General features: G+C 39.4%; 2 protein-coding genes across 4 annotated transcripts in view; one reads left to right on the top strand and one right to left on the bottom strand.

Annotated features, from left to right (window-relative positions):
• The first annotated feature begins 35652 nt into the window (after positions 1–35652).
• On the top strand, positions 35653–216719 carry LOC306872067 (teneurin-3-like). Of its 3 annotated transcripts, XM_079420417.1 has the most exons (28): positions 35653–36108; positions 73094–73300; positions 97423–97651; positions 107568–107806; positions 125262–125390; positions 136770–136975; positions 138543–138753; positions 143373–143474; positions 144114–144308; positions 146618–146818; positions 151600–151812; positions 160819–160965; positions 162908–163124; positions 168977–169096; positions 174049–174310; positions 179152–179419; positions 180757–180900; positions 194877–195126; positions 197199–197219; positions 200191–200423; positions 200917–201071; positions 203831–204705; positions 206101–206276; positions 207167–207402; positions 208118–208414; positions 210558–212169; positions 212311–212441; positions 212683–216719. In XM_079420417.1, the coding sequence occupies exons 2-28, from the start codon at positions 73102–73104 to the stop codon at positions 213439–213441; spliced, it is 7827 nt and encodes a 2608-aa protein (XP_079276543.1). In that variant the 5' UTR covers positions 35653–36108; positions 73094–73101; the 3' UTR covers positions 213442–216719. The 3 variants fall into 3 exon arrangements, with proteins under 3 accessions (XP_079276543.1, XP_079276541.1, XP_079276542.1); XM_079420415.1 differs by lacking the exons at positions 35653–36108; positions 73094–73300; positions 97423–97651 and having other exon boundaries at positions 107620–107806; positions 151600–151785; XM_079420416.1 differs by lacking the exons at positions 35653–36108; positions 73094–73300; positions 97423–97651; positions 197199–197219 and having other exon boundaries at positions 107620–107806; positions 151600–151785.
• A 12200-nt stretch (positions 216720–228919) lies between these two features.
• Positions 228920–232058, bottom strand: part of LOC306872066 (deoxycytidylate deaminase-like) — a 25288-nt gene continuing 22149 nt past the window's right edge. Inside the window, exon 6 of the mRNA XM_079420414.1 lies at positions 228920–231630. Within this exon, the coding sequence (XP_079276540.1) occupies positions 231528–231630 (103 nt within the window). The 3' untranslated portion in view covers positions 228920–231527. The remainder of the gene's footprint in view (positions 231631–232058) is intronic.

Here is a 232058-nt window from a genome sequence, read left to right as displayed (position 1 = left end):
ATTTAGATGTATTTACACATGCCGCTAAGAAGGACATGGAATGCTTTAACTTGCAGTTAGAAATGTATAAATAATGTTTTGATATTTTAAACATGAAATGTTGAATACTGACATTAGAAATTATTTTAAAAAAATGAAAAGATACTGTAAATGTGAAATTAAAATCACCAGTAGGTGGCATCAAGTCACTGTTAATAAGCGAGTCATTGCGATTGAACCGAATCATTTAAACGATTGATTGATTCATTCAGGAACTAAACACTGTCATGTTGTTCAGAGACGCAAAACAGCGCTGTGGCTGTATTTGGAATATTTTTTGTTGTCGAAATAGTACAAAAACAGGAAATATGGTGTCTAAAACTCAAGTCTCTTGATATTATCATATTGTTTATTGAACTGTTGAATAAAATCAATATCACATTTGTAACCATGCTGATTTTTAAAGAAAAAACGGCACTCTTCGTGTTATATTGATTAATTATATTAATTGATATAAATATATACATTTTCTGCCCCCTTATGTTGAATTATGATCATTCTTAATGCATATTAATAGACTGAATCATGCAGTGAAAGAACGCACTCTAAATGCGCATGCGCACTAGTTAGTCTAACCAGACTTCATCACATAGTCGCGTATGAGTGCACTCTATAGGTGTGTTTTGTTTGGTTTTTGCAATATACTCGATAATGTCATGATATCTCACGAGTTCAGTATTTGCGCTAAACCTGCGCAGACTTGGCTTGCATGAACTTCCCCAAGACATTAATGAGTGAACATAACTTATGAAAAGTAACCCGCCAAATTGGTTAATGATTTGATTTTAATTAATCATTTAATCACAGCGTGGAAGGTAATCTATCAAAAATTTAATCCAATCCAATCCAATCCAATCATTGCCTGCGTCCCAATATGCACACTATCCATCCTAAATTCTATGTGATATTAGTCATTTTCAATACTATTTAGGGCAGATAGGGTGTATAGTATGCACATTGGGATGCAGGGATTGTGTGATTTTGAGGCGCCAGTCTCGACGAAAGTGAAGCGAACGAGGAGAGAGAGAGCGAGTGTGTCCGACAGAGAGAGAGAGAGAGAGAGAAGGAGTGTGTCCGACAGAGAGAGAGAGATGTATACTCATGTGATAAGCTACAGGAACCAGTATTGCCAGGGTTTTCCTGCACAATTGGGCTATTTTGAAAATACAGTCACGGGAAAAATTACAGAGCTGTGGGTTGGGTTTTTTTTGGGGCTACTTTTATAATGTATCGCGTCCGCCCAAAGTATATGTGGTTTAAAGTGAGTTCTGAGTAAAAGTGTACTATTAATCTCATAAATTGTCTTATGTAGCATGATGCTAATGTTAGCGCTAATGCACCTGCAGAACAGGTCCAATTCATCTTCATAATGCTTTTTGTCATAATACATAATAAAAGTATTTAGAAATACTGTGATAATAGTTGGGTAAATGTATACTGGGATTGAAGTGATGTGGCTTGGTAAACGTTTTATTGCCAGTGACTGATAATGGCTGAAAAACAACAACAACAAAAGAATAATATGTATAATGTCTCATACCTGGCAGAGATGTGAAAGGTTATGTCTCCTTAAATTAGTTTGTCATGCATTGCTTTTTCAACACATTTACAGGTAAATCCTAGTATTTTAAATTTGCGATTAATCATGATTAATCACAGTCCATGATATATATATATATATATATATATATATAAACACTCTCTGTCATGACAACAGCAAAGTTTAAGCAATGATACTGAGTAAAGCAGTACTAGTTGTCAGAGGTGAGTCAGACTAGCGTATTTTAGTACAGCTTTCATGCACTATTGTATCTTACATTGGGTTTATGAATACACCTTCTGAAACAGAGCTTCACATAGTCCGCTGGTGTCTTCCAGTATCTCAGTTTTTATTCCCTCCAGGCACATTTCCTGCAGTGTTCCAGTTGTTTTGCAAGCCAACAGTAGTAGGCACATTTTTGGAAAACAAACTTTTGCCTTCCGGGTTGAAACTACAATCTATCCAGTCGTACAGATAGCTGTTGCTTAACTGGTCCGAAAACCCACAAAAACATGAAAGAAAAAGAAAACAACAAAAAAGACATGAAAGAATGCCTACAGTTTGATTTCATCCCATGCCATGGCTGAATGGCTACAGTTTTGTGGCATCTCCGGAGGCTAAACTGAGATGCATTGTTTTCCCGTGAGGGTCGTGAATTCACCTCAGCAGTGTAACAACAGCATGTGTGTCTGTTTTGTAAGAAGGATGAGCTATCAGTAGTTCACTCAAACACCCTTATCACTCACATAACAGAGAGTGTGTTAACCGAGAAACACTGCACTTCCTAAGGGCCCTGTGGCTGCAATTCTAGTGCGTGTGTGTATTTCTGTAAATGCAGGTAGTTGGAATACTTATACTGATATTGTAAACTTATATAATATGTGACTTGCGCACATAGGCAACATGCTAAAATTTACTAGAAAAAAAAAAAACAGGTGGATACAATAGAATAGAAATGTAATCTCAATGCTGATGGTCTGTATTCAATATAATTAATAGCTTGTTCTATACTTATACCGAGCCTGTCATTTCCGCACACCTCATTATCTTGAGGTCTCCACACACTGTCACTGATAAAATGCAAATATTTATATATATTTCACCACCTTATGGTCATTTCTAGTTATAATGTCATGCCTAGGATTCAAAGAAAATTGCTACCAGGTTGATGATGCCTGAATTATTCAATCATTTAAATTAAATTAAATTAATGGTCTCTACTCTGCCAAATCATGGAATAGGAAAATAAAATTATATTCATATAAAGGTTCATTTAAATAGCCTTACTATTCAGCCAAAAAAAATTAAATCACAAACTCTTTCACTTTTTAACTCCTTTTTGTGACTTGAATTTAAAAAGCCATTTTGTCTTTAGGAATAGATCAAATGTTTTTTTCATTTTTCCTTTTTTTGTTTCACTCTCATACTTCTATGATATATATGCATACACGTGCACATACACACACACTATACTATATTATATTATATTCATGTGTAAATATCATTCATATAGAGCATGAAGGCCTGCTCTGAATACCAGATATGTAGCCAGTCAAAAATAACTATTACATACCAGAACACTCGTTCTCTCTTACCTGCTCTCTTGGGCACAAGAGACGCACACACATAACTGACCCATATGGATTCAGTTTAAACACAGAGCTAATACAATGTAAAACACAGTTGCCTACAGCTCTTTCTGAGAATAGGTCTGTGCTGCAGAGGGTTACTTCAAATACATTACAATCAGTGGGCATCAAATGCCTACAAAGAAACAGCAGTCGACATCACATACTGCAGTTCCACATCCAGTCGGCTCACAATACAACCCTCCATGTAGATTCTGTGATTCAGCATTGAAACAGAGATGGTTTTTCTTTCATTCTTTCTTTTTTTTTGATCAGGTAACAAGGCTTTGTAGTGAAAGATCAAGTATAAGGGCAGGATAGAAACACTGCTGAGAAAAGTTCATTATTTGGACCGCAAGTTGATTCTTGAGAACAGATGTAGTGCAGGAAAGAAATACGGATAAATGTGGACAGGTTAAAGGTCTTATGTCAGGAAACATCAAATCATCTGTTCAATCAGTGTACTGATCGATGGTCCTGATTAAGCCTAGCATTTCTTTTCGCTGTTTCACAAGCTTTATTGTATTAGCTTCATAGTAAGGGATGTGATGTACATATAAGAGCATTTAATTCTGTATTACGAGCATTTTGTGTAAATAGATGAGCAAGTAGCACTTTTAGTTGTTGTCTCTCATTGTATATTTAACAGGTCCTGCACATGTGCAAACTAATCTCCATGTGTATACATAGCAGCATTGGCTGATAGAGTGAGTGCTCTTGTGCTCTTATCTCAGTAAACCCGGCGTGAACGAGAAGCAGCTGTGTTCTGTTAGCACAAGAGTGTAGACCACTCAGACTGATGTACAACCCTCGTTGCCCCCCTTGTCCGCACCCCTCAGACTGGACAGATTACAAGCAGACCCTACTAGATGCTCTATGCCAGCCCTGGACACTGATAAAAGCTCCATTTGTTTAATTTCTGTCCAGCGTAGGTTTCGTATAACTCTCTGGTCATTCCATCAGAGCAGACCAAATCCAGATCTGGACCCCAAAGCAGCCCCCGATACCCCAGTACTGGAAACCCGCCTTGCTGTCACCAGCCTGGCATCCTGGCTCGCAGTGAAAGAATGTGTTATTTCCTTTTCCCAACACCTGGAGGTAACAAAAAAAAGTGGTGATCTGGGTAAAGTTAATTGCAGCTTGTAAAACCGAGTTTGAAACGAGCGCCATTATGGCAGGGATGTTATGAAGCAGCGCTGGCGGCGTAATTGCATTAACCGTGCTTTGTTACACTAGCACACCGTCATTAAAGAGCACTCTCTCCACAGTGGCACTTTCCAGAGCTGGGCTTTGACTGACAGAGTGACAGTTTCACGAGCCGTGAGTGAGAGCCACGCACAATGGGCCATGTTAAACCAGACTGTGTAATCAAACATTAACAAGCCACTTTTATTCCACCCTAACCTGACGTTTGACATCAGTTTGCACACTGGACTCTGTCCGGATATGCCTTAAGACGGTTATTCAGATCAGTTCAAATATTAGAATTTACATATGGCCGCTTTTCATCACCACTCTGAATATTTGAATAGAGTGTGCAGCTTTTGCCCTTGTGATTTGAGTGCAGCAGAGGAGTACATTTCCCTCTGCACTCCCAAATCACCTTCTCAATTCGAACATCAAGTTTCCAGCCTGAGAACTTCACCAAAAAAGCAGAGCCATGCCCTTTCGGTATTCGCAGAAGACGCCGATGATGTCAGCACTGGAGGGGACGTCTGAAAGGGATAAGAGAGAGATGGAGAAAGATGGCGAGATGGAGAAAGAGAAAAAACTTCCAGCCATCTGTGCAAAGTATGAGCTTCCTCGCAGTAGTCCAGCAGATAAGCGCAATGGAAAAGGCCAGAAGGTTTCATTTACAGTGTAGTTTTGCGTACTTGCATACTTACGCATACTGATTAGGGTTAATACACAAGTGGCTCCATGTCAGATTTTGGTCAGTGTGAAAAAATGCAGATATGCAAATGCACAGAATTACAGAAACAGACAAGAATCTCGTAATCAGATCCTTGAATTCAGTTTTTTCCTCTGTACGTTGTGAGTGTGCAAGTACTAGCGTTGTGACGGTGAGGAAATTTCCCCACCGTTTAATCGACTTGTAACAACACCGGTAGTACTGGTATCATCGTGAGGGGATGGGGGGATGGGCTTCCTCTCTTTTTCTTGCTTTCCTTCGCTTTTAAATAGCTTGTGTGCATTCTTTCACTTCCACTTTCACTTTCAAATTAGCGGCAATTCTGCATAAAGCACTTGTTTGTTGTTTGTTTGAGTTTTTCCTCTTTTCCTCACTTTCCTTTGCTTTTATATAGCTTAAAAGCACTGTGCGCATTTTACTTTCACTTTCGAACTAGCGGCATTTCAGCGTTAATTCAAGCATCAACAAAATACAACTTCAAACTCAACTTAGCCTGTATATAAATCATAGAACTTGTATTGACAAAATGAATCAAAATACACCATTCTATAGCTTATGCCTGATATAAAATAACAAATAAAATACAAATAGTTTAAATAGCTTAGGTATACAAAACTAAAAATCAGCAAACACTGTTGAACCATTTAAATAAGAAACGAATGCTTATAAAACTTCCAAAATCACCTTAGATAAACAGCAAAAGTCAACAGCCTTTTCAAAATCCAAAATATTTCCAAACATGCCCTTTTGCATTTGGTTTTGAAACTAAATCTTCCGCTATCATCTTGTCTGTCTCACCTCACTCTTCTTGTCAGTCAGCTCGACTCACTCTCCTCTCGTGAATGAAATCTAATCTATGATGCGACTGTCTTTTGGCACGCTGTATTGAGCAGCCACGTTCAGTATTAATTGTGGTGTCTGTTCTCTAACTGAACTAAATTAATTTTATTACTATAAAAAATCAAAACGGAGATGGAAACGATGCCGTGGTGGGCAAGTGACATAACCAGTGTTGCTGTTTCTGTACTGTGCCTCATATATAAAGAATTGCATGGTGTATATGAAACAAATGCTGTTTAAAATGTTGTCTGCTTGTTGATTTTTCTTTAGCAAGTTCGTAAGCAGAAGCCACTCATGGAGAACCAGTACATAGCAATGAATCAATAGCTTACAAATCGCTCGGGGGGTGGTGCCATATGTCACAATCAGCAAAAGCTAACAATGCACCTCTAAAGCCCAGATGATTTGTGCTGCTCTGTTCAAGTCGTAAGAGAGGGCAAATGTAAAACAGAACAGAGCCATAGACAACCTCCCGTCACTACAGCACATTGTTTAGCACCATGCTAAACTCATTTTTGTTGCAGTGTAGCAGTGGTTGTCATTCTCTAGAGACACTTTTCCTTTATATCAGCCACATTTTAGTCTGTATGGAATGACTTCATTAAACAGGCTGTGCACTGTGTGTGGAGCATGTCAGTGCAAAAACCTGCACCAACCACTGGTAATCCATACAATAAATGTGTAAGAATAGCATTCTGCTGTATTTTATTTTGATAAGTGTTTTGTTTTGTTTTTTGTTGTTGTTTGTTTGTTTTGTGTTCTGTGTGTTTTGTTTTGTTTTGTTTTGTTTTGTCTTATTTTGTTTTGTTTTGCCATGGGTTGTTGTGGCCTAATGGATAGAGAGTCAGACTTGTAACCCAAAGGTCGCGGGTTCGAGTCTCAGGTCTGGCAGGGATTGTTGTGGGGGGAGTGAATAATCAGCACTGAACCACCAACTACTCCCGGACGCCACAGCATAAATGGCTGCCCACTGCTCCGGGTGTGTGCGTGCATGTTTATGTGGTTTATGAGGACACAAATTTGTATAATGACATGGGTATGACAGAGGCATTACAATATGAAGGTGGTTTATGAGGACACTGCCTATGTCCCCGTAATTCAAAAGGCTTAAAAAACATACTAAATGGTGTTTTTTTGAAAATCTAAAAATGCACAAAGTCTCCTGTGAGGGCTAAGTTTAGGTGTAGGTTTGGTGTAGGGCAATAGCACACACAGTTTGTTCAGTATAAAAACCATTACGCCTATGGATAGTCCCCATAAACCACATAAACTGCACTTTTACTGGCTATTCCTCTTCAGGTTTGACAGCAAATTAATTTATCAGAGTGACACCTAGCCAGTAAGACTTATGCAGACAGAAACTGAAAGTCTGTTTGCACTGGGGAAACAAATCAAAACTTAAAAAACAATCACGCGCACACACACATGTTGGTTTTTGTGGTTTATGGGGGCTTTCCATAGGCGTAATGGTTTTTATACTGAACAAACTGTGTGTGCTATTGCCCTATACCAACCCTACACCTAAACTTAGCCCTCACAGAAGACTTTGTGCATTTTTAGATTTTCAAAAAAACACCATTTAGTATGTTTTTTAAGCCTTTTGAATTACGGGGACATAGGCAGTGTCCTCATAAACCACCTTCATATTGTAATACCTCTGTCATACCATGTCATTATACAAATTTGTGTCCTCATAAACCACATAACATGCACACACACACACACACACACACACACACTCACACACACATGTTGGTTTTACTGTGTCTGTCCTTGGGTTTAGGTAAAGATGTGAGCACTTCAGTTGTCAGGAAACTTTTACTGGCATGAGTTTCCCTCCTTCTCCCTCTGTTAGCCATTAGCCAGGAGTCCAGCAAACCTTCTACACCTTATTTAATTACCACGCTTACCAAGACATAATTTAATTACAAAATGTGATGTAATTGCTGATGAAAGCCTGTCTAAATGTGTGTCTCTTTTCTCCCCCACTGCCCACTGTTAAGATCAATTGAGTTTTATAGGTCACCTGGGACATTAATTTTTTGGATGGCCGGCAATCATCCTTTTTAATGATACTCAGAAAAGGCCCTCTCAATTAGCCTGTCTGTCCGAACAAAGAAATCATTCATAGCTTCTAAGAGAAGGGGGAGGGCGAAAACGGGAGAAGCTGGGAAATTGCAGAAAGTATGTGCGAAAAAGGGGAAAGAGTCCCAGATTAATCAGTCTACACATTATGAAATGAGCCACTGACATTGTGTTATGCATGTGGATGAAGGATCATATTATACATGTCCAGAAATGAGAAAATACTGCACTTCGTATCAAAGAGATGATTTATTTTATCTCCTTTATAACCAAAGTCATGTAAAACTAGCCTTGAAGTCTCAAAAATCCATACATTCCATTCTGAAATCATCTGCTTTGAGTTTGCTTGACCCACGAATATTTAGAATATTCTGACAAACAAACCGCAAACTGTCAAGAACAACCTCAGATGACAGCCGCCTCCCAATGCCGAGGAAGAAGACAGGTGAAAGCCACCGCTGTAGCCTTCGGCAGAGCGAGTTGTAGCGATTTGAGATCTTCTCTTTTTAATATAAAATTCATATAAAAGCAAGGATGCTTTTATTTCTTTTTAATAAATGCTACTTCCAGTCAAAGTGGCTATCATACCAGTTCTTATAGTTCTTCCAGGAACAAAAGCTTCCTGTTTTCCCTTGATGAAGTAAGGATTACATTTTCAGAGTCATCTCAGGATGAGAGAAAGCATTTGCCACTTTGTTGTTTTTAGTAATCTCCTAAGGGCATGAAACCTTTATTTATTAGTCTCTCTAATGCCTGCTATATTTTGGGATGTGTTTTGCTTGTCGTTTTTAGGTAATTCATCCATTAGGCCCAGGCTCATGTCCACCGACCAAGCTAGAGGTCAGGGAGAAACACTTCACCAGCAGTGTGTCAGAGAGAGAAACCTGAGGGAATACTGCCTTAACACATCCCAGAGCTGCTTGTCTACAGCATTTACAGATACATGCACACATTCCTCCTCAAAGTCCAAGGCCTGCATTTTCTCAAAGAGTACAAAGGAATATGGGAAATGTGGCGCGAGAGGCAGAATTTTAGGGGTTTTTTTCTCTAGCCTGGGCTGATTCTTCACTGCTTGAATGCGCAAAGGGTCACCGAGCTGGCTGAGTGCTTCAAGGACACAAACTCTCTCTATTCTCTCTCTCTCTATCTCTCTCTCTGTCTTTGTCCCCTGTGTGGCGCTGTGTGAGCGACAGCCCCAGAGGCCTGTGGGATATGTATGGAGTCAGTTGTTTGGACCAGAGGAGCTCTCTTGTGATTCAGAGACACTCACTGACATGTGACACAAGGTGACAGACCAGTACATTGCTCACACCGAGAGAGAGAGAGAGAGAGAGAGAGAGAGAGAGAGATAGGGAAGTAAATGATGGGAAAAAAGGAGGAGTGCCGAGGCACAGACTGGATAGAGGTTAGACAGCACAGATAAAAAAAAATAGGTATATAAATAAGAAAAATCAGAGGAGATGAAAGAGAAGGTAAAGACACTGTAGTGTGTCAACTCATGTGATGTATTAACTGTTCCTGTTCCCAGAGGCGCCATTCCGCAGTCCCGCTGTAGTATCTGCTGAGAAAGAGAAAAGCCAGATATTTCTGCCTCATCCCCTTGAGATTTTGCTATCGCTTCACATCGACTTCTCTCTCTATCATTTCATCCATCCATCTATGTGTCCTTTCACCCTTCCTTCTTTTCCTTACTGCTGCAGAATCATTAAAAAAATCTTGTTCATTGAAAAAAAAAATTAAAAAAAAAGAGTCAAAGGCGAAATTGCATCACAGCTGGGGTTTAATGCTGACAACGTTTCTGTGACGTTCTACAATGTAACTGATTTCTGAGTATTTATTTTAATAACTGCATTAAATTAAAAAATAGATATTTGAGGTTGGCATTTGAGAATTATTACAAACTATGTTGAGAAATATAATTAAATTAAATAATTAAATTAATCATTGTTTTTATCAAATTAATTTACATTCAAATGACAATGAATACACATTATAAATAAACAAAATCCAAAATTGTAGCTACACTTCCATTCAAAAGTTTGGGGTTAGTAGGTTTTGTTTTGTTTTTTTGTGAAAATAAAGAAATTAACACTTTTTATATAAAGATCAAAACCGATTTTGCTTATTAAAAGTCACTGTAAAACTCAGTAAAATTATATTTCAAATAAATGCTGTTCCTTTAAACTTTCTATTATTTTTTGATTTATGTATTTTTTTACATGAAAAATAATAAGAACTCTTTCTTGAGCACCAAAATAGGTATATTAGAATGATTTCTGGAGGATCATGTGACACTGAAGACTGAAGTAATTGCTGCTGAAAATTCAGATTAGCAATAACAATAATAAATTACATTTTAAAATGTAATAATTAAAAATACTATACTAATACACTTAAATAGTTCGGTCCCACTTTATATTAGGTGGCCTTAACTACTATGTACTTACATTTAAATTAATCATTTAATACAATGCACTTATTGTGTACATACATGTTTTTACATTGTACTTATATTTTTAAAAATACCTATTTGTAATTACATCTGTAATTAATTTCTGTAATTACATTTCTAATTACTCTGTTGACCCATCCCTTACACCTTAACCCACCCTTAAACCTACCCATACCACCAAACCTGTCCTTAACCTTACCCGTATCCCACCTCAACAGCAGCAAAAGTGTTTTAAAATACAATATGACCACAATAAGTACATTGTACTTATTTTCTGATGTAAGTACATGTAGTTAAGGCCACCTAATATAAAGTGTGACCAATAGTTCTTTTGAATCGTAATAATTTCCCAGTAATACTGTGTTTTACAGCCGTGGTCTTTTACTGAAACATTAACAAATCTTACTGACCAAAAATGTTTGCAGAGTATAAACTGCTTAGACTTACTGAACAGAAACATACTTGTTTTTTAGGTAATTTAGTATTTAGCTCAGTGCGGTTCAGTTCTGCACACTGCAAAACTAAATAAATATAAATGTAAAATTGCTTTATCATGCTATTTGCATCTATGCTTCAGCCATGCTGCACCCCGCTGCTTATTGTGACGTACAGGGAATACTACGATTCATTAATGTGGGCACTAAAATTAATTTGTGCTGCTTTTTGTGCCCGTCTCGTTCTTTGAGAGGCTATGAGAGTGCTAGCACTACATCAGAGCTTCAGGTCCATTTGCAGCCATCTTCTTTGTTAGCAGCACATCAATGAATGTGGTGGACAGCATCGCCCAAATCAAGAGCCCATGAAACATTAGAAGTACACAAGGCCTGTGCCGGAAGTGGCCATGTTTGATCCAAATGAATAGCACTGGCTGAGTTAGCATAGGCGCCAGCCGCTAATCATTGATTTTTATGCTTCTTATCAGTAGTTTAGTCAGAGAGGCCTCTTATGCTGGAGCCGCTGGTGGCACCAGCGTTGTTGCCTCTGTCTATGGGGTTTTCAGGGCCGTCCGGCCTGTCTGCCCTCTAGAGCTCTCATACACCACCTCAATTATAGATTCTGACGCTAACACTCTTCTGTGAAATGCTATCCCATGATACAAGATTCCAGGAACGATTCCGTTTATGAAGGTGTTCTCACACATTTCAGAACAATTCTGCCACACACTAGAAGCAGTTCTCAATAGTCCTCATTTTCATAAGCGAGATATTCAACAATTCCCTGCTAAATTATTTTTATGTCTAGGAAAATCAAGTGAAGTAAACGTAACTCAGCGCTTGCACCTGAGAGGGGCCACTCAAGGATAAGTGTAACCTGGATGTAATCAAATTTTCATTTTCATCTTAATGCATAGGGTACTTGAGACCTGTCAAGGCTATTGTGAATTGCACGTACAGTATGTGTGCGTCATGGGCCTTTTTGGCCCTGCTGACCTATGTAAAATCTTTAATTCTGTTTAAGACCCACAGGGCCACTGGCAAACATTTTTACTACTAGCTTTAGCAACCGTGAGGTCAGAGGTTGCCTGTCCTGTTACCGTTGCTGTTCTGAGAGCCAATGACATTACATTTCAGCTTGCTTGACACGATATGTACTTCCCCATATTCGTATAATGTCTGAATACCTAGTATCCATGATGAAAATGACAATACCCCGGTGACATTCTGCATCAGATGAGATTCTGAAGTGTGCAACCTGTGGTCACTATTATATCCCATAAGTCCACATAGCTGAGGAGCTGTCATATTCAAACAGTTTTACAAATAAAAAGCACATAGAACTTTAAGGCCACTGGCTTTTTTTTTCAAACCAAGAAAGTTGTTCCTTATAGTTAAAATGTACTTTTATCAGCAACGTGTCTTATGTAAGCCTGTAAAAGGTGTGCATGTGTGAATGTGAAAGATATCACATATTTTTGTGTCCATACATATATTTGTTCTTTTGTAATAGCATATGTCTATGGGAGTGTTATGGAAAGTACTCAGCCTTTCTTCACCTTTTGCTGTTCCTTGGCTTGTCATATAGCTTCAAAAGAAGGTGTTATTACATGACAGGAACGAAGCTTGTTGCTGTTATTCCTGGGTGAACACTTGACACTTGCTCATGTTAAAACGTTGCAGTCAGAAATTGATGTCAATTAATCAGAGCAGTCTCTGCGTCTCTGGTGAGCTGGCCTTGAAGAAACGAATTTGCATCTTTCTTTTTTTTTTCTCCCCCACCCTCCATTTTTATTCCTGAACAAATTTGACCGGATCCAGGAAAGAAACTTCAGGGACTTGGGTTCATTTGAATCGACGAGGAACGTTGTGTTTATGGGCATTAGAAATGTCAATAACACCCTTTGGCAGATGCTAAGCCATCAAAGTGATTTATGCTAATGATGATATTTTTGTAAGGTGGCCATATTATCCAGTGGGAAACAGCAGCGTGCAAGGGTGAAGACTCTTTTGATTGTCGGCGGGATTATGTGGATGGTTTTTGAGGGTATTATGCTGGAAATTAGGTTTGTCTTGGCTGTGTGATTAGAGTAAGGCACTTAGCATTAGCCTATTCCCTTGTTCATATTTGCCCCTGGGAGATAAAGCAAGAAGCAGAGTTTTCTGTTGTAGACATTGGGGATTATTGGATTGGTTATACTAAAACAGTGAGGATGTGGTGCCTTCAAGCTTGCTGAGGACCGTCGTATATTGTATTTTGGATAGACAGAGGTGCCCAGTCTACCCATATTATCAGTGCTTTATTTGCATTATTATGTAAGGGTAAATAAAACACTTGCATTGATGCTGCTCTGTTACAACTGAGATTGGACAGGAGAAAGTATGTTAACATCACATCATACAAGTTTGTCCTGTACATTAATCCAGTTCTTTCCCACTGAATGGCAAACTCAGGTGACAGAAGGTGCAGAGGTGGTGCCTTTCCCTCACACATGTGCTCAGTACCAACCTCACACACACACACACACACACGTTCTCTGTGTTAGCACCACATGCCTGCACAGTACAGCGCACATATTCTCTGGAATAATTTGATTAGTTAAAAGCAACTCTCTCTTTGACCCCTAATGGAAAAACCAAAGACACAAGCTGTCCTCTATCAAATGGCCTCAATTTGAAGTATGAATGTGGAGAGGGAAGACACACTCAAGTTTCTCTCAGCTATAGTACCACACCTCACCCCCGAAGGCCTATCACACTTTAAACAGCATGTAATCTCTCATGCTAATGTGCTGTATTGCATTGCTAAGCTGCTGTACTAAGTCCCCAGGTCTCCCATCTCTCAGTGCTTTGAGGACTGCTGCTCTTCCACTGTGTGCAGTATTCATCTGTATGTGTTTTAATCCTGTTGAAAAAGACGAGCGTAGGTGGTCCCTCCCAGCATATGGTGTGTTGGGGATGCCGCTGTGTTTGAGTCCCCACCAGGCTTCTTAACCTACTTTTATCAACAAGACTTCCTTGGTGAACCAGAATTTTCAGAATGATCATGATGGGACAGCTTCACCTGCGGAAACCGAATTGGTATTTTTTGCATGGCTATGCATAATTTACTTTATTGAATATTACAGTTAGTATGACTTCCAGTATGCCGAGTATACAGAGGATGTACTCTCTGTCCATCAGGACTGCGCATCACGGAGATTGTATTCTGAATTCCAATTAACAATTTGAAATGAATTGACAAAACAGGATGTAGAAATCCAATTTAAATTTGAAGAAGTGGAATTTAAATTAAATTTCTGTAAATAGTATTTTTAATAGAACATTTAAAGAAATGATAATATTCAAGCATAAAATATAACATTTCTGTATGTGGGAATTTAAATATTAGTGTTTATATGTATGTTTTTATATATTCAAAATATTTTTTATGTCATAAAATGTCCTCCGAGGTTGCAATTATTTGTTAAAAATTATAGCAAAAAGTAATATTGTGAATTATTATTACAATTTAACATAACTGTTTTTTATTATTATTTTAAAATCTTTTAAGTCATTTAGTCATGTTATGGCAAAGCTGAATTTTCTAGCGGCATTCGCGACATTTATTCTAATCTTCAGTGTCACATGATCCTTAAGAATTGCTTTAATATGTTGATTTGGTGTTCAAGAGCCATTTATTTTTTATCAATATTGATTTTTTTTCAAGATTCTTTCATGTATAGAAAGTTCAAAAATAATTTATTTGAAATAAAATTATTTTGCCATTTGCTTTATTAATTTTCATTCAAATTATTCAACTGAAAATGAATTACAATTCAATGCATCTTTGCTGAATAAAAATAAGAGTATTGAATAAAAATAATAGTACTCTAAGAAGAACAAAACAAAAAACAAAAAAAAAAACATACTGCCCTTAAACATATTTATATAAACACTTTTGATCTTGATTTTTAATGTCAGGAAATATATAGACAAATTATTTATGCTTTGTTGCTTGTGATAAAATATTGAAATTGCTAATGTGTGCCTGCATTAAATTTCTTTAAATTGCATTTCAGTAAATTACTCTCCGTTTTAATCAGTTCATCATACTATGGGATTTGGCCAATTCAGTTATTGAATTCTGCATTTTGCCAACACTCATATCCATTTCTTATTATCATATGCTTGTCTTATAAACTCGTTTTCTGTTTCTCCATGCGTGCACACACTGCAGAATATTTGAGCTTGTTTGTGAAGTGCATCTCTGAGGCCGCGTCGGAGCGTAATGGAATGATGAGGACTGGATTGAGGGCCCCGCCGACTGAATTCCTCCTGCTGTCTCACCCCGGCTTTCATGTCGAGGAGGTTTTGGCAGCTTTTTGGAAGAGCGTAGCCGAATTTCCCTGTTTTTCGGCATTGGGTTAGCGAGGGCAGAACCAGCAGCTCTGTGAAGTCACGTCGCTCTCCTCTTCTACTTCACTCACTCATTCCTTCTCCCTCTCCCTTTTTCTGCAGCCTTAGGGCTCATGTAACCCTGTCTAGTATCGCATCAGACAGCAAGTGGGAGAGTGAGTGTGTGGCGGAGTAGAAAAAGAGTGTGATGGCTGAGAAATGCGTCAGAGAAGGGGGCCACAGAATGTGAGGGGACATAAAAGTAAGACAAGCTCCACCAAGACTTTAAATGAGAGGCCTGCAGAGAAAAGTGAGAGGAAGTTAAATAGCATGTTTTACCCAGCATGTTAGACACGGTAAGGAACACCTCATGTCTGCTCAGCCAACTTTTATAACTTTAATGTCCCCTTGGCTTTAGTGCGGACCGAAGGTTTTATTTGCCTTGCCTGGGCAAGCGTCGGAGGGAAAGCATGTGGGTGCAGAAGGCTGGGAAGAAGAAACCGAGGCAGAAGGGAAGAAAAGGCGGTAGCTGCAGTTGGCCCTAATTATTTTTGCGGCTTACAGTGTACTTTGTATCAGGCTTTGGAATGATTTACACACTTGGGAACATTATGAGGAAGCTTTGTGTTTTTCAGGGGCTACATGAGAGGGGAAGAGAGAGAGAACGAGGCGGCTCGGTGGTGCTCTGTGCCCTAATGAGTGCCGGCACAGCCTGCGCCCAACACAAACTGCATTACCAGCTGTCGGCCATCTTGTTTTAATATGCCCTTAATGTTGCTGCACTCCACTTAGCATGTCCCCCGCTCCTCTCTTTTCTGTTTTTGTTTCATCCCCCTTCTTTTTATTCTCAGTGAGGGAGTTAAAGTGCTTTGGTGGTTTTGCCTTTTTAGGGCTATTGGAAGGAGCCACCGCATTGCTTTTGTAACCACACACAGCTGGCACTGAGTCTGAGCCACAGCAATAGGGACTTTAATTGAAACACTATATGTGTTTATAGCCTCCTCCACCTCTCCGAGCCAGAGACCGTCCCACTGACGTCTTGTAATGTTTTTCCAATGCGTGCATTTGTATGTTTGAGACCCCGTGTGAACTGAATCTGCGAGTGTGTGTGAATGTTGTGTGTGTGCACGTTTTATAGCCCATCTATGTGCGGCTACCCAAAGGAAGGAAAATTACATTATCTCAGTTGTTTCTCCTAGACGGCAATGAGATTAAATGGAGCTTTTTCTCCTGAGATAAAGACCACAGAAATCCCCTCTTAAATTTCACTAGAGATTGCCACAGTCTCAAACTGTGCTCAGATTTGTCAAAATCCATACTTTTCGGTTTAATTTCTCTTAAAGAAATTGAGGAGAAATATCTTAAAGAAAATGAAAGTATGAGCTATGAAAGAGTAGCATCCAATGAAAAAAGAGGTGTGTTTGCAGTCTACACAGGCCCTGGACTTTTTTGGTGAAACATGAAACACAAACCCAGGGCAGAGATGGCCGCTTGTGGATCTGAGGCTGAGAAACTGTTTACTTACTGATCAAGACTTCAAAGCTTCCACACAACACATTTCTAATTTGACATGCCCCCAGAGAAAGGACAGATACGCCACAATTAGCCATGTGTCAGAGAAGCTGTAGGTTTAAACAGATTCATCCTTCCAGTTTAGATTGATTCATCTACCCAACTCTTTAAAAAAATTGCATTTGTTACCATCTCTGTAGGTTCCGAGTTTTCTTTTAGTGTTTCTCTCGTGTCTATTAGCAAACGTAATGGATACACATGTGAGCTTGTGTTATCATATCTGTTAAGATCAACCACATTTTTTTTGTCAATCCCTTTTCATGTCAATCCCTCCCACTCCCCCAGTGCCAGTCCACAGTGGCATTATATGATCTTAGAGACAGAAACATTGTATCTTTTCTGACATTTGACTACTGAAATGATTAAAAAGCGTATCGAAATGAAAGCAGGAAATGGCATTTGCAAAATGACACGCAACTGAGCACATCTTTGCTTGACTGTGTCAATGATATTTTTTTCTGTGTAAAAACCAAGTGTGTATTGGTTATAATGTCTTGTGGTTTTGTTTGTATCAGAGTACTGTGGTCATGTTTTCAGTTTTATAAATATTTAGTACTTTAAGGTTAATACTGATATCCAATATTTTATCACTTTGTTTGACCAGTTTTGAAAACAATAAACCATATGCTGAATCGAAACATAACACATTGTAAAAATACATAGATAATTAGAAAACAGAAAATATGAGTTCTGACACAGTTTGTAAGACATGAGATGAACCCCATTCAAACTTCTGGTGAACCGTACGGTTATGTTTTATGGGATCTGTTCCACCCCTAGTGAAAGCCCACTGCTCATTAAAGCAAAATGTAATCAAAGTCCACACTGGCACTGGAATTACACTGCTCGTATCAACCTTCCTTCTCTCTGCTCAGTGTCTAACCCCGAAGCCAGCGTATCAAAGCAGACCTTAATATAATTTTGGATTTATTTAATTCCTGAGCCCTAAGAAATGATCACTTTTGAACAGAAACATGCTTAGTCTAACTGTTGAAGAATTCATCAAGCCCAAAGCTTTAGGATGGTTCTTTGTGTGTCTAAAACAGCATATTCTCTTCCCTCTCATGACACAGAGCAGGCCTCCTGGAATCATAGTGTTAAATAAATAAATTATACTGTTATATTCAGTTACTAATAATAATATAGAAATAGGTATTGCACCGATATTGGAATTCAAATATAAAATACAAATTCTGCATTTATATGTTACATGTTCTCAAGTCACGACATTTGCAGATGTGGATGTGTATATCCATATACAGTATACAGATATATATCCATATACAGATATGTATCACAGTAGGATTTAGAGTGACTGAATATCTCTCAACCATATGGAGGTCGAAGGGTTAAAGCGGTACCACCGTATCATGCTGTAAGTAGAGTGCACTCCGTGCATGCGATGCGGATTTGCCATCCATGTGCAGGTGTTTACAGAGAGGGTCTTTTCCCTCCAGTGGGGACAAACAGAATAACAGGTGCTGTTCTGGATTAGTGTCCCTCTCTTTCTGTTTCTCTCTGTCTGCCTCCTGAGTCTGTCTCACTTGTTCTTTCATTCCCTCTTTGTTTTTTGCTTGGTCACTAGTTCAAGCTGACAGCTGTCACTGAGAGAGAAAGGTCTGCTGAGACACAGGCTCATGGCACCATCAGCTTTGGGAGTGTGTTTATGTGTGTTTGGAGCTGTTTCCTTTGGCTGTGCTCCAAACAGTACAATAAGGGAAGTATTAAGTACCTAAAATGATTCCACAATTTGTGCTTATCAGTGATACTAAAGTTATGTCAAGGCAAATCAGTTCACTCAGTCTGAAATCTCCAAAACAGTTTGAAGTTTGACATTTTATATTTATCAGCAGATCAGCAATAAACTCAGGTTATAATGGTGTTATAATTTTTTTTCTTCAGCCTCAAATCAAACTAAACTGTAAACTCGTGGAACTAATGCAAATGTTTATTTTAGGGTATTTTATATTGATTTATAAATAAATAAATACATAAATTTAAAAAGTGGTCTTTCTCTTTCCCTTTATGATGTCTGTTAGGATTTCTTTTTTTTTTTTCAATTTGTGAATTTATTTTTATTCTCTTTAGCACATACTGAAGACCTCCAACATAAATATAAAACATGCACAATAGCCACTAGAAGCCCAAGTGGACACGTTAACCACAGCAACATTTTACTGCTACTGAAAGACTTTTACTGTAGCCTTTCATCATTCACACAGTCCTTCTTTCTTACAGTAAAGCTCAATATCACTCATTCCCTATAGGTACACTGCAGTCATTAAAAGTACTGTTTTTCCCTTAAAAGGCACATGGAATATTTCAGCTTTAATCCTTGTGATAAAACAAACTTCAGAATCTCTTTCATTATCAATGAAGAGTAACCCTATAGATTCTATGGTGGACTGCCTTAATGCACAGCTCTGTTGTACTGTACACTTCTTCTCACTGTCCCCTTCTACCCCTCAAAACACGCACTCTTTTGATTCACAGAGCACATTCACTTAGCAAACATTTATGCTGTGTGCAGTTGTGTGGATGTCCACAGGCCACTCTCATTTTCATTTTCCACCAGGTTTAATGAGTTTTCTGCGCCTGTGTTTTTGAGTGACCCCCTTTTCTCTGCGGTGGGAGAAGAGAGACATTTATTTCTCTTAATCTGAGGCGAAGCCAAGGGACTCGTGCTTAACACGACTTTTCCTCCCCTGCTCGCCGTCACCAGAATTATAGATGATGGGTTTACATTTATTAAACTGCAGTGTGCTTTCACTCAAAGCACACATTTCTAATCAGATGTTCTTTTCCTCCCCTCCTCATTTTGGCAACAAAAACACTTTTCTAATCTAGAAAGCTCAGGTTTAAATGATTAATTAATTCATTCATTCATTCATTCATCCCTGAGAACAATATTTTTATTGACTTGTGTGTGCGCATGATTTCTTCGCTTTGTCCACAAAGATAAAAAAATATAAGTTTAAATGGTTAGTCCACCCAAAAATGAAAATTCTGTCATTAATTACTCACCCTCATGTCATTTCTTCAGAACACAAATTAAGATATTTTTGATGAAATCCAGTTTTCTGTCCCTGCATAGATAGCAATCCAACAGACACTTTCAAGGCCTGCAAAGGTAATAAGGACATTGTTAAAATAGTCCATGTGACATCTAACTTTCTGGGCCTTGAACATGGTAGCTGCGTTGATGTCTTTGCTCTTAGAAAGCTCTCAGATTTCATAAAAATATCTTAATATCTTTAATATCTTAAAGATAAACAAAGGTCTTAGTGATTTGGAACGACATGAGGTTGAGTAATTAATGACAGAATTTTCATTTTTGCATGAACTATCCCTTTAAAAAATAATAATGTGAAATAAATAAATTGGTAAAACAGATCTACATTTGTATTTTTATATTAATTTTTATTTATTTTTATTTTTTTAGAAGATGGGATAGTCTTAGGATAGTAAATACTTTATGTAATTAACTGTATATAAAATAGCGGCCTATGACCTTTTTTCGATTATCTTGGTTTTGCCTACAGCCAGGGGCCCCAACAAGGTTTAGGGACAGAGGATAAAAAAATATATCATGAGCTCAGTGTAAAACCTTAGGAGTCAATGGAAAGTCCCCATTGTGATAGAAAATCAAATGTGTGTGACTGAGAGAGTTAGTGAGAAAGAGAGTTAAAAAGTTGTGCTTTTAGCTCAGCTGGAGAGCTCCGGTTCTGGGAGGATACAGCGGTCTGGCAGTGGACTTTCTTCCAATTTGTGTCACCATACCCTCTCGGTGTGGTGGACTTGGCTTTGTGTGTGTGTGTGTTTGTGTGTGACAGCTGAATGGATAATGCCTTGGAGTTAAGGAAAAGCCTAGAGTGAAACCAGACTCGCTGCCCTGCCATCAATCCGCCTGTCGTCTTCTGTCCCTCTCTTTATTCCTCCCGCTTGCTTCCTTTTGCTCTATTTCTCTCTCTCTCTGTTTAATGCAAGCCTAACCTTTGAGGGCTGTTTGGGTGAACTTATTTGTCACCTTCCAGGCTTCCAGTAGCAAAAGATGGTCCAGTGCCCTGTGGTTTTATTGGGAACCTATAATGGAGAAAAAGAGAGAAACAGAAGTATATACAAAGAGAATACTGGAGAGAAGATGGAGTGAGCAAGTACACATATCCATCACAGAGCAGCGCAGTCAGTGCAATGGAACTGCTGTTGCCCCGTGGGGAAAAAAATAAACCCTCAGCAGCACTCATCCGTTCTGAGTGCAAGCTACCGTTAGCCCAATGATCGATACATGACCCTCCGACTAGCTTAAGGTGACCAAATTTCTAAAATATATCAATAAATAATTTTCTGCGGTATTATCTAAGGATTTAAAATTGTCTGTGGGGGGACAGTGTATTTTGATCATGGTTGATCATCCTCTGTCACACAACTCTAAATTATATTTAGATGTGAGATGTAGAGGCTGAAAAACAGCATTTCATGCAATATGTAATGCATTTAAATTATGTGTGCAATGAAACAAACACCATATGATTACAAAAATAATATTTTATATTTTATAGAATTGTTATTAACTACAACCCAAATTCCGGAAATGTTGGGACGTTTCTTAAATTTGAATAAGATGAAAACTAAAAGACTTTCAAATCACATGAGCCAATATTTAATTCACAATAGAACATGGATAACAAATGTTTAAACTGAGAAATTTTACAATTTTGACATTTCAAATTGGATGCCTGCTACAGGTCTCAAAATAGTTGGGATGGGGGCATGTTTAACATGGTGTAGCATCTTCTCTTCTTTTCAAAACAGTTTGAAGACGTCTGGGTATCAAGGTTATGATTTTCTGGAGTTTTGGTGTTGGAATTTGGTCCCATTCTTGCCTGATATAGGTTTCCAGCTGCTGAAGAGTTTGTGGTCGTCTTTGGCGTATTTTTCGTTTAATGATATGCCAAATGTTCTCTATAGGTGAAAGATCTGGACTGCAGGCAGGCCAATTCAGCACCCGGACTCTTCTACTACGAATCCATGCTGTTGTAATAGCTGCAGTATGTGCTTTTGGATTGTCCTGCTGAAATACACAAGGCCTTCCCTGAAATAGACGTCATCTGGAGGGGAGCATATGCTGCTCTAAAACCTTTATATACCTTTCAGCATTCATAGTGCCTTCAAAAACATGCAAGCTGCCCATACCGTATGCACTTATGCACCCCCATACCATAAGAGATGCTGGCTTTTGAACTGAACGCTGATAACACGCTGGAAGGTCTCCCTCCTCTTTAGCCTGGAGGACTCGGCGTCCGTGATTTCCAACAAGAATGTCAAATTTGGACTCGCCTGACCATAGAACATTTTTCCACTTTTAAACAGTCCATTTTAATGAAACTTTTGATGCACTGTAGATGATGAGATTTGCAAAGCCTTTGCAATTTGACATTGAGGAACATTGTTTTTTAAAGTATTCCACAATATTTTTACGCATTCTTTCACAGATTTGAGAGCCCATCTTTACTTCTGAGAGACTCTGCCTCTCTAAGACATCCCTTTTATAGCTAATCATCTTATGGTGCTTTTCCACTGCATTGTACGGCACGGTACAATTCAGTACGGCACACTTTTGGGGGGTTTTCCACTGGGTACAGTACCTGGTACTTTTTTTAGTACCACCTCGACCGAGGTTCCAAGCAAGCTGTACCATTACCAAAACGTGACGTGTAAACTCTGCTGATCACTGATTGGCCGGAGAGAATCGTCTCTGCCTGCGTCATTGAACTTGTGGCATGAGACACAACAGACCCGCTAGATTTAAATCAGCACAGCAAAGCGAAGGATTGAACGCAAGGATTGAGGCAAAAATGGCTGTTTCGTTGTCTGTTGAGGAAATACATATGTCCCTCTCTTTGATAGCTGAGGAGCGGATCCAGCGAGAGCTTGATGGAGCGACGCAGAATTAAAAAGTTTTTCTCGAGTCACGGCAGTAACGTTAGATGCGGCGCAACTATAACGACACGTGAATAATCCCGCCCCCTCTAAAAGCGGTACTAAACTGCAGTGGAAACGCAAACCGAGCCGAACTAAGCCGTGTCGTTCTGAACCGAGCCGAGCCGTACCACGCAGTTGAAAAGCGCCATTACAGACCTGATGTCAGCTAGCTTCCCCCAGATGAAGCTTCTCAAAATGTCTTGCTTTTTCAGCCCTTTGTTGCCCCCGTGCCAACTATTTTGAGTCCTATAGTAGGCACAAATTTGAAATAAGCTCATTTAGTGGATAAAAGTGTAAAATGTCTCCCTTTAAACATTTGTTACGTTCTCTATGTTCTATTGTGAATAAAATATTGGCTCATGTAATTTGAAAGTCTTTTAGTTTTCATTTTATTCAAATAAAATAAAAAACGTCCCAACATTTCCGGAGTTTGAGTTGTGTAATTATATATTATTTTACATTTATAATGTATACTTATTTTATATTATAGGTTTTATATTTAGTTAAAAAATTTAATGATAAAACTTTATGTGGAATGCCTAGAACATTAGGATATTATTTTACCTTGCAAGGTGAAATAACAGGGACATTTTTGAGGAAACAAACCACCAAACTACATGGTTACCCTAACAACTACCTGGTCACCCTAGACAAGAGCTTTGGCATTCTAAAACAATCACTCAGACCACTCATTTTTTTCTTTCCCAAAACAGTGAAGTGTCTAATTTTCCAAAACTGAGGGACTGTTCTGCATTGGTTAATTCTCTTTCTCAAGCTCTACATGCTAACCTCTTTGTCTGTCGCCTGCTAAAAGCCCTGCTAAATTCAACCAAACATTTTCTCTGGGATTTTTGTCCAGACAAAGCCCCAATACCGGTTGGGCTTTTGAAAAGCAGGGCCACTGCATAAAAGTGGGTGATTGTCCAGCCGCTGTATAAAGGCCCTGGTGTTCATGGCTGCCGTTATGCACTAAGCCTGTTGTGTGAAACCGAGCAAGCCTTTAGATTAGCCGGCCCTGCGTCGATGCGGCCTTTTGTGCCCCTGCCACCGTTCGAATCCTGCAGTCGTGACCAACAAAGCGTAAAATGAGTAAATAACGCCCCTTGAAGAAAGCCCAACATTTTACACCATTGTCCACGGTCCCCTAAGCCACTTAAAGACTTCAAATGCTTCGCCACTTCTCTGTTCTTCCCCCCTTTTGAACAGTGAAATGATAATGACAGTCATTGTTTGTTTTTGGCTGTTTTTTTGGCTCTCATATCTAAATGCCAAATGATATGTTCCCAGAGCATGACTGCTGCGTGTATGCGAGAATGTGTGTGATTTACTGGAGTGATTTGGCATGTTTAGAAGTGAAATTAGTGTGGAAGTATAACAGAGAAGTGGAAATGTGGGGAATCGCCGATCTCTGCGGGCCAATGCCGAGCATGAGCTATTGGGTTTGAACTCACGAGAGGCCAAATAATCTGAGGGAGGAACTCCATGCCATCTGTAGCTCTTTCTCTAGCTCTCTATCTTTCGTTCTCTCTCTTTGTCAAACATTAGCAGAGAGGCCAAAAAGATTGCTGGGTTTGCAGTGCTTGCTAGAGTAATGTAGCTCCAGCTGAAAGGAGACCTATCATGAAAATGTTACACAGATGCTCAGATGGGTTTCTATGGTGGTCCATATGGTGGAATCACACAATTAATTTCCAACAGATGCATTTTAAGAGGTTTGGAAATGGTGTTGTATGTAGTCGATGTCATAAATATAGTTACTAAGAAATAAAGGCTCCTTCACATGACTCATTTCAAACCAACGTCTTAAGACAAGGGTCATGACCTGCCTATGAAGAGCATTGCACATAGCCTCGCAATAGCCTATTTGGATTATTTTATGATTTGTTCAATTTATGTGTGTATAATATAAAATTTGATCTCTGATTTGTTTATATGCCTTTAACATTGTGACCAGGACCATCGTCACCATAATGGTTAACCAGGAACATTGCGCCTAGCCCCGTGGTCTATGATATAGGATGTTAGAAGCCCCTCATATCATTTTGATCTGACACCATAAAATGAAGAGAAGACCCTGGATATGACTGTTTTTTCAAGAAAACAGTTTTTTCTGTCTTAATTCCCACGCCGGTACCACCCGTGTAATGATCCAAACAGTCTGGTAATCATTGACTATGCTTTAAAAGGTCAAACAGGGTTAAAGTTGAAATTGTCTGAACTTTAAACACCCATTACAATGCAAAGAGGTAACTCTGTGTCTGCAATTGATATCTATTTTATTTTATTTTATTTTATTTTATTTTATTGTTTATTAATATTATTATTATTTTGGTCTTATGGCAAGTTACATGACTGCTCCTTTCAAACACACTCACACACACTTGTAAGCACATGGTGCAATTTGTGCTCATTAGCACTAATTACAGTGTCAAGAAGTAATGAGAGGCTGAATACTTTCATAATCAGTGTAGTTTAAAAAGATCCATCTCTCTATACACCATAAACACAATTAGTACTAAACTAACTTGGCTCCCTGACTTTTACCCCAAGTTTTTTTACCCTAACTTTATCTTTAGTTTCCTTTCCATGGGGCATTTGGAAGGGGGTGGAGTGGGGAATCCAGCTTTTGAGGGGAAATGTAATGGTTTTTCTGCTTCCCTCCCCCGCAATCGATTTCGCCACACCGGGCAGGAAATGATGTTGGCACACCACAAATAGCCTGCAGATGACAGGAGATTTGATGCTAATAATTTGTTGGCAGAGAGAGTCATGCGGGCCGCTCCCTGATGGAGATTGAGATGCGTTTGTCAGCAGACAGTCGGAGGTGAGCGAGAGAAGGGTGGGCTGCAACTTTTCCAAGGCAGGCAAAATGATTAGCGAATGTAATGTGGCAGATAATAGACAAGAGAATGAATATTTTATTTGGTCAGAGCTTCTGACGAGAGCAATTTGGATGTCAGGAGGTGACAGAGAGAGCGCAGATGAATGACAGCTCTATCAGCTGCGGCTGCGTTAAGACATTACCCTCAGATATTGTCTGTTACGAGACACTCACACCCTTACGTAGCACCACTAAACACTCTTTTCATCACAGTTGTCACTTAAGAGGTGTGCATGTGTGTATATACAGGTGTGTGTGCCCATATATATATACATATTAGTGCTATCAAACAGTTAATCAAACAAACGATTAAAAACAATTAATATAAGCCTTTATATTGTACAAATTACATGCTCTTATTTTAATCGAAAATAAATGTGTGCATATAGATATATATTAGTGCTCGATTATCACGATTAATCGCATCCAAAATATACGTTTTTGTTTACATAATATATGTGTATCCACTGTGTATATTTATTTTGTATATATAGATACACTCACATACTGCATATATTTTGGAAATATTTACATGCATATACTTTTATATATTTATATTCTTATATTTTATATTATATATAAATATATTTAATATATAAACAAAACATATTTGTCATAAATATGTACATGCATGTGTTTGTATTTACAAATACATAATAAATATACACAGCATGCACACACATATATTATGTAAACAAAAACTTTTATTTTGGATGCGACTAATCGCGATTAATCGTTTGACAGCACTAATATATATATATATATATATATATATATATATATATATATATATATATATATATATATATATATATATATATATGTATATATATATGCACACATTTATTTTCGATTAAAATAAGAGCATTTAATTTGTACAAAATAAAGGCTTTTATTATGTTAGATTGATGTCAGATATTTTTTATTTATGTGAGCCAGCAATGACATGGAGAACAGGAGATGTTGCCTTAAACCATTTATGTGGTTTAGGTTAGGGTCTTAGGGTTAGGTTTAGCATCCAGGAAGAGTATATGAGGCCTGGATTAGTGAAAAGTACAACCTCATGCCAGAAAAGCCCTAGCCACAGTCAGCGGGCCATGCTGCGGATTTAATGTTGGCATAACACTAATCCAGGTAGGTTCCAGCAGGATAATCGGGACATGAGAACATTGCCCTTAAGAATGTTGCATTAGGCAAAGCAGAACTTGAGTGAGGAACAGAAAAGGAGAGTAACACATATACCCTCCTATGACCTTTCCTTTATGGCAGCCAATCTGGTTTGTAAACATTAATTTATTCATGAGCGTGCATCTGGTTGTTTAAACAAGAAGCACAACCCAGCAGCAATAAAAAGGAAAGGTTGACTGAGTCAGACACAATACACACTGACAGAGAGAGCGAGATCGAGATTGAAGAGTCTGTATCTAATAAACACGCTCGTGCACCTATGTGAGCCTGACAGGTAGTGGCTTAAGGTTATAAATTCCCCTCCATCAATCTTTATAAGCATTTTATATCACAAACCGTTAAACTCTGGTGATACCCAATAGGATGTAATAGAAAAGCCATTCATGAAATGTTGACTGACTGTGAGGGCAACTAAAAATGTTGTGCAGTGTCAGTTTAAAGGTGGACTCTGTGAGAATGAGGCTGAGAGAAAACAACCAACAACCAACTCTTGAAAAGATGCAATCTTGTAGCTGCCATTGATTTTAGTCTGCTTATGATTAACTGGCATTGATTATTAGATCTAAAAACAAGCTACAAGAACAGTGTGTTTGTTTAGGGCTGCTCCTGTTGTCTATTCGAGCCTGTTCAGTACTGGCAATGTAAGCAGAAAGCATTAATTGTGGAGGTGTCACTTTAAGACCCAGGGAGACAGAGTGATGTAATGCCAGTATATTTGCCCTCACTGGAGACTGTCATCGCTCTCTGGGCCGTGCGCCCATTTCGAATGAATCTTCAGGTCGCATTAGGCTGCAGATCAAGCCAAACTACAAATCGGCGTGTCTCGTAGCCCAAGTTTTACCCTCAGCACAGTAGCACCTCCCAGCTTTGCCTGAGATGGAATTATGAATATTTCCCCTGTCGTTGTTTTGTGCTCGGAGGACGAAGCTGGCTGTATTTTTGCAGTGCTTGTCCAGTGTGTGTGATGTGTTGGGTTCAGCTGGAGGTTGTGTTCACTTCCCTATGGGGCGATTGCTAGCTGCTGCCATCAGCACAACTCCTGCTTATTAAGCCAGTGTCAGACATTTGGGTTCATATTCTTGGCTTTGACCCCACCCTTTCCTTCTCCATCTGCTTGCACCTTCTTATCTGCAGCCTCATTTGTCTCGCAAACCTGTTATTACCTGCAGCAGAGATGAAGCTCGCAGTGTGTGTGTAGGTGTAGCGGCACTTTCATTGCACTCTGCTTCTACTGCATGGAGTCTTTAGCATTGCCCTCGCCGTGTACCTTGGTACGCCCTCCCTTCCACCTGCCTGTGAGCATGATTGGCCGGGCCCGGGGGGAGGCTGGGAAATCACCTGCTCCATTTAGCCAGGTTGCAGTGGTGATGGCGGGCCAGGCGTCCTGCTAGCAGACCTTTGTGCTGTGCCCAACGCACTAAAACAGTGGGACTCCTGATTAGCGTGAATGGAGTTCTCCAGCATGGGCTCTGCTCTTTATGATCATGGTGATTGTTGTTATTTAGCCCTTCTGTGGGTTAGATCGGCGTACTGCCGTGCTGGAAATCTTTCTGACAGCGCAACAATTATTTGTGATCTGCATGACTCGCACCACAGCAGAAAAGTAGTCCAAAAAATGAATAAATAAAATATGACCACCACCAATCGCCCCCCCCCCTTTCCGAAACTCAGTCTTGCTCTTTTTTTCAGTCCCATATCAGTCTTTCTATCCATTTCTATCCTTGCCGTTTTCTTTGCAGTTCTTTCACTCAATGTAGCCCCTGGCCTGAGCCCAGCAGGGAGCCGTGGGGCTGCTGAATGAAGTGGCTTAGCTGAGCCGGCCTCCCTCTTTCACAAGGGTCACCCCAGGGAGTCTCTTCTCGTAAGGGACAGCAGCAGCTGTGGCTGCCCCCTGCCTACACCTCCCACCCCATAATCCAGCTTGTGTTGAGCTGCATGGGGTGCACGTACATCGAGATACGAAGGGATGGTTCAGGAGGAAGAAAAGAAGAGGAAAAATGTTCCGTAGTGAGGGCGTATAAGAGAGCACATCTCCTGGAGAAGGTGACATATTGATATTCCAGTTCTCTGAGAAAGAGCAAGCTCTAGTGACAATAGATACTCTGTCTTTCTACTCACGGCTCTGTGGAGGCCTGAAGTGTTGCTCGGTTCTCAAAGCCTTGCATCTTGCATTACAGATTGTGTTCATTTAATCTGGTTAATTATAAATACAATAATAATTGTGCCCTGTGAACTATGTAGAAATTTTGGTTAACACTTTATTTTACTGTGTCCTTGTTACACGTTACATGTACTTACTATTATAATAACAATATATTCTGCATAATTACATGCAAGCAACCCTAAACCAAACCCTAACAATACAGTAAGTATGTGTAGTTTAATTTAATATTACTCAGTAATTAAATGTATACTTACACTATAACAAGGAGTCTTTAAAATGAAGTGTAACCAAATTTTGTAATAAGGTTGCAGTACAACCTTCATAGTTTTGTGAATTTATTCACACAGGACATATTCTTACGTCCATTAAACAGATAGACACAGCATAAACTAAAGTCAACAGAATTTATAGAGATCAAATCAAATCTCATTTTTTGGAGAATAAGCAGGATGTAAAAAATATATTGACTTCAAAGCCGTTTTCATGTTCAAACATCATGTTCAATGATTTACTTGGCTGCTTTAATGTAATGATGTAATATTTTGGAATAATCAAATTTTTTATAAATATTGATATATAATTGTGATCAAGAAATTAAATATTGCATTCGATGGATAGCCTATTAACAAGGTACAATCCCAACGTCCTGTTAGCCCACCGTCAACGAGAAACGAGCAACAGCACCATGGGAAGTCTCTTGAATTTTGTGGATGAAAATCTCTGGCAGCAAGCTCCATCTGCCATCTCAAAGAGATTTTTAGATGTTTATTGCATCGTGCGACATAACACAAATCCCCATTTTCGTATTCCTCGCCTGCTCCCAAACAGCATCTGTTAGAAGGGGCTGCTTAGCGACAGTCCATCTCAGCGTGCACTGTCCTCTGCTTTTCTCTAAGTGAGGTATTTTTGCAAAATCATTACACCAGTGGGTCCGTCTGATATATGATATCATTACAAGCTCCTGTAAATACATCCTCGTTTTTTTCTTTCATTCTGTGAGGGGGAGGCAAATGTAGCACATGATCAATGCTCAGTGAGAGAAAAGAGACTCTCTGAGGGAGAGTCTATTGACTCGTAGCACGTAAGCCTTCCCTGCATTTGCTTCATCAGAAATATTCATTCGTTCTGGGCAGTGGAAATGAGGCTCCACAGCTTCGCCCCCTGTGATACCAAATGGACAGGAAAATGGGAGCTCTGTGGTTAGATTTTTATTTTATTTTGTTTTTTGTTGATTTTGTCTCTGGAGACAAGATTTGGACCTCGCTTCAAAATGCGTATCTGTCTGTGGGCGGTCATTATTTGAGAATTGTGGGGGATATTAAAAAGACAACTCAGCTGTAGTTCGGCATCGGCGTCGTTTGGCACGCGCTAAAGGGCTGGGAAGCCTTTATTCGTGTAAACTAATATCAGTCGGAGAATAATTTTCAGCTAATACTCAATACATTGACGTAAGCCATTTCAGTCGCAATTTTTTGAGCGTAAATCGCCAACCCTCTGCAACAGTGGTTTTGATAATTGCATGTAATTGGACTTCTTAAGAAGTTCTTTAAAGTTTTGTGAAGTAAAGCTTTAAAAGGCTAGCTACTGTTGTGATGTTAATCTTACGCGTACCCATTAGTGCTGCGGGGCTCAAAGATACGGCTGGAAAGGAAATGAATTAAGCTCTTTACATTTAAGCTAGCTTTCCATCAGTTTTAATGCCCCCACTCACTAATGAAGAAATGTGCAATAATTGGTGCAGGTAGTTTTTGCCAGCACCTTCTGTTGTGGATTAGCACGTCAGAGTTGGAAACAGGTAGGAGTGAATCAACAGTCACTTTAAACGGGCGTTCACTCCTCTCACACTTCTGTCTCACTTCTCTCTCCTCCTTTAGCAAGTCTGTTCACACCTGCACAAGGGCACGGGCCTAAATTACCTCCTGTCTTAGTTATAATTAACTACGGTGTCTTGTTTGATGTTTGAATAGAGTTGTCTGAAATTGGTGCTAATTTGCATCTAATTACGCAGAGATACTGAGACATGTTTGCCATCTCCATCAGCATCACTTTACGAGACACAATCATGCATTTCTAATGAGTCCTGACGCTGTGTCACATTTCTAAACGTGGTTATGGCTATTGAGTGAATGGGTCAGGCCTTGTGCTGTATTCATTTTCTCTGCAAACAAAGGCCTGCTGTATAAAACTAATAGAAAATTCACATTGTTGATTTTCCTCCATCGTTGGGTAGCACTTTAACATACAATTCAGTTAAATACAACCCTTACTGTTCTGCTGAGTAAAGCACCATGACCAGTTCAAGGTCTTAACATGAAAAAAAGATAGTTTTTTATTAATATTAAGGCATATTAAGAATCCGAAGTCCATTAAATCTTCGACAATGTCCTCTGAGTGGTTAGAAAATCAATAGCCCATTATGCCTTGTTACATGTCATCTGATTCATCTACAGGTTTGGCAGTAACAATATCTGTATTTACCGGTGAAACATTGCACTAAAAGACCGTCACACCACATTACAGAAGGCTCTAATTTAATCTGCGCAGGTGTGGGTGTATGTAAGTATTTTACGACCCTCTTTGTGCCCAGATTATTTTAACAATCTAAGCTAAATTGTTTTTCACCACCCATTTACTTCAAGATTGATATGAAGCAGATTTCGCATTGTTTTCTGAAGGCAGGGATTGTGTTTTTGCCCAGGCCTCTGTGAAGACCACGCACTGATGCCACACCAGCCATGGCGCAAGCAGCTGCTGCTTGGCTGTTGTGTTGCTGAGCCATCTGTGACTCTCCTACTAGCGGCATATTAATCTACGACACTAAACTAGCCTGCCCTTGAAGGGAATTTAAACTATATTTCTATCTGCCCTTTAAATAAATCGCATGAGTGTGTATGTCTGTGTCGTATATTGAACCTTTCCCAGACACTAAAAGCCATCTTCCTATTATTGGTTTAAGAAAAAATGAATTAGTATCGGAAAACCCTGCAGTCTCTTTGCCACAGCCTCAAAGTCACTTGACCCCTTGTGACCTCCAAGGTCACACCCTGTCTTACATTTGGCTTTCGGGCCTGTCAGCATGGAGTCATGCCTGGAGGCAAAGTGACATGTCCTCTGATTGATGCTGACCCCTTATTGAACTCGCACCCCTACAGACCACTGTCCACAGGGGACGGCTGTGGGGTTTTGACCACCAATACCTATCAAAGTCACACACAGCATACATGTGATTTTCACAGATTTTTTTATTGGCGTTTGTTTTTGTCCAAGTAGAGTGTGCTGTAGTTCCCTTCTCGGGAGTCACAACTGGGCTTTTTTTTCGCGATACGGCCTACTGATCAGGCCTGGGCTATGGGGGCCGAGGAATTTAAGCAACAGCTCTGCCAGGCCATGAATAAGTATCAAGTATAATATCTGTCTGTGTGTATTAAGGAACAAAAGACAGCAAGACCCAGAAGACACAGAGAGATGAGTTGCAACTGTAGGAGAAAGTTCAAACAGCGTGCGTGCATGTGGCTTGTTTGCACTGGGGCTTAAGAGCGCTGGCGGGGTGCTGTATTCACCGGGGGCTGCTGGGACTGGCACGGTGTGAGCAAACAGCCTTCTCTTTTCCACGGCCTGCTCTGCGGGGGCATCAGTGGGAATAGAATGAGGCTGAGAGAGTGAAAAAGAAAGAGAATTTAATAGAGGAAGGTCCCGTGTACATGCGTGACCTGCATTAGCATACCCACCTGTCGTCGTCCCTTGACGAATCCCCATCAGCTGTCAGTCATTCCCCACTTCTCCTCATCTGCCGTGTCAATCTCCCCCCTCCGCCGCTACGAAGCACTGTCACCGCGGAGTGGACTGTTTACCTCATTACACAACCTTCTCGGAGATGGTAAACAGCTGGCATAGGCAGGCATACGGGCAAATAAGCAAGCAAATAGGAATAAAAACTGAATGTTAAGTACAGTACCTGGGGACACAAGAGAGGAGAAGGCCCCCCCGGGCGGATTAGCGGACGGTAGGATCTGTTTCTCTGCGGTGACAGGCCCTCACACTTCACTGACTGATGGATATACTCATCCGTGCTCTGCAACTATGCTTAATTTGCAACTTAATGATCCGGCGGCCTGCTCCGTACATAAACTCCGCGCAGTGCTAAAGTCAAGCTTAGCAGGTTGTGCATGTGTTCAACAGCGGCGGCCTTTTTATGGTAAGTAGAAACCGCACTCGTACGGCCCAGCGAGCTTATCCGTAGAGTTTTGAACACGACGAACATTAGAACGAAAAATTGTTTTTCTTTTTTATCCTTCTTTCCCCCTCACCCCACAAACAAGTGCAATCTGCATTGTGATGCAAAGGCAAGGAGAGGCACGGGGAAAACATCATTTAAAAAAGCACAACATATATCAGGTCTGCTGTCAAACCTTATACATGTGTGCACGCAGAGCGATGAGGGCGTTTAGAATTAGATTACAGCAGTCATTAAAGAGAGCAATTGTTGAGTCACGCTTTCCGTGATGTGTCGCGGCCGCTTCGAGCTCTCCACGTGCACAGCTTTAATGAGTCCTTTGTTTAAAGCAGGCATTGATCACCCTCTTCATAACCCTTTCCTTGCGGAAAAGCCCTTTTGAGAAGAATATTACCAATTTAACCAAATGCAGATTAGTTTACAATGAGCTGTCGTATATTAATGGCTGTATGGCTATATGTCTTTCAGTTACTGCTGTGTGTATATGCGTGCATCTCCAAGGTGTCTCATTACAGATCCCTTCAGATGTGAAGATGAAGTGTAGGATCATCTAACGTGTGTCTGGGTAAATAGACAAGCTAACAGAAACACTCACATTAGTAACATGCCATAGACATCTAAGACTAACGTACTTCTAAAAGTTCACTTTTTTTCATGGATTTTAACAAAGGAAGATTTTGTCATCTTTAGCTAACATCTGGGGAATTGCACAGCAAGGTTTGTTTGTTTTTTGTTTTTTTTTAGAAGTTAATACTTTCATTTAGCAAGGATGCATTAAATTGATCAAAGGTGACAGTAAATGCATTTAAAATGTTACAAAAGATTTATATTACAAATAAATGATGTTCTTTTGAACGTTCTATTCCTCAATAAATCCTGGAAAAAGATTATCTGGTTTCCACAAGAATATTAAGCAGCACAATTGTTTTGTGAGTGAATTTCTAAAGGATTATTATGAATTATTATTATTATGTGACAGCGAAGACTTGAGTAATGTGCATCACAGGAGTAAATTACACAAAAACGTAAAATAGAAAACATTTATTTTATTTTTAATAATATTACACAATATTACTGTTTTTACTAATTACAAATCTTACCAACCCCAAACTTTTAAACTGTAGTGGATAACTGCACACACACACACACACACACACGCACTCACACACGCACATAAATAGTCTATATATGCAAGAAAAAATACATTTGGTGCCTTCAGTCCATACATTTCTACACATAGAACATTTATAATCCATTTAATGAGATAAATGCCAGAGTGCCTGAAAAAATATATTAAGTTATGGACTTTATCGCTCTTTTAAATTGCCACATGCATTTTAGCAAATAATTAGAAAGTTGAAGATTGCCACATCAAACATTCCCTCATGTCAAGTAGAGCCAAAAGAACCCTGAGACCCAGACGTCCAGAACAATACTTTATTATTTAGTAACGGCCTGTGCAAAATACTTGTCAGAAAGCTAAAAAATAGATTCTTCTGCATCAAAATGTAGTGGAACTCGGTCTCGCTCTCAGTGGAGTAGAAAGTCTAATGGCCTCTCCTGAAACATGCCCGTAGGGGGTGATCATAAAGTCATGCATTTATGCACAAATATGCTCTGTTCACACCGGACCCGCTCCCAGCCATGCTCCTAAATCAAACAAAATAGCCCTCAAACTTTCACTTGTGCTTTTCATTGTGGGCCACTGGACTCTGGAAGTGCTTGAGTTTTCTCCTCTTGTTTTGCGTGATTTCTGCTATTTTTGCACCAGTGAAATGGCTGGAAGTGTAATTGCTGACAATTGTGGTCAATATAATTACAATTAGTTCTTGGGCTTTCAACACAGGGTGCATGTGCACAAATAGAGGCTTGTTGTAAAGCACCTTTTGTGTGAGGAAAAATACTGAAGTCTGAATTGATTGTATGCAGATAAGTGTGTGTTTGAGGGGAAGAAGAGAGTTTATAAAAGAATAGCAGGACTGAAACTTTAGAAGGAAAGAACTGTGTCAAGGTGGGCTTTCTTGTTCCCCCTCAACAGCAGCAGGAACAGCTGCAAACCCGGGAGTCTGTGTTTGTGTTGAAAGTGTGTGTGTGTGTGTGTGTGTGTGTGCGCGCACATTCAGGGGGGTGACTGGGGAAAGAACAGTTCTTTTGGCTTCCAAATGGTTAATGCAGCTTGAAAGCCCTTCCTATTCCCTCCCACCTCTACCGTTGTCTCCTCCCCCCGAGTGTCAGATTGGCAGAGGCTCGGCCAATAGCATGTGCCGGGGACCAGCCATGCGTGACGGGGGCTCCATCGAGGACTGCAAACTTCCCAGTAGCCTCTGCGATCAGCAGCCTCTGCGATCAGCACAGCCTCCGCTTGTGCGAGAGAGAGTGAGAGAGAGACAGAGATAGAAAGCAGCAACAGCATAGAGTGTTAGAAAGAGAGTGATAATCAGAACGCATGATGCTTCTTTAACCTTTCTGTGACAGATTGTGTCTGTTTAGCCAGCAGTCATCCTGCGTTTTTCATCTTTCTTTAAAAAAAAATTTTTCACCTTGAGTTTTGCTCTTCAGTGGGAACATCGGAACGCTGATCTTATACGTGCCGAGCGCAGGTCTGGCTGCCGTGCATGTGTGTGTGAGAGTGGCTGTGTGCGTGCGTGCGTGTGTGTGTGTGTATGGAATGGGAAGAGGACGTTAAGTATTCTGAGCTGAGTCTTGATGACCCTCTACAGCCCTGGAGTGGGGGGTTCATTTTAACCCTTCAGGTCATCGCTGGAGGAGCCCTGACCAAGGTAACATCTGAACACCACCCCTTTCTCCCCCCCGTCAATGTATGCTCCTAGATTCAACTGCTCCACTGTCCGATTCTTGTTGCGCGTATTGCTTCCCTCACACTCTTGTCCGATTTCGCTTTTCATTCATTTTGTCTTTATCTTCACGCTCTGGGCATGTGTTTGTGTGCATGTTTGGGAGATCTTTAGTGGCTGATGAATCTATTGCAGTTCTGTAATTTGAATTGAGTATGAAAATCAGCTAGTTTGAATAAAACAGAAACACAAAATCACAAACTCCAATGTATTTTTTATTTTTTTTTTACTTTTTTTTATTTTTTTAAAACAACACTATTTGCACTCAATTTTAATAGGATGCTACAAGGCAGTGCGGCATTTCTAAAAATCACTACATCCTCTGTAAGCCTCCCCTGATCGTGATACTTCAGAACACACTCACAATTAGCCGATTCGTTTACATGCTTTTTTCCTTTTATTTTCCCTCAGTTAATTTTTTATTAGCTTGGAGGAGGACAGACAGAGAGCGGTGGCTTGTGCGACTGCTGCGTGCCGCCGCTCTACAATAGACATTTACAGTGCAGCTAATTGGAAACAGCTTCAGCGTGGAATTTCTCACACGCTCTGCTACCTTTTCAGTTGAACCGCTTGTGCTGTCCGCTCCCCCGGCCCACTTGATGGATGGTGAAAGAGCCGATATCCGCACCCTTCTGAAAAGTAATTACTGGTTTTGGTCAGAAAAGCTTTTGATCGATATGCGGATATGTGCAGGATATGTGCATTTAGTTAAGACTCTTGAGTGTGTCACCACTTTTTTGTCTCTCTCTTTGTTTTTCCAATTTATGTGGAAGTGAGTTACAAATGTGTGTGTGTGTATGTGTTTCTTTGCACATTCATCTGGCTGAATTTCTCCTGCACTTTTCATAACGTCAGATGATTTTCAGTTGTGGGGCTTCACATGTAAAGAAGGAATGAAGAGGAAAAAGTGGTCCGCTGTGTGTAGCAAATGCAACGCAGGGCCTGTGTCCCCTGCGCCATGAGGAATAAGCTGTCAGATTGGCTATTGAGTCTAGGCCATGTGCGGAGGTGTTTAATGTCCCTTTTGCAGCAGGCGTTAGTGTATGGTTCCACTTTAAACCCTGTATCACGCTCACATTTGATTTATGATCACGCTCGTCTCCTTTGATTCTGAGCAGAAAACGATTTTGGAGCGAAAGGAAATGAATGGTTTGATTATTTTTTCAAGGGAGAAAAATAACAAAAGAAAAGAGGAAAAGCCATCTTTCCTTTCTGTACCCCCACCTTCACTTCATACTCCTGTGTCTCCCTATTTCTCTCTCTGTCTCTTACAAATGGGGCGAGATCTCCTAGCAACCAGAGCTCCTTTTTGCTTTGTGTGATATATGTTCAGTGTGTGCAGTAATCTTGCTGATGGAGTGCATTACTGGAGATGGTGCTATTACTCAAAGAATAAAAGTTTCAATTACCTTTGATACCAGCCAGTAATATAGGCTGATTTACTGTGCTGTAAAATGAGCCAGGTCACATTTTCTTATCCATATATTTTTTTGTTTTATTATTTTTTATTACGTGATGATGATGAAGGGTGTTTTGGACGCCCTAGGTGGGAAGCGGATCGGGTCATTGGGAGCCAGTTTGAGCGAGCTTGTCTTTCGGTTGCTCATTTAAACATTACCAAGCCTCATATTTAATTCATGCAGGGAAAAATTGGTTTGGGTTGGGGCTGCGCATGTGGCGCTTTAAATGGAAAAGCGAAAAAGTGAGAGAAAATGTTGCGGTTCACGACCCAGGCGTCTCCGCCTTCCGTCTGCCACCACCGGCCTCCTTTAAGATTTCTTCAGAAATATGTTTCTCTCATTAAAAAGGGGGAAAAATATGAATGAAACTGAAATGAATTGCAACATGTTGGATGCACAAGAAAGAGAGGGAGTGATTGACATTTTTCGTACCGGCTCCTCTTTCGTTAGTAAAGCACCCCATTCTTTTTCCTTCTTTTTTTTTCTTTTGCCTCTTAGTATCTCTTAGAGCTGTCTGTTTGATTTTCTTATCTTCTTCTGTGTGCTTATTTTGCATCTGTGAGAAACAATGGACGTTGATTTAAAAAGTAGAAAATGTAAAACAGAGTAAGTGAGAGCAAGATGGAATGAAAGATACTCTGAAATGGAGAAAGATACACAGCATTATTTACAAAGATAGTGACCGAGATGTATAGATTGAGATAAATGAAGACCAAGAAGAATAAAAAAGAGAGGTTGATGAGGTGTGTGTGGAATAAGCGAGTCTTATCTAGATCGGTGTCTATATGGGAAAGCTCTCCGTAGTGCTGTCATGAAGAAGAAACATCTAGAAACAGTCAGGTCCTTCTGGACAGCAGAAAGGCTGAGGCCCTAACCACTGTAAACCCAGATAACATCCCAGACACTATTGATCTGTTTTATTTTCTCATCACAACTCTTGTTTTATCACAGCCAACCACTCTGATAACAGAGACCAAACCTACACACACACATACACATACACTAACAAACACACTGAAACTGGGTTATGGAAGTTTTGGAATTATTGATGTGGCAGTCTTCACCTTCATATTTATTATTTACTAAAATCCAAAAGTAAGCACACACACTGATAAATTCGTAGCGACTACACAAGACATTGTCCTTAAATGTTCTTTTGCTTAAATGAGTTCTCTGAGCTCTGAGCTGAGAATGGATTCTCTTTAGAATTCCATGCAGTTTAATATGATCGTCTTAATTTAAAAATACTTTCATATTTATTTAAAGTAGACCTACTCTATACATAAATAGTTTTCCAGATTTGCAAGTATTTTTACTTTACAACTATAACAGCCAGTTTGCATGTTTATTTTAGATCAGTATGCTTATATTTTCTTCTCAATTTAGAAAGAAAAACAAAAACATTTTTGAATAATTGTATAATTTAGCTTTGTAAAAATATAAAATCATTTCATTTCTTTTGTAAGTTTTACTTCTTTTAATGTTTCTGTTATATAATATATAATATAGAATATTATAGGAAATATTCATAAGGTAAAAATATGGCTTTGAAGAATATATATTTTTTCCTAACAGTTCAAAGTTTTTTATAAATTTAGACTCTGTCAACGTATTCTGTAAATATTTATACATATATTCCGTCATTACACATATTCACAAGTATTCAATAAAATATCTTCAGAAATATCAGAGGTTATCTTAGCTTCTAATTATTGTTTTTTTTTCTTTAGACTTTATTGTTGTCCTAATTAAATCATGTTGGCTGTATTTGCTGTTTTGTAGATGTTACTGGTTGCTACAATTATCAGAGTCTGGTTTAGATAGTGAGTAAAACACACACATTCACAGACCCATGCACAGTAGTATACAGGGTGTGCAAATTCACACACATTTAACATCAGGAAAAAAAACAACAACAACTAAATATTCAGATTGAAGTTCTATAAAATTATTTAAAAAAAATACAAGTAAATCAATTATATGAAGAGAAATTTAGGGGCAATGCAGATCAGCTTTTGTTTTATTTAATGGAACTTAACATTAATTCATTTATATCACTTTTATCGTGATTAGTATTAAGTAGCAGCATGTTAATAGACCTGTGCAATTCTATAAATTATTTATTTTTAGGTATTGTTTATAAAGAGAAAATGGAGGTATTTTCTATTTTAGGTTTACCTACACTCTCCGCGGTGGACTGCTGGTGTGTGTACGTGTGTGTATGTGTGTGTGTGTGTGTGTGTGTGTGTGTGTGTGTGTGTGTGTGTGTGTGTGTGTGTGAGACTCCGGTGTGCTGTGTGCTGGACTATGATAGAGTGATCAGCTTAGTGAGGAAGAGAGGCTTCTAGGCTGCCGGTAATGGCTGCTGAGGGAGAACGAGAAAGACAATTCTTCAGCGCTGAATGAGAGGTCAGAGAGGTCAGGGTCCGGAGACACAATCATTTGCAAGAAATGCTTGTATGCATTCACACACACACACACACACACACACACACACAAATACTGCTGTAGGTGGGACTCACTATATTAATCCAATTGTCAGTAGCAAACAAGTGAAACTGCTGCAGTGCCAAAACAAGGATTTACGCTTGCAATTTAAAACTTCTTAACCTTCACATAGCGAAATACAGCAAAAATGACTGTATATGTCATTTTTTTCTATTGATTTCTCCCCTGGTGGGGAACGAAAGTTGGTTTGTTCATCTCTGTGGGGGCTGTCTGTTGTAGTTTATCTCTGTCGGTTTATATTTACTGTCAGCACACAGAACTACATGTGTGTATTTTTAGTGTACAGTATAAACCACAAAGGCTGCCAGTACCAAAACATGAATTTTTACCAGTTTTTATTTGTAGATTGCCTCCATATTGGATTTTTTCTTCTTATTGTAAATGTTCATAGTGTATTTGCTGTTTTCTGTAGGACCTGTAATATACGTGCACATACGGTCTCTGCCAGTGTCCCACTGTGGCGGTGGGCGCTCTAATGTGGAGTACCACAAATTGGTTTATTACCGGGGAGACGGAGGGAGGAAAATCTCTTCGTCAGCAATTCGACACCTCGGTTGGTTTCAGCAGGTGACGTGGCCTAACCAGATTATGCTATGTCCACTTTAGCCTCAATGTCCTTTTTCTGTCTCTTGTCTCTTCAGCTCTTTCAACACATGCTGCTATATATCTAGTCCTCTGGAGTGAGAAAAAAAAACAAAGAAAAGAAAGAAACTATTCAATGGCTCATCCACCGAGCAGCACAGTCATGTATAATGAAGCAGAGCCGCCGCGGAGCGAGACTAGCGAGTGTGTTCAGAGGTTTTTGAATGTGCCTGCTGAAGGCAGTAAAACAGATTCCAAATGAGATTACACTGACACGGAAGAGGAGAGACTGCATTTCATAAGCATCCGAGCTACAGTTAAACGACTGCGGCCACACATCATTGTTCTCGCCGTTCCAAGCTCTCATTAAGGTGATTAAATGAGCATTACTGTCAATGGGACGCAAGAAGAACAGGCTGGGTGGATAGATGTGACCTAGAACATCATATTGATGCTATCTAGGGCACTTCTGAAGGGGGTTTAGGGGTTGGGGAATGTCCTTTGCCCCCTGTGTTCCAGCAAATTAGCCTCTAGAATTCGCTAGAGGGGTTTGAGGTGCGAGCACACAAGAGCCCCTGTAGTAAGTTGCCAGTCGTAGATGGGTGAGTCGTAGACGCAGCGCCCATGTGAGGTGTCATCTCAGAGCTCATGTCCAGATCCAGGATGGTTGATAATGGAACAAAGAGTATGAACAAACTCATCAAAATTGTGTGTTGTGTCATAAACACTGTAAGAACAGAATATGTTTGAATTATTAACTTTCATTTCATGTAATGGTTTAGATGGGTCTGGGAGCATCTGGATGTGGACATTACAGAAGGTCATGTGTGTGCAACACAAAAGCCAGTAAAATTCATAGATTTGGGTCAGTATTTTTTTTTTAAAGAAATTAATACTTTAATTCATTAAGGACTGTAAAGTTCAAAAGTGACTGTAAAGGTTTTCATTGTTACAAAAAATTATATTTAAAATAAATTCTGTACTGTTGGAATAAATTACATTTTAAATTATATTAAAATAGAAAACAGTCATTTAAATTGTAATAATATTTTGCAAGATTGTTATTTTACCATCTCTTAATCAAATGAATGCAGTCTTTAAAATTAAACAATCCTACTGACCCCATTTCAATGGTAGTGTGTGTGATTAACAATATTACTAATATGTTATGTATATAATTAAGGGAAATAATATTTAAAATATTTAAGTTCATAAAAAAAATCTAAATTATGCCTGACTCCGCTACTACTGTGGTCATTCTGTGAAATCTGTGTTCGGACTATTCATATGATTTCAATATTTTATGTTAAATGGGATGCCAAGAGTAGAACCACTGACTGTTATTTTGTTGAAAAATTTAAAGATAATTCCAAAATGAAAGTGTACCAGGCAGCATAACAGGAAAATTAAAGCATTCGACGATGGTTCGAAGTGTTGTGCCAAAAATAATGTACCACAATCACAGACATTGTTCTTTGTGCGAGTTTCATTTCTCAAAGGACGTCTGATTTAGCTGAAAAACAGTAGGTAATTTTCTCTGTGTTTTGTATTGAGGTTTGGGGTGAGAAAAACAGACATGTTTAATTCAGATGGGATTAAAATCACCAAATTCATCTGTAAGACACTCCTCAGAGAAAACCACTTCTGTCCAAATAGGGCTTTAGAGGCGAGATTATGCAATGCTAATGTGAATTAACATGTTCTGGATAAAAACATGCCTATTTGTTAAAGTTTTATTAACGATGGTGATTATTTTTAGTAGCACTAGTTTTATTAAAGTGGTCTTTCTCTCTCGCTCACTCTCCCCCTGTGTGTGTTTGTCCTAGTTGTAGGTTGAAAAAGTGATTTTGATAGTTTATGTGTGACAGTGCTCTAGTGGAACTGTAGCTAGTGCTGTCCTTCCCTCACTACCAGCAGCTATATAAATCAAACTCTCTCTCTCCCTCTCTCTTTTTCACTCTTTCTCTATCTTTCTTTCTTTCGTCTTTTGTAGTAAGATAATGCTCTGCTGACCGTTTTTATGTGGCTGGGTATTTATTATTATTATATACAAAAAGGCTTTGAAGCAGCAGCAACTTTTCTTAGGAGCATTTTTTCTACATGTTTTCCGTATCATCTTTCATTTTTGTTCTATTTACCCATTTCTTTAGAGTCTGCTTTTAATTAAAGCCGAATGAGGCAAAAAATAAAAGACCTACAACACTCACATCAAAAATAAAATGCTTGAAATGTAAACTGACTTGCAGAGACACAGTAGCACTTCCCTTCTCGTATTATTATTAGTGTTTTTTTAGAATACAATCTTGCCAAACAGAACAGAGCGTAACGCCTAATGTTGTGGTATATTTTATGTAATTATTGCAGCTCATTGGCTGCTGTATATGCAGCGATCTAAACACTGTTTATTTAGTTGTGACCACCATATAATTATGTTGCAGCAATTTACTTGATACAATGGAGACTGATAAAACGGATATCAGAGTGATGGCATTCTCACAAAACACAATCCGTTGCCTCTGGCCATTTTAGTTTCAGAAGCCCATTCTGTATGTGTGTGAGCACACACATATACACACGTACAGAGTCTCTTTCTCACTCTCTTTTTCATTCTTGCCATTTGAATTCAGCTGGGCACTCCTGCTGGTCCAACGTTTAAAAAGAGGGTCTTTTGATAGCTCCACTTAAATATTTCTCCTTTCATTGATGAAAGCAGCCTCCATTTTGAAGGAAAAGCAAAAGATGGGTGGTAATATTCTCCCATGCGGTCACCTCAGCTGGTCAGCATCCACTTTGTTTGCTAATGTCGTTTGTCAGGGTGAAAGGTTCTAACTGCTGATGCCTTACAATATCACCGCTACTCCATTTATTTCCATCAGCTTATAACAGACAGTGTGTTGTAAAATTAAAGTGATGTTGGGTTCAGCTAACCCTGATCAGACAGGTTTCTTAGAAGAATTAGCGTGTGTTTAGACTATTTTTCACTTGACTTGTTGTCAAGCAGCGTTTATGGTGGGATGCTCAAATTCAGTACAGTATAAGACGTACCAGAGTTTTAAAGTGGAAGACTTTAAAAGACAGAACTTCTCAGGAAGAAAAATTGAAACTTTACAGAATGTTACAGTTATATAATAGTATATATTATTGATATAATAGAAAGATTTATATAATATATAAATGTATACTAATATTAAATGTATACTTAAGCCATTACGCCAGTCTTCAGTGTCAAATTATCCTTCGGATATTCTAAAATGCTGATTTGCAGTTCAGGAAACATATCTTATTATCATCAATGTTGAAAACACTTGCTGCAACATTATTATCATCAATTTTGAAAACACTTGCTGCAACATTATTATCATCAATGTTGAAAACACTTGCTGTTTAATTTTTTTGTGAAAATGGTGGTCAGTGTTTTTCTTTGATTAAAAATAAGAAAATAATAAATAATAGGCTTTCCTGTAGCTCAAATAGTAGAGCATGGTGCTAGCAACGCCAAGGTCATGGGTTCAATTCCCAGGGAAAGCCAGAGCTGATAAAATGTAGAAACTGTAACTTGAATGCAATGTAAGTCGCTTTGGATAAAAGCATCTGCTAAATGTAAATGTAATAATAACTTTTATTTAAAATAGAAATTTTATGTAACATAATAAATGTCTTTACTGTTATTTTTGATTGATTTAATGCATCAATGTACGTATAATCTGAATTGACTTCAGTTTGATGTTGAATGAATGATCTCATTCATGTAGGTGAGAGGATGCAGAAAGTGGCTGTTATCTTTTTTGAGCGCTGTGGGAGACAAAAAAATTAGGATGATGTAATTTCATGACATTTCTAGTCATGCTGGGCAAGAAATAATAATGTTTTAGAAGAGAAGGGAGCAATCTGTAATGCTTACCATTTACAATTACAGTCATTGAGAATGAAACATGATTCCACAAATATAAAAAGATACTCTTTCAAGTTGTTTTTTTTCTGAGAAAAAATGTTGAGGCTGAAGCAGCAGCTGAACTGTCTTAAATGGCTGCACATGTTCCTTCTAAAACAGATTCATTATAGCTTAATTTAGTACAGAAAATGAAGGCAAACAAGCATTAGAACATTTGGCAGTCTGGCTCTAAAATGAACATCACAACCTCATTGGGTTGACATGTCCACAACATGCTGCATGCAGCCTCACCATGCAGGGTGCGGCAGAAAGTGTAGCCAAAAGTTTTCGCCCACAGCAGCCTACAGAGACAACCGCTGCATATTACCATAAAGCCTCAATACGACTGAACACTGCATTTAACTAGATCTCCCTCTCCACATGATGAGCAGCTAACCCTAACTCTAAGACTGTTACACATTCACACTCAAATGCACATTCATCCCCAAAATGCCTTTGCGGGGTTAGCTGTTTCCTTTTCCAGCAGGATGACGTAAATGGTTATTATTCTTCAAGACATTCATGTTTGGAAAGTAGCCTGGCATCATGTTATACAGTGAGAAAAGAAGTGTGTGTATGTGAGGAAAAATCACAAATGTGTGGAGATGCTATTTCCTTCTGCATCATTAAGGGCAAATATTATGTTAGGAATTAAATTTAGGAGAGCAATTAAGCTATATACTTCTACCTTAGATATGGGGTGGTATTATGCTATGAATAAATGAATTTCATGGTGTAATGGGGTATATATAGGTATATATAGGTATTTTAAGTTGCATTATATATGTATGTATATAATGCAATGTTTATTTTGGATAATCTAGTTCATTTGATGGTTTTCTCTTTAGTTGAAACTTGTATGTAGACAGAAGATAGATAGATAGATAGATAGATAGATAGATAGATAGATAGATAGATAGATAGATAGATAGATAGATAGATAGATAGATAGATAGATAGATAGATAGATAGATAGATAGATAGATAGATAGATAGATAGATAGATAGATAGATAGATCACAAGCTGTGCATGTTAATGCAAAGGCTTATTTCGAGACCAGCTCACCTTCTCAAGGTTGTATGTTTCAATGCATCTTCTTTTAGTCAGCAAATTAGCACTAAGGAAGAGGCATTCATTACCATGATATCATGCAAATATAGCTTGCAGGGGCAAAAAAATGGGTATACTCTGTAGACCACATTAATTACAGCAAGTCTGAATGCAGAGCTGGCCGGTCCACCCTTACACCTTGTATGGTCACAGATGGTTGTAACATTGTTGCTGTACCTTTGTTGTTGTTTTTTTCCTATGATTTTTATGTTATGTTCTGTTAAATCGTTCAGCCTGTGTTATACTTTCTACGTGCACAGTTCGGATGCGTACACGGACAGCACGGACGCAGAATGCTTGTATTTATACTTCCGAAAGTGTACGCTGGTGGTCCGCTCGGCAGACGTGTTCCACACGTGCAGTAGATCGGTTTGAACAGTAAACAAACATTTAAACAGTAAACAAACAATTGCCCAAACTATATGCAATTTCCCTCCACAAATTATTATTATATATTGTTTTATGGATGGATTGTAGAGGTGTGGGTATCGACGGACTTCTTCACACAGCCTGCGTATGTGCAGTTGGTGCTTTTGTAGCCTATTGACACACAGTCACAAAAAATGAAAGGCACACGGAGGCAGAGAGCCTCCGCGTACACCCTCTGATGACATTTTTTACATCACGTGGACCTTAGCGGACTCACGCACGCGGAAAGTATAACACAAGCTTTAGTCCTTGAGTGTTTATTCTTCTGCTGATGCTGACAAAGCACCATGCTAAAATACTCTGACACTTCTATTCAACGGCGTCACAACACCACTGAATCTACAGTGTGAAACCTACAGTGTGACCGGTGTAGTCAGATTCCCATACCAATGGCTCTTCTGAGCCTGTTATTTTTAGTAAAAAACTTTGTGTGTTTGTGTTTTATGAAAATCAATAAGCAAATACATCTGAATAGTAAGTCAATAACTGAATTAATGTGACACTTACTGAACCGCAAGTCATTACTTTTGTCAAGAACTGTTGTATTACTTAGGGTTCATGGGATTTAAATCAGTGCTTTAATGACTGGTTGTGCATTCAACAACCACGGTAAAGATAAACATGAATAAATTGTGATTAATTGTTGTAATCAATGTAATTTTATCAAGATGAATGCAAGAAATATGTTACCATATCGTTTGTTTGTTTAGTATTTTACTTTAAGAACAATTATTACCTCTAAAAAGTCTGCGAAATACCATGAAAGCGTTGAATGAACTATATTACATTTATTTTTGATTTGTTAGGTCTGTTCTGATCTCTTCATTTGGCAACAACACAGCTGAGAGCAGTTCCTTTTTTCCACAAATGTTTCCTCAAAAGTACTAAAAGAATCATTAATGAAACAGAATCATTGAGAGTAATTGAAAACAGTCATTAAATTTCTTACGACTCCAATCCCTACTGACTTTACAACTACAACTACTTCCACTAAGCAATATGAGAGGTTTTGTCTTGGGTCACTAGTAGTGTGGATCCCCCCTAACTGAAAGAAAAAAGCACTCCACACTTTTGCTGACATTGCAAGCATTCCATCCAATCTGGTGTCTGGCAACAATAGCCAAAAGTCAGCCCGCGGGACACTGGTAATGACAGAACAGAGATAGAACAGACGAAGGGATGATGGAATGACAAATGCTCGACTGCAAGCTGGAAAAAGAAGGAAAGGGAACAGAGAAGGAATCACTCCTGATGGTGTCTGCCGTGGCACCTCAGCAGCATTTGAGGAGCTCTCATGGAACAATCCCCAGATGTCTTGGCTTTCATTCTCTTCTGAGGTGATGAAATATTTTGGGCTCATGATTTCAACTGTGGGATCATCTGTGCGTGTGTACGTGCCCTCATACACACTGGAGAAGATTTTGATGAAATGTAGTCACCATTTCTTCTTTTTTTACTCTTCTTCCAAAAGAGGATGTGGGAAAGAAAGACGAGGAGCAAGAAAAAAGGACCAGCCGCGGGATGGATTGCAGGATCAGGTTATTTTTAATCCCACAATTAGTGAAACTGAGCACTGAGCTATGAATGCCATCTCAGATGGGCCTGTTAGAGAGCGGCTTCACGCTTTGACTTCTCACTCCTCACAGAGACAGACAAAAAGACCAAACAATTACAGATACCATTGAGTTTTTTATAATATCGATTCACAATTCATCCAGCGTTTTCTTTGCAATTTTTTTCCCATACAACCTGGCCTAGCAAAATGAATGCAATAGAACAGTGAAGCCATTAACGGGCCAACACTGAATTTTTTGTACATTTAATAAATATGTTGGCTAATTTTATTATGTTTTCAGCTGTCAATTAAAGTGGCATACTCTCAGCTTTAATACATTTTGTCGCCGTTTTTATTTCTTTATTCTAAATCTGCACAGAAAATGTGTACTTTTTCTGGTGCTAGCTACTAATAGGGGAAGTCGTGGCCTAATGGTTAGAGAGTCGGACTCGTAATCCAAAGGTTGCAGGTTCGAGTCTCGGGCCGGCAGGGATTGTAGGTGGGGGGAGTGAATGTCCAGCGCTCTCTCCACCCTCAATACCATGACTGAGGTGCCCTTGAGCAAGGCACTGAACCCCCAACTGCTCCCCGGGCGCCGCAGCATAAATGGCTGCCCACTGCTCCGGGTGTGTGTTCACGGTGTGTGTGTGTTCACTGCTGTGTGTGTGCACGTTGGATGGGTTAAATGCAGAGCACGAATTCCGAGTATGGATCACCATACTTGGCAGTATGTCACTTCACTTCACTTAATAGCAGAACTCAGAAATTGCTAGTAAATTTCACAATTACAAAGAAAAGGCAATTACCATTAAATTAAATGTGAAATTTTGAAGTAGAACAATTGAAATAGTAATTTCTTGTAAAACCACCTTCAATAATCTGCCAACTTTTTACTTGTTTTTTTTTTCTAAATTTGCCTTGTAGGGCATTTGCCCTTTAGTGATGGAAATTGTTTGTGTATTAGTTAGCATTTATCTCTGAAAATGACAGAAAACTGAAATCAAAATTAGAGGCACTCACATCTTGTTCTTCTGTGGTCTGAGATACAGAAAACCCATCCTTTCATCAATATACTTTCATTCCTCTTTGTTAAAACACACAGACTATATGTAGCACAGCAGTAACTTCACAGTCTACTGCTGCCTTTGTTCCCATTTCATAAGTTGATATAAAAAAGTTTTTTATTGTGACTATAACTTGTCTTTGTTCAGGGTCACATTGCTTTGGTTGAATTGTCACAGTGCTGACACTCTATATGGCAGTCTTATCTTCCTTTTTCTATAAAAGTCCTTTGTGAAGTATCTTCCAGACCTCTGTATGAAGGTGCAAAAATACCTTCAATAGTTTATACCAAAAAATCCAGTTTTCTGTATGTTCACAAGGAGATTTTTATTGTCAAAATAAAGAGGAAGCTATGAATAATTGTTCTTTTATCTGAGCTTCCTGTAAGTGGAAGAGTGTTTCAGTCAAGTTTTTAAATTGTTATCAAGCACCTTTGTGAAGAAAACAGTTGATGGTAATCCAGTGGCATAACGCCACGCCATATTCACTGTCTGTGTATGGAGATGATTTTCATCATTGAGGATGTGAATGTGTGCAGTGATTAAAGTGTTTGCATGTGCAAACACCAGGTCAGCTGGTGAGATCAGGGTTGCCTGGCTTTCTAAAAGCCCTTTTGATCAAAACAAAAAAGGTTTTTGGTAACAACCGGCGTTAAGTGCTTACACGAGCAATAGAGAGAGTGAAAAGAGGGAGAAAATGAAACGAAAGAGAGAAAATCCTTATCTTTCCATTAAAATGCTAATACATTTAAATGATCTGCCAATTGAAGTACTGCTTGTTTTATTTGCCTTATTTGTTTTAATCCCACACTTCACAAGCCACACTGACAGTTAATACACTTGAGTGGGAACGATATCACGTGCGCACACACACACAAACACACGCACAGACATGACATGAATCCCTAACATGCGATGAGACAGTACTGCCGGCATTGGCATTTTAGCGTGTGACCTAAATGGCCGGCGGTGAAAAAAAGGAGGGTCCATCTGAGTTGACAATGTCAAACAGCCCATGTCACTCCAGTGACACACAGGGACAATAGCCACGGTTTAGGACCCTGCGTTTGTATCTGGTGTTTTTATGTGTCTGTACTTGCACAGCTTCTGCCTCACTGCATCTCACTGCTGCTGGCTTTTCATTAGCCTTAAAAGCACTTGGACAGCACAGGTTGCAACGCATAGAAAAGCAGGCGTCTTTTCCAGTCTTCTGATACGAGTGTGCATGATAAAGCTCAAAGAATAGTGGGCCATTTAAGTGGCCTCCACCTCCAGGCTTATTGAGTGGTTCTTCAGAGTCCGTAGCCTGAAGATCTTATAGAAAAACAGAAAGATCCTACACTTTACCCTTACTGTGTCTGGATGTGTGTGGGGGGGTGTTTTTTATTGTGCTCGTCTTGACCTTGGGTTACAGAGCTTCAGGTTGAAAATGTATTCATGCACATCTATATGATAGTTTTTATTTATTTACATAACTTATATGTAACTTATATAACGATACATGGTAAATTACAAGGCACAAATACAGAGTCGCAGAAGAGATCTCAACAATGGGTCACACTTTATTTTAAGGTGAAGTTCTCACTATTAATTAACCATTAACCACGACTTTTACCTCAGTAAATGCGTAATTACTGCTTATTAATAGTAAGGTAGTTGTTAAATTCAGGTATTGCGTAGGATTAGGGATGTAGAGTATGGTCATGCAGAAACTGCACTATATAAGTACTAATCAGCAAGTAATATGCATGCTAATAAGCAACTAGTTAATAGTGAGAATTGGTCCCAACAATGGGACCCAAGAATTGGTAAGTTCCCAACAAAAGTAAGTGTTACCCAACAAAGTCTACAGACAAAAGTCATTAATTTTAGTATAATTGCAAATGTTTTAATCAAATACTTTTATTACCAATTCTGAAGCAGTTTTATTTCCTTTTTTTCTTTTCATTTAATCGTTACAAATAAGTATAGCAATATATGAGCCCATTATCCCTGACATATGATGTTGTGAATGATTCACTATGATTATTTTATCACATTTATCACAGTGCTCTATACTATTACTGTCAACGGTTGTTTGATTTATCTCAAGGAGATTTAAAAGAAACATCTGAAACAGAGTTGATATGATGATTAAATTATAAATGTATGAAAACTATTTCTTAAAGTATTTTTTGAATAAATATATTGTATACAAATTATTTGAAATCGAACAAGTGATATTTGGGCTGTGCTGATCCAATCCCATATCTGTATATAACAGTTCTTGTTCCAAACAGTATTAAATTGATTCTTCAGGTCCTTGTTTTTGAATTATTTATGTTTTGACTCATATCATTTCCTACAGTTCAATTAAGAATCAGTGATCCAGCAGTTCTCAGTGTGATCTGAGCAGCTTCTATGAGATTCTCTCAGGTTCCCTCTGTCTCCCTGACAGGCAAAGTGTCTCTCTTGTTTAGCTTGGTTTCAGTCACGATCCAATTATGATAGTGAGATGTATCGCGATGTGTTGTATCGTGCCATATGCATCACAGCGCGTACCGTATCGTGAGGTGGTTGCCGATACCCGGCCCGAGCGTATCACGCAGTTATCACCCACCAAACAGTCAGTTGAAGTAAAGCTCATGTTTTTGCTCTATTGAGTCATCTCTTTAACAGATTGTGCCAGCATCAGGCTTATGCCAGCTTTCACACAGACTCACAGGTGTATCCATCTCTCCTCTCTCTCTCTTTCGTCCCATCCCCAAATAGCTGTTCAGTCTATTTCAGTGTCTTGTCCTCATAACTCTTTTCTCTCACGCTGTGATTGCTGACTAAGTCTTCTGTTGTGGGCTGGGCTTTAGCTTTGCGGTTAATCACCATCTGTTTACCGAGTTCCTTGAACACACAGTGTCCCAGTAACGTTAAACAGCCCAAAAACATCTCCTTGGCTCTGGCCGAGAGTGCGCCCAGGGACTTTGTTATGGCACATCCTGCTCAAACTGATGGCTAATTAACATTTATTTAAGCTTTCTAAAGGCCCATTGTGTCCTGTTTACCTTGCCAGCCTGTTTGCTGTATAGGTGTGTGCGTATGTGTATCTGACTTTGAAGCGGAGCTGGAGGATGGATGCTAATGGCCCTTACAGCAATGTGAGTGTGGTGTCTTTCTCTCTCTTGCAGTAATGTGTGTGAGGGGTGCTGACGCAGGGACTCGAGCAGTGTACAAACTGACATTGTTATCATGCAAAGGAGAGTTGCGCCCCACATTAACACCCTGGCACCTCCATAATGAAGGACCTATCAGATGATGTGTGTGAGGTGTTCAGGTGCTCTCATTAGTCAATAGTAGGGAACTGGGCTTTGCCCCCCTCCTAATGAAGACCACGCTTTATTTCCAGAGGCTAGTCAGTCAAGTAGTTGTTACTGAGTGCTCTATCTCAGCCCACCAGTGGCCTTTCAACTTCATACCATTAGAGAGCAGAAAATAGACCTATAACCCTATTGACACAAATCTGTATTTTTAACACAGTTTTATCTCAGGGGTGATGCCATTCCAATCTATGCACAGAAAAACAAGTCTCGCCCGTCACACTGGTTAATCTGTCTCGTATGTGTCTCTGGTTGACTTTTATTTAAGCAATGCTGCCTGAAGCGCTTCCTAAACCCATTGAGCTGCCAACTGACTACATAGACATATACATACATTTACATTTACTCATTTAGCAGATGCTTTTTTTCCTGCAACTTACAAATGAAGAAGTATTTTATCATAAGAGCCACAATATTTTCCATACAGAATGGCAAGTGTAAGGTAGATTAGTCCATAAGAGTTTGCAGTTAGTAACATTAGCAAACAAGCTAACGTTGTGAGCATAAAAATGCATACAAGGATAAAAATGCAATAAAAATGGTTTGCAATACAAAAATAAAATGTGGTGAAATAGTAGGCCTAGTTTTTTAATTGGATTGAGTTGAATATATTTATATGCATTTTTCATGATCTGCAAAGAAAATATCCTCAAGAGTTTAACCAAATGGAGGTACTGTATCATAACCATAGCTATGCTGCCTAGTGTTTGAAACAGATGTCTTCAGATGCTAAGTAGGTAGTTTACTAGGTTTTGAAACCGAAGTTGGGTGTGTGTGTGTGTGTGTGTGTGTGTGTGTAAAATCAGAGCTATGGACAGTGTTTATTTATTATGTTTACCCTGGCATGCTCTCAGATTTCAACCTCACTCAGCTTGACAGGACACCAGATTTATTTCACAATGGGAAAAACACATTTTTTTAATGGGCCTAATGAGCATCGGGTTAACTCAGGCCATTTATATCCTCATGCATGAATGCATTTCATCATATTTGTGTGACTGCAGTTGGGAGAGCTTGAATCAGTCAGTTTGGTGATGCAGGTAGGGCTTCATATTCAATCACAATAGTGCTTTAGGCCTGTGCGTGTGTGTCTATCAGAGTGGGTGGATTGAGACTGGAATATTTCCCACATAGCCTCTGACATAACCTATTTGAGCACTTCAGTTTCATCAAAAAACCTGTTGGAAGCTCTTCAAAGCTCCTCAATATCTGGAAATTCTCTCCCCTCTGTTCTGAAAATGAAGCAAAGCACACACAAATGGCATAAAAGTCTTAAAATGGAATAAAAATGCATCATACCATAGTAATTCCACTAGTCATCCAGCAGTGTGGATTATCCCTGTGACAATCGGCACAGTGCTTTTGATGAAGGAATTCAGGTCAACCAATCAGGTAGACAGAGATGGGCATCAGATGGGTTGCCTTTTTCAATGCTCAGAGGTCACACAAACCCTTTAGCCAAACATGCTCAGCTCTTTGTGTGTGTGTGTGTGTGTGTGTGCGCGTGTTTGCTTGTATTGTTTCTGGGGTCTGAGGTAATTTTGGGGCCCTTGAGATGTGTTGACATGCCCTGATATTTGTGCTTATTTCAGCTACTTACAATATACCATTGACAAACATGTATTTTTTTTGTATTCAGCACAAACTATGCTACAATAATATGTGACCAAGGTGGATGTACATGTTTGCATTTGTTAGAAAAAAAATATTATGCGTGGTTAGTAAGTTTTGGGGGGAAAAAAGTAGCTGAAATAAGGCATAAAAGCCACACTAAATCGTCCTGAATAAGACTTTTGTGTAATCAGACTTCTAGGCTAGAATATTTACTTCACAATTATGTGAAAATCATTCAGCTTACTCATTCACAGAAAACAGTATATTGATTTAAATTTTTAAAGACATGTTTTGTGATAGAAAGCGTATATGCGAGGGAGTGGTAATAGCCTTGAATATTAAGTGATTCTCACCTGAGAGACAAAGGGCCCTCCCCTAAAGGCTGCTAATGGCCCATCAGTGTGACTGTGACTGAGGCAGGTAAGAGAGAGAGTGTGAGGAGACTGAAAAAATGGGGTTTTTAAATTATTTGTATTTTATTTACAACACAGTATAATCAAAACATACATAATGAAGGTCAAAGACACATTATTGTGCACACTGATCTAACCACAGAGATGTGAACAGACTTTGAGTCATTCCTGCAACAGATTCTGTTCAACAACATTTACTTATTTCCATGGATTCAAGAAGAAAAAAACATAATCAGTAGTCAAGGATCTTGTTTTACCATAGAATATCAATGTAGTTGACCATCTGATGTTGGTACAGCGATCTCAGAGGAAAACATCTTGAAGAAAGTCATCAGGATTCATCTGTGGTTCAGGGACCTGATTCAATAAAATACAAACAACCAAAAAAAAAAACATTTGTGAGCATAGACTCATGCATGCTTTGTACTATCGTACACAAAAAAATACATTTTATATCTGAGAAACTAATTATTATTGTTTAGTACGTTATTCAAATCTATTTTTGAACAGAGTAGGCTAAATAAACATGTTGTAAACATACTTAGACTCGTAGCATTCATCATTACAATGTACTCTCATATTACTTTTATTGTTTTATATAGAGCATGAAAACAACAGTTTGGGGAAAAAAAACAAAAAAAAAAACAACTATGATTGTGTAGTCATATAGCCTAGTATGCATGATTTTATAGCAGCTGTTATGATTCTGTAGCTATAGACTCATGTATGCTGTGAACTACAAAAGGATGTAATTTGTACTATAAAAAATATTTTATATCTGAGAAACTATTTATTATTGTTTAGCACTTTATTTAAATCTATTTTTTGAACAGAGAAGACTATTAATAATAAACATGTTGTAAACATACTTAGACTCGTAGCATTCATCATGTTACAATATACTCTCATATTATTGTTTTATATAGGGCATGAAAACATCATCGTGCCGTAAGAGATTGAAATACAATGAATTGTCCATCATATTCAAACACTGTAGTCTGGAATTACAGTTTGGGAAAAACTATGATTTTGCAGTCATATAGTCTAGTATGCATGATTTTATAGTAGCTGTTATGATTCTGCAGCCATAGACTCACGTATGCTGTGAACTACAAAAGGATGTACTTTGTACCATTAAAAAAAGGATATTTTATATCTGAGAAACTAATTGTTATTGTTTAGGACGATATTAAATATATTTGTGAACATTAAACATTCTTAGATGCGTAGCATTCATCATGTTGTCGTTTGGGGAAAACCCAACTAAACGCGTTCAGGTTTGGCACAATAACACGCTAACTAATGCAAAAAAAGAAGCATTTACTTACTTATCAGATCGATCGATGTATTCTGGACTCTGTAACTCTCCTCTCATTCTGAGGTAAATCCAGCCTTTACTCAGGGCGTCTTCTTCCAGAAACGAGCAGCAGCAGAGATGAACGGAGTCTCGTGACTGTGTGTTTGTTGTTGGGCGTCTCCAAGCGCGCGCGTCACCTGGTGATTTACATGTGAACACGAGGGGGCGGGATCTCATTAGAAATAATGATTTAGACTGGACAGACTGAACATGGTGTCGGTTTCATACGGATTACTTTATCACAGAATATTTGTTTTCGGCAACACTTACTTCAGTTGAAAGCAGACACTTTAGGCTTTCTATAACTTTCATGTTTCTGTGTTGAGTATTCGCTGAGTTACACTTCATTTTAGTGACGCGTTACTATAAACATATCGCGGAGAAGGAGAAGACCGAGAGCGCATCCTGTTTGTTTTCTTTTTTCCCCAAAACCACAAAGTTTTGTTGTAATTGTGAGTGTACTGAAAAAAAAGTAGACACTTAACAGTTTCGATTGATGTATAACACTTATTTGTGTGACAAAAATCAACAGAGCATTTTTAGTGTCTTTTGCACTTATCGCAAAAAAACCGAGTTCGTATCGCCGGCGATACAGCCGACCCCAAAGGGTTAAGTGTGTGCTTTTAAGTGTGATAAAAGGCTTGAGTTTAAAACATTACCTCAGTTCAAAAACCAATGAAGCTGCATTTAAATGCATGTCTACTTCCTATATTGGCAGCACATTTCTAAAAGCTTTACATTTGCAACACCTTTCGTGCAACACACTAACAGTACTAGAGAGTTGACTCGCTATTAATTCTAATAGGATTAGACAAGCAAGTTGACACTGCACAGACTGGAATATAAATTTAAAAAACAACACACAAATAATGGATATAATGGTATATTATTTTTAATGAAATGTATTTATAGTCCACATTTCTCTTTTTTTCACTGTTTGTTGCAATGCATTGTGGTATTGTCTTATCTTAGAAGCATGTGATGCTGCGCTATCTTTAGGCCAAATTTTCTTGCAAGGTGCTGTCACATTTACCATCGTTCGATGTGTTTTTGCAGGCGAAATACTGTCATTTCAATAGGAATCCACATGATCTGGAATTTTGTGTGAATGTGAAAGATTTTCCCACGCAGGTTTCACAACTTCTTCAGTGGACACACAGATTTGGCTCGTTGACCAACAGAAAGCTGCTTGTATTTAAAGTGACTTTCTGTGTGAGCTGTGCTTCATACATCACTACGCTATTGACAATAGACAATGGACCTTTTTTGCCTGTGAAAATGTCCAAAATGTTGCTAATGTCCACCTTAAGGCAGCATAATTATGCTGCTTACCGTTTAGTACAGGATTCATTCAGTTTCTTTTTTGTTTTGTTCTCTACCATTCTGCTCAAAGCAGGGTTTTTTTCACTCTCCGTGTTAATCTCTTAATCTTCTGTGAGTTTTGCTGCCCTGTCACTATTGAACACATTGTGTTTGCGTTGTTTCAGCGGCGCTCTTTTGACCTGGATAAAGTGAGGTTTAACTGCGGAGTAACGGATGTGATGTTAACCCGAGCCTAAGGAACCTGCATCATATTGATTCTCACACACTTGAGCAGATTTGTACCGCAAGGCTTTTGGGGGATTGTGGAGCATCTGACAAGAATTCCAGCCTTTAGGACAAGCCCCTGCCACTCAGCAGTCAGTCATGTTCACACACTTCTTCCCATGTTCGTACACACAGAGAGGGTCATTTGGAAATGGGCCGCTGAGACTGACATGTCTGCACCGCATGCATCTCCCCCACCCCGCTCAGGAAAAACCAGGCAGACAGAGGGGCTGTTGTGTGTGGGCTGCTCCCTGAAAACTCCCCCACCCCGACCGCAGCTCCAGAGCCTTTCTTTGCCAAACATAGCCTGCAGGTATGAGTGGTATCCGGTCCACTGGTCACTGAGTCCATCCAGCACTTGGAACAAAGAGCACAACCGTACCAGTTAATTCATATTTCATTTAATTACTATTCAGTTATTGGTGCAGCTAACGATTGCCAAGTACATTCAGTTTACTACTCTGAGAAGAGAAAGAGACTAGAGGGAGAAAGATGGAGGTCTAGGACAGGCCGAATGGTATTTGGACAGAATGAGATTTTACATTTTAAAGCCAGAGAAAGAGTAGAAAAACAGAGCCTTTCAGTAGCTGTAACTAGACCCGAATCCCCCTGCAAAAGGAACAGGCGAGAGAAAGAAAGAGATACACAGAGGTGAAGAGAAAGGCGATCCTTACGAGCAGAGATGCAGGCTCTTATCTGATGAGGAACAGCTATCATAAAAATCCAGCTCTACTTTTACAGGAAACACATGCACATGTTGATCTGGAGAGCACTCGGTCAAAACTAAAATGATTCCCTGTATGGGATCGGATGTCTGATATACTACTAGGTGACGGGGATCAAAGAACAGAACAGCATATTGATTTATTATTATTTTTATTCCATCCTTGCAGGAAACAATAGCAGCCACATATTGTTTGCCATTTTCTTCAAGCTGTGGATATATGAGTAATGGATGAAGCTCACAAAACCTGTCAAGAAAAGTATATTTCACAGTGGAGCCTATTTTGTGTTACACAAAAGAAAATTCTTGCAATGTCCAAAAAATGTATACAATATGCTATATATATATATATATATATATATATATATATATAGAGAGAGAGAGAGAGAGAGATTTCCCTTTTTATTATTATTAATTTAAATTTTGGGTGTGAAATATTCCCCAGACACTTCTTCATAAGCTTCATCCAGTTGGTCTCATGATGAAGACCATGAATCATGATTTTTTTTTGTGTGTGTGCAGAAACTATTTTGGGAGCGTGTGCATTTTGACAGCCATGTTGTTTGTTGTCAGGATAAGCTGTGTTTTGAGGTTGTTTGAGGAGGAAGAACGCACACACACACACATATAAACATACATCCACACCCGCACAGATGGGCTCTTTTGTGGAGAGCTTTATCTAGGATCTGAGGCGTGTTTACTGCAGTTGTCTGACAGTGGCTCTCTAAGCCGCGGATGTGTATCTGAAGGAGTGTGCTTGCTTGGATGTTTGGGGGCTCAATGGCCGCGACTGAGATCCAGGCCAGATGCGTGGGCACGCAACACCCGCCGTTCCATCTGACACCCAGCATCAACCCTCGTTCTCTCTGTCTTTGCCACAGGTGCTCCACAGGGAAGTGTACATATTTTTTGCCGTCATCGGCAGGATGAAAGCCTCGCGTGTAAAGATGGAAAAAGCATCCTGCTGAGGTCCTAGTGCCTTCCACCTCTCTTTGTTCATCTCGGGCCAGATGTGTTGTCTCCCTGTTGTTGGTCCGGGTGTGCGAGGCAGGTCTCCCTTTGTTTGCTGCCCAATCCGGCGTCCTCTCCCTTTCTCTCCCCCGCTCTGCTCTCAGCTGGTGCCATTTGAACATCTGCTCCCAGAGAATTGCCACCAACCAGACAACAGCGGCACACCATTTTCTAAAAAGCCATGCTGGCATAAAGTAAAAAGAGGAAGGCTCTCTCACACCTCACAGCAAGTTGTGCCAGCCAGCTGAGACTGACCCTGAGGGGGCTTGACTGTACGGATAAGCCTCTGGCCTCTTGTTAGGCCGTCTGACACCTCTGACTGACCTAATTTAGGCGGCTTTATCGTCACCAAACTAATCCTGCTTATTGAATCTTCTCTTTGAGACTCAGCCCAATTAAAAGTGAATGTTGTGAGTTTGTTTGGCAGGTGAGATTGATGTATACGGTATATGAATATGTAAATTATTCTCAGCGGTAGATTATTCCCAAAGCTATCTTTGGTAAGTAGTTTTAATATACAGTACATATGTGACCTTGGATCACAAAACCAGTCATAAGGGTCTTTTTTTATTATTATTGAGATTTATACATCATCTAAAAGCTGAATAAATAAGCTTGAAAATCCGGAATCTGAGGGTGTAAAAAAATTTAAATGTTGAGAAAATCGCCTTTAAAGTTGTCCAAAAGAAGTTCTTAGTAATGCATATTACTAACCAAAACTTATGCTTTGATACACATGCTGATTTACAGTAGAAAATTTACAAAATATGTTAATGGAACGTGATTTTTACTCAATATCCTAATTATTTTTGGCATAAAAGAAAAATCAATAATTTTGACCCATACAATGTATTGTTGGATATTGCTACAAATTTATCTGTGCTACATATGACTGGTTTTGTGGTCCAGGGTCACACATCCACTTATACAAGCTCAAAACCAGCAGGATATGCTTGATTTGAGCAAGACGGAAGGGAGCTAGCTGAAATTGAGAGTCTAATTTGTTTCCTGCTTTACAGCTCTGTGCTCAGGGACTCAGGTTGTTCCTCCATACACAATGATTTGCGATTGATGAATCCCCTTGACACTTCAGCTGCACCATCTCCTGGCCCGCTGTCCCACGGTGACCATCTTCGCACCTCTGATTGGTCTCTAGCTACGGTCTCCTGAGGTAACAGCACAGGCCGTATGGCAGGTGTGCTGCGGGTGTTGGCTGGTGGCGAGCTCCTTGACTGATTTTGTTATCACAAGGGATGAGGATAATGAAAGGCTTGGGTGTTTGTGTATGTGCGCGTGTGAGATTACACCCTCTGAGAGGCCTCAGCCCGCTATTTTGCCCAGGAGGTAGCACTGGCAGTGCTGGTTGGCTTAATGCTGAGAGATTAGGCTTCTCCGCAGAGATAATTGCTCACAGCACGCTCTATTAAAGACAAAAGGAAGGAAAACTGCTATCTGCAGCAACAGCTAATTTATTATGTGCTGTCCAGCTACGTCTTCATAGCAGAGTGACTGTATAGCCACGTGACCGTGCTGGTACCAGCTCCATTGTGAAATATGAAAGCCACTAGCCCGTTCCGGTTTAATTAGTATAGTGTTTGCGCGCAGAAGCGTCTTTGACAGTGTCACAGAAACATGATGAGCTTTTGTTCCTGGAAAAACATGTTTTACTTGTGTTTACTGAATGCTTTTTCCCGTCCGTGCTTGAGGGTTGGTTCCCAACACTCCTAATGGCTCATAAAAACACCACAGCGTACTAAACTGTGCTCACCCACACAGTAGAGTGCGGTTCAAATGTCTGAATCCACAATGAAAATCTAGCAAATAAACCAGAAGTTTTTGGACTTTGCAAAGAGGTTTTGACATGAAATGAAAGAGAAATATTTAGGTTTTCCTGCAAGTTTAGGTCCCTAATCAAATAAGCAAATTGAGACGTTTACCAAGTTAACCTTACCACAAAAAAGTCAAATTTCCATCCATTAAAGCACAAGCTCTTGGGAACATTCGTTTATCATGCACGATCTTCATTAAAGTGTGAAGTTTGAGTTCTGCTCATATCAAAAAGTCATGCAGATTTTTTCAATTAACTTTTCACTCAGATTGTACACTGATATTACTAGTTATATCAGTGTACAAGGGAAGTCGTGGCCTAATGGTTAGAGAGTCGGACTCGTAATCGAAAGGTTGCGGGTTCGAGTCCCCGGCCGGCAGGGATTGTAGGTGGGGGGAGTGAATGTCCAGCGCTCTCTCCACCCTCAATACCACGACTGAGGTGCCCTTGAGCAAGGCACCGAACCCCCAACTGCACACACACTACATTAGGTGTGTGTGTGTGTGTGTGTGTGTGTGTGTGTGCATTTGTTCACTACTCACTGCTGTGTGTGTGCACTTGGATGGGTTAAACGCAGAGCACCAATTTCGAGTATGGGTCACCATACTTGACAATACGTCACGACTTTACCTTTACTTTAGTTATATATTATAGTTTTTTTTTTTAGTAAAATTTTTGATTTTGGCATAAATGAAAAATGTTGCCACAGAAACTAGCTGAAAAAAAAATAGGTTTTAGTTTTAATTATGATCAAATTGTGAAATAACAGTATGAAAATGTCATTTGTTTATTGATTTTGCATATGTGGATGTGGCTGTGTGGCATAGCGGAAAGAAGTCTAGGGGAAGTCGTGGCCTAATGGTTAGAGAGTTGGACTCGTGATCCAAAGGTTGCGGGTTCGAGTCTCCGGCCGGCAGGGATTGTAGGTGGGGGGAGTGAATGTCCAGCGCTCTCTCCACCCTCAATACCACGACTGAGGTGCCCTTGAGCAAGGCACCGAACCCCAAACTGCTCCCCGGGCGCCGCAGCATAAATGGCTGCCCACTGCTCCGGGTGTGTGTTCACGGTGTGTGTGTGTTCACTGCTGTGTGTGTGCGCACGTTGGATGGGTTAAATGCAGAGCACGAATTCCGAGTATGGGTCACCATAGTTGGCTGAATGTCACGTCACTTTCACTTTTCACTCACTTTAAAGTGGGAGCGGGTAGATAGCAAGATCAATAGTTCAGCATTCTAAGCGTGCACATTTCTCTTCGTGCCTATCTTTTTTCACTGCAAGCAAGGAAGCATTGTCCCCACTTGTTATTTCCAAGCTGCTTTTCTTTTCCATCCTCAGCAAGCGCTGGAGCTTTTTTAACTGTGTGAAATTACCAGCTAGCACAATGCCTTTGGTATAACCTTGGTATAAAGAGACGTAATCAGCATCACTCACGAGTCTCTCTTAAACTTTATTTAACGAGTCATTCATCTTAGTTTTGCCTCCATAAACAAGCTCGTGAAAGAAGGTGCTGCTTAACAACACATGAAACGGTGCCATAAAAAGGCTGAGAGCAAATAGCTCTCTTTTTCTCTCTCTCGTCAGTTGTGATGCTTTCTCTCATTCTCTTAACTGACCCTTATTCTTCTTTCGATTGCTCTCGTTCAGTTACCTAAAGTGGGTGGGTAGGATTACGTTTTTCTCTGACCCCTCTGCGCAACCCTTCACCTTTGGATGAGCAGGCCTTTTACCAGGACTTAACTACTTGAACCTTTTGATCTCGCTGTGCATCTTCTTTCAGAATGGCCTTGTCTTAGGAAGCCTAAGGCTGACTTTGTGTTATACAGTGTGTTAAGTCATTTGTTATGTAAGTCTACTCTTAACAACCTAACACAGTAAAAAGAAACTGTTGCTATTGGCAGATTGATGTTACTCTAGTTTGCTAGTTCAGCAGCTGGGGTGTGAGCGGGTCCAAACCCTCCCAGATGGATGGTTTGCATGCTGGACTGGAAAGGAGATTAGATTTGTGGGTGCAAAGGTCAGTTTGTGGGGGCGGTGGCCTGGGGATCCAACCTGACCTCTGAAACCTTCATCGTCCTACTCGTGTCACATATGGAGTATCTCTCTGTCCTACTTTTCTGTTCATCTTTTATCTAGCTAGCTAGCTAGGAACCAGACTAGGAAGCATTATAGCTAGCCTACATCCCCATCTGACATTCCTGTACGGTAGATATCTGTTTCTGGAAGCCAGTTCATAAAGCCAGCTTATCTCCAGCTGGTGTGGATTGGCGCTCTTTGGTTAACTACTTGAGCTGAACCCAGTCACATATTTTTGCATTTGCTTAAATCTCTTATTCTGGCACGTTGTTGAATCACCCCGACACGACACCGAAGACCACTGTTCCCTGCTCATTATATACAGAGGTTGAAGGACTCTCCCTACACGCAGCTTCTTATGTGTATTTATAATATCTGCATATCAAAGATCAACAGCATTGTCTGTAAAATTCTCAGCCGCAGTAATCCGTTAACAAAGAGCGCTCGGCTAGCCAAAAATTCTCCCACTCTTTCTGCCATTGCGGCAGCTAACCACATGTGACCCGCAGAAGGACCCTGCCCGCACCCCTCATTGTAATTGGCCGTGTGATTATTTGTGTGTGTTAACAGGCTCTCCCTCAGCACCCTGCTGTTCCCATTTGCTGGTTACAGCCATAAACTGGGCAAGCCCTGGTTGTTTTAACAGCACATGTGTTGATGAGTACTCTTTGGCTTTCTCGCATAAGAAGGACCCAATTAGACTCAAGGCAGAAGTCTCTGGAACTGTGTGAGTATGCGTGCACAAGTGTGTGTATTTGTACTGTATATATGATTTTTCTCGCTTGTTTATAAAATGTTGAAATGACCTTGCTATTTAGAGGTGTGTTGCACTTGTTTATGATTTTCAGTGAAGCGCTGCAACTTAGGAAGCATAGTCAGGCACATTCTCCAATTGACATTTTTTCACCTAGTCATCGTATATAATCCTACCATTCTTTTTCTCTTCTGCACTGGCTTTCATTTGTTTCTGTATGGTTGATTGTTGACCTTCCCTTATTATCCTATAGTAAGACTGGGAGCTCAAATAAGCAATGGTGTTGCTGTATTTTATTGTACGCTGAGACTTGTTAAGTCCACCTACAGTATCCGCACAGAAAATATTGCATTTTAATGTGAAACCCACGACTGTATGCATCATAACTTTCAATCATTCGTTTTAACACTTTATTTTTTTTAAAGCGAGTGTGTGTATGTGCATACACTAAGGTTAGCTCGTTTTTTAAATGCTACCCTCTCCGCACACTTCCGTCTGCACCATTAACATCACTGCGGCATGAATCATTGTAAATCGAATAGTGCACTTTGTGCGGGAATGAAACACGGCTGTCTCCGGATCATAATGGTGGAATTATAGCTCTCCCCCCATCATCACGCACGCGCTGAAGTCATCCCAAACCCAATTAAGGAGAATCCGTCTTCATTTGCTGGGTTTTGGAGGCTGACAGGGAGAGTGTCAGAGATGTGCTTTGGGTTGTTTTCTTTTTGAGGGGAGGTGGGGGCCCGGCTCGCGGTGTGATCGATCACAGGAAGCAGGCCAGGTATTGAAGGGTGTTGTTGCGGAAGGGGCCAAGACCTTAGATAACATCATCATTAGCCAGCCGACTGACACTTATGTGTGCATCATTACAGGCATCATTGCAGATGGAGTGTGTATCATCATGAGTATAATGGTTTAATTATTATTTTTTTTTTTTACTTATTGTTTTTCAATTTCAGTTTTCTTTTAATGGGGCTTTCATTTTATTTTATTTTACAAAAAAATTGCACCACAAAAAAATGCACCTTACTGAATATAATAGCTTTATAATGGCAACGTTTAAGTTCAAAGTTTTATTTGTCAGATTCATAGCAACAGCTGCAGTACTTGTGGACAATGAAATACACCTATAAATGTGTCATTGCTGCTACATTTAGCTGTAAATTGTGAATACCATCACTCTGGCATCTCTAAGGCATTTATGATTCAGCAGCAAGCATTGCATCCGCTAAGATTTTATGCCAGTCAGCCCACTCTAGAAAACAGCTAGTCCCTGTATTTGGTTTTGAAGTACATGGCACAGAATGTTTGAAATAAGAAAGTTTTGTTTGTGGTCGTTTACATAAATTAAAACAAAACTCTGATTGTGTTATTTTACAAATTTTCAAGAAACTGGCTGTATCATTATTTGCTCTGTCCACATAGCTGTTTGCTATTTTAATGTTTTTTACTTTGCAATGTAGTGCACATTTGTAGTTTCAGTTTAGCTTTTGCTTTTAGCAAGCTCACATTTTTATTTTAGGTTGCAAAAAGCTTCATATTATAGTGACAATATCCTCGATCAACACACGCATGCATTTTTCCATCTATGAATCCTCAAAAAAAAAAAAAACACACACAAAGAGGACTATGACCTGCTGTACTCTGGAGAGAAGAGAAAGGAAATGAGTGCTGAGAGGGAGGAAAGAGAAGCGAGATGAAGTAGAATGAGATGTGTGATGATCTGAGAGGAGACGAGAGGGAGATAGATTGAGGAGGTGAATGTAAGAGAAGAAAGAGAGAATGCTATTGGTGTTTATGGATTTGGTCTCTTTTTATTTCTGTGGCCACAAGGAATGTCTTGTAAGGAGGGAGAAAAAGTGTTTGAACAAAAAGGCATCAGAGAGCTCCAGCAGTTTTTGATTGTTGCTGAAATATTGGCATGTGCAGACTAGGGTGTTTGGTAATGAAGTTTAAACCTAGCTCCCTCAGATTGATCATTCAGCACATCACCTCCAGGCTTACCTTTAGCACTCAGCGAGACATCCAATATTTAAACACTCATAATTATTAATGGCGTTTATTATAGATGACCCACCTTTATCACTGTTTAATTAATTTGTTGCCACATCAATCAATTTAAATCAAAAGTTAACATTAAACAGCATTTTTTTACAATTATTTTTACAGACATTCTGTCTCAGAAATATAAAATCTTGAACAAAGGATTTTTAATAATGATTATTTTAAGTGTTCAATAAATAGCTAATATCCAATATTTTACATTTTATTTCTTTTTTACTTTTACAATGGTATATAGTATTCATGTTTAATATTAGTATGTTTAATAGTGTAAAGCTTATGTAATAAATCTGTATCATAAAACAAGAAATCTGAATTTGCATTAGAATGTTGATTTTAAAGCATACGTTCACCTTGTCACATCCTATTTTGATACACACTCCCGTGTTGGCTTACAGATGTTGCTCTGTCAGCGCCCTCAAAATACGACACAAAACGCTTTAAATCACAAAAGAGATCCTTGACTCACTAGAAAACAGGTGTGTTGCTAATTCTGTGAGCGCCTAAGCTATTGTGAATCTATTTCCTGTTCGAGCGGCGTCGGAGCATAGTCTATCTCTCTCATGTTAGGCCAGCCAGAAGTCCCAGGTGTACGGGTATAAGTCTATCTCTTTCTTCAACTGTTTTCTTGTTCCTCCTCTCTCTCTTTCTTTATCTGTTCCTCACCACTGAGGGACCATCTCTGCTTCATTTCACATGTCACCAGAAGGGGAAAAGGGCTGTGGAAAAGAGAAGCTAGCTACGGAGCGAGAAAATGAAAAGATAGAGGGAGCAAAAAGAGAGAAGGGGAGGCAGAGATTGAGAGAGCGAGGGATACTGGAGGCATTGTTCCACTCCAAGAGACGCAAACAGTCTCAAGCTTTCTGGTATTCAACCCGTAGCTCCCCTGTGTATGTGTGTGTGTGTGAGTGTGAGTGTGTGTGTGTGTGTGTGTGTGTGTGTGTCTGTGTGTGTGTGTGTGTGTGTGTGTGTGTGTGTGTGTGTTATAATAAATGTTATAATTCTGCAGGCAGAACAGAAGAAGGGATAAAATGACACTAAAAGATTAGTCTGATAGAAAATAGGCCAGAACGTCATATCTCTTTCTCTCTCTCATTTTCTTTTCTTTTATTTTCAGACTCTCACACACTCTCTCTCATCCATTTCTTATGCATTTTTTCTCCATCTTCTTTTTACAATTTCTTTTCTGTCTGTATTTCAATCTACATACATAAGTGCTGATGTTCAGGCCTACTGTTTGCATGAGTGGTTTTAATGATGCACATGCAGGGCTCAACAATAAGAATGGCCCAGGGCTATTTCAACCCAGTTGATGGATAAGGCCACTGCTGCATTGTCACTTCATCCTATGTTTGCTGCCAACTTTAAACTCATTGCAAACTTAATTTGGTTTCCTATGATGTATTTTGTTGTGAATAGTGAATTTTGCTGGTTTAAATGCCACCACAGCAAAGTTGTCTATCATACGTGGTGTATTTGTGAAAATGATTTGTGATTGTTATGGATATATCAGTGTAATCAGATGAAGAAATTTTTTAAATAAATGTTTAATGATGTATTTTAAAATAACAACAACTATTATTATTATGTATCTACAAAAATGTATTTTTTTAATGTTGCTACTTTTGAATATTATTAGAAGTAGTACAGTAGTATTGTTTTATTAGTAGTATTTATTTTTTTATTTTTTTAGATACAAATTAAAAAAGGCAGTGTTATATTAGTATCATTGATATACTCATGTATACTCAACGTTTAAAAAATATTTTCTATTTTCACAAGTTACATTTTTTGTAATTTTGTTGTGTTTTTGTCATTATTATTATTATTATTATTTAATATGTATATATCGTTTTTAATTCACTTTTCTTTATTAGCTTTAATTGATTTAGTTTTGGTTAAATTTCATTTAGTATAGTGAAAGCCTTGGCAACATCCTGAAATAACAGTTAAAAGTTTATGTATATGCAGTTTTTATTTTAGTTAATGATTATGTGGTTTTAAGTATTGATTGTTTGTTTATGTTATTGTATTTTTATGGTTTTAGATTTATTTAACAATAATTTGAATGTTTCTTTTAGAAATGATTTGTGGTATCTTGTTGATAATTATACACCATCCACTTATTCTTCAATTTGAATAATTCAAGTGACCAACAATTTTCGTTTCAATTTTTCCATTTGCATCCAATGATAGATTGTATTAGTTATAATGAGCATTTCATCTCTAAAGACATCCAATCCGTTCATCCAGTTTGATGGAGCATTTGTCATGTGTTAGTCAGTGAGCCCACCCCGCAGGGGGTCCATACAGCCATGCAAAAAAACTTCACAGTCCAACTTCACAGTTTTTTTTTTTTTATCATTATTCATCGCATGTCTTTTTTCTCGACAATTCATTTCATATGCATCAAAGTCTGTGTATATGCTCAGTTCTGTTACTGTGATGTGTCAACTGTTGTGTGTTTGATCGCTTCTTGTGCATCTCTGAACCACACTTATTTCTCTCTTAAACCATCAAATGACACAGAAAAACCAAGCCAGTTAGTGGTATATCAGACCATGAGGCCTGATTCTATATGCTCATGTATGATTTATCCACACACTGTTCTTGTTGAGGCATGTGTCCTTCAGCTTTGTTTGTGCTCTGTGGCATCCACTAAGGATCGGGTAAACAGACAAAGAGAGAAGGAGAAAAGAGAGAGACAGACAGTTAGTGATTTCAGCAGCGCGGCTTTTCTTAAGCGTTCCTGTCAGCACTGAGGCACGAGCTGCTATCGATTAGAATATGAAAACCTAGAGGCCTGCATATGAGATCGGGAATGAGCAAGCAGCGGAGAGCAGTAGAACAGACAGGTTGCACACACAGCATGCACACACACGAGCAGTGGCACAGGAAGTTGCTGATTAGGTTTGACCCGGTGTCAAGCAAAAAAATAAAAATAAATATGCAGAAGAATGCTGTGCAAAAATCTCATGAAGGGAAGAGGGGAAAAATCAATGACTGACAAACAAGCGCCTTTAGTTTACTGCCAATGAGGCTGTGGAAATAATACCCTCATCATTGACTCATGTTGACACACACGTGTTGCGTGTGTGTGTGTGTGTGTGTGTGTGTGTGTGTGTGTGCTCTATGCTGTATTTATTATGCTGCATTGCACACGTATCCATATGCGTGTGCAATGCAGTTGATTTTGCCTATTCCAAGGGGTTTAGAAGCTAATGAAACTCATAATTCTGACTCCACCATTTAATAGGATAAGAAGCATTCAAAGCTATTGTGAATTGCTGATAAACTCACACCTGTGCACTTTCTGTATTAATGCACAAGGTGATGTTGCTTGGCAACTACAAACCGCCTACAATTAGACTAATGAACACTCAGCGGAAAACTTTTTAATTTGTATTATTAATGCTAATCATTTATTTCACCTCACGTTGTGTCTAAGAAGGTCATTTGTAGAGTGTGGAGCTTTTTGTTAAGATCTGTGTGCACAAATTCTTTGTCGGACAGCTGATTGCTTCAATTTGTTATTGGCTGAATTGATGCACTAGCATGAGAGTACTCATCCACCTCTTTTATTCTCAGTGAAATAACAAATTCTTCATTGTTTTTATGAGTGTATTTGTTTGTGCACTGGAAAAATAGAGAAGATAACACTTCCCATCCAGCTATTTCAACAGCAATTTCATCTCGTCTTTTTGCTCTCGGCTTTAACCTCTTAAGACCCGAGAAAAAAGTTTTAGGAAAAAAAATGTTTTTTTCATGTCTTTAAATTGTTTAGAGCATTTAGAATAATGTAAAAAAAAATCAATTTCTTTGAAAAACTAAAAAGACGAATCAACATGCATAAGCAAATACAATTGATTTTTTAAATCAATACATTTTTAGTTTAAGATTTTTTTTTAACAAACTTTGTATAAAGATGATACTCAACTATGTTATAACAGAATGATTCGATATATTTTTTTCTTTTTGCAAAATGTGTGTAAAATGGCCACAAACGGGTTTTCTCAATGTATACAATGTATCTATAAACTAAATCTAATTTGCATATTAATGTGTTTTTTTTTGGGCAACATGTAATGAAAAAAGAAGTGTAATAATGGGAGTAATAATTGACCAGATTTTCATAATAATATATAATATTTAATAGAATATTGAAATATAATTTATTTCCCTATTCATTTGTTATGTCTCCCAAAATGCGTAATAAACAAGCTTTTAGTCCCGGTGTCCTCATATGAGGACATGTATGAAATCAACGTCCTGTTTCATAACAGAATATCATATTTTGATTTGAAACCCCATAATATTTTCCTGAGATGTTGATTTATGACACACAATTTAAAAATGAGACAGATTTAAATGATCATTATAAAATATTATCATATTTCCATAAGAGTGTCACTAAATTAATTTCAGACATTTTTGAAGACCAAGGAGAGGGAGTGGTCATGGTGAAACATCCAATCATTTGGTATCTCTGAAAAGCCCTGAATGTGCTCTGTACAGGACATCCAGACTTAACTGTGGCATGTATAGTCTCAGAGAAATACACTAAAATATAATGTCCTCATATGAGGCCGCATGGTCTTAAGAGGTTAATTGACAGCTGCACTGGATTATGTGCCGTGTTCAACTTCTTCATCTGCTCACACAAATCATTACACACAAGAGAGTGAGCCAATCTGTGCTTGATCTCCTCACGTGTGTGTGTGTGTGTGTGTGTGTGTGTGTGTGTGTGTGTGTGTGTGTGTGAGTGTGAAGCAGGCGGTAGGGAGTGCTGATGGAGCAGGTTGGCATGAAACCACATAAAGAACTTTGGTTATCACAGAGAGAGGACGAATGAAAGCGGGATGAGAGGCGAAGAGATAGAGGAAACAAATTTAAAAAAAGCTGCGAAACCAGGATTACACAGTGCCCTCTACATACACGCTTCCCTCAGTCCATTCAGCAGCTGAATTCCTCACCATAAAAGGCTTGTGTGCTTCAAGCCGTCTGAAGCTTTTTAGTATTATCAGTAGCACTTTACTTGAAGTGATTTTAGTGCTGTTGTACTGAACATCACCACAGCTGTGATTCAGCCATAGAGTGAGTAACACAATAACAGGTTGCATTTTGTCTAAAATATGCGTTACTTGATATTAATTTCTGTTTTATTGAACTCTTGAATGAAAGTAATATCACACTCACAATCGTGCTGTAGTACTAAATATTCTCTACCGCCAAATCCCAGACATTTCTTGCTCATGTAATATTGTTTAAAAAGGCATACTTGTTGTATTACAGTTGTAATAAACCTTTTAATCAGCTGAATGTTCACATGAATAATTTCAGATACATTATAAAGGTGTAAAAGTTGCACCTTTAAAAGTTACAAATGTATAATGTGTTAAAACAATTAACACCCAATTGATTGTGTAATATTATACAACGCATTATACTTTATAATAATATAACCATGAATATGTAAGCAGTTATCATTTATTATAACTATGGTTACAATTATTTCTGAAAAGATTTAATGCAAAAACTGTGTTTAAAAACCAAACGATTATTAATACTAACATGAAATCTCATGATACTGATAGTTTGGGGGTTTCGCTTGTTTTCTAGTGACTTATTTTTAAACCCTGATAATTAATTATGAAATTATAAAGAAATTAAAATAACCATGTTTCCACATTTATTTAGCTGACTTGTATACATTATAACACACTTTCTCCATGAAATTAAATTGCCCCTAAATTCAGTTCTAAACATACAAACTCAAAAAACAAAATCAACAATATATAAAGGTAAAACAGTTAATTAAATAAATAGTTATCAACAGTGCAATTACATCTGCTGTGATTAATTGATTGTGAAAGTTGTTTTTCAGCGGTTGAGCACTGTGACCAATCACAGCCGTGTCTGTTGTGTAATGAATGCAGTGGTGAATCAGAGGCCATTTAATGTGTATCTTTATATCAGTGTTCAGCCAAGAGTGAACACTTTATTGCTTTAGTCAGTTGGTCTGAGCACAGTAGACTCAACACACACACACACACACACAGTGGTGTATCAGTGGCAGCACATAATGTTAATGGCACTTAATTTGTTGGTTGGGATGGGCAGGCTGGATGGTGTGAGCCCTGCTCCCAGAGGATCTGCCTGTAATTGTGTTTCATATCTTAAATATATAAATAAAGCTTGCAATAATTACAAAATAATAATTCTCCCCTGCTCTTTCAGCATCTCTGTTTCTTTTTCTCTCATTATCATTCTCACACACACAGGTTATTTTTATTTTTATTTTTATTTTTTTGTCTGCAAGTCCTTTGCCTTTCTCCATTTCTCTTTCACAGTGCAGTGTAATGCAAAGAGTCAAAGGTAATTAGAAGGTTGTGTGTCCAGGACTCCAAAGCCACACGCCAAGGAAGCAGAGGTGACTTTGCTCACTGTCTCATGAGTGTGTCCAGACCCCTGACAGGGAGCTGAGGGCCAGTCAGTTTAATTACTTTTCACTCATTGCCCTCACCCTTTGCCTTTGACTGCTCTCAGATCAGGGGTCCTTGACCATGTCTGATAAGCTGTTATTGTATGCTAAGTGGAGGCACTGAGCCCAGGTCAGTTTTTGGTCCTGGTTTGGGAGGGTGATTATGTGTGTGTGTGAGATCGGCTCCAGATACTGTGGATGTGAGTGAAGAAAAGAGCAAAGCTTTTTCACATACCAAGAAGACTGTAAAAATGTCAACAAGATGAAAACATTTTCAGATGAATAGCATGAAATATGAGCTTTTCTCTCACTATAAATCAGGCTGCTTTACTACAGAATATCACTTTGTTAGCTAAAAAGAATGTTTTATTTCAAGTCCTTTTGAAGTCTTTACTCATGTTCTTGCCTTAATATTTTAAGTATGTGTGCTTGTGTGTGTGTGTGTGTGTGTGTGTGTGTATGCCCATACCAGCATCCATTTGATAATGGCTGATTTGATGGTGAATGGATCTAAGATGAAGATAAAGTGAATTTGGCAGCCAATGAAAGCAAGTTTGTGTGTTTGTTTTTGTGTGTGTGAGAGAGTGGTTTCCTCGGCCTCACAACTCACCAATGCTGTGGCCTTAAAGACAATTGTGGGCTCTGTGGAGAACATTTCCAACTTCCGTGCGACCACAGCTAGTGGAGCAGAAACATCCCAAACAGAATGCTTAAGCTGCAAACCATCATTCTTTGCTGTTTTTTGTTTGGTAGCAGTTGATGTTTTTTGTTCACACTGCTTGCGTTTATGTTAATGCATGGATTTGATACAGCTTCATGAACATGCACTTTGTTTTTGATTTGCAAGAAGAAAAATCACTCAAACTTGATTTTTTAAAAAGAAGAAAAAAATATTTACTTTTTCTTATTTACAGTAATGCATTTTTTTAAAGTAGCTGCTCTGTATTTGTTCACTTCATTTGCGGTTGTTAGTTTTTTTTATTTTCCTTTGGTTTAAAGTGGTTTTCTTTTCTTTAGGTTCTCCCATGCCATCCTCTCTCTCCAGTCCATCAGTCACTGAGCATTCCCATTCTCAACCACCCTCACCCAATCTCCATGACAACCAGAGTTCCGTCTTAAGTAATGCCACCACGCAGGCAGCACAGGATTCTGATTCGGAAGAAGAGTACACGGCCGCTGTCTATAGACCCGTAACGCAGCCCGCCCTCAGCCACAGCTGTAATGGTAAGGTGACCATCCCTCTCTTTCTCTCTCTCTCTCTCGCTCTGTCCTGCTAGGTCTGTTAAGTAAGAAAAGCGTGAAGGCTGTGTGTTCCTAGTAAAAACCACTGGAGTAAACTGTATGCAGGCTTTTGTCGGAAATTTTATTAGAGAATGTCACATCCAATCAGTGGTGTTCAGCTTCTGGGTAGATTGGGGGGAGTTAACTGATCTTGTGTGTAAAATGGTCATGGACCTCATATTGTGCTCGAAAACCCATTTTGCATGCTCAAAATCATTTTCAACTGAGAAGGGTTATTTTGATTTTACAAAACTTTGAATTAAGTTAAAGGAATAGTTCACTCACAAATGAAAATTCTGTCATTGTTTACTCACTGCATGGTTATTAGATAAGTATAACAAAAACTAAAAGTATAACCCTAAAATTATTTTATTTCAGCTAGTTGCCAACATTTCTGGTCAGGTATTGTTGAAACTGCTCCTGTTACTCAGTGATTAATGTTTAATAAAATATTTTTATATTCACTGTCACACAAAGCTCATCATAAAACATACAAAACCCATAAAATATTACAAGAGTGCTGCAGTTGTGTCATTAAAATCTGGAAGACTAATTTGCGATGGATTTCGATATGACTTTTTCAAAATATTACTAGAACAACGATCTTAAAAATAAAGGTTCTTTATTAGCATCAATGGTTCTATGAAGAACCTTAAACATCCATGGAAATTGTTCTTTTAGGAACTGTTCACTGAAAGGTTCTTTGGGGAAACAAAAATGTTTTTTCTATGGCATCACTGCAAAAACACCCTTTTGGAACATTTATTTTTAAGAGTACAGGTCTGTGGTAAATTACACACAACCATACTGAGAATGCACATTTTGAAGCAGTTATGTTAATTTTAAAAAACACATGTTTCTAATAAGGAACTACATACATGAGTGCGTGGAGTTTACGTTCACAACAATAGTCCAAGTCAAATTATGTTTACCACAGACCTTATTTTACTCATGAATTGAAAAACCCCATGGTGAATCAGTCTTGGGTTTTAATATCATTGCTGCAGCACTCAATTAGGATAAATGGTCAGTCTGGCGTTTGTGAGGGAGATGCTTGGATCAGATCAGAGCCGGACAGTGTCACATCAGATTTTCATTGTGAGAAGAGCTCACTGGTCACTGCCAAAGCCACATCTTACTGCCTTTGATACTTCCAGACTTGCTAGATGTTATCAGAGAGTCGGCAGGGAGTTGGGTTGCTGGGGCTGTTAACACTCGCCCGCAGAGAGACACAGCAGAGACTCCCTCTGATTCTCCAATGACTATGTAAATGAAGCGTACGCATGAAAAAACGGCTAGTGGGACGCTGGCTTAAGATGATGCTGATGACAGCTGGAGCTCCTAAGGCTCTCAAACAAAGACTCAGAGGTCATGGTGCATGAGGACAAGAACACACCAGCAGAGTGTTTGTTTGTGTTAGCGTCTGAAAAGACACAAGATGAAAACAATAACAGGAGGAGGCTCAGAGCATAGCTGCTGGAGAGACGGGAAGGGAACACATAAAACAGAATGCGTTCTGAGTAAAAGCACACACATAGTATTTGTGACTTATTTTTTAAAGGGATAGTTGACCCACAAATGCAAACTTTATCATAATTTATCTTTAAAAACCCAAATGAAAATATATACGCCTATCTTGCACAATATCCAAACTGCACTTTTTCTTAAAAAGAGTGAATTGTGACTGTCAAGTCTTCAGAAGAATAGTTAGCTAAATCATATGGGCTAGTTTTATGGTGCTTAACCCTAAAAAGTCTACTTTTCATATTTGATATGCAAATAATAGTCACATTACATCCTATCTGTTGTTGCATATATTTGCTAAATTTGGACTTCTGCAAAAAATAGAGTGGGATACGTAAGCTTTTAAATGGAGCCTCTTATGCTCATTAAGGCTGTATTTATTTGATAACAAATACAGAAAAAACAGTAATAATGTGAAATATTATTGCAATTTTTAATATTGGTTTCCTACTTCAATAGTGGGAAGTATTTAAAGTGTAAAGTATTTCTGTGATGCAGCGCTGAATTTTCATCTCAAGCCTTCCGTGTCACATGATGATTCAGAAATCATTCTAATATGCTGATTTATTATCAGTGTTGAAACTGTTGTGCTGCTTAAGATTTTTTTGGAACCTGTGATAGTTTTTTCTTTGATTCTTTGATTCAATTCAGCTTTTTTGTTCTTTGGAAGGAAAAACCCATTTGTTTCAAGTCGGCCATAGTGAGACATTTTCTTTAAAACCTTACAAACGTATAAACACATTTGAAACGCATATAAGAATAGTTTTACATGCTCTACACAATCCCTTGTATTTTCTCTTCAAGCTTCCATTCATTGTGACCAAACAGGAATCCTGTATCACCATCAGACCTGTCAAGATCCACTTTCTTCACTCTGTGTTGTTGACATTGGTGTTGATGTATTTTTACCTCTAAAAGCCTGCCTTAAAAAGAAACATTTCATTTGGCCTAGTATTTATCCATAATGAGGATGATTAGATTTTCTTTATGAGGGGAATGCACGGAGTTACTTCACCATTGTTTATTCAGCGGAATAGCGTGGCTAATTAAATTTAGGGCTCTCCTCTGTATAATTCCTACATTCTGGAGCACATAAGGAAAGTATGTTGTTTTAAGAACACTTTATAGGATATAGGACTTTATGTCTCCATGCACTGACATCAGGAAAGTTGACAGACTTCAGTTCTGAGCCCAAACAGGACCACACATGTCCAGATGTTTACAGTATGCTGCTTTTAACAAAAATTCACCTTCTATTCATCCATACGACGTGATCTATGCCCTAATCAAAAGCAGCTCCAGTTAAAAGAAGGGAAAAAAAACCTCAGTGTCAGGCTACTTATAATGGATGAGCTTTTATCTGCAGTGAGGGGCTTTCTCGATAACCATCTGGAGAAAGATCACGGCGATGCAGGCTTGACTAGGAAACCCCACGTTTACCGCCAGTAAGTCTTTTAAGCTGACTCGCGTGTGGCTGTCAAGTGGGGATCAGGAAGCACTCCAAGCACTGACGTCTCATCATTTGAAGCGATCATCGATATTTGTAATGAGTGGAGGTGCTGTTGCTGATCGTTGCGGAGATGCAGGGCTGCCCGGCCCACTTAGTAGATCAAACTGAAATCAGGGTTGAAAGAGAGAGAGAGGGAAGGACAGGCTGAAAAAAAAGGATCCAGTGCACATCCTCAGAGGCCAGGTTTTAATAGTCTGAGAGTAGACAGCAGGTCAGTGCACTGGCTCCTGTCTGCAGCACTCCATATTAAAGACATGAACTCAGGCAGAACAGGAACAGTAAAGTGGGAGACACAGAGGAGATGGAGGGAGGAAGGGGTAAATCAGTTAGGTCAATGATTTTTTTTTTCATTTGTTTATTTTTTGCAAGTGACAGTATTTATACATTTATTTTAGCTGCTATTTATCTGCACTTCATTCATCTTGATATACACACACACACACACACACAAACACTTCATTCATCTTGACACTCACAGAATTAATTAATTATGTATTGGATTTATATGAGATTTAAGGTGCTATTTACCCCAAGCCACTTCATTGCTCATTGATTGCTTTTTATAATTTATTTTATTGTAATAAAATACGCCGCTCTATTTTTTTATAAATTGCATTTTTTTATTATATGCTGTTGTTTTGAAGTGTATTTTATGAATATAATATTTTCTAAATAATCCAGAAAAAAAATATTACGGTAATATTAAGCTGTTTTCTTTAGTTTTTTTTGTTTTTACTTTGATAATGAAAGCATGTTATTTTAACATTAAATCAGCATATTAGAATAATTTTTTGAAAGATCATGTGATACTGAAAACTGGAATAATGGCTGCTGAGAAATCAGCTTTACCTTCACAGGAATAAATTGCATTTTAAAATATATTCAAATAGAAACCAGTAAAATAATTATTTTAAACTCTAATGCTTTTTCACAATATAACGCTTTTCACTGTATTCTTATTTTGGTGAGCATGGAGACCGAAATTTTCTTTTTACTTTTAGTATACTTTTAATATATAAATTATGTGATTCATGGCCTGAGCATTTCATTGCATTTACACTTCCCAAAGTACCTCTGCTTTGCCTTACTTTGTGAGAGTAAAAATAAAGGTTGAGAAAAGGGCCTGTAAAATAAGCATGTCCTATTCTGTTTTTATCAAGACCCGCTTGAAATGCAGAATACGCATCAGTAAGATAGACAGACAGACAGCGAACAAGAGCTGTGTCCGTCGAGAGCGATTACCCTCTGCCTGCGTAACCCATCCAACATAGACTCTTGTTGTCAATTAGCCAGCCAGGGGGCCTGCTGAAGCTGCCAGCGCACCGTAGTGCGGACTCTCTGAAACTGAGCCTCGGGTCACCAGGCCTGTCGAGCTCCTCTACTCTCACCCACCGATTGCTATTGTCAGGTGCAGTGGGCATGAAAGCAGCAATTTTATAGCACAGGAACTCCAATAACGTTTACCGGGGCCGACGAGTCCTCCGACTCCTGTGCCTTGCTCACACCGCCACGTGGGTTGCTTAAGTTCCTACTGTTTTTCTCTTTCTGCCTTCTAACTTCCATTCTCCTCGCTGCCTCCATGTTTTCACAGTGAATAGGGGGGGAGAAATCTAACGTATGGGCCACAGTTTAAATTAGCCGACCACATCAGTGCCTGTTGGAGAATGAACATGAGAGCGTTCAGTATGATCCAGCTCCAGATGGGGGGGTGGGGCAGTAATGGTCCAATGGGGCTGTAAAAGTTTATGAATCAGGGTTGGATGCAGAGCAGAAGCATTGGTCGCTCAAACAGTGCTTTTTTTTCTGGAAAGAGGTTAGGTTAGGGCTAGAAAAACACCTCTGAAAATAGATTTTGGGAGCTGTTTAGTCTAGAAGGAGGGTTTTTATTTTTTGAGAACTCCAACACTTTGCATTATGCAGCACAGGGTTTCACAATGCAAAACAGGAAGTTTCCTCAAGATCAACACAATCTCATTTTCATAAAAACATAAAAAAAAGATGTTATACATTAAAAACTTCTACATAAAAGTTTTTTGTGCACATTTTATTAAAAAATATATATAGAGAGATTTTTTTGTTGTTCTCTACATGATTCCCATCTGTGTTATTTTGTAGTTTTGTTCACTTTACTACTGTTATAAATGTATAATGTATATAAAGAATAATATAAAAATATGAGCAAGCGTGTCCAGATATATGTAGTTTAAAAAGATACACTATATTGCCAAAAGTATTGGGTCACCCCCTTCTAATGAACATGTTTGACTACTTTAGTAATTTCTATGAGTACAAATCTTAATGTTAAAGCATATAATGATATTCTAGGGAATTGTGTACTTCTAATTTTATAGCAACAGTTTGAACAGGACCCTTTTCTATTCTAACATGACAGTGCCTCTGTGTATAAGGCACGGTTCAAAAAGACACGATTGATTCAGTCAGTGTGGAAGAACTTGACTGGTCTGCAGAAAGTCAAGTCCTTATCCCAGCTGAACACCTCTGGTGTGACTTTAAATGCAGACCTTGAGCCAAAAACTCATCACCAAACACCAATGACTTGTATAGACACTATAAGGACAAAAGTGTTGGGACACCCCTTCTTTAGAACAGAAAAAGGCACTAACAAAACTGTGGCAACAAAGATGGAAACATTATTCATGTATTTAAAAATTGTATTTCCATCTCTGTTGCAACCGTTTTGGACGTGTCTAAAATGACAGTACCCTTATGTACAAGTAATTTGGTGGTGATGATGTCAGGGTTCTTGGCACAGCAGATACTAGAGAGAGACCCAGATGCAGAATTATCAAGGGAGTGACATTTATTGACAAGATTGAAATAAACAGGGCTGAAGTGAGTCCCAACAATAGAAAAGGGCAGTCCGCTGGAAAACAGGAGGATGACCAAAGTCAGACCTGGACCAAGCTAGGCTAGAGAGCAAAGGAGATAGAGCAACACCAGTCAATGATATCAATGGAGATCAGGCAGCAGCTTGGGTAACCAGTGATTGACACTTAGAGCTGTAGTGAACCCAGTCCAATCAGCTAACCAGTTCTTGAGAACAGCAGCCAGGGCTTGATACTTTGAGCTGTAGTGAAACCAGTCCAGTCAGATAGCCAGGTCTTGAGAACGGCAGCCCGGGGGAATCAGGACACAGAACAGGAACAAACACTAAACAAGACACGACCACAAGACAAAATAACAAGCAACAAAATAAAGCATCTATGACTACATGCTATGACTAAAAAGGAAAAAACCAAAATCAAACTGCTGAGAGCAAATAATTCAAAAGAAAGAACCAAAAAGCAAATTCCAGGAATCTAACTGGAATATAAACTGGCTAAGACAAAAATCAAAATAAAGAAAAGAAGCCAAACTAGAGGCTAAAGAAAACTAGAACAAAATTAAAAAAACAGGAACTAGACTAGAGCAAAATAACAAAAGCAAAGGAATCTTGATAAACCTCAAGAGAACCAATGCAAAGCTAGACAGATAAGGAGAGCAAAAAAAACACTACTCAATACGACTAGTAGACTGACAATAAATTCTCTTTCACACAAGGAACTCACGCAACGAACCAGCAGAGACATGAGGGAAAGGAGTACAATATAAAGGAGCAGAGCACATGAGGATCAGGTGGACACAATCACGTAAACCAGGACTAGACAAGGACTAAACAAGGGGGCGTGACCATGGGAAACAGGGAGGTTGGACCAGAGGAGCATGTGGCAAACACAAACAGAGACAGAGCCATGTGCTCAGACACAAAACAAACAAAGAAACATTGAACAGGGACAAGACAGACAAGACTGTCAGGGCAGAATCCTGACAGTACCCTCCCCCCAACGGACGCCTCCAGGCGTCCACACCCGGCAAAGGGGGCACAAACTGGGAGGGCCGGCTGGGAAGGAAACCTTGAGTTCCAGGACAACCAGAAAACATAGGAGGTGGGACTGGGGAGGAAAATACTCCAGGGAAAGAGTTTGTGGCCAACCATGGAGTTGCCGGCTTAACGAACTCGTAAGGCCTTGGTGACAGGGAGGGTGGGATGGGGACCTTGTTGGTGGTCCTTCTGGAGACATGGACTTGTTTCGCTGGTGGAGTCTTGAAAATGGCCTTAGTGGTCTCGGTCTCCGGGGCCAACTCTTGACTGGTGAAAGACCTTGGGACAAACTCAGGGGCCATGACTGCTCTGATAGGGAGGGTGAACCCTTGGGGAAGAGGCTCAGAAGGCACAAAAACGGTCTCAGGTACTGACTTGGAAGCACTCCCCAGAACTTCAGGGACAGACACTGGACTTGACTCAGGTGTACTTCCCTGGGCTGCGCTGACAGGGTCAGGGACTGACTGGGGATAGCTTTCCTGGGCTACTCCGAAGAACTCTGGATACTCCTGGGCTGGAGTACACCCTGGAGGTTGTGAGGCCTGGACCGGAACTGTGGCTGAGAGTACTGGCTGCTCAGGATTGGCCTGTGTGGTAATGACAGCGAGCTGCTCAGGGATGGCCTCCATGGCCATTGCAGGAAGGGTTTCTGAAAGCATCAGATGACAAACAAGATTGGTTTCTGTGGACACAACAGGATTGGCTCGCTGTTCTGAGGTAGCCTCCATGGCCATAACAGGCAGGGTGAGATGCTCTGGAATGGCCTCCATGGCCAGGTCAAGAACAGTCTCAGTTGAAGCCGCAGTGCCCACCTTGGACGAAATAGGTCCCATAAATTCAGACGGTGCAGTCTCAGGTTCCTTTAACACAGACTTAGCTGGTGAAGTAGGCGGCTTAGGGGTTGGTTCCAGGCTGTATACCTCTGGAACCACAGAAAACAGGACCAACTGAGTAGAGTCCTCCTGGACCACAGGATTAGGGACCTCTTGAATCAGACTCTCCTGACTCTGGTCGTCCTGGACCAATGTGCTTGGGACCTCTGAAAGAAGAGCATTTGACTGCACAATGTGTGCCCTCCTTTTAGGTCTTAGAGGGCTCAAAGGTGCATGATTGGCCACTTTTGGCGTGCCTGCAACCCTCTCAAACAACTCAGGGACGACTGAAGATACCTTGACCCGAACTGGGAGGATTTGAACAGACTTAGACTCTAGGATAACTTGGGTGGACTCAACGGACTCAGGGATGACTGGTGTAAACTCGACCGGCTCTGGACTGGCAGGAGCAGACTCGACCGGCTCTGGACTGGCAGGAGCAGACTCGACCGGCTCTGGACTGGCAGGAGCAGACTCGACCGGCTCTGGACTGGCAGGAGCAGACTCGACCGGCTCTGGACTGGCAGGAGCAGACTCTGAAGACTCTGTGGTAGATGCAGCAACTCGAGCCGCCCGCTTTCTTCTGTTCCTTCGTTTCTCAGTAGGAGTCAGATGATGATCGTGGACTTGACTCAAAGGAGGAAGGAGGGCAGGGTGGTCACTGCAGACATCCTCAGGAGGGTTAAGGATCTGCCAGTCTTTACGGTGATGCACATAAAGGGAGAAGTCCCAAAAACTCAAAACATGCAATTGCTCCATCTCCCATCGTGGCAGGGGGTCATCCAGAGCGAGGTTGAAGATCTCCTTCAGGACTGCGTCATCATATTCTAGGCCCCTAGCCATGGTCCAAAAGAACTGAGCAAAGCCCCGTGGATCCATGCCCTCCTGACGAAGCAATGACACTGCCCGTTGGAGCGTCAATCTCCCTTCTGCAGTGGCAGGTGGAACAATTTTAAGACTCATTCTGCTGGGTCTGGTGATGGCTGGTTCGTTCTGTCAGGGTTCTTGGCACAGCAGATACTAGAGAGAGACCCAGATGCAGAATTATCAAGGGAGTGACATTTATTGACAAGATTGAAATAAACAGGGCTGAAGTGAGTCCCAACAATAGAAAAGGGCAGTCCGCTGGAAAACAGGAGGATGACCAAAGTCAGACCTGGACCAAGCTAGGCTAGAGAGCAAAGGAGATAGAGCAACACCAGTCAATGATATCAATGGAGATCAGGCAGCAGCTTGGGTAACCAGTGATTGACACTTAGAGCTGTAGTGAACCCAGTCCAATCAGCTAACCAGTTCTTGAGAACAGCAGCCAGGGCTTGATACTTTGAGCTGTAGTGAAACCAGTCCAGTCAGATAGCCAGGTCTTGAGAACGGCAGCCCGGGGGAATCAGGACACAGAACAGGAACAAACACTAAACAAGACACGACCACAAGACAAAATAACAAGCAACAAAATAAAGCATCTATGACTACATGCTATGACTAAAAAGGAAAAAACCAAAATCAAACTGCTGAGAGCAAATAATTCAAAAGAAAGAACCAAAAAGCAAATTCCAGGAATCTAACTGGAATATAAACTGGCTAAGACAAAAATCAAAATAAAGAAAAGAAGCCAAACTAGAGGCTAAAGAAAACTAGAACAAAATTAAAAAAACAGGAACTAGACTAGAGCAAAATAACAAAAGCAAAGGAATCTTGATAAACCTCAAGAGAACCAATGCAAAGCTAGACAGATAAGGAGAGCAAAAAAAACACTACTCAATACGACTAGTAGACTGACAATAAATTCTCTTTCACACAAGGAACTCACGCAACGAACCAGCAGAGACATGAGGGAAAGGAGTACAATATAAAGGAGCAGAGCACATGAGGATCAGGTGGACACAATCACGTAAACCAGGACTAGACAAGGACTAAACAAGGGGGCGTGACCATGGGAAACAGGGAGGTTGGACCAGAGGAGCATGTGGCAAACACAAACAGAGACAGAGCCATGTGCTCAGACACAAAACAAACAAAGAAACATTGAACAGGGACAAGACAGACAAGACTGTCAGGGCAGAATCCTGACAGTACCCTCCCCCCAACGGACGCCTCCAGGCGTCCACACCCGGCAAAGGGGGCACAAACTGGGAGGGCCGGCTGGGAAGGAAACCTTGAGTTCCAGGACAACCAGAAAACATAGGAGGTGGGACTGGGGAGGAAAATACTCCAGGGAAAGAGTTTGTGGCCAACCATGGAGTTGCCGGCTTAACGAACTCGTAAGGCCTTGGTGACAGGGAGGGTGGGATGGGGACCTTGTTGGTGGTCCTTCTGGAGACATGGACTTGTTTCGCTGGTGGAGTCTTGAAAATGGCCTTAGTGGTCTCGGTCTCCGGGGCCAACTCTTGACTGGTGAAAGACCTTGGGACAAACTCAGGGGCCATGACTGCTCTGATAGGGAGGGTGAACCCTTGGGGAAGAGGCTCAGAAGGCACAAAAACGGTCTCAGGTACTGACTTGGAAGCACTCCCCAGAACTTCAGGGACAGACACTGGACTTGACTCAGGTGTACTTCCCTGGGCTGCGCTGACAGGGTCAGGGACTGACTGGGGATAGCTTTCCTGGGCTACTCCGAAGAACTCTGGATACTCCTGGGCTGGAGTACACCCTGGAGGTTGTGAGGCCTGGACCGGAACTGTGGCTGAGAGTACTGGCTGCTCAGGATTGGCCTGTGTGGTAATGACAGCGAGCTGCTCAGGGATGGCCTCCATGGCCATTGCAGGAAGGGTTTCTGAAAGCATCAGATGACAAACAAGATTGGTTTCTGTGGACACAACAGGATTGGCTCGCTGTTCTGAGGTAGCCTCCATGGCCATAACAGGCAGGGTGAGATGCTCTGGAATGGCCTCCATGGCCAGGTCAAGAACAGTCTCAGTTGAAGCCGCAGTGCCCACCTTGGACGAAATAGGTCCCATAAATTCAGACGGTGCAGTCTCAGGTTCCTTTAACACAGACTTAGCTGGTGAAGTAGGCGGCTTAGGGGTTGGTTCCAGGCTGTATACCTCTGGAACCACAGAAAACAGGACCAACTGAGTAGAGTCCTCCTGGACCACAGGATTAGGGACCTCTTGAATCAGACTCTCCTGACTCTGGTCGTCCTGGACCAATGTGCTTGGGACCTCTGAAAGAAGAGCATTTGACTGCACAATGTGTGCCCTCCTTTTAGGTCTTAGAGGGCTCAAAGGTGCATGATTGGCCACTTTTGGCGTGCCTGCAACCCTCTCAAACAACTCAGGGACGACTGAAGATACCTTGACCCGAACTGGGAGGATTTGAACAGACTTAGACTCTAGGATAACTTGGGTGGACTCAACGGACTCAGGGATGACTGGTGTAAACTCGACCGGCTCTGGACTGGCAGGAGCAGACTCGACCGGCTCTGGACTGGCAGGAGCAGACTCGACCGGCTCTGGACTGGCAGGAGCAGACTCGACCGGCTCTGGACTGGCAGGAGCAGACTCGACCGGCTCTGGACTGGCAGGAGCAGACTCTGAAGACTCTGTGGTAGATGCAGCAACTCGAGCCGCCCGCTTTCTTCTGTTCCTTCGTTTCTCAGTAGGAGTCAGATGATGATCGTGGACTTGACTCAAAGGAGGAAGGAGGGCAGGGTGGTCACTGCAGACATCCTCAGGAGGGTTAAGGATCTGCCAGTCTTTACGGTGATGCACATAAAGGGAGAAGTCCCAAAAACTCAAAACATGCAATTGCTCCATCTCCCATCGTGGCAGGGGGTCATCCAGAGCGAGGTTGAAGATCTCCTTCAGGACTGCGTCATCATATTCTAGGCCCCTAGCCATGGTCCAAAAGAACTGAGCAAAGCCCCGTGGATCCATGCCCTCCTGACGAAGCAATGACACTGCCCGTTGGAGCGTCAATCTCCCTTCTGCAGTGGCAGGTGGAACAATTTTAAGACTCATTCTGCTGGGTCTGGTGATGGCTGGTTCGTTCTGTCAGGGTTCTTGGCACAGCAGATACTAGAGAGAGACCCAGATGCAGAATTATCAAGGGAGTGACATTTATTGACAAGATTGAAATAAACAGGGCTGAAGTGAGTCCCAACAATAGAAAAGGGCAGTCCGCTGGAAAACAGGAGGATGACCAAAGTCAGACCTGGACCAAGCTAGGCTAGAGAGCAAAGGAGATAGAGCAACACCAGTCAATGATATCAATGGAGATCAGGCAGCAGCTTGGGTAACCAGTGATTGACACTTAGAGCTGTAGTGAACCCAGTCCAATCAGCTAACCAGTTCTTGAGAACAGCAGCCAGGGCTTGATACTTTGAGCTGTAGTGAAACCAGTCCAGTCAGATAGCCAGGTCTTGAGAACGGCAGCCCGGGGGAATCAGGACACAGAACAGGAACAAACACTAAACAAGACACGACCACAAGACAAAATAACAAGCAACAAAATAAAGCATCTATGACTACATGCTATGACTAAAAAGGAAAAAACCAAAATCAAACTGCTGAGAGCAAATAATTCAAAAGAAAGAACCAAAAAGCAAATTCCAGGAATCTAACTGGAATATAAACTGGCTAAGACAAAAATCAAAATAAAGAAAAGAAGCCAAACTAGAGGCTAAAGAAAACTAGAACAAAATTAAAAAAACAGGAACTAGACTAGAGCAAAATAACAAAAGCAAAGGAATCTTGATAAACCTCAAGAGAACCAATGCAAAGCTAGACAGATAAGGAGAGCAAAAAAAACACTACTCAATACGACTAGTAGACTGACAATAAATTCTCTTTCACACAAGGAACTCACGCAACGAACCAGCAGAGACATGAGGGAAAGGAGTACAATATAAAGGAGCAGAGCACATGAGGATCAGGTGGACACAATCACGTAAACCAGGACTAGACAAGGACTAAACAAGGGGGCGTGACCATGGGAAACAGGGAGGTTGGACCAGAGGAGCATGTGGCAAACACAAACAGAGACAGAGCCATGTGCTCAGACACAAAACAAACAAAGAAACATTGAACAGGGACAAGACAGACAAGACTGTCAGGGCAGAATCCTGACAGATGAGTTTTTGGCTGCATTTAAAGTCACACCAGAGGTGTTCAGCTGGGATTAGGACTTGGCTTTCTGCAGACCAGTCAAGTTCTTCCACACTGACTGAATCAATCATTTCTTTTTGAACCGTGCCTTATACACAGAGGCACTGTCATGTTAGAATAGAAAAGGGTCCTGTCCAAACTGTTGCTATAAAAGTAGAAGCACACAATTCCCTAGAATATCATTATATGCTTAAACATTAAGATTTGTACTCATAGAAATTACTAAAGTAGTCAAACATGTTCATTAGAAGGGGGTGACCCAATACTTTTGGCAATATAGTGTATATAAAAAAAGCTGCTGAAAAGCACATCTTCTGTGCATTCGTGAAGTTACTTCCATCACTCACAAATGTGATGCAACTTTGTGTGATTCCACATTGGATTATTTATAATGGATTTAAGTGTTAAAGATTAATATTGTGTTTCATTCTGAAAGGAACCTCGTGTATTGTCTGTGGGCGGTTGCACCAAGGTTGCACGGAGTCATTTTTGACACCAGTAATACGTCTTTCTGGCTGTCTGTCTGCCTCTCTCTGTGTAACATTTACTTCATTGGGCTGTTAGGAAGAGCTTCCACTCCCCTTGCGAGGGCTGGATGTAATTGGGAGCGGAACACTATGTCAGTTACAGTTCAGTGTAACACTCAACCCTGCTCGGCTCATTAAAAGGCATGCGCACGCATGTGTGTGTGTGTGTGTGTGTGTGTGCGCGTCAGTCTTGTGTTTGTGTTGCTCAGCTCCTCTGTCTGCTGCAGCAAACATTCATTCTCACCTGCTCATTAAAAATACATTACCACCCAAAACGTTTCGTCATCAGCTTTTTAAATAATGCTCATTCTTCCTGAGAGCTGTCGATGTCAAACAAGGTAATGGGTTGTCCGGCACCTGGCACAGCTAGCGATTAGCTTGCCCATCAGCTTGTGAATGATCACACTGCCTAAGCGAACCCCTAACCTTGAGCGTACTCGCCGTGGGTATTCATGAGCTTCCTGCTGGTCACTGTGAGCCAAGCTAAACCTGTTGAATTAGTGCAGAAAAGACGGATACCACACAAGGAAAATATAGCCTCGGCAGATGGAAGACAATAGGCCTGAGGTTGTTGAAAGGGTAACACTTTTCAAATATGTTTCCTCTGGTTTTCTCATCTCAAATGGGAAGCTGTTTATCACTGCTCTGCATTCAATTTGATGTTGCATACAATCTCATACAGCATTGCGACTCATGCGTTATTGCCTCGGAAATACAACCTTGCACTTTAATTCACCTCCAAGTGGTAATATCAGGGGACTCATCACTGTTGAAAAAAGAAATAATATCCCTCCAAACCCCACAGCAATTACTCTGAATTACGCCAAATTATGAACCTGCAATTCAGCTCTGAGGCTGAGGATTAATGTCAGACTCCCTCCACTTCGTTGGTACATCTTAAATTGCCTTTCACTACCAACACGCGCTTTGACAGTTTGAGAAATTTACAACCTTCTGAATGGTGTAATTACTTTTCTTTGTTTCCCTCTCCCTCGCTTTCCGTTCGTTTTCAGAAAATAGTTTTTTTCCCCGTTTTCTCGTCGTCACGCAGGCTAGAGGTTCAATTGATCTCCAGTAATGATTTGCCCTTGAGTTTTTCAATATTTAAAAACCACTTTGTCCCTCAGAAAATCATAGACAGCCAGGCAGATAAATGTCACAACCTGCTGATATTTATCTTTTATAAATAGCACACTGTCCGAATGTTTGACGAGCGGGAGCAAGAACAGGGAACTCAGCTTCCTCCTTTCCATTTGCTTGACCTACAATTTCAGCTGCGCCTCCCAGAACGAGGGGCCTCTGCTTTACCTCAGACATACCGCCATTAATAACCGTTCAAAGCCACCGTCTGCAGTTCTTTGAAGGTGGTAGCCCACATATCTCCCACAGTGCCACAGACTGGTCGAAATTTTGCAGAGTGAGTCGAGTGGTGAGCTGTCCCTTCTGCCTCTGTTCATTACTCTTTGGTAATGGCTGTTCTCTGTTGGGGGTTGATGCTAAATTGGCTGTTAGAGGCCAGAAGCTTGCACTAGCGGTGGCAAAATAGGAAAAGACAGCAGGAGAGACCTTGAATCACACACCTTTTTTTATCCCACCTCCTTTTTTTGAAGAATGGATGTCTTCTCTTCGATGCACCCGTATCGGGCCCCTTTTTTCCCCTCGGTCACCCGCCCACACACATACGCGCACACCTGTCAGCCATAGACGCATCACAAAAGAGGCATTTTCAATTCTGTCTGGGTCATTGATCAGAGGACATGGTGTCCTGTCCAGATTCCACACAAAGAGACAAGAGGCCTGCATACAGTGGCAAAGGCTTGGTCTCTCCTTTACGGGAAAACACAGATTTTAGCCTCCCATCATAAAATGATAGTCTAGTGTCAAGCATCTGTTGTAGTTTAGCTCTGGCTTTTTGCTAATCAAGCAGTTCTCTTTTTTCCAGTTGAATTCAGCAGAAAGAAAGCTTTTCATGTGAATCATGCTCCCTGTTTATTGTCCTTCACAATCACTCTCACCACAAGCAATCATGCTCCTCAGATGTAAACATGCTCCTCAGAGAGCTTTGTTCAACCCAGGACAGAATGTACCTTTGCTGAGCAAGTCTACAAGTTTGTTGCATTAAAGGGATGTTTGTATGCCCTGATTTTTTTTTAAATTTCCTTAGTTTTAAGGGTTTTTTTTAATGGCAAGGTGATATTCCTTTTTTTTTTTTACATGTTTTTTTTTTTATTATTAAAAAGTTTAATTAATTAATAACCCACTTTACTCAGAAATATGAGGGGGCATTTCTATTTCTAAAGAAACATCTATCTAGCTCCTTTCTGTCGCCTGTCCTGTTGTGACATCATTAGATGTGACGTCTGTGATCCGCGCATCTGAGAGAAGCCTTGACACTTTGTGTCTGGCTGCCTTGTGTTCCAGTGATGCGAATCATCTTTGTGTAATATGTTTATCTGTGAGGAAGTTGAGAGTTTGATATGTCACTCAGCTTTTTGCATGGCCGCCCACTCCCCACTGCGGTCTGCATTAATCCCCCCGCCAATGAAAAAAAGTGAAGTTCTGCAAGGTGAAACATGACAGGCCACCACATTGTTGACAAATAACCTTTCCTTCCATTCCTGTCAAGCCCCTCCGAATGACAGCTTTAGCTTTCAACGACTGGTGCGCTTTTGAAATGTCAATTTAGCATCTTGACACATATTGACGACAGAGAGCTGACATTTTACAGGCCTTTCAGTTAGGAAAGCGAGTAATCCCCCTTATCATAATGCCAGACATGCCGCAATAAAATAAAGTAACAGCGTAACGTAATAAAAATTTAATATTAATATGTAATTTAAAGCAGATAGTTTAATTTAGCTCAAAGGGAATAATTTATGATTTTATAAGGAATTTGAACAGAATCACTGTTTTACAGCTGATCACTGAGCCGGCAGCGATTAATTGACCTAGCCATATAACCTCAACTCTGGACTGGATATTAAAATACAAAATATTGTGAAAACACTATTTAATAGCACAGTAACAAGATCGGCAGATTAAGACATTAACTTGTGAGCACAAAACACAAGATACTTCTCTTTTCAACATAAATAAGATTTTATTTATGTAAACCTAAGACATAAACTAATCTAACACATGAACACAAGCATTCACACGTTGCAGAAAGAGAGAAAGTGAGGAAAGGATGAGTTTAAGAGAATGGAAATGTGAAATCCCAAGTTTACAGCAATATGTTCAATTGCATAGACCTGAACAACCATCAATCACTTATTTAACCCTCGCTTTGAGTTTCTCAATGAGGCTAAAATTTATATTAAATACACCAATTCAATTAGAACCTGGAGGTGTTACTTGGTTGCTTTGCCTGTGTTAAGGGGTTTCCTTTGTGTCGTCGTCGTTGCAGGAAAGGGGTTCCCCGAAGTGGCTGATTGGTTGAGAGTTCAGTAGTTGTTGAAATTAAGTCTTGGGAAGCCAATGGAGTTGTGGCTGGTAGAAGTTTTGAGGCGGTCACAGACTCGAATCGGAGACTTAATATTAAAAATATTAATATAAAGATTAATATTTTTTATATTAAAATATTAATCTTTGGACCAGAGCATGCTCAAAGAGCAGCGTCAAAACACTGTGGCAAAAGAGAAGAAGAGGAGAAGGGAGAGGACCAAGAGAGCCAAGAGAGCATTTTTAAGAAGAGAGAGTTTGATGGTGTCCTGAGTTTTTAAACTCTGTTTTCAGACTGTCCCATCTGGACGTCTTGGCCTTGCTTGGGGTGTTGCTCTGTTCCTCCACCAGATCAATAAATCAACTTGTTATCTGTTCAGTCAGAGGTCTGAACTTTACAGGCTCTTGCAAAGTATACTTTTGAACATGATTTCTATAACAAGACTATGATACATTTGACAAAGAATTGATTGGAAGCGAAGGCATGTTCGAAGGCATGTTCTTTAGACAAAGGAATTTTGGTTTGGTCTGTCTTCTATGTGGGGGAGAAGTCAGTCTAAGGACGCTCATGAATTCATTTGTGGAACATGTGATGGCCATCTCTTTGACCACCTGTCTTGATTATTTGCCCCAAATTTGACGGTCTCCTTCCTGAATTGGAATTATCAATAAGTGTTCTTTTGTCTCAAGGTTGTAAGCTGTTTTGTGAAAGAGGCTTGCTGGTTAGTTTGCTTGCTTCAGACTAGTTGGAGCTAGGAATCTGATTTACGGCGTCCTGTTTCCTTGGGCCTCTCGGTGGAATTCCAGCTTCTCATGTTTCAATGTTCTGATCGCATCTTAAATTTGTCTGATTCAGTCTGATATTCTACAACAGTGAACGTCTCATTTCTTAATAAAAAAAAAAGTGATGTTCTCAGACATCCTCCAGAGGGAATGAGCGAGAACAACTTAAAACACTGACGTGACGTCTCAGTCTTCATTTCTTCAAATACCTCCATCACCAGTCCGTGAAAATGCACAACTCTGCCTGTCCAGGAGCTCCAGATCTTCAAAATCACTCCCTCTAATGACATTTGTTTGTTAATAGAATAGTTCACTAAAAATTCAGTCATAATTTGCTCACTCGTGTGTTTACGAAGCCGTAGTCAATGTGACTTATGCACTCTATTACAAGTCTACTGAAACCATACAATATTTTTATGAGAGGAACAGACCTAATTTAAGTCATGGGACAACTAATGATGTCCTGATAGTGACTTTTAATGAGTTAAACGATCTAGTTCACAAAACTGTTCTGATTGATTATTAGTGAATAATGACTTTTAACTGTGTATTTTGATCTTTTATCACATAAAGCATTGTGTGACATTAAAAGAGTTTTAATATAGTACATGAGTCACATGAGTCTTTTTAAATACTCTTAAAGTGTTTTCATTGTAATTGCACAGAAGACAATGAACTGTATTTTAAAAAATACATTTTAGTGCTGTCAGGTGATTAATTATGATTAATTGCATCCAAAATATGTTTTTGTTTACATAATATATGTGTATTGTTTATAATTATTATGTATATATAAATACAAACACATGCATGTATATCTTTAAGAAAAATGTTATGTTTATATATTAAATATATTTATATAAAATATTATAATATAAATATATAAATGTATATGCATGTAAACATTTTCAAAATATATACTGTATATTTGTGTATTTATATATACTTTAAATATACCCAGTACACACACATATTATATAAACAAAAACTTTTTGGATGCAATTAATCATTTGACAGCACTGATATATTTATAATTTGTTCTCCACAAAAGAAATAAAGTTAAATGGGTTTGGAACAACATGAGGGTGAGTTAATGATGACTGAATTTTCATGTTTGGCTGAACTAATCCTTTAAGTCAAGCGCTTGTTTTGTAATCTAGGGCAGTGGAGCTGGTGGCCAGCTACATCTACAGTGAGTTTAGCCTCGGCCCAGATGTGCTCTAGATATCAGAGATGATACCATTCTCTTTAATCACAGACTCCAGGGAACACCAACTTGTCCTTTCTGTTTCCCATCCTGCGTCGTAGCTAAAAGAACCAAACCTCTTTCTTCCCCCACACCCATTTCAGCCACACAAGGTATGTCACACAAATAAACGGTCTCATTAGCCTTATGAATGGAAGTACCAACCTCAGTCTGTCTCAAAAACTCAGTCCTACTTGGCTTTCTGCCTCTCACAGCTCTATTAGAGCCCATTTAGCCATTCACTTCTCTTCCTCCCCACAACACGCAACTCTTGTCTGACTACATTGCGCCCCCTTCACCCGACTCCGCCATTGTGAGCGGACGCAGCAAAGAGACATTGATGGACGTTGATGGACGCTCCCCACTGAGTGACTCAGGCCTACCTTTTGTAAAGCCTCTTTCAGGAGGAAAGGTTTACAAAATGAGCATTGAGAAAAGACTAGAAGGGGGGTGAATGTTCGATATGACAGGCCTCTCTGAGTGCTCCCAGCTTTCTGACAGGTGTGGGTGAAGGACATGTGAGGTAATCTAGAGTTTGACAGCGCGGATATAAGCACTGACACTCTGGGTGTCAGGGCATTAGTGTTTCCGTTTCCTTGCACTCACTGTCTCCTGGTCACACGCATCCACTGCAGGTCAGATATCTGCTGATGAACCAGCACTGAAATACAAGCTCGGGCCCGAGATGTGCTGGTACAGATAAGCGGCACTTTCATTATAACAAATTTTTTAATAGCTATCACTCAGCCCTATTAAGAGATAAATTGCACTGGCTGTAATTTCAAGTCTGCCTGTGAAATCCTAATCAAAAGGGCTCTTAAAATATTTTTGCTGCACACGAGCATGACGGGCCACGTCCCATGAGTTACAGCAGGCAGGGTCGTCTGTCAGCGATCGCATTTCGGTGCCATAAAACCTGCATCTGTCCCATCCATCGTCTAGGACTGACATGTCCAGGCCTTCTCGCCAAGGGCTGGGTTACACTTCCCTTCTGCCATCACCAGAGGCGTGGATGGGCTTTTGAGAGGGGTCAGGCCTGGAGGTCAGAGAGCGGGCTTAAGTCAGTGTTACTGGGCATGTAAAGGGTCTCTATGCAGAATCCCTGGAGAGCAACAGACACGATGGGGCTAATAGGGCCTGCTGCGTGACAAATGTCCATCTATACTCTGGAATGGCACCTGTGTTGCAAACATATGGCAGTGAAATTGAGACGTATTGGAGAGCTGTCTCAGAGAACAGCCATAAAGTTGTCTCCCCACAGTTTTTTTATGTTTGAGCGTGTGTGTGTGTTTGTGTGTGTGTGTGTGTGTGTGTGTGTGTGTGAAAGCGTGCTGTAAAACTAAATACATTATGTACCTTTCTCCCCTGATATTAAATGGAGATAAGGTGAGCAATTGCTGAAAATGCTGAGTGTGTCAGATCAGCACACTTGATCGTCTGCTCCCACACTTCATTTACTCTCTCTTTATTTCATTCAACTTCTGCTAGCCAGGCGAGAAACAGCCATAGACTATAAAATAAAATTTGATATCTGCTGTTGTATCGTGTGGCTTCAGGTCTTAACTCTGATTTCTGAGATTAAAAAGAAACTGTGAAAACTTTTATTTTACTTTATAAATTCTTGTTCTGTACTGCAAAACCCAATTTTCTTAATCAGTCTTGCTTACCAGTAAATATATATAAACATTCCTAAAACAAGATCAATTTCCTGGAATTTATTTTTCTTATCCCATTGTCAGTTTATTTTCTTGCTGTAAGCTTACACTAAATTTTGTTAGATTTATGCTTGAAAACAATTTGTCAGTGTCGCCTGATAATATTCTCATTATAATCAATGCTATAAAAACTCTTGTTACTTGTTATTGTGGTACTTTATTCAAACAGTAAATAATTACGATATCATTGTAAAAGATAAAAAACATAATTGTGTTATGTGTCTTTTACATCAACTCTCAATGACAGGACATGTCACACATATTCTCTGAAAACAGTTCTTAATATTTTATGCAATTCTTAAGTGTTTTGTTGTTTGTTTTCTGGAAAACAAGACACAACAATTTTTTATTGTATTTTTACCAGTACTGCTTAACCAGTACAGCATTCCAGCCATGTTCAATATATAAGTATGAAATGAACCTATTGTACACCTATAGCTACTGTTTTGATCAATAATAGTAATTTTTCCTTTTTGGCATTGAGAAGCTTTAAGCCACAGTATGAGTTATCTGGGCTAAAATTCTTTCACCTCTCTTTGAAACTGTATCTTCCCCAGGCCTAATGACACAGGAAGCATATAGAGTTGTGTTTACTTTTGGGGCCAAAAGCGAATTGAGTCCAGAAGAGCACCTTTCCCACAACGATTGTGTGTCTGACAGTTTGATTATCATGGGATTGAGTGGTACCATGCGCCATCGGTTGCAGAGGAGGCTGGAAATTGAATTTTAACAGGCTCAACAGTCCCTCTTTCCTCTCCCTCCATTGTTTTTGATTTTGTTGTTGTGTTCTTTGAAGCCGGCAGCTGCAAAGTAGATAGGACCCAATGGAACGTGTACACCTAGACTATGGAAATGTACGCAAGCACTCCCCTGGGGACGTTATGAGAATCCAATCTGAAAGCTGTCTGTGCACTTTCACTGCCTCTGGGTTTCAGGTACTTGTTTTGTTTTGGTCAAAGAATAGAGCAATCCTTTTTCTGGGTTACAGCCCATCCTGAGGTTTTGTGTTTGTGTGGATGACTTTTAGGGGAGATACAGAACATGTGTACAGACCTCAGACAAAAGCTAGAAGCTAGATGTGTTGTGATTCCCAACAGATTTGCACTCATGTACCTGTATGTTGCCTTAAGCAATCCACACCACACCTGTCTACTTCTTTCAGCTTCTCAGCAAACCTTTCTAACTCTCCTGCATTCTCTCAGCACATCACATTTTTACTTGAAGAGAGCACACTGTATCCCAGAATACTGCGGGGGTGGTCAGAACATCCTCTTTGATTCATGATCAGCCACACACACCTGAACCGCCGGGCTAGAATCACATCATCATTAGGGATGGGCCGTTTTACAAAAATCATATACATATATATATATATATATATATATATATATATATATATATATATATATATCACGCTAACGGTATCACAATAGTCTTATTTTTGGAGGAATTTCAACCTTGTGAATCTGACTAAGTATGTCTGAAGCCATCAGAAAATGTATGCATACTTGCACACCTGTGACTGAACGCACATCTGTTGAATTCTATAATAATGTGACAAGTTCCGATGTTGCTTGGCAACCTTGAACAATCTACAGCGAGGGTTTTCAAACTTTTGTAAATTTTGCTGTATAGTTTACATATTACTTTTTTTACTCTGTGAGAAAAATAGTAAGAATATCTTCAAACTGGTAATATATTTTTTTATCATTTTGACAAAGCAATAAAGCCAAAATAAATTCTGAAAATATTATTTGGAAAATTTAGTTGACAGTGTCTCTTTTTACCCACTACTAATGTAAGATTTATTGTCCTTTATTAAAGGGTTTTTTTTTTTTGTCACACACATAAACACTAGCAACTTTAGGTTTTCAGACAGAAAAAAAGTGAAGGCGCAAACAAACAGTAAGGCTAGAGCCCTTGTCATAAGTTATTCTTATAACCTACTGTACTATAATCTGCTCAAATGCATGTCTTCAAGCCTGTAGATGTTTCAAAGAGACAAACAGGAGATGAAAGTGAATGAAACGGACACATACAAGAAGCCCTAGAAAAGGTCAAAGATGCCACAAAATGGCCCTGTCACACCAGAAGAGAGTCCGAATCTGCCAGAAGCTTCTCAACCGCCCTGCACACTCACTTACTCGCTGTTTGTCATTCTGCTTAGCTCTTACAGCAACCTTGCTGTATCAAACTGCCATCAAAGACAGCCATATGAGTAACACAGCAGAGCGCAGTAAGTTGAGCAATGGTTTTGTCTTTCTGGAAAGGCTGCTTCGCATACGTATCATTGTGTTCCATCTTATCTGTGTTCAAGGAAAAAGGATTTTTTGGCCTCAAGTTACAGCACGTAATCTCTTGCACTCTCCTTCAATTTCTCATTCTAGATTTGACTCACCAGAGGTTTAAAGAAGGACATGATCCCTTGCAATTTGGCAAATGCCACTTAAGATCCCTGATTCAGAATATGCGTAGCTAGTTGTAGGCTAATGCTAAGTACAAAGCTTAATCGGTCCTTAAAACCTCCCCTTTTTCTCACCTCTGCGCTACAACCAGAAAGGTTTGTGTGTTAAGGATTTTGCAAAGGTGCTGATAAGGCTCTGATTATGTGCCTCTGGCAATGAGACCCGGTAAGTCTGATGCACTGTGTGACGTTTTTAGGAGAGAGAAGGAAAGAAGACAATGACAGAAAGATGCTAAGAAAAAGGGGAAATAAGGAGTAAGCATACACTTACTAGCTTCGTCTACTCCGCTTCCCGTACAGTTAAACTAGTACATATAAATGATCAGAACTAGGCTTTAAGATTGAAGAAGGAGGTTTTCTTGGGACTTCGACCTGGTGAAATTAAGTCATTTAAATAAGAAATCTGCATTCGCGAGAATTCCGCATTTAGTTTTTGGACATGTTCAAGTTGGTCATACAGAAAGCTGCTTGGCTTGACTTCTATCTGAACTGTGCTTCTTACATCGCTACATTATTGACAATAGACAATTAACTTTCTTACCTATGAAATTTCACTGAAATATCTATGATGTGACTGGCAATGAATCTCCACTACCTAAATGCTGCTGCTTCATACATTCTTGTTAACATGGTGCAAACCCAAACAAAGCGAAGAGTGGATTTACTGCAATTATGACAGATAAGTGCCACCAGGGTCCCCGGGATGTGTGAAAGCGGATGTCTAATTGTTTCAATAATATGCTTATATGTGTACGGGTGCGTGCATATGTGTCGTTGTCATCATATACTCTGTTCGACAGCTGGTGGGGGTGGGTACTAAATAGTTAAAGTCATCATCACCCTACTGTAATATGTCCCAGATGTTCTTTGGCAAAAGCACATTCATCCAGACACATTTGCATAACTGCCACGATTAATTACCAAGGACAACTGCTTACATCTGCACAGCGTTACTCACCATTGGTTAACCCAGTTCCGTTTGATTCTTTCCACAGAGCAACCGTCCAATCAGCACAAGCAGGGTCAGTCCACGCTGCCACCGGTGCCGCCCCCGCACAAGCAGCAGCCGTCGGTGACGGCGCTGAACCACAACACTCTGAGCAGCCGCAGGAACGTGAGCCCGGCCCCTCCGGCCGCCCTCCCCGCCGAACTGCAAACCACACCCGAGTCAGTGCCGCTGCAGGACAGCTGGGTCCTGGGCAGCAATGTGCCGCTGGAGAGTAGGTCAGTTACGCAATCGCACACACCAGCACAGTTACATCCCAAAGTGTGGCCTGTGTTATGGAAAGGTCCTTTATTTGACATTCCTCACACAGCAGGACACGTGACCTTTATATCTCTCTCAAAGCACTGCAGGGCTTTTTTATATATTATGCAGCCTGTATCCAGTTAAATTAGTATACATACTATCAAGCCTCAACTTAAAATTTACATTCCTCATTCATAGAGGAAGTTTTGACCAGCATCAGTCAAAATGAGGTTTCTGTTTATCATCAGTCTCACAAAATGGTTTATAATATGGCAGCATCAAAAAGTGCTTATGCTGACTCTGCTAACATCCCAGAGTGTGAGTGACTGAGGCCTTGCCAAGCTTAGGGGAAGATACGGCTTGGTTGTTTTCCTCCCATAAATCAGTGAGGCTGTAAGCTCGGAGGATACTGTGAGGGGTCTTTAAACACTAGCAGAAGGGAACGCTTTGTTTCAGGGGTTTGCACGTTAGTGCCGTAATGGCCTCTCTCTGTTTTTTATCTACTCTTTCTAGTGACACTGTATATATAATGACTAAGCCTCTCCCATTAAGCAATGTTACCACCTCGCACTCCTTTCATTCATCCTTGCGTGATGTAAGCACCGAAACAGACAGAGTGGGGGTGAGTGCAGAGAGAGAAATGAGGGTCGTTCGAGAAACTTTTGGTAAGCGATGCTGTCATTGTGCTAAATGTCTTACTGCCATTCTTTAAAAATACTTGATGAAAGGCAGTCAAGAGAAAAAGAGACAGCCTCACATCCCCTCCACAGCCTGAGAGCCATAGACTTTAATCTGGATAGACAGAATATTAAATTTGATGTAAATGAGAGTGAGGCTTTGAGGGATATATTTACAATCCGTTCAGTGGCTAATGGTACCTCAGTATCAAGCCAACAAAATCAGAAAATTGTCTTTCTGAAAAGGCTCTAGGGAAAATGGCTCCAAGTTCATACTGAAATAAATGTAAATTTAACAGTAAATAAAAAGTAAATGTAACCCTACATTTCTACAGTTTTTTACTGCAGTACAGAGAGTTTAGCTTCACGCATGAATGGTCAAATTCAATTCTCAATGAAAATGTGCATTTTGAAAAAGTATTCTTATAAATCCAGTTTGTTTGCCTTATAATAAAATAAACAAGCAACATTATTGGATTTATGCATTAGACCTCCTGTTGCTGGAAATATCACTCAAATAATGGAATTCATTTTAATCTTGCAACAATATCGACAAGTACTGTATTTTTATATTTATTATGTTTGTTTATTTCTAATTATTATAATATTGCATAATTACTTGGAAAAGGTGTTTTATGTTTATTTATATTTGATCATTTATATTAAATGGCCTTTATTTATTTGTTTAATTAATAATGTTAATAAGTTGTGCTGTGGTATTGAAATTAATATTGAGAATTGTGATATTTCACATAAACTACTAAAATATTGGTATTGTGACAACCCTACAGTGGACAAAAATACATTTTAAAAAATAGACATTAATCAAACTGTACATCACCCTCACAGCCTTGTATTCACTTACATTAAATTAAATATGACACAAACCCTGACTAAGGTCTACAGGCCTGCGAGTACTGATGAGTGGCTTGCTTTTGAGTTTATATTTTATGAGCGCCAGTGCAAACACAGTGTTGAGAGATCCAGAAATAACACACCTGCTTCAGCACCGCCGCCCTCGAGTTTCACTTCATGGCCCTTCACATGGACACAGTGGTCCCAAAACAGGAATATCCAACAGCTACACTTCCTTTATGGTCTTTCCCTCTGGTTCTCTGTTTTCCTCACCACTCACTTTTTTTACTATGTGGCCATCTTGCTCTTTTACTTTTTGTCGTGTTAACTGCAGCAGGATTTTTGCTCTTTAGTCCATTGTTGTTCACCTGCATTGTTTTGCTTTCTTTCTCTTTTCCAATGTACGCTCTGCTGTTTGTTTTTGTTCGTCTCTTCTCTCTCTGTCTCAGTGGGCACACCATATCCCAGAAATGAACTTGGCGGTCCTCCACTCATATTGACAAAGCGTTATGTACATTTTTGTAGATATTAGCAAGAGAGCTCAAATTTATCTTTATATCCTGAGGAAGACCACACTGGACCACACACATTCAATAGGCTCTCTGACACTCACAGATGCTTGTAAATCCGTACTATAGTGGCGCATCCTTTCAGATAAACACTCTTAAAACACACACTCGTTCAGTTATGCTAGAAAGCACACATTGTTGCGTGTCTGCGTAGCAGGTTTGGTTCAATAGGTGCCGTGTTCCAAGTTAGACATGGAGTTTACTTAACAACTGTTTACATGATACAGACTGACTTTGAGAGTTAAAATAAACAAAACATCCAGCTCCCTGACAGGCAAAACAGTAAAGTTTAGATGAAAATAATGAAAAACATCAGCACTAGTAAATGGATGAAAACGTGCTGGCAGAGTGAAAATACAACTGAACAAGTCCATTGATTAGTTTGAGGCTGGAGATGCTGGCTGAAGAAATAAAAACAAAAAAATTCAGTAGACTGCATTAAGGCCATTGCACACTGAGTCCGAATTTTCGTCCAAAATTTTTGCACGTTGAAAAATAAATACGACCTCACGTTTTGTCAATCATGTTTGCACACTGCCTCCGAAATTTTCGTCCGTCAAAAAAAAATTCGGATCGGGTTCGATTTTTTGCGTTTTTCGCATCCGTATAAAGCATTTTGAGATGCTTTGAGAAGGTGTTTTGACCATTCAGAGCCACCGTACAAGCGAAAGCCAAAATCCAAAATAGTGCACAAATTAATACACTTCGTCTTGCAGCACAGAGCACTTTGACAAACAAATTGCGGAATACAAAGATACAGAATATAAAGAACTGATGTTTTTTTTATGCCTAGCGCGCACCTTACCGATGTTTGGTGTGTGTGTGTGTCTGTTGGTGTATCCATACCTCAGACAGTCTCTGTTCAGGATAAATTGGTTCACGGAAATTGGTGGTCTTCTTTTTAATATGTGGATTCAGTATCGCTAGCAAAGTATCAAACTGAGGCACTGACATCCTGAAATAAACTTTGAATCTCTCGGGATAATCCCGCAGCTCTTTGATAAGGAGGTGGAACTCTCCTTCCTCTCTGCGCAATCTAAGGATTGGATGGACCCGATATTTCCTTTTTCTTTTTCTTTTTTTAAAAAGAGAGAGGACAACAAAATCATCCTCACTGCTTGAAGACATTTTGTATAGTTTTGCGAATTTTTTCGCAACGGATTAATTAAAACACATCGGACTCAGTGTGCAAGGTCTCTGTGCGTGACGAATTTTTAAGATTGTGAATGCGAAAAAACGCATGCGAAAATTTCGGAGTCAGTGTGCAGAGACCTTTAGCCTTTAGAGAAAATTTCACAATCCAGTCCTTAAACGCGTCCTGCTAATTTACTTGCACTGGAATAAGTTATCATTTGACATTATTTAGTGGCTGTTTTACATAAATTTCATTAGAGGAACAATTCAGAATTTGTTTAATAGACAGGCTGTTAGGTATAGTAAATTGCTCCAGTGACACACTTCCAATATGCTTCAATGAAGACTGCGTTCCTGTGTTTACAAGCATGAACGATTGGTTCCCAAGGCTCAGGTGGCATTGTTTCAGCAATTACTGACTGTAACTTTAAGCCATTATTGACATTGTCATGAACCTTGTGGTGAAATACAGATCACGTCTGAGCATATGCTTCAACATTCTTGTAATTTGCAAACAGTTTGTGCTAAACAGGCAATTGAGTCTAAACGATCATGACTCCTGCTTTCGTACAGTCAATTACCTCACTCTACTGTCTTTACTCTCATCATTATTTGATGGTACTGTTAAAGTGGGGAATAGAGAAACATGAGAAGCCTCTTGAGACACCTGCAGGTCCTTAACTGATTAAAATAACTCAAGATCTCCACATTCAGAGTCTGAGAATTTCAAATGTAAAAACACATCAGGCAACTGGCGAACCTGCTTCTGGACCAAAGTATGTAAGTTGAGTGAAGAGACAGCAACTTCATCTTCCATGACATTGTTTTAATGTTATATGTATCTTTAATCTCACTACTGGTAGTGTGTTAGCACTGTTTAATGCGTGGTGAATTCTTGCTTCTTAGGCTGTTAACATACATGTTTGCTCAAGATAGAGTGGTGATATATTTATCTTGAAATGAGAGAGAACACTAAAGCTCTTGACATTCTGAAACCTCGCTTTTTGCTCTTGGCAAAATAACGCATCTTGCAACATACTCTGTTCTGGACATTATTTTATTTTTGCACATATCAAAAAGTTCCTACTTTCAAGCTACTCTCTATGTGGAGATACCCAGCAAAGTGCACATCAGCCGCACACAGGAGTCCCTCGTGTGAATCTCAAAGCACTTTTGACTCATAGGTCAGCTCCCATGTCACGCCTCAGAGGTTAGAAAGCTAAAGATAGACCTCACGACTTTCACCATCACATGAGAGAAGGAGGTGCTCATTGCGCTTGATTGTAAAAGCTCATTTACTGTGGATATATGCCTGTTATGAGGAGGAAAAGTAATTAAAGTCTTAAATAAATCTTCTGTAAACTTTCCTTGGGCAAAAGACAGTAAACAGAGAAAGTGCCCAATGAACATTTTACCTTATTTGTTGTCTTTGTCTTTGGTAAGTGGTTTTAAAGAGCAGTGATTTATTGCTTCAAAACAAAACCAGACATCAAATTGTCATTAAAGTAAAGCATCATCTATCAATATAACATCAATAGGAGTTACTGTAATAAAAAAAAAAAAAAGTGTGAAAGCCTGATGACTCATAGCAGATTGTGTTCAGAGAACAATCACACACCATCCTGCCAAGCCAACCAGTTGTCAAGAGCCTTTAGATGTTTGGTTATTTTATCTATGATCTCCAACACCAGTTTAGGAGCAGGGAACAGTCAGAGTCAGTCCACACAGATAAAACAAACAGCAACTGTGAGATGCCTCTCAGTACCGGCTTAAGTGCTTAGGATCATTCAGTACTGACACTTTGTCCTTTGTCACTTTTATAACTTGCAAATATTCACTGAAGAACGCACTGCAGGCAGCATTGGAAAAATGGGCTCCTTGAGAATAACAATAGCCCCTATTTGCATTTTCCTTCACATAGAGGTTATGATGTTTTTTTGTTTTTGTTTTTTTGTTCTTTCTCTTTCTGCCTCCATACTGTGATGTGAAGAGGAAATCTAAATTTTAACATCATTTAGGCCTGTTTCTATAATTCGTAATGATAGAGATTGTTTATCACTGTCGATATAAGTACTGTAGCTTGACTACATACAGACATACGTGTGAAGCACAGGGCTGTTGGTTAGCATGACATAAAAGAAATGTGTATTCATTCTGAAGGTCATTGGTCTTTTGTCAGAAGAGTAGATATTTTGTTTCCACCAGTTCATCTAAATATTTCACTACATCCAATAGCAATTCTACGTCGGAAAATTTCTGAAATTTTATTCTCTTTTAAGTAGACTATCTTAGATTACGCCGCCATATATACGTATTGTCAAGTTATTTTCCAGTTCTTTTTTGCATTCCCTCTTCCTAAATCTTCTGTGAAGGCATTTGTCAGAGGATGACAAACATGAAAAGAGATACATGGATTAGCATAGCAATTTCCAGCCTGATGTCACGCCTGCTGTAATCAATTAACAATGGTTATCCCGTCCCTCATGCTCCGAAATCCCTGTTCCCTGTCTTCTGTGTCAAAGGAAAGTTATCCTGTCTTACCCAAACACCAGATGCCCCAGTCAGTCCACAGATACTACAGCTGGAGATTTTATCGCTGGTTTTTATCTCGCATCTTCTATTATCTCTCGTTTAAGTGGGCGATGAATGTACTTTGTATTAACGTTTTACTAAGAGTCTAATCTCGGCATTCAAAGTAATTCAAAACTATTTTGAACCCCGCACCACAATTGTTCTTATTTCTATGATCCTTTTAACTGTGATGTAACCCAATGTTATTTGACTATAAATGCCATATGAACTGAGGATAGAGTGAATTGAAAGTGTCAGCAATCGTCATAAAATGTAATTAACATTTGTAATTTTCCTCACAATGTGACTTAAATTAGACAGTTGGACTTAAATTGACTTTCCAGTTTTAAATTTCCCAGAGTTTGTCTTTGTCTCTTTTTCTATTCATTTTTCTTGAAAGGTAGGGCAAAAATGAATTTGAAACTACATATAAATCATTTTAAAGGCTGTTGTGTGGTTTGTATAAAAGCAGGCCAGTCAGTGTAATTCAAGCCCGATGAGCATATGGTCAAGTCGGGTTATTGAGTTACATATCTGCAAGTCACTTGTTGTAAAAACTTGAAGTAAAGGATTGAACTCCTGCTATGAGGTCAGAAGGGTGAGTTGGGTAGAGCGTAGGCCATGGTGGTGTTATGCAGGAAAACCAAGAGGTCTTGTGCAAAGTCATACTGAATTACTCTTGGAATCTGTGCTTCAGTTTTCAACCCACAAGAAAATTTGCGGAGAGGAATGAGAAACTCCACATTGCCCAATGGATTTAGATCAGTGGTTCTCAAGTGGTTTTACTTTTTGGTCTTCGATTTGCACAATGCTAAAATTGTTTAGCATTTTTAAATAAGCAAGAATGAAGTGAAATGAGGTGAAACATTGATAAATATATTTTAATTATTGTTCATTTATAAATGTCTCAGCAGCCAATAACTCACTGCATAAACACATTGTGGTCAGCACAAACCAAGTGAACCAGTATTTAATGTAGTCTGGATAATATTTTCCTTTACCTTATAGTTTTTCATGGTTTCTGAGGCTGAAGGCTTGTCACACAAGCTGTCCATATCGGTAGCTTAACTAGCTTCCAACAGGAGCCAGATGAGTTTTCATCAAAATGCAGTAGAATATGTTTGCACACACTTTGCCTTTGATGTCAATGAGATAACAAGATATGAAGAAAGCTGTTTTCTCCCTCATAAAAGTTGATGAGCCTATTTTTACATCCTAACAACACACAATTACATGGTTAGTTGCATTTTATTTTTGACCTTTGGCATTGCTTTTCCCTGCTGCCTGCAACTCTATCAGACCAGATCTGCGCCCCATTTCAGGGTCACGACCCACCAATTGAAAACCACTGCTTCAGATTATGTGCATCTCTAGAGATTCCCATCCCTCGCTCAGAGGATGCTATTCACTGTAGAGGAAGTATAGTAATTAATATATTCTCACACTTAGCTCATAGTGGATGTAGAGAGCCTACCAATAGCACTTTACAGTCGTTCAGCGTGCTCGAGTAATTCTGTGGCTCTATTCACTGTAATAAATATTCCTCCGTATGAGAGCATGATAGTGCTTCCATTTAGAGGAAAACGGATTGATGCATCGAGCATAAAACTGCAGTATACTTGTTTTATGAGTCTTTTCATGTGTGTGGGTCTGTCTTTCATTATACATTCAGCTATGACTGACTGCTGTCTGGGAAGCTCTTTCTCTGTGGATTTGCTGCCAAACTCATAATTAGAAATACCTTGACTGTCTCATCTCCAGAAAGCACTGACGACCTTTATTCTAATTGTTTGTCTTTCTCATGTAGAAAATTAGCAAAGCAAGCAGTTCTTGAAAACGGGCATGACAACTTAATAGAGATGGATGTGTTCCCTCCCGTGTGCCACGAGGGCAGCTATGGGGATGGGTATGTGCTCCTGAGTCTTCTCATGGTGCCAGCTGCTGATGCCAAGCCCAACACTGAGCCAACCAAAGTGCTAAATCTCCAGACCCCCCACCCCGTCCCAGACCCCCCCAAACAGAAGGCCAGCGCTGAGCCAACCAAATGGCCAGAGTCCCATATTGAGCCAACCGAATTTAGACAAAGCAGTCATGCACTGGCCCAACCTCCTATCCTATATCTCTTCCCTTGTTGGGTTAACCAATGAATGCAAATTATCAAGAGGCACTTGATTGGCAGCCGCTTCTGACACTGGTACTTGCTTAGGAATAATTGCTCTAAATTAAGTTGCAATAAAAATCCACTAATATGCTAATCGATTCGCCACTTGCATAAATCAAGTTACACAGCCTTTAATATTTTAATTTGACTAATTCTTTAATAGATATTCCTGCATTACTAGATTAAATCCTGACTGCCTTGCACAGCATCTTGGCTTTGATTGGGTAGACTGATAATGTTAGAGTAAAAGTGAGTTGGCAGCAACTGTTTACTGCACTAAACAAGAGCACAGTTTCTCTCTCTCTCTGTCTCTCTTTCTCTCTGTCGCTGCATTAGAATGCAGAGACATTGTCGAATTGTCTCGCTAATTGGATTTAGTGCTCAGTGTTATTTGATATCGCAGCTCGAATCATCTGTTTGTTCCATTGTTCAGTGTCTTCATGGGTCATTCTGTCAACATAAAGAATGCAATCGAACAGACAACCATGCAGTTTTAGAGAATTGCTTCGCTCTGCAAGCTTCTGAGATGTTTTCTTTAACAAAGGGAGGGGAATTCATGTGGTGGAAGAGGGTCTTTAGGACTTTAATATGTGTATTGTGGAGACCGGGGTTAGATGTCTTACTTTTTTAACTCCAGTAAATATTTATCATGTTTGTTTTTCATAGGTAATTCTGTATAGGCACATATCCTAGCATTTTCATTCAAAAAAGGCTATTAAATATTACTACTGTTAGAAAAATACATTGACGTTATATGAGGAAAGTCAGATGAATGGAAGTTGCAATCTTGAACTAAATTTACAACAGAAAGGTGTAAAAATATTAACAGTTGTTGACAATTAACAATTACAAATAAAAATAATTTATGATAAAAGTCCAGTCTTCTGATTAAAATCTATCTTCATTGTATGATTGTCTTGTAGAATTTATTTATTTGTAATATTTACTGACTCAAAATTCTATATAATGTTTATATATAAATAAAAAATCTCTTTACACAAGAGAATATTCTGTAATTGAATTTGATCTATGTATTTGAAACCAACATGCAAAACAACTGCTGGAGAAAATGCACATTTATGCATTTGAACTTTTGTTTCAGAACTTTATATTTATTGAGATAAAGACAACTAGTCCTGGTTTCATCTGCAGTCCTACACCTGGGATAATATGATCTTTAAATGCTAAAAATAATGAAGTCAATTGAGGAAACAATACCGTTTTAATTAGAAAATGCTTTTTCCTCCACCTCTCAAGTCCAATCAACTGATTCCAGATTTATTGTGGAAAGTGCCACTCACACACGCTCGCACACAACGTTTCCCATTTCTCCACTTTTATTTGGGCAAAGAAACACAGCAGGCTAAAGGGAAGTCAAACACTAGGGCTTTGATTGAGATGTGTTCGGTAAAGATTGAGAAGTGAAGAGGGCTAGATTTTCACTGTGGTGTTCAAGCAAACATAAAGGGCTGGCTTAATAAATGTGCTGGTAATATCTGCCCAGCATAATTACCACATGCCAAGGGCTTCTGTTAGCCAATCATACTTTAAGTGCCAATCAGCAGGAGAGGGTGACACTAGCTTAGCGGGAGATGTACAGAAGCAGGGCAGTTTGGGAGGGCTGTACACCTCACTTCCCTGCTCTGTGAACAATCTGTGCTGCTGTAACTATTCATTTAAACTCATTTAGTGTTAATATTCCAAGCTTTCCGTGAACAGTTCTAGATGCGATTGTTAAATGCTTTAAAAATAATAAAACTGGTTCTGATTTTATGAGCTGTATCAGATCTTACAAGTTCTTGGCATTAATCTTTATTGCCTAAAGCTGTTCAATGCAAAATACTTAAAAAATGTGTATCTTTTAAAACGAGATTTAATATCCATCGCTTTTCTCTTTCTGTTTCTCTCTTTTTCTTTCTTTCAGGCACTTTCTCTTTAAGACAGGCACTGGCACCACTCCTCTGTTCAGCACGGCCACCCCAGGCTACACAATGGCCACGGGGGCAGTCTACTCGCCCCCCACACGGCCCCTGCCCCGCAACACACTCTCCCGCAGCGCCTTCAAGTTCAAGAAGTCCTCTAAGTACTGCTCATGGAGGTGCACCGCCCTCAGTGCCATGGCTGTCTCCGTACTCCTCTCTGTGCTGCTCTGTTACTGCATTGGTAGGTGAAACCCTGATGCTTTATAGTAGAGAGTAGGGATGTACCCGAATAGCGAATCCATATTCAAAAAGGCGCGGAAAACTAATAATGCATTCTACGGAGCCACAAAAGGGACATGGTTAGCCGCTTACTAACAGTAGCCTGTTACATTCCAGTACAAAAAATTTCACTTACCACATAAACAGAGAGAGACAAGGAGAGATGGCCGATAGGACGATGTCGAATGATTTGCAGATCATGAGCACAACTGACAAACATCTAATCTTGTGAAATGTGTGGTAAGTAGTGCCGCTCCTTTGTAGATTAGGCTGCATGTGATCGCGAATCTGAAAAGTGAAAGTAAAAAGCAAACGCGCATTCTTAAGTGATTTCAATGTCCCACATATTAATAACGGCTCCCTGAAAGCACTGAAATATATTTTTCTCATATATATCGTATTTATTCCCTGTACGGTTGCCGTAGTACACATCATTACCTTTCCGAATACCGGATTCGGATTCGGGCACATCCCTAGTAGAGAGTGGGGTGACTTGAGCCAATTTTTACTTGCAGTGTGTTTAAAGTGAGCGCATGACAGTAATGGGTCCACCTTAAATATGTACATATATTTCAGGATGTGGTGCATACATGGGAATAATCACTTTGGATGTAAATTAAACTGCTTTAAAAATATACAAAAAAAAATACATGTTGGTCAATAGTATGTTAGAAGTAGCTGAAATAAGCACAAATATCAGGGCATGTCAAAACATCTCAAGGGCCCCAAAATCACCTCAGACCCCAGAGGGTTAACAATAGGGCTGAACGATATGGACAAAATTTCATATCTCGATTTTCATGCCAGATATCTCGATATCGATACGATATGACTACGGGTTCGGTGAAAACCAAGCATTTCTCAGAAAAATAAAAACATCATAATACAAAAAAATTTGGAAAGTGTAGTTTTATTTTTAAGAACTCACTGGTGGACGTCGACTCGTACAGCGTAAAGGCCCTTTCAAGGCCCTTTCACACAGGACGCGGCATGCGCTGCGCTGCGCTATTAAACCCATTCATTTCAATGGCTTGCGCTGCGCGAGGGCGGTTAGTTGCTGCGCCGACCAAAGCGCACGCGCAGCGGAGCGCACCAGCGGCGAGCTTGCGCGCGCGCCGCGGTCAAAGTTCAAAATAGTTCAACTTTTGCCGCTGCGCTCTGTGACGTTTCCCCGCGCGGCCAATAGAAACGGGGCATCCAAACAAGCGCCGAACTCAAAATGGATGAACAGCTGATTCTCTGTGTGTCTGAATTTCCAGAGCAGTTTGCGGTCGAATAGGGACCTCAGCGGTGCATTCAAGGGCACTCGTAAAACTGATGTTCGTTGTGTGACTGCCAGAGTTGTATGCAGGGCGGGGCGAGCGCGGAGAGGGGAAATCTATATCGTCTATATCGTTGCTTTTTTCGATAGTAATATCTTGAAAGTTCATATCTCGATATAGATACGATAACGATATATCGTTCAGCCCTAGTTAACAATACAAATGCCAAATTACCATACTCCTACCATTTTAACAAACCTGTACCATCCAGCAGTTTAGAGCCAACAGTATAGCCTCATATTATAACTTTCTAGAGCACAAACACATGTATGATATTTTTTAAGCTATATGACCCTGGACCACAAAACCGGTCATAAAGGGTCAATTTTTTTAAATCCTCTGAAAGCTGAATAAATAAGCTTTCCATTGATGAATTGGACATTGATGTTAGGATCGGACAATATTTGGCCGAGATGCAACTATTTGAACATCTGGAATCTTAAAAAATCTAAATATTGAGAAAATCGCTTTTAAAGTTGTCCAAATGAAGTTCTTAGCAATGCATATTACTAATCAAAAATGAAGTTTTGATATATTTACGGTAGCAAATTTACAAAATATCTTCATGGAACACTATCTTTACTTAATCTCATACTGATTTTTGGCATAAAAGAAAAATCTATAATTTTGACCCATACAATGTATTTTTGGCTATTGCTACATATATACCCCAGCGAATTAAGTAATTGTTCAGACACAAGAAGCATGAGTCCTTAGGCATACAAATTTTTTTTTTTTTTTTTTTTTTTGTTTTTTACTTAAATGTAGGTGCCAATTATTCAATGGGCCTCTCTCCATCACAGGGTAAATCCATCACAGACTAAAATGGTTAACTCTTCAGATATGTGTGGTCATATCACCAATTTTATTTAAGGTTGTCTAGAAACACGCTCAACTTCCCCACAGGCTCAGATCACCCCTCTCTCCCGTATAGATGGTTGATTAGGAAAGTCGACTATTTTTATAGATTTATTCATTGAAGGGTTTTTTTTTTCTTTTTTATTAGTATTCTGACAGTTTAATTTAGCTAGATAAAAACTTCTCTAAAAATTAGATTTAAATTCATCCCTTTTTAAACACCACCACTTGTTAAGATGAAAGTAGTCTTGGAACCTCTACTTTCTGTTTTAATTACTTTAACACTATGAATCCTAAAAGCCAAGGCAACTATAATTGAATCATTTTGTTCATAATATAATATATTTATAATATATTCTTTTTATTTATTATATAATTAAAAAAAACCTTGCTACGTGTACTATGTTAAGCTAACAGAGACTTCTTATAGCACTTTCATATCAGTGCTCTTTTGTTGATTTTGATTGCTTCCATTGTCCTCATTTGTAAGTCACTTTGGATAAAAGCGTCTGCTAAATTACTAAATGTAAATGTAAATATAATATATTTTTAAATTATTAATCATTATTTAAATAAATAACAATTTATCTAAATTTATTCCTCAATTAATTTAATTATATTTATTTTTATTATATTTGCATATAATATTATTGCATTAAGCAATTGACTTGCATAGCGTTTCAATGGGGACCAACACCTGAAGGTGAACTATCCCTTTAAGACCGACAAGTCATTCAGGCAACCCAAAATACATGTATTTTTGCACATCCCTACTTTGCAGCTCCTGAATAAAGATAGTGCATCATGTCCCCCAAACCACTCTGCCTTATTTATTTAGAATTTTTACTACCACTTGATTTTTATGTAAGTTTATGTAGCTATGATTTCATTCAGGTTGCCCCTAGCAAGCCTGCAAAATGCTATAATGCCTGTGAAGTACTATTTAAAAATCAACTGCTTTGTCAATTACATTGCCATGGAAACTAATTTTTGTCTATTACTCAGTCACCTGCACAGTTGTCCATGTAGTGTTTGTTGCCATAGTAGCAGAATGCAGCCACATCGACAGACAAACATTTAGCTTATTTTCCTGTTGCGTCGTCATGCATTTAAGTTCGCTTTCATTCGGTATTTATCACATACTGTGTGCCAAATGTAGACAGTCTTGTTTAAGCTTCCTCTCTGAATGGAGCCAGTTGTGTCCTCATTCCATACAAATGTCACACTGATGAGAGGATTTGTGAATGCCCTGTAGAGATGCTGTTTTGCACTGCGAGGTGGGTTGGTTTGTCTCAAAGGCACGATGGTTCTGTTGAACCGCATGGGAGAGACAGTGATACAGCAGGTATTGGACATATGTTTATTTTTCTTTAGTTCACACCGCACTTTTCTGCTATAATGTGAGTGTTCTTTACTCTTGCCCATTTTTGTAATGGCTCTCTTACTGAAGAGAGAGGGGGAGCACATAAAGGAAGAAAGGAGAGAGAGGTATAACAGGATTCTCACGGATATATACCAAAATAGAACTGGATTTTTTTGTTCTTCTACAAGCTTAAGAAAGAAGATGTGCTTAATCTTCAGAAATGTTATTCATCCACTTTAGACTTATTTATGGTTGAATCTGACAAACACCTTCAAAATGTCATATTTCGCCCTAAATCAAAAGGAAAAACAAAAACTACTTTTCATAGAGAAATTTAAGCTTGTTATTAGAATTACATTTATTTATCTATTTGCATCCTGAAACCCATAGGTAACACAAAAAACACACCATTCTCGTTGTTACAATGTAAAAATTATTTAAATTCTGCATTATAAGAACTGTTGTAAAACATTTAAATTTGTATATGCGGTGCTGAATTATATATATACTGTGCTTCCTTATTATTATATAAGTTGATATTCTGATTATATATATATATATATATATTTTTTTTTAATTCCAAAACATATCAATGTTAATAACTACTATTAATTTTGAATTGAATCATTTATAAATGATAGATAATTGTCCATGAAGGCTGGAAGTGAAAAACTCCTTATGTTAAGGTGGTCATAATTATTAAGCATGTTTTCTTTTACAGATAAAATGAGCCAAAAAGAGATTTGACTCAGACTAAAAAGTCAAAAATTAAATGCCCATGAGAAATATTCAAAACTAGGAAAAAAACAGGTGGAAAAGAAAAGACATAACTGCAAAAGAATTAAGAATTAAGGTGAAGAATTAGGTGTGAAACCATCAGGAACCATTTAGTCTTCAGCGCCACCATTTTCCGAAACTGAAACCTGGAGTCTCCAGTAGTTGAAGGTGTCAGGTTCTCAGAGACTTAGGTTCGGTAAAGAATCCTAAAAAATTACCCTCACTTAATAAGAATAATATGCTGAAGTGTTGTGAAATATATGAAGACTAATTTTTATAGGCTTTATAGATAAGTGGAGAGTGACTCTTGAAGGACCAGCACCACATCCTCTTGTACCACTGTTTGAAGAATTTAACTTTAAATCTTGTTATTAAGTTCTGGGAGTTCTGCAAGGCAGACTTTTCAGGATAGGAAATGGGCTAAAAAAAACAAACAAAAAAACTTCTAGATTCTGGAAGATAAATTCTCCAAACAGTGGTTATATACAAAACACAAAAATAACAATATAACAAAACACAGTTATGTATAAAAAAAAATTAACAACAATTATATATCACCTATAAATTGTCACGTCACACTTAGGCGCAGGGAAGCGAGGAGGCGAGGAATGTCTTGAATACTTAGACTTTATTTACAAAGCTACACACACGTTGCCGTATTAAGACGACGGTCAGACTGAACACAGAGGCAGGGAAACACAGGGCTTATGAACACAGGGAAATCAACAGGGAAGAACGGAAACAGGTGTGGAGCAATTAGACACAGGGCTGGGGACAAATGAACTAATGATGACAAACAAGGACAGGAAGTCCAAATATGGGTACGAGAGGAAGGGGAAACCAGACACGGGACTGACATTACGCCCCCCTCCGGAAGGCGTGTCCTCACGCCATACACTATCCAATGGGGAGGGGGGGTGGGTGCTCTGGAGGCCTCCAGGGACCAGGGGGCAGGGATACCAGCCTCCAGAGCGGGATCCGTTCCGGGAGCCACGGTGGGACAGGAGACACAGGAGGCCATGGCGGATCAGGGGACTCGGGAGTCCATGGCGGATCAGGGGACTCGGAAGGCCATGGCGGATCAGGGGACTCGGGAGGCCATGGCGGATCAGGGGATTCGGGAGGCCATGGTGGGACTAGGGACTCGGGAGGCCATGGCAGGACTAGGGACTCGGGAGGCCATGGCGGGTCAGGAGACTCAGGAGGCCATGGCGGATCTAGGGACGCGGGAGGCCATGGCGGGACTGGAGACTCGGGGAGCCATGGCCTTATTTTTTCGGGTTCTGTGGCCTTGGCCCTCGGCCCGGCCACACAGGCCATGACCCTATAACCCCCCCCCAAAATTTTCTTGGGGGAGTTCCCTCCTGGGAGCCACTGAGGAGCGGGCTTTGTGGAGCGCTCTTGCAGCGCGGACACTTGGGGGCGCTCTGGAAGCATGGACACTTGGGGGCGCTCTTGAGGAGCTGAGCTGGACGGGACCAGCGGAGACGCAGGAGAGCTGGATGGCCCCAGCGGAGACGCAAGAGAGCTGGACGGCCCCAGCGGAGATGCAGGAGAGCTGGACGGGACCTGCGGAGACGCAGGAGAGCTGGACGGCCCCAGCGGAGATGCAGGAGAGCTGGACGGTACCAGCGGTGACGCAGGAGAGCACCTGCGATGAGCAGGCACAGGAGGGCGCTCTTGAAGCACGGATTCGCGGGGGCGCTCTTGAAGTGCGGATTCTCTGGGGCGCTCGGACGGCGTGGATTCTCGGGGGCGCTCGGACGGCGCGGATTCACGGGGGCGCTCGGGCAGCACGGATTCTCGGAGGCGCTCGGGCAGCGCGGATTCTCAGGGACGCTCTGGGCTGAGGACAGAGGCGGTGCTGGGAAGAGTTGGGTGGCCAGAACATTTGGTTGGGTATGTGGAGGGTCCTGGCGCGGGGTGAGCTGGTGGGGCCAGGTGATTTTCGGCTGGGGTTGGACGACGATCGTTCTGGCAAACTTCTACCTCGAGATCGATGCCATTAGCACAGAGGACATAATTAACCAGCTCGATCAGGGAAAAACTGGACGTGGGGAGATCGCAGCTGATGATGTCATCGTCCAACCCAAGCTGAAAACAGACACCGAGCAAGGCATCAATCCAGCTCACCTCGTTGGAAAGCTCAAGGAATTCCTCAACATATCTTACCAATTCCCGACCATCCTGCCGCAGACACCAAAGCCTGTCTTCAGCCGACGGTCAGACTGGACACAGAGGCAGGGAAACACAGGGCTTATGAACACAGGGAAATCAACAGGGAAGAACGGAAACAGGTGTGGAGCAATTAGACACAGGGCTGGGGACAAATGAACTAATGATGACAAACAAGGACAGGGACAGGAAGTCCAAATATGGGCACGAGAGGAGGGGGAAACAAGACACGGGACTGACATAAATTATTAAGTACAAAATTAATAGTAGTCATTAAGATTGATGTGGTTTGGAATTGGTAAAGAGCACTTGTAAAAAATATGATCAGAATATCAACTTGCATAATAATTATGCATGCACTGTGTGTGTGTGTGTGTGTGTGTGTATATATATATATATATATATATATATATATATATATATACACATCAAATAAATGCATACATTTAATATAGTGCATGATCATCATTACTGCATTATATGATATTGGAAACACTTTACAATAACTTTACAAATACTACACTTCACAAAACCTATTAATGTTAGTTAAATAACATTAACTAACAATGAACATTACATTTGTTACAGAATTTATTAATCTTTGTTATTGTTAATAAAAATACACGTTCATTGTTAGTTCATGTTAGCTCAGGTCCATTAAATAATATGAACAGATGCAACTTAATTGTTAAATAACAAATGGAACCTTATACCATGATAACATTGTAGACCAAAGTACATTGGTTTTACCAAAAAAAAAAAAGTAACAGAACACCTAACGAATGATATTTGTAGAACGTGCCATATGATCCAATCAGCTGCACTCAAAGGACAAAATGAGCAGAAATTGTCACTTTTACACAAGAGGTTTCACGTCATCAGACACAGAGAATACAGACAGACAGGCACAATTCTACACAATTCTTTGTATTGATGACGTCAAGACTGCTCTCCAAAGTCAATAAGAGGAAATGAAGTGCCCTCCTTTTCCTTTCTTAGTGCAATATTGCTCCAAACCTATTCAGTGCAGTAGAGATCCAGCGGCCCTCTTTTATCATAAAGTCATAAAGGGATGAGAGGACAGCATCAGTGAGTCCCTTTAACATCTAAATGGGAATGCATTTATTCAGTCAGCGGCCTTTCATTATTGTCCGCGTTTCCGTATTGTCACGTTGAGAGAAGTCATTTGTAGTTGCATTTTTCACTGCTAGGATTGACGAGAAGTACAGTATTAAACCCTGTGCACCGCTAGAGCTGTGTTCAACAGGTTGAACACAGTGTTCAACAATTCTCTGTGTGATCAGCAAGCAGAGTGGCTGAATAACAAAAGCTAATTTTGCTCTTTAGAGAGGAAGCCAAATCCATTTCGGAGTTAATTATTCCACTGTATTCGAGACAGTTCAGCAGCTTCCAGAGAGCTATTTACTGACACTCCACAGCCAGGTCTGCTACTTTTGTCAATACAGATGCTAATAGAGCAGAGATCACAACCATCTGGAGAGACTGAAAGAGAGCAAGATTACAGTTTTCACCCAGGGTCTCAGACCATTTCTTTCATTATGTATCTTCATCTTCTAAGATGTGCACTGGCCTCATGAGATAATATCAGCTTATTTGGCCTGTTCATGCAAAGTAAAAAGTTTGCAGGAAGAAATGCGACTTCTTGAAATGTTTTTATTTTCAAGTCTTAGCACGACATAGTTGTTAGTTATTATCAGCATCATTATGAAGATAGTGTGTCTTGCTTACAAGCGGCGGGGTGTCTCTGGCCAGACCCTCAGCAGCTCTGATCATTACTGCATTTTGAGATTCCTGAAGATGCACACAGCAGGACATTCAAGAGCATCACAGAAATTATGGAAATATATGGAGAGCTAATCATGACAGTGCCCTGTAGGGGCCAAACATTAACAAGCCCGAAAACAGATTTCTTCTCACTTTCTTTTATCTGTGGCTGTTCCTTGTCCCGTCCCAGCTTTCATTATCAGACCTCATTATCCCTCCGAATTTGCGTTCCAAAACCTGTTATTTCAAACGACTGATGTTATGGGAATACACAATGGAACATTGTTACAGCACTTTTTCTTCCTGTTCAAGATGTTTCCACAAATGGGCTTGCCGATAGATTTACCAAATGAGTTTTCATTTACTAAATGACTTCTGTTCCTCCCAAATTACTGCACAGAATTAATAAAGTTTAGGTTAATAATAACTTAGACCTACTTAAAGAGTTCGACAATCCTTAAATCGAAGGAATTAACTGTTATCTTAAAAACAAGCCTGTGTGTTTAAACATAGGCCACTTTACAGAGGAGAATACCAAAATTATGCTTTCTTACAAGGCAATGTAATTGAATATTGTCCACCTGCAGAGCCCTAGAAACATACATCACAGCAGATTCCTAACAGCTGTGCCAGTGACAAAATGAGCTGTTTCACTGGCCTTACGCCACTTTGAGTTTTAGACCACTTTTTTTTTTGTTACTGTCTAAAAGATATTTAAGTAAGGAATAATTGACGACGGGCCGTTGAATTATTAGGTGTAATAATTCCGCTTCGCATTGTGGCCGCATCACCACCTCGGGTGTGCATTATTTTTCTAATAATTCAACGGTCCGGAGTCAATTATTCCGCTTATACTACGGTTGCCACACCTCAAGACATCGATCAGATTATATATTTCAAGGGATTCGTCCGGTTTTTCTACTTAAATCGCTATTGTGAGTAGGATTATTTCTTCCGCATCTCATCCAACGACTCTTTTGCTAGTTCCAAAACGTCATTTTAAAGCTGGCAATGGAGGCTTGAGCCGTTGATAGCAGACTAATGCAGTTAATAATGAAGTTATTAGAAAGAGAGCGAGAGAGACAGAGACACAGAGAAAGAGAAACAGAGAGAGAGAGAGAGAGAGAGAGAGAGAGAGAGCTTGTATGAATTAGGCTACCTCTGTGTGTCCCTCAACAGTGTTCTGAAGCACCGTCTCTAAACTGTAAGTCTGCTTTAAGATGCAGCGCTGTTATTACCTCGCTAGTGAGAAATGTCATGTGTAGCCTTTAAGTTGCTACACTAGGCTAACTGATAAAATCGTCAGGGCAGCGCTGACAACGATGCGAAGTGATATGGAACTGTAATGCGGTCAAGAAAGCTGCCTGGAACTACGTTCGCCGTGCGTTTCCCTGAAAATAATTGCACACCTCAGAACGTTCGTCAGCCAATCAGATTCAAGCATTCAACGGCCCCGTAGTATAACTGAGATATAATATACTTTGTTGTTACCTGTTTTTAGCATAAATGGATTCCCAGTTAACAAAAATATATTATAAGAACATTTTGCACATTCTCATTAAGTTACGAAAACTTTGTCTGATTGTTCACTGAATTTTCCATAAAATCCTTTTTTTTTTTAATGTTTTTTCTTTGTTAGGTAGGGAGCATTCAAGTTTCTAATTTTGCAAACGTTACTTTTAGAATGCTCTCTAAACATTCTCAAACAAGTAGTGACATTTGAAAAATGTTAAACAAGCATCCAACAAAAATATTGTTCCAGAACAATTTATAATTAATGTTTTTGTGCTAATATTTTTATTTGAACGTTGATCAAATGTTCTATTAGCACTATTGGAAGAACATTTGCTCATAACTTTAAAAACAGTTCTGAAAGTGTTTCCTGTTAGCTGGATTCCTACCAATATAGATGTTTCTGTTCTGTTTCAAACTATTAGAATAGTTTTTCTGTGTAACATATACACTTAATGAGGATTATTATATAAATTTAAATTTTTTCTTACTGCAAACCTATATTGATTCAGTCCTTGTAATTTCTCCTATCTGGTAAAACAGACTATTCAAAAGGTGCAGTGGAAAAGTATCCTAATAAATGGCCTCTGATTGTTGTATGCAGGGCCTAAAATTAACACTCGCCAAGCGCCAAATCCGAGTAAAAATCAGCATTGGTGAGTAGATGTAACGGTGTCAGTCGCCAGTTGGCGGGTAAAACTTTTATGAAATATAACAATGCAATGTAGTGAGAACAACAGCCAGTTTTTAAAGAGATTCGCTGTTTCTGACGTGAGTGAATAAAATAATCTTTTCCAATGACAAGATCATCGTGATTATAGCTGTTCATAAGCGACAAGAGCGAATCAAATAATAGATACAAACGGACTGATAAGGTCAGCGCAGTGTGATGGCCCGCTTGTCGCTATACGGTTCTAATAACTTTTACCTGAGAAGATATTACTGCTTCATTTCGGAAGATTAACTTTTTTCTTCTTTATTCTTCATAACGTGAGAATGTGGCGACACATACCTGGGGTTACGCCACAGAAACGGTGCAGTGAAGTAGGCTATAGTTTGAAAGGTTGCTCGCCTCATTCGGCTGTACACAGACGCAGCCGCTTTAGCGCACCAGCAGACGAAGACACGCACACAATTATGTCAAAATTCGCGGTTTTGGCGAATTACCTCGTAAACATAATCTTAAATCAGTTATAAAGTCTTAAATGACCGTAAAGAGTTTGGAGAAAATAGATTATGTGTAAGATCTGTGTCATGTGCATAAGGTTTTAAAGAGACAGCGCTTATTTTAAAATGAAACCTGCTGAAGTCTGTCATTGATGTAAACTAAAGAACAAAAGAAAAAGAGAAATCACTAGACTGCTCTAGTCGCTGATTAACTTTTGTAGCTGAATAAAGATTAATCTGTATAGTTTATGCATGTACAATTTATAGTTTATGTGAAGATTGTTTTAAAATCACTTAATATTTCAGAGCCTATTAAATGTTAAAAAATTATGTCTTTCACTTATACTGTAATGTTGAATGGCTATAATTAATAGGTAAAATTTATGGAAAATGCATTTAATAGAGACACCAGTAGCAGTATTGGTATTAATGCTTCATTAATAATAGGCTACTTTGTACTATCTTTATATTGTTTCTCCATTCATTTTGAGGTTCAGTGTGAAATTACGACAATATAAATATGCGATTAATCATGATTAATTACAGAGAAACATGTGAATACTTTTTTAAATTGATTGACAGACAGCACTAATGTTAACCTTTTATAGATTTTAAATTTCAATTTAATTTCTAATTTTATAGGTCCCCCAGAAAGAGATCAGGGTGGCCCCCACCCCCTTGGCCCCCTTCAAATTTTCAGTTCGATAATGAGGCCCTCAAATGAAGCTAACTGAATAGCCCTGCTCTAAAATACACACCAAAAAAAAGTGCACAAATACTGCAAACGGAGTATGTGTGAAACAGGTGTAACACGATGGACTGCTCCGTTTGCCGAAACATGCAATGGACAAGAATCTCAACGTTTTTAGCACAAAAAAAAAGATAAATCAATAAATATGTTTGTTGTTTTTTCTTGTAAGTAAAGGGCAAATTAAAAATATTGTAAATATGTTTAGTCATTGTTGTTGTAATAAATGACTGTTTTTGCAAAAAGAGTTTCATGGCCAGTAAAAACTATTTTTGGCGGGTACATTTTATCAGGTCACCGGCCATTGGCAGGTGTGGCAAAAAGTTAGTTTTAGGCCCTGGTTGTATGTGTAAAAAGAAAAAAAGAGAGAAAACTGTAATGTTTGATTCATAAAACATGACAACCAAGCTAGTCTTAAATGACTAGAAACACATTATGAAGTAAACACTTAACTTTCACAGTAAACTGTAAAAACTGATGATGTGATGGTTCTTCTGCAAGTGGATGTGTCTTTAATTATGCACTAGAATGCTTTATAGCTTGAGTAAAATGGGTTCAATGTATGCAGCGTCTTGGTCTCACAGTGTCTCACACTGTCAACATTGCAGATGGAGAACATATCCTTCCCTTTGGTTTCACACAGCAAACAATGCCTCGCTCGCTAAGCGTCAGCAGCTCTTCCAGCTACTAAGAAAACGCAGAGCCCCTTCTCTGTCAGTCCCATCTGGTGTGTCAGACCCCAGCCATCTCCACTAAGCCCACACCCACACAACAAGACAGACAGCGGACGGAAAAATCAGGTTTCTCTCCCGCTGTCCTTGTTCAACAGGGGTAACATAGCCACGTAGCGATTTTTCATGTATGCTCGATCAATACCACATCCTCTGAGGATGGCTTTAATACTGGATGGAAGTTCACCCAGATGCCTCAAACATGTCGAGAGGTTCCTCTAACCGCCACTAAAATCTCACTAGAACAGCGAGTTTACTGAATGGGCCTGAGACCAGATTTTTTTACTCACTTAACTGTTCCCTGAACTTCTTGAAAAGAGAGTTCTGAGGCGAAACTGATGCAGCACAAGCCCTGATGGAAGACCTTCATGTCAGCATTTTTCATTAAGTCCCTTTTTATCACTGTTCTTCAGAATAATTGTCCACATCCTGCATATACTTTGGTTTTTGAGCATCTTCTGCATGATAGATTTTTTTTTTTTTGACTACAGACCTCATCTCCAATTCAACTCTTTATTTACCAAAACCAAAAAAAAATATGTTAAATGATTTGTGCATTCATGAGCAAGCATGACTTCACAAGCAAGAAGTCTATCCACCTTCCCTCAACTATTCCCTATTTTAAAACAAAGGGATGCCCATGGTGAACAAGTTGTATCTTCTGAACAGAGGGCAGATGGCCTCTACACATTGCTCTGAGCATTGAGGCCAAAAGCTAGAGAAACTCATAAAAGGGCCCCAATGGACCAAACACTAGCCAGAGGAAGCATGGCATGCCAAGAGTTCCTCAGTCCTGTTTTAAAAGGTGGAGAAGCTGTTCATAAATACTTCACAGCTTTTCTCACCTCTGAAAAGCATTTTAAATTTAGGCAGAGCCAGGCGGAGTTTTTCATTCCATCTATGTCTCCTTGAATGAGTAGTGACACTCTGGAGAAAATACTAACTCAGTCTTTCCACAGTGCACTCTTTCTTTCACAGTTTAGCGAGCTGCTTTGTCCTCCCACTTATGTTTTTTGCTGAATTATTTTAGAATAATTAATAGTCTGAGTCATTTTTTTAAATCTGTTGCATACCTTGTTCACCCTGCATTCGAAAAAGCAAGTGTTGATTGGCATTGATGAAATTTCTGAATACACATAATAATTTTTTTTTCTTCATAAGTAGGCATAGAAAAATGCAGCTTTGGTGCCTTGCAAAAAGTGGTTCATGATTGTAAATAAGGACGGTGAGAGTTGAGGTAATTTGTGTGGGTGATTTGGAAATACTCAGGGGACAGGCTGTCAGCGGCTCTCCTCTCAACACAACACCCTGAGGGATGGAAGGACATTTGGTTTTACCCTTGATTTATTGCTGCAGAAAGTCTTTTTTTATTCATTGGCGTGTCTCTCTCGCAGTTAAATGCAACGGTTCACGACTGTTGCTTTTTTTTGGTTCTGTTGGTGTTGCTTGCTGTTGTTTTTCTCCCACTAATTCTGAAAATAGTTTCTCGTTGAGTCACAGAAAGCCAGTTTCCCCATCCTCTTGCTAATGATCATAAGTGACACAGAGTGAGAAATATGGAGCTGTATTTTAAGATGAAGCATCGCTGGGTCCTCGATAGTATTGCGAGTCCCACTGGTTACATAACCACCAATCCTGCCTCGTATAAGTTGCCTTGCATTTAGTTCAACTGTAATTCTTACCACTCTGCATGTGAACCCTGGCCTGGTGAAAACTCTCTCTCCCTCCTTGCTCTCTTATTCATTCATGTACTCGTGTATATATTCCTTGCACACCTGAGGCAGTAGCGGCCCACTTCCAAACTGATCAGGCTTTGTGCTTCCCTCTATTCCCCTCTTTCTCTCTCTTTCTCACTCACTCTCCACTCACCCATGTAGAATTGGTCTTTCTCTGAAGCCTGCTTTATCATTCATCGCTTTCTGTTCCCAGGGCTCATCAACAAAGCGATCCACCTCCCATGATCTCGCCCACCTTTAGCTGTTTTAGCACTCGTGAGACAACCGAGGGAAAGGAAATGAGGAAAAAACCTAACAGCCAATTTACATTTTCGTCAGCTGAGAGAACTAGACGCTTTTTTTTATTTTGCACTTGGCGCATTTGTATTCTAATAGCCTGGATGTGTTCCATACACATGCATGATCGTTCCCGAATGCCCTGCGGCTCTAAGATCCGAGCATGCCCATCCTCTATCATCTTTTTAAGGTTGTTTATTCATCCACATTAGTTTCGCTTTCAGATATTGCAACAAGTGAATGCAACTGACCATGAAGAAACTGTTTCATGAACAATAAGAATCCGATACAGAGGTGAAAAACTTTGCACTTCCATATTTATTCCTCGTTTACGATGCCGAAAGTTAATGGAGCAGCCTGCTCAAAAGTGTGTCAGCGAGCGGCTCGATCAGATCAGCAGGGGGTGACCGTCTTTCTGCCGGAGAGGTCAATACCGCCCACTCTCCCATAACCCCCTGCTTCGGCTAAGGTCAGAGTGCTGGACATCGGCTGCTTCATGAACGGGCCAGCCCAGCGGGTATCTAATTTAATGAGAGAGAAAGAGTGAGACCAGATAGAAAGATATGGCAAGACTTTGGAGGGTGAGCTTAAGGAATTTTATAAGCCAATTACTGTTCAAATACTTTAATGAAAGTCTGTCGTACATCAACTCTTCTGTGTCTTTATCCTTCTCATTAATGCTCCATGTCACTGGAGCGCTTTTGTTGTATAATTTTACAACGTTTTATCTATGCACTTCAGGAATACAAGCAAAGCCTACACTTCCAGATAACAAGCACACATAAGAAACTTTACACACACAAGTAAACACACAAATACACCAGCACAGAGAGAAGGAGAATGATTTATGTGGGGAGGTTGTGTGTGTGCTCTGGGGGCATGAAGAGACCCAGTGGGGGTTGTTGGCAGGTCTAAATTACCTTTATTAGAGCCAACGTCTGCAGCTAACTCTGCTGTTACTCAGAGAGAGGATCAGCCTGTCCCCTCAGAGCAGCACACCTCAGCACAGATACCATACACACATACATACACAGTATCTCTTATGAGATTCTCATACTAATACAAAACTAACTAATGATATCACAAATCACAGGGACATCACAATTACCACTAGATTAAGGCTGTAAATAGCATTGTAGTTAAAGTAATTGTTCAACTAAATATGTCTTATTCTAAACACAAAACATTTTGAGGGATTTTCTTGCTATGCAGTGAACGCATAGAGAGACGAAAATTCAGCTCTAAATAGGACAAAATGTGTATCATAAAAGTATTATGTGATAATCTCCTGAAGCTAATACTATAGTATTCTGTGAGAAACAGACTGAAATGAAGTCACTTATAATATTGTCCTATGCTATACTAGCATACTCAAATCTGTGAATGAGATATGAGATTAATTTTTCTCAAAAAAAAAGATTTTTCTTTTCTTTTGAAATTTAATAGGTCTTGGTCACTATGTGTTTGCTGTACAAAAAGAGCAGTGTTCTCCAAAACATCTCTTCTTGTGTTTTGAACTGTATGAATGATGACAGAATCTTCATTTTTGGGTGAACTGTCCCTTTTAGGTTCTGGGATGACAATATAAATGTTATGTGATCGATCCAGGTAGGGTTAAGATGGAAATGGAGAAGGTCTCCACAAATCGCTGCAGTGTTTTTCTCAGTGTCTGCAAAATGAATAACCTACCTTTTCCTCCATTACAAGTATGTTTGAGCAGTATTTTTTTTCAACCCCTTGACATTTCACTGTACTTCCTCTCAGTTTACAGCCAACTGGTTCCCCATATAAGGATGAGGCCTCATGATGGCTTAGTTCCTACAGATTGTACACTATCCTGTATGACCTTTCCAAGCATGTGCTTTAGAGGCATCAGCAGGGAAACAAAACCTGCTCAAATTGGTGCTGATTGACCCAGGTCGTCATGCTACCCACAGGGTCCTTTTGCAGAATCTGTGACAGAACGTTTGGCAAACCCACCTTGAAATGTAGCCAGTTGTGTTTCTAGCCACACCTGAACTGAACCTCCTGTCACAGATATACAGGCCAAGTGTGATTTTCAAATGTTTAAATTCCACACAAGCACACTTTGGTAAGAACATTCAGACATTTCAGGAACAAGTGAAACGAGACAGCCAAAGCAGCTGTCTACACATATTACTCCACAGCACAGCCGCACAGTCTTTCCTGTACCAAATTCATCAGCTTGAGGCTACTATAGCCTTCATAGAATGAATTGGTATTCTCACTTGACACATAACAATGATTGTTTAAAGTGTAAATAATGCACAAACAAACCAATACAGGACATGTTGCTGTTTTTATTCTTTCAAAAGGTCATTATTGGGGCTTGATTACACATTTAACATTATTAAACATTTCTCTGATTAGTTTTTGACATTGTTTATTCAAATTTATCTTCAAGGTCACCATGAATCAATAATTGCAACCGCTGTTGGGGAAAGTTGCTTTTAAAAGTAAGGCATTACAATATTGCGTGACTCCATAAAAAGTAACTAATTGTGGTACTTAGTTACTTTAATAGCTACTTGAAAAAAGTAATCTGATTGCGTAACTCGTATTCCATCTAATACATTACCCCTAACACTGATTGCGAGTATTTTCTAATACTAGTGGTGTTTACTGGTTAATAAAGGCAAGACAAGACTTTTGTTGATGCTTTAAGTGTTAATATTTAGCATGTCACTTGTCCCAATCATTTTGTACTGCATTAATAAATCATAAAATCATATGGCTTATTAAGGAAAGATGTGCTGTTACTTTTCTAAGTGATCACACTTACGAATAGTTTTAAAACCACATCAACATTATCCTAGTGATCCACAACGTTTTACAGGGGCAAACTTTGTTTTATATCGATTACAGTGTTTTCACTGTCTCTTAATCTATTGCCTCTTCCTTTATTCGTAAGTGATTTTTCTCTCTCTTGTGTCTCTCTCTCCACAGCCATGCATCTCTTTGGATTGAATTGGCAGCTGCAGGAGACTGAGGGCCATGCTTTTGAGAACGGCCAGGTCAAATCTGACGCCACAGCAACCAACGCAGTTACTGCCCTGTCTACTGAGAACAGTAAGGGTCAAACGCACACGCACCCGCTCACGCACGGATGCATAATATGGCACAGGCACAATCTGTTCAAGCCCATTCTCTAGCACAAAACACATTTGCATGTAGTAAACAGACTGGAGAATACACACACACACAGTAATAGGCTAGAGAACATTACCAAACAGACTCACTCCTACACAACTACACCTCTAGGACCCTCCGCCATGAAGACCCACACTCCCTTAAATAAACATAACTCGAGCTAAACAAACACCCCCACACCCCCAGCCACAAACACTCCCACACACAAATGGAAATCACACACACCAAAACCATTTTCTTTGCACCATGCCATCTTTCCTGGCACTGGGATGTGTGTTTCAGTGATCTGTGATGAGTATAAACCTCTGTTTGTGAGAGCAACAGGCTTATATTCCTCAGCATTTAGACACAAGTCTTACAGTATCAGGGCGGTTGCTTTGATGTGTCGGCTGTCACGGCTGTTGCAGGCACGTCCGGGAACAGTCTGGGACTCAGGAAGATGAGCCAAAAAACACATTTAGGTGACAATATTGAGTTCAAAGAAGAGAGCGTTATAATGGGAGAATATGAGAAGGCTGTGTGTGTGCAGAATGCACAACAAATGGCTTCTTGAGATTGTCTGAGCTTTCAGAGCATGAAGCCAAGTTGTGAGAATTGTGAAATGCCCTGGCATTCTACCCAGAATCTCTTTCTTTGTTTTTCTCTCTCTCTTGAAAGTGGGATTCACTCTGTCCCTAATATTAGCTGCCACACAAACCTACTGACCAGTGAAATGGAGTGCCATTTTTACATGCACTCAGAAACAATTGGACATGCTCAAACAGCAGCAGAAATGGCTGTCAGTCATGTTTTACAGTGCTAAATTCAGTTCCATTCATGCTTAGTTTGTTTCTAAATGGAACTACCAACTGACTTAAACTTTCAGAATTCACACCTGCATTTTAAGAATGGGGTCCAGTAAACCTTTGCTGTGTGAATGTTGTACTACTATTAGTCCCACAAAAAAAGTACATTTCTTAAACAAAATGTTTGTCTTGTTTTCCAGTACAAATATCTAAACATTGAAAAAGACAATATTTAGAGAAGAGACTTCTGGTTCTGTGCATTGATTGTGGAATGGATTGTGATGAACATGAGCTTGCAGGGACTAGTTTAAAAGATTGAAGCAGTCTAAAAGATTGGAGAATTCTTGCATAAATCACCAGATAGAATTATGCCATTTTCACCGGATTTTGATAAAACAATTATGAGCTAACAACATTTATTTTTAAATTAAACATACATTGATGAGTCATTAACAATAGAAAAAAAGAGAAAGAAATAGATTTAATTTCATGCTGACTTCAAATTACTTTAAATCAAGATACATTTACTTGAGGCAAAGTGACATAAGATATTACGTCTTGTTTACTGATAAATTTATCAAAATTATTAAAATATAGGAAAATATTTTCCACTGGGGGAAGAAAAATAAATTAGTTTTTCTTTTGAATTAAGTTACATTTTCTTCTTGTTCTAAACAAACTTTTTTAATTAAAAAGTATAATTATAATTAAAAAAGTTAGTTTAATATGCATAAAAAGTTTTGTTTTTCTCAAGTGGATCATGTCATACAGTGCAATTTTGTTTTATTCATGTTGGATTTTTTCATGTAGGGTTTCGGTGTTTAAAAAAAAAAATACATAGATACATGTTTCATGTGAGGGTTTTGGATCCAGTCCTTGTCTTTCTCCAGATCTGCTCTCATCGGTTTTGTGGTCTGGTCATGGCCAAGATGCTGCTTTCTACGCTTGGTTAAAAATTTAAAGCCTTTGTCGGTTAATTAAGATTTCTCGGATGAATTCGCACTTCGACTTGTTTATTAAATAACACCATGTCAATTGTGAAAAGACATGCCGGTGTTATAGAAGTCACCGTCTTTGTGATACTTACTGTCACTATGGTTACCGCTGTGAGAATAGAACAGGGGGCTGACTTCAGTTACTCGTTCATACAGACAGTATTCAATTCACTCCTGTAAGCTGTAAGGTGTCCTGAACACCTGTTGAGATAAAATGGTGTGAGTAAATAGGGCTATCAGTCCCAAACATTGCCACTGATCCACAGTACCTGCATCAAACGCTTACTTACCAAATATATTCACTGATACATGCCTGCCAGAGTCTTTCTACACTAAAATTCACAAGACAAGACTCAAGCTCGTAACATACAGACTGTAGGATCCGGTCTCCAGGTGATTGGTTTCATTTGAATTAGAAATATAACATGAAAAAGTAAACAAATTTAAATTATTTCAATATTTGTTCAATTTTTAATCTCCATAGTCAAGTGGCACAGTACCTGGAGGCATTCTGTCTACCTTTGCTGGTGCATTTACATATTTTAAAATGTTTTTAAATATTATAAATGTTAAATAGAGTGCAGCAGTTGGGTTCCAGTAGTAAAACTCCATTCATTTTCTCCAAAGAGAAAGTGATTTTTAACGTTAACTTGTAAACTTTTAAAGACAGACCTGTTCCTGCTCCAAGGTTATAACTCGATGGTAGGGTATATGTCTTGGTACACTGTCCTTGGAGCGGACCTGACCTACATTTCACTGCTGGTTATACCCTGTATAATTGTGTATGTGACAAATAAAAATCTTGAATCTTGAATCTTGATATGCTTTTTTTAAGCCATCTGTTTACAATATTTAAACTTATTTTTTAAATAATCATGTTTAACAGAATTTGTGGTGAAAAACTACATTACTAAAATCATTTTATTATTACATTTTAAATCCCTATGGGGAAAATGAATGGAAAATATACCAGAATCAACACTGCTAATTATACACTCTGTATACAGCTGTGCTTTGCAGGAACTTATGAGATTTAATTATGAGCAGAGCAGAGTTGTGGCAGATTAAGAGAACGGCTCATATTAAAATGCAAGAGATGCTTTTAGTTTGTCAACACAGTGTAAGACGTTTATGATTAACAGCGTATGCTAAATAACAAATACAATCAGAAATAAATAACCTCACAGAAACAGGCGCTATCGTTTTCTCCCACCCACCAGCAGGTGTATTCCCACAAGGTCTCCCTCACTTAAGTACTAATTCAAGCACTCAGAGACTCGCAGAGAGACACACACTCATGCTGTGAAGATGGATGGCCATTATGATGATGCTCCTTACAGTAATGTGTTTGTTCTTGAGGTGATGGACATGTCCACGCTTGCAGTGGTGTAGCATTAGATCAGGACATTTGTGGATCAGCTATTGGACATTTTCAGTTTGTGTAATGTTTATTTGTCATCAGCAGAGTTAAGAAATTGGATGTGCTTTTATCAATTGGCCATAAATTGCAGGTAAATTGATTGTGATGCAGTTATATAGGCGTCAGTGGCTGTTTAGTTACACAGCAAGGGGAAGTCATTCATCTCCCCTTAAGCGGCAGTGACACAATCAGGTTACATTTATTTGAGCAGAATTTGCATTCAGCATAGTCAGTCTTAGTTTCTTAGTGTGAGCCCCCACCTCGCTTTTTTCCCTTTCTCATTGAAAGAAATAAAAATTTGTATTCCACTGAGTGCAGGGGAATGTTAATGTGTTAACAGGCCAGGAGAATTTGCTATGGCACAAGCTTCCAGCGGTGGGTCTTCAGTCTGCTGTGAGGGCCAAACAGGATGAGGGGGGTCCTGTAGAAGAGCAGCTAGTTAATGAAGCCATCAGCAATGCGTACGATCACACAGCTTACTCTCAATCAATACAGACAGCAGCTAACACCCCCAGCTCCTTCAGTTAACCTTGATCTGTGCGTGCGTGCCCACCAACACCACCACCACCTCTGTCTGTGAAGGACATGTCACGTATACACACAGGAAGCAGAGCAAAAACTGCAGTTTGGCGATTTCGGTCAACATACATACAGTACGTACATGCATTTATGCGCACATACATAACCTTGCACCTGTATCCTTGTTGTTTCTTCATGTTTGCAGTTTTTTGTTTCTTCAAGACCCCATGAGAATATTAGGTAGAGTTTTGGCTTTTATTCCATGTTTTGAAGTCACATACTCAGAGGTAGACACAACAGCATATCTACTGTACACATTTAAAATGTACAATACAGTTCAAAAGTTTGGAGTCGGTAAGATATTTTTTAATGTTTTTAAAGAAGTCTCTTATGCTCACCCAGGCTGCATTTTTTAAATTGAAAATACAGTTAAACAGTAATATTAAGAAATATTAGAGAAACTGTTCTAATTGAATATATATATTTTTTTTTTTATTCCTGTTGATGTTTTCAGTAGCCATTACTCCAGTTTTTAGTGTCACATCCTAATTCTAATATGCTGATCTGATGCTCAAGAAAAACTATTTTTACTATTATTCTTACTATTTTAAAATTTTGTGGAATACTTTATTTATTTTGATCAATAGATTATTAAAGGTGCCATAGAATGAAAAACTGTCTTTACCCTGGCATATTTAAATAATAACAGTTCTGTACATGGAAATGACATACAGTGAGCCTCAAACACCATAGTTTCCTCCTTCATATGTAAATCTCGTGATTAAAAAAGACCACTGAAAAACAGGCGAATCAGAACATAACACCGACTGTGACGCAACAGTCGGGATCACTACGCCCCCAACATTTGCATAAACCCGCCCTTGTTCTAAGCCGGCCGAACCATCAGAAGCTCTGCAGGTATTGTAAATAAACAAGCGCGGACAACAGCGAAAATAACAAAATAAATTTTATGTTCCAGGCCGTGCAGGGGGTGTGAAGTGCAGGGATGGGTTGGTGTCTGTATTCAGAAAGGCACAGAAAGCAAATAACGCGAGCCACTAAAGGGACATGGTTAGCTCCTTGCTAGCGGTAGCCTGTAACAGTACATAAGATTTCACTCTCAGTAAGGAGAGATGAGGATGATGGCAAATGACTTACAGATCCTGAGCACCACTGACAAGCATCTGATCTTGTGAAATGTGTGGTAAGTACTGTTGCTCCATAATGTAAACATAGTTTGTGTGATCGCGTCTCTTGAAAGTGAAACTATAACGCGATCGATGGATCGTTCAAAAGCAGTTTCAATGCCTCGCATATTAATAACGGCTCCCTGATGCCCGCGTTTTATATACAGTATAATTACCCGACGATATAACTGCGAGAGAAAGTATTTAAATATATATTTTCCTCCCTGTGCTTCCTTCTTGCTGATGAGCCGTACTGTGAAACAGCCAATCAGAGCAGAGGTCAACATTGAGCAGCGCTGTGAAACAGCCAATCAGAGCAGAGCTCATTATTATTCATGACCCTGCCAAATAAGCCAATAACAGAGCGTTTCATTCTAGGGAGAAATCCTAGGGTTGTAAATGGACATGTAAAATCGTTTCTGGAGATTTTTTGCCCTTACCTAAGCCACATACCTTCTGTGTAGATATCAGAGAACAATTTAAAATACTGTATCAATGCATTCTATGGCACCTTTAAAAAGAAGAGTATTTATTTTAAATAGAAATATTTTGTAACAATGTTTTGTCTTTACTGTCACTTTTGATTCATTTTAATTAATTCTTACTTAATAAAACTGTGAATTTATTTTAAAAATCATACAATCTGTTGAAAGGTAGTGTTTATCTTCAACAACTGACCAAAAATATGAATCATCCTGCACTACACAGATATTTGTCAAATCAGAACAAGAATGAGAATGTCGCTCCCTGAGGACAGAAAACTTCACTCATCAGGCCACGTCATGTGGTCTTTAATGTAAGCAAATTAAGCAATATGACATGAGAAAGAAGGGACAATTGCGAATGTTATCTCTCTATAAATAAGAAATCAGTTCTTATCCAATCAAATGAACCAAAACTAACTGCTGTATCATTATAAATATAGACTAACCACAGCCTTTATCTATAAATGTCTTACAGAATTTTCTTTTATTAACAAATTTAGACATTTAGCTCTTTCATGAACCATTTATGCTTACAAGGATGTCCCCACTAGCTGATTTTGTCAGGTTTTATTGTGTTTCTAGCAGGATTTTCAGACATTTCATGCCCACAAGGATAGAAAAGCTGCCCACACACACAGACACATGAATAGAGCCGCAGCAAATCCACACAGACGCATATTCTTACTGACAGACTGAGCATGCATCACACACAGCAAAGTTTGACTTACATACCTGCTGTAGACCCTTTGAAATACGTACACACACTCACTCATTTGTCTGACTCCTCTTCTCCAGTGAAGAAAGAGCGAGTAATAACCGAGGGTGCTGCTGTTGTCATCTGCAGTTCACCTTTCTTTGAGAGACAGCTGACCCAAAAGCATTCACTCCATAAAAGAGCTTCAAGTGCTCTGTGTACCTCCTTGTGTGTGTGTGTGTGTGTGTGTTTATGTGCATGCGTGTGTGTTTTCAAAGCAGGGACAATAGCCTCAGTGCATTCTCCTTCCTAAATGACAGGATGTGCTTTAGATTGCCTGCCTCACTTCAGAGGTGTGTGTTTGTATGTGACTAGGACTGTAGGGAATGTCATTAGCATATGAGTACTCGCTGTTTTTTTAAGCAATTGATTTCCATAAACACTGAAAAATTAAACTAGACCAGTAGACCATTTTTATTTTCAGAAAATTATTTAGTGTTCCTCACACTGACTGCTTTGTATTCAAACACACACCCTTCAGAGACTCCACCATCCTCACACAGATGTATGAAAGCTGTAGTCTTGCGCTTAAAACTGAATTTTATCCCTGGTGCCTGGAAGTGGAACCTAACATTGCATTTAGCAGTGTTTCATGGGGCCTTATTTTTGTGCTGCACCATTCTTAAACAAATCATCTGAGCGGCTCTGTATTCAGTCCCACTGCAATAGCTAAGAAAGCCAAGCATGACACTCTTACACTCACTTAATGAATATACCACCACTTCTCCTAATGCACACACAGACACTCTTCCACAGGCTTCAGTGAATTAAAAACTGCTCAAGTGACTTTTCTGAAAGTCATAAAGAGGCGCTAAATCTGCAACTGAATGCATTTGGAACGAGGGAGACACTTGGCACAATCGCACGTGGTGATGTTAATGTCTCTCAGGGCCCAACAGAAGCAGTGAGAGAGAGAAAGTGGGGTGATGACAATGAAAACATCGATGAATTGTTGAAAAGGGATTGAATAATGGTGTAAAGTGAGAGAAGCTGAAATAAATGAATTAAAAGGGAAATCAAAGATAGGAGTAGGGGAAAAGTCACAATTAAGTGTCTTGATTTTCATGGGTTTAGTTTTATGCTTTTGATATCTTGTTAAAATAAGGATGTGCATCAGGGTTGGAAATTTATGAGAGCTTGGGACAAAAATTAAAACAAATTCAAGATATGGGTGCAACAATGCAGCAGTATGAGGTTTTGTCTTTTATATTTATGATATTAATATCATACAAGCAAGACTTCTGTTTTCCCATTCAAACAACAACAAGTTAATACTGACTTAGCAGCACTGTTGTCTGTTTTTGCTCAATTTTACCAACAGAAATAATTTGAACCAAATCCGCCTCAGAACTGTTGAGCAATACACTGGTCTTTTGTTTTGGAACAAATGCACGTTGTTGAACAAATCGGTTGAGTGAATGATTCCATGATTCATGACGATTTTATATATAAAATATCAATCTTGTACATTATTTATGCAGTTGTAATTGCAATGTAAAGGTAGTTATACCACCTCTGAGCTGTATATGTACACACAGTCTGTGTGAATATATCTAAATGCCATTTTAGTTGCAGCTTCTGTGTCACCTTTTCAGTGCAAAGATGGATTGTGTTGATACTGATTTCATTTGATTTGTAACATACCTGTAGTTTACAAAAATTTTAATTGAATATATTAAGTTTAAGACGACACATGCATTTGAGGTTAGATAAATATGGCCATGGAAAGGGGGGCAAATATCACCACCTAAATGGAAAAGTTTAATTCTGTCTCTAATTAAATTCTGTCACTAACTGTCTAACGGTTCATTTTAGTAATTTTGTCAATGGTAGTACTTGACAGCACAGCAGAGGTAAACTGAGTTCTTGGTTGCGGTTTTGATGTCACATGTCAGGTAAAAAATAATTATTTTAAAGACCCTGTCTCAAGACCCTGTGGGTCTGTTCCATTCAGCTACGCTCCGTCTAGCTATTTGAAAGTAAAAGTGTGTACCTCTCCAGAGTCTTGACTGTTGCTGCTGTGGACTGAAAGTCACCGCGTGTGTGCAGTGTTGGAGCAAATTGATGTCTAATGAGTCATACAGCGAGACACTGGAGAAATTCACACCTTACCCTATGACAAAATTAAATATGAGGCCTTTTTTTGACATGTTTTTGTATAGCTGTATGACCATGACAGAGTGCTTGAGTGTAAATGTTGTCACAAACATCTTGTCATCTGTCACTGCAGCAAGAAAACCACAACTCTCCTTTCTTTTAATTTGTTCAGGATGAAAGAGCAATAGCTTAAATATTTTTTTCACTTTTGTGTCCACAGTATTAGTACTAACATTAATTAAAGTGGTTCAGCCAAAAAATTTAATTGTGGTAAATTATTTTTAAAAAAAAGTTCACACAGATCTTTTCTATACAACTATATTTCATAGCAACCAGGGGCTCTCAAGTTTTAAAGATGACCAAAAAATTATGTGGTATCTGAACAAAGAGCAACATAAATATAAATACAAAATATAATTCACTGAAAATGTTCACCTCCACCACGAAATTAAACATTGATGAGGAATGAGAATAACAGGACTATATGTAAATAATGTCATAATTTTTGTTGTTGAAGTGATATTTTAAGGGTCAGTGAGAAATTTCTGTGCTTACAACAGTAAATGTAAAAGTAATGACGTACATACACTGTTTCTACCAGATTTTTGCTTTTACGTAGCCACAGGCAATCACAGAGACAAGTGTCATTTTTAAGGACATCCATTTCAGTGATATCTGTGAAATAGTAATTTTATGTATTTTATGTGGTATCCAAAAAGAAAAAAGAAATCGCTAACAGCAGCTTGGAATGTTATTCTTTGTCTTACCCACAGAAATATGCACATGTTTAAACAGTAAATATCAAGACAGTTTGGCAGATCACATGGCTAAGATGAAGAGAGAAGCTAAAGAAAGTAAAATAGAAAGAGAAGTACAGGGCTTTAGGGAGTCTCTGCATCTAGCCAAAACAAACCTTCTACATCTCTGCAATTCTCATGGGCAAATGCCAATTCAATATCCATGTCCAAGAAACACCCCGGGCATCCCTGGCACACACAGAAAGCAAATCTCTTTTCCACTGGCATTCTTTAAGCGCACCATCCCCTTTTTATCCTGTGGACAATATACTGTTGATCAGAGCTTCACAGATGGCTTCTCTCATTTGCTCTGTAGAGCATTTAGGGCCACAGGCGTGCTCACATTAAAACTAACAGTCAGCAAGTCCTCTCTAATTACTCTTTCATTCACTCCAACATGGTCTTTATGTAGCTGGCTGACTGCATTAGCAACACGCGTGCAGTTAGTGCCCGTGTTACGGAATTACGCAATAATAATTAATGCAATATTAATGGCAGCTGCTCTCCATTAGCTAGCATATGAGCATAGCCTATTCTCCTTCTCCCATTACCGTTCCATTCCGCACTGTTGCCTTGTAACATGTTGTGAGGGGTCGGAATATGCCGAGGCTTCTGTTTGCAAGTTCATTGTGCACTTGTGTGTGTAATGTCTAGACATTAGCTTTTCAGCTTGTTAAAGGAAGCTCTGCAAAGTCAAATTGCTTCACTTAGACTCGACATGTAATATCACCACAGTTAGCTACTTTCGGGAAAACGGTGGCTTGAAATTACCATTATGAGCTTTATGAATTCAACTAGATTAGATGCATCAAGTTTATTCTAAAATCTCTTCAAGGTCTCTTTAGTATTAGGAAATGAACAAGCTGGCAAGCGTTGAGTTTTGCCAGGGTACTCACTCCTTAAACATAGTACAATACAGCATTGGAGAAATGAACTATGGTAGTTAGTTTTGACTGTTTGACATTGTTTCAACAATATCAAACCATTGTTAAAGATGGCGCACAGGTGGTGGAGTAATAACGTATGGTAATTAATCAGTTTGAGATTACTGGTGTAAACAGTGCAAATGGCATCTGAGGATTACTTTGCCATATTTGTTCTATTGTTTTATTTACAGATGTTTGGTTCAATCGAGGTTGTTAATTTTACATAATACTCTGGATTTCCCTCAGGTTACTAGGGTGCATTCACATATGTGCACTCTTCAAAGACGGCTCTTTCATTCTCTTGACAAACTAAAAGATATCAAATTAAATATTAATATGAAATGACATATAGATAGTACTGCATGTTAGTCTGCTTATTTTGCTCAAGATCATTTGTTCATTAGAGCTGAAGTTTTAGGAAAACAAATTGTTGATCTATGTTGCTAATAGTGAAACTCGTGACTATAGCTGCCTAACAATGATTTCGATAAACGTATCTCAGAGTATAATGGTATAAAATAGAGGGGTTTTTTTCTTTACTGTTGGCTGGGTAATTCACTGTGATGGTTATCTTGGGAGTGAGGGTCAGAAAGAGCTGGTTTAAAGATGCTAATTAAATGCTGTATGGAGTGATTTAATGATTTTTGCATCAGATTATTCTGGAATACCTCATAAATGTTTGATCACACTTGAGGCTATAGCAAGAATCACGATTGCATTGGCACAAATACATTTATGCTGCTAATAGAGGAACTCATAAACTGTTTTATTTAAAAAAGAGACTCATATACACAATCTGTGTTTCAGGTTCCCTTTGAACACAGCTTGTTGCTAAATATTTTTATAGAACATATTAAAAGACCATTCACTCCTTTGTGAAGTGGTTACTGTATTGTTAGTTGTAGTTCCCACTCCTGGTTGTTCTGATGTTATTGGTTTCCTGCCATACTAGCTATAACGCTTGCATGATCACAAATGGAATCTATTGCCTGTAAACAATGCATTCATGATGAACAAGATGAACGATTATCAATGCATGAATCAAGCTTCCTTGCAATGCCAAAAATGTCATGGTTCAACATGGCTTTCCACACATCTCTTTTTAATTATGCCTCTGTATATGGGCAGTGGCAGATAATATAGAACAGGGAAATTGCTCACAGTTACGGTTAGCTTGTTTTCCATCTTGCATACATTCGACCACAGTATTTCACAGGGACAAATCATTGTATCACTGCTGAAAATGAATAGCTTCTATTCTCTACCAATAGGTTATTAGCATAAATATGGTTTGTCTGTCTCTTACAAATGTCATCTTCCTGTGTCTCGCTCTCTCTAGGAGTTTACTTTCAAGAGAATAATACCATAGACACAGGTGAGGTGGATGTGGGCCGTAGAGCAGTACAGGACGTCCCTCCAGGAACTTTTTGGCGCTCTCAGCTCTTCATTGACCAGCCGCAGTCCCTCAAGTTCAACATCTCTGTCCAGAGAGGCGCCCTGGTGGGGGTCTACGGCCGGAAAGGCCTGCCTCCCACACACACTCAGGTATCAGAGAATTTTTTTGTTGCTGTTCTTGAAATTAAATTTTCGCTTTAACTGAGAAATTTATACATTGGTTAGATAATGCCTATTCAAAAGTTACAGAGCGAAGGACTAAGATATTTTTCCATAAAACTTTATCGTAATGTTCATTAAAAACATACATTATAAAATGCTTAGCAAATCATTATGAAATGTAATGCTCGTTGCATTAGTTAGAAGAATCGTCACACAACATTTTCAAGAAAATTCTGTTTTCTCCTGCCGCATTTTCACTGACCCCCAGGGTTCTTCTGGGTTTAGATTATCTCTGTGGGTGCCAAAAGACAGCTGAAAATAGCACCATTGCATCTCATTCCAATGCCCATAATGTTAAATCAAGAAGAATTGTGCGATCTTTTGCAGGATGCTATTTTTCACATTGGTAATTCTCATAATTTCCATGTTATAATTACAGTCATAGTTCTCAGTGCAATCAGATGTAAGAAATACCACAACACCCACTGTTCCAATTACTGTCGTCCTTTTAGATGAGGCTCACAGCTCTGCTACAAATGGCAGACACCAAACTTTCCTCAAAAGACTGTCACTTTTGTCACACTTTCAAACCTGACCTTCAAAGCTACATGGTAGAGCCCGACAATCCCGATCCAATTTCCATCTGCGGTGTCTGTCTAATTCAAACTTGAAGTGATTCATACCTCTATGCATGTTTTGCCCGCTTTGATTAAAAACTGCATTTGGCCTTCGCAAGCAAACCAATTATTTGTCCTTGTCCTGTTTCTTTCTCTTTGCCAAGCAACATCAGTGCCAAGGCTTCTTCAAGGGTACATCACAAAACCCGTAAACGGCAGTGGAGGCCTCCACAATAAGAGTCGATAGCACTGACCCAGTGCTTTAATTGCCACACATGAATCAATATGTTTCTTAAAGGCTGAATAAAGGATAGGCTGAAGTTCTATTGACAGACAGAGGCGTGGAGACTTCTGTTTCCACACTGTTCGAAATGTCTTTTCGTTTTGTGAGGCGTCTTGTAATTTCTTCCTCACTTATTCTTCCCTTCACTCTCTTGCGTTATACTCCAATGGTCTCTTAGGAAACAAATATCTTTTTTTAATGCACTGTAAATTAAGAACAGCATGTTAAACTCATCAGAGGCCTTGATTTAAACTCGCTCTTTGGGAGCAGATTGTTAAAGCGACAAAAAAAAACAACCGATAAAGCCTTTCTGAAATGTAGAGCGTCTTTTAAAAATCTTCCCCAATAACTCCAGATACCAGTGTGTAAGCACCCTCTTGATTCCAAAGATATTCATTACTTTGCTTGCAATATATTCGCAAGCATCAGTCTTTTGCAATTTATATATAATAGAGCTGCATGCTCTTTGACATTGTATTGTATAAGACATCAGACTCCAGAAATACTGCACAGTTACATTCAGATCAAATAGGAGGAGCTACAGTGAATATTTGCTGTTACTGCACAATGCTCTGATCTGTCTATGAATAAACTGGGATTTGATTTGTTGTGTGTGTGTGTGTGTGTGTGTGTGTGTGTGTGCGTTTGTGTACAGTATGACTTTGTGGAGCTGTTGGACGGCAGTCGCCTGATTGCTAAAGAGAAGCGTGGACTGGTGGAGGTGGAAGGAGCAGCCAGGAAGGCTCGTTCAGTTAACGTTCATGAGGCAGAGTTCATCCGCTACCTGGACTCAGGCACCTGGCACCTCGCCTTCTACAATGACGGCAAAAACACTGAACAGGTCTCCTACAACACCATCATCATAGGTAAATGATGACTATACTTATATTATGTTATATGCATTTTTTTTAATTAAATATCATGACATAAAATAAGTTTGTTTTTTTTAAGAATAATTTTTATCGTCGCTATAGTGACATGTGAGAACATGTTAACTTGACCCCACTGAAGCTCAAGATGCTCTTGCCGCTTGAATGCTGTTGTCATTAGAGCAAAAAGGAGGCATGTAAACAATTAAGACGTTCTATTTCCATTTAATTTGATGTGTTGATAATATCATTTTTATGAAAATACAGTGTACAATTTACTATATACGATATAGAAAGAAAGAACGAGAAACAAGGAAAGAAAGAAAAAGAAAAGAAAGAAAAATTCATTATTTTATTCAGCAAAGACAAATTATATTGATAAAAACTGAGAGTAATATTTATAATTAAACAAAAGATATTGTTATTTCAAATAAATGTCCTTCTAAAATTTCTATTCATCAAAGAATCCTGAAAAATGTATCATGGCTTCCACATATATATATTAAATATTACGTTTTTTGATAAAACAACAAAATAATTACTATTATTAATAACTGAACACTACTGAGCACCAGTTTAGCATATTTTGAATATTAGCATTTCTGAAGGATCAAGTGACATTAAAGACTGGTGTAATAGCTGCTGAAAACTCAACTTTACCATCACAGGAATAAATTACATTTTAAAATATATTTAAATAGAAAAGAGTTATTTTAATAGTAACAATATTTCGTAGTATTACTGTCTTCATTTTTTTTACTCAAACAGCTCCAGACTTGGTGAGCATTAAGAACTTCTTTCAAATACATACAAAAAAATCATATGTATTTTTTAATGGTAATGCATATTATAGATTTTTTTAGTCTCTATGTAATATTACCAACGGAGAGAGATAAAGAGAAGAGTGTTAGCCTATCTGTTCACAGATGAGTGTGTATAATGATGGTCAGAGCCGTATCGATCTGTTTTAAGTGGCTAGTGTGCTGCAGCTGATTCAAAGTGGTGCATAGCGACCCGCAGGACCTTTCCTCTCTCCATCTCTCTCTCTTTTCCCCACCTTTCCTCACCGTCCCTTTCCCCTCTTTTCTCACCTCCATCATGAACTCATAAAAATAGGCCTCAGCATGAGTAATTTCCTTTCAAATTCGATCACAAAGACTGAAACATGAAAAATGATCAGTAGAACAGCAGCCACCACCCTCGTTTAAAAATGGGTTGATTATGCTTCAATGAGTAAAAAGTTAACCTTTTGAAAATGAAAATTGATTATATCTCTGTAGTAAGATAATATGGTCCTGCAGTGGCTGTGTCTGAGAGCTCTGCTAAACGCTTCAGTGGTGTCATAACAGTGGGCTGGTGACAAGAAACCAGTGCAGTTCATTACCTTGTCAGAATTGACTTAGCCACCAATGAGCTGCTTCTTTTAATGAAAGTATCGACAGGGGATGTCACAATCATTGACGTCACCTTGGCTACACACACAGCAAGAGAGTCAAAAAGAGTGTGGCAGTGTGGATTAAATCTGTGAATGACTAGATAAGAGTTGTGTAATCAGTAATATGCTTGAATGATATTATGATAACAGTCTCTTCCAGTTCTCAGATCTAATTGGTTGAGCATTGTTTCTAGAGTGCTGATATAATCATCCAATGTCCTTGGGCCTTTCACAGTTTATGTCACTCTGCTGGTCTGCATTTCTGTGTTCCAGACAAATTTTGTGGACCAAAGGGGCCACAATGGGTTCCACAGAAAAGTGGATGTTAAAATTTACAATAATAATGTTAAAATTTACTAAGTTTGACACTAAATTATGAGATTAATTATTTTATTCTTTTGACAGCATTAGTTTCCAATTTGTGCATCTAGCACAGTGATACTCAAATCTGGCTCGCGAGATCCACTTTCCTGCAGAGTTTAGCATCAACCCTGGTCAAACTCACCTACCTGTGATTTTCTAATGATCCTGAAGACACTGATTAGCATGCTCAGGTGTGTTTGATTAGAGTTAGACCTAAACTCTGCAGGAAAGTGGATCTCGCGAGCCAGATTTGAGTATCCCTGATCTAGCAGATACAATATCAACTTAACAGAAATTAAATATTCCAAATAATAGTTTACACACACGTGTGTTATATAATATTAATATATTATCTTTATAAAATGGTTAGTTCTAGACCTTGATTTTGATTGGTCAACAGCTGTCAACAGTTTTATTCACCCAGTGGTTCTTTATATCATGGGCAACACCTTTAGCAACCACCCTAAGCAACATAATCAGTATAGCATTACATGTAATTTGTACTGTTATATGTATTATGTATTTCAGCAAAATTAACTGTTTAATATTTAGCCTATGTAATGAATTTTGAGTGACTCCTGCTGGCGTTATGTTGTGTCATTCACCTTAGTGAGACCTGGCCCTTCCCCATCAAAGAAAGATTGATGTGTGCGTGTGTCTTTGTGGTTCATAGTTTCTGAAGTGCTGAGAGAATATAACAGTGTTTATTAGTTGTCTGTGTCAGATATGGTAGTGTATTTCCATCAGTTTACACTGTTAAAACTAATGTTTCGCATGAAAAGTTAAGTAGATGTATGTTTGAGAAAATATAATTTATGTTGTTTAAAAAATGAATCAAACAGCGGATGAGAATGTTACATCTAGGAACACTTTCTTGTAGTGCTTGAACAGATCGTAGCTGATCCATGATGCGTAAGGACCAAGCCCCACGGTTCGGGACGCATGTGATCCGTGGATTAATTGTGAAATTTATCCATAATATAGTGAAAGTTTTTCATTTGTACGTGTTCACACACGCAAGTGATTTTTAAACCATTCCAGCGTAAGAAAAGGCAAAAGGGAACTCTATTCGTTGCTCGCGTGCTGTTTTCTATTTGTGTTTGCTGTTGTCAGCCGCACACACATGAAGCTCGCACACGCAGAGAGAGAGACTGCGCGAACACCGAACTGAACCCACTTCACTGCTTGCCTTTGAACAGATGTATATACACATAATATTACGACACAATGCCAATCTCGACAATCATTTCTGGTAAATGCAGTCAGTTATGTCTGCAAGTGAATGAGAACAGCTGAGAAAGAAATTGGATGTTTCATTATATTGGATCCGTGCATCAGGTCTTAAAGGAACAGCAGCCTATAAATACCTGTTGCTGTCATCATGCTGCTGTAAAAATAAGAACAAATAGCCTACACAAATTACACCATAGACAAATACAACAGAACAATGTTACAAATAAAACAAGGACGGTAGTATTCAGGTACATAAATGTAATAATTAAGTGTAATTAAATATAGATTTATCTTTGTCAAGAATGTGTTTTGTTTTTTGATGAGCTGTTCACTTTTCTGTTTAATCATGTTTGAACGTTCTTAGGCTTTTGCTGTGGTATCGAAGAAGGACAATAATTAGCTTTGAGTAATGGAAAGCAAGTTACATTTTTTTTTTATTTAAACGATCCGATCTGTGCCTCAAAAACCGTAATATGATCCGAACCGGGAAATTTGTGATCTGTTGAACCACTACTTTCTTGCCATTTACTGTCACTGGCAGGAACTATTTTTTAGCAGAAGGACAGCATTTAATAAATTTGCTTAAAAAAAACAAATGTATCAGTTCATAAATTATTGGTTTTAGTATTTGTTTTGTGTGATAACTTTTATAAAAGCAATACTCAAGGTACTCAAGGTGTGCTTATTTAATAACGATATATTATTATAATATTACTATATTAATGCTTATATATATATAGTATATATATACATATAAACTATAGAAATGAATAATAATAAACTAGAAGAAATAAATAAATCCCTAGATGGTGATAAATGACTCTATTTAAGCGGAAGCCATTAAAACACTCAAAACGATTAATTCAAAATCTGATTTATTCAGAAATTAATCAACAACTAAGTGTTGCACAGAGAGACACGTTTGTTTAGAGCTTTTTGTGTTGAAGGAGCAAATGTACATTACTGAATATTAACAACATTAATGTGCTGCTGTCAAGCAACATGCATTACAGTTTATAAGAAATAGAATGTTAATGTTAAATGTTTTTCACCTTCTGTTTTAACACAACTCCTTGTGTGTTTTTTAGTACACATATGTGCCAAGTTTTGTTTACATTGTGGTGACTTATTAAACATGCTAAATAATGACTTAATGAACATGAAAAATTTAGAAAGGTTTCTGTAAGTTTTAGATTTAAGGTTAAGTGACAGACAATCATCATTATTTTACTATTAAAACAAAAGTCAATGGAAAGTCCCCACTATGACAGAAAACAAACGTGTGTGTGTGTGTCTATGTGTGTTTTAATGGCCATCCAGCAGTGTAAAGAAAGCTCAGAGCAGAGCGTCTGGCTGCTAATTGGTGGTAATAATGCTGTGATTGGCTCATTAAGGCAGAATAAGCTTAGATGCAGGTTTTTGTTAATCACGCATCTGGCACTCCTTTAATTAAAGATGGGGGGGTCTGAATGTCTGCTAATTTCCACAGACTGTCTCCTCAATTAGTGCCTTTCTCACTCTCCTTCCTCTCTCGCCTCCTTTCTTTCTGTGGCTCTCTCTCACATGCTTTCATTCTTCCCCCCAGATACCCTCACAGAGTGTCCACACAATTGCCATGGTAACGGAGACTGTCGCTCGGGAACATGCCATTGTTTCCCAGGGTTCCTTGGGCCTGATTGCTCACGAGGTATGCACTCTTACTCACGTGCACACACACGGTCACACACGACTCTCCAGAGAAATAAACAGCCAATGTCGCTATTCATAATTGGTTTCAGATTGTCATTTGAGCAGATACGGCCGGCTAGTAGGCTTTTGGTGGGACTCAATTCCCAAGCCTGAATGGCTTTGTATTACCTGGAGGAAGCAACAATTAGTTTTATTTCCATGGGCTTTTTATTGTATTTATTTTGTTTATATATTTGGTGGTGGTGTTTTCCTTTTCTTTCTTTCATTTTTTTCTCATTGTCTGTTTCCTTTCTTTGTCATTAGCCAGATTTCCATTACAGATTTGTGCAAAAATTGTGCGGTGCAGCTGGTATAAACACAAGTATTGATGTGTGTAGTGTAAATTAGGAATCCAAAAACTGTTTTGCGATATATGGGAGTTTTTGTGAAATTGATGTGTTTCCATTAGCCGTATTTTTAATTCTCAATTTCAATTTGCGCAATTTGAAGGTTAATGGAAGTGTGACTAGTGTCTCTGGCTTCTTTAGAGCTAAAACAGTAGAAGATCCATAAAGAAAACTGCACCTGTTGAATGATATGAATCTCATGAACTACTTCCATCTTTTATCTTATTTGCTTATTGTTTTTCTATTCAAAGCCGCTTGTCCAGTGCTGTGCAGTGGCAATGGGCAGTACTCCAGGGGGCGCTGTCTTTGTTACAGCGGCTGGAAGGGGACAGAGTGTGATGTTCCTAGCAACCAGTGCATCGATATTCACTGCAGCGGACACGGAATCTGCATTATGGGCACCTGCGCCTGCAACATAGGCTACAAAGGAGACAACTGTGAAGAAGGTCAGGACTACAAATCAAACACAAGTGGTTTTGTCTAGCAAACTAATCAGCTTATTTCAGTAGCTCTGCTTCAGTCAAAAATGGATTGTTATTTATTACGTCTCTCAAGAAACCATGTTTTCACAGCAAACCCTCCATTCAGTGGTCTGATGTTAGAAAACTGTTTATTTGTCATGCAGAGTTCGGAGCTGTTTCCCTCCTTACATACCAGACATCTCCTGCATCTCAAGTCTCAGTTCATAAGAGACCCATCAGAAGCCCTAATGGAAGCATTTATCCAACACTGCTATTTCCAGCGTTCTTGCCATTAAACCCCACTGCATTACACCATCAAAGATGTGCAAGATAATGTGTTGTCAACGCGATCGCTGATTACCCATTGGTTTGAGGGGGATTGATTTTTTTTTTTCCTCTAGAAGTGTTTGAAAGCTCCGTCTCTGCGCACACGGACAGGCTTTTCACCAGACCTGATAAAAAGAGAGAAAGAGAGCTAGCGCGAGAGAAGGGCTTGTTTGAGTGTTTGAGAGAGAGAAAAATCTGTCCAGTTCATATCGCCTTTCAGCATCACTTTGCTTAATGAGGAGCCTAACGCCTTGTCTGTAGCCATCAAAGGGACTATTCTGCCTGTGACCTTCTTTGATAATTTACTGTCCCTGCAATAATCATTACCCACAAGTTAATAGTTCAATATTCCAGAAACAATTGCCATTCTCCACTTCACAGAGCAAATAATTACATTGATGTCCCCGCTGATGTGCAGGTCCCTTACCCATCAGCCTCGTGAGTGAGAAAAATGCTAGATTACAATTGATTTTTCTTAATTAAGAAAATTAGCTTTGTGCATAGTGTTTATGTTACCGTGACTCGGCAAGCAGCATGTAGAGCACGTGGGGTGCTGTGTTTATTTATTTTTTCCTGTAAGCCAGAAGATTCCATTCCTGCTGCTCGATTGTAATGATTTGGCACGAGCAACAAAACACATACATCTCTGTACCCGGAGAGAGACTAATGCAATTTATGGAGGGAACTTTATTTTCTGGTCATGAATTGGCCTTTGGTCAATCAATGGCATGATTAAGCCCATCAACTACCGCACAATCAGAGGAATTAAGGGTTACTGAACTTCAGCCTTCTCCCAGGGGCTATTAAACATAAACACACACACAAACACACCTGCACAGTAGCCCCTTATGGCTTTTGAAAAGGAATGCATTGCACCATCCCACTCTGCAAATTCAGCCCCGCTTGCTCCTCAGTCCCCTAAAAAATGCTTTCCCATCTGTAGCAGTGGACTTCTCCCAAGGAGAATAAAAGATCTCTGGCACATTCTTTGAGAGCACATTGAGCAGCACGTAGATCATGCTTTGCTACATGTACTGTCTGAATCTGCTTATAATGTGTGTGCACTGGAACAGCATGGGTTTGAGAGCCATATAATGTGAAGCTTATGCTATACACACTTTGACATTTAGCAAATGATGGATTCCATTGAGATGAGAGAATTTCAAAAAGAATGTATTACTGTAAAACCACCACATATTTTTCACATTAACCTTCTATTGCACAAAGTTCCCTCAGGTTAACAAACCTTTTTTATTTTCTTTGCAAACACACAAATGCATTTATGCAGAAGCAATAAAATGGATAATGAAGAGAAGAATAAAGGCACAGTACATCCTGTCAGTCATTTTTAGTTTTTTAGTTTTTTTCACTTTTTTTAGAGCGTTGAAAAAATAATTTAGAATGCTATAAATCATTTATATGTTATGAGTACTTGCTTAAATTTTGTCTAGAAGCAACATTTTACAATAGTAGAATGGATATGGATATAACAAACAAGAATATTGCATTAATGTTATGTTTATTTAATGCTGTTTTTTTTCTTTTCTATTATTAAAGTAACCATCTATTTAGTACTAACATTTTAGCAAAAAGTACCGTCTACTTCCTTTTTAGTAAAACTTTTAACATTTTATAAGCATATTAAACATTAGTGTTAACATTTTAAGTAAAATTAATTTAAGCTAGGAGTAACTTAGACTTTAATGTAGCAGAAAAATTTGGACTTTCTTTCCATTACTGCATAGTGCTGCCCTTCATACAAAATGACCTGAAACGGCTCCTCTAAATATTATTTCAAAGTCTATTATTGTTTTTAACATTGAAGTCTTTATGCAAGAAAATTTATTAAATGTAATGTATACAATGTCGGGTCAGCATTGCACATTTGACGGTTATACTTTATTATGCATGGTTTTGCTAACCTGCTAACTAAGAGTTTTTGCATTTTTTTCCCCAAACACACACAGTGGACTGCCTGGACCCCTCCTGTTCATCTCATGGAGTGTGTATTCATGGAGAGTGCCACTGCAATCCGGGTTGGGGCGGCAACAATTGCGAGATCCTGAAGAGTATGTGTCCAGACCAGTGCTCAGGACACGGAACCTACCAGACGGAGAGCGGCACCTGCACCTGTGACACCAACTGGACCGGACCGGACTGCTCCATCGGTATCTTTTCTACACTTCTGCACTCACCTCTTTAATAAGACGTTCATGTTTTGTTCTATGCACTGAATAGCTGCTTCTTGTTGTTAAGGGCATTAACCGGCAGTTATTTCTGATTTTCTGTCCTCCTCTCTGTTTAATCTGTCAGCAGACCTTCTCAAATGTGCATTTGAGTCAACCTTAAATACACTATCATTATGAAATATCACGCAGTCCATCAAAAGCTCAGCTGCAGCTAGTGTGGGATGCATGTGCACGTCTTGTGTTTGTGCGAATGACGATACTGATCTCTGTAATAAAAGCAGTATTGGACTCCTGCTGTTTTAGGACTCACCCATGGTTGGCCTTTTAGTTATACAATGCTATTTTCCCAGCAGCAATCTGTGTCTAATGAAAATACTATTTCACCCAAGAGCCCCACACGCCAATCTATCTCTCACTCTTGCTTTTTCTCTCAGTCCTTTTCTTTCCTGTCCAATTTCGATTGAGGAAGAACTACCTGATGTCTTTGTAAACCATCACTTCCCTCCCTTTCATTAATTAGCCTTACATCTTCAATTAGTGCAGTGCTGATGAATGAGGCCTGCTCTGTCACGTTGACGGCTGCAGTGCTGTGCTGTGGTAAATGCTGATAAACTCCTATTGCGTGGGGGACGGCTTTTGATCGAATCGACGACAACGCTCCCAAAAGTGCTGATAAAATTAGTAATGCCCCTTTTGTCTTAGATAATGATAGGGTGAGAAAAATTAAATGCAGAGGGCGAGAGGAGGGCACGTGTCTACAGAAGTGTCATGGCTATTCATGAATGTGCCCCCTCAGAATTCTTTTTTTTTTTTTGAGGCAAAAAATCTGAAATGTGTTCTTTTTCATTCAAATTATACATATTAGATATCATTTAGCATTATCATTACTATTATTGCAGCTTAGAAATACAGACACAAAAAACAAAACGTACTGCATATAAACGCATCCATTAAAAATGAATACAGTGCCCCCCAAAAGCATTGGAACAGTAAAGACAAAATTGCTCTGTTGGCTGTGGAGTCAAGACATTTACAAATATGATTAAAAGATGAATATGAGACAAAACTACAGAATGTCACATTTTATTATTGGGTGATTCAACACATAGGTGTTTTACCAGCTAAGAAGATCAGCACTTCTAGAGTTTCATCCCCCTATCTGATGTGAGCATAAGTATTGGAACAGTTGCCTCACAGGTCTTTCTAAGTGATCAGCTGTGTCCTGTTGCATTAATTATTCAGATAGTAAAAGCAGGGAATGTCGTATTATTTATATCCATTACTTCTGTATTCTGAATCTTGCATTCAATGATGACACACAAAAAGCAGGATGAAGATGAGGGAGCTGACTTTAAGAGAAAAGCAAGCAATTTGGATGCTAAAAGAAAAGAGGAAGTCAATTAGAGCTATAGCAAAAACAAAGGGCATGGAGAAATCAAGAGTTTGGAAACCACCAGCGACACCAACAACCAACAACGACCTGATCGGCTGAGAAAACAACAGTAGTTGATGACAGACAAATCATAAAAGCTGTGAAAATGAACCCTAAAAGACATGTCTGTAAAATCACCAACAACTTCCAGAAAGCTGGGGTGATGCTCTGACAATCTACTGTCCTCAGGAGACTTTGACACAGAATTACAGATGCTACACAGCAAGATGCAAACCTCTGACCAGCACCAAAAATAGAAAGGCAAGATTAGAGTTTGCAAAAAAGCACAAAGGTGAGCCAGATGAGTTTTGGAACTGTGTTTATGGACCGATGAGACAAAGATGAACCTTTATCTAAGTGATGGGAAAGCAAGAATTTGTAGAAAAAAAGGGAACTGCAAATGATACATACAGCATACAGCCTCATCTGTAAAGCATGGTGGAGGTGGTGTCGTGGCATGGGCATGCATGGCTGCCTCTGGAACAGGCCCTCTCAACTTTACTGATGACGTAATGTATGATGACAGTAGCAGAATTAATTTGGAAGGGTACAAAACCATCTTGCCTACCAATATTCAAGAAAATGCCTCCAGATTCATTGGAAGTGCTTCATATTGCATCAGGACAATGACCCAAAACACCCTGCCAGTTCAGTCAAGGAATTTATAAGGGCAAAGAAATGGAAAGTCTTAGAATGCCCAAGTCAATCTCCAGATTTAAATCCAAATGAACATGAATTTCACCAGCTGAAGAGGAGAGTAACAATTGGAATTGGCTGCATTAAAGGCTGGGAAAAGTATTTCAAAGGATGAGACCAAGAGTCTGGTGATGTCTATGGGTCACAGACTCACTGCTGTGATTGTGCGCAAGGGATCTGCAACTAAATAATAGCTTTTAATATTTTATATCTGCCTTATGTTCAACTGTCCCAATACTTATGCTCACATCAATGAGTGGGATGAACTCTAAAAGTGCTGTTCTTTTTATTTGGTTAAACATATGTGTTGAAACGGCTAATAATAAAATGTGACATTCTGTAGTTTTGTCTCATATTCATCTTTTAATCATATTTGTAAATGTCTTGACTCCACAGCCAACAGAGCAATTTTGTCTTTACTGTTACAATACTTATGGAGGGCACTGTATACTTTTCTTTCCTCAAAAAGAAACTGCAAAAATTCATGGGTAACACTTTACTGTAACTTTACTTTCTTGTTGTTAATACAATGGAGAACATGAAATGACAACATAGCTTAACGGCATTTGTTAGTTTTGATCATTTCTGCATACTCTGATACATCTTTTAACAGTTTAACTTCATAAATGAATGTACAATTTAACTTCATAAATGAATGCATACATAAATGAACAGAATTTAACTTTTGGTTCATGTATTATGAACAAACTAACATTTCAAGTTATAATTTTAGTTATAATAAGCTTTAAGGTTTAAATGAAAAGTATTTAATGTATTATGAATAAACATAAAAGAACAATAACCTCTAGTGCATTTATAAATTTACAGATTATTAAAACATGCTGTAAAAATGTTTATTGTTAGCTTATGATGCCTAATGCATTGATTCTTTTAAAGAACTGATCATAGTATTAATTCTTTATAGATTTAACAAAGCACATTGAGAATCAATGTAATGAACTTACCCTTCTTATAATTCTATAAAGAACTAAGTTTGTTAAAAAAAATTCATGTCACGTCTCGGCTAGGTCAGCAAATAAGCCAAGAATGGCCTCTCAAAAAATAAGGTGCATGACAACGTGTGCAACAGGGACACATTTAGGCACTCGGTCCGCACACTCTGCCAGCAACTCCTGCAAAGACAGTAATCCAGATTGATATAGTACAGTTGCAGCCGGCTTACGGCTCGAGCCATCAGTTTTCCAGAAGCACTTCCCAGCAGCTGCTCTCCATCTGTCTGTGTGAACTTTTTCCTTGTACACAGTCTCTCTCTTTCAATCCCGCTCCCGCTCTGAGGAAACTGAGGTGAACTTCAGCAGAGTTTCATCTGATGAAGGATAAAACACACTGGCGCCCACACATACACACCGAAGAGGTGCGTCACTCCGGCCCACCTGCAGGAGGCATAATAACAGCACCCAGCGGGGAAGCCAACCACAAACTGGCACTCACCTGACCCAAGGGCTGCTGGGAAATTCTCTCTTCATTTCTTCACTCTGTTTCCTTGACATGACACTCAGCCAGAGCTGCTGAAAGTGTATTGAGACATGGCTTCACACCTTGTCAGGAAGCACCGCAGAAAGAGTCAGAGAGGAGGTTTAACAATGCCCCATCCTATGATTTGTCTTTATCAAGAAAAGTCTTTCTAGTGCTTTGTTTCTTCCATGACAGGGTGTGTCAGGCTGCGAGGCTCTGGTGGAATGATGTGTGGGCTGTTAAACTACAGCTTGCTTTGCGCCAGTCTGTCTTCATCTACTATTCTGCCAAACCCACACACATCTACACGCGCACGTACACAAACTCATAAAACCATTCCAAATCGCTATCAGACACTTTTCACAGGATATCATTCAAAATGCACCCAATTTTCCCTCATCGGCTTTTGTTGCCAGTTGCATTCACGCCCAGGTATGACAAATACAAAGCTAGTTTCTATTGACAAAAACGTGCAATCTCTCTATGGAAGCTTTTGTCAATAGAGAATCTTTTTCTGTAAACATGCCAAAAAAAAAAAACCTGCGAAGAGAAATGCTAATAAAGCACTTCCATGATAGCTTCGATCCCAAAAGCCATTCAAACGCACTCCTGATGTTTGGCAGACCGTGGAGTGTGTATAAATTGATTTATTTTGGCTTGATGTGTTTTCTTCAATCTATGTGGGAGGCCTGTCTTCTGGGTCTGGATGGAAAGTTCAGCGTGTCAATTCAGATCCGCGTCTGCACGCTCTGATGTCTCTTTCCCTTCCCCCAATCACACACCTTTAGCCAGCACCCCTCCGCCAAAGTCTCCATGAGGCATGCACACACTCCATTGGGTCAGACAAGGTCGAGATATGTCACTGTTACGGGGTGTTGGGTGAGGTGGGGCAGACAGTCTCCCCTTCACCACACAGGCCGCTTGACACAGCTGGGGTCCGCAGTTATCTATTTCCTGTCATATGTTTTTCACACTTAAAGTCAATAGCTTAGACATGACTGTTCTCAGGAATGTAACCTCTGCTCTTGTTGTTTTGAGTAGAGGAGATTTGCGCTACCGCGTTGTAGAACACATGACCTTTTATAGTCCTTGGCTATGCTGCAGCCCAGACCAAAAAGTGATTTTATTTTTTTTTTGCCTTTGTTTGTGTTTGCAGAGGTGTGTGCAGTGGACTGTGGATCTCACGGTGTGTGTATAGGAGGAAGCTGTCGCTGTGAAGAGGGCTGGACTGGTTCGGTATGCGATCTGAAAGCTTGTCACCCACGCTGCACTGAGCACGGTACCTGCAAGGACGGCAAATGCGAATGTCACCAGGGCTGGACCGGAGAACACTGCACCGTTGGTAAGACACGTAATCATAAGTATGTCAGTATTAACACACTACATGGCCAAAAGAATGTGGATACCCTGTATTTAATAAGTTAATTCAAGTGAATTTCAGAGGCCTTTTCCGATCCTGTGTATAAAGATAATTCAATAAAAAAACAAGTCTGGTGTGGAAGAATTCAACTAGCCTGCACAAAACTCAGACCTGAACTCCACTGAAGACCTTGGGGATGAATTTGGAAGAAATTGCCTAACATCAGCATCTGACCTCACTGATTTCTCTTGTGTCTGAATGGGAGCAAATCCCACAGCCATATTGCAACATCTAGTGGAAAGGCTTCTCAGATGAATTGAAGAAATAGGAGTTAAAACTTTATGCCGAAGGTTTTGAAATTAAACGCTCACCAAGCACTCATGGATATTGTTTGTATGTCCACATACTTTTTTGCCATATAGTGTACTTGCATAATGTGTATACAGGATTTGCTCAGATTATTTCCAGCTGGTTTTGATGCTTTTGTATTGAAGCTATTTGTTAGGAAGATTTACCTCACATCTTTGAACTTGTTTTGATTGCATATTCCCTTTGTCTTTCTGCCTTTCCTCCACCTGCTTTGGCTCTTCCACCGCAACAGGAAGTGGACTATGAGTGTTTGTTCTGTTTTGTACTTTCCCCCTGACCTTTGCTTGCTATCAAAGCAGTGACATTTTCATTGCCGTTGATGCAGGCATCCACAGGGTAACAACTATTCTAAACGACAGCAATGTCTCCTCACAACTAAACTCCTAAACTCTGTGTATTAGTTAAATCTCAAAGCAGAGGTATATTGGTATATTTATAAAAAGCAATATATAAAGTTGTATATATACATATAACATATATATAAATTACAATTACATTTTACATAAAGTTTCTCTGTTCTTCTTGTATCTTCTTAAACTCAAAATCTACATGTTACTGGGCAGTTGCTTAGCCGTCAGTCACTAAATCTGTTCACGTTGTTAGCGTGTTGGCTACATCCTCCACCAGCTCAACTCTCAGCAGGGTACGTCAGCTGCTCCATTACTCAACACAAGCGATTGAGGTACGCGGCCTCGTTAGCAAGCAGGCCTGTTTCGCCGGGCAGCTTTATGAGAATCTGGCCAGCATTTTGCTATTCGTCTTCCAAATTAGCACGGTTAGCACATAATTCTGTCATGCTCTTCTGTTCAAGCTAGCCACCCACACACCACACTCTCACCCTGACTCCAAACTTTACCGAGCAGAAATGCTTGCTGAGTTTGATCACTTAATGACCTTGTTGCTCTAAGTTTAAACATTGTAAATGGCCATAAGCCTTTGGAAGACCATATTTTAAATTACATGTCTGTGGTTTTAATGGATTGGTCAATTTGACAGTTTCATGAAAGCTAATGTAATTTCTGTGCAGCTAGCATCACGAAATGGAATTGCAAACATAATGACTGTTATCAAACACGTTTGCTGAATACTCACCTTGTTTGTCATTGGTCAGCCAAACAAATAGAGCAATGTGTTGATACTTTTCAGAGAACTTATCCTACAAAAGGCACACTTATAGTTGTCCATGAATGTTGTGAATCTGACACACTTTAACATGCAGTATAATGCATTTTTGTGCAAAACACTTTCCAGGTTTGTTTACTTTACGTGTGGCCTTCTAGAAATTGAATGACTGAATATATCTCTTTAGGCCAAGGTTGATACTTTGTCCCTCTTTGCTGAGTGCATGCATTGCAGGATGTGGAGGTGTGTGTGTGTGTGTGTGTGTGTGTGTGTGTGTGTGTGCGTGTGTGCGTGCGTGTGTGTGTGTGTTTGAGAGAGCGCACAAGAGGGAGTTTTATGGTATTAAGAATTATGGTACCTCATACATCATATGTGTCAGACTAAGATAAGGGGCCTCTTGGTTCCACATAGGGGTGTGTGTGTGTGTGTGTGTGTGTGTGTGTGTGTGTGTGACCTTCCCTGTCCCTCTACACCCACTCACTCTCATTAGACCTCTTCACAGTGAGTCCACACACAAACACCCCTGCATTACAACATACTTGCATCATCATTCTTTCACACAAAGACACCAGACACAGGTACTGTAAGACAGCTCTCACACTGACCAGCAGCATCCAGACATTTTCAGTATTGTTATAAAATGAAATCTGTTTTAAACATTTCAAATTTAAGAGTTGTTTAAAATCATAATTTACACACTACATGGTGATAGTAGCCTCAATTCATTTTTGGTAAAATATGATCATTTTTCCTGAGCTGTATGAAGACTTTTTAAAATATGAAAAATATGATTGGGATCTAATGATCTCCACCTAAAACCAGAGCCGTATATATATATGTTGTTATCATTCAGCACCCAGTGGTGCCTTATATGAAATAAAATTCTGGAAACCTTAAAGAGAGTCAGTGCAATATTAGGTTTGATATATTGTGATAGAGTGTGTCGTGTCGTGCAAAACCTAAAACCACGAATGTAACAAATCAAAGCGGAAAGATCATATAAACGAAAGATCTTAAGACAAGGAGAGCATTTTAGATGTAATTCATTGAAATATATAGGAAATGAATCATACTCTTATACTGTTTTTTCACTAAAGTATAAATCATTTAAAACATCTCTCATCCACGCCAACTGCAAGACAAGGAAAGATCGTAAAACTAGTCTAATGACACGCTCTTTAGGAAACTTAATGCCCATATAAAAAGCTCATTTATTCTGCGATATTCGCAATGTTCCTTAATTTTATATCTTCAGCAAAATCTGGAATATTCAATATATCACCCAGCCCTAATCCTAACTGCATATTCGAGTCTGTAATGTGAATTTATCCAGACAGTACACCAGATTTTTAAAAGACGGCTGTTTGATTTAGCTTAGTGTGACACAGATCTGTTTATTCATTTGGAAATGATTGGGGAGCTTCATGAGAGGGGGAGAAGGAGAGCAGAAGCGTGAAATATTTCTCACGACACAGACACCCAAAACACACTTTCTGCCAACTGCACTTTCTCTTGTCGGAGGCTGAGATGCTCTTTTTAGATTACTGGTTATTTCAGGACTTGTTGAAAGTTGTTAACAGGACTTCTCAGAGCATGCTCCATTTAGTGGGTTGAGCAACATTAGTACTTTTTGTGTATCTTAGCACTAGCTACTTATAGCAGTTAGCTAAATTTTGTGAGACAGTAATCAGAGACAGTATGAGTCCACAAGTAGATCATACAGTAATCGTACACAAATTTGCATTTATAGGAATTTGTGTCCACCTTTCCGATAATAGAGACAATCACATTTTAAATATAGACCCCTATTAGTAGTTGCATCACTGAAAATAACTACTGAGTGACAATAGTTTAAGTCAGCTACACTCACTGAATGAAAGCCTGTTTCTAAGATGCATATTTCTTTCCTTTTGTATGTATAATATGAATAAATGATGCATATTCTGGAACAAGAACGTACCCATGTGTGCCCATTTTCTTGGGAGATTTTCTTGGTAATAGCTCTTTAAAAACTCTTTATGACTAAAGAAAAGAGATTTTTTTGTGAAGTGTGGCTTGTCAAAAGCTTCCACTGCTAGACATTCGAGATTTTTTATTAAGACTTGTATGCTTCATTAGGCCTTGGGCCCTTCCAGATCATTCATCAGAAGCACAACTCTTACTGTGAGAAAGCCATGGATTACAGCAAGCTGTGCGCACACATCAATCAACTCTGCTTGAGCCCCTTTTGTGTGTGTGTGTGTGTGTGTGTGTGTGTGTGTTTACATATACACAATAATGCATCCAAAATAATTTAGTCAAACTTATATATACTGTAAAAGTGCACTAATTGAACTGTGTGAAGACTCCAAAATCCTTATTGGAGCACATCGTTCACTCAGCAGCCATTTTGGTAAGGCCCCCATGCAGCTATTTTGTAGTCATGCAAGCTGAATGAGGAGCGAAATCTCCAAACTGCTTGCCAAGGTTGGGTTTCATGTCAAATCACAAATAAAATCTGACAACCACAGTATCACAAATTAACTTTTATAGCTAAAGTCTGACAACGAAACTATAGTTTTTAGATTTGTCCAGCTGATAGACATGCACATCAAAAAACTGTTGGTCACTGCCTGTTTTAATTTAAAGGCAGGACTTTTTTTCCTAGCATCTGTCAGAAATAATTCTAATATGCTGATTTGGTGCTCAAGAAAAAAAAAATCTCATCAATGTTGAAAACACAAATTACACTTTTATTCAGCAAGCATACATTAAATTGAACAAAAGATTTCGGTTTCAAATAAATGCCGTTTTTGTGAACTTTCTATTCATCAAAGAACCTGGAAAAAACATAGTGCCATTTCCACAAAAATATTAAGCAGCAAAAACTCTTTTTTAACATTGATTAACCATTATTAATAATTACAAAAATAGTAAATGAGTAGCATAATAGAATTATTTCTGAAGAACCTGACACTGAAGATTAGAGTAATAGCTGCTGAGAATTCACTATTTAAATCACATTTTTTGTAATTTAGCAAACAGTTATTTTATATTGTAATAATAATTCACAATATTACTGTTTTTACCCTATTCTTGACCAATAAAATGCAGCCTTGTTAATAAAAAGAGAGTTCTTTCAAAAACAAATTATTCCAAACTTTGACTGATAGAGTACCTCACATGCAGTCGAAAACAAACAGCTTCCATTTACACAGTATTGAAGCGCCTGTCCTTCAAAATCCTCCCATTTATTATCACGCACGCACACGTGCGTACAGACAAAGAAATCAATAGTGCACACTAGAGCCGCACAAGCACACCAACACACAACTACATCATCCTGATCTCCAGTGCCCTCAATTCTCCCCTCGCGTCAAACCTTGTCAGATAGATGGAGGGTTAAAGCAAAAACACAGCACGCACTGTACATCTACAAATCATTCTCCACGCTTTATCATCTCAATCACTAATTAATGAAACGCCCTTTCACAGCACATTAATCCAGAGAGGCTCTGAAAAGGTAACGGGAATTAGGCACACAGTCTGCTGAATGCTGGTGGCAGCGGCGAGCGCTATCCTATCATAGTGGTGGTGGCAGGTAGAAGGCTGACACATTGCTAACGTTTGATTGGTTCTGGGGGATGGCTTGAGGTGCCATTAAACAGGTGATCAAAACACATGTTTGGCCCCTATGTCACACTAGCTATACCCACAGCTGTGGGGGCATGTATACCACCATGTGGCTGTGCAATGCAATTAGGATAATGGAAATTAATATAGGCTCTCTCTCTTTTTCTCTTTGGAGGAACAGTGATTGAACCATGCTGGACGTGATGTATAATTGTTTCCAGATTAATGTCACTTTAATCAGAGCTCTTTGAATGTGCACGTAAATAATGAAGCATTGATGTCCATAAAGGGATGATTGCCTTTTTTTCCTTCCCCCTCCATCTCTCCTTCACTTACTCTCTCTCAGTATCTCCCCTCAGGACCATCAATGTAAATGCACAAAAGTTTGTTGTAATTAGCCAGTAATTGGCTGCCCTCACTGGCAAGTTTCCAGTTCGGAGCATGCGTTAGCTTGTGTTTTCATAACCCGCTGTGTATTCTGGAGTAGATCCGCCGCTCAGTCTTCTACAACTGTCTAAGTTCTGGATCTCCCAGACATAACAGCGAGTGTGTAGAAACGAGACACCGAGGAATTTAATCAGTACGCTCACACACACACACACACACACACACACACACACACACACGCAAAACCTCTCAGTCAGTCTCAACCACACATTCTTGTCTTCCATTCACACGTAAGAGTATCTTCCTTAAGAACATAATCCATCTAATGAAGCCTCTAACAACTAATAACAGTGTTGTTATGCTTGTATTAAAAGGTGACCTTTTATTTAGAATGATTTGATCTGACTTAGCATATGTAATGTTACGACACGCCACACAGGGTTTCTCCCAAAGCCTTGTCAGAAATCATTTCATTTAGCCAGAGGAAGGAGATGATTGCTCGCGTACACACATGCTGATGATTCAGAGCTTATCCATACAGTATTCCACCAACACACACACACACACACACTTTTTTTTTCTCACTCGGGGCCGTATAATATTTCACTCACATACTGAGGGGCTCAAGGATAATAGACCTGATGTGATGACAATGTGAAACGTGAAATAGCAAACATACAGCAGGATTCCTGGACCACATGTCAATCATCAGGATGCAATTTCCAATTAGCATGTGAGGCCCCCTTTTCTAAAGGTACTGTAAATCCCATGATGCCCATGTTATTTACTTTATGCATTATGAGTGATAGTGTCACACATTTGAGAAGCGATTTAAGGGAGCGCTCAGTGAATACTGAACAGGAAGAGTGAGTCATTTTCTACTGGTGTTGCTTTACATTTTATTTCATAAATGGTGTCGCAGAGGTATGTGCGGGGTACCAGTGGGCTTTGAGAGCCATGGAAGTCCATCCCAAGACTGCTCGGTGGATGTGTTTTTGCTTTATTTACTCCAGTGTTTGTGTGTTTGGTGTTCGATTTACTTAAAAACTATTTTCACTCAGGAATTTAAAGTAAATTTCACAAATGATTTCAAAGAAACGGCACATTGAATTAAACATGAAATTTTTAAGTAGAAAGGCTGTTTCTTTGTTTTTGAGCTCCAGTAATCTTTTGTTTTATTTACAACTTCAAACAATAATTTTTCACATATTTCTTTAGGAAAGCAGAAGTCAGTCAGCATTTCTACTCATTTTTAAAGTCTGTGCAGTGATGAAAGATGCTTTTGTTTCTGTATGCATGTTTCAGGTTGACTGTCTTTTCACACCTTTTTAACATCCTCTTTCTCCTCCTTTTTTTCTTCTTCTTGTTCTTTTTGCTCCCTGTAAAGCTCACCCGGAGACATATGTCCAAGGTACTGTGTCTTTTCTTCTTATTCTCTCTCTCATTCTCTCTCCCTTGAGCTCTTGTGTCCCGATTGAGACCTTTATGACATTTTTATGGCGCATTAATAACCTCTTCTCTCTCTTTCTCCTCTGCGTGTCTGCTATTATTGTGATTCTTCATTGGATTCTTTTTTTGGACTGTCAGAAATCCAATCCAATGTCCTCAGTGCTCTCCATGGCTAATGTTCCAACTTCTGCAGAACCATCCTCCCGCCCCAGCTAAATCACCACAGCTCCACATCTGCACAGTTTAGCATCTCCTCCGTATCCCAGAGTTGCAGTCGAGTTCATTTTTAAAACAATAGGAATCTGCAAGCAAATTACGATCAGCCATGTTTGTTTTATAATGAACTACGAGCTGGCGGTGTAAATGGAGATCAAGAGAAGAGATACTAGCAGATTCTTGTTTACTGTTACTGAGGTGTTTTTGGAAATGATTTCACTGGGCTAAATCAGTGCTAAGCCAAGTGTGATTCCAGACTCACAAACTGGCATATGGTGTATCAGACCGCCAAGAACTCTCCCAAGGATTTTTTTTTAAACATTAAGATGTTTGTTAAAGTCTTACGGGCTTACTTTGATACTTTTACTCCAAACCTCAATATGTTAGCTCGGAACATGTTTCTCGCTTGTTTTTATCGTGTATTATCACATTCCATGTTGCTTTTTCTTTTCATGTTCTCACTCATACAATACTAAACAGACATGGCACGTAGCATTTCTCAGTATGGTATTTATTCATGCGTTGAGTAACAGAATATACACGCCGTGGCAATCCTCCAGATGGAGTCGGCCAAAGTCAAAACAGCTCCCACTCTTTTTCAGCATCTCGCCTTCCTCCTTCTCAAAGCCCCTCTTTCCTTTTCTCCTCTTTATGGTCATTGCTTCCTTACTCTCTCTTTCCCTTCTGTGTTTTTGTGTTCTGAATCGTCCTTCACTTGGACTCAAGTGCTCAGATTTTTTTTGTTAATTTTCTTTCCTGAATTTTCCTCCCTCCCGGCCCCATAATAGGAGAGAGGATAGGATTTAAAGGTAATGCATACCAAAGCCCCAGGGAGACTGTCACAAGCAATCACTCCGCTGTCTCTGTGTCTTTCTTTCTTTCTTTCCTTCCTTTCCCCTCCTTCAGTTTTTTGTCTTGAAGCACGATGTCAGCGTGTCTATGTTCTAGTCTCCTCGCTGTAATTATTGTTGTCTTTAATATCTGCCAAATTCATCATTGTTTGTCTTGAACAAGCCACACACACACACACAATTACTGACAAGCACTCACACACAAAACACACCTGTGGTCCTTAAGTTTTGTTTGGGAATCCTGTGGGTCCTGTCTCCATGCATCCCGCAGCCTGACCCCTGGTGTTTGTTAGCCTAGCTTCTCCCACATTCCTCCCCTTCCCTCCCCCTGGCCTCTCTCGCTTTCCTCTGATTCCGTCCGGCGGAATGTGACCTGGGCAGAAAGTATAGCGCTGGAAACACACACTCTCTCGCCAGTCTCAGACGTCCACCCTATACTTTATGCCACTGGGATTCTCTGTGTGCCGTTGCTTCACATGGATGCTGATTTATTATTCCTTCACCCTCTTCATTTGATCTCTGCTTCTAAATTCAATTTTCGTTCTTTTAATTCATTTTCTTTAAATAAATTTTTATGGGTTCTCATTTGGATTCCTCAATCGGTTATTTTTCCTTTGGGTCTCACCTTGATTTCCTCACAAATTTCTGCCATCCCTTTTGAATTGATCGGTTTTGTAGAGAGAGCCTCCGTTACATCCATGTGAATCTACAGCCTCTGTGCATCTCACTAGGCCTGTTTGAAGTCCAGCGTCAGTCTGTGTTCACCTTTAAACCTTTACTTTCATTCACGACGATCTCAGTGTATCTCTGTTTGGGTTACCATTTGTGTTTCACAAGTCGAAGACACACTGTGGCCACGTATGATGAGTTTTAATGGCAACAGAAACAACTTACAGAGAGAATGTGATCACATATATATAAAAACACACACATACTTGACTTAGTCTCAAACACATTTGAACACGCATACGTCCGTACTAGTGTATGATGGCTCTGTCTGTCTCCGCAGAGGGATGCCCAGGTCTGTGCAACAGTAATGGACGCTGCACGCTGGATCAGAACGGCTGGCATTGTGTCTGCCAACCAGGCTGGAGAGGGGCCGGCTGTGACGTTGCCATGGAGACTCTCTGCGCAGACGGCAAGGACAATGAAGGAGGTGAGGTCACCGGTGACTGGACAGATGAGCGTTATAAAATTTAAATAGGATGTATCACACATTTATGCATATGGAAAAGTTTATGGAAACATTAGATAAGTATTTGTCAATGATAATCAGGTCGAGGAAAGGCCTATAACCCTGGTGGAAATGATAAAATGTGTATATTTAAATGTTTATGAAACAACTGACATTGTAATTTCTTCTCCCTCAATAAAAGTCATGAGAAAGTTTTCAGGCAGGTTTTAAACACCAAACTCAAACCAGTCTTATTATGGCCATTCTGAATTTAAAACAAAATGGTGTTGTGCCTCTACACTGAGAAAAAATTGTGTGGAAACAATTTTATTATTAGAAACTGCTAATTTTACAAACAATTACAAAGAAATGGCATGTAAAACATTGAATTAAAGGTGAAATCTTCAAGTAGAAAACTTGAAATGTATTAAATGCATTTTCTTCAAATCTATTTTTTAAAGTCCACTTGTACAGAAAAGTTAAGCATATCTTGATTTCTAAGAGTCACTGTTTTTCACTGTGATATCCCATTGCCTTCGGCCCATCAGAATATAGCACACTAAGACATGACCCTAAGACCAAAGACAAGTAAATCTCAAAACTAGAGGTTAGCTTAGAGTCTGGAGGTTACACTTCTTGTCTTGACAGACATCAGGGGAGACCGACTCTATGAATAACAGAGCATCTCTCTTTGCTTCTCTTTTGCTCTCAAGGGGTGAGCGGCTGTAAATCCTTCTCCATATATCCTGCATTCAGGGCGTGTATGTTTGGATACAGAACTTTTTGGTACATGTGTGGTTCCGTGCACGCTTGAGGTCTAGTATGAGGTTTGGTCCACACAAAAATGTCTAGAAATCTTCTCCACTGAGGTGAATGCATGAACCTTTAAACACAGCGCAATTCAAGTATTTGAGGAGATTATTTTTCTAGTTGGAGATAATGCGGTCTGTAACATCGTAAATCTGAAGGATTTACAGTCCTCTGGAAGCCGGACAAGAGGCTTTGAAGTTTTTCCAAAGCGGAAAGAAAAATATACAGTAAGGTTATGATATATTCTGAGTCGTACAGTAATCGTGCCAGGTATTGCAGATTTCTTTGCATTTGGCTTCCTTTGACTAGAGGTACTGTAAAAAGATGAGAACATAAAAGACTTTATATAAACAAACATAAAAAATGAATACATTTCTCCTTAAATGCATATACATGTCCAGATCCCATTGCGTGACCTCTGTTTTGTGTGACCTGAGCAAGCTATGTTAACAGATTCTGTGCTCTCTGGAGATATTTTTTCATGTGCGTGTTGACTTTGGCCATAGCAGACCGGATTTAAAGCAGTGTGAGAGTTACGAGAGGTCCAGATCTCACATGAAGTTGCATGGTGCTTTTGGCAGGGGGTGCCGGGACACTCATAAGGCAAAACAAACAGTCAGACACTCTGTCTCTATCTCACTAGAGTAGTGTCAGCTCAGGGTGCAGTAAAAAAAGAATTGGTCTCATACTGATTAGTGCAACAAAAGCGCGTGTTTGAGTGTGTGTGTGTGTGTGTTTGCACATGTTCTTTTACAACTCCCTTGTGACGGTGTGCCAGATGTGCATGGGGCTTTTTATAAACTAGCTGAGATGGATGGCAGAGGTTTATGGCACTTACCTGCGGGAGATCAGATCGCATTTCAACATCAAGCATTAACCAGGTGTTTACTGATAGAGGCGAGAGAGAGAGTCTTGACAATGTGAAAGAAGCAAGATATTGCAGTCATGTCTTTGACCCTAAAGGTGAGAAAACAAATGGGTGGATGGTGTATGAAGCATAGACACAAAAAGGTTTGACTTCTCTCACACTATAAGTAGTGAGATAGGACACAGGATATACTATAAGACTCTTTAACACATAGCACCTCATATTTTTTATGTGCATTGTGTGCAGATGGCCTGGTGGACTGTATGGATCCAGACTGCTGCCTGCAGAGCTCATGTCAGACTCAGCCCTTCTGCCGCGGCTCTCCTGACCCCATCGACATCATCAGCCAGAACCAACCCGCAAGCCCACAGCAAGCCGCCCAGTCATTTTATCAGCAAATCAGCTTCCTCATTGGCCCAGAGAGCACTCATGTCATTAACGGAGACAACCCCTTTAACAGAAGGTAGGACTGTGTTGATGTGTCTGCTGCAATGAGCAAATTAAACCTAAAATAGTGAGTGTATCAGTGCTTAACAATAATGATGTCCCCGAGGCCCAGGTTTTAACAGGCAAGCCATGAACTTCATCTTACATTGATCATGTAAACGTATTTAATACAGTCCAGTGGGTTTTTTGTGATGCATTGAATGTTATTGTGCAGAGTTAAAAAATTCAATGAAGTAATCCATCTAGATGACAGATTACAAGAATCATTGTGATTCTTCTTAGATCAGTTGGAATAGAAGAAGATTATAAACAAATCGGTCATGGTTCATACCATTTGCCATATCATTTTCAGAAAAAAATGAATATAGCTTTGATAAAATATTAAAGACATTACAGTCATTTAGATATTAAGTTTTTGAAGTTTTTTATATATATTTTTTATATTTTCAAAAAAATATATTTATAAAATCATATATTTATAAAATCATTTGTTTAATTAAATAATGTTTAATAAAAAAAAAATTATTACATATAATACATATATTTCACAAATATCACATATTTGTGGTGAGGCCAGTGGAAAATTGCTGTTGTAGCTGAAACTTAAAAAATAAATAACTAAATAAATAAAAAATAATAATAAAATACTGAAGAGCAGCACTTGTTCATGACAGCTTGTGATATAAATTTTATGGATTGCACGTCTAATTATTTCATTAACTACAGTTGACCGGCTGACCTGATGTCAGATGATAAGCATAATGGAATAGTCTCGTTTTGTTATAATCCTTCAGTTTCTGCTTTCCAGAGACCATATTACCACCGTAAAAAAACAAAAGGCTCCTCACAATTGCTCCTAACAGCCCTCTTAAAGACTTCATACAGTTGCCATGGAAACAGATGTGCTGACAAAACCTCATAAGAACTGTGTGACCCGGGTTACAGAGAGAAAGATTTTCTGAAGTTGCATTAAAGTGTAATTTACAAATTATGCACCTCAATTTGCATTGTGTATGTGAGAGCACCATAACAGTTATTGGAAAGAGATGTTAGATCTGATAATAGCCCGCTTGAATAAGCAGTGCTATTAATTATGTTGTCACATCCAGAGCGTGGGTTTGTCCACAGCATCTTCTCTCTGTTTGCTTGAATGGATATAATCATTTCTTAGTTGTCATGGTCAGCTGCTTTCATGGCTCCGTTTTACCTTGCTCATTCCTTTTGCTCTGTCAATTAAGCACCTGTTGCTATTTCAAGTCCCTCTTTGCTTTTTTGTGCTTTTAACCTAATTTCCTTTTTATTGTGTCAGTGAGTGAGTAAACTAATATCTATGGAAACCTGGAATTAAAAAAAAAAAGGAGGTTGACTGATCACACCACAAATGCTCACAGTCATGTTTCAATTTGACTGATACGTGATAATAATGCAATAGCGATCAGGTGGTTTATCTCTTCCCCTGCCTCCTATGCATAACTCAATGCACATGTTCTGTTAAGATGGAAATAACATTGAAGTTAGCTTGATTACTCTCAAAAATTGCTTGGCAACTGTGATTCGGTCATGACAGATAACACGATTAGCTACAACAAAGAGTTTAATATGCCCAATGCCGGTGCCCCATATGTGAGGACATTAAACCTTTAAGTACCTCTGTGGCAAGATAAAGACTGATCTGATAAAGGGAGGTGTAGACTAATGTGATTTAAAAATAAATGCACAAACCCACGCGGGGCACATCTGCACTGAATATCGGTCATTTTGGCTGGAGAGTTTGTTTGGCAGTCATCGAATGTAACGCAAACCATGTGTACTAGACTCCCTCATCCTCCCAGCACATGATAAAATAGAGTAATCGCTCACTAAATAATATAAATGTTTTAAGTAAACATTACAATCTCTGGTTTTTGTATTCATTGTAAAGTTCAGTTTGATTTGTAGGTTTTTATCCTGGACTAAAATGGTGATAAAAGGACATGGAACAGATATATATTTTGACTGAAGAAAGGCCGATATTGTGAATATAGTTATATATATATCTCCACATTCTGCCTTCTGGGACAAACAGGTTTCAAAGAAAATCCCACTAAGAAACAGTTGCTGTTTGTGTGTTTCCTCAGGTTAACTACCTATTGATTCGCAGCATAAACATTGTAAAACAACATGCCACTGGAGCAAAAGTGCCAGCTCCTCAATTTTCCAGAATTAAGTATCTGTCACATACCCTGTATATCCCAGCAGCCTCTCTCCAGATGTTTCTTCTATGTCATCTTCAGCCGTCCGTTCACTTGAACGCCTGGCTCAGCAAGCCCCTGCCTGTATACATGAAAATGTCTTGTTTTCATTTTGCTACATGCATCCCAGCACTAAGGGGCCTTTTAAGCAGATTAAGCTTCTGCGTGGTGCATGTTGGCAAAATGAAAGGTGTTTTAAGCAGCGAGGTTTGGATGGAAAACAACTGGAGCATTGAGAGGGTCAGCGGTCCGGAGAAGAGCGCATCTGTGTGATCCCTTTAAAGGAACACTCCACATTTTTTGGAAATATGCTCATTTTACAACTCCCCTAGAGTTAAACAGTTGAGTTTTACTGTTTTTGAATCCATTCAGCCAATCTCCGTGTCTGGCGGTAGCACTTTTAGCTTAGCTTAGCATAGATCATTGAATCGGATTAGACCATTAGCATCTTGCTCAAAAATGACTAAAGAGTTTCAATAATTTTCCTATTTAAAGCTTGAGTCTTCTGTAGTTACATTGTGCACTAAGACCGACGGAAAAAGAAAAGCTGTGATTTTCTAGGCTGATATGGCTAGGAACTATACTCTCGTTCTGGCGTAATAATCAAGGAACTTTATTACCTTACCATGGGTGGAGCAGGCACAGCGATATTACGCAGCGCATGAAAGTAGTCCCCAGCTAGGTAACAAGTTATGATATAGCTGGGGACTACTTTCAGGCGCTGCGTAATATCATTGTACCTGCTGCACCCATGGTACGGCAGCAAAGTTCTTTGATTATTACGCCGGAACGAGAGTATAGTTCCTACCGCCAGACCCGGAGATCGGCTGAATGGATTCAAAAACTGTAAAACTCTTGGGGAGTTGTAAAATGAGCCTATTTCCAAAAATAGTGGAGTGTTCCTTTAAGAATGAAGTGAATAACCTTGGGCATCTTGGTAGATGTCCACCTGGATCCAGCCGTAATCCTTGTGATGGCAACATCGTGAAGGTTATTCTTAGAGAGAGGAAAGGGCAAGCTGCTGAGGCTGTGTATGAGTTTAGAACATAGGTTGTGAAATTGGTTGTGTATTTGAAATAATCAAATTATAGTTTTTTCAGTTTAGTTTAATTAATGAGTACATATTTATATATTTCACTTATTTTTGTTGTATTTATTGTTTTTTAGTGGGGGTTTTTTTTTTTCATTTTTAGTTACCAAAAAATTTTTTTTTTTACTTTTTGCTTTTATCTTCATAGCAGTTTGAGTAAGTGATATTAACCATGGTTTTGTGGTCAGGGTCCCCTCAGAGCATGTGGAGACATGCAGAGCGAGTAGCAAGTGTGACGTGGGGTGTTCAGGGCAAATTAGACAGAAATACAGCGCTGAGGAGGGTGAATTACAGCATGCTTTTAGGACACTCAGGCTGTGGCATCTAACACTGGACACTATTGTTTTATTATCTCACACAAAGCAAATGGGATTTCTGAGTTACGGTCACATCATGAGAAACGGCAGTTTATTTATGGAATGTTTACCTGTGCGTGTGACCCTAGGGTCATTTCCACACTTCCTTTATCCCAGCTCCAAGTGAGGGGTGACGCCACACTTTGATTCACTGCTGCACTGCTGATTAGGCCCCAAGAAAAACAGCAATGACCTGAAAAAAAATAAGCCAATAATGAGAACGAGGTGTCCTCAACACTGCAGTGAAGTCACTTTCTGCCCAAAACAACCCAAGCTCTAATTCTCTTGGTGGCTTTGTTATTTTGTTAGGACTGTCAGTTGATTTAAAAAAAAAAAAAGTAATTGAATTAGCTATGCCAATTAATATTAAATTGGTTTAAAAATCTGAATATTTGCATATATTTTTAATATATGAATTAGTGGTGTCAAAATTAGCGCGTTAACGCATGCTATTGATTATTTTCAGATTAACGCGTTAAAAATATTTAATGCAATTAACGCAGGGGCGGGGCTAGGGTTGGCCACCCCATTCGCAACTGCTGCCTCTGTCTCTTTTTTTCTTGCAAAGGATTGCGTTTATTTAGATGCAGAATGTCTTTATGACCACATCAAACGGGAGAAGTTTCAAACACGTGCTCTATACGTCGCCTCCACGCCAGACGCGAGTCAAACAAGCGCGTAAAAGATACTGTGCTTGTAGCCCGCACTCTTCAAATACACGCACAAAGGTGCCGGTGCGGGCTGTAGCCTATATCATTTCATATCATACAGCGAAAGAAACCACGTGCATGCAATGTCGTAGTTATGCCGTCAGTTCAGGCATGAAGTTACCAAAAAGGCGATTAAAGCTGCCTTAAACTGTGTGCATGCATGCAATAGCCTATGTTATATATGCGTCACATTTAAGTACATGTCTCTGAAATGGTTTTAAAAATTGTCCTGAGGCACCCTAGCACTGTCTCCCTCATCTAAAATACCCAATTCAACTCATCCGCTCATTAGTTGAGACTTTCAGACCTGAAGTGAGTCAGAAAATGTAAAGAGATTTGTGAGAAAATAAGATGCATGTCAGATCCCCATCACCTTCAGCAGCAGCAGCTTTTAAAGCAATAGCAGGCAAATAAGTTAATAACCAGCTGCTGTGATGTCTATTAATCCAAGAACAAAAGAAAAAAAAAGCAAATCAATAACTTTTATAGTTTTAAGGGGTTCATCTATATTTAATTTAGAATTTAGTGTTTGGTAAGTATTCATTTTCTGTATATTTCTGCTGAAGGGCACAGCTAGCTAAATATGTCATTTATTATAATGGGTTCATGTGAAGATTGTTTTAAGTTCACTTAATTTAGACGTTAAGTCTAATAAATGTTAAAATTGATAGCTCTCAATTATACTGTAATGCTGAATGGCTACAGTCAATGGTTAAATATTCAGTGGGCAAAACAATTTTTTTATAGAGACATCAGTAGTATTGATATCAGTGATGCTGGCCTTCAATCATAAAAAAGATACCATTAAAGAAATATTAAAAATATACTGTCTTTATGTTGTTTGTACATTGTACATTTGAAAATTGTTTATTTAAAAACCTGAATGTTAGGTGGGGTTAAGCGAAAAATGTGTGATTAATTCGTAAAAATTTTTAATCGATTGACAGCACTAATATGAATATATCCTGTGACCCCTTTGTTCAGTTCAGTTCTGTTGCAGACTTTTGCTTTTTGCTTTTTTTTGGTGTGTGATTTGAAAGAGAAACGCTTATTCAAAAAAGTAATTGACAATGCAGGTTTTCTAAGTATTTTAGCTATTTTAGCTGTGGGAAAGTTACAGTTCTTCAAACAAAAGCTTTGCCCACATCGATCCTTATGAAGCTCCTCGGAAAAGAGAATTTGCCTTGGGAACTGAGGACATAAGAATCCCACTGGAGCCTTTAGGGGACTGAATTATGACTGTCTATAGAGATGGGGGCACAAGTGTCACATAAATAAGCATAGAGTGAGTGTGTGTGTGTGTGTGTGCGCGCAAGTGTGAGAGAGACAGACTTTGTGCTTTCTAGTTATTTACAGTGGATTAGACATTTTAAAGCTTAGGGAATCCATATTCAGTCATGCTGTAAATCATATTAATAGTGTGTGTGTGTGTGTGTGTGTGTGTGTGGGTTTCTTACCAACCGTGTGTGTTTGTTTTGCAGCTTGGTGTCCATTATCAGAGGGCAGGTGCTCACTGCAGATGGTACGCCCCTGATTGGAGTCAACGTGTCCTTTGTGCACTACCCAGACCACGGATTCACCATCACACGGCAGGATGGCATGTAGGTTGAAAACATAAGCAGACACACATCCTATACAGACTTCCATAGTGTTCCTGTCCTTGAATGACTGAATGTCATAATACAGCACAGAGTACAGATGTCACCAAAACCATCTGTTTAGTTATGTTTAGTACTTATGCATAAAACATACATAAATGTGTGAAAACTTTGATTGAATACACAACCTCTTATGGCTCCACAACAGTTTGTGTGTGTGTGCATGTGTTTTATAGCTTGCTGTCTTATCTACCAAGATCATCTCATGAAAATGTCAGGCATTGCTTCAGGAAGTAGTGCTTTAGCAAACGGCCTGTTTAAAATGCATTGGATTTACAAGAGTGGAATCAATCAGCCAATGGGCCGCACTCTCCCATACTGTTAAACCAATCCCAGTGTTATTAAGGAGCAGCAGCACCGCAATCATGAAGGCCTCACAACTGTAACCAGCAAGCTTTTTAAGCAGACATCTTTGTTCAAGGAGAGTGGACTGTTAGGACCTGCCATCATGTACTGTCACGTGTCAGTGCTGAATGGCTGAAAGGCAGCAATCAAGCAGAGAGGAAATTAAATAAGGTTTGCAATTGAATTGAATTCAGTGTAATTAAAGATAGAATCGCTGAAGAGGTGATTTAGGTGCAGCTGGTGGACTGAATGGGGTCAGTTCAAGTCTTTAAAGGAACAGCTGAATGAAAAATGAAAACTCTGTCATTATTAACTCACCAGCATGTCGGTCCTAACTGGTATGACTTACTTTCTTCTATGGCACACAAAAGGTGTCATTGACGTCAGACATGATGCAACACATCTAAAGGTGCCATATTTGATTTGTGTATTACATTTGTAGTGCAGACTTAAATTTCGATTCTATTTATCACAAAAATCTATGATAGCTTCAGAAGATTTGACATGCAGCTCACAAGACTTATTTTAAAGTTATTTATATTTTATACTATAGTTTTTCGTTTCTAAATTTTATATTTATTTTTTAAATGTGCTTTTGTCATTTTTATTTTTTTTATAATTCTCCATGTATTTTATATATATATATACAGTATATATATATATATATATATATATATATATATATATATATATATATATTTATCTTTTTTCAATTAACAAAAACAATTGTAATAGTTTTAGTTAACAATAACAACACTGTTTTGCCCTGTTTACACCTGGTATTAAGATAATCAGTCTCTTCTGTCTACTTTCGACCACTTCTGTCCTGATTTCTTTTGAGGGGAGGGTCTATGGGCCAGTGTTTTTTTTGTTTTTTTTAATCATTTGATCTAATATTTGTGAAATAATAACACAATTTTTATATATATATATATAATTAAATTAAATTAATTAGCAATTCATTTAATTTTCTATTTGAAACCGATTTCTTATGTGACAGCTTTAATTAAAGTTTCTTAAGGGTCGAGATCAAGTTATCTGCATCTCCTGCTCTTCATCAAGCCACTCCCATAATAGCTGTCACCACTCAAATTAATGCACGACTCAGATTAACTGTATAGCATGTAAGACTCCAATACAATCAGGGGCGTAGAATTAGGGGGGGACGCAAGGGACGTGTCCCTACAAATATCTACTACCAAACTGTCCCTAGCAATAATTTTGATCAAACAATTAAATATATGTATATATTTTTTGTAATTTCAGACGCATCTGAAAGGTCATACCAGTGATATTATACCTACAAAGTTAAAGTAAATATGTTAGAAAACTGTATGCACGCTTTCAAGGATGCGCATTTAATACTTGGGAGGAATGTAGTCGCACACCGGAAGAGAAATCCAGAAGCGCAGCGCCGCATTTAGAACAACTCACAGTTATTGCACCCAATTCAAGACAGCAGTCTAAAACAGTAAATATAAAAGTTCTCTTTAACAAATTAACAAAGGTGCATCGATGAGTTGATTGTAGTATGGTGATTGACAAAACAGAGCAAATGGAAAGAGAAAGCGCAGCCTATGGCTATCATAAGATACAGACAGAAAGACAAACGTTGTGCGGAAAGATTCACAATCTTCCAGTCTAGGATAAAGTCATTATGAACATTAACAATAATTTGGGACAAATATAATGTGGATTTTATGGTAAACTATATAAGTGCCACTCTGTGGTGCAGCAGGATTTGGAACATGCATCCTGAGTCATGAATGTTGTTCAACTGAATGTACAAATTGAACTGGTAGCTGAAATATACACATAATAAAAACAACACTGACAGATAAACCGCACACTCTTATTTCAGTGAAATGTGCATGAAAGTTCCTTTACTACAGCAACAGCAGAGTTTTTCAGAATCATCCTGGGTCCAATTCGATTAATATTACAATCGAGTGATGCATGATAAAGACACCCAGCTCTCTGATGCTGATGGTTCACAAAATCAAAATTGTGTAATTGTCTGTTAAACATTAATTAAGAAAAAATTGGGGGGTTGGGTTTATGTCCCCACCAATGTCAAAGGCAAACCTACACCCTTGAATACAATTATAAAGTAATTACGTTATCATGAATAAATATTTAAATGAGTAAAACTGAGTGTGTCTATAGTATTATAGGCTACACAACATTATTATATTATCTTTCAATTCATTTTTAAATTATTGTTTTAAACTGGATCAGTAGGGTGCTCTTAAAGTAGCAGCAGCTGTGACAGATTTTAAGTATCAATTCTGCTTAAAAAGATGCGATCTAAATCTGTTTACATGAAATAAGCCTGCTCCCGAGCAGGTCTAAGTTTACGGACCTGTTGCTATGACAGCAACTCCAGGATGAGCTTTGAAGAACCAACCAATCCAAGATCAAGCAAAATCGTCCAAAATCGTCTTTTCCACCGCAGGAGCTTTACCCAGGAATTAGGGACTTTGGGCCGGTACTTGTTGTGTTTCCACCACAGGAACCAGGATCTAAATAAAGTTCCGGGTACAAATTTGCCCCTCAGAAAAGTCCCTGTTCACGAGGTAGTACTTTTTCAAAGGTCCATAACTTCCGGGGAGGGACTTGGGCGCTGAACACGCTGATACTTTGCATACTTTTTAAAAATATTACTGTTATTGTGTCATGAAATTTTATTGTGTCATGAAATTGTGTCATGTAGTTTTAAAAATATTTCAGGCGAGAATGTAGTTGTTTAAAATGTAGTTGTTTGAGTTGTTTAAAACTCAAATCGGCAGTTTATTTATAAAGACAGCACCTATTTTCATGTGCTTCACCAATTTCGGAGATGTGAGCTCCACGCGATCACCGGGCACTCAGTGCTCATGTATCCCACTTGCAGTCGGGGTGGAATTAAAAGTTACATTAATATGTTTAAATGAAAAAGAAAAGAGGTAGTGGTGTTTGATATCATATTTCATCCTATTGTAAATACAGTGAGGAAAATTGCAGTAGCCGAGGCGAGCTGACTGATGTTATCAAGTAAGCTGCTCTTTGCAGAATTACCGGACTTGCGTCGTCCCATCCACGGGAGTTCACACTCCCGAGTCGAACTCGCAAGTCCGTAATTTGCATACTTGGTATTGAGAAATGCGTGCAGACCTACATCATCAGACTATTTGCCTATTCTTCTCGGTACTTTAGACCACAATGGAAACGCAGACATAAACAGGCCTGGGGTAAAAAAAAAAGTTCCTGGGAAAAAAGTTCCTGGGACAAATTGTTCCTGGTAATTTCGGTGGAAAAGTGGCTAATCAAATCCAGCTAACTGAGTTAGCGACTTATGAAGAATGGATCCCAAGTGTAAACAGGGCCTTTGGAACCTGACAGCAGCCGTTCTCGTTCACTTTTATTTTCTGGAAAAGAGTGGCCAGGATATTCTTCAAAAATTATTTAATGTTTTACAGAACAACAAACATCTTAATGGCTTGAAATGAAATAATTCCATAATTTTGGAGTGATTTTTATTTTTTCTCCAGTTGTTTTCTTTTAAGTGAGAAAGAGAGCACATGAGCACACGTAGGACTAAGGAGAGAGAAGTTTGACCCTGACAGTGCATCACAGAGATAGATGGAGAAAGGCGTTAGAAAGAGGCTGCCAGAGAGATATGTTTAATAGAAAACGTGATGATAGAAGAGCTTGGACTAGAGGGAGGAGACCCAGACTGAAAGAGAGAGAGAGTGCAGAGGAGAGGCTATAGATAGAGGGAATGTGTCCGAGATTAGCCCACTCAGCCAGCTGTTGCAGCACTTGAACACCACAGCAGGGCAGACCGTAAAATGGCAGTGGATAATCATGTCGACACCTCTTCCACATCCACTTACTCCAGCAGGGAATCAGAGTACCATCTACGCAGCTGTTTGAGACCAATCACCAGCAGCCTTTCCTTCAGAGCTGCTTTCGTGTGTGTGTGTGTGTGTGTGTGTGTGTGTGTGTGTGTGTGTGCACGTGAGCGAATTCTTACGCTTCTACATGCATATTTTCTGCCCTATCTTGCTTTCCCCCTGAAGCTTTTGCAAAATATCGGAATATAGGACAGTATGCTCAGTTCCTGACTCACTTCCTTTCTAATAAGTCTCTCATGGCAACAGAGGGAGAGAGAGAGTCGAGGAAGAGTTTTGGCTTTTAAAAAGGCTCAGCCACATTATCGTGCATTTTTCACCGTGGCAAGGCCCTGTGTCAGGAAGAAAAGGGCCTTCTTAGAAACACTTGGCTCAGAGGAGACCTGCACTGGGATCAGGAAGGTTAAAGCAAGAGACAATTAAACCAGGTCTAGCCATCAGCTCTCATGTCTAATTCATCTCAGTTACTCACTCTGTCACCTCCGCAGTACATTACCTGCATATTATCCATACCTAATGAGCGTATGACATATTATCCGTACCTGGAGCGAATGACAGTCCTACGTTTTTTTTTTATATGTGCATATTCATTTCTGTTAACTTTTGTACAAAATAAATATTGGAATTTATAAGTACACTCCTGTTTCATCTTTGCAGGTTTGACATTCTGGCCAATGGCGGAGCATCACTGACGCTGAGCTTCGAGCGGGCACCATTTCTCACGCAATTCCGTACAGTATGGATCCCATGGAATGTCTTCTATGTAATGGACACGCTGGTTATGAAGAAAGAGGAAAACGACATCCCCAGCTGCGACCTGAGTGGCTTCATTCGACCCAGCCCTCTCATCGTGGCCACACCACTTTCCACCTTCTTCCGATCCTCACCCGAAAACGGCCCCATCATTCCAGAGACGCAGGTAAGGCTCAGTTGGACTCCTTAAGCCCAGGTGCATATGAGATTTCAAAATTACAAGCCACAATGTGGGTGATGCAGATCCCTAAAACTAAAACAGTCCAGATTTTTCCTTCCCACCAAAGTGCTAATTTACTATTGTAAATGGAACAGTTGGTCAGCTGGAAACTGAATGGTCATTTATTTACATGCACAGAAGAGGGTATCGTATGGCAGCAGGAATATGCAATGAGTCTAGACTAGTGTTGTTTTTGGCGGCCTGTTATAATTTTAGTTTTAGTCTAGTCTTTGTGTGAAGCTGTCATTTTAGTTTTATTAGTTTTAGTCACGTTCATACTCTTTTTAGTCTAGTCTAGTTTTAGTCGACGAAAACTGATGACATTTTAGTCTAGTTTTCGTCAATGAAAATTGTATTTTAGTCTCTTTTTAGTAATGCAATTCTATTTAACCCAGTCAATATAGTATAAGTACCTAGTAACGTTAGTATGGACGAAACCAAAATTTTCTTTTAGCCAAACCCATTTCAAACAAGGTTACCTTATTATATTATTGTTACCTTATAGACTCAAGAATGCATCCATTCCAGACACGGAAGATGCTCTGATTTGTCAGCCAAACATGTTAGAAGTACACACACACATCTCCCAAAGATGAACCCCGGCTGACCGGCCATCGGCCCCTTTCTCTGTGTCAGACTTAACTTTGTTGTCGTCTTCAAAATAATAGGCTTCAAAATAATAAACGACACTAGCCTGCCACCGGCTGGCGAGAGTAGCCGCTTGCAGTCGGGGCGGAATTAAAAGTGGAGACGTCAAGTCGGACACTTTCTGCTGCATGCTCTTATCACAAATACAGTGTATTAAATACAATATATGAGAAATACACAGAAACGTTTGAGCAACAGAAACACTTTTTATATACTGCTTAATACAGCGCAATCTGTTCAAGAATAAAGTTTAGCATAAACATATAGGCTACTAAATACCAATAAAGTGTGGGTATATATGCTTTTATCAGGGTTTTTGATAAAAAATTACTCAAGATAACAGTGCGATTACACTAAATAAGCTTTACTGTTATAAAATACAGATTTGTGAGCATTATTTGAAATTAATTGTTAGAATTAACACACGAAACACACCTCGTGCTTGTCATGACAGAATGTAACCAATGAGAATAAAGCGTGTCGTCATCAAGGCTCTCGCAGCCGATTTTGAGCAACTGCAGCGCCTGACCTCAGCGGCTGGTCTCGTTTTGCTCTCGCGGTACTTTGACAGCACGTGTGATTTTAAGGCGGCTGCAGCGCCGGTCATAGTCGGACAAATGTCCTAACCAGAGTGCATTGCTTTTGTCAGGCGGCAGCCGATTCTTGCGGCGCTGCATGAAGTCGAACGCACCTAATGCCGCGAGTGGGGCTTGAGGAAGTGACGTCGCCTGCGTCTGCGCAGTGCGACCTGAAGTGAGACACCGGAAACAGAAATACTGCAGAATAATAATAATAATAACGCGACTAAACGAGACGAAATAACATTATAACATTTCGTTTCGTCTCGTTTTAGTCAACGAAAATGAAGTGACATTTTAGCATAGTTTTTATTTTGTAAACCACATTTAGTCTCGTTTTTATTCGTCAACAATATTGCATTATACATTTAGTTATCGTCATCGTCACATGACCAGCATTTTCGTCTCGTCTCGTTTTTGTCACATGATAAAGGTTCGTTGACGACGATATTTCGTCATAATTTTCGTTGACGAAAGCAACACTAGTCTAGACGTGCTCTGCACACTGTTCAGTCAGTCACAAAAGAAGGAGCCTTTGATAACAGTGACGGTGCTAAGAAAATGTGAGGAAACAGTCTGTTCTTTACCCTCAACCTGCAACCAGAATGCAGTACTCGGAGGAAAAATATTTTTGAATCTTATTGTGGCGCTGGCAAGAGCTAGAAATCAGTACAGCCTTCAGCGCAATCCCACATATTGAGGAGATATTGGTCAGCATTTTATATCCTTTTGCACACCCTCCTTTTGTTCCTTTTATAGAGCAAATCCGCACGCGCTGTCCCCTACATAATCTGTTAAAATGACTCAAGCCTCTTGCTGCCTGTCTGTAAAAATGAAAACTGGACCCACATCAGAGCAAATAAATGACTGGGTCTTTGGGGAGATAAATATAAAAGCATGCTTAGTTTGTGTCTTGCACAAAACAATTTTAAGGTCTTAAAGGAATAGTTCACTCAAAAATGAAAATTCCTCTATTATTCTCACTGTCTTGTGCAAAACCCATGTGACTTTCGTTATTTGTGAATCACAAGTGGTATATTAAAAAAAGATCTTGGCCACTCTTTTAAATATAATGAAAATAAATGAGAATTAGGCAAGTTTAATTTGCAAATGAGTCAATCTTTCTTTTTTAATGAATTGAATGAATGATTCACTCATGTGGTTAACAACCGATGAGGGGAAATGACTTAAATAGCTTTCGTGTGGCTTTCGTAAATGACAGAATTCTAATTTTTGAGTGAACTGATCCCTTAAAGCTAACTGTTATGATAAAAAGAGAGGCAAAATAAAAGTCGAGATTGAATTCCTCAGTCGGGTTTTTTCTGTGCCATGTGAAGTGAGTGCTGTTGTTGATTGAGAGGTTCCCAAAACTTGGCTCTGTTTTGTCTGTATTTTCTCTTCCACCCTACCTTGTGTCCAGATGTGTATTTGATCCCTTCCTATTTCCCTTGTGTATTTGATCCTATAACCCGGCTTTTCCATTCTTACCTTTCTGTGGCATGTGGCGGGGGGAACATCCCCTGTAATGCGAGCACTCAGGGCCAACACATATGCTGTCTTACGAGTTTGCTCCGAGACATGAAGGAGAAAAATTGTTTCCTTATTGTCGGCAGCATATGTAACAGGCCACACTCCTCTTCCCGTGTTTCTCCTTGGTCCCAACTGGGGCGTCTGTCCCCTCTGTGGAACCCCACTCATCAAAGTAGATGGGCCCTGATTTGAATTACAGCCTGCTTTGAGAGGAACTCTAAACAGGGGTAATCAGACCCAACCAAGTTAGCATTTAATATGGGGCTTTTGGACCTCAGCTGTAATGGCCTCCAAGGTCTTTTTTTACCCAGAGCGTCACACATAAATGGCAAACAGACATCCCTCAGCCCCCCTCATCCAGCGCTCGTAATGCTTAGCGGCCGTGACACTGAATGGGCAGGCATATTGCTTCCACTTGGCCGTCATGCAGGCCTGGAAAAAATGTTATTTGGCTGGAGGAGAACGGCACGTTTTCACGTCCAGAGAAAACCTCCATGCGACAGTGGAAAATCAGATGAGACATTTAGTGAATGAAAGATATATAGGATTTCCCATCATGCTTTGTGTGCTTGCTTCAATAACTACTATGTCCTTTAAAGCATAACACCTCTAAATGTAATGAGAGCGCATTGATTCGGCTTTTCGCAGAAACACTAGCTTCCTTTCTTACCGTGAAAAAATGCTTGATGATAAAACTCAATCTGGTCTTTATTACTGTGCATTTAATGGACTGTATCAAATGAACTTTCAAAGCCTTTTCATCTTCCCTTTCATTTGGCAAATGAGAAAATATTTTGCTTTAATGCAGCCATATGCACTTATGGCCCTTGCCCCCGTGGCTAAGAATAACACGGCTGCACACGTAGAGACACGGCAATGCATGCGGTGCCATTTATTAAGAGCTTATAGCAGGCGGAGTAAAGCATGTTATTAGCTCAGACTCTGTAATCAAAGTTCACAGAGGGGAGGCCGGGTGCATAGCATGAATGCTTTGTGGCCTATAGACGCCCTTAAGTAAAGCTATGAGCATAGGGTATGCACAAACACATGTGGGCTGGCATCAGCTAGTGTTAGGGAGACAGTGTTGGCCCTTTAAATTGAGAGAATAATGCTACGGTCATGTGTAAGAATGAGAGTTAAAACCACCAAACTTCATCTTAACTTGCTGTCCATTTATTTTATCCCCCACTTACTATTAGTTTCCTGTTTGCCTGTTTTTTTGTTTGTTTGTTTTTTAGCCACAGACTGCATATCAAAGGTTCTCCCAAAGCCATCTAGCCCCCTCTACTGATCCCCGAAAAAGTGAACCGGCATCCAAACCAAAAAAAAGAGAAGAAAAGAAATTCCCTCTGGCTCCCTTTGTCCTCTGTGTTAGAGAAAAGCAAATGTCCTCTCGCAGTAGGACACTTGACAATGCCATGAGCTGGAAGACAGGGAGATTACTGTCTTTCCACAGTGGCTCGACTGGCTTTTCATTAAGCACTTGAGGAGAAAGCTGTGATGCAGAATCTCTCTGTTGATCCAAGCTGCTCCTCATCTCTTGTGCTCCTTTTGTGCATCTCAAAGAGGGAGAGAAATTAGCACTAATGCTCTGAACTTTGGTGATTCCTCACCAGGGGCACCTTTAAATGCCGTTAACGGCACGCTTGTGTTTCATCCAGCAAGACAGGCCAGCTGTCTGAAAGTCTGAAATCAATCCAGTTTGAACTTTTCTACTGCAAGTTGTGGTCCACACTGCTCTGTCTGTTGACTATTTCTCGTGGTTGAGCATGTGGAATGCAGCACAGTAATAGCCTCCGACAGTGATGCAAATATAAGCATGTTTCGCCCGTGAAAATCTCCCTCATTAGATCCAAGATGTCAAGTAAATGGCGGTCAGAGCAAACACAGGCACAGATGTGCTTTAATCCTGCAGAGAGAAAAATCGGAGGCCTCTTCCTCGGCTCTAATGCCTCTTCCAGATGCTCCCGAGTCACTCCTTCTCTCCCCCATCTTCATTTATCTTCACCTCTTTCTTTCTTTGATGTGCAGGTTCTTCAGGAGGAGACGGCGATTCCGGGTAGCGACCTGAACCTTATGTATCTGAGTTCGCGGGCGGCTGGCTACCGGCCAGTGCTCAAGGTGACCATGACCCAAGCCACCATCCCCTTTAACCTCATGAAGGTGCATCTGATGGTGGCAGTGGTGGGACGCCTCTTTCAGAAGTGGTTCCCCGCAGAACCCAACCTGTCCTACACCTTCATCTGGGACAAAACAGATGCATACAACCAAAGAGTCTATGGCCTGTCAGAGGCTGTGGGTAAGTAAACAAAGATCAGAAACGTTATTGTTTTGACTTTTCAATATTGAAAGCACAATTAAATGTGAAAAGTTTTTCACTTTCATCCAATTATATTTTTTCGTAAGATTCTGTTAATTGAGTGTTAATTGATGCAGCGTCACACCTCTGCTGAAAACCTCCAAACTTTCCCAAAAAAGCCTCACAATTAACAGCATTTTTACATCTTTACTAATATTTAATATTAAGTCAGCTGGTGTTGTTGAGCTTATAAACCACCACCTCACTATCACATACTGTTTTTTTCTAGATGCACAGAGTCAAGGAATAATGTAATTACCCTCTGAAGAAAGCCTGATTTTGTTACATGCAAGAATGTAGATGTGCTTAATGGCCCGTGCCACTATGACAGTTGCATTATGAGATGTCTCCTTAAATATACCTATGCAAATAGGAACTGTAAATGGAAAACAAAGCAGTTATGATTAAGGCCAACAATAGCACAGGAAGCAAGATTTTTTCACCGTGGCATTTTTTATGCTGACTGTATTTTGTAGCGTGTATGATTACCCATCAGCAAAACCACAGAGAACAACATGCCTCTCTCTGTTCTGAGGAAGGTCAAGGCGAATCTGTGGCTTTGTTTTTCACTTAAGCATTGAGAAAGACGGCCAGCTGCTGATGACAGTGCCTCAGTTTATTTTCAGCTGATGATGTGGCAGGCAGTAGGCCAGACTAAACTAGACATGCTTTTCAGCGCTTTACATAAACAAACTCACAAGATGTTGAACCACAAAAGACATGTTTTTTTTCACAAAATCAGGAATGCGTTCTGCCTTTACAAAGTGAGCTGTGTAAAATTGTAAACAGGTTAGCTAGGTCTCATGAGTATTGATTGGCTTTCACCTTCTCATCAGGCTTTGCTTTGCCAATTGCATTAAGCAGGTAATTTTTTGCCCAACGAATAGCAGTGCGCTTATTGATTCTCTCTGGGGGGCATAAGGTCGCTTTCTTAATATGATCGGCTGAAAATGGTTATAAATTTAAAACGATTTGCACCTGGTGAAGCACAGATCTGTTATGAGATTTACTGAAGTTTTGATAGAGACACTGCAGTGTTCAGGCAGGCTGCAGTAAAGATGAATTGATATTGTGTAGGACATCTGATTAGGCCCTGGGAACGAGTGCGGTTTATCAGCCCAATGTTTATATGATGATTTATCTGCATGCCTCTTAATGTGGTGTTTAGACTTCTGTATTGATTACTTTCTCAAGCAGTTCTCAAGAAGTCTGTATTTGATAGGATGTTTATAGGATGTATTTGCATACATGAATAACACCAATCTGTCTCTCTCCAGTGTCTGTGGGATTCGAGTATGAGTCCTGTTTGGATCTGATCTTGTGGGAGAAAAGAACAGCCATCCTCCAAGGTTATGAACTCGACGCCTCAAACATGGGAGGATGGACCCTAGACAAGCACCACATTTTAGACGTTCAGAATGGTAAGCCCACCTCTGACCTCTGACCTCTGACTCCTCTAATGAATAACACAAAAATAATGCACTCCTACACTAGTTTTAATATGCACAGCACCATAAGTCACACTGATCTTGGCAATCAGCTGAAATCATGTGTTTACCCACACACTCCTAAATATCAACAAAAATCAATTAAAATACACTTGCGTTACCTCTGCTTCCCATCTAAATGCAGCCCATTATCTGCTTGTTAAAAGTTATTAATATGACATGGGTATAAAATCTTTAATAAGGAGTAAATGAGTGCTCATTAGTGTCATTGCTGTTAAATGACGTTGATGAAGTGGAACTATAGCGGCACAGCGTTCTTATTGTCTCAGGCATGCCAATGAAGAGACATTTGACATTTCCATGTGAGTGACCTTCACCCAGACGAAGCAGTCTGGAGTGCTCTCTGCAGCAAACATTTATGGCCACGTGTCATTGGGGAGAGACTGCCTTGATGAATTCTTAAGGAGTCTCTCATCCCTCATCTTGGCTTTAAAAGGGTGATCAACAGAGGTTGTCCCCATGTACCTTGCTTAAAGGTTGACCTGTTTATCCTTGAGCCCTTTCATGGGGACATGATGAGCTGCTCTTAGATCACAGTTTCCATAGCCTTCTAAATATAATTCTCACCTTTCCGGTGGTAAATTTTTGTTGTGTGCCTCTACTGAAACTGAAATCCACTGTTTTGCTACTAAGGCTACCATTTTGAAATGGCTTGTCATTCTTAAAGCAGTTGTTCACCAAAAAAATGTTTTACATTGCTCATCTTCATGTTGTTCCAGCCCAGTGTTGTTTTCTTTCTTCCAAGAGATAATAGGATGAAGATGAACAGACCGACATTTGTTATTGACCAAAAATCTTCCCCTCCACTGCTCTTAAATATAATATGACACATGTTTGATCCATGCAACTAGTTTATTTCAGAGCCTCAGCAGATGGCAAGATTATCAATAAATAGTATCTTAAATTTTGGTCTTCTTGTATGATATTTCTTCACGTGTCCTTGAAAATATATATAAAGAGAGAAGAGAACACACTGTTTTCATCGCAGTATGTGAGCTCTGACATAGAAAAAGAGCTGATTTTAGTCACTCATAAAAAAGTAAGAGAAGCAAAAAATCTGTTCCTCTCTGGGACAGCAGCAGACAGTGATGGACAGCTGGGAGCTGGTGAATCCATGCGGGCAGGCCATAAATTACCCAATGAAGTGAGCCTCTGATGGAGGTATGTGAGCATGCCCAGTCCAACATAATGATTGTGGAAATGAACTCTCTGGAGCGAAATACAGAGGGAGTTGAGGAATTGTACTAGTCAGTTAAATCTGAGAGTGAGAGTAATATACATTATAGATACAGTACATAGATTCCCAGAGAGCAACATAGTTTTGGTCCAGACACTGGGCCGACACTGCTTGCTGTCTGGGTTCAGTCATTAATAAATCAACTTAAGGCCTTGTTCTCCTCTATTTCTTCTGTCAGGGTTATCTGAATCTAAAACAAAAATGAAAACTGGTGGTTTAAAAGAGAGTAAACAGAAACAAATTAAAAGAACTATAAACAAAATAAAACTAAAAACAAAGGTTGAGAAGCTAACTGAGAACAAATAATCAACAAAAATAAATAATGATTTGAGTAGTCATCAAGCGCTCATCACATGTCAGAATAATCTGACCTGTCTGTCTGTGTGGGAGAACACATCCCACAGGCAATATGGCATGATGAGATGCCAGTAATATTTTCTTACACTGACTCAAATGAATATGCAGTGACTGGTAGGAAATGGCAGAGTACTCTTTATTCTGTTAGAAACAATTAACTTTCATTTAACTTTTGTGCAATGATTTGGATAGCTTCTCCATTTTATGAGTGCACAGGCATGTTGTTTTTTGAATGTTTTGCTTTGTGTATTTAAAGGTTCTAACTCTGATGCAGCTTTGATTCTTTGTAACATAAATGCTGTACTTTCTATTGCATTCACAAGGAAAAAAAATTAGCCACTAGTTGTCCAGACTCTCTTTTTGTTGTTGTTGGCATCGTGAGTGACACTAAGCTCTCTTTTACTTCACTGGCTGAGAGCCAGCTGTCCGTACAAGTTACAACGGTCTTTCATCTCCTCTCCATGCCTGCTGCCCTTGCTTCGTCCCTGAACCCCCTCTACCCACCAGCCCCTATACCTCCTGATCCCTAGCATATCCAACTGACTGGTTAGTAAGGCACCTGTCCCACCTAGAGCATCCCAGAATACACTGCTGCAGGCCATTCAAGCTCTGTTGGATGTCATTGATTCATGATTGTGGATCCTTAGTTCCACAGTTCAAGCCATCAGTGCTGGATGTGTGTGCTTAATAATAATAATAAATGTGCTGTTGTATTGTTAACAGCAACTATGAAAAATCAGTTTGTTATTTGAGATGCTGAAACAAAATACCATAAATAAAATATTACATAAAAAATTACATTTGCAACTACCTGAAAATAAAATGTTTCATTTTTAAAAAATGCTAAATTAAAACTGAAAAAATTATCTAAATAAAAAACAAAAAAATTACAAAAGCATTTTACTTGAAAATAAAAGATAATTAAAAATATGAATGCATTTTAATATATAAATAGTAATTCTAATATTGTAATACTAATTCTAATATAAAATAATAATAATGTTGTTGTTGCAGTTATAGCATTTTAGGTAAACACTTTCCCTGTACAATATTTAGTGGAAGGAGGCTCTCTCTCCCATCACTCTTTCAGAGCAGCACAATGTCATTTGAGAGTACTTATTACTGTCAGTAGTCTCAAAATGGCTGCAATGGCCTAATAGAAATTAATAGTAGCTATCCAGGTCCATAAATGTTGAACGTTTAGTGTGTGCAGCGAGGGAGCTACAACGTATGTAACTGTAAGTGTCCATCTCATCTGAAGTGTGTGTAGCTCCAAGCTTTAGGCCTGAGAGTCTTTCAGTGTATCTATGTTCTTGTCTAGTTATAATGAAAGGAACAGAGTAATAAGACCTACAGTAATATCCTTTGGGGTTTGGTTAAGTGTAGGAGTGTTTGTTTGCATTAGCTTCCCGTCTCTGGTGACCTCACCCTGTCACCACACTTTTCATGCTGTCTCACGGGGAAAACACACGCATGCTTACATCCAGACAACACCCAGTCACAAACTAAAACACACACTCGCACTATTTTAGCGTCCTCCATCTGCTCACATTCACAGCCTTTTCTAAAGAAACTAAGTTAATCTACAGTCAGCCAGTCATTATCACTAAATAAACCAAGACAGGTTGATCAGGACACGCCAGGAAGCAGAAACATGAGACTAGCACAGTTGTGTAAGAAAACATCACCAATTACAGTTTAGCGATCACAATACAAAAGTATTTGACTGCACAAATCCGTGATTGAATAATCCGAATCAAGTATTCCAGAGACCTGTGTAATAAATATTAATACAGTATTTGCACTGGCATCTAGACCAGGGCTGATTTTATATTGCCACAATTGGCAAGTCAAAGGCCCTGTTCCAAATGCCTCACTTGATGTGCATTTACAATGGTCAACTTGTGTCCATTAAATCCACAAGATTTTAAGATGTCCCATGTTTTTTCAACTTCAGAAAGGTGTTCAAGAATGCCCCTTAGCGGCTATTATATGCTCAGTGTGTAGGAGGACTGCTGGATCCACCATACAGTAAAAATATTTCTTACATTTCCATATGTGAAATGTATTGCCATATGTAAGTATTATGACCTATTCGAATTTGCAACAACTTCAAAGATTAACATATATATCTATGTGTAATGCATTTTTGGACATATATGTCATGTAAATGTATATCCATCCTAAAACCTGTCAATAAATGTTGATCTTATATAAGTAAATAGAAAAGACAGACATGCTTTGTTTTGCCTTTATTGTGATAGGACAGAACAGACAGACTGGAAGCGAAGTGGTAGAGAGAGGGAGATGGGACTGGAAAGGTCGAACTCTTGTCAACCGCGTTACATGTCGAAATGCAGCTCCAACAATAGACATGCATTTAAAACATTTATTACAGAAACATATATAAACAAACAGATTTTTGTATATATGGTTGCTACATATGTAAAAATCATCATAAAGACCTTATTAATCCAAGTACATATACATTGGTAAGATATATAAAATCCCCATACTAAAATTTGTATAGCTTCTTTTACCCAGAATATGTACGTATGTAAAAATAATATAGGGCCTATAGGTAACACATGACAACATCACTCTTAAAGGGATAGTTCATTCAAAAACAAAAACTCTGTCATTAATTACTCACCCTCATGTCATTCCAAATTTAAAGCTTTCTGACCCTGCATAGACAGCAATGCAACTGAAATGTTCCCAGGTCCAGAAAGACAAACAGCAGCTTCTCGTAGCTTCATAAAATTATGGTTAAACCACTGATGTCACATGGACTTTTAACTATGTCTTATGTACATTTCTGGGCCTAGGAACGTTTCAGTTGCATTGCTGTCTATGCAGGGTCAGAAAACTCTTGGGTTTCATCAAAAAATATCTTAATTTGTGTCTTGAAGATGAACGAAGGAACAACATGAGGGTGAGTAATTAATGAGAGAATTTTCATTTCTGGGTGAACTATCCCTTTAATATAAGCAATATGTGTCATATATTACATTTCTGTGTATGATTAGGCGTGAGCTGGGACAGGGCCCAAATGAAACTCCGATCTTACTGTGCATGCATCATTGTGGTTAGTTAAGATTTCATTTATTAGTCATCATCTATGAAGATTCTCAAGCAGGCAGAGTTAAACCGACTGTAAACAGGGTGGTTAGGTGGGGCTGAGCAATTTTTTTTCTCTCTCTTACAGTAATGCCAAGTCCCCTCCTTTTCTCCCTCTCTCTGTCTTGACCTGTGGGCTCTGATGAGGCTTGGGAAGTCTGTGTTTGTGTTCAGCTTTGGGTGTCCACATACTACAGCTAGCACAGGCTCCAGTCAGGCATGCTATCTTAAAGAGCTCTCCCACTTCCACTACCATCTGGTGCCTTAATGTGCATATATATATATATATATATATATATATATATATATGTATATATATGTGTGTGTGTGTGTGTTTGTGTTCCACTCTAACCTTCTTTACCACATGCATACAAACATACACATGAAAGTGGCGTAATCGCATTTTGACTCCATCTTTCCATCCCTCTCAGTCTCTTTTTCATTTTTACCTGAAGGCCGATGCACCCACGTTTGCCTCTCACCTCACACACACAAGCGCTCACACACTCCGACACAGCAAATTCAGCCACGCTAGACTTTACTGCCCTTTCTAAATCCCATGGAGTTCAGCTTTAGTCATGTGCAGGCATGTAATGCAACTTTGAATCTGGCTGCATGAGCCAAGCGCACCTCGCTCTCTGATGTGGACCACCACAGCCTGCGGGGCTTACCTGCATCCTCTCTTGCTCTCTCTCGCCATCTCAGCCTCTGATTCCTTTCATCTGCCCTTATCAGCCTCTGTCAGTGCTCAGCCACTGTACCTCCCCTCCTTCCACCTAACAGCAGGAGGTCAGGGAGAGAGATTCAGACACCTCTCTTTGGAACTGCAATTACTTCCAGTCAGGAAATCTTCAAAGACAGAGTATGTGATTGAGGGAAAGCATGTTTGCAGATTTGCTCCTTTTTTTTCTGCTGTGCTGCATGTGTGGTACAGACACTCTGGACCAAAAAAAAAAAAAAAGCATCACCTGCTTATTACTGGTTTTGTCCTGACTCCAAACACACCGTTTTCCCATTATTCAAATTGACTTTGGACCTGTCGGGAAGAAGTTCATGAAATATTAATGACAAAAAAACGGCAGAGAGATTTGAGATGAGATGTGTCTCACACAGGAGAGGCAAAATGATTAAATTAAATTGATTTTGGTAATACTCGATGACCACTAATCGCACTCTCTCTACACACACACACCCACACGCTTCATGCGGCTCCGCAAAGATTTATGGCTGCTTTTCCATACAGTTTTTATGTATTTTTCAAATTAGCTGACACAGTGGCTATGACTGCAAAGATAAACAAATCCTTTGAGAAATGATGTATTGCTTTAAAATACCAAAGGCCTGGAATCAAAAGTTTAGAAAATCAATACACGAAGTACTTTTTTATATGTATATAATGCGAGACAGTTTTCAGTCTGATACAATTTTTATTTAAAAATATATCAAAGTTATCAGATTCTAACAAAAGAGAGGAAAAAATAAGCATTGTCTGAAGACGGAGATTGAAGGAGAGTTGTTGAGACGAAAGAAGTGGAGTAGAAGACAAGACATTAAATGGTACGCTGAGAGAAAGAAAAGGAGGCAGTGACAGATGGTTTGTGAGGCGTAAATGGAAGAAAATTGAGTAGACTACAGCTTCAGCTCTATAATCTCATCAGACCCATCATAAACACAGCAGCTATAAACTCTAATTCAGCCTTTTATTGGCAAATCACTGCTTTCCACTCATAACCTGTCCCCTTTTGTCAGATTTTTATATAAACACACGTCACGCATATCAAAGTAACGAGTACGCGCAATCATTATGAGCTGAGGGCTGTCTCTCTGCATGCCTGAATGAATAATCCAGCACGTCCCACGTCAAGAGCCGTTCCCAATCTGGGGCCAGTCATAATCTGCATATGTGTAATTGAAGACATTCATTGTTGTGCGTGTGGGTGTACGTACATCCGCTCTCACTATTATTTCCAAGCCCTCAGATCAAACAGGTGTGGAGTGGGTTTCATTACTGTAATGCGACCGCAAGTAATTTGCCTGAAAGAGCAACCAGTATGCATGGCTCCGATTAGCCATCGAAAATGTGTTTTGGTGTGTGTATATCTGAAGCGACCTCCCTTGGAGAAGCTCAGTTTGAAGTCAAGGTCGTGGGTCTCTCCCAGGGCCAACGAGCCTCCCTTGTCCAATTTGTCTTTGTTAGTGGAGCATCGCTACAGAGTAGCCTAAAAGTACTTCTGAAAGCAGCCCTCCGTCTACGTACCTCCATCCCTCTCACTCTTCCGGCCAATCCCTCGCTCAATGGCTTAATCGATGGTGGGTGGTTGATCAGAGGAGGAGGTATATTGAGATTTATGGGGACGTTTAGACTGCCATGTGGCTGCTGTGTGGACCGGTGCCCAAACACACCCAAGAGGAGGCTTAAGATGGCGTCATTGATCTCACTCATAATTAGCGCACAGAGGAGCTAGATGCAGAATTCCAGCACATTGCCCGATGTGAATAATTTAGCTAGCACAGCATGAAGTCATCCTTTGAAGTGCAGCTTTGAAGACCCCCCCACCCCAGTCTCGAACACCCCACCGTTTTCAAAGCAACTCCCAAAAAGCAGCTAACTGTGTTCGCAAGGACGCTTTCAGAAAACATTCTATTGACTTGGACACTTTGAGTTCACCTGCACACTTTGACTTGATGTGTATAAGAACACTTCCTCTCACTCTCTTAAATGTCTTTGGTTCTGTCTAGTCTTATCTTTAACGCACACGCGTGTGTGCAAAGCAAACAGTCTTCCTCTCCAAAAATCGCACAGACTACACAAAAGGTGGCCGTTTAATTACTAACTAGAAATAAACGTATAATTCATTCACATTGATAAAAATTGCTCAGTGTAATTAAAATGAAGAGTTCATTTGAAAAAAAATAAAAATAAACACCATCTTTAAAAAAAATGAACTGACTGCCGTGCATTATTCTGCACATATAGCGCGATCTGAACCCTAAACACGTTTTGTCAAAAAAAGTCTGTATTGTCCACTTTCAAGGCATCCCAAGTTCACGTTTTACAGCAGAAGCCAACAAGCGTATTCAGGTCAGGTGACAAGGCTGCAAGTCAATTCGAAAAGACATGCTGAGAGGAGTTTCATGAAAGCTGACGAAAAGTGATCGAGAATGGATGATTTCAACCAACTTGACGAGCCTGTGATTTCTTCTTCAGGGCGTAAAAGAAAAACAAAAGCTGAAACTTTTTCATGGAACCTTGCAAAAGCAGTACATTAGGTGAGGGAAAGGCTCCCTGCATTGCATGTAATCACAACAACAAAGTTGTCAGGCTTCTACATTGTCAGCTGAGGAGAATACAAAGATTAAACAAGTGTTTTTTTTTTAACTCTGAAACATGAAACGTTGAGCTTTTGCCCCAAAAAAAACACTGTTGGAGTTATTGGCTTTTGCTAACAAACTTTTAATATATAAAAACATACTTTCAATGAACTTTAATTTTGTAAGGTACCTGTATTTGAGTTATTATTACTTAGTCAAAACAACCCAACTGCAGTTTGATTGATTTTACAATGGAGGTATCTGTTTTTGCAAATTAACTCTTCAAATGTGCTGTGTATTTTTATGCTACAGACTATACTAAAACCAGTTGAGTCAAGTCTCTCCAATACGTAGTGCATTTTGTTTGTCACACAAGTTTCTGCTGATGTCCATGAATAATCCAGCACATCCCACATCGTAAGCCGTTCTCAATTTGGGGCCCGACATGATCTGTATATGTCTAATTGAAGACATTCATTGTTGAGCATGTGGGTGTACGTATATCCGCTCGCATTTCCAAGCCTTCATACAGCAGATCAAACAGGTGCGGTGTGGGTTTCATTACTGTAATGCGACAATCTTTATGCGAGTTGTGTATTTTCATGCTTCGCACTATATTGGAACCAGTTGAGTCGAGTCCCTCCGGTGCGTAGTGCTATTTGTGTGGCATATAAGTTGCTGCCGATGTAGAGCATTCTGAATCGGACACTTCTGAGGTTCTGTGACAGTTCTGATGTAAGCAGCGTAGCAACTAGGTTTTGCAACACAACTTCTCTCTCTCCTTCTGGGTGGAGGGCTTGTGAGAAGGCAGTAGGAAGTTAGTGGAGTTCACAGTTGACAGGAGACTTGTGGTGGACTCTAATTTGAGCACTCACAGTGGATGACAGTGGTTTGTGGTGGCACATGTTATTTCTGCTCCGTCTACGAATCGCTTGTCTCTCCCTGATGCCCTCTGTCTCCATTCTCTCTCTCTGTCTTGTTTGCTTTCTCTATGGGAACCGAGAGCCAGCAACACCATTAAATTTAGCATGCTGTATGAAATTCTGAGGCCTAGCTTAGCAGGTGTCATGTATCCTCAGCTCTCTGTGCTGGTTCTCGCCATTTAATATGATTTGTGTGCTTCTGCTAAGAATATGAATGTGAATGTAAACTCTGCCTGACAATGGGAGTGTAAGATATTTAATCTTTTTCATTTTAATATTTTCAGATCTCATTTTCCTTATTTCTGGGCTTTCATAAGTGTCAGGCCAGATATTTCTTCTGCCAGGCTCAGTTTCTTCTGAGGTAGTTAATCTTGTATTTAAGGATTCCCTGGCTTCTATTTGCTAAATCAGGGGTTTTCAAAATGTGGGTCGCAGAGTGGGACAAGGTGGGTCGCACAAAGCCACTTGGCGCCAGCTAAATGGCACACACACAGTTCCTAGGGCTGGACGATATACAAAGATTAATTACGAATTGCTCAGTGTGATTTTCGAATCGCAAAGGCCGGGATTTAAAACATGGTTGCGTGTTTTGAAGCGTGGGCGTGCACGAGTTGTAATAACAGTGAGGAATTCACACCGATGGTTCATTATTAAAATGCTTGTCTGCATTATTAATGAGAAAAAACGTCACTGCGTTGTGTTCTGCATGAGATTGCATAAACCGGAAAATTCAAATGTTGCGAAAACTGTTTCAGGTAGGCTATGTTCATTCATTTCTATCGTCTGTCTGAACTCGGCGCTAGAGCCCTGTATTTCGGCCAGGGCCCGTTTTAGGCTTCTCCTTATTTTTATATTTTAGACATCCATCAATTAGTAGCCTAATGAAAGAAAATTGCCGCACTGGTGGAAACAACATGAGTCTGTGCTATTGTGATTGTCAAGAGCGGCTCGGCGGTGTTTAGAGTCCCGCAGCAGCAGCACTAGTGAGTGCCGTCAGTGCAGATGAAGAGTTCTGCGTTCAAATACACGCAATAAAGCTTGCCGTAAAGCCCCAGCAAAAATAATGAATGTGTCCGGGGGAAATAGTAAGGAGGTATTTGAATTATTTACTAATAAACTAGTGTTTTCTGTGTCAGTGTCGCAAAGATGAAGATGACGATCCTTAGATGCCTTTAGAGAGAAGTGCATCTTCATGGATTATGATAATAATTAAAGAGTTTTTGTTTTCAATTTGATTTATTTCGTTAAGAAGTAATTCAAAGCTTATTATAGATATATGTATCATGTCTGTGAGGCATTTATTTGCTGACTTTCGGTTCATTTTTGTGAAGCGCTCCTGTTCAAGACGAGACGGCAGAAAGTGCATCATTGTTTTCTATTTTATAAAAACAGACGTTTTGTTGATATTTTGAGTGCACACAAATAAAAGTAGACCCTTTACAGTTCCGAATGATGCATTAGTCTTATGAACCAAAAATATGGCGTATTTTAAGTTGTTTCTATTGAAAAAAAATGCAATTGATTGCGCTGGTACCTCCATGTCCTGCACTTTAGCTTCCACTCTCTGCACAAACTATTGGATACAGCGCACATTTATCTAGGTTTAACGTTTAAACATTGATATATGCTTGAACTGTTTTAGTATATTATCTATAGATTTTATTTTAGGCAAGTCGTGATGATTTGAGAAGGCTAAATTGATCAAACATACGCTATGATCGGTCTGCCACTGGCCGCTTGGTCGTTACTTTAAGAAAGAACAAAACTTAGGCCTATTTAAAGAACAAAAAATGCTCCAAGCGTTTTTCTAAGTTAACTTAATAAAAAAAAAGAAACGAAATATAATCACTTTGCCATTACATTACAAAGCTGTCTGCTAAAAGCATTTCACATTTAACGTACAGGTTGAGCGGGGCACAAATGCGGGGTTAATTAACACTATACAAACATTTCCACATGCTAGCATAACAGAATTTACAAAATTTCCTATTATTTCCTTGCCATATCATCACTACAGCGCAGATTACAGTTCATAGCCGCAGAGTGAGGGCGTTTCGGGGTTTTATGGACATATTTCATAGACTCATTAACGTCTGTAAATGAAGAAATTAAAACGTAAATATTAGTAGTGAAATTTTACAGTGGTACTATAAAATAAAATGGCTATTTTTCTTAAATACATAATTAAGATTAAGCTTATAGTAATGTCAATTGTTTTTTTTATCTCAAATATGTTGGTGGGTCTTGAAATAGATTCTACTTGTCTAGGTGGGTCGTGGAATGGAAAAGTTTGGGAACCCCTGTGCTAAATGAACAGTTTTACTGTAGTGCTGTGTTACATTTATGCAGTATTGACCTGCTCAAATGAATGGAGAAAACATGCTGAAGCAACATGCTCTTTCAACACACTTTACCTTTCAAAACTGGTTGTTAAAATTTAACGTTTCTTCCATCGTGAAAGCAGGTAGCTATTCAAAAGCTTGTAAATTCCTTATTGGCCATAGCTGCACATTTATTACAATTTCAAAGGCCTGCTGATTTTTTAAATATGATAATATTGCATAGACTAAACTATTTGGAAGGTATTTTTATTAGAACCTATTAGTGGAGAGTTAGACGTCAACAAACAGACATGCTCATTTACTAAATGTGAATGTGCCAGTGAGCACATCGGCGCTGATGCTTGTCTTCCCTCCTCCAACATTTAGCAATTCCCTTTTATAAATCATGAAGATATTGCTGTCTATAAATGCAGGCTTTAGTGATGGTTCCTGCTGACCCTCCTCTCCTGGTGCCCCCTTGATCCTAACCAGCATTAAAAAAAGATCAAAAAACTCTTCATACCTTTTTTTTCCACTCTAGGGCCTGATAAAAGACCCCCTGCGTTCTACTTATTGCTAACCTGAGGCTTGATCTTTCCTGCCCGTTACAGGCTTCAGTCACCGTGTTTCTCAAAAAGTTTACAAGAACTTTTGTAAGCTTTTTCTGGAAGTAATTTTCAGATTTCCCAGAGCGTGTAACAGTTGTCGAAATGTTTCAGGGCATGTTTTCTCCTCTTTTAACTTCATAATTTATTGTTACTGTCATTGCTTATTGTCGTTTACCAATTTACACATTTGTATCTGGTATACGTATATGATTCCAGCCTCTCATAAAACAAAAAGAAAAATCTGTGAACAGTAATAGTAATGCTGCTGTCGGAGGAACAAGGTAAGGAAATAAGGGAAATGATGGGGCAGCAGTGGAGTCTGGTGGGGTTTAGTCAGTCTGGTGTTGCTATTAGTGGACCATTAAAATATGTCCTGAGGGAGAATATTAAAGCACAACATTGACGATCAAATCCAAACCTGGGGCCAAGCGAGCTCATCACACAGCCCAAGCCCACACCCTGTGGCATTTCCACAGTGTTTAACGTGTGCACACACAAATATACAGCGAAACTATCAGATACATGCTTTTCCCCACATACACTCCACCTTACAGGCATGCAAATTCACAACTCCTGTGGTTATAGGATTAACCGGGGTGTATTACCTGGATTCAGAATTGAAGAGGTGCACAGATAGAAAAACAGGAAATAACTTTAGTCACGATGGGTAGTGACTTGTTCACGCACAGTTTGGTGACAGTCTTAACTGGTTTTTATTTAACATTAATAATGCTATACCTGTTTTCACAGGCAAATATTCTCAGAATAAAAGCTTAAAACAAGTTTACAAAAGTCTGAAAAGAGTCTACAGCAGTTTGTGAAATCATTTAAACAGTGTGTGAAGGGATGAGTATTAGTTTTTCATTTGGAACTAATAAAAAACAAAAATATATATTGATGTAGTTTTTATTTTTTTAAACTTACTGTGATGCACCCAACAGTCATTTCATCATGTGATTCGAATAATCGATTTGCTTAAGTTGCCAGTGCCATATAATCATTCTGGCAGCATGTGTTTGGGCTGTTTATTGATTCTGAACTTCTGCCAGATTGCCCCCTTTTCTCACTGCTGAATATATTAGCACTTGAATTATCAGAATGCTACATTACTTTATGCCAGACGGTTCTGTGAACCAGTTTGAAAAACGTTAACACACTTTGATAGCATTACATTAAGGTGAAAAACATCTGAGAATAAAATATTCAAAAGCAAAAATTCATTACTGTTTAAGAAATGCTAATATGTAAGATAAGAAGCAGTACTTTTTTTCCCTAATTGTTCGTAATATCAATTTGATGTTTCCTTGTTTATTTCTGCCTAATTTATTTAATTAAAAAGATAAAAATAGTAATTTAATATCCTATTTAGCCAAAGGTATAGATAAAGAGGTAGAATACTAAATGAACTAAGCAGATCTCTTGTTGTGCACAGGATTTATAGGTTATTATAGCAGTAATGAGATGCTGCATAGATAAACTGCCCTCTCATTCGCTAAACGGGTATCGCTGATTACATTTTTATGGCTCGTTCTTTTTCTTTGATTATTGTTTGATTAGTTTGGTGTGGTCTAATGGTTTGAGATTCAGGCTGATAACTGAATGGTTGTAGGTTCAATCCTCAGGTTGCTGTCAGGCACACACACACACACACACCATCAAGTCTGTGTTTGCAGCTTTCCAGACAGGCTGTCAGTGAATGTTTTGTCTGTGCTGGTCTGTATACATAATAATGCACATATACAGAGAAACACAGACTGACAGTCTGTCTGGAAAGCCACAAACACAGCCTTTTGAACTTACTTATCCAGTCATATTAGAGTACTGGATCCAACTGTTGACTATTGTATATCAAACACATAAATGAACCTTACATCATCAGAATCACTGTTATGGATATTAATTAGATCATGCTATTAATTTTTAATTTGCCTCTTCATCTTTCCAAATTCAGCTCTGTGATGATATACTATACAGTTGCTCACCCACACAACCCTCTCTTCCTGTCCCGCAGGCATCCTGTACAAAGGCAACGGTGAGAACGTCTTCATCTCCCAGCAGCCTCCAGTGATCAGCACCATTATGGGTAATGGTCGCAGGCGCAGTATCTCCTGCCCCAGCTGTAATGGCCAGGCTGATGGCAACAAACTGCTGGCTCCAGTGGCCCTCGCCTGTGGATCTGATGGCAGCCTGTACGTCGGTGACTTCAACTACATCAGACGCATCTTTCCCTCTGGAAACGTTACCAGTGTTATGGAGCTGAGGTAAGAAACGCAAGCTATTACATTAAAAAACAATATAATATAGCCTTTGTGCTAATGATATGAACACCGTGTGTTGTTAGACTGTAATATGGGGCACTCAGCCCAGTGTAAGGCTCATGTGGTCTGAGAAGAACGTGCTGAGAGTGACAGAGTTCTCATCTGTAGAGGGTGACTCATTACTGGTGCTCTCACCCCCTTAAACCAAGAAGTAATGCATATTCCCATACCTCGCTTTTTTATGATCCACCACCAGCCTTTTATTGAGCTCGTCCAGCCCACATCAAAGGCTGTGTGTGTGCGTCTGCGTGTGTGTTTATTTACTGAGCTCAGAGAAATAACAGTGTTTATCTCGCAGAGTTTTTCTGCCAACTAAACAAAGTTGTTTTTGTTTCTTCAAAGAGATTAATCTGAGATTTTTAATATAGCCGTAAAGCTTATAATTTAAAGAAGCTGTTGATTTTAAGTATGTTTGCTCTTTCATTGAAAGGTAATTGTATTTTGTTGGTTGCAGGGCATTTTATATGCCACCAAATCTATTGTGGTTTAGTTTAGTTTCATTTCAATTTCAGTTGACATTCAAAAACTCAAATCTCATCTTTTAGAAGTTTGCATACAACTGTTGGCAGCACAAAGTGAATATTAAAAATGTGCATTTTTAGTATTAAAATGTTTGAATCTCTAAATGCAAGCTAAAATGTAAATATATGGAAAGGAGTTATTTTGTTCTTTTTGGTCAAATTAAACTCAAAAGGCTCAGTTTCCACTCCTTTTACGTTCCACAGAGGATAGAAACACATTCAGATTTGGAGTGAGATGAGTTTGTAAATGATGACATTTTGTCTTTAACAGGAAAATATATCCAAAAGCTGTCAAATGTTCCATCTCTATAATAGAAAAAAATAGTTTTGATTGTTCAGAATGTATTTTAAAAAGAAAGTGGTGATAATGATTTAATAATCTGAACTATCTGAAATATTGAAAGTATATTCCCTCCTGACTGTGATCACAGTGTGTCTATAATCTAAACACCATGAAGCGCAGAGCTGATACATTACAAGCATGAGGTGAACACATGTGCCCTTTTGTTTCAAACCTCAAGACCTGTCATTTCCTTTCCTTAGATCTAGAGTGGGCTCACACATCCACAGAGAAAGAGACACGTAGATATTCTTTCAAAGTGCTCTCAGGGTTTCTCTATATGAAATCAGAGCCGTGTCTCAGGTCTTTTATAGACTCTCGCTGAAATGATCATAAATTCTTCCCTCACACCCGACGGGGCCTAGAGGGCCCTCCATGTCACTCTCCACTCTCCACTCTCCTGCAGCACCTCATTTAGCCATTGCGGTGATACATGACCACTACCTCTTATCTCCTCTCTTTCGTTATCTCTTTCTCGTTTGGCCTAAATCGTCCGTCTCGTCCTTTTAGCCACCTCTCGTTTTCCATCTCATGTTTTCCCTGTCTGTGTCTTTCTGTCATTGACACTTACTGTATTTTTAACCTTATCTTACCATCTTCCGTTCCTTCCATCTGCCCCCAACTTGATACCCGCGCAAAAATCTCATATATGTGTGCTCACACGAGGTCTCTATAAATGGCCCAGCACTTAACAGGTTTCAGTATCATCTTTGTGTGTCTGCTGCTCCTGTAAATTAAATTCCTTCATTAAAGCCGTAAAACACATGGATGAAGCAAATGAAATGGTGGTCCTCTGTGTGACATATTCACAGCGTGGCTTATGTGCGGATAAAGGCAATGTTTAAGGAATTGCTTTTCATTGTCTGGGACACAATCAATTTGCTATTATGGACCAGTTAACCTCAGCGTGTGCTCTGAGCTCATACTGTTCTTCAGTTCCCAGGTGGAATATTCACACATCCAACTCCGTTTAAGAAACAAGACAAAGTATAGTCAAAAGGCCCGTCTTGCTGCATTATTTCCCGTCTATGTGTGAGAAGGAGAGATTAATATATGCACACCTGTTTTTTTTTTCTTTCTTGACAAGATTTATGTGCTTCTGCTGTTTTACTCTCTCTCCTATTTCTGATCTTTTTTTCCTCTGCTACCCTAAGAAATAAAGATTTCAGACATAGGTAAGCCATTCCAACTCTCTCACAGATGCACAGCCCCTTTCAGGCTGGTTGCAGGCCATTTTTTATACAAGCGTTTGTCTCTCCATAAGTGTTGTGGCATGCCATCAGACGTAAATGTAAATGTGTGTCATCTGCTTCAAATGTTTATGGAGTACAAGTGACATTTTGTGATCATTCTTAAAGTTTGTTTGATTTTCTTGGTATTATTTAATTCCTACTTAATTTGCTTTAAAGCTCATTGCCCGAATCTCTAATACATTGAGGTCTGAAAGTCTAAGACCACTAGTTTTTGCTTTAGTTTTTTTAATATTATCAGCATAACAATTTAAGTTTAACTGAAACCTAAAAATTTGTCATTCACTCTAGCTGCATGATTTCCACGTTTGTTTAAAACCTGATCATGTGAGCCAGCGTAATTTTGAAAGCTTCCAAAAAGAATTCCATGCGTACAATGGAAGGAAATCTGAACTTGTATACAGATGGTCAGTTTTTAAATCAATTGCCTTTTATATCCAAGATTTTCAATGTGGTCTTAGACTTTGGGCTTTACTATATATTTAGGAGATCTTCAGATGTTTTTGTTGATGGTGCAGGAATGGAGTAGATCCCTTGGAAACACTACTGTACAGGTTATGACAACAGATCTGAATTCCTGGCAAAATCATTTGAATAATTCAACATAATGGCTATCATTTTTCTTCAAACACGATCTTAGTATGTCAGTGGTTTATAAATCAACATCACAAATCCCATGGGGAAGTTCCCAACACAATGAGAAATTCCTTTCTCTTTTGTCTTGTAGTGTGAAATCTCTTTCTCCACTTTTGTGGATATAAGGGTAGCTTAGCTGAGGCATTTATGTAGAACTCAAATAAAACATTTTCTTTTAATGTGGCATATTGCATAAACCAGAAAGACAAAAGATACCTTGCGTAGCTTAGAAAGAACGAGTTTGTTTTTTGAATTCTGAGTCTGCGCTTTGATTCTGTGGCCAAATCAGTCAAAAAAGACTTAAGTAAAATACACAGACATCCATTTTAGCTGACACTGGTGAAGAGCTGTTTTCTCAGGAAGGATTCAGGACAAAAACCTCTCCTGACAGGTCTCCAGTACTTAAGTTAACTACTCCAAATGTCTCCGCCCTGGACAAGCAGGAGTTCCAGATAAACACTGCAAATAGGCCCTCATCATCCCACACATGTTTGAATAGTTCCAGTTGAGGGGCAATGTACAGAGCACAGTATGTTGATATCCTACATTAACTTCTTTTCGAATCCTCTGTAGGGTTTAATCGCAGACGTATGGAGCTCATGAATGGAAATAAATGCGAGTAATTTGAAGTGGGCGAGCCAAAGCCATTAGAGCCTTTTGAATAAATATGCAACCAGGGATTAATTTAGGAATCCCATGGACATGCTAACCATTCCTCTCCATCTCCTACCAAATCATTTAAAATGGAATTAGAGGCCAAATTCACTATATGGTTGCACCGTGTGTGGGCAAAATGGTTGAGTTTAAGTAATTAAATGGGCGTATTTTTAGACATCAATTTTTTCGCCAACATTTCTCAATGCTTCTGAGAAACAAAAACGGCCCATTAAGCATTAATGACTCTGAATTAATAAGTGCTAAGAGTTATTAATTCACAACCACTGTTGCTGGCTGGTGAACATTAGAAGCCACCTAATGGCAAGCCTTCATCTTCATCTTGTCCCAGATGTCTCGGCCCATCTGTATTTGTCATCAAGGCGCGCCCATATACCCTAATGCTCTACAGAGCCTCATAAACAGAAGATTATTGACCCCAAACCTCAGTGTCCTTAAACCAAGCCAACTCTTAAGCCGCTTCACTCCCAGAACTCACATTTGTTTCCATTTGGCACAGCAATGTTTTATGTTATGTTAGTTTTAGCCTGTTTGATCTTTATTTACTCTAAGTGTGATGTGGGGTCTGTGCCACATAGCAACAGTAACTAACATCATCCTGAGACCTTCTTAGCCCGTTCTCTGTGTTGGTGGAAGCATGCTGATTGAAATTATGAACAGTGTAATTAGCACATGTGAAAGCTTTATAGATCTACTTTATATTGCTTTTCATTTCTATTCTGTAAACACACTTAATCTCTGCTCTAAAACACAATGAGCTTCTTTGCTGAGGTACCTTAGGTGACCTTCACATCGGGAGCATGCCTATGATGCCTTAAAATCCTACCTCTGTAGACCGCTCACTAGATCTTGTCATAGATTAAATATCTAATAACTAAAAAAAGGATCAGTTTAAGCATGGAGCCCCGCATCACACAGAAAATCTTATATAAGAAAAAAATATATAAATAAAAGTTAGCAGATTGTTACTGTTCAAAGCAGATTCTTCAGCTACAGCAGCCCGCATCTGTTTCAAAACATATCGAAAATGGCCTGCCTGTCAGCCAACCCTCTTACAAGGTGTCTGCGCGCTATTCTTAGACCTTAGTCGCTTCTAATTGAAACACTGCAACTAGCTGTTGATATTTTTCAACAGATACATCACTTAATGTTGCTCGCTGGCTTTTTCCTCTTGTTGTAAGTGCGCGGGTGGGAAGTGCAAATGATTGAAAAGATGTGACAGTTTGGTGGGCATCATTATGGTTGTGTCAGACGATAGTGATTTCCAGTCATAACGCATTAGGTTCACCCTGACAGAGTGCTCAACTCCTTTCCCCTCTAACCGGCCGGGCCAAACAAGTACATTCACTTCAGCAATAAACACAATAGCTAGTGATCAGTGATCACGTTTCTATACATCTGTAGGCTTTTAACTTTTGACTATAATAGTTTACAGTCAACTTGCACCAACTTAAATCTGTTCAGTTATTCATTGCTTCAAGCACTGCTTGTTCATTGTTTGTTTATAAATCTTGACTGTTTTTGTGTGCTAGTACACTATACTGCTCTTTTTGTAATTGTGGAATTTCTACCTTTGTCCTGTTAGCAACAATCCTGCACATAGATACTACCTAGCAACAGACCCAATGACAGGTCAGCTGTATGTTTCGGACACCAACTCACGACGGATCTTCAGGCCTAAAGCCCTGACGGGAACCAAAGAGTTGCTGCAAAACGCAGAGGTTGTGGCAGGGACTGGAGAGCAGTGTTTGCCGTTTGACGAGGCTCGATGTGGGGATGGAGGCAAGGCCACTGAGGCGCTACTGCTGGGACCCAAAGGTAAAGAGACTGAACGCCCGCTAATCAATATGGACACTAGCTGAACACGACACACTTTTGTTCTCTCTCACGCACACACAAATAGCATAAAAACTCTTTTTGCTATTCAAGTAATATTTTTTAGTAAAACTTATCAACACGGCAACAGCCAGCTATTAAGTAGTGGACACAGACACACATTTCTGTGAGAGAACTAGAGAAGCCTGTGATCCTCACTGAATCCCTCAGTTCCTTTCCTCTTGGTTTTAGCTCTGACTAGATAAAAAAAAAAAAAAAACACTGCTTCCTGAATATTCTTTGCACTCAACATCACTCTTAGCTCAGGAATAATTCACCACCCAAAAGCACATTGTGAATTATTCACCAAGTGCCGCGTCTTCAGTGACCTGGAAACCACAGGGGCAAGCGTGACATGTGTACCAGTCGTGTTTCACCTGTTTGCTGGTGCAGTGTGTCTATTTGCAGCGGTCACATCTGCCCCCTCTCTACATAGGCATTGCTGTGGATAAGAACGGGTTCATCTACTTCGTGGATGGTACCATGATCAGGAAAGTAGACCGGAATGGCATCATCTCAACACTTCTGGGGTCTAATGACCTCACATCTGCTCGTCCTCTGACCTGTGATACCAGCATGCATATTGGACAGGTATACATTCATTTTCACCTGCTCTACATCACTGTTTAATGCACTTCAGTCTTAAATATTAATTTGTCTATTTTTGCTGCCACAAAAGAAAAGCTGCAGCACTGCTAACCTGAATGTAGTATGATTTATAGAATTTAATTCAGTCCAGTTATGCCACTGGGCTAAAACAAAATATTTGAGGGCAGAAAGGCCAAACTTCGATTTATTTCAGAATGCAATCTGTGATTGTCAGTACAAAGAGTCAGCCTTTCAAGCCTGATCCTCTGGCTTTATCACTGAAGTGGTGTTAGGATGAGTGGCCTCGTTTCAAAGATAAAAGCAAAGGCTGGAAGCAATTGAAACTGTTGCCTCATTTGAACTGGAAGGCACAATTGTTTTTCATGTTGTCCCTAATAGAGTTTTTCAAATGAGATTTGTGAGGTTAATTATTAAAAAATTCAGTATTATTCTTCATAATAGAATAAATAGAATAATAGAATTCAGTAAATTCTATTATTCAGTATTTGTTTTATGATAATTATTAAATGATTTTACTATCAGAGGAGCCCTGTAAGTAACAGCTTACAATTTAAAAGACCACAAAACAGAGTTCTAGAGCTTGCAGACTTCAAGCAATTAGTTTCATTGTTTTTCCAGCCAACCACTTATAGTAGACTACACTATGACCTACTATCTATCCACTAACCTCAAGACATACTTTAAGGCCCAAATCAGGAACAAAAAGACTGAGCTCAGCCCTCTGTGGTAGCCTCCACCCAAACGAAAGCCAGAGAAACGTCCTTGAAGACCTGGAGCTCCCCCCTCTGGCTGCTCTCCCTCTGGTGCTAAAAGCATCTAATCACCTGAGCTCAGTAAGAAAACAAATCATCTGTTAGAATTCCTAGACACAAAGAAAGTAATAGTACAAAAGATGATGAACATGAGATGAAGACTGCAGTCAAATCAGTAGACTAATAAAAGCTCTTTTTACATTGTACATTGACTGGTTTGCTTCATGGGGGCCATGACGAGATCACATAATCAGCTGAATACTCCTAATTTTATATAAGTACCCCACTATTATAGAGCACCTTCTGGAATAAATGAATCATGGTTGACTGTACATAGAATATGTTTTCAATAGCAACAGCTGAAAACATATATGCGATGCTACATTAATGTTGTTGGGTCTCAGAGTAAGTCCAAGGTGATTTCCATAGTAGCCAGTGCAACAAACAAGAAATTATGTTCTTTGGAAACACATCTCTATTGTGGGTGTGCGAGTAGGACTAATTTTTTTTACCTGCAGCTTTATTATGAAGAGGGTCTTTTGCTTGAAAAGGGCTGTTATGCAGTGTTTAGTAAACTTTCTCATCCACATTCTTAGGCAGAATCCATCCTCCCCACACTTTCTGTTCTCTGGTCTCCCAACCAACCCCATTTGTCTCTGTCTAAGTGATGGAGGTTGGAGATGAGACATAAGGCTGTTGTCTGACATACCCTTGGGTCCAGACTCAGTGAAGCTCAATGAGGTATGGACAGACCCAGACAGTTGGTGTCAGCCTGACAATTACCCAAACGTTTGCTCTTGCGAGTCATCGATGTGCATCATTAAGGATATATACAGCTCAACCTACACAACTGTCACCGACCTCAGTAAGGCCAATAGGGACAGCAGAAAATAACTCAAGTGCTCTTCAAGGAAATATTGGGTTAATCTTGGGTTAGAGCATATAAAAGTACTCTGTCTGCTTCTGAGGCTACCAAGTTGGCCTTTTGCATATCAGGTGGTGACCTGTGAGTTGATAAAACACTTTAGGTGGCATGTTGTGGAGCACCCAAGTAAAATCCGTTTGTCCTGAGTAAAATCTGGTCTTGAGGTCATGCATTATGCAGAAGGTGGAATCACAGACGGGCCATGGCTGAGCAGAGAAAGCTTTTATCCACAGGAGCTGCTATAGTTCAGAACCATTACACTTTAATGTGGTGCTCTTCAAAGACGCTTAACCTGCCTGTGTGGCCAGGGTGCCAGTTCAGAGCAGAAAGAGAACGAAGGAGAAGAACTGAAGACACCTGGTCTAGGAATGATTTCATTGAGAATAACTCTCAATGAATCCACTCAAAGCTTTAGGAACAGGCTGGCAATTAGTTCAATTATTATGATATTGTCAGCATATCTTTGCAAGAGCGAGTTATAGATTATGCCATTGCATAACTTGCCCCCACTGGCACTTGGCAGCATTATTGAAGTTGTTGAGACTGTGAAGAAATATCAAAACCGGATAATTTTGACAAGACCATGTCCTCAGACAAGACCATGCATGATCAAGAGGAGAATTCCTATGCTTTCTCAGTATAAACAATGTCTGAAAGAAAGTGTGAGCTGGGGAACGTTTTTATTTTTATTAATAGACGTCCAGACAAGACTGTCCTTCCAAGCCATCTTTAAAAGTCTGGTTGAGGCCAGTCCTCCATGCGGACAGGGTTATTCTTGGTGTGCTTTTCTTTTCCAGACAGTTGTTCCCTGTAGGCGCTGAGGAATTGCATCCCGTTGCAAAATAAATGACCCAGCAACAGGCAAATCGAATGAACTAGAGGCACCCAATGTATTAAGCCTCCAAAGTAACGGATCCTTCTTCATCAGTGTCAGACCCAAACATCAACTGTGCACAGAGTGAGAGAGCAAGTGGGAGATGTAATAACGTGTTTTTGTCTGTGTGTATATCTATGCAAGATTCCATAAGTGATCCACCTCCCTATTTGATCTGTCCTCTCTGCAGGTGCGTTTAGAGTGGCCCACAGACCTGGCCATCAACCCTATGGACAACTCCATCTATGTGCTTGACAACAATGTTGTACTACAGATAACCGAGAACAGGCAGGTGCGTATTGTGGCAGGCAGACCTATGCATTGCCAGGTGCCGGGCATCGAATACACCATGGGAAAGCGTGCCATCCAGACCACTCTAGAAGGTGCAACATCCATCGCTCTGTCCTACAGCGGGGTCCTCTATATTGCCGAGACGGATGAAAAGAAGATCAACCGCATCAGACAAGTCAGCACAGATGGCGAGATTACTCATTTGGCAGGAGCGCCCTCTGACTGCGACTGCAAGAATGACGCTAACTGTGACTGTTACCAGACAGGCGATGGGTATGCCAAAGACGCAAGGCTAAATGCTCCTTCCTCTCTGGTGGTCTCTCCTGATGGAACACTCTACGTAGCTGACCTGGGAAACATTCGAATCCGTGCCATACGCCACAATCGACCTCCACAAGGCTCTTCAGGTCTTTATGAAGTTGCTTCACCTGCTTCTCAAGAGCTCTATGTGTTTGACTCCAATGGAACGCATCAGTATACTATGAGCTTGGTCACTGGTGACTACAAGTACAACTTCAGCTATAGCAATGAGGATGATATCACCGCTGTAACAGACAGCAGCGGAAATACGCTTCGGGTTCGTCGAGACCCCAATCGAATGCCAGTGCGTATTGTTGCCCCTGACAACCAAGTTATTTGGCTGACGATTGGTACAAATGGAGGGCTTAAGACCCTCACAGCACAGGGGCAGGAGTTGGTGCTCTTCACCTACCATGGCAACAGCGGCCTGCTAGCCACCAAGAGCATCCAAATTGGCTGGACCACATTTTATGAGTAAGTGCTTCAATCAATTCCTTTACACTGTAGCAGAGCACATCTCTAAACCTTTATTATTAGATCTTTCTGTATTTTTAAAAGTTTATGCAGTTTTGACATTTTGTATAGATTGCTGTTGTAGTGCACATTCCTGCTGTAGGATTTAATGCTTCTCTAAGTCCTCTCCTTCAGCAAAAGTGTAGCCTGTAGTTACAAAACCTACCATTTATTTCACCACATGCTATTTAGAGCATGCTGAAAATGCTAAATGAATTTGTATGATATTTTCCGGCTGGTGGTGTACCAAATGGTTTTGCATAATGCCAGTCTGGGGTAGGTCCTTCTGGCCAACATGTTGGACACAGTGTCTGTGCACCTATCCTGCCATTACCACAAATACACTGCTGGCATTGACAGGCCTTAACGATCGCAACTTCAATGTGTCAAGTTTTTATTATATTATTATGTGGGTAAGGATTAATCCCCATTTTATATAGAAATGTCCTCAGGCCAGTTGTGAGTGTGCAAGGCAACTCAAACTAGCCAACCTTTGTTAAAAAGTAAACCTTTTTTATATATTGTGGCGGGAGGAGCAAACGACAGACACAGTGGGCGTGGCGTCAGGCCTCGGAGAGGTTTTTATTAAACAAAAATATTAAAATAAAGTGTCCAAAGGGGGAAAAGTGTCCAAAATAAACAGGGGATCCGGTGTCCTCGTCGTGCTGCGGGGCTTGTGAAGGAGGGCAGTGTTCAGGAGGGAAGGGTCCAGGGAAGGGGCGGAGTCCGGTGGCCGCACGCGCTCCCCTCTCGGGTCCGGGAGCGAGTGGCGGCGGCTTCCTTCAGCGGCGACGTCCTTCTCCTAAGCCCCCGGAGCTTCTGGGGGACTCGACGGCCCGGCATCCTGGCCCATCGGCCGTCTAACGGGTGCGGCAGTCTTCCTACTCGACGCTCCCTTCCTGGACCCACGAGGACACCAGCGTGCATGCAGAGGCGCTTGGCATTTAAACGGCGGCGGTGATGAGGCTCTATTCACATCAGGTGCGCCTCATCACACGCCGCCAGCCCTGGCTGATTCAGCGCCCCTCCTCTCTCACACACCCACTCCCGTCGGGAGCCTGGTGAAGGGCGGCGAATACGGGACGGGGTGGTGATGACAATAAGGGAGGAGGCAGCCGACTCGTCACAATATGTTTTATATCTAAAAGTAAACCTAAAGTTTTTCTTCACTGTCTACTTTTCTTGACTCGTGTACACAAATTTGGCCTCTGTCAGATAGCATACATACAAAGCTTTTAGAGGACCCAAACAAGACTCACTCCAAACCGTACATGTCATTCCATCATGAGAACTGCTGACCACATGTCAGTGAGGTCCAATTGCAAAAGGTGTTCTAATGGCATGTTTGCCTTACAGCTATGACAGCGAGGGACGTCTGACGAATGTGACATTCCCCACGGGGGTTATCACCAGTCTAATCGGGGAGATGGACAGAGCCCTAACAGTGGACATTGAGACCTCAGGACGAGATGACGATGTCAGCATCACCACCAACCTTTCTTCCATTGACTCTTTTTACACATTAGTTCAAGGTGCGGCAAGTCTCTGCTGTATTATCATTATTAACAATGGCCCTTGATGGCTCTATAAACTGACCTGTTGCTTTAAGTCTTGGAAATGTTCCACACTGCTAATCAAGCTGTAACTCACAGGTTAAATCAATATTAATGACCAAACACTCATTACTCATTCATTAGGGGTAAAATTGTCAGATGGTAATTTATAGTTTCACTATAATCACAGCACCACAGGGAATGAAAACGCACTGGACAGCTGGGCTCTGAAATAATACATCCGCATAGCACACTTTAAAGTGTGTAATACTTTTGATGTTGAAAAACTTTTAATAACCTTAACCCAGCTTAATGGGCAAAGACAACAAGTAATTACTTTGTAGGTTGATTTCCATTAAAAGATTATGGCGTTATCAAAACATCTCAAACTGACAACGCTGGCTCAACCAGTGGCCTGAGTTTGGGACTGGACTTTCTGTTTTTCTGACCAGTTTCAGATGGGGAAACCTGTTTAAAAAGTTATTTTTGCAATTTTGTTTGAGATGCAGAAATTACACACTTCAGGTTTATAGAGTGAGGTAACAGGCAGCAATATGGTGACTAAATGTGAATTCGGGAAAAGTCATTAGATTAAAGGGAATTTAATTAGATTAAAGAAGATTATGTATTTATACGTTTTGCAGCGCAGTCATAGCACAAACCAAAGAAATGAATATCTTTCTCATGGGGTTTTCTTTTTACAAATCCTCTTCTAACATCCTTAACCAAATATGATGTGACTTGAGAATAAAAATCAATGTGGTGATTCTGAAACACTGTTTTAACATAATCCCTATGAACTCTATCTTCTTGTGTTTTTTTTCCCCACTACCTCTCGTTTCACTCTCCTGCTATTTTCCTCCTCATAGATCAACTAAGAAACAGCTACCAGGTGGGCTATGATAACTCTATGAGGGTCATCTATGCCAATGGAATGGACTCTCACTTCCAGACCGAGCCTCATATTCTTGCGGGCGCATCCAACCCGACAGTGGCCAGAAGAAACATGACCCTGCCTGGAGAAAATGGACAGAACTTGGTGGAGTGGCGCTTCAGAAAAGAACAGAACAGGGGGAAAGTCGTAGTATTCGGCAGGAAACTCAGGGTATGTAAAAATGTTATTTAGAAGACTCTTTGTAAAGAGTGTTTACTAGTGTAGTCAGAATAATGCATTACATCTGTAGAGTACTCTTCATAACACAATATCATAAAACTCCTTCTGGCTTGACTGAGTTGAAAGTTGTAAATTATGGGAAATTAAATTGTTATTATTTCTACAAACACCGAAATAGAAGCTTCATCTTTGATCTCAACTGGTGTTAACCCTCATATCCACAATGCTATTTGAACTAGAACTAATTCTGATATTACGCAACCCACAGACACATTTTAGAAAAGGCTTTTGTCTAGTCATCAGTTTTGTCAATGAACCAGACTATATCTCTTCTAAATTATCTTATTTTCTTTTGTTATGAAGAGTAGCTGAATTGTTACAGAGTCCTCTGTTGTTCTCCTTCAACTTTCATTTGTTCCACAAAAGAAGCAGGTCACCTCAGAGCATCAATAAAGAAACCCTGATTCTTATATGGGAAACTGCTCTGGCATTTCAAAGCCTCTGAGTTGCAAATAATATAGTATAATATAATTTAATTTAATGAGACTAGGGGAGATTAAAAGTGTGTTAGTGACCAGTTTGTATGCAACTTCTATTCAGTCCTTAAATGTAACTGAAGTTGGGAAAAATCAACCCTACCAAAAAATATTATACTTGTTAGCAATGAATGTTATAATCATAAATATTGTGTCTTCCTATCATAAAGGTCAACGGTAGAAACCTGCTGTCTGTGGATTATGACCGCTCACTGCGCACAGAGAAAATATATGACGATCATCGAAAGTTCCTTCTGAAGATTGTGTATGATGCCTCTGGCCATCCTACACTGTGGGTGCCCAGCAGTAAGCTGATGTCTGTCAACCTCACCTATTCCAGTACTGGCCAGGTCACATGCATTCAGAGAGGCCCCACAGTCGAGAGGGTAGAATACGACAGCCAGGGACGCATAGTCTCCAGAACCTTTGCTGATGGCAAAACCTGGAGTTACACCTATTTGGACAAGGTGAGTATTGTGAATTTTTCCAATAGTAGGTTGTACTGTTATATAACAAGATTTGCTGGAGTGTGTTAAATATGTTTTGATTTATTGTCAGAAATTTCTAAGGGATATTTTTGCAAGAATGTTCAAATAGTCTGAAATCAGATATTCTACAGATATAAATTAACTGACAGTATTTGAAAACTACTAAATTCATTGTGTCAAACGCAGCATGATGTGCTACCACAAATATAGGTGAACAAATGTATTGGGCCTAAGGGTAAATGCTTTTATGGAGCTTGGCGATTGAAATCTTCTACTTTCCTTGAATGGAAGTGCAGCTTGGACATTCTACCTAATAATTTTGTCTTTCATGCCAGAACACTGTAGGATAGAAACAACATGGTAGTGGGTTATGGCTGTGTGAATCCATTTCTGGGTGAACTATTTCTTAAAGTTCAGGGTGTCCACAGTGCTCCTCCATAACAGAGATTTACTGATGGTTACTCCCATTGAATTGGTTCTCCAGAAGCACACGATTATAACTGTGTCAGCAGTACAAACATGAAGTTTGTTGGTCCACATAAAGCTGAGAAATAGCTATAGAAAATCCCTAGTTATCCGGGGGTCCGAATTTTCTGTGGAACTATGTAGATAAGTTTATAGATTCCAGAAACTGGTGTGTGCCGAGAGGGAGAGAAACTGGATGTTGTGGATGTTTCTTGTGAGGGAAATGGCTTAGTAAGGTCTCATAGACAAAGTTAGAGTCTCAAAATGAGACCACAGGGAAAACTCAGGGTTTGAGCTCAGCCTAATAATAACATAAACCCCCGGTTTCACAAACATGGTTTAAGCCTAGTCCTGGACTAAAATGTAAATCTGAGCTTTTTCAACTGAAAGAAACTTGCACTGACTGATCTTAAAACATATCAGCACCTTTGTTGTGTCTTTAGCTGCACACCAGTAATGTTTTTTTCTAAGGCACGTTTATAAAAATTACTTAAATGTCCTAATTGAACAATGGCCTAATCCTGGCTTAGTCTAAGCCGTCTGTGAAATGAAAAGAGTGATATGAAAAGAATAACTTACACCTCCAACCCTAGTTACAGGACATCACAACTTTTTCGTTGCTGTATGTGATTACCCTTGTAAATGCTAACTCTTCTTAAAAATGTTTGTTTGTGGACATATAAATATTACAAAATATAAGGTTTTTACAGAGTTTGAGTTGGATGATAGCAGTTGGAGTTTCCTCCAAGAGAGCACAAAAGTTTTGTGGAAAGAAAAACCACTGTGTGTAAATGTGTAGATTAAATATGCATGGCTAGCCTGTCTTTCCGTCGCCTGCCACATGCGCAGGTAGCATGACCAGCGAGAGGATATCAAACATATGGCACCAATAGTGCCTAGGGAACTAGAATAATGTCTGTCCAAGTATGGATGACAAGGTGAAGACTTCTCAAAGGTAGACACTCACTGTAGCAATTCCCCAAGATGGAGAGGCCTCTAAGGATAGCCCTCAAAATCTGCAGACATCAGTCAATGTGCATATTTTACCAGGAAGGACATGAATATACGTGGAGTGATGCGGCAGCTCTGAATGCCACAGTCTCAGATCCATTCAGCGAAAGGCTCTGGGGATGTCAGTACTTAAACTCACAGCGAGAAACACTTATTTATCATCCTTTGCTTCAACTCACCTCACACATTGTCCAACAAGACCCAAAACAGACACGGAATAAACATGAGGCCTCAGTCATTAATAACTCAAAGACAACTTGCTGACTTTGTTTACCTCAAGCTTCAAGCTTAGCATACAGATGGATTTTAAAACCCCTTCTTTTTATTGATGTTCTAGTTCCACAGTATGTAGAGCATGAAAACAGTTTTCAACCCACCTTATTGGGATAAGTATGGGCAAATCATGAGGCTAAAGCCAGTAATTGCTGAACATTTTATATTTATGCAGCCATGCACATTCAGCAGACCTGCATTTAGAAGCTTGAGGGTCAAGAAGAACTCAATTAGGCAAAGAAATAATCACTAAATGGAGCGTTAATACCTGCTTTTACACACCATTTGCATTTTAATAGCATGTAAGAAATGCATGAAAGATTAATGAATTGTTTAGGTTAATTTCTCCTCTCTCCCACCTTTTGATTTACAGTCCATGGTGCTGCTTTTACACAGCCAGCGGCAGTACATCTTTGATTACGATCTGCAGGATCGACTCTCTGCCATCACTATGCCAAGTGTGGCCCGTCACACCATGCAAACTATCCGCTCTGTCGGCTACTACCGCAACATCTACAATCCGCCTGAAAGTAATGCCTCAGTTACGGTGGACTACAGTGAGGACGGCCAGCTCTTGCGGGTGGCACACTTGGGCACTGGCCGGCGTGTCCTTTATAAGTATCGGAGACAGAACAAGCTGTCCGAGATCCTATATGACAGCACACGGGTCAGCTTCACCTACGATGAGACAGCAGGTGTGCTGAAAACTGTCAACCTACAGAGTGAGGGTTTCATTTGTTCTATCAGATATCGACAGATAGGTCCACTAGTGGACCGGCAAATATTCCGCTTCAGTGAGGACGGCATGGTCAACGCCCGCTTTGACTACACCTATGACAATAGCTTCCGAGTCACCAGCATGCAAGGAGTCATCAACGAGACCCCGCTACCCATAGATCTTTATCAGTTTGATGACATTTCCGGCAAGGTTGAGCAGTTTGGGAAATTCGGCGTCATCTATTACGATATTAACCAGATCATATCAACAGCTGTCATGACCTATACAAAGCACTTTGATGTCCATGGCCGCATCAAGGAGATCCAGTACGAGATCTTCCGCTCCCTCATGTACTGGATCACTATCCAATATGACAACATGGGCCGTGTCACCAAAAGAGAAATAAAGATCGGCCCTTTTGCCAACACTACCAAATATGGCTATGAGTATGATGTGGACGGGCAGCTGCAGACAGTCTACCTGAATGAAAAAATGATGTGGCGGTATAATTACGACCTGAACGGCAACCTACACCTGCTGAACCCTGGCAACAGTGCACGACTCACTCCCCTCCGCTATGACTTACGAGACCGCATCACACGGCTGGGCGATGTGCAGTATCGTATGGACGAAGATGGCTTTCTGCGCCAAAGAGGTACGGAGATCTTTGAGTACAACTCCAAGGGCCTCTTGGTTCGGGTGCATAGTAAGGCCAGTGGCTGGACCATCCAGTACCGCTACGATGGACTAGGAAGACGCCTGGCCTCTCGCAACAGTCTGGGCCAGCACCTTCAGTTCTTCTATGCAGACCTCAACTACCCGACACGCATCACCCATGTCTATAACCACTCCAGCTCTGAAATCACCTCGCTCTACTATGACCTACAAGGCCATCTGTTTGCCATGGAGATCAGCAGTGGCGAGGAGTTTTACATCGCTTGTGACAACACAGGAACGCCACTCGCAGTCTTCAGCAGCAATGGGCTTCTCCTCAAGCAGGTGCAATATACTGCTTATGGAGAGATCTATTTTGACTCTAACCCTGACTTTCAATTGGTTATTGGATTCCATGGTGGCCTATATGATCCTTTAACAAGATTGCTGCACTTTGGAGAGCGGGACTATGACATTCAAGCGGGCCGTTGGACAACCCCAGATATTAGCACCTGGACCAGGGTGGGCAAGGACCCAGCTCCCTTCAATCTATATATGTTCCGCTACAATAATCCCATCAGCAAGGTGCATGAGGTCAAGGAGTATGTCACAGGTGAGCAGCGGGCCCTTCTGTCACACTACAATTGTAATTAGTTTCACTGTAGTAACTGTAGGGCAAAAAATTGTCAGTCAACCTGTGAATATCTTTTTCTTTTTTTTTTTTATACACAATGTCTGTTCTTACACTTCATAGATGTCAACATCTGGCTGGTGACATTTGGCTTTCACCTGCATAATGTTATCCCAGGATTTCCCATCCCTAAATTTGACCTTACCCAACCCTCACTGGAAATGAGGAAGAGTCAGCTATGGGACGACCTACCGGTATGCAGTCTAATGTCGTCATCTGTCTCACATAAGTTGATAATTTTGCTTTCGTACAGTAGTTTAAAATAATACAATGAAAAATAACACCATTTGATTACTCTGCATATCATGTGATTCATTCAGTTAAAATCATATTCAGTGCCCTAGTAACCTTGCTTTCATTCAAATTGAGATTTAGTGTTTACAAATATGTCCAGATAAATAGAGTATGTGTTTTGTCTTTTTTGCCTCACTTTAGTCCATCTCAGGGGTCCAGCAGGAGGTTATAAGGCAGGCCAAAGCTTTCCTGTCTTTTGAGAGGATGCCAGAGATCCAGTTAAGCCGACGATGCTCAAGCCGTGAAAAACCTTGGCTGTGGTTCGCCGCAGTCAAATCCCTCATTGGTAAAGGTGTGATGCTTGCCATTACCAGTAAGAGCCAGGTGGCCACCAATGCACTGAACATAGCAAATGAGGACTGCATTAAAGTGGCCACTGTCCTCAACAATGCCTTCTATCTAGAGGATCTGCACTTCACAGTGGAAGGTCGCGACACGCACTACTTCATAAAGACCAGCCTGCCCGAGAGTGACCTGGGTGCCCTGCGGCTCACCAGTGGTCGCAAGAGTCTAGAAAATGGTGTCAACGTAACAGTGTCACAGTCCACCACCGTGGTCAATGGACGGACACGTCGCTTCGCAGATGTGGAGTTGCAGTACGGTGCGTTGGCTCTACATGTGCGCTATGGCATGACACTGGATGAGGAGAAGGCACGTGTTCTAGAGCAGGCTCGCCAGAGAGCACTGTCAAGCGCATGGGCACGGGAGCAGCAGCGCGTACGTGACGGGGAGGAGGGAGTCCGTCTTTGGACAGAGGGGGAGAAGAGGCAGTTGCTCAGCTCTGGGAAGGTGCTGGGTTATGACGGCTACTATGTATTATCAGTGGAGCAGTACCCTGAACTGGCCGACAGTGCCAACAATATCCAGTTCCTGAGGCAGAGCGAGATTGGGAAGAGGTAACAGTCTGCACAGCACAGACTGTTCAACAGACTACTGCCCCTTTGCTCCACAAGCTCCTCTCCAGTGTACACACTCCCAGAGCTCCTATCCCAGAGACTAAAGGGAAGGGGTTTATGTTCGAGAAGTGAGGAGTTGTGCCTAAGTACCACACACACTGCAGTGATACGAAAAAACCTGAGGCACTTCCTCTTTGACTGAACACACCCCCATCCCACATATTTGTTCACAATATTGCATTGAATGGATAATGGACTCGCTAAGAGAGCAGCCCAATAAAAGTTATGATTTGTTTTTCTTTTTGTTTTTGGCTTTTTATATAAAACCTTAAAGGTGACTTGGTCAGTGATAAAATTGAGAGAAAAAAAGGCAAATGTGTTTACATGTGAAGACCACTGCACCCAGATGAACTAATATAATGCCTTTTTCACAAGGCAGTGACTGTAATTCAGTGGTTCGTACCGTCCTTGTTCTCAGCAATGTTTTGTCAACTAGTGAGGACTGAGGTTTCAGACTGTGAGCTAGTTGATTGTTTCTCTTCTGCTTTGATTTCTGAAGGGACACAGTTGTGGTTCATATAATCAAATCTGAGTGTACAATCTCATTCCTGAACCAACCCAGGTGGTGAATACAGCGGAAACTGACAGAACTAAATATATAAATATATATCTCATAACTGACCGGTACTTTGACAAGAGATGTTAGAATATCTTTATGGATTTTTTTAAAGCAAAAAAATTCCACTTATCCGTACAACAATATTAGTCGCAGAGAAAGTAATTTATGTACAGTGTTTATACATAAAAAATAAAATCTTACAAATATTGAGACTTTTTCGTCTTGTCATGCATTACTGTTTATACTCATGAATTTTTATATTTTATCTTATCGAAATTTGTGGTAATGCTAACTGAAATAAAATCAGCTGTACTGTGTCATTGAATCCTCAACATAGTTTTTTCTTCTCTTTCCATCCTCTGAAACTGATTGTTGCCATATTTTATTTCTATTTCTCTCTTTTTCAGATTGTCTAAATATGTTCAGTGGTTTCATGGCGTTACTGCCGCTGTAATCAACAATAGGTTTAGAGTAGCTGTTTTGCAGTTGTGAGATGAGTAAATACTACTCGAATACTAAAAACCCAACAAGGGTTTAGTAATTTGCCAGAAATGATTCCTTTACAGTAATGTCATGGTATTGTTCTGTCTTTAATTGGAATGAGTTTCAAGCGTAACACTTTTTAAAGACTTTCTGTCCAGATATATATACGAGTTCAAGTTTTAGCTTCGCTTTCTATCCAGAGATAAGATTTTTTTTCCCAAAAGTTTCCGCTCTTTTTAATGTGTTTAGATGAAGGATATATCACACTAACATTAATGTGTGTTGCCAGAGTTTATATCCTTGCATTTTCACCATGACTAAAAACTCCCTTGACAAGAAGAAACACAACTCTCTAGAATCAAAAGGGTCATTAGACTGCAGAGATAGTGTGGCTTTTTCCCACTGAACACTGACATTGCCCTATGATCATGTTATGATGTTAAAAATGTTTTGCATGGGGCTGAATTTATATAACTGAAATAAGTGCTAAAGCAGAATTTTACTGAGTTGAAATTTATGAAGTGAAGAGTTAAGAGAACTCCACCAGATTGATTTAGGATTTCTTTTACTTTAAAATATTTGACAACAAATGTATTCATCTAAGAGCACCACAAGCATTAAAGTGATCAAAAGTCACCCCAAAAGGGAAAAAAATAATTTGTATGCCTAAATGGACTGCCTCCTTCTTCGGATACTGTTTTTGTAAAGGCTTTTTAAAGATTGTATAAAATAAAATGTTCTGACTAATGAATGAGAAAATATTGTTTCCATTTTAGTTTGTTGTTTTCCTATGAAAAGTTTTTAAATCAATCATGTAATTGTACGAAGGAGCCTATTTTTCTATTCATGAGTGAATGGAGGTCTGAAGGGGATGTTACCCACCTGTGGGCCTGTGAGGTTTTGTCTGGGATTCTTCAGTTATGGACTAGTCTGAGCTTGTTGTTAGGGTGAACTTTTCCCCCTGGAAAGAGAAAAAAAAAAAAAAAGGTGAGCACTTAATTAAAACACTAGTAATTACAGAACAAGAACCACTGCAATATTAACGTGTTTGCCCTAAAAGGTCTACACAGATTCTCTGAGTTGCTCTGCGATACAGTCAAGTTATTTGTTGACGTAAGGAGTGGCCACTGTACTCCGGAGCCCTTCAATTGGTGTATGAACAAATTCCAATTTTCAACATAGTCAAGATACTCTTATTAAAACCTAGAAGTAGATTTGGGGGAAACATGTTACAGAGTAGCAGTGAAGATACAAATGTCTGTGAGAGGAGAAGTGAGAACTGAAAACATCCTGATATGTTTGCTATCGACTGCATGCATACAGTGTAAACCCAATGAATCAAAGGAAGGTCACTTTTTTTCCTTACAGCATATTAGTGCCAATATGTATGTGGTCTGTTTTGATATTTATTTGCACTACAATGTATATGTTGAAGATGATGATGCCTCTACTTTATACATTATTGCAGTCGTCACGTCTCCGGTCTGATCTGATGGAGACTGTAAAAACCGGCTATTTTTCCTAAATTAAAAGGAAAGACGCCTGTACAGAAAATCATCAGTATTTAATTTAATACTTAAAAAAAAAATGCCATTATCATCGCACAGTTTAGTCACTTAACAGTAATGTTTTCTCATATCAGATCTGATGTGGGATTTGGTCAACCTAAAATGTGTGCATTGTGTGCCTGAATTTCTCTGAGTACTGAAAATTTGAAAATGCAGTGTGTGATTAGCTTTGTTGCTACTGCGACAAATCAACCATTGTTTTTTTGTTAAATTACTTTGTTTTTGAGCAGCCTCTACATTTTGTGTATTTTGTATTATCTGTTTTACAAACTTGTTCCAAACAATTAGTACAAACTGAAGTGGTTTGACCTGTAAATTCAATAACTTATCTTACAATCTCTCATTTGTAATGAGGATTTAGAAGAAGCTGTATTACTGATGTTCTTATGATATTTGTTTTTGCTCAGTTTTGCTTTTGTATTGTTTTATAGCCACGCAGCATCTCAAAAAAAAAGCTCATGATTTCCATTTGATAGACACGTCTGTTTAGAGTGCAATTAAAGTGCAATTTTGATGTAATCTAAACTAGGTCACTGCTGGATTCATTACCTTTTATCTTCAACATGTTTAATGCTCCACAGAGATCAATCATAAAAATAAAATGTAATATTCAAAAAAAGTTGTGTATTTATTAATCCGTTACACAAATGTGACCACATATCTTACTCATTAAGTGAATCAGCAGATAAAAGCAATAGAGCAGTGGCTCTCAAACTTTGGGAGTTATGTAGTGCGACCCAGGAAATGTACACTATTAAAAAATTATTCGATATAATGTCTTGTTACTATTGTGCCGTTTGTGTTTTTTAGATGCTGGGGATTTTCACAGATCTGCAAAGGGCCAATAAAGAAACTAAAGGGGCAGGGATATTAATATTAATGAAAATGTGGCATTAGGGTTGTTACAATCTAATTCTGATATTCACACACCCTCTTGTCTTTCCAAACCTTTAAGATATTTTACTGCAAAAGACACTGACAAACAACATTGGATACATAATAGTGCTGCCAAATGATTAATCGCAATTTATTGCATTCAACAAACGTTTTTGTTTACATAATATATATGTGTGTGTACTGTGTATATTTATTATGTATACATAAAGACACATACAGCATATATTTTGAAAATATTTAAATGTATATATTTATATTCGTATAAATTATATCATATGTATTTAATATATAAACATAACATATTTTTCTTAAATATATGCATGCATGTGTGTGTATTTATATATACATAACAAATATACACAGTACACACACATATATATATTATGTAAACAAAACTTTTATTTTGGATGCGATTAATCGTTTGACAGCACTAAGGCATACAGGTTTGAAACGACAATGCTAAAAAAAGAAAAAGATACACAGAAAACCTGTTTTCTTTTCTAATGACATTCCACATTCCTGTAGCTCAAACATTAGAGTATTGTGCTAGCAGTGCCAATGTCACAGGTTCGACAATGTATGCTTTGAAATGCGATGTAAGAAGCTTGGATAAAAGTGTCTGCTAAATGCATAAATGTAATTTAATTCAATATCAGTTCAATATCCACGACAGAACATATAAAACAGAAATTAAAGAAATATCACAAAACAAAGCCTGACAGGGTAATAAATAAGAAATTATATCTTACATAGAAAGCATGTGTGTGAAATAGTTAGGAAATCACTAATTTCACAGTTTTGTGATTCTGTATAATTTATCAATTATCCATATGTTTCAGAACTGATGGAGAGAAAAGTGTCTCAGATTTGATACAGCACATTCCAATTATACATGTTTCATCTTACATAACTCCACTGGAAGCAGCCTAGAAACTCTGAGCCAAAGATTAATGAGTAAGTCTGATTCTCTACTACAGCCAATCACGTATACCTGACCAACCGAACTTCACCAATCCACACTCTAACAAGCCTTGTCCACCTCACACAGCAGTCTGTGCCCCTCATTCCTCTACTGTATCAGTAAAACACCGCCCTACAGTCAGCGAGCCTGAAGGGTTTGGGCCTCTGATTTCATGGGCAGTGGCGCATTCCTTACTGCAGAGAAATAGCTTTGCCTACCCTTTGTTGTTTTGACAGCACCAGGCCAGATGTGCTTCCATAGCAGTGTTTGAGGCTCACAGTGGCATGGTGCTCTCAATCAGAGTGGGACTCCATCCAAAAGGCCCCACATCTCAAATGTGGTCGAGTTTCCAGCAGCTGCAGCTGCCGAACAGAAGACACAAAGCACACTTTTGGGATATGGGAAGGTTTGTGAAAAAAAAACAAAAAAAACCCTGACTGGTTGTAATGGCTTTTCCAGTCACTTCTGCTGCATGTCTCTGAGGCCAAGCACATCTCTTTTGTTTGCCATTTATGAGAAGGTCTGAAGTGCTGATCCAGGCCACGTGGTGAGATGCCTTACAGGTGCGATGTGTCTGTTTGCTCTCATTACTGGGGCTCCATAATAACCTCAGAGCAGTCCTAACTCAACATCCAGCTCAGGCTATTCCTTGAGTGTGTGACAGACAAATTATATACAACAGACCTATGACAGTTGATATATTTTATGATACAAGTAAAATAGATAAAGCTGGATAACACATTTGCCTTGTGTTATCTGCACAGTGCACACACTTTCTGTGTTGTGTAGGGTTGACAAAAATTGCTAACGGATACTAGATATCAAAAGTAAATATTGCTGCAACTTGCATGCAGCAATGACAAACCCAGGCACCTGTGCCATTGCCACCCGATGGCTTTGGGGAAAAGTGCATTTTGGATATTTACAGGTTTTTACAACTGCTAGGACCCATTTATCAATACTTCTAAATGGGTCACTTTATCAGAACTCTTCTCACAACAGCAGTTTATGTGGGCTAAACTTGTAATCCTTTTCCATTTGAGACAAAATGCATTAAATTGCTACATATTTCCAATTACATACATTTTTTTCTTAGACACAACCACCACCAAATTTAATGTACCTACAGGCCAGTTTGGGTTTTTTTTTTTTCTAGGGCTGGGTATTGACACAAATTTCACGATTTGATTCAGATTCTGATTGGATATTGATTCTTTTGGATATATATCAAGTACAGTACATAGCAAATTTTCTCAAGGGAAAAAAAATCTCTTAACTAATGCTGTAAAAGGTCAATGACGTGACCTAAATTTTCTGTCCGATTGCATTTTCTCAGTTAAAAATTGGTTTAAATGCATAAAAAAGATGCCACATATAATTTTTTCTGTTATTCAAAGTGACAAAATATCATGTGGTGCGACCATCCGGCCATAACTTTTTTTTTTTGTAAACATCTTTGAAATTACCCTAAATGTATTCAGATTAATTTTCTACACTATTTGGCATAATTTCATATGCCACTGAAATTAAAATTTTCATAAAAAGTGTTTTGTAATACTGTATAAAATTGCAAAGCATTTGTATTTATATCTCCGTCATAATATACTAACAAACTTTGTCCGATGATTTCCATTTTATGAAATATCATGTGGTGCTTTGGGACTTTTATGTTGAAATCCATTCAAAGATGAGACTTTGCATCATATACCAATTTGCCAAGGACCCATGGAAGCATCAGGCAAGTTTGTAAGTCTCTTTCAAATTTGGAAAAAAATAATCTTTTTAACAGCTGGTATGTAGTTACCACATTTGGATATCATGTGGTATGACCTCAAAAAAAACAATGAATAATAAGTTATTTCTGCAATTATTTTCATTATAAATTTCATAGTGACCTTTTGTGGGAAGCTAGCTTGTTATGTTTAGGTGACCAATTCTGTGCTTGTAAATTTCGATTGAATTTGAAAACATCATGTGGTGCGACCAAATATCATGTGACATGACCACTGCAGAGTGTTCCCTGTCGATACTCCACTCGTACTGCGTCTTGTTAAAGACGCTATGGGAAAAAGCCTTTTTTCTCCTTAACTGAAGTTTTATTCAATCACGCAGTGAAACTGCACGACTATTGGTTCGTACAGGGTGTAAAAAATGAACCAATGGGTCGGCAGTGGAGCTGCACGAGCCTATGGCGACGAAGCCCACCAGATGCCGCCAGAATGGGCTGGGCTATCTGGCTATATAAGAAGCCATTTCGCCATAGGATCCTCAGATTTCTTCTCCTTCAGTGACGACGACTTTGCCTTCGCTGACTGCAGCCCCCTGGCCCAAGCCCCTTAGATGGGATCTCCTCTCTCAGGCGAACGGAACAATATGGTACCCTCGTCACCGAGCTGTGGGCCTTTCACCTTTGGCCGCTCGACAGAAGCCTACCAGCCTCCCAGAGCGAGTGCTAAACACCATTTCTGAGGCTAGAGCCTCGTCTACGAGACGCCGCTACACCCTTAAGTGGTCGGTTTTCTCTCTTTGGTGCCTAGTCCGCAGTAAAAACCCCTCTACCTCTGAGTTAGCGGTGAATTTGTCCTTCCTACAGGAGCTGCTGGATAAAGGACGTTCCCCTTCCACACTCAAGGTGTTCATAGCAGTTATAGCGGCCTTTCACGCCCCTATAGCAGGCCAATCAGTGGGCAGAGACAACGCAATTGTCCGTTTTCTGAGGGGAGCCAAGAGGCTGAATCCGCCTCGGCCCCTTACCGTCCCTACATGGGACCTACCCATACATATCCCTTTGAGCCGCTACAGTCTACGAACCTTTGGTCACTGTCGCTGAAGAATGCTATTAGCACTAGCGTCGGTTAAGCGAGTAGGAGACCTACAGGCGCTCTCTATTAGCCCTGCCTGCCTGGAATTCGGGCCTAACGACTCCAAGGTCGTCCTGAAATCAAGGCATGGTTACGTACCCAAGGTATTTCCAACTCCGTTCAGAGCTCAGGTCATTACAATCTCCGCGCTTCCTCCTTTTGACGAGGACCAGGAGTTATCCTTGTTAAGGAGAAGTGTATGAAGCATTCTGAAAAAGTGACCTAAGTATTGATAATGGGTCTGAGTGACTGTAAAACAAATAAAAACTGCAAGCTGATAAACAGAGGAACTGTGTCAAAGTCATTTATAAGTGTCACACTTCCTACTGCCAGCTGGTGGATGCGCTATGACCGTGGGTAACTACATTTACATTTACATTTATGCATTAAGCAGACGCTTTTATCCAAAGCGACTTACATTGAATTCAAGTTACAGATTTTACATTTTATCAGCTTGTGCTTTCCCTGGGAAAACTACGGCAAAAAAGGATAGCCTACAAACGTATTTCATCGACTCCCACCAACCTTTTGTTCTGACTTAACGTGGAGTGTTAGGGCCCCCAAACACCTCCATAAATTTGCACCAAGTGGTCCAATTCACAGAGCTAACAATTAAAAGGCAAAAACAGTTTTGCCAACAGTTTCTAGTGGAATCCAATTATACTAAGCATACTAACAATTCTAGTCATACTACCAATGACACAGGACGAGAAAATCTGCTTTAAAATTGGAAAACTTTTCACAAAGAAGGATAATCAGAATACAATCATTGATTCAGCCCAAATAAAAAGAACACTTGCATAGCGCAACAAAACATTTTCAATAGCTGCAACTATGTTTTTGTCACTTCATTCTGTCAGTAGTCCAACCCCCTCCCTTCAGCTGAATGAGTCAATAAAGACACAGATAGATTTAGAGATCATAATTAGCCATAGTAATCAGACCTTGTTGACATTGCAGTCAGTCTTCTAGAATCTGGATGGAAGCCAATGTGAAGCCTTTTTGTGACAAGGATTAAAATGTTTCTTTTAAAGCACAGACAGGTTAAGCTGAACTGTGCTTGCACAGTCACAAACTGCCATCAGCCCTTTCTTGATTGAGCAATGCCTTGGTATCGAGTTCCTACATTGTTCTCATAAGACTGATCCAACTTTGAGTCATAGACAAAACTTCTAGATGGTTCCTCACAAAACACAAAAGCTGGCAGGATATAATACCGTTCTGCACTAAGTGTCCAGCCAGACTTGTTTTTAGAGTAGTACATAAATATTCTGTCATTTTGGGAATTCAAAAGTGGCACCAACCTGCAGATGGCTGGATACTTAATATAAAAGATGGCTTTTATATTAAATTTAACAGCAGGGCAGCTGTTTGCATGCATCAGAAATGCTGCCAAAACCTATGATCCACCTTACACAGATGCCCTTTTTGACCTACAAGCTTCAACCTTTTTTCATAATTTATATAGGAAAATCATGTTGCCAGAAAGCTTTGTAAGGTGCTATTATTTGAACCAATCTACAGTGTGATCTGAGTGAACCTAGAACTAATGTGAGAATACAATTAAATGCAAACAATGTTTGGAGCAAGGAGAGCTAAAAATATCCAACCAGGAATAAACAAGTTCTCACTTCCAGAGCTTCAAACAGAATTTCTAAAGACAACGATGTATATTCTGACTATACAAAAACTGCATCACCTATTTTATTTATAGGCAGGTGGAGAGGGCCACATGAGCATATATTCATTAAGTACCTTCAGACAACCTTCTCACACTTTTTGAATTTTAATAAGATAATAGGCTTTAGGTGCCAGGTAGTGATTAGGTTAAGATAAAGTATGCATGATATAAAGACATTCAACCTTAATATTGTTCCTCTAAGGGGGCACATGGGACATTAGATATCCTGTAAGAACTTAGCACTTATGAGCAGTCTATGAGATTCGAAACATATACTATATGCCTTTTTGGATTCGTTTCTTATATGTTCAGTGGTAAAACTGAAACTTTAGTGATAAAAAACAAATTAAAAATTGGGTGTGATATGTCAATCTAGCATTTTTGTAAGCAGACAAGGACCGGAAATGTTCACAGCACAAAGCAATTTGTGCACAGTTTACAAAATTAGGATGGTTTTTATCTTTATTTTGATGTTTCGAATTGAAAATATCTCATTTATGTGATTCCTAAGTGAGTGTGACGAAACATGAAACGTTTTGTGTTTTCGACATATTGGCCATGAAAATAAGAGTGAATGTGTACATTTTTTAAATATTACTTACAAACTGTTCAAAATGATTTCCCAACTAGAACTGGACCTAGAATTTCCTTCATGGAAAAAAGGGAAAATAAAGTCCCCCCAATGTTCAAGACATGTTCAAACATACATGTTTTTTATGTTTGGTTCTTTGTTGTATTCCTCATTTGTAAGTCGTTTTGGATAGAAGCATCTGCTAAGTGAATAAATGTAAACATATTACACAGCCTTCTTGGAGCTTCCCCTTTCCAGAGCTGTGTGAAGCCATAGCAAATGCTATAAACTTTTACATGGCAAATAGACACATTGGGCATATTCAAAAAGCACTGTTCAGTCACCAGAGCCACTAACAGAGTTACATCTCATTTGATCTCCAGCATGTGAAGAGAGAAACCCAATGAGACATCCCAGTTTAACCAAGAGCCCAGAGACTGGTCCATGGTTGATAGCACTGCATGGATCATCTGGAATACAGCATTAGGCTTTATATGTCACACCCTTAAATCTAACTTTTAAAATGTCACAATGCATCACATTGACGCTGAAAAAAAACTCAAAGAAATTCAAAAATATTTCATTAACCTGCCAGGCAGCATTAAAAAACAGAGGGCTTATGAACAAATTACATTCTTATAATGAGTAATTAACAAAAAATTACCTAGTTTTACAGAGCAGTAGTTTTTGTACATTCAATATAAATAGGTTATGGTATTAAACTATATTACATTTATAATAAATAAAGGAATGCACTTTATCTAATGATTGGTTAAGCATTATCCTATATTTAAATATATATTCAAGTATAAAAACTACCTCACAGAGCATCCAAACTACTGCACATTAATAACTGGAACCTGTATGCTGTCATTTATAAATCTTAAAGGCTTAGCTCAAAAATATTAGTCCATATGAATTATTTCTCTAAAGGTTACCAAGTCTGGTTTTTATTAGTGTCAAATTAAATGTTTCAAAACATGCTTAGATACCCCTCTTATATTTTGGAACAAAAAAAGCATCCTGTGTGTACTCCTGTGTGTATAGGAAATGAAAGGGGTCCTATCATGCTTTTTCACTTTTTGAATTTTAGTCAGTGTGTAGTGTGTATGTTTGGGCATAAACCGATCTACAAAGTTACAAATCTCAAAGTCCACGCCAAAGGGAGATATTTCGTTTTTAAAAAAATCCCTTTTCAAGAACTACAGCGAACGGCTCGTTTGGACTACAAAGTTGCTTTCCTGTATTTGTGACATCACAAACTGTAAATCCCGCCTACAGAAATTTAAATGGTTGGGGTCTGAGCAGCACCTTTCAAAATTGAAACCCAGTGCGGGTGTTTTTATATCGCTGTATTTCTGATGGAAACCAACTATTTTCAGAAAATTTTGGTTGTCATTTTCAGTGAATTTTGCACATAATGTCTGATAAAGCAGCATTTGTGAGCGGAGCTCTGTTTTGTGTACAGTCTTACCGGGAAACCTGGCTCTCGCCCGCTGGCAGACAATTAATTTGCAGATATATATAAGTCTGTGGGACTATGGTATAAATAAATTCAACTGTATAACAGTTTCAGTGAAATTCATGTTATAATGCTAGAATTAAAGTACAATAAACATAACATATTACCGTTGCACTTATCTGTACATAGTCAATGCAGTTATATTTAAGCTGTTGTTGACATCCTATCTAAAATGTGATTTAGCCACAAAAAAAACAATAACATTACCACTTTAATATGCCTTGCAATATCCGTGCATGCAAAGGTTCTGCAGGATCCTCTTGTTCAATATTCTCGGGGTCTGAATTGATATGGCAATATTGATGAACTTGCTGTTTTGGCAAGGGGCGGGGCAGTACTGAAACGCCGTCTAAGGTGTTCGCCAATCACAACGCACTGGGACAGCTAACCAATTACAACACACTTCGTTTTTCGGAAGGCGGGCCTTCATCAAACCCGGAACTAATCGAGTCGTTTGTGTCAGGCTGGGGAGAAAGGTATTGTAATAATATAAATTATGTGAAAAATAATGCGATTTTCAAACCACCAAGCATGAGAGCATGTTCTAGTACACCCCCAAAACAGAATCAAGACTTTGTAAAACAGCATAATATGACCCCCTTAAGCTTTGTGAATATTAGATAAGCCATGCATGCAGTCGTTGTGATGCAAAGTGCTTTGTGAACTCACTCTGGACGTGTTCTTTGTTCATCTCGGTGGAAAACAATGAGAGCAGCCACTGGATTCGTTAATGTCATTTCTGTATAATGTTAGACGCATTAGGAAGATTATATGTACTTTACGTTAAAGTTGATAATGAAGATACGATGCTTCTTGTCGATTTCCAACGGAGGCAAATCATTTTTATTAGAGGAAGACGCTTGATGAGACGAACTGAAGCTGCTTGTAGCGAGCAGCGCCCTCTGTTGGTCAAAACAAACAAACTTACTGTGGCTCTGATACTCCTCATATATTACATTAAAAACTTTCATTTCATTTTGCTTAAGTGATATTAGACAGGGTTAGAATCAGAATGAGCTTTGCTGTCATCTTAAATGATTTTATTTATAACTGTAGTTTATGAATATTCAAATAAAAATTGGTCTATATTTTGCATTATGACATTGGCTAAATAAATACTGGAATGCACTTTATCTTATGGTGTTGAAGTGTTAAAACCATAACTATCTCAAAAAAGCACATGAACTACTGCACATTTATAACAGAAATCTTTATACTAATAATTTAATACCACATGTAGTGCAAAAATGCTGACAGCATATTCAGGTATAAATATGACTGAATTTACATAGCCTACTTCACATGAGTTGTACTGCAAAGTGGTAGTATTTCCACTATATAATAAAATGTAAAAGAAATACCAGTTTTATTTCATTTTTTTTACATGAATTAGCCAAAACATGCAACAACACAACATATGTGGTATTCCATACAATAGTTTTGTAGACTGTGATGAAAGTACAGTTAATGTCCCATACAGCTCTATTCACTTAAGCAGCTGTACATTTAGTGCATTCCAAAATGCGTGTCTAAAACCAATCTGGTTTCTAAATTGAAGACACGGCTGTATGGATCAGCGATTACACGTTTAGATCTGAACTTGACGCAAATAAAGAGTGTTTAACACTTACTTCATAATGACAGCTATAACACCTTGTGGATATTTGCCACCTGTATTACTGTTCCCTGGTTTTATGCTTTTTTTTTTTTTCATCTGGAACCATATAGGGAGCAAGTTTGATGGATATCAAATGGAGCTCTCTGTGTCACTTTCCATATGCTGAAGCAAACATAAAGGTAAGTGAAGTCTGCTGCGGTTCATTTAAAAATGCCAAACTGCATTCAGGTCATTTCATTAGCTAGCTGCACATCAATTCATGCAGTAGATCAGATCTGAGGGTTTTATGTTTTTTAATGGAGACAATGGGCCAAATGAAATAAGACATGTTTTTAGCTCATTCACTTTTTATTCTAAGAGGGCATCCTTTACATTTCTGATCAAAGTGTCTTTTCACTTGGCAGCCAAAAGAGTTTTTAATGCAGCCGCCTTCCTCTAACTGTTTTTATCTTCACTTACAAAGCTTTTGGCTAATGACCAGCACTTTATCAAGGAGAAATAGGGAAAAAGCTCACTGCAGGCCCATGTAAGGATTTCCTGTATAATAAACCTGAGATAAATCAGACAAAGCTCCAATGGCAAACCTGATTACTTGTCTTTATTATTTGTCTGTCTGTCTGCATTTTATTTCCCTTCAAACACTCACATTATGGTTACCTAAATGCTGAAACGCAAGAAGTAGCTGTTAGAGTGGGATAATGTAATAAATGCTAGAACGCAAAAGGTACGATTTTGCTCACATTGAATTATTTTCAGTTTATTCAACACCCACATCACCTGTCACTGTTGTTACACTCGCTGAGCATGATTTGCCAAACACCATATCGGACAGATTGCATCTCTCTGGTCTGAAAACTTTTGCCTTCACACTGAAGAGCCTCTATACTGGCATGGAGGACTTCTGTTTTTTCGAAGTGTCAAATTGTGTTTCCAGTTTGAAGATGAAGCTTAAAGGAAACTAGCTTTTGAGGTCAGCAAGCAGCAACATAAGGACAGATGTACTTTACTGAGTGGGAGAAGTGATCCTTGGTGCATTTCAAACTGCTTATGTTTATATATACACATACACTCACACACACATGCACACAAGGGTGATGCAGAAGAAATGAACAAACACCCACCATAGTCTACACTCTTACAGGTTTCAAAAGGGGGGTTTCATAGAGGAACCATTTTTAATGTTTCATTTCAACACATTTTAAAGTGTTAATGTGAAGAACATTATAATAATTTGAAGCTCTTTTGCAACTGAAAGGTTCTATGGATGTTAAACCTTTTTCATGGAATCATCAATGAAGAACCTTTATATTTAAGTGTGGTGTTGTGAGAAATAGCCTACATGTTTAACACAACTGGCCTGTAGAAAGAGTTTTCCCTGATTTCTGACATAATATGGATGATAAAGACATTGTTAATAATAACTGACAGGTTCAGTGTGCTTAGTCTTTCAGGTGCAGTGTATATGGCATTGATGTAATTTATACATCTTTCTGTCAGCATGCCTCTATCTGCCACCACACTTCTCTCTATACGTATTCCTCTAACACTAAGTGCCATTGTGTAGTACTCAAAGTAAAAGACCTGTCACTCTGAGCATCAATTTATATGTCTACACAACACAAGCATCGGATGAGAAAGAGCAAAGTGCAGCATAGTACAGAAACTGGCTTTTTTCATCCGTTTTGTTCGTAAATTAAGTTATCCAGCTTTTTGCTCATAAAGAGTGACAGAACATGTAATATTTACATCACTGAAAAGAAAACCACATGTCAGAAAGGTGAATGTATTTTAACTACTTAAGACAGCCATCTGAATTCCATCAAATATTTTTGGAATGACTTGAGTCTGTCACAGGTCATTGCTAGAATGACAGCGCTTTAAAGCCTCTTCAGTGTGTGCAAAATTAGGTTACGATATCTATAAAAATAGATGGTTTTTATCAAAAGCATCTGCTGTCTATTTTTAAAGTTATTCAATTTCATATTTTTCATTCTTTTTTCTTGTTGCAAGGTTTGCTTTTTGAAAATATTTTAGTGATATATGAATGTATATTTAATAATTTTAATTCGTCATTTTTTGCGCTTTTCATATTGTCTATCAACCTTATGGTGTTCATATGCCGACATATCTTCTCCATCATTTCTGTCAGCTCACAGGCTGTCACTGCCAGTAAAATGGCACTGTCAATAAAAGTCAAAAACACACTTTCCAAACGTAGTTAAAGAGCTACATCTTCCCACAATCTGCATTGTAACAGTGAAACGAAGCTCTCATGACCAATTTGATGTGCATTTCACCTGTGTCATTTCTTAAGGCATCAGTATCTCACCTGTGAAGAGGGCCTTTGTGCTTTGGTCTGTCTTCTCTTAGACAGTGCTGGCTGGCTGTCAGTGCGCTGTGTTCCAGAGAATGATTGCACTTGGCTCTCAAACAGACTATGCTGCAGCACTCCATCAGCTACACCATCTGACACGTGAACAGGTTTTCATCTGCTTGCTGTAAACTTTTTTTGAGACATTTTATAACCCCCTTTGCTGCACACACAGAACACTTTCCTTTCCTGCAAAAGACCATTACACAATTTATTTTTAGCAGCTCCTCCAGAACCATCACCCAAAACAGAACATCAGAGAAAACTTTCATCCAAAACAGATCCACCCAGAATGATAGGTCTGATCACCTCCACGCATTACTCAATTTGCATACATCAACCAACTATTTTTTTTTTTATTGGTGACCTGGTGATTAACAACATACTGCATTTCACATAAAAGAATGGAAGAACAAAAGAATATTTATTTTCTCTTCAAGTATAAACTCAGTGGGCCTCTGTTCCAGCAATGACAGCACTCCCATCAGGTGGGTGTAATGATGCAATACATCATCAAAACACAAAGAGAAAAATATAAGCAGCCACAACATCTACATAAAAAACTGCAAAGTTATACAACAGCAAAAAACAAATGGTCTACAGTTACTTCTGGTTTAGTTAGAATGTTCATTGCAAGGGGTTAAAGAGTTTCACCAAAATTCATGATATTGTAGACATGTATACATTTTTTTTCTGCCAAAAAAAAAGTATATTTACATTCAAAAAGTTGGTTCCAAAATGGGGTTTTCACAGTAATGCAATAGAACAACCATTTTTGGTACCCCCAAAAAACCTTCCAGAGAACAGTTCATTCACTTTTTTCTTAGTCCGAAGAACATTTTAATAAACTTTTTTCCACTATAATGAACATTTTGTGAAATGTAAAGATTCCATGGATGTTAATGGTTCTTAATGGAACAATCAATGGCAATTGAGTGTAGCAGGATGTCCAAGCTGCTATTTTCAGGATTGGGAACATTTTATTAAGAGCCATTTTATTTTCCAAATATTGTCTTCAGTTTCTTTCAGAAAATACATGGTGATAGGATCTTTCATTTGATGTTTCCAGTACAAGAGTGTACGGGGAAATTTTGAAAAACAATTAGCACAGAAACATCACACAGCATGTGGTATTTTCACTGACCATCTATTAATGAAGGACCTCTGAAAATACATGCTGGAAACGACATTCGTTCTTACTTTCATAAAACATGCATAACCATCATATATAAGGACACTCCAAACAAGGACCACTTGAAGAGCTGAAAGGCAGCTTTGAAGAGAATGACTTTATAGTTAATAAGAAAAGAAATTAAGCTACAGCTTTTTAAATCCTCTAATGTTTGACATTTAAATCATTTAAAGGTTCGTGAATCTCAACTGCCTGTGAACAATTGGCATAATTTTAATTTTTTCAAAGCATTTACAGCTTTGGTTTATGGTGCCGTTAAGACACTAGTCTGAATGGCTTTCTCAGTAATGGCAGCCATGATGTCTTCATGTTCTACACAACCATAAGTGAATGTGCAATTCATCCAGGCAATCTAATATAATGTGATCCAATCAGCGTGATGTCTTTAATAAGCATTCAGCAAATTGAGTTTATTCAAACTTCTTTTTAAAGAAATAGTTCACCCCAATCATTATTCACTCACCCTCATGTCGTTCCAAACCTGAATGGACTTCTTTTGTTTTACAGAACAGCATGACTAATTGAAAACAGAATTAATTTTTTGGTGTAAACTATCACTGAAATGTAAACACTCACAATGGATACTTCACAGTATATGAGGGTGTGCTGCTCTACCTCATTAAACTTCATGAGCCTCATGATTTTAGTATTCAGGAGCTTAGTATTCATTATCATCTGATAGTGATACAGATATAATACCATAATGTGAACAATGTTTCATTCTTAAAATATGATTAAGAAATTAGGATTTGTTGACAAGATCTCTGCATTATGAATGAACAGTAGTGACCAAATGAAACTCAGAGAGAAAAAAAATATATATTGTTAAGAAATGCATCAAGTAATTTGAAAGTCCTCAACAAATTTTTGACCTGTTAAATGATATATATGCATGCCACAGAACAAACCCTAACAGTAGCTGTGGGCAGTTAGGATTTATTTTGTGTTGTGTGCTATATAATGAAAAAAAACTATTCTAACTCTCATAGTATGGCAATGAAAAAGAAACATTGAGTGAATTTGTGATTTTAGTTTATTTTTATTTTGGGAGTGATCCCAGCGTAACAATAAGTAACATTTAAAAACTATTCCATCCAAACGCAAGTGTCCTCTTTTTTTTCTTTCGTTTTTAATTAAAACCTGAAGTTGTGGGCTCTAACCTGAAGAGAGACACCATGCACAAAACACTGGATTGGGGTTTGACAGAATATGAGGTTTATCTGCTACGGTACTTACAAAAGCTTATAATATGAGCAAAACAGCCATCAGTGGTTAATGGTAAAAAAGGGAAGGGTGATTTGCAATTTTAGTATTTGTGAAATGAACATCAAAATCTAATCAGCCTTGTCATAAAGAATACAAAAAGGTTAAAAGAAAATTTGATTTGGTTAATGTTGGCATCCAGCTTGATTTTAATGTCCTCATTGTCAACCTACTCATCATAAATACTGAAACTCTAAAAGAATCAATTTTAAAAGGCACATCAGCCAAGGTCACAAACCAGCTGCTATTTTGCATGTAAATTGATTTAAAAAAATGTTAATGTTATGCATTAGAGCAAATACATAAAAGAAAAACCTTCAAAACATTGACAATAAAACATTCCAGCAAGTTTCAAGATTTGAAAAAATAAAGACTTAAAACAAAACGGTGAACTACAATACATCTATTTTGTAATCACTGTCAAACCCATAATGACCTTCACCAGTACGTAAGTGAGAAGTGTCATGTTCCATGTTCCTCAGTCTATGGTGACTGTACGCCCCCCAAACCAATGGAAGTTTTCAATCCGGGGTGGTTGATTGAATTAAAATCAATGACAATCCTGCCTTGCTTTGGCTGGAACTGCCTGTAGGACAGAAATAAGAACAGGAAATATTACTGAAGCACAACCAAATGAAACATAAGTAGTTTGTCACTCTAGTCAAATCTGAGCCCTCCTTTTAAAATACCTTGATAAAAGTGAGAGAAAGAGAATTCACTCCTTGTCCTCATTGTCCAAGTTGTCACACCAGTAATTCACCTCAGCATACTGGAGTTGAGGAAACCAATTACATACTAGACCTCATGAGAGAACACAAGCAGTAACCCCTCCATAATACAATCCCAGCAGGGACCAAGCACCCCAACATCTCATGAGAAAATACACTCCCAAGAAAAACCAAACCGGCAGGTGGTAAACTCCCTATTTTCCCACTTATAGCCTTGTCTACTGCGACTGCTCCCTGCTTTTCCTTTTATTTTTTTCCTTTTACTTTTTAATTCACTTTCTACCCC

This window comes from Barbus barbus (assembly GCF_936440315.1).
Source record: "Barbus barbus genome assembly, chromosome: 7".
NCBI lineage: Eukaryota > Metazoa > Chordata > Actinopteri > Cypriniformes > Cyprinidae > Barbus > Barbus barbus.
Note: the sequence above shows the minus strand (reverse complement) of the source record. Positions and strands in the feature narration are given on the sequence as shown.

Excerpts from the sequence above, each read along its gene's own strand:
- LOC306872067 (XM_079420417.1), top strand. The coding sequence starts at position 73,102 with ATGCCATCCTCTCTCTCCAGTCCATCAGTCACTGAGCATTCCCATTCT. Across the intron at positions 169,097-174,048 it reads ATCACACGGCAGGATGGCAT|GTTTGACATTCTGGCCAATG; the intron begins GTAGGTTGAAAA and ends TCATCTTTGCAG. Across the intron at positions 179,420-180,756 it reads TGGCCTGTCAGAGGCTGTGG|TGTCTGTGGGATTCGAGTAT; the intron begins GTAAGTAAACAA and ends GTCTCTCTCCAG.